A 261,943-nucleotide genomic window follows, 5' to 3' on the forward strand; every position below is an offset into this window, starting at 1 on the left:
ATTCACCTGCAGGTAATTTTTTATACATTTCCGAAGCCTCTCGCAGATCCCCTCCTCCGACAGCAGTCCCACATCTAGCCTCCATTGCGGGCGTTGATAACTCGCTCCCCCGAACTGCAGGTCCACCCAATGCGGGGCATGGTCTGAAATGGTAATTGCTGAGTATTCCGTGTTCTTTACCTCCCCCATGCAGTCCCTGCTTATTACAAAGAAATCTATCCTGGAATATACTTTATGGACGTGCGAGTAAAACGAGTAGCCCCTTCCTGTTGGCTGTCCCTCTCTCCAGGGGTCCACTGCCCCCATTTGCCCCATAAACCCTTTCAGCTCCCTTGCCATTGCTGAGAGTCTACCCGTTCTGGGACCCGACCGATCCAAAGTTGGGTCAAGGACCATGTTAAAGTCCCCTCCCATTATTAGCTTGCGAGAATCCAAGTCCGGGATCTTCCCCAGCACTCTTTTAATAAAGTCCACGTCATCCCAGTTCGGGGCATATATATTCACCAGCACCACCCTTCTCCCCTCCAGTCTGCCCCGTACCATCAGGTATCTGCCCCCCCTGTCTGCAGATATGCCCTCTGCCTCAAATTGCACGCGCTTGTTGATCATGATTGCCACCCCTCTGGACTTCGAGTCCAAGTCCGAGTGGAAGACCTGGCTAATCCAGCCCTTCCTTAGCCTGGTCTGGTCTGACACTTTCAGATGTGTCTCCTGCAACATAATTACGTCCGCCCTCAGGGCCCGCAAGTGCGCGAACACCCGCGCCCTCTTAACCGGCCCATTCAGTCCCTTGACGTTCCAGGTGATCAGCCTGGTCGTGGGGCACATCCCACCCCCCCCACCCCGCCGGTCAGCCATAGCCTTTCTCGGGCCGGCCCCTGACCCGTGCGTCGCGCCATTCCTGGCCCGCCCTTTGGCTGCCTCCACCCTCGACCTCCTTTCCAGTGCCTATTTCAAGTCCCTCTCCCGTCAGCAGAACAACCCCCCCCTCCCCTAACCCCATCCCCCGATACCCCCACCCCCGCCATCTACTGGCTGTTACTTCCCCCCCCATCTGACTTCCTTGACTAGCCAATCTGCTAGCCCGGTGACTCAACACTCCGGCGCCTTCCTGTCCCATTCCCCTTGTTTCCCCGCCCTCCTCCCCACCCACTGGGGCAAGCCGGTTCCAGTGTCTTCCACGAGCTGCACAAAAAGCCCAAACAGGAAAAAAAAAAAAAAAACCCATAAAAAGGGAAAAAACCACAGAAAAAAGAGAAAAAGCACATAAATGTCCATGAACAAAGGAAAGAGTCTCAAATGTTCCGCTTGGCCCCTTTGGCCCAGCAAACCGTTGAGCAGCGGTCCAGGCACATTCGGCGTTCCTTCCCACAAAAATCCTCGGGCCCTAACTCGCGTCCTTGGGGCCTCCTTTCGGGACCAGCCCCAGGTCCCTCACAAAATCCATCGCTTCTTCGGGCTTGGAGAAGTAGTGGTGTTGACCCTGGTGCGTGACCCATAGCCGGGCTGGGAACAGCAGACCAAACTTCACGTGCTTCTTGAACAGCACCTCCTTGACATTCTTAAAGGCTGCTCGCCGCCGAGCCACCTCCTGGCTTAGATCCTGATAAATGCGGAGAACACTGTTGTTCCACGTGCTGCTCCTGGCGCTCTTTGCCCACTGCAGCACCCGCTCCTTGTCCACGAACCTGTGGAACCTAATCACCATCGGGCGGGGGGGTCCGCCCGGCCGCCCCTGCCTTGCCTGCACTCTGTGTGCCCCCTCCAGCTCCAACGGTCGTGGAAAGGCTTCGGCTCCCATCAGCTGCTTCAGCAGGTCTGCTACAAACGCTGCAGCATCAGCTCCCTCCGCCCCCTCCGGGAGGCCGACCATCCTCAGATTGTTCCTGCGGATTCTATTCTCCAGCTCCTCCACTCTGTCCAGCAGTCTTCTCTGCCGCTCTTTCAGGCCGTCCACTTCTACCGCTGCAACCGTTTGCGCATCCGCCTGCTCCTCCACCGCCTCTCCCAGCTCCTTAACTTTCACATCCTGGGCGTCCATCCTCTGGTTCAGCTGATCCACCGCTTTCTGGATTGGGTCCAAGCTGTCCCGCTTCAGCGCTTCAAAACTGGACTTCATTACCTGGAGCATGTTATCCAGCGCCAACTGGATTGCTGAGTCTGGGGTCCGTGTGTCCGCCATCTTAGGTCCCAGGTAATTTTCTTCAGGTCCTTGTCTCTGTCCCTTTTTCTCCTTCTTCTTCTGCCTTCTGGAATCCCGCTGTTCCATATGCCGCAGCCCGCTCCTCAGCGCCTTCGCTGCCGCTTTCCTTTGCCCAGCACCTTAAATTTTTACCCCCTCCTGGGCATCTGAAGTGGGTCCAAGCTGTCCCTCCTCAGCAACTCCAAACTTTTTTTTCCCCTTTGTCCTGGAGGAAGGAAGGTCCGTGGGTCCGCCATCTTACCCTTCAGGTCAGCTTCCTCCTTGCCTCCGTCTCTCTCTCTTTCTTCCTCACCTGCTGGCCTCCCACACTTTCATTTTCTGCAGCCCGCTCTCCTCTTCTGTTCCCGGCAGCCTTTCTGCCGCCTCCGTGGTCCCGCTATCGCGGGGAAACAGCTGTTCAGTCCCACCGGAGTGAGAGCCCACCGAATGTGCGGCTCACTCGGACATCGCCGCCACCGGAAGTGGGCACCTGGGATTTTTTTAACTGAATATACAAAATCTCATTAACACACCTACTCTGCCCAGGGTCCCGGGTGATCCTGCCAAGCTCCACCATTGCGACGCTCCGTGTCATTACGTGATAACCCAGTCTACAGAAATTATACTGTGGGGATAAAAAACAAAACATGACAACAAAAAGTAATATGTTGCCGACTGAAAATTTCATAGCTATTGAAACAAAGAGAATTTGGAAAAGAAATGCCTCTTAAACCATGAGTTCGTAAAGGCTGTTCGAATTTTTAAAAAATTGTGGCCAAGTGTTATTTCCAATAATAGTATATTGTGAAGGATTAAGTGCAAAGCTCATCTTTCCCCTTAAACACGTTCATTCTTAGACCAGCTCAACAAAATGACTATCTGCTTCCCCATGCCCAACTGTTCCAGCTGTGTCCATTTATACTCCTTTGAGCAAATGCGTCCATTTATAGTTGAGCTAATGACCATCACCTGTCTTTAACAATGTAATTGCCAAAGGATACAGTTGCTGATAAATTGACACAAGGGGATAAAGGTGATGCTAATTAGGCTGCATTTATTGCCCATCATTGATTGCTCTGAGTGGGTGCTGGGAGGTCTTTTGTGGTAATTGATTTTAAAATTGCCAGGCTTACTAGGTCACCATGCTATTAAGAGTCAAAGCACGTCACATGGGACCGTCAGAAGTAGGTCAGTCCTGGTTGGGTGGCATGTTCCCTCTCCTTAAGGATATTAGAGAACCAGTTGGCAGCCTTTATGGATTACCTTCCTGGTGGCAACCCACAAATTGCCAGATTAAATTTCACAACTTGTTACGATGGGGGTTTTGAGATGCTTTTGAAGAAAGAAAGTGTTATTGAATCGGCGAGAAGGTCAATGAGTGGGTTTAAACTCCCAGAATGGAATGTACTTGTTGAGCTTGATAAACTTTTGCAGTCGTAAAACATTCTTTGTTCCAGTTATCAGGGAGCAAAACTTGAAATGATACATTTAGCAACACAGATGTATTTAACCAGGGCAGACACGTACAGGTATCTATCAGTATTATAATTGCTGTTTGATGTTTCATTTTTCAAATTAACACGGCTGTATCTAATACAGTACACAACAGTTCTGCTTGACTTTTAAATGAGTATTGCATTATCATTCAATGATAGTAAAATCACTATAGCACATCATTATGTTAATTTGTAATTGTAAATCAAATCAAAGATAATTACTCATTGTATAATGGAATGCAGAGGTAAACTAGAGTTGTATATGTCATACATCATGCCTGTCTTTAACAATGTAATTGCCAAAGGATACAGTTGCTGATACATTGACACAAGGGGATAAACTGGGGTCAGTTTGTACTAAACATGAAATGTTATTTATCCTTTACCATCTATTAATATACAGTTTGATTGGATACAATATATAGCTCTCCAGAAGTTTGAATTCACCTTGCCGTTCTTCAGGAAAAATTAGTGTTTGAACAGTGGAACAAGCTGAGTGCACAGGTGGAAAAAGAAAGCCTTCCTTTCTTAAAGTGCCTTTCATGGCTACAGAACGTCCCAAAGCACTGGACAGCCACTGAAGTACTTTTTGAAGTGTAGTCTTTGTTGTAATGTGGGAAATGGTGCAGCCAATTTGTGCACAACAAGTTCCCACAAAGAGTAATTCGATAATGACCAGATAATCTGCTGCCTGGGTGTGGGTTGAGCGATTAAATATTGGGCGCAGGTCATTGAGCTAGTTCACCTGCAATTCTTCAAAATAATACTTTAATAAGTCACAAGGAGTCCACCTCGAGTTGCGGTAAAGACATTTGTTTAACAACAATATTATCTACACGAGGCCAGGTTACACCTCACCGGGTCCTCTCGCCTTTCTGGTCAGCTATGCACTGGCCGACCTTTTACACCAATTCTGGTAAGCTACCTTGCCCATAGCGGGGGAGCTCGCATCCCAGTGAGCACCTGGAAACAATCATCCCAAGCTGGATGTGTCCCCTGCAGGTTACTACAAGTACCACAAGATCTTTTACATCTACCTGAATGGACAGACCGGGCCCAGGTTTAGCGTCTCCTCTAAAGGGTGGTTCCTCCGACTGTGCAGCGCTCCTCATTACTGCAGTGTCAACCTTGGTTGTTATGCTCAAGTCCTCGAGTGGGATTGGAATTCACAACCATTTTGACTGAGGCAAGGGTGCTATCAACGGAACCGTGGCTGACAAAGCTAGAATTGCAACATTAAATTGTATGACCTTTTCATTGCTGAGGTTAAGGACGGGATTTTCCACGCAACCCGCCGCGTGTTTTTCGGCAGCAGAGTTGGCCCGCCAGTGGGATCTTCAGGCCATTGGTCAACGGGATTGTTTGTGTGGATTACCTATAGAATAATGAATGACCAGCAGGAAGATATAGAAAAGCTCACTAATAATTTTAGAATGGTAGGTTGTGATGAGACCATCAATTCACGCGACACGTGGTTAGAAGCGAACAGTGGTTTTAATCGTCTTACAACAGAGCCTGCCTGTGACAAGGTGAACTCTTGATGAACTGGCAGGCAGGCTCACAACAGCAACCTTTATACTTCTGGTTAGGGGGAGGAGCCATGGGCGGAGCCATGGGCGGAGCCAAGGGTGGAGCCCAGTACAAGTTCCTCATCTCACCCTATGGGTAGAGCCGCGCAACTACACATGATCTGATACAAGGTACAGGCTCAACACATGTTGTACAATACAGTGTGGATTATTAGTGTTTATAATTCACCACAGGTGGGAAAGTTTAAAACTATAAATTAGACCCAAGATACAAACCAACAAGGTACTCCATATATAACCAAGCATGTCCATATTTTTGTAGTATAAATGGTTTATTCTTGGGTGTCACTTGTGAAACGTATCAGAATGAGGTAAGTGAACAAACAACGTGATAAGCTGTGTAAAGAACTGAATGTGTGGCCCAGTGTGTGTGTGACACCGGAAGTGGTGAATTGCATCTCTGAAAAGAGATGTACTATCTCAAAGGGTTTGATGTAAACACATAGAGATAAAAGACCCCACATCATTTTTAAGAGCTATACCGTCTTAGGACCTTAATTTTCGTATTAGAAAACTATATCAAACACATTTAGATAGATGGAAGGTTTTGTGTATGTGATAGTTCAATATCTCTAAGGATGGTAGTGACATTTCAAAGTTGCAACGCAGAATAAGGTGTGGCTCTCATGCAAGTGGAGTGAAAGCAATGTACTCACAGTAGAAAGTTGACTAGTGTTTATATAGCAATGCTCACAAGAACTTTCACCATCTGACCTGACACATTTATTTTCAATACCTAATACAGCCCGGATGGGTTTGAAGTGTTTTGCGGTGTATACATTTTGCAGTAAGCATGAATATGCAGTAATTTGGCACTCAGCAGACAACAGTGATAGCATGGTGCTCTGCTTGTATAATATAATTAATCTAATTACTTTGGCTGGGTGATGTAATTAATCCAATTTGCATGTATAAAGTAGAGCTAAATAGAATAATATGTTTTCCTCAGTTACAGAATAAAAATGAAGAATCAACTTTCATGAAGATACAATTCACAATTTAGAGTTAATTAACATAATTTTAAATGCAAATTTAATGTAATTAATAGGATTCATCTGATTCCATCTCAATTTGTGCAGCGCCCAAATAGGCTTGAAGATTTTCAATTTAAAAAGTGAAAGGTCTATACAGGTAATGTCTAAATGTATAGTGCCAAAAAGTCATACAAATGTCATCTTTCTTCATTAAACGTCACACAGAGCTTCCCTTTTCCACCTGACTGGCAAAACATTGGCCATTCACAAACTGGCAGAACACATCAAAGTAATTTATTTTCATAAATTTTAACCTTGAATCCTGCAATTTATTCCAGCTCTCCATTCGCAGAGCATAAACTAAATCAAACAGAAATTGTGGCAGGTTTAAAAGCAAACAATCCACTGTGCGACAGCTGTAGCAACAGAAAGCGACTTAAATTTTAATCATGGGCACTCCCCTCATGTACATCCGTATATCATTAAAAGATTTTCACCTGACAAATGTTCTCAGGATAGAATTGTCGCTGGATCTCGGAAAGTGCAAGATATGAATCCTGTTGATTAGTCGCAATGCACCAATCCCCTCCACCAACACCATCCCCCTCCCAATCAAAAACAAGTTACTAAATCACTTGAGAAAGTTTTTCATTAAGACTAATTCATCGTTAAGATTAATTAATCAATTAATTAACAAACAGCAACAAGTGGAGCCAATCGAATTTTTAAAAATTGATATATTTTGGACCATCATGTAGGTCATCTTCCTAAACCATGGTGCACCATAAATAGTAGACACTTTTTTAAAAATCAGCAATTGTCAAAGCAAATCGCCAGAGTTTCTAATAAACACAACCATCCCACTTTTAATTACGTCAAGTGTGTTTTGCCCACACAGGTTCCCATTTGCCTTGCTTTGAACTTGCTTTCTGCTCCACTGCTGAAACTTTGATACCAATTGTTTTGCACTTCTGTGACTTCGCTCTCAATTGTTTTCTTTTTCCACTCCCTGCACCTGTCCTCCAATTGATGGAGGAAAATAATTTACAACTTCACAGTTTGGGTGGAAACCTGTCAAAGCCGCCATCTGATTATAGAACCCACCCGATTTCAGGTTACTGCCCAGGTAATGAAGTTGCAAATTATCATCTTCCGCACCATATTTTGATCTTGTTTCAAGAACCAACAAGAACTAAATCATTCAATGGAGGAGATCTGTTGGTGCAGTGAGGGTGTCGGTTTGGTCCCCAATATGCAACAATAATCGGTTCACTCCAGGGAGCTTAGATGGGGGATTTCGGGTATGGCAAAGGGCGGGAATTGAGAAGATGGGGGACCTGTTTCTGGAGGGGAACTTTCCTAGCTTAAGGGAGCTGGAGGAGAAGTTCGGGCTGACAGCAGGGAATGATTTCAGATATCTCCAGGTGCGGCACTTTCTGCGCAGACAGGTACCATCCTTCCCACTCCTACCACAAAGAGGGATTCAAGATAGGGTAGTGTCTATGGGATTGGTGGGGGAGGGGAGCATCTTGGACATCGACAAAGAATTAATGGGGGCGGAGGAGACGCATACAGAGGAGCTGAAGCGTGAGTGGGAGGAGGAACTGGGGGGTGAGATGGAGGACGTCCTATGGGCGGGGGCACTAAGCAGAGTCAATGTGACCGCTACATGCGCAAGGCTCAGCTTGACCGTGTTTAAGGTGGTGCACCGGGCACACATGATAGCGACCCAGATGAGTAGATTTTTTTGGGGTGGAAGACAAGTGTGCCATGTGTGCGGGCGGACCAGCGAACCATGTCCATATGTTTGGATATGCCCAAAACTTAGGGGATATTGGCAGGGGTTTGCGAATGTCATGTCCAGGGTATTGAAGACCAGGGTGGAAATGAGTCCAGGGGTAGTGATCTTTGGGGTGTTGGAGGACCCGGATGTTCAGGAGGAGGGAGAGGCAGATGTTCTGGCCTTTTCCTCCTTGGTAGCCCGGCGATGGATACTACTGGCTTGGAGGGAGTCTAGGCCTCCAAAGTCAGAGGCCTGGTTAACCGACATGGCGAGCTTTCTCAGCCTGGAAAAGATCAAGTTTGCCTTGAGAGGGTTGGTGTCAGGGTTCACCCGGAGGTGGCAACCATTCATTGACTTCTTCGTGGGGAATTAATCGTCAGCAGGGAAGGGGAGGGAGGAGGGAGGGCTAGGGTAGTATAGAGTAGGGGGTTAAATAGGCGGGCCTTGGGGGGACGGATGTCGGCGGCTGTTTTTTTGATTACTGTTCCTTGTACTCTATTGTTTTTTGTACTGTGGTTGTTTGTTATGCCAAAAATACCTCATTAAAAATTGGTTGTTACAAAAAAATGAACCAAATCATTACAGAGGCACAGTGGCACACTGGTTAGCACTGCTCCATCATAGTGCCAGGGACCGGGTTCAATTCCAGCCTTGGGTGACTGTCTGTGTGGAGTTTGCATTTTCTCTCCGTGTCTGCTTGGGTTTCCTCCGGGTGCTCCGGTTTCCTCCCACAGTCCAAAGATATGCAGGTTATATACATACGTCATCGTTATTTGTCGATGACCAGCTTAATCATGGAGCTAAATGTGCTGGCACGCCTCTTAGTGCCTCTTAGTTTGCACGCATTGATGGTAACAGGAGTGTTAGGGGAATTGCCTTTATCGTGGAAGAAACAATGTTGTGGTTTTACTTTTGTTCAGACTTTATTGAATGTGTCCGATGTTGTACATGTCTTTCTGTGGGATATGGTTGAATTTGCTCAGCTGGTCCTCCATCCTACACATTGTAAAGGGCGTTGTCCGAGAGCATTCTCAAAGGGGATAATTGAAATTGTTGGAGATTAACTCAAAGCTCGGTAAGGACTTTGCCAACAACACCCTGCAATGGACCCGCATTTGTTCAGGACTGACCCCAAACCTTTAGGCCCATCATTTTCTTGCCTTCTCTCGCTGCCCCACTGACACACTCAGGATGCCGTGCCTTTCCCATTTTACTCGGCCTCCCTCTGGTTCCTCTTTCACCCTTCCATGAACCCGAACACCACCTTGCAACGCCCACCACCATCGCCCCTCACCCTGACCGGCCCTTGCTGGGCCCGAGCCTCCAAGCGAGCTGGCGTTCTCCTGCTCCCCTCACTTTTGCCATGGAGTTCAGCAAGGAACCAACCACTGATCTCAGACACAGCTGCACCAAGCCAAAGGGCGTGCACTCCCTTTAAATGAAGGTGAACCTGTTGCCACGAGATTCCCTGTGGTGTTGAATTTAGTTTGCTGGCAGAACATAATTTTCAAAGGTTTTATTCTGTAGAAGGTTAAGGCAATATATTGCATGTACAGGACAACATGAAGCTCGACATGCCACAAGCACACCATTGACTCAATCGGTAGCACACTGGTTAGCACTATTACTTCACAGCCCCAGGAACCTGGGTTCAATTCCCGCTTGTGTCACTGTGCGGAATCTGCACGTTCTCCCGGTGTCTGCATGGATTTCCTCCGGGTGCTCCGGTTTCCTCCCACAAGACGTGCTGTGAGGTGAATTGGACATTCTGAATTCTCCCTCCCTGTACCCGAACAGGTGCCGGAGTGTGGCGACTAGGGGATTTTCACAGTGACTTTACTGCAGTGTTAATGTAAGTCTACTTGTGACAATAATAAAGATTATTGTTACTTCATCGTCACAAGCTCTCGTTGGGAAATCAGTCCTTTAGCATCCTGCTTTTGTTGGCTCCATAAAATTCCCACTTTGGGCACACCTTTGGCGTGTGTCGAGCCCACATGCTTCAGGAATGCTGCAGTGCCCCCAACTTCCTGCTGGAGGGGTTCCAGTGGGCTATTAAACTCTGCTGGCTCTCTGGTTTAAGCTTTCCGATTTTTAAAAAAATTCAAATTCTTGAGCACGTGAAGTTTGCGGATCTCAGTCTGTAAAAACCCTCACGAGGTCCATTGGGTTACCCTAATCGATCCATCAGTGGGACTGGCGGAATACGAGCTTCCCCACTAGTGGGCGGAGGCCAGCCCAGCTGGGGCTCATGATTAGACTGTATAAAAGGCGGCCCGGACAGGGACCGGTATCCTGGTAGTTACAACTGGGACGCACGTGTGTAAGCTGCTGCAGTGGCCATTTCCTTTGACCTTGACTAGCCCACTATTTACTCAACCACATGCCCTCCTGGGTCTTCACACTGTCATTTTACAAACAATTTTACAAATGCAACATGATTATGCAGCTTTTCATATTAAAATATTGAAAAAAGTGTTGTTAAATTAGATATTGAGCAACAAGATCAAGAACAAAGGCAACCATTCTCAAAGTTGGAACAGGACGCTCAAGACCCAGGTCAGGGAGCACCTTTTGTACAAAGGTCATTTCTCAAAAAGCTACGGGCGCTGAGAAAATTGGAGCTTTCAATGCGATGGGTCGATAGAATTTTATTAGCTAAGGGCATCAAAAGATATGGAGGTGATAAAATGGGGTTGAGATTCAGACCAGCCCTGATCATATTTGCAAGCTGGAATATTCCCAAAGTGAGGTCGTTGTTGTGATGCTGGGAAACATGGAAGCTTATTTGTACAGAGCATGGTACCACATACATGTGTTAAATGATCAGACAATCTATTTCGCTGTTAGTTAAGAGATAGATTTTGGCCAGGACACCAGGGATAACTCCCCTGCTCTGTTCCCAATTATTGCCGCAGAACCTTTTCTGGGAGAGGAGACAATGCCTCGGTTTAATATCTCACCAAAACAGTGTATACCGTCTCAGTCCTGTGCACTAATTGTGTCAGTGTGGATCTTCTGCTCAAGTTTCTGGAGTGCGGCCTGAACCCATAACCTTCTCACTTTGAGGCACAGCTGTCACTAGCGAGCCCAGGGCTGATCCTTGGTTTTAGAACAGGCCTCCGCAACGGGTGGGCCGTGACTCCCAGTTCAGTCGCGTGAGGCGGGATTTCAGGGTGGCGAACTGTGAGGCGATATTGGCTGCCCGTGGAGTTCGGATTTAAATTCTCTTGTGTTTTTCTAATAGTGGCTGAGGCCTAGAGGACAGGCCTGACGGCTCCAGCAGTACTGCGCGCAGCATCATCTGACCGATATCTACTGAGCCTCACGCAGCATCTCTGCCCGTTTACGCCCGCAGTTTCGCGATGTGATTTGCTGCGGCAGAGTGGTTCGGCAGGGAGTCCGTCCTCGAGTTTGATGTCGCCCTGTTGGAAATTCGTTCGGGTTGTGAGTGCGGCGTTATGTTGCCTGGACTGTTCCGCGACCGACTGGTGCAACAGTGCTCCTGCCTGCGAGCTGATAATTGACGACTACAGACGAGCAGGTGTAAGCTGCGGATGCAGGCGCTGTGTGCGGATACGAATATTAATGATTCCGTGACATTGCCTGGGCATTTCGTACGGGAATGCTGGTGCTGAGATGATTTGGGAGCAACCCTGAAGCTTTTTTAAATGAGGTTTAATGTAACTGTGTGAAATGCACAGGGAGAACTTCAGAGCGACAGCTCCCCGGTATTTCGGACAGCGGTGTTGGTCCTTTTTTTTCCCCAAGCTGGCACTGTGCAGGATGTTCACGTACTACGGGTTGTAGAGCTGGACTTTGTCTTTTGCCCCCCGCCCCTCTGTGGCTGGAAGAACCACGGTTCCGATCTGGGCCTTGGATTGATGGGTCAGACGCCATGCTGCGTACCATGCCCAGGTTTGGGTGCTGGTGACTTTGCCCCGTGTGACTAGTGGGGTGTGTCGACCCAGACATAATGGTCGGCGGTGTACACCCTGGCCCACCCTGCTCCCCCGTCCTTTAGCACCTTGTTATATCCAAAACACTTTTATTTTTCCTTTCTCGTCTGGTCCCTGCAGGTTTGCACCAGTTTCCATCCTCTACTGTTTCCTCTGATTTTATTTTCTTCGGCTCCTCCTCAATGGTCGTCCTTGATGGGATTTTCGGACTTTGGGTGGAGGGGGATTTGGGGGGGGGGGGGGATTGTAATAACCTCCACGGGACTCATCCAACTGGGGATGATTGTTGCCCCGTGCTCATTGGAACAGTGAGCTCCCCTACTGTCGGCAAGGTACCTTACCCAGCACTAGTATAAAAACTCTGCCACTATATAAAGCCAATTAGGAAGGGGACAGGGCCCGGTGAAGTGTATCGGGCCTCATGCAGGTAATGTTGTTTGCTGAATGGAAATTTTTTTTAAGAATCTCGTCGGACTCCCTTCACTTTATAATTGGGGTCATGGGGCTGTGGTGAACCACTATACACTTGTATTAGGTGATGTAAGGTAGGACCTATAGCACTGGTTCGCCAGTAGCCCCTGCCTGCTGGCTCCGCCCAGTAGGAGGAGTATAAATATGCGTGTCCTCCATTCATCTGCCATTTCGCCAGCTGCAGCAGGAGGCCACACATCTGACTGCAATAAAGCCACAGTTGTACCCAGCCTTAGTCTTTGTGCAATTGATCGTGCATCAGGGACCCACCATACCCACATGTCCACAATATGGAGAAACCTATGAGGGAGGAAGAAGTGAATTAAAGGAGCGTACTTTCTTTCAATGAAGCCACCTAAATCTTTGCAAGAAACTTCAAGTACCTTAATTACAACTCCTAGCAAACTGACATGTCTGATTTAATAAGGTTCACTTAGTAGTCCAGGTGTGTCAGTAACTATCCCATGGTTTTACATTTCTGTCCTGAAGCAAGTTCAAGATGACATGTGTGCAGTGAATCCGTGTTAGAACTGCCACAAGAAAATTGAGCAATTTATACTGTGAGGCAACCAGAACATGAATGAATTGCAAATAGTTTATACCACACTGTTTCTGTTTAATTAGCTGTCTATTGGTTTTATTCCATTCCTCTATTTCAAGACTGCTTTACGGCTAAAGGAGGTGACAGCTGCAAATACTGAATTGAAAGGTAAGCAACAACGACATCTGCTGGTTAAGAAAGCAAATGTTTTACAGTGCAGATACATTATTTGGATTTCTACAGTTTTGTTTGCTTTTCTACAAGTCTTGTTTTCACTTGAAGTACTATCAGTGGAAAAATAATTTGTTAGGACATGAGGAATTATTTAGCACGGTCAAATCTTTAGCTTTGTAACTTTATATTGTGTCCAAAATTCTGCAATTCCTCATTTCTGACAGCAACATCTGTACACTAAGAAAAATGAAAACTGATTTTTCATTTCCTCTGCAATAAGCCCCCCCCCCCCCCCCCCCCCGCACCCCCGGTCAATTCTCCTTGAAGAAGTCGATGCCACCTCCAAGCGAACTCCTGTAATGAACACTTTAAGGCAAACTTAATTTTCTCCAACTTAAGAAACCCCGCCATGTCACTGACCCAAACCCCCGACTTTGGAGGCTCCGAATCCCTCCATCCCAGCAAACTCCAGGAAGGCAAAGGCCAAAATGTCGACCTCTCTTCCCCCTAGGCTTCCGGATCTTCCAACACTCCAAATATTGCCTTCTCTGTGATGCACCATCAATTGGACTCAAGTCGTAGAGAGGTTCCAAACAACAGGCTTTAATACGCTAGATGTGTGCCCGGCAGTGGTCGTACAGAGAAAGGCCGACTGCCAGCCGGTACGTGTTCTTATACCCCGCCTTGTAGGCGGAGCTACCAACCTCTCAGCCAATCGGCGAGGAGTCACATGACTAGCCACAGCCAATTGGCAGAGAGGCACATGACTTGCCTGGGCCAATGGGCAGCGAGTCTGCTGTACCAATGGCAGCTTGGTTCTAAGGTAATATGATCTCCCTAGTCATACTACCACATTCACCCCTTGTTGAGAAAGAAGTGGGGGGGGGTGGGAGGGGTGGGAAGGAGTGACCGGAGAGATGGGGGGTGTGTGTCCCATAAGACTGGTAGTATGACTAGAGACCTTACAAGTAGCACCGAGGTAACTATGGCTGCCCACTGTCCCGCGACGAACGTGTAAGAAAACCAATGTACTGTATACAGTGTACAGAAAAAAAACAACAATACAAATGAAAAGGAACAGGCAAGGAACATATGCAGATCATCAAAGTCCATAAGGACCATCAAATTAACTCGATCAGCTGGATGGGTGCCTTCGGTGTCCTGCCGGACCTGCGCAGCGGCGCCGGCGACGTCGGAGCGGTGGTCGTCCGTGACTCCGGGAGCGGCGGTCGTGGTCCTGTGTCCGTTCCCCTGGTCGGAGCTAGCGGTAGTCGGGTCGGGGGTGGGGGTTCCTGTGCGCTGGGTTGCGGGGGCGCTGGGGGCTGTCAGGACTGGGGGGGGAGGGTGTTGGTGCTGGGGGGTGTGGCCACACTCCGGCGGGTGCCAGGTCCCAAAGGGAGACCGTGTCCTGTCATCCGTCGGGATACTCCACGTACGCGTACTGTGGGTTCACGTGGAATAACTCGACTCTTTCAGCCAACGGGCCGAACTTGTGCACCCGCACATGCTTCCGGAGCAGGATGGGCCCGGGGGTGGCTAGCCAGGTCGGGGGTCCAGGATGAAGACTTCCTGGGGAAAACAAGAAGACGTTCGTGAGGTGTTTGATTCGTGGCAGTACAGAGGAGAGACGAAATAGAGTGGAGGGTGTCTGGGAGGACCTCTTGCCACTGGGAGGCTGGGAGACACCTGGACCGCAGGGCCAGTAGGACGGTCTTCCAAACCGTACCGTTCTCCCTCTCGACCTGACCGTTACCCCAGGGGTTGTAACTGGTCATCCTGCTAAAGGCGATGCCCCTGCTGAACAGGAATTGACGCAGCTCGTCGCTCATAAAGGAGGACCCCCGGTCGCTGTGGATGTACGTGCGGTAACCGAACAGGGAGAAAATGGAGTGGAGGGCTTTGATGATGGTTGTCGTGGTCATGTCGGGGCAGGGGTTGGCGAACGGGAAGCGGGAGTACTTGTCAATCACGTTTAGGAAATATGTGTTGCGGTTGTTGGAGGGGAGGGGACCTTTGAAGTCCATGCTAAGATGTACAAAGGGGCGGGAAGCCTTTATCAGGTGCACTTGCTCGGGGCGGTAAAAGTGCGGCTTCCACTCCGCGCAAATGTGGCATTCCCTGGTTACAGTCCTGACCTCGATGGAGTAGGGCAGGTTGCGGGTTTTGATAAAATGAAAAAAGCGGGTGACCCCTGGATGGCAGAGGTCCGCGTGGAGGGTGCAGCGACGGACCACCTGTGCGTTGGCACAGGTACCGCGGGACAGGGCGTCAGGAGGCTCGTTGAGCTTCCCAGGACGGTACAAGATATCGTAGTTGTACGTGGACAACTCGATCCGCCACCGCAAGATCTTGTCGTTCTTGATCTTGCCCCTCTGTGCATTATCAAACATGAAGGCTACTGATGGTTGGTCTGTGAGGAGGGTAAACCTCCTGCCAGCCAGATAGTGCCTCCAATGTCGCACAGCTTCGACAATGGCCTGTGCCTCCTTTTCCACCGAGGAATGGAGAAGTTCGGAAGGGTGGAGGGTCCGGGAGAAGAAGGCCACGGGTCTGCACGCTTGGTTGAGGGTGGCCGCCAGAGCTACATCGGACGCGTCGCTCTCGACCTGGAACGGGAGGGACTCATAGATAGCGCGCATCGTGGCCTTCGCAATGTCTGCTTTGATGCGGCTAAAGGCCTGGCAGGCCTCCATCGACAGGGGAAACGTGTTGGAATGGATGAGAGGGTGGGCTTTGTCGGTGTAGTTAGGGACCCACTGGGCATAATAGGAAAAGAAGCTCAGACAGCGTTTGAGGGCTTTGAGGAAGTTGGGGAGGGGGAGTTCCATTAGGGGGCGCATGTGTTCGGGGTCGGGGCCTATCACTCCGTTGCACACTACGTAGCCGAGGATGGCTAGACCGTCGGTGCTGAACACGCACTTATCCTTATTATACATGAGGTTAAGGAGTTTTGCGGTACGGAGGAATTTTCGGAGGTTGGTGTCGTGGTCCTGCTGGTCATGGCAGGTGGCACAGATGGTGACATTGTCGAGATACGGGAAGGTGGCCCGTAAATCGTATTGGTCAACCATTCGGTCCATCTCCCTTTGGAAGACCGAGACCCCATTTGTGACACCGAATGGAACCCTTAAAAAGTGGTAGAGTCGCCCATCCGCTTCGAACGCAGTGTACTTTTGGTCAATCGCGCAGATGGGGAGCTGGTGGTAGGCGGACTTAAGGTCCACGGTGGAAAAGACTTTGTACTGCGCGATCCTGTTAACCAGGTCGGAGATACGGGGGAGAGCTGCATCCAGCTACGTAAACCTGTTGATGGTCTGACTGTAATCGATGACCATTCGGTTTTTCTCCCCAGTCCTAACCACCAACATTTGTGCTCGCCAGGGGCTGTTACTAGCCTCGATGACCCTTCGTTCAGAAGCCTTTGGACCTTGGACCTGATGAAGGTCCGGTCCTGGGCACTGTACCGTCTGCTCCTGGTGGCGACGGGTTTGCAATCCGGGGTGAGGTTTGCAAACAGGGAAGGGGGGTCGACCTTGAGGGACGCGAGGCTGCAGACAGTGAGGGGGGGAATAGGGCCGCTGAATTTAAAGGCTAAGCTCTGCAGGTTGCACTGAAAATCCAGTCCAAGAAGTGCCGGTACGCAGAGGCGGGGAAGGATGAGGAATTTATAGTTTTTTTAAAACCCTCCCCTGGACCGTGAGATCCGCTACACAGCACCCGGTGATTTGGACTGAGTGCGAACCAGATGCCAGAACGATTTTGTGCTTTACTGGGTGAACGGGGAGCGCGCAGCATCTTACCGTGTCGGGGTGGACGAAGATCTCTGTGCTCCCGGAGTCCAGTAGGCAGCTCGTCTCGCGGCCATTGAGGCGGATCTGTGTGGTCGACGTGGGAAGCGTGATTGATCCAGTGTCACCGAGGTGAGTCGTGGCAGGAACTCAGAGTCGTCATCCACTATGGCGTAATAGCTTGTGGGGTCCTCCGTGCCGATCCAAGATGGCTGCGCCTATCGGCCACACGTGGTGGGGGTTGAACAAGATAGCGGCGCCCGGGGGTCGCACGTGGAGTCGGGGGCCCAAAATGGCGGCGCCCGCGGGCCGCACGTGGCATCGGGGGCCCAAGGTGGTGGCGTCCATGATAAGATGGCGGCGTCTGTGAATCACTCGTGGCGATGGAAGGTGGAGGCAGCAAGGTCCGCGGGCCGCACGGGGCCCTAGGGGAGCCCAGGGGGGAACCCATGGTCGCTGTCCGGGACGACGGCGATCGACTTTGATAGACAGACGGCCGCAAAGGGCATACGCGCGCATGTTGCGGTCAGCGACCTCCAAAGAGGATGCGGGGGTCCGTGCCTCACCGAGGCTTAGAGTGTCTTTTTCTAGAAGCCTCTTGCGTATCTGGGGTGACTGCATGCCCGCCACAAAGGCGTCCCTGATCAAGAGTTCGGTGTGTTCGGTCGCAGAGACTTGCGGGCAGGCACAATTTCTCCCCAAGACATTGAGGGCCCGATAGAATTTGTCGAGGGACTCACCGGGGAATTGTTGCCTTGTAGCCAGGAGGTGCTGCACGTAGACCTGATTCACTGGCCTGATAAAATGTCCTTTTAGTAATCCATAGCGACATCATAGTTCAGTTCGTCCTCTATCAGAGAGTAAACGGCGGTGCTCACGCACGAGTGGAGGATGTGGAGTTTCTGTTCCTTTGTCGGGTGGTTTTCTGCAGTAGTGAGGTAACTGTTGAAACACGCCAGCCAATGTTTAAAGGTTGCTGACGCGTTTGCAGCATGCGGGCTGATTCGGAGGCATTCTGGCTTGATCCGTAGCTCCATTTTCAAAAATCTAGCGTATTAAATTGATGCACCAATTGGCCTCGAGTCGTAGAGAGGTTCCAAACAACAGGCTTTAATACGCTAGATGTGTGCCCGGCAGTGGTCGTACAGAGAAAGGCCGACTGCCAGCCAGTACGAGTTCTTTACCCCGCCTTGTAGGTGGAGCTACCAACCTCTCAGCCAGTCGGCGGGGAGTCACATGACTAGCCACAGCCAATTGGCAGAGAGGCACATGACTTGCCTGGGCCAATGGGCAGCGAGTCTGCTGTACCAATGGCAGCTTGGTTCTAAGGTAATATGATCTCCCTAGTCATACTACCACACTCTGGACTCGGAATCACCCTTCCTTCCAAGACCTCTGACATGACATCTGAAAAGCCCTGCCATAATCCCCGCAGCCTCGTACACGGCCAAAACATATGTGCATGGTTCGCAGGACTCCCTCCGCACTGCCCACACCTGTCCTCCACCTCCTCAAAATGCCTACTCATCCGGGCCATAGTCATATGAGCCCTGTCGACTACCTTGAACTGGGACAGGCTAAGCTTGGCATACAACGAGGATGCATTGACTCTTCTCTGGGCCTTCTCCCATAACCCTCCTCCCAGCTTCCTCCCACTTGCTCTTCGCCTCCCCAATGGGAACCTCTTCCCACTCCATCAGTTCCTTATATATTTCCGAGACCCTCCTCTCCCCAACCCCTGCTTTTGACATCACCTTATCCTGTAGCCCCCTTAGTGGGAGGTAAGAGAAGCTAGGGAACCTGTCTCTGAACAAAATGCCAGTGAGTAGCCTTTTTAATACACAGTAATGAAAACACACTATTGACCAGAATGCACCAAGCGTACTGTTGCGCTAAATTTTCTAGCTTGCAACAGAGTTCAAATACAATAGCAAAATTGGTGAATAGACTTTCTGGCAAAGCTATTTTGTAAATTCACTCTGGTTTATTCTCTCCACAAAAAGTGCAGCTCTCTTGAAAGCACCCAAACTGACCAACCATTCCTGACTCCTTGATGTTTTCCTGTCAAATTACTGTCGCGAACAGCAGAAAGACTGCAGTTACATTTATGCACCCAACTGTGCTGTGAACTTATCTATAAATTCTGCAAGGTTAACCCAAGGCAGTGTCCCCTTGCCCCACAACCCCTAAAGCTTCCAGATAATCCAGACTATCTGCAATAATTCTTTAACTGCCTCCCCAATTTCATTTGAACTGCAGGGCTCCAGCTTAGTCTGAGAGATGCAGATAATGACTTTCTCATTCCCTGCCGTTTTTATATACGTCACCATGGTAATCCTCGCCAGTTTCAGAGATTATACTTAGACTTTCAAAAATATAAAAACATCTTTTTTGCATTTTTAACATTCAGAATCATAGTATGCTACATTATACTTTATCTAACATTGCTGACACTGTCAACCTTTGTTTTTGATATATAATGTACAGGCAGAATTTTAGGCAGTTATGCCTGAAGGACTGTATTGCAGCTTGAGTGATAACAATTCCCAACTATTTGCGTCTTAATTTTAGCTAATAAATCTAGTTTATGATTACTGTCCAACATATGAAGATCCAGTGGCTCCAAACATGAATTGGCATTGTCACGAGAGCCAAACTTTACAGGGGAATTACATTTTAAAAGGGCCCTTTAACTTAAAGTAAAGCAGATAGTTCTGAATTCCTGGTGAACACCGTAGTTCTATGAAGTGCCAACGGGAACTCAGGTTGCCATGGGATGGGAAAAATTCAAATAGAAACCCATTGCGGTGTCGGGTAGCAGTTTTAGTATCTCTGAAAAGCGATCACAGAGCAGAAGAAAGGCTGCTGCTGAGACAAAAGCTGATGCTGTGGAGAAGCAGGAAAAGATGTTTAGGTTGAAGACCAGATGGGACGCTATTAAGGGTTCAGTTTCTGTCAAAAGAAATGGGACAGGACAGAAGGGGCTCACGAATATTTTGAGAACAGGCGGTGTTGTGCCTTGCTGGCGATAACCGGATCCAGAAGATTCAGGTAGAGTGGAACGATTGGAGTCAAAGGACACTGAAGTTTTGACCTGGTGTGGCAGTGAGAGGTGGAACCTCTGCTGGAGAGCTGGAAATGACTATGAGACAGTTCCTTTAATGCTACATCTCTACTAGAAAAGTGGCTGAGAGTAAAACCATTTTGTAAGACATATTTTGCGTTAGGGCAGAATTTACAGGCTGTTCACGCCAGCGGGATATTCCGGTCGCTGAGGGGTGCAGTCAATGAGAAATCCCATTAACATCAGCGGGACCAGAAAATCCCGCTAGTGGGCCACCTCCGCCGCTGAAAACCACGTGGCAGGTGGCACAATGAATGCAACACTTGCCTTTTTCTTTAACTTGATGTATCAGTTCTCCACTAATTTATGTTTGTTGGGTTTAATCTGTTTATTGCAGTAAAAGTCTTAAAAAGTGAATTCATCCGTCTGTTTATTTCCGATGATCATTTGGGAAATTTGTCGCTTTTAAAAAGTTACCGGCCTCTACAAGAATTGCAACAGCATGTTGTAACTTTGGAGTAAAGGATGCCAACTGCAGCATGTTTACTGCCTGCTACAATAATGAAATGTTTTTATTAAATTAAGGGGCATTTTAGCATGGCCAATCTACTTAATCTGCACATCTTTGGGTTGTGGGGGTGAGACCCGCGCAAACACGGGGAGAATGTGCAAACTCCACACGGACAGTGACTCGGGGCCGGGATCGAACCCAGGTCCTCAGCGCCATGAGGCAGCAGTGCTAATCAGTTCGCCACCGTACTACCCTACAATAATAAAATCGAATAGACACAAAGTGCAAAGGGATGAAGTCAGCAGAGTTCTATCCCTTCAACGATGAAATCAATCAGACTTGCAACAAAAGAATATGCGCAATAATATTACTGTCATCTTACCTGATGATATTGCTACAAAATGCCAATTTACATTTGCAATTTGAAGCCCATATACTTTAATATTGTGAACAATAATTGGCTAAATTTAGGGTTCCTAAATTTACCTTCAATTAACAAACAAACAAGAAGTACCTTTTCATTGTTACTACTTTTTTTTCAATTGTTGTTTTATCTTTACTCTGCCTCTTGAAACCATCCCCAGAGACGTGGCTAAGAACTTGCCAAATAATTTCCCTTTCATTTATTCTCCAAGTTTGTGTTCTACGCTGCCTCTCAACAGATTAGTTGAAATCAGAGACTCATCAAGGAGAAGCTGGATTATAACACATGTTGGTCCGTACACCCAGGCAGTGTCATATCTGTGCTTTAACCTTTGGCTTAGAATTGATCTTTTACTTTTTTTCCATTGATTTCTCGGTTGGATATTCTGGTCCCTCTCTGACTGGGATCAGAAATTCCCGCCCAAGGTCAATGGACGTTTTGCTTATAGAATTTACAGTGCTGAAGGAGGCCATTCAGCCCATCGAGTCTGCACCGGCCCTTGGAAAGAGCACCCTACCCAAGCCCACACCTCCACCCTATCCCCATAACCCCACTTAACCTTTTTGGACACTAAGGGCAATTTAGCATGGCCAATCCATCTAACCCGCACATCTTTGGACTGTGGGAGGAAACCGGAGCGCCCGGAGAAAACCCACGCAGACACGGGGAGAACGTGCAGACTCCGCACAGGCACTGACCCAAGCCGGGAATCAAACCTAGGACCCTGGAACTGTGAAACAACTGTGCTAACCACTATGCTACTGCGCTTGTCCATCAAATTCTCACGGGCAGGACCAGAAGATCTGGACCACTAAATGTACAACATAAATGTAATTGTTCTATCTTTTTAAAAAAAGTTTAGAGTACCCAATTATTTTTTTCCAATTAAGGGGCAATTTAGCTTGGCCAATCCACCTAACCCACCTTTGGGTTGTGGGGGTGAAACCCACACGGGGAGACTGTGCAATCTCCACACGGACAGCGACTCAGGGCTGGGATTCGAACCCGGGTCCTCAGTGCCGTAGGCAGTAATGCTAACCATTGTGCCACGTGCCGCCCCTAATTGTTATATCTTATAGCGTTTTCTACAATGTCATATTTCACACTGAAAGGGAGAGCAGCAAGGCGGCAGGACTGGACGCAATGGTTGTGATTTAACCAAAACGTTTCTAAGTGTGGTAGTGAGCGGGAATTATCGCGAGTTTCCCGACCCTCGGCCCAGCGAGGCCGTCACCGCTATAAAATGTTAATTGCTCCACTTAACAAGGCCCCACGGGCTTCACACCGCAAATAATGGTTTTGTCGGCTGATTCATCGGGACCACACTTGCCAAAACCCCGCTAACAAGGGAGAGCAGCACTTAAACCGATCGTGCACAGCCAGCCCCACTCAGCCAGCCCCACTCAGCCAGCCCCACTCAGCTCGCAGCCCCACTCAGCTCGCAGCCCCACTCAGCCAGCCCCACTCAGCCAGCCCCACTCAGCCAGCCCCCCTCAGCTCGCAGCCCCACTCAGCCAGCCCCACTCAGCCAGCCCCACTCAGCCAGCCCCACTCAGCTCGCAGCCCCACTCAGCCAGCCCCACTCAGCCAGCCCCACTCAGCCAGCCCCACTCAGCCAGCCCCACTCAGCCAGCCCCACTCAGCCAGCCCCACTCAGCCAGCCCCACTCAGCCAGCCCCCCTCAGCCAGCCCCACTCAGCCAGCCCCACTCAGCCAGCCCCACTCAGCCAGCCCCACTCAGCCAGCCCCACTCAGCCAGCCCCACTCAGCCAGCCCCACTCAGCTCGCAGCCCCACTCAGCTCGCAGCCCCACTCAGCCAGCCCCACTCAGCCAGCCCCACTCAGCTCGCAGCCCCACTCAGCCAGCCCCACTCAGCCAGCCCCACTCAGCTCGCAGCCCCACTCAGCTCGCAGCCCCACTCAGCCAGCCCCACTCAGCCAGCCCCACTCAGCCAGCCCCACTCAGCCAGCCCCACTCAGCCAGCCCCACTCAGCTCGCAGCCCCACTCAGCCAGCCCCACTCAGCCAGCCCCACTCAGCCAGCCCCACTCAGCCAGCCCCACTCAGCTCGCAGCCCCACTCAGCTCGCAGCCCCACTCAGCCAGCCCCACTCAGCTCGCAGCCCCACTCAGCCAGCCCCACTCAGCCAGCCCCACTCAGCTCGCAGCCCCACTCAGCCAGCCCCACTCAGCCAGCCCCACTCAGCCAGCCCCACTCAGCCAGCCCCACTCAGCTCGCAGCCCCACTCAGCTCGCAGCCCCACTCAGCCAGCCCCACTCAGCCAGCCCCACTCAGCCAGCCCCACTCAGCTCGCAGCCCCACTCAGCCAGCCCCACTCAGCCAGCCCCACTCAGCCAGCCCCACTCAGCTCGCAGCCCCACTCAGCTCGCAGCCCCACTCAGCCAGCCCCACTCAGCCAGCCCCCCCCAGCCAGCCCCACTCAGCCAGCCCCACTCAGCCAGCCCCACTCAGCTCGCAGCCCCACTCAGCCAGCCCCACTCAGCCAGCCCCACTCAGCCAGCCCCACTCAGCCAGCCCCACTCAGCTCGCAGCCCCACTCAGCCAGCCCCACTCAGCTCGCAGCCCCACTCAGCCAGCCCCACTCAGCTCGCAGCCCCACTCAGCTCGCAGCCCCACTCAGCCAGCCCCACTCAGCCAGCCCCACTCAGCCAGCCCCACTCAGCCAGCCCCACTCAGCCAGCCCCACTCAGCTCGCAGCCCCCCTCAGCCAGCCCCACTCAGCCAGCCCCACTCAGCCAGCCCCACTCAGCCAGCCCCACTCAGCCAGCCCCACTCAGCCAGCCCCACTCAGCCAGCCCCCCTCAGCCAGCCCCGCAGCCAGCCCCACTCAGCTCGCAGCCCCACTCAGCCAGCCCCACTCAGCCAGCCCCACTCAGCCAGCCCCACTCAGCCAGCCCCACTCAGCTCACAGCCCCACTCAGCCAGCCCCACTCAGCCAGCCCCACTCAGCTCGCAGCCCCACTCAGCCAGCCCCACTCAGCCAGCCCCACTCAGCCAGCCCCACTCAGCCAGCCCCACTCAGCTCGCAGTCATGCCTCTGAGAAGACCAGCTCCACAATTCGGGGATGCCGACCTGGGCAGATTATTGGATGCGGTTGAGGCCAGACAGGATTCTCTGTTGCCTCGAGGGTCTCGGAGAGTCAGCCATAGGGCAGCCAGTGGAAAAGTTTGGCCATTAACTCTGTTTCCCGCCACAAATGTTGCCTGACCTGTTGAGTATGATCAGCATTTTCTATTTCAGGTGTCCAGTATCCACGGTATTTGGCTCTTGTATTAGCGGCCTGCTTTAAACCCGCTCATAACACATTCACTTACACAGTGTAAAAATCGGGCCATCATCATGATTGCTGAGGAATTTTGCATTGTCTCCCTGCATTCTTTGACTTACTGCCAATGGCATTAAGGCATGCTCATGCAGCTAAACTCCATTGTTCTATTGAGCTTTTGATTAGAAGACTTAACTTATCATCGGTTGTAAATTGCCTCGATGTATAGTACTGCCTTTATGATTGTAGAGTAACTATGGCTAGAATTGTATGTGCATCCAGGACATTCTGCCACCGGGATCGAAAGTGGGTCCTGAGCCCATGCGGGTGCACAGCAGGATCCCAGAGTGATTTTCTTGGCTAAAGCCAGTTAAGAGGCTATTGCTGGGACTGTTGTTTAATTCAGGATTGTCGCCCAACTCTCTGAGCTGCTGACCAAATGAGATGACCAAGAGCATCTACCACCAATGGAGTTGGCTATTGCTGAGGCTACAGGGAGAGGGAGAGGCAATTCAAAGAGCAGTTAGAGTTATTGTTAATGTGCCATATCCTGGCGTTCAAAGTGGTGAACCAGTGGTGGTGTTGGAACAACAGTGGCAGCTATTACTTCCAGCTACCCCCTCTGTCTATCATGGAGCAGCCAGAAGCCACTGGGAGTTGATATAACTGGTGGTCTCATCGTTTGGCAGAGGCCTCTTCCAACATTTGTAAAATGCCAGCGGGATTGGAAAGTGGCTGTTAATTGGCCAATTTATTAAATTAATTTACCTTCCACCTCTGGCCAGCTGACAGCTAAGCCACTGCCGTTCCCGCCATTGGGGATGTTCTGTGGAAGCGGGATGGCTGCAGACTTATTTACTGACATCATCCACCATTTTATAAGCCCCTCTGCCTCTCCGCCTGTCTCCAGAAGGCTGGTAAAATCCAACCCTTTGGGTTTGTACATAGTTACAATAAACCGATCATACAGAGAACAAATCATGCTCCAAACCATTATCTGATGCTTGTTTGAAGTGAATATTAATTCATTTAGTTTACTCTATTTTTCCTCTCAGAAAATTCTTCAATTAAATCTTTCTTTCTCTATGTTATTATTCTCAACTATGTTGTCCTCAGAAGTCATAGAGTTAATTATTGTTTTTTTCTTTTTTAGTATAATCCTCCTGCAATCTCAACAAAGCAATAGCTCAATGCTTCCTTGGACTGATGGCATTTTGTTCTCTGAGATTCCAGCTGCACTTATTGAACTTAAGGTTGTTATCTTATGTTGTTCAACAAATTACTTGTCAATAGGGATATCAAATCTACAGACAATTGGATTAATTAAACCCTGCACGTTAGCAATTTTTTAATGTACAAAAAGGATAAGAGAGCAAATAAGCACAAATGATTGTAATCAGAGTCAAGAGTAAAGCTATTAGACATTGATGTACATCAGGAAATAAGACAAGTTTGCAGAAGCAGTATAGTAGTCACTATCATTTGGTCAGGGTGAAAAGGATAGAAGAAAACATTCTGGATATTGATTTTGAGAGGTAAGGAACTGGGTAGACACCTGGCAATTAGTATTCACTTGAAACATTGGCCTGGTCAAAAACCCAGGCATCTTCAGCTATCCATAGGTTAACGCATAAGAGTTTTAAAAATGTCTTGGGGGGGCAGCACGGTGGCCTAGTGGGTTAGCACTGCTGCCTCACGGCGCCGAGGTCCCAGGTTCGATCCCGGCTCTGGGTCACTGTCCGTGTGGAGTTTGCACATTCTCCCTGTGTTTGCATGGGTTTCACCCCCACAACCCAAAGATGTGCAGGCTAGGTGGACTGGCCACGCTAAATTGCCCCTTAATTAGAAAAAATTGATTAGGTACACTAAATTTATTTTTTTTAAATGTCTTGGGAAAAAGTGAGGGAGAAAGACAAAAAGACAAAAGGGAATGAAGAAATTGATGAAGTGGGGTGGATCCCCAAACTTGTTGGCCATGGCCATTCCAGAGATCCCAATACAGTTACATTATGAAATAGTAAGAAGATGTCTGTCATGGCTCAGCAGGTAGCACTCTTAGCTCTGAGTCAGAGGTTTGCGGGTTCATGTCTGGGCATAAATCTGTGCTGCCATTTCAATGCAGAACCAAGGGAATATTGCTGTGTCAGTGGTTGGGTCCTTCAGATGTGAAGATGACCGGATCTTATCTACTTCCCCTTGTTGACTGCTTATTTACTGTGCAGGGTATTGTGTGTAACAAAACTTTATTTCAGACTACTGCAAAGGAGATATGAGACAGAAGAAAGACTTTTGTATAGCACGTTTCCTAATCTCAGGATGTATCTTCATCGGATGTTAGCGAATGATCAGACCAAGAGTCTATCTCCTTAACCAAGGAGACATACTGGCAAGGATCTACCGATCGCATTGTGCCCATTGTGGCTCAAGGTGACCGGTAGATGCCAAGAGATCCCACTTTCGGGATACATCCGGTTCGCCAGGCCTTGCGAGAAGTCGCAATGTGAACTTTCTGGCAAATCTACATATTCGAGTCAGACAGCTAGTCTCCCAGGATCTAACCAAGGCGCGGGATCTAACTCCCTCTCCTTGGAGACCTCGGGCATGCGCCATTCAGTACTGGTCTCCGCAAATGGGGGCCTGACGAAACAGCACTCGTGGGGGTCGCCCAGGGGATTGGAGTCCCCAGTTGTATGCCCTCTGGGCAGGGTGGTATGCTGGTACTGCTGTTGCCACCTGGGCACCCTGGCACCGCCACCTTGCCACTGCCATATTTTCCGCCGAGGCGATTAGGCTAGAGTGTACCCTCCACGGGGTGTGTGGGGTACCGGGGGGGCAGGGAATCTCCTTATAGTTGGGGCTTGGGGGACCGAGGGCTGTGTCAGGGGCTCAAGAGATTGAGGAGTTCCGGCGAGTGGAGCTGCTCAGTGCAGAAAACGGGGCAAAGTGCAGCCTCACTGTAGAGTTCCCCACTGAGGCCCCTCATCTACCCTGACAGGCGTTAGATAATCTCACGCTACAAGGCACTGTTGCCATTTGGGTAGATAATGCTGAAGGATTGAGAAAGAAACAGAGGTGAGATGGAGGGGGAGGGTCAATTGCCCATTATTAATTCACACTTCCAACACCCAACAGAATAAAAAATTTTCAACTGATGGGTATGTGGCAAAAGCCAAACTAATACCACAGGGTGCCCCTATCCAGCAAGGATTGAGCCACTCTTGTGGGTGTAATATACTGAACTGTAGTATTGACTATTGTGTTCCTCATTTATTCAACTATTTGAGACTCAAATTGTTGAGTCCCATTTATTGTTATTTATTTGTCTTCTCACAGATTTCATCCCAGATGTCAGCTCTGTGGCAGCACTCTTGTCTTTGAGTCTGAAAGCTGTGGGTTTAATCTCGACCCTAGAGACTTGAGCACGTACGTAATCCAGGTTGAGGGAGTGATGGATTGCAAGAGGTGCTACCTTTTGTACGATATACTAAACCAAGGCTCTGTTTGCCCTCTCTGGTGGAGATAAAATATCACAAGGCATGACCTGAACAAGAGCAGGAGGGTTCCAAATCTTACTTTTCTAATCGTAGCCAGAAAATTATTTTCAATGGCTTCTCTTCTTGCTCCTGCACCATCATAGAACATAGAACAGTACAGCACAGAACAGGCCCTTCGGCCCTCGATGTTGTGCCGAGCAATGATCACCCTACTTAAACCCACATACCCGTAACCCAACAATCCCTCCATTAACCTTACACTACGGGCAATTTAGCATGGCCAATCCACCTAACCCGCACATCTTTGGACTGTGGGAGGAAACCGGAGCACCCGGAGGAAACCCACGCACACACGGGGAGGACGTGCAGACTCCACACAGACAGTGATCCAGCCGGGAATCGAACCTGGGACCCTGGAGCTGTGAAGCATTGATGCTAACCACCATGCTACCGTGAGGCTCACTTCTGTCATCCCCAATTTTATGGGCGGAATTTAATGGAAACATGTCTATGTTCTATATCTGTGGCCGGTTTTGCAGGGAGTTTCCCGCCAGCTTTATCTGCCAGTTCCCCACTGCTATCAAATTATACTTGTGATTTAATGGCCATGCTGTGCCTCAAATGCAGCTCGCCATGGTGCAGTGTGGCCAATAAAAGCCTGAAGACCCCGATCCCGGGATCTACTCGGCTCGCACAGTTTTGCAAAATCTAACGCGATCTTGCGATGCATTGCGATGTGAACTGTGGATGGAATCAATATTTAGCAAATCTTCATAATAGAGTGAGCCAGTCTCACTTTAGTGTGCAGATTCCTGATTTACCCGAGACATGGGAACAATTTCCCTCACGAAGGAGAGCTCGGGCAAGCACCGTTCAGTACTGGTCTCCACAAAAATGTGGTCTCCACTCCACGGGGATGGTTCCCTGAGCAGACTGTCAGAGTCATCTGGCAGAACGCCTCATCACCAGAACTTACAAACAAGCACCAAGACCTAGCTTGGCTGGTGGTGAGAAGGGCCCTCCCCGTCAGATTCTTCATGTACACCCAAAGGCTCAGCACCGTTGCACGCTGCCCTCGGAGTGGCTGTGGGGGAAATGAGACGGTCACCCACCTCCTTGCGGAATGTGCCTTTGCAAAGAACGTCTGGAGAGAGATGCAGTGGGACTTGTCAAGGTTCATCCCGAGCAACTCTGTGACACAGGACTCTGTGCTCTACGGACTGTTTCCAGGGACACACACCGAGACAAACATCAACTGCTGCTGGAAGGTCATCAACTCGGTGAAAGACGCTCTTTGGTCTGCCCGAAACTTGCTGATCTTCCAGTGCAAAGAATTGTCCTCGACCGAATGTTACAGACTGGCACATTCCAAGGTCCAAAGAACTACGTGCTGAGGGACGCACTCAAGCTTGGGGCAGTTGCCGTCAAGGCGCAATGGGGAAAGACCACTGTGTAAGGTCTCACCAGCAAATGTACACCGAGGGGTGGGTAACAGTGTAAAAACCCTCGGTCCGGGTCTTCAATACTCTAATGTATAAAAGAAACATGACAATGTAAATATTTAAGAAAGAACTGTAACATAAAGAAGGATATGTGTGTAATGTCATCCCAATTGAATGGAAGGAAGACAAGTGAATGTGTAACCTTGGAAATGTACAGTCAAGACAATTTGAAATGTTCTGTAATGTTCATTATAAATTTTATGAATAAAGTATATTTTTTGAAATTTTTTTTAAAAAAAACTGGTCTCCACAAAAAGGGACGGGACAGAATGGCACTTGTAGAGGTCTCCCAGGGGATCGGAGGCCCCCAAGTGCATGCCCTTTGGGTGAGATGGTCTCCTGATGCTGCTGGTGCCACCTGGCACCCTTGCAGTGCCTCCTGGGTACCAGCCTGGCACTGCCAAGGGGCCACACCGGCATTTGTTTGCACAGGTGCAATCAGGCTGGGGTGTCCAGCGTAGGTGTTGGAGACGGTGCGGGGAGGGCCAGGGAACCTCCCATAGCGCATTGGGGCTTGAGGGGCTTGGGGGTCTCGTCCCAATCTCTCGCTACCCTGGGGCGTTCCGGCGCGCGGAGCTCCTCAGTGCAGCAAACGAGGCAATGTGCGGCCTCGGTCACGCGTTCCCCGTTGAGGACCCTTAACAAACGCAAGTCGCGTTTTATATCCTTGTGTTTCTCGGCGCTGTGAGGGCTGGGAAACAGGCAGTTATTCGTGCCCGCTATGGGACTTTGTTCACATTTTAGTTAAATTGCACCCTCAGTCACTTTTATAGGCCCTGGGAAGTTTCTCACCAATTTCGCCCACACTCTTTTTCAGCACTGGGGAGCTAAACTCAGAGATTGGGCCGTCATTTTGAAAGGCTGCCCTGATCGTTAAGTGAGATTGCGGGTCCCCCACAGCCCCCGCCCATGGGAAATGTCACCCACACACCCCCAAGTGAGGACCCACTACAGGGTCCCTGGGGGCTCCACCTCTTCAGGCCCCCTACTTAACTACCCCACACCTCCCACCCCTCACCATTCATACCCCTCTCCAGCCTCCTTTAATGGGCATGGCCCCCCTCGGGCCCTGATCCTTGGCAGTACCACCCTGGCACCAAGGCACCCTTGCACTGCCTCCTGGCACCCTGGCAGTGCTCATGCCAGCTGGGCTGTGCCAACCTGTCCACATGCCAGGGAGCCACCATACACTGACCCTGCCTGCAGGGGGCTTCCGGTGGATCAGTACTGAACGGAGCCCGACTGCAGCCTCGCTGGGGAGGCCGGTCGATCCCAAGTAAGCTCACTTAAGTAGATTTAAATCCTACTTAGATGCATGCCGTTTGGACATGCTCATTTTGGACGGGATTCTGATGCCTCGTAGGACTTGGGTATATCCCGTGAGGTGTAAAGGTTGTCAGGAGGCCTCACTCGGCCGTACCGCGCTCTCGTTCAAGCACAATACGTTTGGTCGCGCCCTATATGTTTGGTCCCTCCTACACCTCATGCTGCCTCTCAAATGTATCCAAAAGCACAGTGTCAGTTTTTGCACATATGTTGACGACACCCAGCTACTATCTCACTGCTGCCTCTATCAACTTCTCTGCTGTTCCTATTAGACTGCTTATCTGAAATCCTGCACTGGATGAGCTGAAATTTCCTCCTTATTTAAATATTGGGAATTCTGAAGACATCCTTTTCAGTCTCCGCTCTAAATTCCTTTCCCTTGTTACTGTCCTGTACCCTTTTCCCTGCCAACAATCATCTGAGATTAAGCCAGTCTGTTCACAATCTTGGTGTCACATTTGACCCTGAATTGAGTTTCTGCCCTTATATCCCTGCCATCATTAAGACAGTCTATTTCCAAAATCTCTGTACTATTGTCTGACTTTTCCCCTGTCTCAGCTCATTTGCTGTTGAATCCCTCATTTTGCTTCATTATCTCTGGCGCTCTGAAGCAACAGTGCTAACCACTGTTCCACCGTGCCGCTCAATAATGATCAACATGTGGAATCAGTGGCAGACATTTAAGGAGATATTTTTGAATACTCAGGGAAGATACAATCCAGTGAGAAAGACACTCCAAGGGAAGGACGCACCATCCATGGTTAACTAAAGAATCTAAAGATGGTAGAAAATTGAAAGAAAAAGCACAAAATTCTGCAAAAGTGAGTAGATGGTCAGAAGTTTGGACAGAATATAAAAAAACAGCAAGAAGTGATGAAAAGTTTAATAAGGAGGGAAAAATTAGAGTACGAGAGAACTAGCCACAAGTTTTAAAAGGAAAATAATAAATAAAGTAACTATCCTCCAGAGAGTGATTCTGGGGAATTAATAATGGAATACAAGGAAATCACAGATGAATTGAACATATATTTTTCCTGATAGATGATACAAATAATATCCCAGAAATAATTGTGAATCAGGAAGCGAAAGGGAGGGAGGATCACAGGGAAAGATACTGAGAAAAGTATTAGAATTAATAGTTGGCAAGTCCCCATATTCTGATGGAGTGTATTAGTAGATGCATTGGTTTGAGTTTTCTAAAATTCCCTATATTCTGGAAGTCTCCCATCAGATTGGAAAATAGCTAACATGACTCTTTGATTCAATAAAAATAGTGACAGAAAGTAGGGAACTACATGCTAGTTAGTTTAACATCTATTATAGGAAAAATGCTAGAATTTATTATTAAGCAGGTTATAGTGAGGCACTTAGAAAATAACACCATGAGGCACATTCAGCGTAGTTTTGAGAGAAGGAAATCATATTTGACTAATTTATTGAAGTTCGTTGAGCAAATAACAAACAATGCGGATGAAGTGGAACCTGTGGATGTACTGTACTTAGATTTTCAGAAGACATTTGGCAGGGTGACACATCATAGGTTACTATGCAAAATACAAGCCCAAGGTGTAGGGAGCAACATATTACCATGGATAGAGGATCAATTAGCTAACAGGAAACAGAGTAGTCATAAATTGGTCATTTTTGGGTTGACAAGCAGTGACAAGTGGAGTGCTGCAGGGATCAATGCAGGAGCCTCAACTATTTACAGACAAATATATGGTTGTTAAATTTGCTAATGACACAAATATAGGTAGGAAAGTAAGTGAAGAGGACATAAGGAGCCCACAAAAGGATTATAGATACATTGAGTGCGCAAAAGATTGGCACATGGAGACTAATGTGCGAAACTGTATCTGTCCACTTTGGTAAGAAGAATAGAGAAGCCGCACTCTGAGGTAGAGAGGGATCTGGATATTCTGGTACATGAATCACAAAACGTAAGAATGCAGCTACAGCAAGTGATTAGGAAGACAAATGGAAAGTTGTAATTTATTGTAAGAAGAATGGAATATAAAATTAGGGACGTTTTGCTACATTTGTGCAGGGTTGTCAGTGAGACGACATCTGTACAGTTTTGGTCTCCTTGTTTAAGAAAGGATATAACTGTGTTAGAAGCAGTTCAGAGAAGACTTATTCACCTGACCTGGAATGGGGGTTGTGGGCGGGTGGGTGGTAGGGGGGTGGGGTGCAGTGGGGGGAGGGGGGGGGGGGTTGCGGGTGGTTATCTTATGTGGAAAGGTTGGACAGGCTGGAGTTCAGAAGAATGAGAGGGTGATCTTACTGAAACATGTAAGATCGACGGGGTGGATGCTGAAAGGATGTTTTGCCTTGAAGGAGAAATGAGAACTAGGTGACAAATTTAAAAATAAAGTGTCTCCTTTTTAAAGCAAAGATGAGAAGGATTATTTTCTTTCGGATAGTCATGAGTCATTCGGCTCATCAAGTCTGCCCCGACCCTCTGAAAGAGTGCCCTACCCAGGTGCGTCATCCCCATAACACCATCTAACCTGCACATCCTTGGTCACCAAGGGTTAATTTAGCATGGCCAATCCACCTAACCTGCATATCTTTGAATGATTTAGCAGGCTGAAGGGGCCAAATGGCCTACTCCTGCTCCTAATTTGTATGTTCATATATATGTTTGTACGTAGGCCCGAACTTGGTTTTAAAATTCTCATCCTTGTTTTCAAACCACTCTTAGTCCTCCCATCTCTGTAATCTCCTCTCATCCTACAACCCTCCAAAGTATCTGTGCTCATCTAATTCTGGCCTCTTAAGCATCCTTGATTTCCTATTTCCCCCAACGGTGGCCACACCTGCAATTACCCAGGCCCCAAGCTCTGTGCACCTCCTTAAGCCTCTCACCTTTCTACCTTGCATCCCTCCTTGCAAACATACCTCATTAAGCAAACTTTTGGTCACCCCTCACCTAATATCAGTTTGTGTGGCTTGGTGTCATGCTTTGTTTTGTGATGTTCCTCTGTGTGTCTTATTACGTTAAAGCTGCTGTAGGGCGGCATGGTGGCACAGTGGTTAGCACTGCTGCCTCACAATACCAGGGACCCGTTTTCAATTACAGCCTTGGGTGACCGTCTGTGTGGAGTTTGTACTTTTCTCCCCCGTGCCTGCATGGATTTCCTCCAGGTGCTCCGGTTTCCTCCCAGAGTCCAGGGACATGCAAATTGGGTAGATTGACCATGCTAAACTGCCCATTGGTGGGGTTACTGAGGTTACGGCGATAGGGTTGAGGCATGGGCTGAAGTCAGGTGCTCTTTCCAAGGGCCCATGCGGACTAGACAGGCCAAATGGCCTCCTTCTGCACTGTAGGGATTCTATAAATCTAGGTTGTTGTTGTTTGTCCCCTGGCACCTTGGCAAATTGTATCAATCAGGAGAGGTCTGACCTGCAACCTCATTCCTCTGTAGATGTTGATGTGTTGGGTACTCTGGATCTGTGGAGACTGTGTTTACCTTAGCAGTAACACAGACAGACTACAAACACTATTTTATTAAGCTAAGAACTGTTGAACATACTTGCATTGTGGATCGACACTATATTAGATTAACTGAAGACCTATGCCTATCCTGACCAGTCTAAACTGTTAGCACATGTTGACAGTTTGGCTACTAGTTGCAAGCTCCATCCATCTCAGAGGCTGCATCCCGAATGAGTGAGAAAACTAGTGCCCTCTGGCTTTATAGCGAGCGTGCCCTAACTGGTGATTGGCTGCTGTGTTGTGTGTGTTGATTGGTCTTGCAGTGTGTCAGTCAGTGTGTCAGTACAGTTATGTCACTGCACATAATACTGATGTGTATATTATGACAGATGTGTTGGTTATTTTTTGTTAGATATAAATCGGTTTGCTTTTATTGAGAGAAAAAAATTAAGTGCTACACAATTCATTGGATGTGAGGCCCTGAGGGGGGGAGGAGAAATGGGTGATGATTCACTAGTGCAAGTTTTCCACAACAACAACAAAAGAACAAAATACCTCGGCATCGCTTTTGTTTTAGTTGGTTGAGGGGGGCGAGGAAATGTCAGTTAGAGGATTGATTGGAAGGGGGGGGGGGTTGTGAGAAGTTGGAGGCGCGGGGTCAGGGTGGCCCCTTTAAGCGGGATGATTGACGGGGTTCTTGCAGCGTTTGTCTAGATTAATCCAGTCCGCCCTCGCTCCCGCGCTCGAGCAGAGACGCGAGTCCCGGAGCTTCAAGAATCCGGAGGAGGGGAAAGGTACAGTATTTTCTCACCAAAAACCTTCGCTGGCTTTTTGAATCCCAGTCTCCCTCGGGCGGGCAAAGAAGCGGGTGTTTTTTTTTGTGTGTGGACTTGTGTTTTTTTTCTTCCCCCCCTCCTCTTTTATTTCTGTTTGGGGCGCTCGCTATCACAATGCTAGATCGGCAGGCTTTCTCTCTTTGCTAGAACCGTCTCTAGCGCTCCGCCTAGACACACACAAACCCCCCCACACAGAGATATATATACTCCCCAGCCAGGCCGGAAACCATTCTCAAAGTGGTGGGGTGGGGGAAAGGATATAAATATTAAAAATGAAAATGTTGAGGTGAAAGTTGGCGCCGGCGTGTGCTTTCTGGAGCAGCAGCCAGTAGTGTGTGTGTTAATCTGCTGTGTTCAGTGCAAACTAGAGCAGGCTTGGCTTTGTTCCATTACAGCACTAGGCCCAAGAAGGCTGCGGTCTGGCTCCATTTACCAACATATTTTTTTTCTCCACCCCCCCCCCCCCCAGTGCTGACTCCCACATAATGTTTGGCGGTTTAGGGGGTTTTTTTTTGCCTTGTGTTTTTTTTTTGTGCGTTGAAATTGTTTGTGCAGTAACTTGACGAGGAATCTCCTCACGTTTTCGACTTGCAGAACTGCTAAAATGAGGAATTGAAAGCCTAAGGAATTGATAGCCTAAATTGAACTCTCCTCCTCCTCCTCCCCCCTGTTTTGATGCTTCACAACAGATGCAGGATGAGTTATTTAAAGTACCGCTGTACTGATTCGTACGTTATTTTTAGTTAGCCTTGGGCTTCCTGCGAATACTTTCATGGTATTTTTTGTTTGAAGGTAGCTGTGCGTGCTGCGAACTATTGCCCTCTTATTTCATTCTAATTGTAGTGCTATTGTGTGGCATCAGAACACTTCTTTTATGTATGTGCTGTTCAATTTATCCTGTGTACGCGTCTTCTCAATTATTTCTCTCTCTATCTCATCCAGTCGTTTCGGTCGCTTTTTGTTAGACACCGAAATCCCTGCTTTTTCAGACTTCACATGATGTGCTTCATCTAGTTAGTCCTGAGGAGCACAATGAACAACAAAATTAATAGGGCATTTCAGCACAAGTAGATGGCGGTGATTTTTAAGTACAAATATAATTTGAGATGCTCTATAAGTAACTATTAATGTTTACTGTATCACCATCCCAAGAACTTTCTATTCAAATTATTTATCCACACCTATGTTAGTCTCAGTCACGAGAATGCAATAAAATTAATAACTTGTTTGATAGCGTTGACTTTGGGATAACGATCTGCATTCATTAAACCTAATCATTTATCTTTAAAAGAGCTGCTGTAGTTGTAATAAACAGAGCACCAATAACACTAGTGATTGAAATGCACTTCTGAAAACCATGCAGGTTATAGCAGTGGTGACTCATCAGTGCTGATACCTTTTAAACAAAACTTGTATTTATTTCCAATATCTCACCCACACTTGAAAGAAGCACACCTGTTTTTTTTTCCTGTATAAAATGGCATTTAAACTTTTTTCTATCATGGTGAGTGCAACTGCTATGATCTTCTGGTGTGGACATTTTGCACTAAAGCTGTTTAATTGGAAAAGGCAAGTGAAAGTGGGGAGAAACCTTTAGTGCGTAGAGAACTGGAACAAGAAAGGATCGCTTTTTCGTTGTCGTTGAGGGAGCAATGTGATTAGATATTTTATCTACAGAAAATCTATTCTGGTTCTGTCAGAATAAAGAACATAAGTTGCATCAGGATGCTATGTTTATCGTTCATCCTTTTATGCCTTTCACTTGAAAGATTGACTTTTTAAATGAGGGATGCTGTGATAAATAGTTACAGTATTTTACATCACTGCTGAGTTTTGGTAAAAGTTTTGTTTTAATTCCTACCACGCATTGTCTAAAAGGAATTATTGTTATTGAGCTAAAATTAATTCGGAAGAGCACTGTTTTACTAATCTTGGTCAAAGTGCCAAATGAATTGTGGGTTGCTTCAGTTTTGATACCACTGAATGCACAAGGTATTTGATTTAAAACCTCCATCACTTTAAAGCTGCAGCAATCTGACAGATGAATTGTCTGATTTAAATCCCTACTTGCCTGATTCCTCCATGCTTTTGCAACTTTAAAAAAGTGTACATATCGATCACCTTCATTTTCCCATTTCCTACCAGTGATAACTTGGAGAGGTGAAAATGAGACATATAGAATATGCAGAACAGAAACAGTTCATTCAGTCCTGCAGCATTTTGCTGGTGTTTTTACTCCACATCAGCCTTCTTCCACTTTGAGTCTCACCTCAATCTTCACATGAAGTGAAAATTGCAAAAGTCTGCCGATAGGTGTAAGTATTTCTGTGTAGGCAGATGTCTTGGGGAACAATTACATCTAAAACCTCAACACTGTTGGTTTGAAGCCACAAAAGCTAGGGTTTAATTTTTCCCCCAACGCAAATTTACATGCAACTCCTTATTAGAAAGTTCAACATACCAGATTTACTATTTTTGAATTCTAACCCCACCCGTACCAATACTGGCTGCAGCATTCAAAATGGCCATCTGGCCTTTCTGCACAAAGAAACAAATCCCAGGGAGTCTGCAAATCCGCCACAGTTGGTACTGTAGTCTGAGTGGATGCTAGATTGCTCTTTGGACCCATCTGTCAAATAGCCTGAGCTGCCACAATGAAAATCAAAGTCGAGAGGGAGTCAGTAGATAATGGCTTATATTTGGTGCCTTCTGAAGTGCTTGGTGAAGATTTGCGTGGTTATATGCACTATTATGCTGTGCAATTCTATTTTTAAAAGCTGGATATTTCCATTAGCTACGATCATGGATTTTTTTTTGTCCTAGATGATCAAAGGTTAACAGTTACTTGCGTGAAAAGGGTCCGTTTTGTCAATGGAGAATAGAAATGAGTGCATACGATACATAATGCTATGAGTAGAAATTGGTGTCATTGTCTGACTCTAAAAATATCGGTTTGGCTTGTATCAGGGTCACATCTTTGCCCTGGTGTGCCTCCCAGCTCAGAAATCTCCAAAGATTGTAGGCTCAGCTGCAACACCAAATCGACACATTATAATCCTCAATTGTTGTTTCTCGGTCCTCGAGGGCTGTGATATACATGACAACTCTTCCGAATAAGAACAGTGTTAGCAGAGCCTTTCAAAATTACAAATCATGGTTGAAAATGGAATTTCATACAAGTTAAAAGTTGTTGAAGAAAAAAATAAAATGTTTGCCAGAAAAGAAAAACAGTCTCCTGGAGGCAGCTTTAGAAAATGAGATGGCAAGGGGTTATGTTTGAGGTCAGAACTGATGGTGAAGCCAAGATTGCTGATTTTTTTTACATTTGAAATAACATAACACAATAGATACAGGGTAAAGCGGTTTAAAAATGTGATGTGGGATTGAAGTCTTCGGGGAGAAAAAGAGGCTGGCACTATATAACTATTATAGCACAAAAATCTGTTTAAAATGTAATGATTGAATTACGAATTGGAAAAAAAAGCTTGGGTGCTGGCTGATGGTAATGATAGTGGATAGAGGCCTTGTAACCATTGTTTTGTATGAGTGAAATTTTGGGGACTTGTCTCTTGCATGGGCCACTTTATGTGAATAAATGTTACAAATTGCCTCATCGATAACATTTTACTAAGCCATTCCTTATGAAAGGTTTCAACCTCTCATTTATTGCCTTTTTCTGTTTCACGTATGCATTTCCCAAGCAACGAGTAGTGTTTTTGAAAATTAATAAGTGTGAAGAGTCAAGGCACCTTGTTCAGTACACCAGAAAGATTTAAAAGAATGTGATTTAAGTAATTCAAAAGTGATCAGGCTTTAGTTTTAGTTTATTATTCACTTACATGATATGAGTGTCGCTGGCTAGGCCAGCATTTATTGCTCATTCCTAGTTGCCCTTCAGAAGGTGGTGGTGATCTGCCTTCTGGACACCAAGCTTGTGTTTTAAAAGCCTGAAAAATGGTAGCAGAGAGGAAAGGCTGATGCTTGAGACCCTGGAGGTAGATGGTTTTCTGTGAGCACGTGATGGATATATTCCATGAAGAGGGGAGTATTGGCCAAGCCATGGTCAGGATTCTTCATCTATTCAGATGGCATGTCTTTATATGACGCATCTTTACTGATGGGTGAGGAGGCCAATCGTTCATAGAATCCCTATTGTGCAGAAAGAGGCCATTCAGCCCATCAGGTCTGCACCGACCCTTCTGTCCACCCTGCCCATAACCTAACCTGCACACTCTGGACTATGGGGCAATTTAACATGGTCAGTCAATCCACCTGACATGCGCATCTTTGGACTAGGAAGAAGCCGAAACACCCAGAAGAATGTACAATCGCCACGGGACAGTCACCTGAGGCCGGAATTGGAACGGGTCCATGGTGCTGTTAGGCTGCAGTGCTAACCACTGTGCCACCATGCCATGAGATCCAGGCTCAAGTACAAGTGCTGTACTTGAAACTACCAGGTGTCGTTGTAATTTTAAGCATTGGCATCTGTTGCCAAGCTGCTGTGGCCACTGGCCATCATGGTGGTATCCACCAGGTGTTACCATTTCCTTCTGTCAGCTGGCAACTCCCAGGTGCAATAGTCGATGTTTGGGGCCCTCATGCCTTGCTGGCAAAAATCCTTGAAGCAGAGCCTTGGGCGTCCTACTGATCAGACACCACATACTATTGATAGAAATGAGAAAGATTGTAATGGAATGAGAAATTTAAGGTTAGAAGTGAGAACAATATTGGGCGGGATTATCCGACCCCCCGCTGGGTCGAGAGAATCGTCGGGGCCCGGTGTCAATCCCGCCCCCGCCGTGTCCCGAATTCTCTGCCACTGGAGATTCGGCGGGGGCGGGAATCGGCCATGCCGGTCGGCGGGCCCCCCCCGGCGATTCTCCGGCCTGCGATGGGCCGAAGTCCTGCCGCTGTCAAGCCTATCCCGCCGGTGGGAATCAAAACACCTACCTGACCGGCGGGATTGGCGGCGCAGGCAGGCGCCGGGGTCCTGGGGGGGGGAGTCGTGGGGCGATCTGACCCCAGGGGGTGCCCCCACGGCCTGGCCCGCGTTCGGGGGCCACCGATCAGGCGGGCATGTGCCGTGGGGGCACTCGTTTTCTTCCGCGTTCGCCATGGTCTTCACCATGGCGAAGGCGGAAGAGACCCCCTCCCCTGCGCATGCGCCGGGGTGACGTCAGCAGCCGCTGACGCTCCGGCGCATGCACAGACTTACGCCGGCCGGCGAAGTCCTTTTGGCCCTGGCTGATGTGGCGCCAAAGACCGTTCACGCCAGCTGGCGGAGCGCCAACCACTCTGGCGCGGGCCTAGCCCCTCAATGTGAGGGCTTGGCCCCTAAAGGTGCGGAGCCTTCCGCACCTTTTGGGGCGGCCCGACGCCGGAGTGGTTCACGCCACTCCAACACGCCGGGACCTCCCTGCCCCGCCGGGTAGGGGAGAATCCCGGCCATTGTTCAAAAGAGAACAAACTTTTCCCTGGGGTGTGAGTCATGCCGGGAGTACTCCTCCGCTCTGCAGTATTCATTTTTTGGAAGGTTTGACACAAAATGAGGTTTCTGGAGGCAGCTTCCGGAGCAGAGAAAGTGGTTGAAATTCCATTTTATGATCAGAAAAAATGACCAAGCAAACCAATTATAGGAAGGAATAAAGTTGGAACCATCAAAGGTGAGTGATGGTAATTTGAATAACATTCTGAATTCTTCAGATTTTTGTTTTAAAGAAACAAGATTTTTATTGCCCCTTTTGAAAATCGTGGAAGATATAATTCATTATGGAAGGACTGGAAAGGTGTACGTTGTAAATCTAACCACCTCCTGTGGCCATGCTGTTAATAATTTCCAATGTTGTTGGAGAGGCAGATGCTTCCACTTTGAAATGTTGTTTATTTTTAGTTGGGACGATCACAAAAAGCAGCAGAATCATCTAACCGCAGAACATTCATATTATTGGAGTCAAAACCGCATCAAGTTTTCCATTTAGTACTATTAATTTAAATATTTTTCATTAGCTCTTACTGAAATTAGCTGGCTGATGTGACCCAATTCTGAGGGAAAGAATTAAAGGTACTATTCCTTCTTTCCTTTTATAATATTGGACCAAGCCCAAAGTACTGGAGAAATAGAAACAACTATTTATCCTGTCTGGCCTAAGTCTGAAATGCATAGTAAACCTGTTTGAGGAAGGGCAGCGGATGAGGAAACAAAATGAAACTTTCAGTCTGATTTGCTACCCTCATAGCTTTTCTGAACTAGTATCAAGGCTACTTCAGGGCTCTAGGTTGAAAGGCAATCATAGAATCTGATTAATATATTCTTTAGAGTCATAATGATGCTCTTTGAGCCAATGCTGGTTCTGAAGCAACTCAGTGAGTCCCATTCCTCTGCTGTATCCCCATGGAATTGCACATCTATCTATCTCCCTTGGGTGCCTTTCTGATTTCCTTTCAAAATCCTTCATTGTATCCGCTTCCACCATCATTATAAGCAGCAAATTCCAGGTCAGTAGGTACGTCTTTGCATTCTCATGTTTCCCCCCCCTGCACCCCTTGCCCCAAATCTTGTATCTACATGCCTTGGTGTTTGTAGAATCACTTAAAGGGAAAAGCTACTCTTTGTTTTTCTTCTCTAAACCTGTTGTAGCCTTGAACATTATCAAATCTCCCCTCAATCTCCTTTGCTCGAAGGTGAATAATGTAAGCTTCTTCTTGTAGCTAAAATCCCTTCTGTAAACTCTGGACTTTGGTTCTGGAACAGTTCCTGCAGACTGGAAAGTACCAAATGTAACCTCATTATATAAGAAGAGAGAAAACTGAGAACTACAGACCTATTTGATGTCAATAGTAGGGAAAATGTTAGAACTTATAAAGGATGTGATGATAACTGAACATTTAGAAAATGATATGATTGGGAATCCACAAGGAATTATGAAAGGGAAACCATGTTTGACAAACCTGTTAAGAGTTTTTTTGAGGATGTTACATGTAGCATAGATAAAGGAGAAACAGTGAATGTGATGCATTTGGATGTTCAGAAGACTTTTGCTAAGATCCCACAAAGGACGATAGTAAACAAAATTGGAGCACGTTGAAGTTGATAGTATATACTGGTGTGGATTTAGAATTGGTTAATCATCAGAAACAGGGGTAGGAATAAACAGGTCATTCCCAGGATGGCAGGCAGTTACTACTAGTGGGGAATTTACATAAATGATTTGGATGTAGGCATCAAATGTAATATTTCCAAATTGGCTGGTAATACAAAATTAGGTGGGAATGTAAGTTTTGTTTTTTAAATTTAGAGTGCCAAATTCATTTTTTTCCAATTCAGGGGCAAGTTAGCATGGCCAATCCACCTACTTTTGGGTTGTGGGGGAGCAACCCACGCAAACACTGAGAATTTGCAAACTCCACATGGACAGTGATCCAGAGCCGGGATCGAACCTGGGACCTCGGCGCCATGAGCAGCAGTGCTACTGCACCACCGTGCTGCCCTCGGAATGTAAGTTTTGAGGAGGATGCAAGGATGCTTTGAGGGGATTAGGATAGGCCAAGTGAATGGCCAAGAACACAAAATATAATGAGAATAAGTGTGAAGTTATTCATTTTGATTTTTTTTTTAAATATGTAAAACAGAAGTATTTATTAAATAGTGAGAAGTTGGAAAGTGCAGATGTCCAAAGGGACCTGGGTGACCTTGCTCGTTAGTCATTAAAAGCTGGCATGCAAGTGCAAGAAATAATTAGGAAGAGTATGCTACTCTTCAGTGCAAGAGGATTTGAATGCAGGAGTAAAGATGCCTTGGTGAGACTGCAGCAATTGTGTAGAGCCTTGGTGAGGCTGCACCTAGAATATTGTGTATCGTTCTGATCACCTTCTCTAAGAACGGATATATTTGTCATAAGAGGGTGATTCACCAAACTAATCCCTGGGATGGTCGGATTGTCTTGTGAGGAGCAATTAAGAAAACCAGGCCTGGATTCTCCAGAGTTTTGAAGAATGAGAGATGATTTAATTGAAACGTACAAAATTCTTACAGCGTGTGACAGTGGATGCAGATAGGATGGGGACATAGTCTTAAGAGGCAGGCCATTTAAGACTGAGAATTCGCCTCCGAAATCTGTGGAAATGAATCACTTGAGCACTCAGGACAGGAAGCAACAGATTTCTGGACATTAGTGACATCAAGGCATATTGCGATAGTGGGAAGTGATGGCGTAATGGTAGATGATCTGTTTGAATGGTGGAACAGGCCCGATGTGCTGGATGGCCTACTCTTATAAATCCCCTCTGCACCCTCCCAAAGAACTTTTCGTCATTTCTAAAGGCTACTGCAGAATGGATGCAATATTCTAGAAGTGACATAACCAGAACTGTATAAAGGTTCAGTTTAACACCTCCGTTTCTGGACTCAATGCCTTTATTTATGAAGGACAAGATCCCATATGTAGTGCTAATTATTCTCGCAGGTTTCTTCTGGGTGCTCCGGTTTCCTCCAACCGGTCCCAAAAGACGTGCTGTTAGGTGAATTGGACGTTCTCCCTCCATAGACCCGAAGAGATTCCATAGCATGGCGACTAGGGGATTTTCACAGTAACTTCATTGCAGTGTTGATGTAAGCCTACTTGTGACACTAATAAAGATTATTATTATCAATATATCCTGCCACCTACAATGATCTATATCCCTCCTTCCTAGTTAGGTCGAGAATATACTAGCCAAGAAATTCTCCTGAGCACATTCCAGAAACTTCCCTCTTTACTGTAACATTATTACAATAGATCTTTGGATAATTAAAATCATAGTTCTCTGATTTCTCTGTAGATTTATATTACTCACTTACTGACTTTTCGGAGACCTTTAGAATTCCCCTAGTAGTGTGACCTTGTCTTTCTTCTCAACTCTAATCAAATGGATCCTGCCCTTACTTCCTCGAGGACATCTTCACTTCTAACACCTCAATTACTTCCCAAATCAATACTGTTATTTGTGTTTGTAGCTTATCAACCTTATTCACTACACTTTGTGATTTCCATATCTACACTTTTTTTTCACTTTAAACCTGCCCTGATCAGTTCTTCTTGCGCTGTTCCTATTTAATATGGTACTACTTCTTTCTCTGGTACTATCCAAAACCCCTCCGCCGCCAATTTTATGTAAACTACTCCCAACCACACAACTGAACCTCCCAGCGAGGATATTGGTTCCAGTCCTGTTGCGGTTTATTTTTAACAGGTGACTCCTGCCCCAGAACTCATAGAATCCCTACAATGCAGAAAGAGGTCATTCGGCCTACTCGGTCTACACCGTATTTGATTAAATTTGTTTTCTTTTGAATGCGAGACTCGATGCACAGTTTTAATCAAACTAATTTCTTCTCTGAGGCATTCACCTGAGGAAGGAGCAGTGCTCTGAAAGCTAGTGATTCGAAACGAACCTGTTGGACTTTAACCTGGTGTTGTAAGACTTCTTGCTGTGCTCACCCCAGACCAACGCCGGCAGCTCCACATCATTCCTTCTCTGGGCTTCATACGTGTGGAACTGCTGCTCACTTCCCTCTTATCGTGCCTTTTCCTACAATGTTGCACATTTTAAAACCTGAGCTTGGAGTCAACTTATCACTAATTCTGATCTACCTTATCTTATACTGCATTTAACATTTATAATATCTTTTATTGACACATGTAGGCTTACATCAACACTGCAATGAAGTTACTGTGAAAAGTGCCTAGTCGTCGTCCCCCCGTTATGTTATCCTGCTTTTAGGAACCTTGATTTTTCGCTTTGTTTCTGCTTGGGGTTTTTTTGAAGCAAGACTTCCAATATACTGAATGAACCAAAAAAGATAATATCCATCCATTCCAGTCTCCCTCTACTGCCCCTGGCCTTTGGGGAAGAGGCCCCTCCCTGATTAGCCTTCCTCCCCTTTTTGACACAATCATAGAAGGGGTTCACAGTTCCTTTTAGCATCTTCCCAGTAATGGATCATGTTCATAAATCTGCTGCTTCCTCACTGCGATCTGTAGCCCTTTTGAAAATAGTGTATGGGTTAGCGTCCAGTCTAAAGGAATAATCCTTATTGACCTGTTGAAGACATAACTGTACTTTTCCTTCTCAGAAACTTTCAGATAAAACCATATCATTAGAGGAATTGGCTGAAAAGATTGGAATTAAAGGGCAGAATTTTCCTTCCAGGAGATATTTGAATATCTCCAGCCTCTCACATTGAGAACCTGGATAGAAACCCTGCTAGCATCCCATGTCGTATGTAGTGAAATTCTACCTCTGCATTCGAGACACATTGAGCAACATCCCCTCCAATCTCTGGAGATTCTTAAAGCATCTTAAAATGATAAAGCTATCCCTGAGATTGGAGGGTTATAAAAGCCGAGATTTGGAGAGAGTGATTATTTAGCTCAAACTGGCTGAGGATTATACACTGAGACCGAGTATTAGTTTGCTTACTGCTTGAGGCTGAAACTTAGATAGCCATGTAAACTTGAGTGGTAATCCTTGAGAGACTGAGAGAGCCCTGAAACTGTGACTTACTTTGTGGAAGCCAGAGTATTTAATTTACTTCCTGAGAAGGTAAGAGATTACACATTGACGCAGACCATTCCTTTTGGGAACAAACAAGCAGGAGCTAATTAAAAGAACTGACCGAACAACAGATTGTTTCTTAAAGCAGCTAGCAACAAGTTATATTTCATCTAAGAAACTGACTAGCCAAGATGGCAGATTGAGAGAAATTTGATTCATTGGTCTACCTTTTATAGCCCATTTTATGTGTCAGATTATAATAATAAAATCCATTTCGATTTCACCGCAAAAAGGAAAATACGACAAATGCTGGAAATTTGACATAAATACAAAGTCCTGGAAATACTCAGCAGGTCTGGCAGCATCTGTGGAGAGAGAAAGAGTTGACATTTTCAGTTAAATCTGACTTCTTCAGAGTTCTGCTGCTGGTGTGGCTGGTTATTTTCTAGTCAACAGTGACAGCTAAGAGAAGAGGGTTGTTGATTGTGGGGTTCTGGTGACAATAATGGTTGAAGGGGGTCTTACCCTTGTTGCCACTTAAACTGCAGGCAACATGCATGCCACATATCAGCTCAAATTTGTATGCCATCTAGGTCCTGCTGTAAGCTGATTTTTGGGCTCCTTCATCACTGGAAATTAATTCTGAATGGAACTGAATGTTGTAGAATCAGCCTGGCTCTGGCAAAAATTAACTGAAGCAGCTGAAAATGCTTGGGCCAAGGACACTGCCCCGAGGAACAACTGTCTTCTGATTACAGTGAATGGGTTCTAGCAATGGCAACCATCTCTGTGTGTAGGTTATGATGCCAGGTACTGAAGGATATTCCCATTGACCTCCATTTTCATAGGGTTTCCTGATGCCATTGGTTTTCAGATGCTACATTAATTCAAGAAATTTGATTGTGCCACTCGTGTAGCATCCCTCCTGTTGAGCGCATGTCTGAATCAAGACGTGAGGAGGTTAGCAGTTTTGACAAATCCTAAAATGAACATCAGCAATCGGGTTATTGATGTTACTTAATGGCACTATTGATTATTTATTTTTCTCACTTAATTGGTGGTAAATGGAGTGATAAATGGCAGGGTCCGAGCTGTTTTTATGGACCATTCATATGAAGACTTTTGACGTTGTCAGCCAGATGCCAGGGGCTTGGCTAAGAAGGCAGCTGAGTCTGGTGTACGATCTTCAGCTCTGCAATTGGGATCATATCAGGGATCATAAACTGTTGTGTCCAGTATACTCTGGATGAGTCTTAATTCCACGCTGAGTGACATAAACTCCATGCCCCAGGAGGAAAAATGGGAGGGGAGGTATTTTGCACTAATAAAAAAGAATTTATTTACACACACCTCCAATGAGTCAAATGACCAGATAATCTGTTGTACTGATGTTGATTTGGAGATAAATGTTGACTGGGGCACTGGAGTTCAATAATGCCATGGGATCTTCGACATTCACCTGAGGGAACAGACTGGACCTCGTTTCAACCTCCGATAAGCGCAGCCATCTTTTATCTATTCCACTGGAATGCCAGCCTATGCTATGTGCTTTAGCCTCTGGAGCCTATGAGCCTGTGACTCGAGGCAAAAGTAGAACCTCTGGCCCTAGGCTGGCATTTGTAAAGAAATCTTTGTAGCTTTTTGAAAAAGCTCTTCTTTTGTGTGTTTTGTTGATTAGGTGTAACCTTCTGCATCTTACAATACAATAATCAGCTACTGAAGGTGGAATGTACACGTACATATAAAAAGAAAAACTTGGTTCGAATTGGGACTTTTTAATCCCCCTGTATCACTTGGTTCAAAATCAGTTTTTATTATTGTGCGCAAACCGAACTTGATTTTTTTTTCTGTTCTTTCGCACATGTTGACATATTTCCGTTAACTGTTTAATAATAAAACATTTTCTGCAGTAGTAATGCTGCTTGTTTTGCCTTTGACGTCTTTGGAGATGGGAAAGGAAAATTCTGCAAGAACGCAAATACTTCCAGGGAGCTTCGCACACAATATGGAAACAGTCCAATTCTACAGTTTTAAACCCAGTATACTAGGGTATATTCCTTACTATTTAATGACATAAATTAGTTTAAAAAAACACACACTCTAATTGTAAAGAAATTACCTCTTCAAAAAAAGTATTGAAATGATCATAGTGTTTAACAACTGTCTGTCTGTCCATGGATAGTAAAGAGCTTCTAGGGGATAGTGAGGTGTGTTTAAACCTGATTAAGTTGGCAAAGGGACTTCCGGTGGCGGCTATGAAGGAGTAGGTCGCACATTTGGTGGCTCCCGCTCGGGTTCGACCTTTGGACCTTTTCCCCCCGATTTATTTATTTTTTTAAACCGGACTTGATTTGGAAAATTGATGGTAGAGGCAATTGTTGGGCCGAATGGCCTCCTTCTGCACTGTAAATTCTATGTAAATCTATGAGAGGTAATGGCTGGTGTGGGGGGGGGGGGGGGGGGGGGGGATGGGAGATGAGCCCCCCAATTAGGCTGATCACCTAGAATGTAAGAGGACTAAGTGGGCTGGTTAAGATGGAACATGTGTTCGTACATCTGCGCGGACTGAAGGCAGACGTAATGCTACAGGAGACACACCTTCGAGTAGCTGATCAGATCAGATTAAGGAAGGGATGGGTCGGACAGGTTTTTCACTTGGGGCTGGACTCGAAGACAAGAGGGGTCGCGATCCTGATTAATAAGCGAGTGGTGTTTGAGGCGGGAAGAATAGTTACGGATGTGGGAGGCCGGTACATTATGGTCAGTAGGAAACTGGAGGGGGTGCAGGTGGTACTAAATGTGTGTTCCAAATTGGGATGATGTGGAGTTAATAAAGATAATGTTGGGGAAGATTCCGGGCCTAGATTCGCATAAATTGGTCATGGTAGGGGACTTCAACACAGTTATTGACCCTGGTTTAGACCGGTCAGGCTCAAAGACGGGCAGGGTGCCAGCAATGGCAAAGGAGCTAAAGGAGTTTATAGAGCTGCTGAGGGAGGTGATCTATGAGCATGGGGAGAAGGCCAGCAGAATGCTTGCACAGCAGCTTAGAAAGAGGGAGGCACCCAGGGAGCTAGGGAAAAATGGATGGGGATGGGAGCCTGATTGGGGACTCAGCAGTGGTGAATAAGGCGTTCAAGATGTTTAACAGTAGGCTGTGTGGGTCGGAACCCTTAGCAGGGCCAGAGTAGATGAGGCACTTGTTAGGGGAGCTGAATTTCCCGAAAGGGGGTGGGGGGCACTTCAGGTTAGTAGAAGGGCTGGGGGCCCCGATCAGGTTGGAAGAGATAGCAGAGGGTCTGAAGGCCATGCAGTCGGGTAAGCCCTGGTGCCAGACGGGTACCCAGTAGAGTTCTATAAAAAGAGCGTGGGGTGCTCTTTCCCTCTTTCCCCCCCCATGTCACAGGCCGCAATCTCATGGATCCTGAAGCGGAACAAGGACCCGGAGCTGTGGGATCCTATAGGCCGATATCCCCATTGAATGTGGATGCCAAACTAACTGGCCAAAATCTTGTCCTCTAGGATTGAGGATTTTGTCCCGGACGTTATTGGGGAGGATCAGACTGGGTTTGTTAAGGGAAAGCAGTTGGTGGCCAATGTAAGAAGGTTGTTAAATGTGATCATGATGGTACGGATGTGGAGGTAGTGGTCACAATGGACGTAGAGAAGGCTTTTGATCGGGTAGAATGGGAATATCTGTGGGAGGTATTGAAACGGTTCAGATTTGGGCGGGGCTTTATTGACTGGGTCAGGCTGTTGTATTGGGCTCCGGTTGCGAGCATACGGACGAATAGGACAACATTTGACTATTTTAGGCTGCATCGGGGGACGAGACAGGGATGCCCCCTCTCCCCACTGTTGTTCGCGTTAGCCATAGTGCCGTTGGCAATTGCGCTGAGAGCCTCAAGGGGCTGGTTTGGGGGGGGTGGTAGTGGAACACAGACTCTCGCTTTACACAGACGACCTGCTCCTGTATGTATCAGACATTAGAGGGGATGGAAGAAATTCTGAGGATTCTGGGGGAATTCGGCCGGTTTTCGGGGTATAAATTAAATATTTTAAAAAATAAATTTAGAGTACCCAATTCATTTTTTCCAATTAAGGGGCAATTTAGTGTGTTCAATCTACCTACCTTGCACATCTTTGGGTTGTGGGGTTGAAACCCACGCAAACACGGGGAGAATGTGCAAACTCCACACGGACAGTGACCCAGGGCCGGGATCGAACCTGGGACCTCAGCGCCGTGAGACTGCAGTGCTACCACTGCGCCACCGTGCTGCTGGGTATAAATTAAATATGGGGAAAAGTGAGATGATTGCAGTCCAGGCAAGGGGGCAGGAGAGGCGACATGGGGAACTGCTATTTAGAGTGGTGGGGGAAGCTTTCGGCACTTAGGCATCTAGATGGCGCAGGAATGGGTACGGCTGCACAAGCTAAATCTGGCCTGACGAGTGGACCAAATGAAGGATGATTTTCGGAGATGGGACGCGCTTCCGTTGTCACTAGCTCGGAGGGTGCAGATGGTGAAAATGATGGTCCTGCTGAGATTCCGGTTTGTGTTTCAGTGTCTCACCATCTTTATTCCCCGATCCCTTTTTAAACGGGTCAATAAGGTATTCATTGGCTTTGCATGGGCGGGCAAGATCCCGCGAGTTTAAAAAAAGGGGATGCTTGAGCGGAGCCGGGGAGAGGGTGGGCTGGCACTGCCAAACTTCAGTAATTACTTTTGGGCGGCGAACATAGCCATGATCAGGAAGTGGGTAGTGGGGGGAGGGTCGGTATGGGAGCATGTGGAAGCGGCCTCATGAAAGGGTACCAGCTTGGGGGCATTGATAACAGCGCCATTGCTGTTCCCGCCGGTACGGTACTCCACCAGCCCCATGGTGGTGGCGGCCCTGAGGGTCTGGGGCAATGGAGGAGGCTCGTGGGAGCGGAGGGAGCACCAGTGTGGTCTCCAATCTGATAATCACCGGTTTGCCCCGGGAAGGATGGATGGAGGGTTTCGGAGATGGCAGAGAGCAGGGTTTGAGAGGATGGGAGATGTGTTTATAGAGGGGAGCTTTCCTAGCCCTAGGGAGCTGGAGGAGAAATTTTGATTGACAAGGGGAAACTAATTTAGGTACCTGCAGGTGCGGGACTTCCTACGCAGGCAGGTTTCAACCTTCCCGCTCCTACCACTAAGGGGGATACAGGACAGGGTAGTTTCTAGAGTATGGGTGGGAGAAGGGAGGCTTTCTGACATTTACAAGAAACTCATGGGGCCAGAGGAGACGCAGACTGAGGAGCTGAAGCGCAAGTGGGAAGAGGAGTTGGGAGGAGAGATAGAGGATGGTCTCTGAGCGGACGTGTTGAGTAGAGTCAACGCGTCCACAACATGCGCCAGGCTCAGCCTGATACAATTCAAGGTCGATCACGGGGCTCACATGACAGTGGCCCGGATGAGCAGGCTCTTTGGGGTAGAAGATAGGTACGCAAGGTCTGCGGGAGGGCCAACGAACCATGTCCACATGTTCTGGGCATTTCCGAAGCTTAGGAGATTCTGGCAGGGGTTTGCGGATGTCATGTCCAGGGTGTTAAAAACAACGGTGGCACTGAGTCCAGAGGTGGCGATTTTCAGAGTGTCGGAAGATCCGGGAATCCAGGAGGAGAAAGAGGCAGACGTTCTGGCCTTTGCTTCCCTGGTAGCCCGGAGACGGATATTATTCGCTTGGAGGGACTCGAAGCCCCTGAAGTCGGAAACCTGGCTATCTGACATAGCTTTCTCTGCTTGGAGAAAATAAAGTTTGCCGTGAGAGGGTCAATGTTAGGGTTCGCCCAGAGGTGGCAGCCGTTCGTAGACTTCTTTGCGGAATATTAACCGTTAGCAGAAAGGGGGAGGGCGGGGAGGGTTAGCTTAGTTTAGAGTAGGGGGTAGTAAAGTTGGGACCTGTAAGGAAGGAAGACAGCTTTTGCACTGTGTTTATAAATTCATGTACTTGTTTATTTTATTGATGTTGTAAAACCATAAATACCTCAATAAAATGTTTATATATAAAGTAACTTCTGCAAAGACAAATGTGGTTGACATTTTGTACACCGCACACACAAGACCAGTTCATCTGTTTTTGGTGGTGGTATTTTCTGTGGAGAAATGTAAACCAAGATATTTGGAGATTTTTCCTATTTTTACCTTATTTTTACCTTATTTTAATATCTACCTCAACCATGAAAACTAGCAACGTAGGCCTTTATTTAATATCTCACCTGAGGAATGGTGTTTATATATCTGATAAAGCTCCATGTCGCACATTAATCACAATCGGAGCTATCCTCGCTGTGGGAGTGAGTCATGTGTATTGGCCAAGTCCTGACACTCCAGCCTTTAAAGTCCAGATAATGTTCCATTTGTCATTAATAGTTCCCATCCATTGGTTCAGTCTGAAAGTTTGGAAAGGATTTTTAATTGATGTTGTTTAAATGATTTCCTATCATTCAGATATGATGCCAGACATTTGGATTTAGGAATGATGAATTGGTAGCTTTAAATAGATCCAAATTAACAAGAACATGTATTTTAAATTTTGGGCTACAAAGGTTCCATGGGATGGTTGCATCTATGCGGCCACAAAGACAAAAACTTTGCCTGGATTATTCTTTTTCTAAAGTGGGGCTCAAACTGATTACTCTAGCCCTGATTTTTAACTTTGTTTTTTTAATAGCGGGTTGCTAATTTTCTTTCTGTTTTCTCTAGATTGGAAACATGGCTCCAACCTCTGACGTGCTCTGTTTTAAGTTTTCAAGCTATGGAGATTCCATGTTGCAGAAAATGAATTTCTTGAGGCAGCAGAAACGATTCTGTGATGTCACAATCCGAATCAACAATGTGGCCTTTCTGGGGCATAAAATCATTTTTGCAGCATGCTCTCCCTTCTTGAGGGACCAGTTTTTGTTGAACGATTCAAAGGATGTCAGAATTTCACTTCTCCAGAGTTCAGAGGTTGGAGAGCAAATACTGTTGTCCTGCTACACTGGTATCCTGGAGTTCCCCGTGAAGGAATTGGTAAACTACTTAACTGCTGCAAGCTACCTTCAAATGGGCCACATTGTGGAGAGGTGCACGCAGGCCCTTTCTAAATATATTGAGCCAAAATTGTTGTCTGAAGACCAAGCGCACAACATAGGTGAAAGCAGCACTTCAACTACGTTTCCTGAAAGTTCAGAAAGGCCACTGGAAAGCTCTCCACCTGATTCTGAAAAGAGCAAAATGGAAGATCTTACGCAAACTAGAGATGTCTCTGAATGTGATACTGACTCCGAGGATAGCAACATTCGTATTGTTAAGGTGGAATCGCTGACTAGTGATATTCAGGAGAGTGAGAATGGTGACAGCTTGAGCCACCTCTCAAATAATTTCAGTAATAGTGTGGAAAGAGCCATTGCAAATTCTCCGGAATCACAGCATTCCCTTGTCAATTCAACTGTTGATTCTAGAAGCAACAAAGTGGTAGATAGTTGTTTACAGAATTTTGTAGCTGATCCACCCAGATTGTCGGAAGTTGTCAATGGTACAAGTTTCATGCTGGCAGCCAATGAGTTTGAGTTACAAGGTTTGAGTAGTTTTCCAAATGAGGAAATGGCGGCGGCAGGTGGGTTTTTATTCAAACGCAACAGAGGCACAAAACTGTTTGCAAATAAAACAGTGTACACCAACCATTTTAAAATGCAAGACAAATGGCTTCAGAAGCCTCACCATTGCAGTAAATGTGGGAAAATCTTTCAGCACCTCGAAAACTTCATCAGTCACTTGAAAACACACAAACTTTTCCTGTGCCTGCGCTGTGGGAAGATTTTCACGCAAAAAAGCAATCTGACACGGCATATCCGAGTCCACACCGGAATCAAACCCTATCAGTGCACAATTTGCGGGAAGACATTCACTCAGAAATGTTCTCTGCAGGACCACCTGAATCTCCATAGTGGTGACAGACCACACAAGTGTAACTACTGTGATGTGGGCTTTGCACATAAGCCTGCACTCAGGCGGCACCTCAAAGAACAGCATGGGAAGAAATGTGTAGATAATGTCACCGAAGGAAGCATACAAGAAATTACTCTGGAAGTAGATACTATTGAATGACTGCAGTAGTGCTGTTCGTGATCTAATATCTTCTGAGAATGTCAACTGAAATTTGTTGGCCACGCAGTAAATTTAAACACTTTTTGGGAAGGTTGGTAAAAACTTTGCACCAAATCAACATACTAAAGGTATCTCATCAGTGGGTTAGTAAACACACAGAGCTTTGCACTGTGAAGAAATGTTCTGTAGATTTCTCTCTCTTCTAGCTGATGAAATAGAGCATTATAAGCTAACAATTGTTTTAATCGATGTTTGATAGAATGTCTGTCACTTGAAAGATGCAGTTTAGTACTTTAAAAAGAACTACGTGCGTTCCAGTGGGCCACTTAGCTATCAAGGTTGGCCAGGTGGCATATGACCTCTATTCTAGAACTGTTTAAAATAAGGCTCAAGAGTTCACCTGGTTAGTTAACCAATTACCCAGGGCTAACACTTAAAATATGAAACTTTGCCTTATGACTGTTGAAATAGGAATAAGAGTTGGCTATTCAGCCCTTGAGCCTATTCCACCATTAAATCAGATTGTGGCTAATTTGTACCTCAACTCCACTTTCGAATTTGTTCCATATCTTTGATGCCCTTACTGAACAAAAAACTATTTGTTTTGGTCTTGAACATTTCAAATGGTCCAGTCTTTAGGGATAGAGTGGGGTTCCAGACTTTCATATTGCTTTGTTGCGAAAAAGGTGCTTCCTAACTAAAGCCTCCCCTGCCGCCTGCACTGGATTCTCTCGCCAAAGAAAATAGTTCTTTTGAACCTACCCTACCAAAACCCTTTATTATTTTAAACACCTCAAAGCACATTGCTCTGTTTTTACCTTCTTCCGATTTATTTTTCTGAAATAATACCATCATTTTAAAATCTATTCTCAAATGGTCAGGGCACTGTTCTACAGTCTATCTGATCCTGTCTTCCTGCCTCCAGATATGTAGCTGTAGAATATGCAATTTTGGAAGACTAAGACTGACTAAAGATAGGCAAGAATTTGTAGTTGCTGTTTTTTCAGCATAGATCTAAAATGGTAGATCTATAATTAGATTTTTTTCAAGAGTAGTAATTCTTTCATTGGAACTTGACGTTGCGAGAATTGCTATACTAGATCATTGCTGTGAGCAGAATTGCAGTTTATGCTGCTTTACCTTGGTAACTGAAAATTAAACGACCGGATTATGTGCTACATGTTATCATGGGAATTAATCATAGATTCATAGAGTTTTACAACACAGAAAGAGGTTTTTCGACCCATAGTGTCACTGCCGGCTATCAGGACTTGGTCTGTAGCCTTGTATGCTATGGTGTTTCAAGTGTTCATCTAAATGCTTCTTACACGTTGCAAGGGTTCTCTTTCTCACCCCCTCTCCCAAACCACCACCCACCACCCTTTCAGGCAGTGAGTTCCAGATTCCCACCACTCTCTGGATGAAAAAAGTTTTCCCCTCCAACCTCTTCTAAAGCTCCTTACCTTAAATTTATGCCCCCTGGTTATTGACCCCTCTTCTAAGGGGAAATGTTTCTTCTCATCTACCCTATCTACATCCTTCATAATTCTGTACATCTGGGGTACCCCCTCAGCCTTCCCTGCTCTAAGGAAAACAACCCCAGCATATTCAGCGTCTCTTAAGAGCTAACATGTGCCCGCCCAGGCAACATCCTCTGCACCTTTTCTAGTGAAATCATGTCCTTCCTATAGTGTGGTGACAAGAACTATACATTGTACTCTAGCTGTGGCCTAACAAGAGTTACATACAGTTCCATCACAACCTCCCCTGCTCCTCTGTTCTAAGCCATGGCTAATAAGGCAAGTATCCCATATGCCTTCTTAATCACCTCATCTACCTGTTCTGCTGTGCTTCCGGAATCTCTGGAAATACACCCCAAAGTCCCTGTGGTCCTCTGTACTTCCTAGCGCCCTCGTTGTGTATTTTCCGTGTCTTGTTAGTCCTCTCAAAATGCTTTTCAGGGTTAAATTCCATTTGCCATTGTTCTGCCCATCTGACCAGCTGTCTATATTATGCTTTGACAAAGGGTCATCTGGACTCGAAACAATATCTCTTTTCTCTCCCTACAGCTGCTGTCAGACCTGCTGAGATTTTCCAGCAGTTTCTCTTTGGTTTCATATTCCAGCATCTGCAGCAATTTGCTTTTATCTACATTGTCCTGTAGTCTAAGGCTTTCCCCCTCTCTATTTACCACACCACCAAATTGACTTGTATGATGGAACACATCACTCGTGTTTAACAGTACGAATTTGATTTCAGACCAAAGCACTTATTTTGATATGCCATTCCTTTAAATTCCTGATACCTGTGAATGATGGTGTTATGATGGCATTTCAGAACACTGATCTGGGGTGAGGCTTGAGAAATTGTTGCATTGTTTCTGTCTCAATTGGAAGTTTGGATATTTGACTTGTATTTAATTCAAATTTAGTAATATTGTAGTACTTTGAAACTTGCCCCATTTCTGCACCCCTCCTGCAACCACTCCAAAGAAAATTCAACTACATGGTAATTATTAATGGGGTTGCTTGGTAAGAAATCTTACGCATTGTGCCAAAACAAGAACAATATTTAAAATTATTATGAAGTAGTATAGCAACATAAACCTCTTTACAAAGAGGGATGTTTCACCACAATGTTTTTATTGTGTTCTATTTTTGGCCATTTAGCATCACAATGTGCTTTGTAGAAACACGCGGTGACCCCCGGGTGGGAAAGCAGCAAAGCAAGTGACACAGCAGCAAGTAAGGTTGGCTGAGTTTAGTGGGTGGGCCTCCTACAATGCTCCTAACTGACCAAAGCAACTGGAAAGTCAGTTGGTGTCCACCAGGAAGCCTATGACCCCCGCCACAAGTTAAATAGTCTGGGAGGTGAATCCGTGATGGTGGGGAACCACAGTTTTTCCTTGTGTCTACCAGAGAAGTATTTTCTTAGGCTTGCAAAGAAACTTAAAAATAAATCTTATATATATTTTTGGAACCTATCTACTGCTGCTCCTGAAGCTAACACTAATTGTTCTCTTTTCCTCTTTCTCTCTTCCTATCTCCTCCCTCCCTCTTCTTCCCTCCTCCTCTCTCTCTCTCCCCCCCCTCCCCTCCAAAATAAAATAGCTCTGGTTAAAATAGTAGATACGGTCTTAATGATGACTGAATTATTTTCTGCATATTTAAAGAGAGCCTGGGGAAGTTTGCTAGGAAGGGAAGGGCAAATGTTCTGCTCTGCTTTTAACTGCCTAACCTGGCTTCTGCCAGATGGGGGCAGTTATTAAATTAAGCCCATGGTCTTGGATCTTCACAGTAAATCTGGAAGGGTACTTTAACATATCGAACAGTGCAGCACAGAACAGGCCCTTCGGCCATAGACCATCCTCGATGTTGTGCCGAGCATTGTCCGAAACCAAGATCAAGCTATCCCACTCCCTGTCATTCTGGTGTGCTCCACGCGCCTATCCAATAACCGCTTGAAAGTTCCTAAAATGGCCGACTCCACTATCACAGCAGGCAGTCCATTCCACACCCTAACCACTCTTTGGTAAAGAACCTACCTCGGACATCCCTCCTATATCTCCCACCCTGAACCTTATAGCTATGCCCCCTTGTAACAGCTACATCCACCCGAGGAAATAGTTTCTCACCAATGTGTTCTCCCTTCCTGTCCTGCAGAACACTTCATTATGAGGTGCTGTTTTGCAGTTGGCAGTTACTCTCCGGTATTTGGCTATTTGTGTTTACTTTGACAATGAGCCTGAAAATTCACAAGAGCCATCATCAGTAACTCCAATCCTGTCTTGAAACTACCAAGCCAATGCAAATGGAAAAGTAACTTAATGAGCTATATGTTTCAGAACATTGGCAGATTTATGGCATGGCGCGCACATGTTAAATTCCGGCCTCATTGCATTTTTAATCCGTCATAGTGGGAGTTTGCAAGCCTCCATGCCCAGTTTTCTTTCTAGTTCAGAATAAAGATATGTTAACAACAATAGTTCATGTCAGTACTAATATCTTTGTGTGTGCTGCTGTCATTCTCTAGACAACAAAATGTTCAAGACTTTGACCTTGTGCACGTTCCGCACAGATATCAGACCTCTGCTCAAAGAGTTTCATACTCTGAACCACTGTGCCACTCAAATATGTCGCCTGTTTTATGTTATTAACTCTTGTATTATTAAAATAATTTATTAGAATGATTATTTGCTTCAGGGGTGCTGATGAAGTAAGGTACTCTGTCAGGAATGAATACTGAAATAGAAAATCTCAAAGCCAAAAAATATCACCAATTTATTTAACCCACCTTCTTGCTGTTCTTAGATGTGAACATTGGTGCATTGATTTAGCTGTTTTGAGTGCCTGAGTTTATGGCTTTACATCCCATGTGGAGAGACCTGAGAAGCTTTGAGCAGAGAATGTTAAAGAGAGTTTATTTAATAGAGGTGTTCAAAATAATGAAGGACTTGATAAAGTAAACGGAGAAACTGTTTCCTCTGGCAGGAGGATCAATAACCCGCAGGCACAGATTTAAATTAATTGCCTCAAGAACCCAGGATAAAGTGAGGCAGGAAGGAAGAAGTTAGATTTTTTTTTTAATGCAATGCGTTGCTCCAATCTGTAATGCATGGCTGAAAGGGTGGTGGAAGCAGCTTCAATTAAATAATTAATTTTTTGAAAAGTTACCCCTGAAGAGGAAAATAATTGCAAAGCTGTGGGGAAAGAGCAGGGGAGTGAGTAAATTGCTAATTTTTCTTTTTCTGGAGCCAGAGTGGCTTGCTTCCATGTTACAAAAGCTTGACTAAAATCTATATATACAAAATGAAAGGCTATGATAGTGGACACATGTTTGCTTGGGAAGAACAAAACTGGATTCCATCAATACATGCTTGTCGCCAAGAAATCAAATGGGGAATCCATTACATAGAGAGTGGTGTGAATTTGGAAGTGGTTGTGGTAAATTGTTTAGATGTATTTAAAGGGAAGCAGGAGAGAAGGGAAGAGGGTTGCCGTGATGCAGAGTTAAATGAGGAAGGATGGGCCGAGGCTCAAGTTGAGGGGAGAATCCCCATATGGACAATTTGGAACAAATGCCCTGTGGCTTTATATTTTGTGTAGCTTTCGTTTAACCCCACCTCGAAATGTACTTAATTGATTCTAATATTCAAGTATCCAATAGCCAACTCTATAGTGATGCTAATTTCATGACTATCTGGCTATGACACCTCAATTGGGATATCTTGGAACATTCATTTTGATTTATCCTTCCCCCTCCTGCTCCCTTGAAAATGAGGAGCAAAAAAACAAATCCAGTTTTTCAACTTTGTATTAATTTCTTCCATGACCTTGGCACAGCTTTCAGAAATCAGTGATTTTATTTGTGACACTAATAATTTTAAATGCTTTTAAATATAATGTATTTACTTAAACTGACTACACTAAATTAAGTAATAGTTCTATATTTTTAGTCATTTTTCAGTTATTTAAAATGGGGTTACTTGCGTGGTGGATTGGACACTGACTAAAAATGCTTATTATTTGTGATAAAACCTATTCTCAGCCAAATTAATCAAAAGCAATCTGATATATGTATCGTGGAATATTCTTATCAGTAGAGGGTTTCCCAAAATGCTGCCTGATTGCATTGGTTCATGGCAAATTTTGGTGATATGCAAACTAGTTTGAGCAGAAACTTGAGAGAAAATAACACCCTTCAAAACTCAAGCAATTTGTACCTGAATCACTAACTTTGCTGAAAGCAGAAACTCCCGACCCAGGTGAGCAATTGTTGGGTTGTTCTCCCCTGTGTAATTCTATATTTTTTAGGCTATGTCTATATTAACCTAGAGAGTGAGTCGAGTGAATTAGGAAGGTATGCACTAATGCAATCAGTGGCCTTCTGTATGGCCAGTCGAGCTGTTTAGCACGGTGAGATAAGGTTCCATGCACCCATTTTCCCTGTTCTTTCTTTCCCCATCTGAAAGCGATTGAATACTTTCAGCACTGCTTTTTTTGGAGGCTCTGAGTAGTTGTTGAAGCTTTCATTCAAATCTAAGCCCCCCGAAAGGAGTTGAAGGAGATCCAGAATCACTTCATTATTAACATTATTTGGTTAATTATTAAAATTATTTGGTTAAAGAATACATTCTTCATCTGCATTCCCATCCCCCTTCTCCTCCTGTCAAATTACTTTATGGGCATTGAATATAAATCTGCTGAAGGGATTATGGATAAATCCTTGCAAAGCTAACATTTATGAACTAAAGAGCTTTTGAATTTCTGGAGAGGAAAGAGGAGCAAATCAGTGAATGGGATGATTCATTTGCATGCTTGAAGTTTTATCTCAACAGTAGTTCTTTTATTGTTTCGCTAATATTAGCGTGATGCACCGCTTCAGTCCTCAGCGTGGTGCAAGATGTGGACTTTTCCTTCCACGTTTTCCCCAGCGGTAGAATTTCTAATTTTGGTCAGTGTCATCTGTGAGGAGACATTTATAGGGATAGGGTGGGCGCAATGTGTCACTTAGCATTACTTGTCTTCAGATTAGAGCAGCTGCAAATATCACTTTGATCACGCTCTTGGTTGTGGATTGGAGAAGCTCGGAAGGAAATAGAATGACCTGACTATTCTACCAATCGAAAACTATTTGCAGGTTGAGCATCCCTTATCCGAAAACTGAAACATTCTGCAATCCGCACTTTTTTTTTTCGAGCGCTGACGCGATGTCATGAGTGGGAAATCCCACAAGGTTCTTGGGTGATGCACAGTTCCCAACGTTCCACACATACGCAATTCGCAATGTGCACAGCACGTGCGCAGCATATTCCGAAATCTAAAAATTCCAAAATCCGATACACACTTGGCCCCAAGCATTTTGGATAAGGAATCTCAAATAATTCCAATCATACTGGACAATTCCCAGGTTCCTTTCATTTGTTTCCAGCAATACTAGTTGAATTCCTGATTTATCATAGCTGAGGGAATTTTTAAAGATCAGTTTCACTGATGTACATCAGCTTCCTATAGGCTTAATGTATATTAAAGTCAATATGTACGGCAAGCACAACTTCTATCAGCCATCACAATTGGGAGGGCTTTGGTAAATTGAGTCAATTAACACTTCCTCACTTTCATGTAGGTACAGGAATTACAAGTAACCAACTGAATATAGATTCTTTGAGCGTGAGGTTATAAAGGAGGAGATTGGTGCTAACAGACTGTGCCATGAGGCGAGATCTGGAACCAAAATAATGAATGTGTGAATAATGAAGATTCCATTATAACTTCTAGCTCATCAAAGTTTCCAGCCCTAATTAATACTTAGTAGGCTTTGAATTTGCAGATTCATACAACAGAGGTGGTTTATCAATTTGCTTTTATTGTCTAATTAAATTGCAAACACTATGTAAAGAGTTGCCATTTTGGGTCTTTTCTAAATTCTTCTGGTTCGCAGAAGACTTTATTTCAAAGTTTTTAAACTGAAAAGGTATGTTCATTTTTACCAGCAGTTAAATAGTACAGTTTGTAATAGTTTATCCACAACTTTCTAGTACTATATGCAATGTCACTACTGTTAGTTCAGTATCCTTTGACACTATTGGTCCTGAAAATAGATTTTTGGGTTACCTGGCACATTAGCATATACCTCATTTGGGACAGTATCTGTGACATACATGTACTTTTACCTTTGTAACTTTAAAATGTTGCAACATTCTCCTGAGCTGTGGAATCCTAGTTCTCATCAATTATGGATATGTGTGACTGCAGTGGAATGAATTAATTTTGTTTCTAACCATATTACAACCAGTAAAAGTGCATAAAGTTTATATTAACTTACAAAAATGCATTAAATGTTCCGAGAAAAATTATGTGTCAACGGTAAAGCGATCTGCAGAGTGTCCCCTATTTCTGGAGATCTCAAGGTCTTTTTCAACATCAGAATGCGTATTTTTTTTTAAAGCTGCTATATCGTAATGATTGGGTGGATCTTTAGATCTGTTCGTTTCTCCAGGTATTAAGGTGACATTCCTCAGCTAAGGCACCAAGGGAAGAAAATGTTGGAAAATTAGTCATCTCTTGTCCCTCCCTTGCCTGTCACTCAGATATTTGACACTGGGTACATGATACAAGTACATTGCCTTGTTCGTAGGGACAGAAAATAGCTTATGAACAAGGATCAAAGTTATAAGATTGCAGCAAAGGTTGTTGTCTATTTTAGCTAAATCAGTGCTAAATTTGAAAATTCTTGGGTAAAAAAAGGGTCGAGAATGGGGCAGTTTCCATTCTACTTTATATTGATCCAAAACTCTTGTTTCCAACAGAAAAAAACATTTCAATTGGTTTGGCCAAAATAATGTTTTGTTTTGGACAATATTTCAGATATTATCCAGGAATACTTGAGTTTTGACTAATACATTGGACAATACATTAATTGTATTTCAACTTGCTTGGGTGTCCCTTAGTTGCACTGCGCATTTTGACTGGTATAGCGCCTAGTTGGATATCTCATTTATTTGGCTTACTTGACCAACTAATTTTTGGTTCGCCTGGTGATGTATTTGTCACTTGGCCTAATTGCGTAGAAGTAGTGAGAATTCTTCTAAGCTGTGATTTTAGTACTTGTACCATGTCCTGCAAACAAGTTTTTGATATTTTTAAAATGCTACCTTCCGGACTGGGATTTGCAGCTGTATAAATTTAAGATTGAGACATAATCTAAAATGTGTGACTTCTCATGATCCTTTCTTGATCCAACCATTATTTCCAAGGTACTTGAAGTCAATAACTGTCTTTGCTGTCATTCTTGAGTAGATTAGTACATTTACTTTAAAAATGTCTAGGTGTCCTCTTGCAGAATTACATTGATTTTGTTTTCAGCCGTATCCTCGACTACATTACAATGTTTAAATTTGGGCTCAAAGTCTGCTGGAGTAGAATTTGATCGCTGAACTCTGATTTGCTCCAGAATCTGGCTGAGAGCATCAAACAAGCATCAAAAGGACTAAAATGACTGGCAATCTTTATTTTTCAAATTCTAAATCAAAAATACATCTGATGAAATTGTGTTTAAGAGGCACGTTTAGTACTTAAAAGTCAAAATGTAGTTTCATTATGGTACAGTGTGTACACAAATGTTAAAAGATTTTATTTTTTTATTTTTTGCATATGTTATGTGAATAAATCAATTATAACTTTTTCTATTTGTTTTATTCTAGCAGTTAACTCTAACAGATGCACTGATGAAAATAAAAGTCCTCTTTTCTGTAATACCTGATTTACACATTCCTGGTGGTGTAATATTACTGCAAATGATAGGATTTTTTTTACAATAGCAGTATTCAGATTTATTCACTGGAAAACAAGTTCACTTAAAAATAAACTGCTTTGTAAATGAAGTTATTGAGCCTTGTATTTACTGTGTGCAACAAAGCATCCCACGTATATGCAGCAGGGACATAAACTAATGTAGCTGAAGCAATCGTGCTGCATGCAGGATTGTATAGCTGTACAAAAATATCACATTTGTAATATCACTGCAGCTTCCACAAAAAGTGAGCAGTGGTGGTGGGTGGGGAGGTGTGCACGTTAGGCTGAAGTAGTGTTGTACAAATGGATCAATATATACCACAGTCCCAGTATCTGCTGTGTCCCAGACGGGGATGGGACGTTTCGGCGTGGCCGATTCGGCGGGGCCAGTTCGACGTAGCCGATTGGAATGGGACGTTTCGGCGTGGCCGATTCGGCGGGGCCAGTTCGGCGTAGCCGATTGGAATGGGACGTTTCGGCGTGGCCGATTCGGCGGGGCCAGTTCGGCGTAGCCGATTGGAATGGGACGTTTCGGCGTGGCCGATTCGGCGGAGGAGTTTTTCAGCGGAGGGACGTCAAATTAGTTATACAGTAGTCCCCCTATATAACGCGGGTGTTGGGGTCCAAGACAGCCACCCGCGTTGCATCCGAGCCGCGGATATCCACGATGGAGGTTTTAAATTTATTTAAAAATCTATGCTAGCGCTTCCCATTGAGAGTCTACTGGGGGCGGGGGGAGAGGTCAGACCCCCGTAGACTCTCAATGGGAAGCGCTAGCATAGATTTTTAAATAAATTTAAAACCCCCATCGTGGATCTAATTAAAACAGTGTCAATTTCAGCGGCCGGAGAGGGAAGCTGCTCTCTCACTGAAGCAATCAGCGGCCGCTGAAATTGACACTGCCGGCTGCTCTCTCTCTCCAATCCAACTTTTAAGTTTTAATGTTTCTGATTGGAGGGAGAGCAGCCGGCAGTGTCAATTTCAGCGGCCGCTGATTGCTTCAGTGAGAGAGCAGCTTCCCTCTCCGGATCAAAGTGAGCCGGCCGCTGAAATTGACACAACTGACAGTTGGGGTCCATAAGCTCCCCGCGGAGCACCAAACCGGGTCTGACTTTATACAGCCGGTGTTACTGAAGATATTGTGACTTTACACAATGTGTTAAGTCAGACAGCAGTGTAGATCACTGGGCAGCTGCTTCAATACTTTCAGTAACACCGGCTTTCTTTAAGAGTTTAATGTTGGTGCCTTTCTTTAAGAGACCCGGTTTGGTGCACAAACACGATATCTGAGGCGGCTGGAAGGAAAAGATACAAGAAATGGGCTGCACAAACATTTTGCGACTATAACTAATTTGACGCCGAAACGTCCCTCCGCCGAAAAATTCCTACGTCGAATCGGCTACGCCGAACTGGCCACGCCGAACTGGCCACGCCGAAACGTACCAAACCCGTCCCAGACATCATTTCTGTTCGCATGGGTTCCATAATTCATAAACTTGCTGTCTATTATTTGTCATTAAAGTAATTTGCATGATCCTTTAAATAAACATCAAAGTAGATAACACTATGCTTTATACACAAGGTGCAGGTTATTTCTAACCCAGTGTGTGCATCCACCAATCCGAGCCAAAGTGCCCCTTCTAATGTCCCATCTGCAACCATGCAGCATTCTTGTTAATTTTTCCATTGAAATCAGTAATTGTTTTAAACAGTAAGTGTCCAACAGTGAAACAGATAGCTTCAGCTGATGTTGAAGTCTGCAAGGTTTTGCAGGGTGGTTTCTAGAGGTGGTGCTTATTGAGGTAACTCACCAAAGCTCTTTTGATAGCATCTTGTAAACACATGACCTCTCCACCTTGAAGGACAAGGGCAGCAGGTGCAAGGGAACACCATCAGCTGCAAATTCCCCTCCAAGCCACGCACCATCTTGACTTGGAATTACACTCCCTTTATAACAGCACTGTGGATCTGCTTGAACCATATGGACCGCAGCAATTCAAAAAGGCAATTAGACGTGGGTAATAAATCCTGGCCTAACCAGTGACACCCACATTCCATGAAAGAATTACTTAAAAACTGAAGCGGAGGAGTCCCAGAAAGAATCCACACACAAATCTGCATCTCACTCATGATCACTATTGGACGAAAACCATAAGCAGCATTAGCCCATTGAGTCTGCTCCGCCATTCGATCATGGCTGATATAGTTCTCATCCCCATTATCCTGCCTTCTCCCTGTTCCCCTTGTTAATCAAGAACCTTAATCCAGAATCTATCTATCTCTGTCTTAAAGACACTCATGGCTTGACCTCTGGGGTAATGAGTTCCACAGTTCACCACCCTCTGGCTGAAGAAATTCCTTCTCCGTTTTAAAGGATCGTCCCATCAGGCTGAGGCTATGTATTAGGGTTCTAGTCTGTTCTATTAGTGGAAACATCCTTTCCACGTCCACTCTATCTAGGTCTCTCAGTATTTTGAACATTTCAATGAGATCCTCTCACCCCCCACTTATCCTTCAAAAGTCCATCGAGTACAGAACCACAGTCCTCAACCGCTCCTCATATGACAAGTCCTTCATTACTACGATAGAAAAGTTTTGAGATGCATCTAGTCACACAAATTCCTTCCACTTTTTCTAAAATATGGATTTCCTGCTCGGTTCAGAGACATTCCAAAAGCAATGGACAATGCCTGTTAATTTGACGTTAATTTACCTAATAGATGGCCTTCAGTTGTTCTCCAAGATTTCTTTTTACATCAATGAGGCCAGCAACTGTAAAGGAACAGATCCTTGTATAAGCTAAACAATACATTGTACTTAACATATTATATCTCAGGGCGGTGCAGTGGTTAGCGCTACTGCCTCACGATGCCGAGGACTGCCCGTCTGGAGTTTGCATATTCTCCTGTGTCTGCGTAGGTCTCACCCCCACAATGCTAAGATACGCAGGGTAGGTGGATTGGCCATGCTAAATGCTTAATTGGAGAAACAAAATAATTGAGTGCTCTAAATTTAAAAAAAAAACATTTTTAATGCTCCTATTTTTGTAAAGCAATATTTCCTCTGACATGCCATGAATGGGTTTGCACAGGTACATTGATTCGACATAATGCATGATGGTGTCTGAGCCCCTCGGTTGCCTTATAAACCTATCCCATATATCTTTTAATTCAAAACTGATGAATTATCAAATAAAACAAGTATGTTACACTTCTATGCTTATTTCATTTTCCCTTTTCTGTGGCCTCTGGTCTTTTGTAACCTGTTGCTTTTGCAGTCTGTGGGATCCTATGTATGATGAAACTGTTCCAGACTACAACAGCTGCTGGAAATGTCAGCTGCTTGAGTCACTCCGACTCCCATCATTCAGCTGGTGCTTGACTAGAGGTTCTGGCGGATAAAGGAGGAGGAGGAATTACTGGATAAATTGCTCCAGAGTACAGTTAAACAACAGAGGAAAACATAGGAGCCTGCTAGTCAGGCAGATAAGAGGAGCATATGAGAGGTAGCGAAGGAGATCCAGCATACACTTTCTTTCTAAAAGCTATAAAGTACTCTGCTTTCTCTCAAGAAGGAAGAGGATTTATGGTTTAACACTTTATCTAAGAGTTGCTTCACTATTGGACTTAAGTGTCAGTGTAGATTGAGGAAAAATGGGTCAATTGGCTTTCTTTATTTGTAATTATCATGTGCAAGTCTGGACAAATGATCTGCGCAGGCTATTTGTGAAATATGTTGCAGACGACATTGTCCTGTGATCTCCCAATGTCCCCACACACATCCTTATCCAGGTGTTTTACAACTAATTGCAGAACTCTTAAACTGTCACCCTGCCTGAGATTAGCTAACAGCAGTGTTGAAATAATATCTGACACCTTTCCTGGTCTGTGTGGCTCAGCCAATACGTTTACCCTTTAATCAGTTTATGTTTTAATCCTTCCAGAGTGGCATTAAAAAATTGATTGCCAAATACAATGAACCATCAAATAAATGTTGAATGTGTTTTATCACTAAATTTCAATTGAACAATCTTAAGTGGTAAGATCAAACTGAATGCTCAATTTGAGTTGCATATCCTGTAAAATAGTCAGTTGATTGATCTTGATTTCATAAAATACTACCAGTTACAGTGTTAAGTATTTGTGTGTTGTCATTTCTGTAGAAAATCGTGAATTTGTGTAACTTGTTTTAATGCTATTTGGATTGATCACCTTTTGTTAGTAACATCTGGGCAGGTGAGTAATGATGCTCAATGAAAATTTGTAAACATCCCTGCAAATTGTGCAGAAAAGTCTCACTTCACTGAATTTGGACCTTATTGATGAAAAGCAAGGCTGAACATTAGTTTTGAGCATTGGTGTGGCACACTGCCAGATTCGAGCATCTCTTTTCTAACTTGAATTATGCTTATTGTTGCCTTTTGACAATGCACCAATTCTTACTTGCATAATCAAATTACAGACTATTTAAAGTACATATTAGGAGCAGGAATCGGCCACTCGGCCCCTCTAGCCTGCTCCACCATTCAATAAGATCATGGCTGATTGATTGTAACCTCAACTCCACATTCCCACCTACCCCCTATAACCTTTCAATCTGGCTCCAGTATTCAAAGATTCTGCTTCCTTTTGAGAAAGAGTTCCAAAGACTCATGACGCTCGGAGAAAAGATTTCTCCTCATCCCTGTCTTAAATGGAGCAACCCCTTATTTTCAACCGTGATCCCTAGTTTTAGGTTCTCCCACAAGAGGAAACATCCCCTTCAAGCCACTTCATCAAGAGCCTTCAGGATCTTATCTGTTTCAATTAGGTTCCTTCTTCTTCTTGTCGCCAGCGAATGCAAGCCATTTTGATAATGCAAAAGAAATCCTTGTATTATTAAGCAAGGTTGATAGTTGGGGTTATTTTAATGTTTCATTTTCTCAGCATTGCTCATAAACGACATAATTTCAGCTACAGCTGGTGCAGCCATTTGAATTATGGGCTTTAGTGAAACTTTAGCAGTTACCTTCTCCCCTCACTGTCCACTAGAGACAAATATATTCCCAGTGAAAGAAAATTGTGTGAATTGTTAGATTCTCTTTTAGTCAAGTAAGCTTAAAAATAAATAAAAGCAAAGTAGTGGAGATGCTGGAAATCTGAAAAAAACTAATCGCTGGAAAAGCTCAGCGGATCTGAGGAGAGAGAAATAGAGTTCACATTTTGAGTCGAATATGACCTCTTCAGAACGAAGCTTAAAAAAAAAGTGGCAAAATAAATTTCAAATTTTAATTCTGAATGGGTGGCAAGGTGGTCCGGCCCCAAGTCACTGTCCGTATGGAGTTTGCACATTCTCCCTGTGTCTGCGTGGGTCTCATCCCCACAACCCAAAGATGTGCAGGGTAGGTGGATTGGCCACGATAAATTCCTCCTTAATTTGAAAATAATCCTTTTTTAAAAAACTTTCAATGCTGAACACTGACAATTCACACAAACTTGAAACACATTTTGAGAAACCCAGATGAAATCCAGTGCCGTTTTCGGAAGCTATCTCAATTCATCGCAATCTTGGCAGATCTTCCTGCCTCGTTTCGAATCTCAACACCCCCTTGGGACTTGGGAGATTAGGAGTCTAACCACAGATGCTACTATTATTGTCTCTTGGTGTGAACACCTTTCGAGTAAAATAACCCAGGCCTCCCTTTAGTCTTGAATAGACATGTCAACCAGCTCTGTTATCAGGCAGACATCAACACATATCACATGACCACCTTTTACCCTAAGTTAAAGACACGGTCCCAAAATATAACAATCTCATAAAATCCCATATTTGTTACTCTAGTGCCATTAATTTCAGTATCCAAGTTAAGATTAATAGGAGTCCCAATCTGTACAGCATTCCATTTAACATTTCTTCTTTCGTACCAAATTCCACATGACTAAAAAAAATTGCACTGGCTGCATTCTAAGAGTATTCCATAGATTTCAGAGGCTGACTCCTTTTCAAGGGTTAACCTTTTAGGATTTTAACTCAAACAAGCCATTGTCTTGTATATATAATATGGTTACTTCTCAGGATGAAGATTACTGTGTGTACTGCTAAGGTTTCCTGTGTGCTCTCTAGCATCCACTGGCGATTGAACTGGTAATGTCATAATATAGGATGGTCTAGTTGGAGTTGGTTAGTTGTCATGACCACTGTCATTTTCTGCCTGTCATACCTCCACCTCAACTTAACAATCTTTATTGTCAAAAGTAAGCTTACATTAACACTGCAATGAAGTTACTATGAATATCCCCTAATCCCCATACTCCGGCACTTCTTCGGGTACACGGAGAATTCAGAATGTCCAATTAACCTAATAGCATGTCTTTTGTGACTTGTGGGAGGAAACTGGAGCACCTGGAGGAAAGCCATGCAGACACTGGGAGAACATGCAGACTCCGCACAGACAGTGACCCAAGATGGGAATCGAACCTGGGATCCTGGTGCTGTGAAGCAACAATGCTAACTACTTTGAATAAACTATTGCTTTAGCTGGTGTAAATAAGAGTCTTGAATTTACAGGAGCCACTTTGACCTTGTGCAAAGTGCAAATAGAAGTGTCCCATTAATGAATGATGGTCTGAATCTCGGCACCCTTCTAACATACTTTCCCAATATATTAAATTTCTCTGGCTGTTGTGTCTCGGATACAGAGTGCTCCAGTTACTAATATCTGTTGAAATGTATTGAGTAGCTATGAACTGTTAGTTTCATAATCCCACCCCATGTGCTGTATAAATGATGCAAAACATGAGCAAGGGAAGCACTTGTCCCAACATTATAAAATTCAGCATCTGTTGGAGATAGAACGTAAAAAGGAAAAAACGGCCATGATCTTCTGCCTACTTAAATGCAATCACTGATCTCCAGACCTCACTACCAGCCATCTAAATGATGCTTCCAATTGTGGAATATGCCAACTCACAGCATGCTCCACCATCCTTGGCCATGCAACACAGAAACAGCAGAAAACAGAGAAGAGAAAATAAATGTCTGTTGCTATAAGCGTTGTGAAGATATTTTAGTATTTTTATAGTGATAAGTGGAGTAAGTAGTATTTGTGGACATTAGGATTTGGTAAACATATTTATTTGTTAAAAGTCAACGATGAAAACAATGTGCTTGGAAAGGAAATGCAGTGAAAGCTCCGTTCAATAACTAATAAACTAAGTATTGTGGGCAATTGTTCACTTCAATTCAAGAGCAGTTCTGTTAAAAAAATATCCTTTCATTTCGGAACAGAATGTCATCGTCCTTTTCCCATGATTCAGTAAACAAGGGCTTCCTCAGAACTTCCTGAGTGTAATTATTTAGGCATTTCAAACCAAAGGTAGTAAACTAATGGCTTCCGGAGGATATAGTATGTATGATACTTGTATGTTTCTATATTTAAGTCTTTGTGTATTCAAATCAGTAACAACTTTCTGAAATGTTTTGGTCGCTATGAACTGACAGTTGCATAATCTAGCTGTGTTTTTTAAAAGCCCTAAATGCCAACACAATACCTGATTCTACTTTCACGGATCTCTTAGGTTAGATAGACTTAAATATAATATATTACAATGTAGGTTATATTTTTAACTGTATAACAATGCAGTTGTTGAACGACAATCTGCCAGGTATATGTTCTGACATAATGTGCAAATTTCTTTGTGAATTTGCATCACTGATATGTTTGTCCACACTGTAGCCCTCTACCACCCATGACAGAGATCCATACTGATCCAAAACCAATTTTGCTTCTGGATTTCACCTGTGACCTTTTCAATATTTTACATAATACATCAGCAGGGGATCATACAAGGTGAAAATAATGAGTTCCTCAAATATAAAAATTCTTTGGCATTACTTTCATTTTAAAACAATTGCTTTTCAACGCTACATTCTAAAAACAATTCTCGTAAATTCCCATTACCTTGAATCCAGAGCTTATTACGCATCAATGATATTTGCGTAGTTTTAATCTGAAATGTAATCCTCTTTATTGTCACAAGTAAGCTTACATTCACACTGCAATGAAGTTACTGTGAAAATCCCCCAGTCGCCACACTCCGGCACCTGTTCGGGTATACAGAGGGAGAATTCAGAATATCCAATTCACCTAACAGCACGACTTTCGGGACTTGTAGGAGGAAATCGGAGCACCCAGAGGAAACCCACGCTGACACGGAGAATGTACAAACTCCGCACAGGCAGTGACCCAAGCCGGGAATCGAACCTCGGATCCTGGCGCTGTGAAGCAACAGTGCTACTGTGCCGCCCATTTTTTCAAATGTTTTTCATAATCATTTCAATCAAAGCCTCTCTGTGAAGTATTTGTACACATTCATTTTAAGAAAAAACCTGAATAAGGAAATTCATGTTTATGTTACCACATATTGTTGAATGGGCTGCCAGTTAATTTTGCAATGCATGTTTGCAAACAATTACCCAATGATTGACTTGACTTGACTTGGATGAAGGGACCGAATGTATATTTGCTTAATTTCCTGATGACACAAAGATAGGTGGGAAAATAAGTTGTCAAGAGGGCATAACAAGTTTGCAAAGGGACATAGATGGTTAGGAGAATGGGCACAAAATTGGCAGATGGTGTGTAATGTGGAAAAATGTGAACTTGGCAGGCAGAATAGAAAAGCAGCAATTGATTTAAATGGGGAGGGATTGCAGAGCTATGAGGTACAGATGAATCTGGGTGTCCTGGTACATGAATCACAAGAAGTTAGTTTGCAGCTACAGCGAGTGATTGGGAATCAAATGGAATGTTGCCATTTATTGCAAGGAGAATGGAATATAAAAGTAGGAATGTTTTACTACAGTTGTTGGTGAGATAACATCTGGAGTAATGTGTGCAGTTTTGGTCTCCTTACTTACAAAAGAATGTAGACGTGACATAAGTAGTTAATAATCGCTTATTGTCACAAGTAGGCTTCAATGAAGTTACTGTGAAAAGCCCCTCATCGCCACATTCCGGTGCCTGTTCGGGGAGACTGGTACAGGAATTGAACCCGCGAGGCTGGCCTTGTTCTGCATTACAAGCCAGCTGTTTAGCCCACTGTGCTAAACCAGCCCCTAGTTCAGAGAAAGGTCACTCAACTGATACCTGGGGGCGGGGTGCCACCTTATGAGAAAAGGTTGGACGAGCTGGCCCCGTACCCACTGGAATTTAGAAGAACGAAAGATGATCTTATTGAAATATGGAAGATCCTGAGAAGACGTCAGAGAGGCTTCTTCCCCTTGTGGGGGAGGGTAAAACAAGGGAACATAGATTAAAAATAAGGGGTGGGATTCTCCATCTTGCCAGACCCGTTTTCTGGCGCCCCCCTCCCCTCCGCCCGGCAGCAGGGTCCTCCGACCCTGTAGCTGGACAATGGGGTTTCCCATTGTGGCCATCCTCGCGCTGTTGGGAAATCCGTGGGTGTGAGTGTGCTGCTGGCAAAGCGGAGGATCCGGCCAACATAGAATCCCAGCCAAGGGTTGTCCCGTTTAAGACAGAGATGATGAGAATTTTTTCTCTAGTTATGAGTTTGGAATGGAGGCAGAGGTAGATGGATTCTTGACGAACACGTGAGTCAAAGATTACTGGGAATAGGCGTAATGTGGAGATGAAGCCACAGTCATATTGACCATGATCTTACTGAGTGGCGGAGCAGGCTTAAGAGGGCTAATGGCACACTCCTGCGCCCAACGTGTACATTAGCAACGTGTATTTATATAACACGCCAACGCACTTAACCGGAGCATAATAAAACAAATGTGACACTGATCCATACGGGAAGATATTTGTGCAAGTAACCAGAAGCTTTATCAAAGAGAATAGTTTTAAGGGGCATTTTAAAGGACAGAAGAGACGCGGAGAGATTTAGGGAGGGTATTTCAGAGCTTGGAATACGGCCTTAGCAGTTAATGACAAGGTTGTAAATGGATAAGCAATTAGGATCAATGTTTAAAGAGGCGAAAGTTAGAATAGTGCAAACAGTGGAGATATTATTGTTTAATATGTACATGTAATGTTTATTATAACATGCTGAAAGTAACTGGGACAATTTGCTTTAATTTTTCGTGGCGGTCATTTTATTCAATATGTACGCAAATGTTATATATATATTAGGCGATATTTACCGACCATCACCACCGTGTTTTTCGGTGGCACAGGTAGCCCACCGGTGAGATCTACCGACCTCGCCATTGTCTTTTTATTTTAGAATTATTTTTTTCCCAATTAAGGGGCAATTTAGCGTGGCCAATCCATCTAATTTGCACAACTTTGGGTTGTGGGGGTGAAACCCACGTAAACACGGGCATAATGTGCGAACTCCACATGGACAGTGACCCAGGGCCGCGATCGAACTTGGGTCCTATAAGACCACGAAACATAGGAGCAGAATTAGGCCACTCGGCCCATCGAGTATGCTCCACCATTCAATCATGGCTGATATTTTCTCATCCTGCCTTCTCCCCATAACCCCTGATCCCCTTATTAATCCCGCCATGAGGCAGCAGTGCTAACCACTTGACCCCGTCATTGTCAGCACACCTCGGCGCTGGGAAATCCTTGCGCAGCGAGAGACCGAACTTACCCACTGGTATGAATAGCCGGTAAATCCCACCCTATATATATGTGTTACTGAGAAAAAACAATCCACTGCACTAAAACAAGTAAACTGAGCTATTCAGTAGAAATATGTTACTGGAATCTGAGTTCAGGAAATTTCTTACAGTATCCCTAATGGTCAAGGTAATTCTTTGTAAACATCTAACAGTTGAGCAACACAATGCAAATGCAGCTGGCTTCCTGGCAAACAGGAGCTTCAATACACTGCCACGAATTTCTACTTCCTCCTCTCCCCCTCACCTCCTAAAATGTCTTTTCAAAATTGATTATGTAGTTTCCTGCCAATTTTGTACTTGTGTTTCGCTTTTAACTCTCTGTACTCAACTTATTAAATTCTGAAGGAAATATTCAACTGTTTATTGCTTAAACAAATTAAAGTTGTGGTGTATTCACAGTGTTTGTGGTGTTTCCTCACAAGCAACCTTATAGCTAACCTTAGTGGGCAGCACGGTAGCATTGTGGATAGCACAATCGCTTCACAGCTCCAGGGTCCCAGGTTTGATTCTGGCTTGGGTCACTGTCTGTGCGGAGTCTGCACATCCTCCCCGTGCGTGCGTGGGTTTCCTCCGGGTGCTCCGGTTTCCTCCCATAGTCCAAAGATGTGCAGGTTAGGTGGATTGACCATGATAAATTGCCCTTAGTGTCCAAAATTGCCCTTAGTGTTGGGTGGGGTTACTGGGTTATGGGGATAGGGTGGAGGTGTTGACCTCAGGTAGGCTGCTCTTTCCAAGAGCCAGTGCAGACTCGATGGGCCGAGTGGCCTCCTTCTGCACTGTAAATTCTATGAAAATAAACAGGGGCACTTTAAGAGAACAGATGATATCACCGCTCATTTGCATGGGCTAACAGGCAGTCTAACATGGCAGCTTGTGGAGTTTATACCTTCTAAATAAAGCTCCACCTTTTAGATGAACGTCCCAAGGCATGCAGACTGGATCTTGATTCCACCACATCAAAACTGGCGACGAGGTAGGCGAACAGTATAGGCACCCGAGGAAATAATAAATAATTGAAATCATCGCTACATGGAAGCTGGCGATGGGGGAGCCAAACAACGGTCGCAACCATCGGAGGAACTGAAAAATCTGGAGGAAACTACCTTGGAGAGAAGCCTGTCACATGCTCCGTCCAAAACAAACCCGGTAGCCATATCCATGAGTAGCAAGTACAAATTTAGAGCTGGGGATGTTGCAAAACATGAAGGGAAACAGACGGAGCTCGGGTTATGCATTTATTTGGGGAGAAAGGAAGGAAGGTAGTGCTAAACATTCCTGGCACATTATGCACACGCAGATCATTCCATAGAGAAAAATGGGAGATTCTGGTACCATGCGACCGTTTGATGAGAACACAGAGCGACGGAGCTTGCATATTGAACAATTTTAGTATTTTGTTCTCAAGTTCACAAGATACCGGCAGAGCTATCCCAACTTTCCTGAGCGTAATTGTGGGGGGGGGGGAGGGAGAGGGGGTGGGGGGTGGAGGGGTGTTAGAATTCTAACCTCCTTAGAAGTCTGGTGCAACCGGAAACACAAGGCATAAAAACATACAGAGAAATAGGGGAAATTTTGCAGGGCCACCATTCATCAAAACCTTGAGTTATGTCATAAAAGTTTCGTGTAACTCGAGAAAACCAGCAATAAGTGAACAAAGGTTTATTTTTATTTATATACAATATTCTGCTCAAGGCAGCAACTTGGATTGGATTGGATTTGTTTATTGTCACGTGTACCGAGGTACAGTGAAAAGTATTTTTCTGCAAGCAGCTGAACAGATCATTCGGTACATGGGAAGAAAAGGGAATTAAACAAAATTCAAGAAAATACATTACAGGGCAACACAAGATACACAATGTAACTACATAAGCATTGGCATCGGATGAAGCATACAGGGTGTAGTGTTAATGAGGTCAGTCAATAAGAGGGGTTTATTCATTTTATTCATTTATTTTATTGAGCTAAATCGCTGGCTTTTAAAGCAGACCAAGCAGGCCAGCAGCAAAGTTCGATTCCCGTACCAGCCTCCCGAACAGGCGCCGGAATGTGGCGATTAGGGGCTTTTCACAGTAACTTCATTGAAGCCTACTCGTGACAATAAGCGATTTTCATTTCATTTAATTTCATTTTGTTTTTATTTTTTTCATTTAGTTTATTCATTTTTTTTATAATTCAATACAATTTTACAGGAAAAAAATGCAGAACTTTGGACAGATGGAGAGTCCATACTTTCTGACACTGGAAGGCTTCACCTTCATCCAACAGGTTCCATTGGAGGAGCATGTACGAGGGCCAAAGGGACACAAAACCATTTCCTCCATATTTGTCAGCAGCAAACAAGATCAGAGAAAATGGTGGGTCGCGCAGGTCGGCTGGCGTGGGTCATGAAGGTTGGCCGGCGTGGGTCTCGCAGGTCGGCCAGGTTGGGTCCTGAAGGTTGGCCGGTTGGTAAAAATGGGTCCCCATTTTTGAAGAGCACTGTTTTAAATGATACCGTTAGAGATAGATTAGTCTGTGGTTTAAGGAGCAAATCTATTCAAAAGAGGTTGTTAACTGAAAGCAACCTGATCTTAAAGGAAGCTTCAGAAGTTGCTGTCTTCAACGGTGAGCTGGGAAATATGGAGGATATCTCAGTAAAGCGGAAGATCAAGGAAGAAAGCCAGGCGAGATGCTTATAGACTAGGTCAGTTCCGTATGCAATTAGACCTAAGGTAGAGGCAGATAAGAATGCCTGGTCAGAACAGGAATCCTTGAACCCATTAACATGAGTGGGCTATGCCGATCATACCCGTGATGATGAAAGATGAATCGGTATGCATTCCTGGCGATTTTGTGGTAACTATTAATCCAGTGCTATGTGCAGACCAGTATCCTCTACCCCTGATTGACGACCTATTCACTGGGTTTACTGAAGGCCAACACTTCAGTAAAATCAAACTCAGCCAAGCATATCTTCAAATGAACATGGATCAAGATTCGCAACAGTTCTTGATTATTGTGACACACAAAGGGTTATTTCTATATGTTAGATTAACATTTGGCATCACCTCAGGTCCAGCATTGTTCACACAAGCTATGGACCAAATATTAGGTGGATTAAACGGAGTCCAGTGTTACCTGGGTGACATCATGGGTACTGGGAAGAATGAGGAAGAATAACTCCGCAATTTAGATGCAACACCCCAGAGATTAGGAGATTATGGATGAAGAGTCCAAAAAGACTATGTGAATTTTTCCAACCTTCAATCGAATATTTGTGTCATGTCATCAATGCCGAGGAACTGCAAATGTCACCTTTGAAAATCAAAGCCATTATCGAGGCACCCATACCTCAAAATGTCAGCCAACTTCAAAAACCTGGAATTAAAAGTCTAATCATGACCATGAAATCATTGTCGATTGTTGTAAAAACCCATCAGATTCACTAATGTCCTTCAGGGAAGGAAATATGTCATCTTTACATGTGACTCCAGATCCAAAGCAATGTGGTTGACTCTTAGTTGCTCTCTCAAGGGCAATTTGGCAACAAATGCTGGCCCAGCCAGCGACACCCACGTTCTATAAGAGATTTTTTTTTTTTAAATTCTTAGGCGTACTAGTTTACTGGTTTAGCTCACTGGGCTAAATCGCTGGCTTTTAAAGCAGACCAAGGCAGGCCAGCAGCACGGTTCAATTCCCGTACCAGCCTACCTGAACAGGCGCTGGAATGTGATGACTAGGGGCTTTTCACAGTAACTTCATTTGAAGCCTACTCGTGACAATAAGCTATTTTCATTTCATTTTTCATTTCATTTCATTTCATTACTACGGAAGGTTTGAACCTAACCTGACGACTATTCTAAAACCTTTGCACAATCTGCTGTGTCAAAATGAAAAGTGGAAATGGGGGGTTCAATGAGCGAGCATTCATGCAAGCCAAAGAGGCACTAGTCAAGTCAAAAGTCCTCACACATTTTGATCCAAATTTATTCCTCTAACTGGCATGTGATGCATCTCATGGTGGGGTTGGGGTGGTGGTTTCCCACATAATGCCCACAGGTGAAGTGAAGCTGATAGCCTTTGCAGTGAGGACCTTTAATAAAGCCAAAAGGAAGTATGAATAGATAGAAAAATAAGCCCAAGGAATCATTTTTATGATAAAATGTTTCTACAAGGTCTCTGCATGGGAGGAAATTCACTTTATTGATGAACCTTTGTCCAATATCGATTTTTGGACCTCATACTGGATTCCACCTATGGCAGAGAGCAGAATGCAGAGCTGGACATTGATCTTGTCAGCACACACATACACAATCAAGTATCATATGTCGCCTGTTCAGGTACACGGAAGGAGAATTCAGAATGTCCAATTCATCTAACAGCATGTCTTTCAGGACTTATTCAATCTATAGCAATGACTTAGATGAGGGAACCTCATGACTGGTGCAGTTCAGTTCAAGGTCAGTGGTAAATCCAGGATGTTGATGGTGGGGGATTCAGTGATGGTAATGGCGTTGACTGTCAGAGGAGATTGTTAGGTTCTCTCTTCTTGGAGATAGTCATTGCCTGACACTGGTGTGGCATGCACGTTACTTGGCAGTTGTCAGTCTAAGCCTGAATATTGTTGAGGTCTTGCTTATTTGAGGAGTTGTGAGCAGAACTAAACACTGTGCTATCACCAGTGAAATGTTCCCATTCTAGATCTTATGATGGAAAGAAGGGAATTGATGATTTTGCTGAAGATTGAGAAACTCCTCCAGATATTTCTTGGTCTACGACGATTGGCCTCCAATAACCATCTTCCTTTGTGCTAGGTATGATCCTTGCCAGTGGTGAGTTTCCCTCCCTGATTCCCATCGACTCCAGTTTTGCTCAGGCCCCTTCATGTCATACTCTATCAAATGCTGCCTTTATGTTCAGGGCAGTCACGCCAACCTCACACCTGGAATTCAGCTCATTTATCCTTGTTTGGACCAAGAGAGCAGAGGAACCTCATCATTGGGGCCAAATGCAGGTCCTGCCCCAACACCATGTCAGGAGAAGTCATCTGATGGATTTCTCCTGGGCTGGCCAATTAATGACCATAGGGTTTGCTTAACATTCAATTAAGGGTGGCGGGCCAATAGGAGGCCCTTCAGTACAGAAGTAGCTGCAGCCTGCCCTTGCAGGTAAGGGAGAGAGAGGGTGTCGCCATCTTGAAGGGCCATCTCAGCAATTTTGAAAAGTATTAAATTAAAAACTGACCACAGTTGCCGGAGCACCATTGAGGATGTGGAGATTCTCAAAAGGGATGTAGTTGCAGCCGTGGCCAGGTAGATGGGCTTGGGGTGGAACACACAGTCCCGCTGCAACGTTGGTCCAGTTGTTTACTGCAGGGAGGCCGCCTCCAGGCAGCTGCCATGCAGCCGACACATTACAATCACGCAGGGCGAACGGACAATTGCACTTAATTGCTCTCTTAATTAGCTTTTGTGAAGACCACAAAGAATCCAGGACGAGTTTGTAGAGTCAAACAGAAAGTAACTTTATTTCCGACATGATGGGGAGATGCCGGCGTTGGACTGGGGTGAGCACAGTAAGAAATCTTACAACACCAGGTTAAAGTCCAACATGTTTGTTTCAAACACTAGCTTTCGGAGCACTGCTCCTTCCTCAGGTGAATGAAGAGATGGGTTCCAGAAACATATATGTAGACAAAGTCAAAGATGCAATACGATACTTTGAATGCGAGTCTTTGCAGGTAATTAAGTCTACAGGTCCAGACAGAGCAACTGGAGAGAGGGATAATCACAGGTTAAAGAGATGTGAATTGTCTCAAACCAGGACAGTTGGTAGGATTTCGCAAGCCCTGGCCAGATGTGGGAGGTGAATGCAATGCGACATGAATCCAAGGTCCCGGTTGAGGCCGTACTGTGTGCGGACCTTGGCCATAAGTTTCTGCTTGGCAATTCTGCGTTGTTGCGCGTTCTGAAGGCCGCCTTGGAGAACACTTACCCGAAGATCAGAGGCTGAATGCCCTTCACTGCTGAAATGATCCCCGACTGGAAGGGAACATTCCTGCCTAGCGATTGCCGCGCGATGTCCGTTCATCCATTGTTGCAGCGTCTGCATGGTCTCGCCAATGTACCATGCTTCGGGACATCCTTTCCTGCAGCGTATGAGGTAGGCAACGTTCGCTGAGTCGCACTAGTATGTACCGCGCACCTGGTGGGTGGTGTTCTCACGTGTAATGGTAGTACCCATGTCGATGATCTGGCACGTCTTGCATAGATTGCAATGGCAGGGTTGTGTGGTGTCGTGGTTGCTGTTCTGAAGGCTGGGTAGTTTGCTGCAAACAATGGTTTGTTTGAGGTTGTGCGGTTGTTTGAAGGCAAGTAGTGGGGGTGTAGGGATGACCTTGGCAAGATATTTGTCTTCATCGATGACGTATTGAAGGCTGCGAAGAAGATGTCGTAGTTTCTCTGCTCAGGAGAAGTACTGGACAACGAAGGGTACTCTATCGGTTGTGTCCCATGTTCGTCTTCTGATGAGGTCAGTGCGGTTTTTTGCTGTGGCATGTTGGAACTGTCAATCGTTGAGTCGAGCGCCGTATCCCGTTCGTACGAGGGCATCTTTCAACATTTGTAGATGTCTGTTACGCTCCTCCTCCAAACGCTAGCCCCGCCACTAGCCATCCTCTGAACCTGGGATGGAGGAGCTTCAAATTATTCTGGAGCATGGGGCACCTCGTTGTGCTGCCAGGGAGCCTCCTTGCATTAGCTGTGTTTTGGCCACTATAGGGCGCCACCTAGCAACGGGAAAACTAGTTGGTGCAGAGCAGACTTTTAATAGGTGCCTTAACTGTTTTAATTGCTGATGATGGGTAGCCGTACCAACTCATACACCACCTCCTCGAAACTACCTCAGAAGTGGGAAAAGGCAACCCAGGGCTCTTCCATAGTAATATTTCTGCCTAGCTGCCATGTGTTCTGCCTCCCCTGCCATGTGAAAGTATGACTGATGCTTGGGGATCAACCCGATGGCTAATTTTAAAAAAAATTTAGAGTACCCAATTTATTTTTTCCAATTAAGGGGCAATTTAGTGTGTTTAATCCACCGACCTTACACATCTTTGGGTCGTGGGGGCGAAACCCACGCAGACACGGGGAGAATGTGCAAACTCCACACGGACAGTGACCCAGAGCCGGGATCGAACCTGGGTCCTCGGCGCCATGAGACTGCAGTGCTACCACTGTGTTACCGTTGTGCCCTGATGGCTAATTTTTGAACTGTCTTCAAAGCTTGAATGTCGCCAGTCCGTTTAGTTGACGTGAACTGGACAGTCATAAAATTCTTGTCCGAAAAAGGAGCAATACCCCTGGTTTATTAGGCTTCCTCTGCCCTGAACTCTACAGTTCTGTCTTTTTAGTTGAGACTTCTTTCTGCTTTGATGATTGTTGTGCGGCAGTGTTTGGACATATTTGGTACTGAATTTTTAAGACTCAAAGATGTCTTTCAAGTTCACCCTCAGCTATTTTGGAGCCGTTTATAGTACATATGTCGTTAATTTTGTCTTTCTTTGTATAGCATTCTTTTGATATTCATTCCTAGTGTTATGGGCCAGGTTTTAGACAACCCCAAAGTGTATCATGGAGTTCACCTGACCCACAACTTTTACTAGGCTGTGGTATGGGAGCACACGGCCCACTCGACAGGTGTTGAAATGGAAAAGTATTTTTTGAAGCAAAACAATGTTTATTCTATGAAGTCAAGTTAACCTTTTTAAAACACACAGTGAACATCTTAGCAACCACTAATTCAAATATAACCCCCAAAGGATACAACACTAAGTAATCCTTAATAACTTCCCAAACAACGTTCAGAAGACAGAAGAAACACCTTTTAACAGAAGCACATTAGGTTTACATTCACTACTGAGAACATTTATAATTCTGAATTCACCAAATGATCAACAGAGTCTTTTCATGGCAGACAGATCAACGGTACACCTGCTCTGTCTGGCTTCAGCTCCAACTCTGAAAATGAAACTAAAACACACCCTGCAGCAAACAGCCTAAAACTAAAGTAAAAAGCCGACAGACAGCCCAACTCCACCCACACTCTGACATCACAGATAAACACCCATTTGGGCCTCACGGTAGCATGGTGGTTAGCATCAATGCTTCACAGCTCCAGGGTCCCAGGTTCGATTCCCGGCTGGGTCACTGTCTGTGTGGAGTCTGCACGTCCTCCCTGTGTGTGCGTGGGTTTCCTCCGGGTGCTCCGGTTTCCTCCCACAGTCCAAAGATGTGCGGGTTAGGTGGATTGGCCATGCTAAATTGCCCGTAGTGTAAGGTTAATGGGGGGATTGTTGGGTTACGGGTATACAGGTTACGTGGGTTTAAGTGGGGTGATCATTGCTCGGCACAACATCGAGGGCCGAAGGGCCTGTTCTGTGCTGTACTGTTCTATGTTCTATGTTCTATGTTCTTAAAGGTACATTTCTTAAACACCCATTTCTTAAAGGTACATTTCTTGAACACCCATTTCTTAAAGCCACATGATACCTGGGACGTGGGATTTGCTTGCAAAGCCAGAATGTATTACATTTGTCTATATTAAATTTAATCTGCCATTGTTTTGCCCACCTACATATGTCCACTCATTCTGTCAGTTGTGAGCAACCTCCACTACTCTGCTAATCTGCTATAAACTGCGTAAGGTTTGAAAACAGGAGCAGGAGTAGGCCAGCTGGTACTTCAAATCTGCTCCATCATTCATTACAGCTCACCTTCTGCATCAACCGCATCTTCCCACACCAACCCCATATCTTTTAAAACCCTCAGTATCCTAAAATCTATTTATCTTTGTTTTGAACATACTCAACAACTGAGCACCTATAGCCCTCTGGGAAAAAAGAAAATTCTGTTACCCTTTGAGTACCTTGAGGGGCTGGTTTAGTTCAGTGGGCTAGACAGCTGGCTTGTGATGTAGAACAAGGTTGGCAGCGAGTGTTCAACTCCTGTACCAGCTGAGAATTCTGAATTCACCCTCTGTTTACCCGAACAAGTACCGGAATGTGGCAACTAGGGGCTTTTCACAATAACTTCCTTGCAGTGTTAAGGTAAGCCTACTTGTGGCAATGAAGATTATTTTTTAAAGGAATTTATCCTAATCTCAGTCTTTGATGACCATAGTGGAGGTGATACGACTACCCGTCCCCGACAATTAAAGCAGGTCGGGGATTAATGGCCCGTTTCTGCACCGGCTGGAATTTCTTGATGACCTTTCTTGGTTACCTCACTGCACCAAATTACCAAGTTCCAATCCCCATTCTTGACTTGGGTGGAGTTTAATCTGGACAAATGTGAGGTCATGCATTTTGGAAGGCCTAATACAGGTAGGGAATATACAGTGAATGGCAGAACCCTCAAGAGTATTGACAGTCAAAGAGATCGAGGTGTACAGGTCCACAGGTCACATAAAGGGGCAACACAGGTGGAGAAGGTAGTCAAGAAGGCATACGGCATGCTTGCCTTCTTTGGCCGGGGCATTGAGTATAAAAATTGGCAAGTCGTGTTGCAGCTGCATAGAACTTTAGTTAGGCCACACTTGGAGTATAATGTTCAATTCTGGTTGCCACACTACCAGAAAGATGTGGAGGCTTTAGAAAGGGTGCAGAAGAGATTTACCGGGATGTTGCCTGGTATGGAGGACATTAGCTATGAATGAACTTGGTTTGTTCTCACTGGAACAAAGGAGGTTGAGCACCACTGGACCAGATTCACGGTACACATTATGAAATAGGATCTGTCCTGCCTCTCATAAAACAATTGCCACTATCTGGGCCAGGTACTGTTTTGGGACATTCTAGGAGTTTCTCCATAGTTGGTGTTGTTACGGTGGGCATCAGGGTAGTGTGTGTGGTGATTTTAGTTCCCCACTCCAAAGTTATGACATATTCATTTGAGAAGAATTTACTGAATGTTAAGCACGTTCCTTTGCCCTGATGGTATTTGTGTTTAATCTCAACCACATTTCATCCCCTACAGCGCCTCATCATGTTACAAAACAAATGATTCATATTACCAACTTTTATTTTCTCATTGTACATAGTTTGGTTCCATGGGGCTGGGATACATCTTGGACACTGGACACCTATGTCTACGATTCCCTGATGCACTCTGATTGCTCCTTCACCTTCACAGGTACATTCAGTTGTATTGTATTTGACATGGTGTGTTTCAATGACTGTGGTGGCCTTCAGTGACGTGCATGTCACAAATATGATTACCAGCCTCATTTCGCCTTTGTTCAATTTTCTGTAACACTCGGTAATGCCTGCTCTTATTTCCAGTTTTATTCTACAGCCATTTAATTAGGCTGCGATTAATTATATTCAAATTGAATCCTTTTCTGAGTTGCCTTTTCTATGGTGACCTTATCAGCTGGTCTGGTGGTCTTATTGTCCTTTTTGGTCTAGATCTTCCAGAGGGCTCTGCTGTGCTCCCAGGGCGAATTCTAGGTGATCCCGCTGAGGGGGGGGGGGGGGGGGGGGGGGGGGGGGGTTGGACATAAGCAAATTACTGCGGATGCTGGAATCGGAAACGAAAGGGAAAATGCTGAAAAATCTCAGCAAGTCTGGCAGCATCTGTAAGGAGAGAAAAGAGCTAACGTTTCGAGTCCGATGACTCTTTGTCCGCCTTCAGTTCAGTATAGTCACAGGCAGGCTCAGTTGTAAGCCGATTAAAGCCACAGTTTACTCCAACTCGTGTCTCTGGTTGAATTGATAGTCGCATCACAGGGCTCATACCTTGTAAGGTCAAGATCCAAGGGAAGACCTTGCACAAATACATCAACCAACTTAAGAGATGAAAGCCTGCCTCAAGAGGACGCCCGTCCAACGCCTCATGGACCAATCCTTAGCCAAGGCGTGCAACCCGCTGTGGCCCAAAGTCTGGACTGTCAAGACGATGATGACTCCGGTTCGAAGATGGACATCGAAACATCAGCACTCACTGACGACATCGTGTCCGGAGCCGAATACCCGCAATAGCCCTCTGGAGATCATCTCGGAAAAGGCAGTCTACAAACCGTTATAAGCCACCCAATCCAGACGCACCACTGGTTGAAGCACAACCGCGTGCAAAGCAGCACAGACAGCCTCCTCGGTTTGTTGTAGAGTGGGAAAATTCAGACTTGGGCAGGATGGGTGGGTTGTAATAATCCCCCACCAGGCCCACTGGGATACCCTGATTGACTTTCCCATGGGACTCATGGAATATAAGCCATCCCGCTAGTGGGTGGAGGCCCACCAGGTGGGACTCATAACTCAGTATAAAGGCCAGTCCGGAGAGGGACCGACATGTTGGTTGTCCCAATGGGATTGTACTCTGTAAATATACTTGCTGCCGAAGGCAGACTTTCTGTGACCATAAATAAATCGAAGTTCACCTTACTGCTCAGCTTCTTGAGTCTTAATAGTGGGTAATAATGAAGTTCCGTATAGCGATAATGAGTTTCTGTGTTGACTTCAGTCCTCTGACAGACAGCCAAAATCGATTCAGCCAAGGTTTTATTTGGTCATTCGGCCTATTTGTCTTTTCCCTTCTGTCAGCCTGTCCCCCGTACTGTCCCCAGTACCATCAGCTGCATATCAACATTTAGCTTCATGCATGCTTCCATAATCTCTTTGCAGCCCCCTTATAGCTTCCCACTTAGCTTTGTATCATCAGCGAACATGGCTACATTATACATGGTGCCCTCATATAAATCACTATATAGATTATAAATAGCTGAGGCCCAAGCATTGAAACTCTGCCAGTGAACTTCTAAGTTATGTAAAGCAAAATGTTCCATCAGTTTACTTCCAATATTGGAAATTTTGACAATCTGATCAGACTACCTAGTTTAAAAGTTTTAAAGCTTGCTTTGAAACAGTTGCTGTGCAGTGCGAAATACTCATTTGTCATAAGTATGAGCACTGCTTCTCTGTTACCCTCATGCAAAGCAAAACCACCTCATATCGTTGCAATAAAACACCATAACTGCAATATGAAAGGTTCATCATACTGCAGGCAGAGGATTGAAACTCTTGGGATACATACAACCAAACCTATGCACACCTCCCTGGTGAGAACTCAAATAAAGGAGCTCTCAATCTTTGATCTGAATTGGCCAAGACAGAAAGGAGTTTATTTGAAGCTGCTGGCAAACCGATTATGTCATTTGAGGCCAAACACAATAGCAGATAAATTGTCTCAATGAGGTATTACTAAAATGCACAGGAAGGTATTTGTCGCTAAAATGTTTATTCAGATGGATAATCTTCGCATAACTATACAGGAGGAGGTTAAGCTATTAGTTTTGAACATGAAAAAATAATTGAGATTAATTACACAGAAATTACAGTCGAGAGACAGGCTATATGGCCCAATATGCTGGTGTTTATGCCCCGCACTATTTCATCTAAACCTATCATCATAACCGTCTATTCTCCTTTGTGTACTTAGCTAAAATAAATAATCTTTATTGTCACAAGTAGGCTTACATTAACACTGCAAGTTACTGTGAAAAGCCCCTAGTCGCCACATTCTGGCGCCTGTTCGGGTACGCTGAGGGAGAATTCAGAATTCTCAGCTGGTACGGGAATTGAACCCGCTGCTGGCCTTATTCTGCATCACAAACCAGCTGTCTTGCCCACTGAGCTAAACCAGCTCAACTGCTTTATGTGTTCCCAAGTTTCATATTCTAGATAAAGAAGTTGAATTCTTTACTGATTTTATTTGTGGCCGTCTTATATTTATTGACTTCGAACTACTTTCTTAGAAGATAAATGTGGCAAAGGAAAATTGTCTTTATTCAACATACGCTAGCAACTAGTTAATTCTGTGAGATTTTGCTTTGGCCTCTCATGTGTCTGGTACACCTAAAAAAACAATCATGATATCTGGTTTCAGATTAAACAACTGAGAAATCACCAGAAGTATAGGTATTGTTTGCTTTCATCTTTCTTCCCGTGGTAGGGGCACAGAGGAATATTAGGCAAGGTCTCCTTCTATTTGCCTGCTATGAAGTGTACACATTTTCGCCCAAAGGATACTGCCTACTCCCAAAATATTTGGCAGAGGTTGGTAACAGGCAAGATTTAGGGACTCCCAAGTGTCAACAGCCAACTAAAACGGTGCTATCTAACAGTATAGAGGATTGGTATGTTTCCTGTTGTTTGTTCAGTTAGGATGACCCATTTGCTGGGGGTTTGGTTTGCAGAATTACCTGGAACCAATTGGGAATACTTTCTGTCCACTGATACAGGTCATAGAATCATAGAATCTCTACAGTGCAGAAGGAGACCATTCAGTTCATCGTGTCCACACTGACCCTCCGAAACTACACTCCAATCAGTTTCACTCCCCACCCTAGCCCGTAACCTAACCGGCACATCTTTGGACACTAAGCGGCAATTTAGCATGACCAATCCACTTAACCCGCACATCTTTGGACTGTGAGAGGAAACCGGAGCACCCAGAGGAAGCCCACGCAGACACAGGGAGAACGTACAACGTCCCACAGTCACCCAAGGCTGAAATCGAACCTGGGTCGCTGGCGCTGAGGCAGCAGTGCTAACCATTGTGCCACCATGCCGCCCTTAAATCAATACATACCATTCAAGGCTTCTAGAATGAGACAAGATGGCTAGACAATCAACAGCATCATAGAGCACCACTAATCTAGCTCATGCATCGGATTTCTAAGCCAATAACAGACGATAGTTCAATTTCATCTCACCAGGCATGTCACCTTGAAGACAAGCTGATCCCAAAGAGATTGGGCTAGTGCCCCTTTCTTGCCGTCCCTGTGAACAATGGCATAGTGGTTTCCTCTAGGTGCTCTGGTTTCCTCCCACAGTCCAAAAACGTGCAGGTTAAGTGGATTGACAATGCTAAAATTGCCCCTTAGTCTCCAAAAGGTTAGATGGTGTTACAGGGATAGGGTGGGGGAGTGGGCTTAGGCAGGGTGCTCTTTTGGAGGGTCGATGCAGATTTCAAGGGCCAAATGGCCTCCTTCTGCACTGTGAAGATTCTATGATAGGAGGAAAAATGGATGGGAACAAGAGGAATACAAATTTATATGGACTAGGAGAGTTTGAAAGATCAGATAAAAACAGTCCTTATATCAGTGTCAAAGACTTGGAGGTTAGCTTTTGAAGAAAAGATAGTATTGTAATTATGTTACATGTATTCATAAAGGGGTTTGTAACCAGACAATGGCTGCAGGATACAGTAAAAAGGGCATAAAATATTTTGTTAAAATAAATTGATATATTAAACACATAGAGGAGTATTATTATAGGTTAAAATAGGTATTACCATTCTCAAAAACAACTAACAAAGAAAGGGAGATGATAGCTACAATTTGGGCCATAATTAGTAACTGCCAACTGAAGGCAAACAAGTACATAACAAGTTATTTAGGTAAGAGAGCTGCAGGGAGTCATAATGTAATCACTGGGGATTTCAAAATCTCAGTAATAAACTAAACAGATATAGGACAATTGAGAAGGAGAATGGAAAGAAAAAGCAATTTTATATTGGCAAAATCAGAGCATGTGAAGCAGGGCGATGTGGCATGGGCAATATTCGTAAAATTCACGATTTGGTCATCTATAAATGGTAACATTTATTTTCTAGAGATTGTTGCATTAATATGTTATTTTGGCATGTTAATACCACAAACATTGCATGACAGCATGAGTTTACAATTCAAGCTTTAAAGATGCCAAGATTAAAAACTGGATGTAAAATAAAATTTAGAAAATATAGTATTTTTGTTAATTTACAGGATTGATGGGCAGCACGGTGTCACAGTGGTTAGCACTGCTGCCTCACGACGCCGAGGACCCGGGTTCAATCTCAGCCCTGGGTCTCTGTCCGTGTGGAGTTTGCACATTCTCCCCGTGTCTGCCCCCACAACCAAAGTTGTGCAGGGTAGGTAGATTGGCCACGCTAAATTGCCATTTAATGGGAAAATTTTTTTTTAAAACATTTTAAATTAAAAACATTTCTTAAAGGATTAAGGGGAGTCACGTGATGTGAGGTGTGGGAGCAGCTGTATTTTCTTGATCATCCAGCTCTGCTAATTTTTTAACCTTTTTTTTATCCGTGTGCACATTTCTTTTTTGTCTTTTCTTGGCTTACGTAGTTTTACTATGTTCCGAGATTGGTTGGTCCGTGTTTTGGCAATATTGAATCGAGGCAATTTTCTTAAATCCTCATTGATCTGTGGTGGCTGGGAGGAGTTGGAGTGGGGTCTTGTCTAATATAATAATCTTTATTGTCATAAGTAGGCTTACATTAACACTGCAATGAAGTTACTGTGAAAAATTCCCTAGTCGCCACATTCCGGCGCCTGTTCGGGTACATAGAGGGAGAATTCAGAATGTCCAAATTACCTAACAGCACGTCTTTCGGGACTGTGGGAAGAAACCGGAGCACCCGGAGGAAACCCACGCAAACACTGGGAGAACGTGCAGACTCCGCACAGACAGTGACACAAGCCGGGAATCGAACCTGGGACCCTGGAGCTGTGAAGTAACAGTGCTAACCACTGTGCTACCGTGCTTTCTTCACAGTCCTATAAAATAAACTAAAATATTGGGGTTTCAGTCCAGTATCCTTGCCACTGTTGGGGTCTGGTCTAGGATCGTAAAAGCTTGACATGTATTTGTCACACATGACGGACCATCATGATCTCGGTGGTTGTCCATTTCACAAAAAAAATACAGATGAAACTGAACGTTCTTTTGTCTCCCTGTGACAGACAGCTGTATACTAATATACATCAAAGTGTTCGGCTTTGTCCAGAAAAATGCTTGAAAATCCTATTCCATTCTTAACCACCTTAGCCGCCTTAACCATCTCCTTAAAAAGCATAAAGAGACACTAATGACAGTGAGCAGGTTTCCTAGTCCCTGTTCCTAAAATCTTTGAAAATTGCAAACTGTCCCGGTGGTCGTGGGATCAAGTGCCACCCTCTGGAAACACGACTTTCAAATTGTGCCCACATCCATTCCTGCCTCCGTCTGCAATTGGTAATCCAGCCCTTGAACTCACAGGACAAGAGCAGGTAGCAGAGGCGGTCAGCACCGTGGGCCCTACTGCAAGGACTGGGCAGCAGTGCCGGAAAAAGCTGTACGAACTCCTCAGGGCATTCCGGGTGAGTCACCACCTCCATGCCCCGGCACCACCATCGTCCCACACACATACCAACCCTACACCCCCTCCCCCTCAATGTGGCCCCCAGCAGGTGGACCGGTAGGCAGTGCTGCATTAGGATAGGCAACCTCCCAGACCAGACATGGTGAGTCGCCACCTCAGTGCCTCTGGTACCATCCCCGTGCCACATACCCCCATCTCCACAGTCTGAGGGTGAACGCATCACACCCGCTGGCAGCCCCCTCGCACCTCACCCTGCACCACATGCCAACACCCGTACCACTCGCCATGGCCAGGTGCCCCACATCACAGACCACCAGCTGCAGAATCCCTGATGTCGGCATGGGTTACCCCAATTCGTTGCGATATCCCTATGACCCCAACACCATGCTTAACCGTGATCTCGCCATGTGTCTTGTCTTGTGTCTTTCAAGGTCGCCACCAGATGATGTGGAACCGGCAGGTGTGCCTGGCCCAGCCGCAACCCACCTGGTGACAAACGCGACTGTCCAGGGTCTGAACTCCCAGCCACAACCCCGCGACACCCCAGAGCTCATGCCCGCGGACGACACCGACTTCTCATCACTGCTGTCTACGTCACTCTCCAGAATCCCAGAGACACTTACCTTGTTTGGGCATATTAGTGAAGAGACTCTTGAGGCACTATCTGATGTGCACCACACACGTGCAGCATGCTCCATGCTCCATGGCCGCGGGCATGGAGACCCTGGTCAGGACAAGAGCAGGCCTCCAGGACTAGTAGCGCTAGGTGACAGCGGAGCCCCCAGAGCTCACTCCGGCCACACCTTCATCCCAAGAGCCATTGGGCACCCCGAGGGATGAGAAGGCAATCAGGCCCGTTCCAGTTACACCCATGAGGTGAGGGGTGGGAGGGGGTGCAGGAACACTCCAGCATCTCTGAATCCACCCCACCTGTCCCTGACGCATCCGTCGGGCGGCCGGCAGAACAGCGTGACACCCAGAAGACTGCAGGGCCCATCCGGTCGGGTCGCTCCAGAGGACAGCTACCAAAGGGGCCCCAGGTCACAGGGCAGCAGGCCACCTCCATTTCTAATGCACCGCCTGGAGGACCACCGAGAAGGAGCGTTAGGACATGCAAGGTTAGAACGTTAGGCACGTGTGCAGCATATGCAGCATATAGGATAGAGCAATGTTTTTTCAAACCTTTTCTCCAGGTCCCACTTTACCAACTGGCAGACATTCGCAACCCACACAGGCCAACAATCGTGGTGCACCAATTTTGCTTACCTTTAGTGCGACAGGTGAGCCTGCTTGGTCCTCACACTCTCAGTTCCTTTGTCGTTCAATGTTGCATTTCTGCTAAGGACTTCAGCTGACGATTTAAGTTCTCGCTGCATCCTTTGTAAAAAATCAAGAGATTTGTCCTTGAATGCACTATGCTTAGTGTGGTGATATGATCTGCATACTTGTCTGCCATTGGGCCAGAACGTCGGCTTACCATTGGCCCTGGTCGGTCATGTGCCTCTCGACCGATTGGCCGAGAGGCTGAGTTAACCACGCCTCCATTAACAAGGTATAAATGGTCAGACACCTGACGATCGTCCTTTCCATTGTAGACGATCGCAGAGCTGTGTTCTAGTCAATTAAAGCCAGACTTTGGTAAATCACTCGCCTCGCGTACAATCGATGGTACATCACTTAATTTTCAAATGCCTTTGAAATTTTGGGGGTTTTAAACTTTCATTTGCCAGCTACTTCCCTTACATTACCGCACGTGGACTTTGCATCCTGATTTGCATTGTCACAATTAAAGCCACAGCTCATGAAATCAACATTATACTGCTTTGTTCCCGATTTCAGTTTCTTCTTAACTGGATTGTTCACCAGAGGCCCTGGAGCTCTGGATACAGTTCACACCAGCACAGCTTTTCCTAATATGGACTGTCCTAAGAAGCTCTCTCCAGCAGATTCAGTTGTGAGATCCTGGCCTGTTCATGCCTCCGGCCCTCTGTTCCTTATTCCAAAATGACCCATCTTCAGTTCTTCACACAGTCCTGTTGCTTGCTTGTTGGCAGCTACACAATGGAGGAATCTCTCCTATGATTTTCCACCCACAGCATGGATGTACTGGGCGTGCGACGTCAGTGTCCGTGCCGGACGCCTGACCATCTCTCTGCTGCCACTTCTTTCGGGAAGATTCCATCGTTCTTTTTTTAAAGATCAGTCGTGGCCTGCATTCTTTTATTTTACTTTGAAAAGATATTTCCAATACATGATATTTGCAAGTTTATGACTTTTTACTGCTGGAAATTAAAGCAATTTCAGTTGAACATGTGCATCCTTTTATTGGAAATATGTTTATTAAAACTTTTAAACAATTTTAGTACAAAACCTTCAAAAACACATAATAACAATTAAACAGTAAGAGTCCCCACACCCTTCCATTACAACGGTAAAACTTATTTACTAAGTCTCCCCTGCCCACCCTGCCTCCCTCCCGAACAGTTAACAGTGACCAGCTGTATAAAGTACAATATAATCAGCCACATTCTGAGGTAAAATCCTTCCACCGACCCTCCCATGGTAAACTTAACCTTCTCGAGATGTAAAAACTCCATCAAGCACCCACTGGTGCTTCAGGGTCTAATCGACCTCCAGCCTACAAGGATCTGCATCCTTGACACAAGGCCACGACATCTGCCCCCGCCCTTGTCTGGAGTCCCGGCACAATCTAAACCCCCAAAACCGCCACCAATGGTCAAGGGTCCAACCCAGTGTACCGAATTGCGACATAGTCTGAACAAAGGACCTCCAGAAGTCCGCCAGCTTTGAGCACGGCAACAACATGTGCGCATGATGTGCCGGGCCCCCAGACACCGCTCATTTCTATTATTCACCCCCTTCAAAAAAATCAACTCATTCTAGCCTTCGAAAGGTGTGCACGGAACACCACTTTCAGCCTCACACAGGACAAGGTCGAGTTTACCCTCCTCAATGTCTCACTCCAAACCTCCAAGAGCGGATCCAGCTCCTCCGCCCACTTTGCCTTCACACCCTCCAGAGATCCCATCTCCATCCCCATGATCCGCTGGTATATACCCGACTTGCTAGCCACCTCTGAACCAGAGCAGGATGAGATTCTCGCTTTTTGTCCCAGCTGCGTACCTGGAGATACCTGAACCCATCAGCATCTGTGAGCCCATATTTTTCTTTCAGTTCCCCTAAGCTAACGAACCGACCTTTAAAAATAAGTCTCCTACTTTCTTATATTCTGTAAGTCCATTTATTCCTTCTGTTTTGCACAATTTGCAACTCAATTTTGCTCATGTACAATGGGCATTCTTTGGTCTTCATTTTTTGCTGACCTCGACTCAAACCAAGTTTATGATGTTTAATAGGAATAGGTTTTACGCTATCTTGCACTCTGGTTGAACCATGCATTGACTTGTAATTTCCACATTAACATTTTACAAGCTAAGACTAAGTCTAGACTTGGTTTTCTGCATTGCAATAAGTCCTGTTTCACTCACTTACACCATAGTTCAGATGTCTATCCTGGGTGTTTTTGGTTACGGTGAACTCATTTACAAAATGGCCACAGAAACCTCTCTTGGTGAGTTCGACATCCTCTTTCGTTCTGCAATTAGATTTACGACAGGTGTCCCTTTACACACCCATCACTGTAGTATGTGCTCCCTGATTAACTGGCCCTCATTTCACAAAAGATTCCAACTGCACTGGCTGTGAATTTATCAATCCATACTCGGGGGAAAAACTCTTGTCTACTTGAAAAGTTTGTTACATTTTACAGTTCCTTCGTATAATCAGGTGTCACGTGAATTGAAAAAATTGGTCACTCCAAGAGTGAGCATAGTCTTTGTCATAATTCATTTCCGTTTACAGCTGCAGTGACTGGAATGTGGTACAACTAAAGCTGAAGCTAATTAATTTTATTACTGTGGATGCCTTTCACCAAAGGTTTAAGGCTCTGTTGAGTGATAATTGTATTTATTAAACTGTCAATTCTCTTTCCCTGCTAATTTGTATTTTATTGTTTTACGTGTTCAAATGAATCACATTGTTGTGTAATTTCTGTTGCTGCAGCATTAGCCTCTTGGCAAGGTCATTATTGTAAATAAAAATTGGTTCTCAATTGACTTACCTGGCCAAATAAAAAAAAGATTATGTTTGTCCTAGGTTCATGAAGGCATACAGTAACAGTGAGAGATCCTGTTCAGGGTAGCCCCAGCCTTAAAGTGTCCTATTCTAACAGTTCAGATGAGGTCAATGATTTTGAGCACTTGCTACTCCAGCCTAAAGAGATTCAAAGATTCAAAATGCTGACTGATCTTCTCTCAGTCATACTCCTTTCCTTTATGTTCTAGGTTATTTTGTTCTGCAGAAAAAGGTGTGAGAGTGTGTAAGCGTGTCCACACAAATAGTGCGGCACGGTAGCACAGTGGTTAGCACTGTTGCTTCACTGCGCCAGGGGCCTGGGTTCGATTTCCACTTCGGTCACTGTCTGTGCAGAGTCTGCACGTTCGCCCTGTGTCTGAATGGGTTTCCTCTGGGTGGTCAGGTTTCCCTCCCACAAGTCGCAAAAGACATGGGCGGCCACTCGGCCCATTGCGGGCAGGAGAATTGCTGGGGAGAGCGCAGCCAGTGGCCGCCGACTGCCACGGCGTGATTCCCGCCCCTGCCAAAACTCCGGCGCCGGAGAATTCGGCAGCCGGCTGGCGCGGGATTCATGGAGAATCCCACCCATGCTGTTGGGTGAATTGGATATTCCGAATTCTCCCTCGGTGTACCCGAACAGGAGACGAGGGGAATTTGCAGTGTTAATGTAAGCCTACTTGTGACAATAATAAAGATTATCAATTTTTTAAATAATTGCAGAGCTTCCCCTGTTGTACATTGGAATCAGGACAGGAAGAAACCATCAGAGAAATTGGAAAAGTGAGAATGTTTGGCGCTGTGAATAAAGCATGTGTTATGATCCCAGCTGTTGTTACTGCTGGACTGTCAGATCCCAGATTGGAAACCTGGCTCAAAAACTTCAATTTTTTTGTTTAAAGAAGCAGATGAACAGAGTCGCAGGACTGCTCATTAATGTCTCATAGAAGGATAAAATTTATTAAACAAAATTAACTATAACATTGTACTCCTTCACCTTTACAGATGGACATAGATTTGTAAGGACAACACAAGTTACAAAGTGATCTTATACTCTCATGATCTGTCAGTACAGTCCATGGAAGCTAATAAGTGAAATGTGGTCAGACACACCACAGTCTGAATCCAAGTGTCAGATGCTACCTAATATAGCTTCTGTAGATTTCTCATCAAATCCCCCAAGATGTATGTCAGACTGTGAGTCAATTGGTCTTAACGGAATTCCAAGTTACACACGAGTGTTTCCAAACTCCATTCTCGAAGAATGAGCTTTGGAATATTCTCCCGAACAATGCTCTCAGATGCCTTCACCAAGGATCCACTTCCAGGATTTCAATCTTTCCTTCCAGTATTTCTCTGCCTTGATTGCTATGTGCATTCAAGCTTCAACACAATCTCTCAGGTACCCAACCATGCCAACAGAACACGACTGCTTCACAGGCTGTATTAAAATGTCACCAAACTTTTGATTTATCTCGGATGTCTGGCTTCTCACTTCAAATCTGGTTCTTGCAGCTGTTTCTTTAACTCAGAGAACTTTTTCTTTTAACTTCACCCAACTGGACCGTTTCAACTTATTGTTATCTTTGTTCCTTTAAGACATACTTTTATTCCAACTCTCTGGTTTCTGGACTTTGTTTTGGCAAGTCTGTTTTTTTCCCAGCTGCCTAGTTCTGTCCAACTTCTCCAGGGTCCATCCTAAAATTCAACACAAAAAAGTTATTTTTAAACCTAGGTTGGTCCCCGGTTGCTAACCTGGTTCTCCTTTAAGCCGTGATTGCTTTCTTGCCATAAATCTTTATTACCATACAAACATCTGAGCCAAACTGAAGTCATTATCAAATACAGAACCACAATATTAAACTTACTTAAAGCTATGCATTATTTCTAATACCCACAAATGCAGATTATTTAAAAGCACCTGTTTCCTGACACAAGGAAAAGTGTGTTTTTAGTAAGAATGAACAGTGGAATGGTGTGCCCTTGTGTTGGGCGAGAAAGGATGTGATGGAGTGAGGGAATTGTTGTCACGCATTGCTGAGAAAGATGGAGAAATAAAGAACCATATTCACTGCTGTTAAGCTTCTGCAGTGCTTTCTGTGCTGCAACCAAATCATGGGAATGATGCTGCCTGAGGTGATAATCTCAACAGTCTTTATCTACATGCCTTATGGTGCACTTACTGTGTGGAATTGGCACAGTGATTAGCACTGCTGTCTCACAGCGCCAGGGACCCAGGTTCAATTCTGGCCTTGGGTGACTGTGTGCAATTTTCATATTCTCCCTGTGTCTGCGTGGGTTTTGTCCAGATGCTCTGGTTTCCTCCCACAGTGCAAAGTTGTGCATGTTAGGTGGATTGGCTATGATCAATGCGCAAGGCTACAGGGATAGAGGGCGGAGTGGGCCTAGGTAGATGCTCTTTCAGAGGATCAGTGCAGACTTGATGGGCCAAATGTCCTCCTTCTGCACTGTAGGGATTCTATAAATGGATTCACCACTCCACAGCAAAATCAGCTAGAAAGGAATGCAATTGTGCTTTATAAGTTACATCTCCACTTTAAATAGGCCTCTGGCCGGTTTGCTGGAAGTTCTGCTGATAACGTTGGCAGATTTCCTGTTGGCTTTGCAAATTGGGTAGAAAACCTGTCCATGAGATTGTAATACAGCCCATGAGGCAAATTAATCCAAGCTTGTTATCTGGTGAAGTGGGTGAGTTTTAAATTTAACCTGCGATCCAGTAACCCAAAACTGCCTAAAATCACAGTTATAAATATCTTCAGACATTATTTGTGTATTGTCTCTTTGTTTGTAAAAACAAAGACTATAGCTGAATTAAAGTCAATTTTAAAGTGAGTATTTTGTCTACTGAGCTCACATATATATCATCATCCTTAGTGGTTGGGGAGCCCAACGCATCAATGCAAAAGATGCATTTGCAACTATCTTCAGCTAGAAGTGCTAGGTGGAGTTCCATTTCAGCTTCCTCTGAAGGACCTTGCATTACAGATGCCAGTGTTCAGCCAATTTGATTCACTCCACATGACACTAGAAATGGCTGAAGGCACTGGCAAAGATTTTGGGTGCTGATAACATTCCAGCAATTGTACGAAAGACTTGTGTTCCGGAAGCTGCGGTTCTAGCCAAGCTGTTTCAGTACAACACTGGTATCTATCAGCCAACATCTATCAGCCCAGCTACGACCTGTCCACTAAACGGAAGACAAATCCAACCTGACCAATTACCGTCCTGACCTCATTGCAGCCTTGGTTCAAACGTGGACAAAAGAGCTGAACGCCAGAAGTGAGCTGAGAATGACTGTCGTTGACATCAAGGCAGCCTTGGACCAAGTGTGGCAGCAAGGTGCCTAAGCAAAACTGAAGTCTATGGAAATCAGCGGGAGATATCTCCACTGGTTGGAGTCATATCTAGCACAAAGGTTGTGGTTGTTACAGGCCATTCATCTCAGCCTCAGTACATCACTGTAGGAATTCCTCAGGGTTGTATCCGAGGCCAAATCATCTTCAGCTACTTCATCAATGATGTTTTCTCCATCATAATGTCAGAAGTGGGGATGTTCACGGATGATTGCACAATGTTTAGTACCATTCACAACTCCTCACTCAAGCAGCCCAGGTCCAAATGCAGCAGGACAATAATCATGCATGGGCTGATATGGGCAGCACGGTAGCATTGTGGATAGCATGATTGCTTCACAGCTCCAGGGTCCCAGGTTCGATTCCAGCTTGGGTCACTGTCTGTGCGGAGTCTGCACATCCTCCCCGTGTGTGCGTGGGTTTCCTCCGGGTGCTCCGGTTTCCTCCCACAGTCCAAAGATGTGCAGGTTAGGTGGATCGGCCATGATAAATTACCCTTAGTGTCCAAAATTGCCCTTAGTGTTGGGTGGGATTACTGGGTTATGGGGATAGGGTGGAGGTGACCTTCGGTAGGGTGCTCTTTTCAAGAGCCGGTGCAGACTCGATGGGCCGAATGGCCTCCTTCTGCGCTATAAATTCTATGATGATGATAATTGGTAATTAACATTCATGCCACATAAATGCCAGGCAATGACCATCTCTGGAAAATAAAAGAACCTAACCATCTCCACATGACATTCACTGCCAATACCACCTCTGAATCCTCAATTACCGACATCTTAGGAGTTACTATAGACCATAAACTGAACTGGATCATCATATAAATATTATGGCTACAAGAACAGGTCAGGTCAGAGGTTGGGAATTCTGCAGACATGAACTAACCTCCTGACTCCCCAAAGTCTGTCCATCATCGATACGGTTCAAGTCAGATGAAATAATCTGCATTTGTCTAGATGAATGCAGCTCCTGTAAGACTCAAGAAGCTCAACACCATCCAGGACAATGCAGCCTGCTTGATTGGCACCCCACCACCCACCTTAAACTTTGACTTTCTCTACCACCAATGAACAATGGCAGCACTGTGTCTCATCTACAAGATGCGCTGCAGCAATTTTTCAATGTTCCTCGGTAGCATCTTCTAAATCCGCGACCTCCGCCACCTAGAATGACAAGTCAGCAGATGCATGGGAGCACCAGCACCTGAAGTTCTCCTCATAGTGCATCCTGATTTGGAACTATAATTACAATTTCTTCACTGTTGCTGGGTCAAAATCCTGGAACTCACTTCTTAATAGCATCTAGTGTTCCTGCGGTGGTTCAAGAAGGTAGGTCACTACATCTTCCCAAGGGAAATTAGGTATGGGCAATAAATGCTGGCCTAGCCAGTGATACCACATCATGCGAAAGAATAAATACACATTTAAAAAGTGTTTGAATTTTTGTTTCGGCAAAAATTTAATTTCTCCTTTTTAATTTTTTACACAACAGAAATAAAACTCTTTCCATTTCAGATACGCAGCACAGCACTCTTAGATCAAGTAGACAGACGTGGAACGAACCTCCCTGCATTTTGTCCCAAAACGTGTGTCACCTGAAATCTCGGAAAAGCATTTCATTCGGCACCAGTGCAACATATTTTCTATTTCTCACTTCAGCTATCCTGTGGCTTCTCTGGGAGAATTTTGTGTTCTTGCCCCCATGCTCACTAAAAACTGAATTATACCTGCCCACACCCATTTCACACTGCCCCCTCCCCCTTTCAGTATTATTGGATAGCATGGTCCTTATGATTCTGTAGATGCTCAGTTGACCGTGTTAATAGTGTTTTCATGGTACAATGATGAATGGAATTCTGGCAATGCCCATAAGGAGCGATTTGTGAGAGAGCTTTCCTGGGCTGCTCTTGTCATGGTGTGGCTGAGGCCTTTGAGCAGATATTATGCTTTCCTTCCCCATCCCTACTACAACGTCCATTTAACATAATTTGTCATGCAGAGAGAACACAGTTGTGGAAGTATATTGTATTAACAGTATCAAGATCTATGCAAGGCAACTTTATGGATTATGGTGTATGCAGCCTTACATTAATGTCCCATGAGAGAAGCACAGGTGGTAATCTATTCTTGTCCTCCCCTTCTTTACCATATTTAAAATAAGGGAGCGATTTGTATTTAAGGAAGCTGGCGAAGCCACCAATACATCACAACAGCAAAACTTGAAAGTTTTGGACTATTTTCTGAAATTAGACCACTGCCATAAGTGACTCTGTGGTATTTGATTTTATTTGTTGGTTGCTGCTGTATTTTCTTTGTTTTTTTGCATGCACTGGCGGCAGGTGCTAGTAGTTTACACCAACAGCCCCTCAGTGCGCCAAATGTCATCCCAGCAGATTGCCAGCCACACAGGGGGTTATTTGTGAGACATTTATTATTCATCCAGAAACGACCCGGTTGTTCACTGCAAAATTTTTGAGTTGATTCGGCGATATTGTGACTTTTCAATCACTTCACTTCTGCGGGGCTCGACCGCCCAATTGAATACACATCGAGTCTTATTGAGACGAGAGTACATACAGTACGATATTTTTTTTTTTTAATTGCCATGTATTAACAAATCGTCCAACGAGTAGCCTTCCTGGATGCAGGACAAAGGCGTTCATTATTCCCCGAGTAGCCTCCGGGAATATTTTGTTTTTGATGCGGGAGGGGTGCTTTTTCCCAGTCGCTCGCCCTGTTCGGTAGCACAACAACTTTGCATGGTTCCTTCAGCAAAGGCGAACGGTTATTATTCCACGGAGGCGGCCTCTCGGCTTCTGAAACACGCCGTGTACCCGATGACACAACTGTGAACTTGGCCAACTTTTTTGGCATGTCAACACAACCCACTAAGGTGGTCGGTCTCCTCTCAAGCTGCGGGGGGGGGGGGGGGGGGAGAATGAAGACGATGGTGGCGTTTACTGTCAATCGCGTTCAGGTGAGACGATGTGAAATCTCCCTGATAGCGGTATTTATTCCCTTTTGTGGCCACCGCCGCCCAGCACCTCGCTCGCTCTCCCCTCTTGTCAAAACTGTCGCCTCCGCCTCAAAAAAAGCGGCTGGTTCCGGCTGCACCGCTCCACCGCCACATCCCTCCGCGGAAAGTAGCGCCCGGCAAACCCCCAAAAAATAGAACGGGGGGGGGGTGTGAAATTAAAAGGGGGAGGGAGGCGGGTCGCGCGCGGGGAGGAGATACGAGCGTCGGCGTTCTTTCGTTCGTACCCCCCTCCTCCTCCTCCTTCCTCTCCTCCTCCGCGGAGGGAATGATCGGGAAGCTTCCATACCTGAGAAGATGACGGTTTGTTTTGAGGAGAGACCGTTGCGCGGAGGGATACACGGTTTGGGGGATGCTCCCTTCCTGTTAAGGTCTCCCTGACGGGGAGTCGCCGCGATCCGGAGCAAAATGTCGGAGCAGGGCTGCACCGCCAACGACTCGACCTTCCGTCGGCTTTTATGACCCGCGGTCAAGCCGCTTGTTTACATGTATTTATTAATTGCTTCTGTGAAGTTAACTTATTAAAGTTTTTCTTTCTTCGATGGAAAGATGGATGTTACTTCTTCTTCTTCTTAGTGCCTACAGAAAAGGTAAGAGTTTTTTCCCTCTTTCGTTCGCTTCTCCCTCCCCGGGCCGCCCCAGCTTTACGGGCAGCAGCTGTCAAAAGACAACCCAACCTGCTGGGCTGCCCGCCCCGCCGCCGATTGGCGATCGCTCCGTCAATCACGCCGGGGTTCGATCGCCATTGGTTCAGCGGCACGTCAATCATTGTTGAGGGCGGGAGCTTGCCTTGCCTGTCAAGTTAGGTTGAGGTCCCCCCCCCCCCCCCCCGGCCGTGTTGCGGCTGCTTTAACCCCGCTGACATTAACCAGCTGGACACCCGACCGCCCACAAGTGAAAGCGGGGCCCGGCGAATTTTATCGTTGAGCCCCCAGACAGATTGTGTTTCATCAGCGGCCCTTCCGCACCCCCAACCCCACCCGACACGATGACAAGTGTAATCGCCATGTTTTCCCCGAAGTGTCAGAGCCGAGAGGCCGTGGGCGTGTCGGTGCTGCTCTGACCAAAGTCTTTGGAGTGGCCGTCCTGTCTTTTTTTATTTAAATATCAAACTATCTTCTCGGCTGTCCGAGCTCACCCTTCTCTTTCTTTCGGCTCGAAGGGGGCGAGGTGCTTGTGTGTGTGGTTTTTTTAAAGGGCTCCTCCCTCTGGCAATACAAACATAATTTCTAATCCGAAACGTTTTGACACTCCCTCAGGAAGAAAAATAACGTCGTAGGTTTAATTTCAGAATTAACGCCGAAACATCCTCTCCTAGTCGCTATTTGTTTCCATTGAGTACGCACAATAATTGCGCAATAAGCGTGCCCAAGCTTGCAACCCATCCTTGTGCCTGGCAGAGTGGTCGTTGCACATGTCTCGTTTTCTCTCAAATCGGGCTGGGCCGACTCGATGACCAGTCTTAACCTCACCGGGTATCTTTCTTGATCTAACAGCCAGTGATATACCATGATATTCACTGTTGATTTTGTTATGGTAACCACAGATGACCTGACTGGAAGCTTCCGTCATGTAAAGTCACGCCCTTCCCGTGTTCAAATATACAAAACATAGACTTCAAAAGACCTGCTGTTTTAGTTTCAAGTCAATTTGAAGATCAGCTTGCCGTGTTTTTGAGTTTGTGCAGATCCATTTGTGGCTGTGCTTTGTAACTGGTAATTTGTTGGACCCGTTTTTGCATTGATACATAATTTAAGCATCGAAAGTTGCAAATTGGCAGATTTCTCGTCTTCTTGTGACTGTTAATGGATACTATATTTGGAAGCATTGCTTTTTTTTTTAGTTTTCTCTCTCCGGATGTATGTATTGCTGGCAAGACCAGTATTTCTTGCCCATCTTTTGTTGTCCTGAAAAGATGGTGGTTTGGTGCCTCCTTGTGCTGCTGAATTTCTCGAGTGGTTTGATGCAACTCAGTGGTTGCTCGGCGACTTCTCTGGGCTGCTAATAGTCAAATATGTTTTGTAAGGGTAGATTGGGCAAGAATGGAAGAATTCCTTCCTTTTTCTTTTAAAGAAACGAGTGAGCCAATTGGATTTTCAAACAGTCCAACAGCTTCATGATCTGTCTTTATTTCCATATTTTTAAAATTGGATATGAATTCCTAAACTTTCCTGGTGGGATATGAATTGCTATTCTCTGGTTTTAGCCCATGCCTCTGGATTACTGGCTCAGTAACGTAATCACATTACAACAATACCCAGCTTAGTGATGCAAATTAATTTGTTTTACTGTAATGCATGTATTATATTCAGTTGATATAGCAACATTGTTTTGATAAACAGTCACAAATAAGGTTGTAGAGCAAAATTAGTTCTAACTGTAGCTGGAGGAAATCCAAAAATCCAACACATTGATATTTTAGATGTCCGATTTTAAAATGTCGAAAGACCTTTTGTTTCTGTTAGTTACCAACAAACACATTTTTTGTTTGGATTGTGATTAAATATTGGAAATCTGTCTCATTTTCTTCAACAATAACCAAGTTGCAAATGGAGCATTTGTGCCTGTGTCAAGCAGTGAACTTAGGCTTGCTTTGAATAGATGCTCTTTGATGCATCAAGAAGTTTCTAATTATATATTAGATACCTTGCTGTTCTAATCACAAATTTGGTTGTTTCTCTGACAATCTGCTTATCTAAAAGCTAGCTGTTCAAATGTTTATTGTCATACCAGCAGATGCTTTAAGTTGCCCTGAGTAAGATGTCTTTTAATAGGTTATTACAAATTTCATTAGAGTTCAGTTGATATTTGGGTAGCAGAAAAGTGCTAATTTCATTATTGACATCATCTAAAGTAGAGTAATATCATTGGTGAATTGTGGGTGATTTAAAAAGCTTGGGTCCTGTTTGTGCTGAGAATTTATGCACGAGTCCAAAATATAAGTTTGATTCATTGTTTGGTATTTATTGGATAATATCTGGTACTTCCACTAATTTATTTCCATTCCTGCCCTCCACACACTTCCCCACCCCCCCTCCTTGAAATTTCTTCTGAAATATAGCTGTGGAGACTGTCAGTCATAGTAATTTTGTGATGTTGTTCTTCTACATGACTGTTTGTGCAGAATTGCAAATAGTTTTGTATCTTTCTGAAACATCAATGAATTTCTAGCCAGCTGACCTTTTTTATAGGTTAAATACTGTGATTTAAAAGATGATGTAAATCATATCTGTGTAATGGGCACTTGTATGTGTTTATAGGAACAAATGATTACAGTAGTTCAAACATGGTCGCACCATAATGTGTGGCGACATAACTGGCTGACATTTTGGGCACCATGTTATAATTTCAATACAGCAACTGCATTCAGAGTAGGCAAATGTACACTAGCGATCAACCTTCAAAGTAATTTTTTTTTTTGTAAATATAAACACAATTACTGTTTATTAATAACAAGAACTGTAATGAAATATGCAGCAAATACAACTGGTTAACTCTTATCTAATTCCGGGGCGGCACGGTGGCGCAGTGGCCAGCCAAGGTCCCAGGTTCGATCCCGGGCCACATTTGCATGCTCTCCCTGCATCCGCAGGCAGGCGGACCGCACCAAACTGCCCCCCAACTAGGGAGGAAAAAAATTGGATACCCTAAATTTATTTTTTAACATCCCTTATCTAATTCCTCATCCCCACTTTGGCCATGCTAAAGTACCCCTAGTGTCCAGGGATGTGCAGGTTAGGTGGGGTTACAGGGATAGGGTCGGGTGGACGGTGTTTGTGGGGGGGGGGGGGGGGGGGGGGAAGAAAGAGTGTAAATGGGTAGTGCTCATCTTAAGGATTGTTGAAACCAAACTGATAACACATGATCAGACAGCCTACATGCCATAAAATATCCAATCCCAGATTTAGACCAATCAATCATCCTTGCTAGTGAGGGATAAACATAATAATAAGACTAGTAACTTAATTAGAGAAAATCTGATGAGGTTTTCAGAAATGTGTGTAAAGAAGAAATTGATGACTTGCGTTGCTTTAAAATTAACCTTGTTATTTTGCTTTGGTTCAGGGAAAAATGTCACTTTTTGTTAGGCCCTTACCTGGAGGCAGGAAACCTATTCCCACAACACTTGTGAAGCTGCTCTTTATCACGTCATTCATAACTTTGTTATGTTTTTTGTTTTTTCACCTATTCCCCTCCCAGATGAAGAACCAATTCATACTGAGGATGAGGTAAAAATTATAAATAGTTGAGGCAGCTAAATAGTGGGCATGTAAAGATATGCAAGAGGCATTAAACAAAAGGAGAATTATTTTCAATTTTATTTGTAAACAGGTTTGTTTCAAACACTAACTTTTGGAACACTGCTCCTTCCCCAGGAGAATGAAGAGGTATGACCTACCTCTTCATTCACCTACCACATACCTCTTCACATACACGTATCACATACCTCTTCATTCACCTGAGGAAGGAGCAGTGCTCCAAAAGCTAGTGTTTGAAACAAACCTGTTGGACTTTAACCTGGTGTTGTAAGACTTCTTACTGTATTCAATGAGAAAGTATGAGTTTAAAGTCTTGAGGTGTACAAAGTATTTTTATGATCAATTATTGTAGTTTTACACTGTAAAGAATAGTATCGGGAGTGAAAGATTACATTTGCACCATTCATAGTGGTAATATCTTTCTAAAAAAATGCTTTTGTTGGTATTTTTGGTTTAACAGCTCGTGTATCTGGTATTTACAAACAAGCTTGTTTCTTATTTACCATGATTTTTTTTTACATGAGGGTCTCCCACCCCTGCCCATTTGTAGTTTAGTTTCCCTCTTAGTGTTGCCGTCTGCCCTGGGGGGGGGTTCTGCGTGACCCTGGGGGGGGGTTGGGGAGTTTTGTGTGGCACCTTCCCTTGTCCCTGTGCTTCGTTCTGTGCTTCCCTTGATTTTCCTTCCCTCCCCTCTCCCCATCCCTTTTCTGTTGTGTGTGCCTCCCTTGATTACTCCCTCTCTTCCTTCCCCCACCCTTCCCAGTCGCTATTGGCCCCAAACAGGCTGATAAATGGCCCCCACACTTTGTGGAAGCCCTCATCTGACCCTCTGGTGGTGTACTTGATCTTCTCCAGGTGCTAGCCAGTCTGTAGCTGTGTGTGATCATAGAATCATAGAATTTACAGTGCAGAAGAAGGCCATTAGGCCCATCAAGTCTGCACCAGCCCTTGGAAAAGCACCCCACTTAAGCCCACACTTCCACCCTATCCCAGTAACCCCACCTAATCTTTTAGGACATTAAGGGCAATTTATCATGGGCAATCCACCTAACCTGCACATCTTTGGACTGTGGGAGGAAACCGGAGCACCCAGAGGAAACCCACGCAGAATCAGGAAGAACGTGTAGACTCCGAACAGACAGTGAACCAAGCTGGGAATTGACCTGGGACCCTGGAGCTGTGAAGCAACTGTGCTAACCACTACACCGTGCTGCTGATTGCCAGCTGAGCAGGATTCTCTGGCTTGCGATTAGAGAAGCAAAAGCCAGGGTGTCGGTCCTCTTCTCCATATGAAGATCTGGTTGCCCGAAACCCGAAGACTGGCACTCTCAGGCAAGGCTCCACCCTCACCGCCACAACCTTGGACATTGCTTCGAAGAAGGCTGTCCAGAACCCGCAAGTCTGGGGCAGTCCCAGAACATTGAGTGTTGTTGGCTGGGCCTATCTGGTACTGCTCACATCTGTTCTCCATCTTTGGGAAGAACCTGCTCATTCGGGTTCTGGTTATGTGGGCTCTGTCCACCACTTTAAACTGCATGAGGCTTAGCCAAGCACAGGAGGAGGTGGAGTTGGCCCTGCTCAATGCTTCACCCCAGAGTCCCCAACCCACTTTCGTCCCCAATTCATCTTCCCATTTCCATCTAGCTTCATCCAGTGGTAGTCTTGCCGTGTACAGCAACCGTCCGTACATGTTTCCATAATTCTCCCCCTTCTTACTGTCCATGATTGATTAGTTCCTCTAGGAAAGTATCTCTCGGGGGGGCCCTGGGGTGCCTTGCCATCTCCTTGAAGAGAAAGTGTTTAATTTGATAGGAAGAGGAGTATCTTCTCCAGTTCCTTTGTTTAAACTGACTTATTCAGGCAAAGGCGAGGGAACTCATATCCATTCAAGATGGAGCACAAGTTCCCTAAAAAACTAAACCAGTTTTATACTAATATATAGACAGTGATCTATTTAATTTTCACCAATGAAGTTAGAGTTGGTGCTATGCTATCTCTAACCTCTACAAGACTAGTTTACTGCATTGCTTTCCAAGTGAGTACATGTTATCCAGTCACTACTATTGCATGTATACATGCAGCGTGTGATTGATTACCTGTGGTTAGGCCCATCCACTCCTCTGACCTGCTCGCTGTTCAGATTTATTTTAACCCCTTCAGAAAGTAAAGCTATATATATTATTAGATAAATGCTACTTTAGCTGAATGTATTTTTCTTCATCCTAACCTTTTCTGCTCTGTTGCTTGATGAATTACTCACCATCCAACACTTATCTGTAGACTTCACAGCTGTGGCACTATGAAGCTCTATAGAATCTAAAAAGGCTGCTCCTTTCTTGGTGGAAGTAAAGCATATCTTCTGCAAAGTGAAGGTGCATGGATATTTTTTAATCATTTGTTACATGAGTGATTATTATCTGTTGGACATATTGGAATACGTGGGATGTTTGTTTTAAATAACTGGTATGTTCACTCTGTTTATACAGACTCTTTTTGAAACAAACTCTATTGTAAATAGTCAAGGATAGTCCTTTTTGGCATTTAAGCTATTTAATGATGTAAATCTTAAATGTGGAACCCGATACAGTGAATGCTATATAATTGCTGCAGCTATAGAAGAATTTATATAAGAAGCCTTTTGCTAGTTTCATCATTTAGTGAAGGAATACCAGCTTGTAGATATTGACAATGAGGATCAGCAATTTTAAAGTGGATAAAATAGAATTTTTAAAATCCAATCTGTCTTGATGGTTGCTATTGAAGATTTTTGTTCTACTTTTGTGGTATTTCATTTTAGTTTTTGTGATAAGGCAAGAAGATTTTATTCTTTTCTGGTCCTCTCTTCAGTATTCACTAGCGAGAGGGACCTTGTTGCTCATGAGAACAGTGTGAACCAGGTTAATAGACTCAAACAGGTTGATATTAAGAACGAGGATGTTAGGGCAGCATGGTGGCCTAGTGGTTAGCACAACCGCCTCACGGCGCTGAGGTCCCAGGTTCGATCCAGGCTCTGGGTCACTGTCCGTGTGGAGTTTGCACATTCTCCCCGTGTCTGCGTGGGTTTCGCCCCCACAACCCAAAAATTTGCAGAGTAGGTGGATTGGCCATGCTAAATTGCCCCTTAATTGGAAAAAATAATTGGGTAATCTAAATTTAAAAAAAAAAGAACGAGGATGTGCTGGAAATTTTGAAAAGCATCAGGATAGATAAGTCCCCTGGGTCTGACGGGATATACCCAAGGTTACTACGGGAAGCGAGGGAGGCGATTGCTGTCCCGTTGGTGATGATCGTTCCGTCCTCACTCTCCACCGGAGTAGTATCGGATGATTGGAGGGAGGCGAATGTTGTTCCCCTGTCCAAGAAAGGGAATAGGGAAATCCCTGGGAATTACAGACCCATCAGTCTTGCGTCTGTGGTGATCAAAATATTGGGAAAATTCTGAGATAGGATTTATTATTATTTAGAAAAACATAGTTTGATTAAAGATAGTCAGCATGGCTTTGTGAGGGGCAGGTCATGCCTCGCAAGCCTCATTGAATTCTTTGGGGATGTGATGAGACACTTTGATGAAGGTTGGGCAGTGGATGTGGTGTACATGGATTTCAGTAAGGCATTTGATAAGGTTCCCCATTTGAGGCTCATTCAGAAAGTTAGGGGGCATGGGATACGGAAATTTGGTTGTCTGGATACGGAATTGGCTGGCCCAAAGAAGACAGCGATGACCAGTGGTGTCCAGCAAGGATCTGTTCTGGGACCTCTGCTCTTTGTGGTTTTTATAAATGACTTGGATGAGGAACTGGAAGGGTGGATTAGTAAGTTTGCCGATGACACAAAGGTTGGGGGAGTTATAGATAAGTGTCGAGGGTTATTGCAGGTTACAACAGGACATTGACAGGATGCAGAGCTGGACTGAGAAGTGGCAGATGGAGTTCAACCTTGATAAATGTGAAGTGATTTGTTTTGGAAGGTCGAATTTGAATGCGGAGTACAGGGTTAAAGGCAGGAAAGTTGCCACCCAGATTGATAGGGTTGTTAAGAAGGTGTATGGTGTGTTGGCTTTCATTAACAGGGGGATTGAGTTTAAGAGCCATGAGATTTTGCTGCAGCTTTATAAAACCCTAGTCAGACCACACTTGGAATATTGTGTCCAGTTCTGGCCCCCTCAGTATAGGAAGGATATGGATGTTTTGGAGAGGGTACAGAGGGGATTTACCAGGATGCTGCCTGGACTGGAGGGCATGTCTTATGAAGAAAGATTGAGGGAGCTAGGGCTTTTCTCACTGGAGTGAAGAAGGCAGAGAGATGACTTGATAGAGGTGTACAAGGTGATGAGAGGCATGGATAGAGTGGATAGCCAGAGACTTTTCCCCAGGGTGGAAATGACTGTCATGAGGGGACATAATTTTAAGGTGATTGGAGGAAGGTATAGGAGAGATGTCAGAGGTAGGTTCTTTACACAGAGAGTGGTGGGTGTGTGGAATGCACTGCCAGCAGAGGTGGTGGAGTCCAGAGTCATTAGGGACATTTAAGCTAATCTTAGACAGGCATAGGGACAGTAGTAAATTGAAGGGGTGTAGGTTAGGTTGATCTTCGATTAGGATAAATGGTCGGCACAACATCGTGGGCTGAAGGGCCTGTACTATGCTATACTAGAGGCTTTTCACAGTAACTTCCTTTGAAACCTACTTGTGACAATAAGCAATTTTCATTAATTTTCATTTCATACTGTTCTCATTTTCATTTCATCCTGTTCTATGTTCTTCTGTCTCCCTTCCCTCTTGCTATTTATCCCTGTTCCTCCCACCTCCACTGTCAACATCAGAAAGTGGCCTGTGTGACTTGGAATAAAGTTGATTTTCTACCTTTGAAATAGCCTACCCATGTGTTGGATTCGCCTTGGCGTTACTTACTATAGTTGATTTGTATTACTTGGGTTCTCTCCTGTGTAAGCATTTCTTTGTCCCCCACCCCTTGCGCTTTTCTATCTCCAACATTTTCATTTCTTTCCCACCTCCTGTCATTTTATTAACTTTTTTAATTTTTCCTTTCTGCCACAGACCTTTAACCAAACTCAATCCAAAAAAAAAATCTTTGACAAGGGCCCTGTCATATTTTGTGAAGCAGTTGGGTTGGGCGGGAGTGGGAAGTTAGAGACTGGGGATATTGCTCTTGCTGTATTTATTTGTTGCTGTTACTTTATAGTGGGCTGATGTTTTTTGTGTTTTTTCATTAATATTGATATGGTACAATTGCTGTCATTGCTGTGGCCTTATTGCTGCAGGGAAGGTGCAAAATCTGGATTTGAGTCCGACTGGAGCCTGTGAAGCTGGGAGGAGTGCAAAGTGGCTGCTGATATGTGTATAAAATATAAATATATAATGTATACATGAAATAATTAAAAGATTCCAGTCCCTCAACAACTATCTTAGCAAAGAAACAAGCAGTACAAAACTGAGCAAGCAATTTGCTGAACATTTCTTCCTCCAATCTGCTGATAATCCAGGGTCTTCCCCCTTAATGCAGGAAAGTTAGGAGGGTCACTCTTAATAACTAATGGAATTTTCCTCTATTTCCTTCTAGCCATTTTCACAAAGTAAAACATCCCAATCTACTTCAGAGGAGATTTATGTAGCTTTGTGTCAAAACTTTGTTTTATAAAGTGAGATTAGGTCAGATGGCCTAAATCTTGATCAAAGAGATTAGTTTTAAGGAACATTTTTAATGGAGGTGAGAGGTAGAGACATTTAGATGAGGCCATGGTTGGGTTTGATAACTAGGATTAGAATTTTAAAAGTTTAGATCAGTGAGCAGAGGAGTGGCAGGAATGGGCATTGGTGTACTTTAGGACTTGGGCTACAGAGATTTTGGTGCCTTGAGTTTATGGAGGTTAGAATGTAAAGGGTCAGCCAGCAATGCATTGAAATAGTCAAGTCTTCTGGTAACAAAGGCATTGGTGAGGGTTTCATCAACAGGTGAAGAGTCAGCTGACGTTATGGAGGTGGAAATAAATGGTCCTATTGTTTATGTGGTCTGAAGCTCATCTTTGGGTCAAATTTGACACTGACGTTGCAAAAACATTTTGTTCAATCTCGAACAGATGCAGGATTGAGTTATGAAGTCAGCGGCTCAGCACAAAGTTATTTGGTCTTTATATTGGGAGCATGTTTCTGACATCCAGCACTGAATTTCGGCTGTGGAGCATGATTTTGGGGACAATACAAGCAAGAGTTGAGAGATGCTGATGAGGGTAGAGCTGGGTGTCTTCAACAAACATGTCAAAACGTTTTTCAGATGTTGCCAAGAAGCATCATGTAGACTAGAAATAAGCTGGGCAAAGAATAGATCATGTGGTGATGGAGGGAGGGAGGGTGCAATATCAGTGGTAATGGTGTGTGAGTGGGATGAGAAACATATGCTTTTTCTGACTGACAAATGAATATAATAATGAAGGCCAGTGCTCTTCCACCAAGCTAGATAACGGCATTGGAGCAGGTTGCTATGGTCAGCGTAATCAAAGGTTGCAGGTGGATAGAAAAGGGAAAAACACTTTGTTGTTTTTGTCTTACAGTGATCTAGTTCTACAGGTGGTGCAGGTTTCAGCATTTTGGTAACAATCGTGCCAGACAATGACAATCTCAAAAAAGAGAGAATCTTAACTACTCCCTTGATATTCAGTGGCATATCATTGCTGAATCCTTTAGGGGGGGGATTAACCACTCACCATCTCAATCATATAAATGCCGGTCAGAGTCGGCGAATTCTGTTAGACAAGTAATCTCCTCCTGACTCCGCAAAGCCTGCCCATCATCTGCAACACAAAGTCAGGATGTGATGGGATATTCTCCATTTTCCTGGATACGTGCAGCTCCGCCAACACTCCAGAAGCTCAATGCCTTCCAGATCAAAACAACCTGTTTGATTGGTACTCCAACCAATATCTTAAACAATCACTTCTTCCACCATCGATACACAAAGTGGCAGAAGCATGTACTGTCTACAAGATCTCTGCTGAGTTGCTACAGTGCTTCATCAACATCGTCTAAACACCTGACTTCTACCACCTAGCAAGGCAAGGGCAGGAGATGCATGGGGACACCACCACCTGTAAGTCACACACCATTCTGACTTGGAACTACATCGCTGTTCCTTCACTGCTGATTCAAAATCCTGGAACTCCTTTCCTTCCACAGCACTAGGGGTACCTACACCGCATGGACTAGTGATTCAAGAAGGCAGCTCACTGCCACCTTCCCGAGGACGTTTGAGAATGGGTGTTCATGCTTGCGTAGCCAGAAATGCTCACATCCTGCAAAATAATTTTAACAAAACAGTATATTCATAAGAATAATCAATTATCATTTTTGTTTTGTCCTTGCTAATTTATTCCTCTGTGTTGTGTTAAAATTATACTGTGAAAGCTGTTAACGGGCCAGGGTGGGTGATGGATCCTGTCATTGCCTGATGTCCATACAATGCCATTCCAGCAGTTGTGTCGTTTTCAGCCTTAATGGAATTTCTCCTTTTGATCAAGGGAAGCTCAGGCCAATATTAGTTTTTGCCCCATTGTCGCACTGGTTGAGATTAGTTAATTAGCACAAGCTGGAATTCAAAAACCAAATATCTTTAAAATAACTAGATTAGTTTCTGATTTGTTGGCTTTGGCATAGCCTACAGTATTTTCACTGTGCCTATCTCTCACTGAATAGAATTATATCATTTTGTTTGAATTTGTGTTTGAACAGTTTGGTTCTAAAGTGGACTACTTTTACTCTTGTAAATATCCTTTTTAAAAACAGCCCTTTATAATGTGCTGGAACATGTTATGCTGCCCTCCTTTTTAATAATTCAATTTTAAGCTTATTTCCCTCCTTTTTAATCTCAATTTTAAAAGCTCTGTAACTATTAAGCAAAGCAGAATAAGCTTCTGCTTACTGTAAGATTGTGTAGTTTTGTGATCTATGTGCAACAATTATTTACTATCTTCAGTAAAGTGTAAGTACTGAAAAAGTAGTTCAAGCATAAAATAGATTGGTTATGGAGTCGAAACTTTAAGTCACATGCACTTAATAAGGGAAAGCAGATAAAAATGAAGAGAATTTGGCTGATCCAAACTCCTCCATGCTTCCCAACTTCCTCTTTACTGCACCTCCTTCTTCCCCTTTCCCTATCTGGGAGTCTACTCTACATGTTGATCATTCAGTGTAGGATGAATAATTTCTTGGCATTAGTCCTAAAGTTAATATGAATTAAAGAATGATGATAGAATTTCAAATCCCTCTTGGTAGTGTTTGTGCAATATATTTGTACAATTGCAGTCATGATCTGGTCTTGAAAATATTGTCATTGGCCCAGGAGCATTGAATTAATGAAATTCAGTGTCGGTCATGTTTTTTTTTGTATCAAGTTTAAATTTTGGATCCAATCTGTTGGTCCAGCATTTTTGACATTTTTACTCTGTTGAAATGTCTGCATTTTATATCCCTATTAGATTTTATATCTCCCATGTTAGTATTGCTAATATTGGATATTTTGTGATTGCCGTTGCCATGTGAGGACTGTTGATGTTTCTCCCCCCCCCCCATCTTAACTTTTTTTTCTTAGAAAATATTCTATTGAGGCATTTATAATTTTAAACATCAAATTTCAACAAAACCACAATAATATGCCCAACAAACCCCAGCCAACATGGCTTACACAAACAGTGCCACCTTCCCCAACCACCCCTCCGTCGGTTCTCCTATCCTTGGTCATCTCTCCCATGCCTTTCCCCCCCCCCCCCCCCCCCTCCCCCCACCCAGCTGACAGCTTAAGTTGTCTCAAATAAGGCAATGAATGACTGCCACCTCCGAGCAAACCCCTGAAGGTGAATTTAATTTTTTTGAGTCTGAGAAACCCCGCCAACTTGCATGCTCTTGACCTTTTTTATTTCATGATTGTGGAAGTCTGTAAGTTGAAAATCTCAAATTAAATCAAAAATGTTAATTTAAAGAATAAGCGCAGGAGACACCCTTCTCCTGGAATCACCCCCATCAAAAATATTTTTCTTCAAACTTGGTCCTGGTAGTTTCTGTGTTGCAATGAAGCTGGACAAATGACGACAAGTGCCAAAATACCATTCTTTAGCCTTGACATGCACAATTAGGATCGATATCTGCTTTTAGCACTAACTTTGGTAACATCTTTAAATCGAGAACTTATTTGTATCTGGGTGTCATCAAAGGAATGGAAAATCAAGCCTTTACAACGCAGTATGCTATTGGTTGGGATTTTGTGATTGTATTTTATTGGCACTCTGCCAAAGCTAAATTGCCACTGCATGTTTATGAAGCTTGTGTTTCTGCTACCCATGCAACCAATAACCAGGGTTATTGTTTGTTCTGTAAAGGGATTGGGTTTATTTGTTCTTGTTAAGTTTTACATTCATGTATTTTCCATTTAACTCCCAGAAAGAACAACATAACACTGCTGTAATGTTTACAGCAAGTTTACATACTAGATTCTTTCAATGGCTGTGGAAATGGAAGCGACATAAGTACAAGAGTATTCTAATCATGCGTACATACTTGCATGTACAATTCTTGTACACTCAATTCTCAATAGAAGTTCCCATTTTTATTTTAAATGATGCTATTATATAGGTGCCAGCATCTAGCCAATTGAAAAGACAAATAATAATAATCTTTATTGTCACAAGTAAGCTTACATTGCAATGAAGTTACAGTGAAAAGCATCTAGTGGCCACGTTCTGCCACCTGTTCGGATACACAGAGGGAGAATTCAGAATGTCTAAATTACCGAACAGCATGTCTTTCGGGACTAATGGGAGGAAACCGAAGCACCCGGAATAAATCCACACAGACATGGGGAGAACATGCAGACTCCGCACAGACTGTGACCCAGCCGGGAATCTAACCTGGACCCTGGTGCTGTGAAGCCGCCAACCACTGTGCTACCTTAAGGTGCCTAAAGCAGTGAGAGTGTTGGAGTACTAGAGAATGAAGCAATAGACTGAATTACTGCAATGAATACTAAGGTGGGCTTAGAATGCATGCATGTGAGCACACAAAGCGTGGTGAATAAAGTTGGTGAGCTAAAAGCACAAATGGTTGTGCAGTATTATGATGTACTGGCAATAAAAGAAATGTGGCTTGTAAAAAGAGATGGCTGGATGCTTAATATTCTAGGTTTGTGTTCCGAATAGAAAGTGAAGGAAAAGGAGAGGTGGGCGATAGTGCTGACGAGGGAAACATTATGGTGTTGGAAAAAGAGGATGTCCTTTGAGGGAGTAAGGACAGATCCATTTAGTTGGAGTTGTGAAGCAGGGTAGGCAAGATCCCACTACTGGAGGTGGTATTCCAAAGGCTTCTAAATAATGAGAGATCGAAGAGAAAATCTGCAGGGGAAACAAAGAAATGTGGAAGAACAAGCACTTCTTTTCCAATTGATATTCAAGTAATTAATGGTGGAGGGGGCGGAGTTTCTGAAATGTGATTGATTCGGAGATCTTTCTTGGCCAGGATGTTCTTCAACCAAATAGGAAGGAGATGTTGCCAAATATCTAAATGGGAACATGGGTAAAAGTGGTCATTATTAATCTACAAATGGAGAAGAATTAATAGCCAGTCTATCTTCTAAATTGAAAGTTATGAAGGTTAGGTGGATTGGCCATGCTAAATTGCCCGTAGTGTCCTAATAAAAGTAAGGTTAAGGGGGGGGGGGTTGTTGGGTTACGGGTATAGGGTGGATACGTGGGTTTGAGTAGGGTGATCATGGCTCGGCACAACATTGAGGGCCGAAGGGCCTGTTCTGTGCTGTACTGTTCTATGTTCTATGTTATCTAATTTCAATGGAATGAGAAGGGATCTAGCAGGGCCAAATCGAACTAAAGACAGGAAAAATTGCAATGGAATAAGGTATGCACTGCGGACATGTTTCAAGTATAGCTAGATTTCATCGAAGGTGGCAGACCCAAAGGCAGGGTTCTTTTGATGTTGACGGAGATTAGGATTATGATTAAACAAATATAGAAAGGTACACTATGCATGTCGGGTGAATTTATAAAGCCAGAATCAGGCTGAATACGATACATTGAGAGGGAAGTAGAGGAAAATAATACTGACCAAGAGTTATTGAGAATAGAATTGCTATTTGGATACCCAGAAATATCTGCAGTGCGCAGGGCAAAGCTCAAATACTTATCATACTTTTATATAGGTGATTCCGAAGAGTATGCTGACAAAATATTGGTAGAAGTGGGGATGCTGGACATAGGAAATAGCTGTTTTCAGACTGAAGGTGGTAGTCAGCTGTGTACTCCACGGGTCAGTGGTCGACCATTTTTCTTTTGCTGTATAAATCACTTGAATAATCTCTATTCTTGTCACAGGTAGACTTGCATTGCACTGCAATGAAGTTAGTGTGAAAATCTCCTAGTCACCACACTCCGGCGCCTATATGGGTACAGTGACGGAGAATTCAGAATGTCCAAATTACCTAACAGCATGTCTTTCGGGACTTGTGGGAGGAAACCCACTCAGACATGTGGAGAACATGCAGACTCCGCACAGACAAGCCGAGAAACGAACCTGGGACCCTGGCACTGAGAAGCAACAGTGCTAACCACTGCTACCTTGCCACCCACTATTGGCTATTATTCCAAACTTGACGTGTGACAAATAGTGAGGATGATGCCTATTAACTGGAACACATGGGCTACCAGAATGGCCAGGCAAGGATGGAGGGTGAGGTGATACATTTTGGAAGATGGGATAGAGCGTGGCAATATAGACTTAATAGCACCATTCCAATACCTATGCAGAGACGGGGACCCGGGGCTTCATGTGTACAGTACTTTAAAGGCAGGACATATATTGAGAGTAATGAGAAAAGCATGTAGCATCTTGGGGCTCCATAATAAAGTATTGAGTACAAAGCAGGAAAGTTTTTTTTATGTTGAACCTTTTATAAATGTTTGCTAGATTACAAGTAATGTATTGTCTAATTCTTGTCATCACCACACATTTATTAAGGATGTGAGGACCGTGGGATGATGCAGAGTAGATTTACCAGTATTTTTCCATAATTAGGTTGGAGAATCTGGGATTGCTGCTTGGTGTAAAGGCGATTGAGGCTTGCAAGGCTATGACAGACTTGGATAAAGTAGACAAAGAAAAGCTGTTCCATTAGCTGATGGTATAAGAACTAGGGGATATAATCTAAGTTTTTGTGGAAGAGACTCGGGAGGATGTGAGGAAGAACTTTTCTTTTAATACAGGAAGTGGTATTGACCTGGAACTCCATTACCTGCGAGGGTGGTAAAATCAGAGATGATCGATGATTTCAGAAGGAAATTGGAAGGGTACTTGAGGGAAAAACTTGCAAGGCTGTGGGGATAGAGAGTTGGAATGGGATTGACTGGAATGCTGTGCACATAGCCGTGGTGATATGCCTGGAAGCAATATTGTATATAGCTGGTGGTGCGACCTCCAACCAGCAGGTGGCGGTACAGATACACCACCCGGTCTTGAGACAGTGGTCATGTGACCAGGTACTCTGTTACAAGTGCGGGCACATCCGGTGATCAGCAGATGGTTATAAGACGTACATGAGGACAGTCGTGCATGGGGTAGTTCCAGGGGAGTACAAAGAAACTCCATGATAACTTGCTCTGTCGCTATCTTACCACGTGCGTGTTAATACATACCCTGATTGGACAAGTCACAAGTAGTTCTGTGGATTCCTTGCTAGATACCAAACCCACAGGCAGCATGGATCAAATTGCCCCCTTAAATGCCATATAACTTGTTTAATTTCTATTTGTGCCTCCCAACTAAGTATTGAAGTAAATAAAATCCTGAAGATCAAATGCTCTTTACTTACAGATCATGGGATTTGTTGATTCTATTTTCCGCTTAAAAAACACCTTAATGTATTTACTTAAGCAACAGTTTTTCAGGCTTTTAAAACACCCGTACTCCTGCAAATCTGCAATTTTCAAATCTGCTGCAATTGGTCTCTAGATCCCAGACTAGGGAGTGAAACGATTGGGTCGTGTTTCCAATCGCTGCCCACCACCCTAACAAATGTGCCAGTGTAAAGTGTCCAGCAGGGTTACTCCTGGGATGGGTTGGGGGGAGGGAAGCTTGTATTACTTGTGCACTAACTTTTACTTCCTTCAAGCCTGCTGAATTCGTACGAGAAAGGTTCTTTGTATTGTTACAATAAATACTTTAAGAAATGAGATGGGAATGTGTATTTGTAGTCTGCTTAAGCTCCCTCTCATTTTGTTTTATTTTGAGATTGTAATCTCCTTACATTCATAGCCTTACAAATGTTTCTTTAGAATGGAGCTTTCATTATTTGTACTCCAATTCTCTACCTTCCTGAGAATTTGTCAGACTATTTGAATGTCAATGTCAACTTTTTTGGTGCGCTGCTTTTACCATAATTTCCATTATCCACCCAAGGGGTTGGGGCCGATAATGGAAGTGCCAGCTGGCTGCCTCGGCATTGATTTAGTTCTTTTTTAGGTCTGGCACAAATTTGTTTGTTATAGTAGGTACGTATCCTATTGCTCCATACCAAATCAAGAGCATAATTCACTTTTTGAATGATGAGCTAGGTCTATATTTTACAGCAGTCTGTAACAAAACTAATAATACTTCAAGCTATTGAATTCAATTTATGCTTTCTGTGCATATTGATTGTCGACCTTTTCTAGCCTTTGAATATGTTTTGAGATCTGATCTATTTGTACCAAGTGTTTTACTTTGCATTGCTTGGCTCATCCCATTCGAATAACTTGGGGCACGATTTTCTAGAAAGACGTTTAGCGAGCGGGATCTACCGTGAGCTTCCCGGTGCTCGGCTCAGCGAAGCCGGCAACACTATTCAATGTTAATTGGTCCACTTAACGAGGCCCCACTGGCTTCATGCCACAAATGAAGGTTTGCCGTGCTCACCAGCCCCCTGCTAACATGGCCGAACAGCATTTAAGCAGCCACTTGCTCAGCCAACCACAACAAAGGCGCCAAGGAGACCAGCACCAAGAATCGGTGCTGCTGAGGCTCCTAGATGCAGTGGAGGCCAGAGGAGATGTCATGTTCCCCTGAGGGTCCCGAAGAGTGTGCTACAGGACCGCCAGTACTGCCTGGGACGAGGTGGTGGTGGCTATCAGCTCCATGAGTGCGCCCAGGAGGACTGGCCTCCAGTGCTGAAAAAAGGTCAATGACCTACATCAGACTGAACGAGTGAGTAGATACCAACCCTTCCTTACGCCTCCCTCCTCCCTTCACACCACATCCCCCTCACCACTGTGAACCATATGTGTTGCGAATGATGCCCTCTCCCACAACCATTGGGAGAAGGCCCAGACTGGCGGAGGCATGCCGGACATGAGAATCCCCACTTCCTTCGAGGAGAGGACCCTGGAGGTGACTGGGGTGACTGAAGATCGAGCGGTCACTCACACTGGTTTTGTCGAAAGCTGCAGAGGTGAGGAACCGCAGGCTGCATCCGGAGGAACTGTCAAATGTTGAGTTGTTCTTGCCTTACTGACCCATCCCTCCCACTGACCACATGTCCATGCTCCTGCAGCCAACAGCACCTGCCCATCACTGGTGGCTTCCTCTCCAGCCTCCATGAGACCACCTCGGAGGGGAGCTCGGAGGAAGACATGATCGAGGCAACACAGCTGTCATCACCACCCTCCACCAGCACAGATACATGCACCTCAGTGGGAAATGCTAGACAGGTGGTCAGGTTTCTGGGGTGCAATCTGTTGAGCACCACACAGCTGCTGATGCATATCAGGTGGAGGCAGGAACCCCTAGGCGAGACAGCAGTCAAAGGGTCCCAGGACCCAGCCGGATGCTGAGCCTCTGGTGACAGGGTTACTCGGAGCTGATGGAGACATTGGGGTGCGATCAGGACATTCGGAGGGAGATGTCAGCGACACTCAGAGATTACGGGCGTAGTAGATGTTGCCGACAATGCGTGACACGAGGTCAATAATGCTGGGTGACGACCCAGTGGAGAGCCTGGACACCATTAGTGGAGTCTCAGCAGAATGATTCGCTGGGGATGTTACCCAGTAACAGGCTGACCTTGATGAGGTGTTGCGTGACATGTGTTGCTCTCAGATGGGAATGGCCGAGGCACTGCGGAGCTGGTCCCAGTTTCAGGTGGGCATTGGCAAGGCGCTGTAGAGCATGGCCCAATCACTGAGGTCGAGGGCATCGACACAATGGTGCAGGCTTCGGGTAACAGCCAGGGCTGGCAGAGCCAGATGATGAAGGGACAGCCGGCTGCCCCTCTGTCCCAAGGTTAACCCTGGAGCCCTATGGGCATCGACCGGGAGGAGGGGGTGCTGGGTGCCAACCTGGACCCATCCGATCGAGTGGCGACAGTGCCCACCAGCTTCCCCAAGTTCCATCCCGCTGAGGCCACGTCACACAGCATGGGACAGGCTGTGCATGTGCCGCCGACACGGGGCCCCTTGAGGATGCCTGCCAGGGGCATCGAAGCTCATGGGATGACGTAAGCAACTTGCTCCACCTCAGATGTGCATTAAACACCCTTGAGCATAATCATCATAACCTCTGTCACTTCCTTCCATAATGCGGACCAACGTCCGAACCCTTGGCCCATCTCTGCGCGCAGCCATCTCCCATATCCCCGGGACATACTGTGTGCAGGTGATGGGTGTGAGCAAGCACTCCGTGAACAGGCAGGGGTCAGACTATGGTATAGATTGAGGAGCATTGGCGTTCAGATCTCTGCGGGTTATCATCACCCCCCCAGCCCTTGTCAGTGGCCTGCTGACAGTGCCGAGAACAGTCCCACCACCCTAGAGTGGGTCATATGCTTCATTATTCCAAGCTGCTGAAAATGAATCTATCCTGAAGTTCTTAACCATATCTGCTGCCTCTCTGACAGGTTTTTCACAGATCTGTCATCCTCTGCATTAAGCAGCCAAGGGAATAAATCTGGTCCAGTTTTGTATACCTGCTTTCAGTGGTCCTATTGTATTGGACCATTTTCCTTTCAATCATTCAGGGCAGTTTCCCAAGACTGACTTCAGTAACTACTTGGTCTAATCCGACCTCTTCTTCATCATCCATTTTTGTAATGGGCACCTAAAAGTGGTGTTAGGCTCCTGGTTTATATATGTAAGAGGCCTAATGCTTGTTTTAGACAGTTCTGGGCCTTGTGCCCCATTCCAATCTTCATAGAGATGGATCAGATTAGCAAAGGTAGCCTGGCAGATTGGGTCATAGTGTGTATGTGTAGAGGAGCATAATGGCAAATGGGAGGAGGAGCTAGGTGGGGAGCTGGATGCAGGTCTGTGGGCGGACGCCCTAAATAGGGTCAATTCCTCTTCTTCATGTGTCAGCCTTAGCTTAATCCAGCTTAAGGTGGTCCACTGGGCGCACATGACAGCAACCAGTATGAGTAAGCTCTTTGGGGTTGAGGATAAATGTGCGAGGTGTGCGGGAAGCCCTGCAGATCATGTCCATATGTTCTGGGCATGCCCAGCTCTTGAGGGATTCTGGCAGGGTTTTGCTAGGGTAATGTCCAAGATCTTAGACACGCGGGTGATGCCGAGTCCAGGGATAAGCGATCTTTGGTGTGTCAGACGATCCAGGAGTTCAGGAAGCGAAAAAGGCCGACGTATTTGCCTTTGCCTCCCGGGTAGCCCGGAGATGGATTCTTTTAATGTGGAGGGACTCAAAGCCCCTGGGTTAGTGACATGGCTGCGTTTCTCAGTCTTGAGAAAATAAAGTTTGCCTTGAGAGGGTCCATGGCGGGGTTCTCTCATAGGTGGCAGCCGTTGCTCGACTTTCTAGGAGGAGGGGGTGGGGATCGTTATGTTGTATAGTTCTTTTCTTTGTATGTACGGTTAACATTTATTTTGTTCTGTTAATTGTTACGTACAGTTATGCAAAAATTGTTTTTGACAAAAATTTGATTAAAAATAATTTTTAAAGAAAGATTTCCCTATTATACTCCAACCCCCTTGAAATAAGAGCCAACATTCTATTAGCCTTCCTGATTACCTGCTGCCTCTGTGTGCTACCTTTCTGTGTTTCGTGCAACTCCCTTGGTGTTGTGGCTTTCTATAGTTTTTCTCCATTTTAAATAATACTACTCTTTTGTTCTCTCTTCCAAACTGAATAACTTTGCATTTTTTCACATTATACTCCATTTGCTTGTTTTTTCCCACTTAACCTATCAATATCTCTTTGTAAGCTGTTTGCATTACTCTTGCAACTTGCCTTGCCATCTATTTTTGCAATGTCTGAAAATTTGGCTACAATACATTTGCTTCTTTCCTCCAAGTAATTAATATATATTGTAAAGAGTTGCGATCCTAGCGCTGATCCCTGTGGAACCCCGTTGGTTACAGGTCGCAAGCCTGAAAAGGAACTGCTTATCCCCACCCTCTGTTTCCTGCCAATTAGCCTATTGTCTATCCATGCCAATATGCTACCTCCAACACCATGGGCTCTTATCCTGTGTCTTAACCTTTTGTGAGGTACTTAGTTGAACACCTTTTTGGACTCAACAAGCAGGACAGATCCTCTGAGTGAGTAAAGGCTCCTGTTTTCACTTTACTATTTCAGATGGTGGCTCTTGGTAGCCTGATTTAATGCAGCAGTCCAATAGATGATTCTCTGTCTCTCCCTGTTGAGGAGCAGTTTTTGTTTCAAGGTGGTTCAGACACAATATGGCTGTTTGCAGCCAGATTTTATACAGTTCTAAAAATGCCTGCTATCCCAAGCTGTTGAGCCATGCTTCCATATTAGGTATTGTGTTAGTAGGGGGAGGTGTGAAGACTGGAGTAATGGGGGAGGCATGGTCCCATCCATTGTTGTTTCAGCTGAGGCAGTCAACAGTATTAAAGGTATTGGCCATTTACTTCAATGGTTCCCATTACCCACAGCTTGCGATGGTGAGAGAACTATTCATACCTCCTGAAGAAGTCAGAATGGGTTTCTATTTGCCATGGTGGAAATGCAAATTGAATTTCAAATGTCTCCACATGCCTGGAATATGTCTACCTGCAATCCACTTCACACTTGGTGGAATCTAGACCACATTGCAGTGAAAAGGGTCAGCCATCTTTAAGGCTTCTTGTGTCCATTTTAAAAGGAAGTTTAGCTTGTTTACAAAATCTCTAATATCACAACTACATGTTCATAACACAATGAGGATAGAGTTGGCTAAAGTGAACAGGGAAAATGGGTTAAAAGGTAGGACAGTAGAGAATTGACAGACATTTTAAGGGGGTATTCCATTGACAAAACTTCTAGACCAGAATGCTCTATCCCTATGATGCGCGATCAATAACCACAGAAACGAAGGAGTAGTCTGAATTGAAGGCTTTAATCTACAAGATGTTTCCCCAGCAGCTTGAGTACAGAAAGAACGATGGCTGCTGGGAAACATGGGTTCTTACACCCTGCCTCACTGGGCGGAGCTACCTTCGTCTTGACCAATGAGAAAGCAACACTTGGGCCAATGAGCAGCGAGCCTTCTCCACCAATAGCAGCTCACACTCCCAGGTACCGTAGTATCTCTAGTCATACTACCACATTCGCCCCTTGTTGAGAAAGGAGCCGGGGGGAGGGGGTGTGTGCTCGTTGAGAAGCCGGGGCAAATTATTTACAGAGTCAGAAAAAAATGGGTCCATGAAGAGTTCACATCGACTCAATCAGACGATCGGGGGAGCTTCGTCGGAGATGTTGGAGATGCGGGCGTCCATGACTCCGGGAGCGATGATCCGGTCCTCGTGGAGGTTTCCACACCCCTAGACGTAGCTGGTGAGGGCCGGGCCATTGGGGGGGGGGGGGGGGCGCGTCTGGTCCTGTAGGCGGCACGGGTGAGGTGGTTGGCGGGCCTGGGAAGGGAGCGCCTGCGGGGAGCAGTTGCGGTTGGAGGGGGGTGGGTGGGGCTGGTGCCAGGGGCGATGGCGGGGATCCGGCGGGCGCCTGGTCCCGTAGAGAGAACTTGTCTTGTCGGCCGTCGGGGTACTCCACATACGCATATTGCGGGTTAGCGTGGAGCAGCTGGACCCTCTCTACCAACGGGTCCGATTTGTGCGCCCGCACGTGTTTCCAGAGCAGGATGGGCCCGGGGGCTGCCAGCCAGGTCGGGAGCGGGGTCACCGAGGAAGACTTCCTGGGGAAGACAAGAAGGCGTTCATGAGGAGTTTAATTTGTAGACGTGCAAAGTAGCGACCGGATGGCGTGGAGAGTGTCTTGGAGGACCTCATGCCAGTGGGAGACTGGCAGATTTCTGGACTGTAGGGTCAGTAGGACGGTCTTCCAAACCGTACCGTTCTCCCTCTCAACCTGTCCGTTACCCCGAGGGTTATAACTGGTCGTCCTGCTTGAGGCAATGCCTTTGCTGAGCAGGAATTGACGCAGTTCGTCACTCATAAAGGAGGACCCCCTATCGCTGTGTATGTAAGCAGGGAATCCGAACAGGGAGTAAATGCTGTGGAGGGCTTTTATGATGGTGGTTGTGGTCATGTCGGGGCAGGGGATGGCGAACGGGAAGCGGGAGTACCTGTCAATCACGTTGAGGAAGTACGTGTTGCGGTTGGTAGAGGGGAAAGGACCTTTTGAAGTCCATGCTGAGGCGCTCAAAGGGACGAGAAGCCTTTATCAGATGCGCTTTTTCGGGGCGGTAGAAGTGCGGCTTGCACTCCGCGCAGATGGGGCAGTTCCTTGTGACTGTCCTGACCTTGATGGAGTAGGGCAGGTTGCGGGTCTTTACAAAATGAAAGAAGCGGGTGAACCCCGGGTGGCAGAGGTCCACGGAGGGCTCGGAGGCGGTCCACGTGGAGGGCCCGGAGGTGGTCCACTTGTGCGTTGGCACAGGTGCCGTGGGACAGGGCATCGGGCGGATCGATCAGCTTCCCAGAATGATACAAGATGTCGTAGTTGTAGGTGGATAACTCGATCCTCCACCGCAAGATCTTGTCGTTTTTTTTATCTTGCCCCTCTGTGCATTGTCAAACATGAAAGCCACCGACCGTTGGTCTGTGAGGAGGGTAAACCTCCTGCCGGCCAGATAATGCCTCCAATGTCGCACAGCTTCTACTATGACCTATTCGATCCTTCTCGACCGAGGAGTGGCGGATTTGGAAGCATGGAGGTTACGGGAGAAGAAGGCCACGGGTCTGCCCGCTTGGTTGAGGTTGGCTGCCAGAGCTATGTCGGACGCATCGCTCTCCACCTGGAAGGGGAGGGACTCGTTGATAGCGCGCATCGTGGCCTTTGCGATATCTGCTTTGATGCGGCTGAAGGCCTGGCAGGCCTCCGTTGACAGGGGGGAAGTGGCTGTTTGGATGAGGGGACGGGCTTTGTCGGCGTAGTTGGGGACCCACTGAGCGTAATACGAGAAGAAATGGAGGCAGCGCTTCAGGGCCTTGGAGCAGTGGGGGACGGGGAGCTCCATCAGGGGGCCCATGCATTCCGGGTCGGGGCCTATCACTACGTAGCCAAGGATGGCTAGGCGGTTGGTGCTGAACACGCATTTGTCTTTGTTATAAGTCAAATTTAGGAGTTTTGCAGTTTGGAGGAATTTGCGGAGGTTGGTGTCGTGGTCCTGCTGATCGTGGTTGCAGATGGTGACATTATCGAGATATGGGAAGGTTGCCAGTAAACCGTATCGGTCGACCATTCGGTCCATCTCTCGTTGGAAGACCGAGACCCCATTTGTGACACCGAAGGTAACACTTTAAAAAGTGGTAGAGCAGCCCATCTGCTTCGAACGCAGTGTACTTGCGTTTGCTCGCGCGGATGGGGAGCTGGTGGTAGGCGGACTTGAGGTCCACCGTGGAGAAGACCTTGTACTGTGCGATCCTTTTGACCAGGTCGGATATACAGGGGAGCGGGTACGCGTCCAGCTGCGTAAACCTGTTGATGGTCTGACAGTCTATGACCATCCTATTCTTCTCCCCGGTCTTTACCACCAGAACCTGTGCTCGCCAGTGGCTAATACTAGCCTTGATGACCCCTTCCTTCATAAGCTGTTGGACCTCGGACCTGATGAAGACCCGGTCCTGGGCACTGTATCGTCTGCTCCTGGTGGCGAAGGTTTTCAATCCGGGGTGAGGTTTGCAAACAAGGACGGGGGATCGACCTTGAGGGTTGCGAGGCTGCAGTCAGTGAGGGGAGGTATAGGGCCGCCGAATTTAAATGTTAGGCTCACGTAGTCCAGTAGGCAGGTCGTTTCGTGCCCGTTGAGCAGGACCTTCGTTGTTGCCGTACAGTGTGTGTGGGGTCGAGACTGGTCCAGAGTGACTGAAGCGAGTTGTGGCAGATAGTCGGGGTCGTCATCGGGCGGTGCGTCGTCACCTGCGGGGTCCTCGGAGCTGATCCAAGATGGCGGCGCCCATTGGTCGCAAATGGCGGTGGGTGGACAAAATGGCGGCACCCGTCCCCCCCCACGTGGCGTTGGAAGCGCAAGGTGGCGGCGCCCGGAGGCCGCACGTGGCGTTGGGGGATGGGGCAGAGAAGTTTGCGGGCCGCTGGGGGCCCTTGGAGACAGCGGGGAGGGAGTCCTGCGGTCGCTGCCCGGGACCGCAGCGACCGCCTTGGCCTGGCAGACGGACAAAAAGTGGCCTTTCTTCCCGCAGCCCTTGCAATTTGCCGATCGGGCTGGACAAAGTTGTCGGGGGTGTTTCGCCTGGCCTCAAAAATAGCAGCGGGGCCCCGTGGGTTTTTCGGGGCGTCCTGCGGTGCAGGCCTGGGGTGAGTCCGAGTCCGTGGGGGAGAGGGAGGCTGAATTCCATGCTGCCCAGGGTTGGATTGGGGGCGTATGAGCGGGCGTTTCTGTTAGCGACATCTAGGGAGGTAGCGAGGGCCCATGCCTCCGTGAGGCTCAAGGTTTCCCTTTCTAATAGTCTCTGGCGGACCTGTGGGGACTTCATGCCCGCAACAAAAGCGTCTCGGATGAGGAGTTCAGTGTGCTCACTAGCAGACACTTGTGGGCAGCCTCCCCAGTTCCTCCCCAGTACGAGGAGAGCACGGCAAAAATCATCCAACGACTCACCATGGATCTGCTGTCTCGTAGCCAGTAAGTGCCATGCGTAAACTTGATTTACTGGCCGGATGAAGTGTCCTTTGAGAAATTCCATGGCTGCGTCGTAGTCGGTCGTGTCCTCAATGAGCGTGTAGATAGCGGTGCCGACGCACGAGTGGAGGATGTGTAGCTTCTGCTCCCTCGTCGGTACATTTTCCGCCGTACTGAGGTAGCTGTTAAAACAAGCCAGCCAGTGCTTGAATGTGGCTGCTGCATTAGCTGCATGGGGGCTGAGTCGTAGACACTTCGGCTTGATGCGGAGCTCCATCCTTTAAAACTTGTACATTAAATTGATGCGCGATCAATAACCACAGAAACCAAGGAGTAGTCCGAATTGAAGGCTTTAATCTAGAAGATATTTCCCCAGCAGCTTGAGTACAGAAAGAACGATGGCTGCTGGGAAACACGGGTTCTTATACTCCGACTCACTGGGCGGAGCTACCTTTGTCTTGACCAATGAGAAAGCAACACTTGGGCCAATGAGCAGCGAGCCTTCTCCACCAATAGCAGCTCACACTCCCAGGTACCGTTGTACCTCTAGTCATACTACCACATCCTAATTAACTAACATAGTTAAGGTTAGTATATAATTGAAAGAAGAAGTGTGCAATACTGCAAAGTTTAGTGCGACTTTAGAAGATTGGATGGACCTTTTCGAAAACAGCACAGAATTGCTAAACAAAATGAACATGAGAAAGCCAGAAATCTTTTTTTTTAAAAGTACGTTTCTTCAAGTATTGAAAGAGAGTAACTAAAGTGAGCATTGGTCCCTTAGAGGGTGAGAATGGGAAATTCAAAAATGGCAGGTATTTTGTGTTGGTCTTCTCTCAAAGACACAAATAACATACTAATAATACTTAAATAGGGAGGTACTTAAGCAATGTAAATCACTAGGGAAAAGGTACTGGAAAATTAGAACTAAAGGTCGAGTGTCCCCAGGACCTGATGGCTTTCATTCAGCATATTAAAGTAATATTTATTAGTGTCACAAGTAGGCTTACATTAACACTGCAATGAAGTTACTGTTAAAAAGAGATGGCTGCAGAGATAGTAGACTCATTGGTCATAGTCTCCCAAGATTGGAAAATTGCTAATGTAGTACCTCTAGTCAACAGAGCAGGAAACTATGGGCCAGTTAACCTAATGTCTGTCATAGGAAAAGCACTAGAATCTTTTATTAAGGAGGTAAGAGCAGGGCATTTCAAATTACAATGTATCAGGCAGAGTCAGTCAAACCGTGTTTGACTAGTTTATTGGAATTTTTTGAGGAAATAACAAACCAGGTAGATAAAGGGGAACCCGTAGCTGAAGCGCATTTAGATTTCACAAAATAAGAGCTCATGGTGTAGGAGGGTAACAGATAAACCATTGGTTAGGAGGTAACAGAGTAGGATAAATTAGTCATTTTCTGATTGTCAATGGAGTGCCACAGAGCAGTGCTGGGTGGGCCTCCACTACTTATCTATATCAATGCCTTGGATAAAGGGACTGAATGTATGGTAGCTAGATTTGCTGATGTTACACAGCTATAGGTCGGAAACTAAGTTGTCAAGTGGACAGGAGAGATGTCGATGGATTGAGTGGGCAAAATTTTGGAAGGTGGAGTATAATGTGGGAAAGTATGAACTTTGGCAGGACGAATAGAAAAGCAGTATACTATTAATTGGACATAGATTTCAGAAGGACTGCTGTGCCCTGGTACGTGTGTCTCAAAATAATTGGTTGGAATTATACCTATCATAAAGGAAGATGGTGGTGGTTGTGGGAGATCAATCATCTAAGTCTCAGGACATCACTGCTGAAATTCCTCAAGAGTAGTGTCCTAGGACCAACCATCTTCAGCTACTTCAGCAATGACCTTCCCTCCATCATAAGGTCAGAAGTGGGAATGTTCGCTGATGATGACTGCACAATGTTCACAATTCGCGACTTCTCTGATACTGAAGCAGTCCTTGCCCGTATGCAGCAGGACCTGGGCAATATTCAGGCTTGCGTGGTCTAAATAGTACTTTCCAAATATAAATTCAACTATTTAAAAGGCCATGGCCATCTCTAACAAGAAAGAATCCAATCATCTCCCCATAATATTAGATGACATTATCATTGCTGAATCCCTCACTATCGTTAGGAAAATAAAGGTAGTTTTAAGGGATTTATATTTGCATTGGTAAACATCAGAAATAAGGTCAAGTTTGTAAGTGGGTATAATTTGATGTTTCTGGAAGGGTAAAACCAGATTCATGCTGGACAAAGGTATTTGTATGAGTGGGGGTTGGTTAAGTTCCAACTATGTTTCTATTATGCTTGTAGAGGGCTATGGCCCGATGAGTGAGTAAATAAATAGGCCAGCAGAGGTATGTGGTGTTGCTTAGCAACTGGTGCCTTGTAAAGTAGAGAAACATTCAAGTTTTTAGCTGAATTTGTGGACAGTTGGAGACGGGCTAGAATCTTTATCCCATTGGCAGTGCATCCCAGCCCACAGGTTTCCTGGCAGCGTGGGGTGGCTTCAATGCAATGAGAAATCCCATTGACAAGCAGCAGGAAGAAAGAATCCCGCCGCCAGTGAACGGCATGCACCGAGAAATGGGTGGCTGGGGGAGCGGAGAATCCCACCCAGGATATCCAAGTGAACACCTTAACTCTGCCAGAATAAAGATTCAGGCAGAATGTGAAGTTACAATCCAGATAACCAGGGAATTGGATAGAAAGAGTATTTGAGGTGATTGGAGTTAAATGAACAGAGCTCAAGGTACCGTTCAGAAGGATTCGAGGAGTGAACAAAGTGTTCTGAAAGACAATCGCAGTTACTAGATTTAAAGTGGGACATCAACCTTCAAAGGTAAAACAGACGTCTGAGGCCATTTTAATACAGTTTACACATCAGATGATGCAAAGGTATCTTGGTGCAAAGATATCTTGGTGTGAAATCCTAGACTCAAACTGCTGTGGCAGGTGAAGTGGAAGCTTTGTTTAAAAGTCATTTGGAAAACCTGCTCTGGATTTTAGAACGTAAACTGCCAAGAAGCGTGTTTTAGGGAGCTGAGTTTGGAAACTCTCATGTGACTATTATCTGGGGGGGTTCTGAGGCGACATCCACAACATTCATTTGGCATTCAGAGTGGAGAGTGTATTTTCCCATAGTCATCAGATACGCTTGAAATGCACTTTAAAATGAGATCATTGTTGCTTAAGATAATTGGTGTGATCCTAAAACCTGTGTGTAATTGTTAAGCTAAAGGGGAGTAAAGCAGTCTTGTATAATAATCCAACATTTCATGTTTAATAAGTATTGGCCACGATCTACCGACCCTGTCGCACCCGCTCGGGGCATGACGAGGCTGTGCCTCTCATGAGATTTAACGGCCTTGTTATGCCTTGCGAGCTGGATTCCACCCACAATGGATGGGATCCAAATTTGCATGTTCCAGCGTGCTGTCACGCTCACTTAAATATGTTCGTGCTGGAGTTGCCCAAGGCTGAGCAAGCACCATTTAGCATTTATTCTCCATGGACAATCCTGCTGCCTGGGCATCTTGTTGGGCAATCTTGATGGGCCTGGTTCATGTCACGTTTATATAGTTTGCTGCCTGGGAAAACAGGACATCCGTGACCTCACTGATGCACTTGTGGGCTGTAGCTTGAGATGTCTCTCAAACCCCCACTCGAGCTTGGAATGACCCTGAGACGTAAAGATTCAGGGCTGTGGTGACCTTTTTAAGGCCGTTGGGACCAGGTATCCTCCTTCACGTGGTGCCAATCCCGCGAGGATGTGGCACAGGTGCTGCACTGTCCCCTTGTTTAGGCGGAGCCTCCTGCGGCACATGCTGTCCGTTATCTGCTCGAAAGACCAGCAATGTCTGTATATCTTGGGCTGCTGACAACCTCCCCCTTTGCTTTCCTCCCTGATCTGATGGGCAGCGAATCCTTTGGGTGTGGAGAAGGGCCTTGCACATGGGCCGCCGCCTCAAGTCTCAACACTGCTGCTGCCACCTTCTTCAGCATCTGGCTGCCAGCGCTTTTAGAATGACTATAATAGGAACAATCTGTTTTGAGGTATTTTGTTTCCTGTGCTGGGGGTGGGGGAAAGACTTAAATAGTAATGTCTTTACCTGTGTAGCTTAACAATATAATTAAAATACAATTAATATTGGTGAGACCGCACCTGGTGTACTGTATACAGTTTTAGTCGTCTTGCCGAAGGCGAGATCTATTCGAAGCAGTTAGAAAAGGTTCACTAGGCTGATTTCTGGGATGAAGGAATTATTTTGAGAAAATTTGTGCAGGTTGGGCCTGCATCCATCAGAGTCCAGAAGAATAGGAGGTGGTCCCATCTTTGGTAACACCTAAGATTGACTTGTTGGCTTCTGGCAAACTGTTTTCCCATTGGGTGTCTAGAATTAGGGGCACAGCTTTTAAAAGTTGCGTGTCTCACATTTAGGACTACAATAAGGAGATTTTTTTTCTTTTGGAGGGTTATTAGTCTGTAGAATTCTCTTCCCCAGAAAACTGGAGGCTGGGTCATTGAATGTACAGACAGCGGAATTCGATTTTGATCAACTAGCTGTATGGGAGGTGGACTGGAAAGTGGTGTTGAGACTACAATGGGAGAAGTTGTGATCTTATTGAATTGTGGTGTGGGCTCAATGAGCTGAATGATCTACTCCTCCCAGTTCTTGTGTTCCAAAATTGAGTTGTAGGTATTTCATGCATCCTTGACTTTTTAGACCTATAAGATTCCCCCTAAAAATGGATACAATGAGGACCAATTTCTTCCTTATACCTTTTTAAAACATTATTCTGACATTGACTTCCCTCCGTCTTCAACTCCACAACTTGGTATTCCCAAGTAATAAAAAAGTAACACTTTTTTTTTCACCCCCACTCCTCCCACCTTGCCTCCCAAAGAGAAAGTAGAATTAAGCTGGATTTGTTGTTAAGTGATAGAATTCCTCATTACTCTTGTTCCTTGCTCATTTTCCCCATAAAGGAATAGCATGTAGGTCAGCTAATTTTCTCCATAAATGACATGTAGGTCAGCACAATCAAGTACAAACATGAATAATGGTCAGAGGTACAAGAGAATGGTGTAATAATGTCTATGCTGTTGAATAGTGCCCTCAGAGTAAATGTGGTCAGGAGAGGAAGGTTGTCAATACGCATGGACAAAAAAAATTAAATTTATTTTACAGGAGTTAATTGAGCAAGAAGAAGTGATTGTTTCTCTGCAATGTAAATTATGTGGTTTGTACATTTCAGCCAACAGGGATAGCGCTCTGCATTTATGTAATGCTGTGCTGAAACAGCTGAACTAATGAAATTAATTCCCTCTATAATTTTTGGATTAATATTTTGTTTTAATTTAAACATATTCAATTTGGGTGAAAATGCTGTTAAGACACATGGGAAGGTGTAATTAGGTAACCATTTTCAATAATACTTGTTCATTTGGCACAGGGCTCAAATACCATGCTCATTGTGATGTTCAGAAAATGTAACCACCAGACTGCATAGTAGCTAACATAGAGCAAGGCCACATGAGTGTTAACAGCTTGTAATATATTGATGATTATGATCCATTTCCTTGTTTATTTCAAAAGAAAATGAATTTTATTCATTATTAGAAACATAGAAAATAGAAGCAGGAGGAGGCCATTTGACCCTTTGAGCCTGCTCCACCATTCATGAGCATGGCTGATCATCAAATTCAATACCTATAGCTATATCGAATTATTTCTTGAAATTGCACAAAGTGTTGGATCAACTACTTTCTGTGATAGTGAATTCCACAGGTTCACCACTCTGGGTGAAGAAATTTCTCCTCATCTCAGTCCTCCAAAGGTTTACCCCTTATCCTCAAACTATGACCTCCTAGTTCTGGACTCCCACCATCGGGAACATTCTTTCTGAATCTATCCTGTCTAATCCTGTTAGAATTTTGTACGTTTCTATGAGATCCACTGTCTCTCTTCTAAACTGCAATGAATATAATCCTAACTGATTTAGTATCTCCTCATCTGACAGTCGCGGTCATCCCAGGAATCAGCCTGTAAACCTTCGCTGCACTCCCTCCATAGCAAGAGCATCCTTCCTCCGGTAATGACACCAAAACTGCACACAATGCTCCAGGTGTGGTCTCGCCAACGCCCTATACAATTGCATTAAAGCATCTCTTCCTGTACTGAAATTCTCTCGCTATAAAGGCCAACATACCATTTACCTTCTTTACTGACTGCTGTACCTGCACACTTAACTTTCAGTGACTGATGCACGAGGACACCAATGTCTCGCTGAGTATCCACCCCTCAATTTACACCCATTCAAATAATCTACCTTCCTATTTTTGCTACCGAAGCGGATAACCGCACATTTACCCACATTATACTGCATCTGCCATGCATGTGCCCACTCACTCAGCCTGTCCGAATCCTGCTGAAGCATCTCTAAATTCTCCTCACAGCCTACCCTCCCATCCAACTTTGTATTATCTACAAATTTGGCGATAATACATTTAGTTCCCTTGTCCAAATCATTAATATATAATGCGAACAATTGGGGTCCTAGCACAAATCCCTACGGTACCCCACTAGTCACTGCCAATCAGAAAAAGACCCATTTATTTCAACATTTTGCTGCTTGTCTCCTAATCAGCTTTCTATCCATCTCAAGATATTACTCATAATCCTATTTGCTTTGTGAGCGCTGCTCGAAAGCCTTCTGAAAGTCTAAATAAAACACATCCACCGGTCCTCCCTGGTCAACTCTACTAGTTACATCTTCAAAGAATTCTAGTAGATTTGTCAAGCATGATTTTCTGGGCTGGTGCTGGCGCGTGGAACAGGTGGGACGAGCTTGCGGGATCGGGGGTGCGAGGGGGCGGCAGCATAGGGAACGGGGTAAGGGGTTCCTCAGTGGGGGTGGGGGGGGGGGGCTGGATCCAGTGGGTGCCAGGCCCTGAGGGGATACTGTGTCCTGGCGACCGTCCGGGAACTCCACGAATGCGTACTGTGGGTTGGAATGGAGGAGGCGCACCTTTTCAACAAGGGGGTCGGTTTTGTGCGCCCTGACGTGCTTTCTCAGGAGAACCGGGCCTGGTGTCCTCAGCCATGCCGGAAGTGAGACCCCCGTGGTAGTGTCCCCCTAGAAAAAATGAAGAGCCGCTCGTGAGGGGTTTGATTTGTCGCTGTACAGAGGAGGGATCTAATTGCGTGGAGCGCGTCTGGGAGGACTTCTTGCCATTGGGAGACTTGGAGTTTTCTAGACCGGATGGCCAGTAGGACGGTCTTCCAGACCGTCGCGTTCTCCCTCTTCACCTGCCTGTTCCCCCTGGGGTTGTAGCTGAGGCGATGCCCTTGTCGAGCAGGTACTGACTCAGCTCGTCGCTCATAAAGGACGAACCCCGGTCGCTGTGCACGTAGCTGGGGAACCCAAACAGGGTGAAGACACTATGCAGGGCCCTAATGACTGTGTGGGAGGTCATGTCGGGGCACGGAATGGCAAAAGGGAATCGGGAGAACTCGTCTATGATGTTGAGGAAATAAATGTTCTTGTTAGTGGAGGGGAGTGGCCCTTTGAAATCGATCGCAAGGCCTAGAAGCCTTGCTGCGAGTAGCTACTGGTTTGCAATCTGGAGTGAGACTGGCGAAGAGAAGAGGAGGGTAGATGCGCAGCGTGGCTAGGCTGCAGATAGTGAGTGGAGGCAGGGGCCCGCCGAGGGTGAGGCTCTTGAGGTTGCACTGGAAATCCAGGCCTAATAAGAGTGGCGCGCAGAGGTCAGGCAGGACATAAATTTTTGAATAACTAGCGCCTCAAATTGTGAGCGTAGCGACGGTGCGTCCTTGGATTTGGACTGAGTGGGAGCCCGAAGCGAGGGCGATAGTTTGGCTCACAGGAAAAATAGGAAGCGAACAGCGTCTTACCAGCCCTGGGTGTATGAAGCTCTCGGTGCTCCCGGAGTCAAAGAGGCATGGCGTGCTGTACCCGTTGATCTGGACCTCCGCCATCGAACTTCGTAGGTGCTTGGGGCGGGATTGATCTAGGGTGACTGCGTTGAGTTGCGGGCCGCGTGATGGGTGCCCGGGGGAGTCGTAGTCTTCCGAGTGGGCGTCCGGTCGAGTAGATGCCGGTACGTTCTGGCGAGCTTCATGCAGCATCGCTGCGCTGAGTTGCGGGCCGCGTGATGGGTGCCCGGGGGAGTCGTAGTCTTCCGAGTGGGCGTCCGGTCGAGTAGATGCCGGTACGTTCTGGCGAGCTTCATGCAGCATTGCTGCGCTGAGTTGCGGGCCGCATGATGAGTGCTCGGGGAAGTCGTAGTCTTCTGATGAGCTATCTGAGCATGGAGATGCAGATGGGGCCCGTGGATTGCACGTGGTGAGCAGCGAGGAAGATGGCGTCCAAGATGGCGGCCCCCATGGATCGCACCTGGCGGGAGGGGGCGGAGTCGGGGTGTAGGCCGCAGCGTTTCGGGCCCCGCGGGCCCGCTGGTACTGGGAGCGATTTGTTCTCTCTACTGGGGAGTTAGAAACTGGGGCCCTCTTCGCGAGGCACACTCTGGCATAGTGGCCTTTCTTTCCGCAGCTGCTGCAGGTCACGGATCGGGCTGGGCAGTGCTGCCGCGGGTGCTGGCTTTGGCCACAGAAATGGCAGGCTGGGGCAGCTGAGTGGCTGCCTGGGGCAGTAGAGTAACTGGCTTTGGCAGCGCGGTAGCTGGGGGGCTGTGCGGCACAGGCCTGGGGGAGTTGTTGGTCAGGGGCCCCCGATGAGGTCGTGGGAAACGAGGTGAGGCTGCGGAAGGAGACTTCCATAATGGTAGCAGCCTCCACAGTGGTATCTAAGTCCTGGGCCCCCTTTTCTAGCAGTCTTTGGCGCACATGGTTAGATCTAAGGCCCGCTACGAAAACGTCCCGCACAGCAAGCTCCCTATGTTCAGCCGCGGTAACTGCTTGATAATTACAGTCATTAGAGAGATTGTTCAGTTCACGTACAAATTCGGCTAGCGTTTCTGTAGGCCGCTGACGGCGAGTCGTAAACACGTGGCGTGCATAAACCTTGTTATTGGGCCTAACGTACATTTTGTCCAATATCGCCAGTGCTGCGGTGTAAGAACCGGCCGGATTTAGCTGTGTGGAGATTCTGTGGCTTACCCTCGCGTGCAGTAGGCTGAGCTTTTGTTCCTCCGTTGTTCCAGCGGTGCTGGCTTCTGCCAGGTAGGCCTTAAAACATCTCAGCCAGTGGGAGAAAATTTCTTTAGCCTCTGCATCCTGCGGGTCGAGTTCTAGGCGTCCGGGCTTGAGGGCTGCTTCCATGATTTACTTCGACTGTTTTGTAAGTATATTAAATTGATGGAACCATCGATTCTACGGACACGTGCTTGTAGGATTAGAATAGTGGTTTTAATATACTTACAACAGAGCCAGCCTGTTAGCCGTTGAACGTTTGATGAACTGGCTGGCTGGCCCTGTGGCACGGATCTTTATACAGCAGCTCCAGGGGGAGGAGTTCTGTGCGGAGCCAAGGGGGGAGCCCAGTACAAAATCTCGAGTACTCCCAGAGCTACTCCCCTGGTGGTCAGGTAGTGCAACTGCACTTACAATATCGGTACATATATAATGGGAACAGAGTGACATTGGTAACTTATAACACTGTGTGAATCTCATTCACCACAGAACCATTCCAGAGTCCAAAGAATTTTGGAAAATTACCAGTGGATCTACTATTTCTAGGGCCACTTAATTTTCAGATCCTGGAGATTTGTCCACCTTAAATCGCATTAATTTCCCCAAAACGATTACTTTACGAATACTAATTTCCTTCAGCTCCTCACTAAAACTTGTGTTTCTCAGGACTTCCAGTGTATTATTCATGTATTCCTTTGTGAAGACAGAAGCAAAGTACGAATTTAGTTCCTCAGCCATTTCTTTGTTCCCTGTTATGAATTTTCCTGTTTCTAACTGTAAGGAGCCTACATTAGTTATTAATCTTTTTTGTGGGTGGCACAGTAGCACGTGGTTAGAAAAAACAGGAAAAATAACCTTTTATTGTCACAAGTAGGCCTACATTAACACTGCAATGAAGTTACTGTGAAAAGTTCCTAGTCGCCACATTCCGGCGCCTGTTCAGGTACACAGAAGCTGGTACCAGGAATTGAACCCGCGCTGCTGGCCTTGTTTTGCATCACAATCCAGCTGTCTAGTCCACTGAGCTAAACCAGCCCCTTGCCATATTGCAATTGAGACCCCCTCAACTTGTTTCCTCGGATTTCAAAACCGTACAATATTTATACTTGCTTCAATCTTTCTAACCTTCTGAACCCTTCATGCTTTTAAAACCCAACTTTGTCATCATTTAACCACTGCTTCTGGATTTGCTTTAATTCTTTCAGCCTGTCTAGCCTTGAATTTCGATCACTGATGTTAGGTTTGTAATTTCATTCATGCAATTCTGTTCTTAGATAGTTTCCTGTATTCTTAAATATTTTGTAACATATTTCCACATGTATCATCATTTCTAGGAATAAGTCATGATATGGTACAAATTGTAATGTAGTGTCTGTGACCCTGCATAAATTATGTTCATTTATGCTGTGCCTCTTGCACATTTGTATACTGTGTAATATTGTACTGTTCATACATACTACTGTATACTGTTCATACATACTATACTGTTCAGGCATACTATAAAAAGGATATGTTTTTTAAATTTGAGCAAAAATAAACTAAAACTAGGCTGAAAATATACACTAATCAACCTAGCAATTTTAAAAGGATAACAGTGTTTGGATGGTCTGAATCTTCATATGTTGGCTAATAGCAAGCTGTCAGTAACTTGTAAATTGTTCTGGCTCTCTTCGGTCTTCTAATAGCTGTAACATCTGAGCAACTTTAATTCTGACATGCATTGCTAGCTGGAGTGTGAAATGTCTCAATTTCAATGACTCCTAATTACAAAGCAGTGGCATTGCTGTTCTTGAGCAGGATCTTGCATATTAATTAACAAAATCTCTGAAGATTAGATGGTTTTGTTCATGTATTGAACATGTGGATTTGTAACATGGCAAATTTAGCCTAGATATATCATGACTTTTTATGGAAATCTATTGTCTATTTGTCAGTGTAATCATTTAGAGGTATATCATGCACATGGAATTTAAAAACTCTTATTTTTGTTTAACTTAACTATCACCCATCAGCTTTGTGAATACTTTTAATGGATTGGTCCTCGTCCTCAAAGTCATAGCTTTTTGTCTAGAAGTATTTATTTTCTGGGGATGGGGGTGTACTAAAAATTGGAGAACATTCTCCATTTGTACTTTAGAAATTCAGGCAGTTCATTTACAGCTAGTTTCATGAGTGGTAACTTATTGTGTTCAAACATTGTGGGCGGTACTGTGGTGCAGTGGTTAGCACTGCTGCCTACAGCGCTGAGGACCCAAGTTTGATCCCGGCCCCGTGTCTGTGTGTATTTCACCCTCCCAACCCAAAGATGTGTAGGTAAGGTGGATTGGCCACGCTAAATTGCCCCTGAATTGGAAAAAAGTAATTGGTTACTCTAAATTTAAACATTGCCTGAAGCGTTTGGTCTTCAGCAAACACCAACTGTATAATAAAGCTACATTGTTTTAAAGTTTGAACAATCATGGGATGTAATCTTTGATGTTAAGCCTACACAAATTTATGCAACCCATCCTGAACTGAAAGACCCATGTTTGAATCTCCTCTCGGGTTGATATTTCCACCAGTTACAGGCAGACTGATAATTCAGAAATTCAATTGGGTAAACTGAAGGTTAAGGTTCAGCAAAGTGCCAGCTGGCAGGAGGAACACTTGGCTAGTAGTGCATCTCAGATCATACTTCAGTACTAATTAAATGCAGAATAGGACTAACTGAAGCAATTGAAAAATCCTCTTGTCTTCCTCATCTGCCATCTAATTTAGATGCCCTTGTAAATAACCTGCTAAATTATAATTTATTGAGTACCAAAGAATTTTGACATGCCTGCTGGCACTCCTACACATTTAATATGTTTCTCTGTGATCAAATGTTTTCCCTGCTGTAACTGTTGTTGACACATAAAAGATAAAAAAGGGGAGTAGGTTATTTTGCCCTTTTTGAGTCTTCTCCACCATTCAGTAAAATTGTGGCTGGTCATCTATCTCTGATGCATCTTCCTGCACTACTCCCATATCCTTTGATTCCCTTAGTATTCGCAAATCTATCGATCTCCAATTTGAATATACTGAGTGGCTACAGTTACTCGCAGTATAGAATTCCAAAGTTTCACAATCCTTCGAGTGAAGTGAGTTCTCATCAATCCAATCCTAAATAGTCAACCCCTTATTCTGAGACTATGTTCTAGTTCCTATTTTAGACTCGTAGGCCTGGAAAATATTCACCTAGCCCCTAAAGAAATTGTACACATTTAATGAAATTACTTTCCATTCTCCCAAACACTAGGTATATAGGCATAGTCTGCTCAACCTTTTCTTGCGTCAACCCCCTCATCCCAGGAATCTCTATAATGAACCTTTTGTTGCACTTCCTCTAAAGGTGAACAGAACAAAACTGTATACAATACTTCTAGTATGATATTACCAAGACTCTATATAATTGTGGAATGTGCTCTTTTCTCTTCATACTGCAATCTCTTTATAAAAAGGTAAATGTGCTATCTGATCTGCTAAATGTTTGCTTTCTGCAATTCATGCACCAGGCCACCGAGGCCCCTCGATATAGCAGGATATTCCACCCTCTGCTTTTACCAGTGGATAATTTTCCATTTGCCACTTAAGTGGCTTGAACCCTTTTGCAGTCTCTTTGTGTTCTTCTTGCAGCTAACATGCACACCTAACTTTGTATCTATTGTCAGCAAACTTGGATACATTAGACCAGGGGTTTTCAAACTCAGGGTCGCGACCCACCTTCGGGAGGGTCTCGGCGCTCGGTCACAGCGTTCCTGATTGCAGGAGGAATGCCCAATGGCTGCAACTGGCTTTTAAAAATGCCAGCAGTGACCGACTTTTTGAGATTACCGGCTATCCCATGCATGTGGGCCTGTTCTAGAAGCAAGGGAATTTTGGAAGATCAAAACTAATGCATCACCAGCTATGTAACCAAGGTTAATATCAAAGTTCTCTACTGAGTTAACCATGTGACAGTAGTGTATGACTACACTTAATGCCGCTGGGGAAGAGGTACAATTTTGAGTTCTTAGTGAATTGTGTGTAGGACTAAACTGATAGACAAGGTGGTCCAGTCAAATAGAATGGTCACACTTGCTTTCAAGGATCATGCATACGTAAGCATACTGCTTTTAAATGAGACCTGAGGCTATATGCACCTGTAGGCCTGTATCCCAGCAAGACCGCCATCGAAGAAATTTGGGAGAGGAGTTATTCTAAGAATGCTGAAAGAATACTTGTGTTTGAAAAAAAATTTGGTAACTCGTGCTCTTAGTATCTTGTACTCTTCATTCTAAACTTCAGGTTTTATAAGAGTTGACAGCTGTTCAGATTTGCCTTCTGCTTTATGGAAGTACTGTTACACATTGTCGTTTAACTCCTCTCTTTTCAGGCAAAAGCCCAAAAAAAGGAGATTTAAAAAAAAAATATATCCCATTTCATTATAATGCTTTATGCAACATATCAAGAGATTCCTCACAATATCATCCTGGGACAGGAAAACTAGGTTTAAAAAAAAAAAGAGGCCAATAAATTCTGTAAAATGCCTCATCACAGTTTACAGCCAATTGAGCATCTGCCTTCTCCCCTACTCCTTCTCTCATCAAATTTATGGCTGGAATTTTCTTGCTGTTGGGATTGTCCAGTCCTGCCAACAGCAAACCCCCACTGTGAGTCCCTGACATCAAGGATTGCACCCGGACGGGAAACCTCGTTGACAGCCGCTGCCACCAGTCAATGATGGGCCACCTCGTCCACCGCAAAACACCCTGCAGGGTGTAGGGGTTTTGAGCTCATTTATACTGTTTGCTTCGGTGGCCTTTCCTGGTAACTTCATTTCATTACTTTTATTTGGATGAAAGTGTTACATTTAGCATTCGTGATTTATCCAACACCATATTTCAACAACGGGTCATGCCACCTGCTTTGGTCATTAATCATTTATTTTGGAACCTTATCAGAAGCTTTAAGAATCCCTATTCATAACATGAACCGCATGACCCCTGAACAGCAATTTAGTAAAATAGTTGTAAAACTCCACTTGATTGGTTTGATATGATCTCTTTTGTTCCCGAGTTAATGTTAAACGGTCTTCAGTAAATTTCAGTTCCAAGATTGTTTGAACAATTTTTCCTTCCATACCAAGCATAAGCTTTTTATCTCCTAGGTACATATTTTGATTTTTTTTTTAAGCAATTGTTTATACATCAGACACTTTCTAATCATAAAACTTGGAATTTACAATAGCATGGGTACATACAGTGCAGTAATAGTTATGTTACTGGACTGGAAATCAATGCCCTGGATTATTGATCTCAAGCCAGTTCAAATGCAGTGAAGGCGGTTTGAAAATTTGGATTCTGTTTTAAAAGAATCTTGAATATAAACCTGGTATCAGTAAGAATGACCAAGAAGCTGTCAGATTATCATAAAAAACAAACTGGTTTACTAATATCCTTTTTGAGGAAAGACATCTGTTCTCCTTACCTGGTGTGGTCTGTATGTGACTTCAGTAACACACCAAATGTTTGATTCTTAATGGCCTGTTGAAGTTCACTAGGCCCTCCGTTGTATTAAAAGAACACCATATGGACTTCAAATTACTAGAAAGTAAAGTACACCACTGCCTTCTCAGTGCAACTGGGGATGAGGAAATGCCATCCTTGCCACACTTGAAAATTAAATTTAAAAGTCACTCATCACTTTAAAAGCCTTACTCGTTTCTTCCCCTCCTTCTAAAATGGTGGGCTATTTGCACTAGCTAAAGTAATATAATTTTCCTCCAGTTGGTGAAAAATACAAATATTAACAAAGAACAAGCATTTGAACAACAACCTTGTTCGTGGCTAAAGCAGGGGCTAACGAGGGGAAGATTTCATCATCTTTTAGCTGTATGATTTTCAATACAGTGGGTAGAACTGTTGCTTCACAGCTCCAGGGTCCCAGGTTCAATTCCCGGCTTGGGGGTCACTGTCTGTGTGGAGTCTGCACGATCTCCCCATGTCTCTGTGCGTTTCCTCCGGGTGCTCAGGTTTCCTCCCACAAGTCCCGAAAGACATGCTGTTAGGTAATTTGGCATTCTGAATTATCCCTCTGTATACCCGAACAGGCGCCGGAATGTGGCAAATAGGGGCTTATCACAGTAGCTTCATTGCAGTGTTAATGTAAGCCTACTTGTGATGGTTAAAAATGATAATTATATACATACATACATATATATATATATATACTCGCGTATCATGCGACCCCTAAATTTTAGACCCCAAAACATGATTTTATGCTATACCTCATGTATCATGCGAGTCACTTTTTTGAGACACCAAATGAGATACCAAATTACGCCGTTAACGGTCGAATCCATTCTACCATTAGCCACTATGGAGAAAAAATCTGCCAAGAAATATACTGCCAAATTGAAGCTGCAAGTCGTTGCCGAAGCGGAACACAGCAACAACGTTAAAGCTGTTTGGTGTCGGAGAAAGCTGTGTCCGCAACTGGAGAAAACAGAAAGAGAAATTGATGGAAAGTCCTTCGCAATGAAAGCGAATTTGACGGATTTTAGTTAACCTGCAAAAGTTTGTTTTAATAGTTTTTTTATTAAAGTTTTATTAAAGTTTGTTAATTAACCTACATATGTATTCCTGTTTTATATTTCATTATGTCCATAATAATGTCCATTTGACTTTCCGTTAATGGATACAGTCTGCTTAACAGCCTAACAGCCTAATCTTGACCAGTACTTCACACCCGAAATTTTGTATCTCGCGTATCATGCGACCCCCCAAATTCAGGTCAAAATTTAGGTCTTCAAAGGTCGCATGTTACGCGAGTATATACGGTATATACAAAAATAAATTAATATATATACAAAAATAAATTTATATATATATACAAAAATAAATTAATATATACAAAAATAAATATATACAAAATTAATATATAAAGAAATTAATAAAAAATATTTAATATATATTTATTTTTGTATATATTAAATTATTTTTGTATATATTAATTTATTTTTGTGTATATATATTAATTTATTTTTGTATATATATTAAATTATTTTTATTTTTGTTTGTTTCTAATTTGAGTAGTTTGGTTCTGTTTTTCATTTTCAGTAAATGACTACTGACCAAATAAGAATCTCAACCTTCTGAGCCTCAAAAGGTGACAATCAGGCTAATTACCTAGTTTAGTTCTTCCAAATTACATAGCGCACCCTTTTAAAAAAAAAAAAAAAAAAAATTCAAACAACATCAAAGATACTTCCTGAACATCATAAACACTTTGAAATGAGCGTTCTATAAGCCACCATCAGGCCAGCATGAGGCTGACCCAGTTCTGTTTCCTGGGTGTTGTTGTTGGAAGTGTCTTCTTGGTACCTGATAATAGTGGTTTCTGCTCTGTGGTTTTCTTAAAATAGATCACTTGTGTCACTAGCCTAGCAATCCCAGCCCACCTACACCTATTAATTAAAATAATTATGCAATTTGCAAGCAGATGGGATGAGATTATGTCTTTAAATAACAGTATTTATTGAGGGAGGGAAGGAACATAATTTTTGGCAAAATGCTTGAATATTGCAGATGTGTTTTACACCAGGGGATCGCTGAAATCGTGGAATGATTTTTTTTTTTCCTCAAATGTGTTTTTTTTTCCTCTTCTTAGATTTTGCACCCTGTGACCCAGATGAAGGGAGATGGGAAGGAGACCTGGTCCAAACCTTGGTCAGTGCCACTTTGTAACCAGTCCCAGGTGATGTCCATGGACCTTTTTTTCTTTTGCCCCACCCCCATTTATATATTTAACATCTGCCTGATGGCATAATTGTGTGGAAAATTTACTGCCAAAAGTCTTGTTTGTCAAAACAAAATCCTGAGGAGCATTTTTCCCATCTCCACACCCTATGTCATTTTCTCTGCTTTCACCATCACTATCACCACCCCTGACCAGCAGTGAGGTCCAGGTCAGTGCAACTTGCTGCATAAAAACATTCTTCAGATCGCCACTTCCTTCCCACCCACTCCTCTCCACTAGCTCCTGCCCAAAATGTTAAGTCCTTGGCCCTTGTATCATGTGATAATGGTAACTGCTTTTCTTTGTCTACATTCTTTAAACGTGTCACAACCTCTGGGGCTGAGATCTCCCTTGACTCCTTTAGTCCAAGAAGAACAACCCCAACTCCTCCAACTTAATATTGTAGCTTGAAATCTCTCATACTGGAGAATTCTGGTAAATCTCTTCTATCTTTCTTAAGGACTGTCACATCCTTCCTCAAAGTGTGGTAACCAGAACTGGATGCAATACTCTTAGTTTTGGCCTAACCAGAGCTTTATAAATGTTTTGCAACAGCAATTCTCCCTTTAACAGATTCCAATGCCTATGTTTTCAAGAGGTTACTTTTATTGCCCAACATTTAGACTCATGTAGGAAGACAAATCTGAAGGATGAATGTTACAGGAAAATTTGTTCGTTGCAGAGACCACTTTCAGTTGTTCATTTGTTCTTGAATTGTGGGAAACATTGTGCCTAAGTGAGTTTTAAACCAAACTTGCTATCTATCACCAAAGACTGTTTAATACCTTTGAAAATCATTACCCATGGTTTTGACAGTTCTAGGCTTGATTCCTCTAGTATTCTCCATGTTAACTTTCCATACTCCGTACACTTGGCTACCTACACGCTGCAACAATACAAAAGTAAAATACTGGACATCTGAAATAAAAACCATTAAAAAAAACTAATTATTCAGCAGATCGGCATTATTTATAGGGAGAGAAACAGAGTTGATGTTTCCGGTTTGTAAGATAACATTACAGGCATGAAACATCAATTCTTTTTGCCGTTGCAGCATTTTCTGTTTTTTATTATGTACATTTCTGCCTTGCATTAAATCAGGTTCATCCATTATCACCATTTCTTGTTGTCCTACAGGGGTGCCTTGTGCTCCAGTGTATTAAAATCCTCACCTTCACATAATTGCTAAACCTCAATCAGCCTACATCTGTAGTTGAATTGTTTCTCCTCGGATTCCTCTCTGACCCCTTGCTACATTTGGCACCAAAGCCTTTGGCCATATCTAGAACGCCCTACTTAAACCCATTTGTCTCTCAAGTTACTTAACGCTCACCTGTCACTGAAGCTTTTGTTCCTCTCTCATCTCTTTATAAAATGCGTAATATTTTTTGTATGTTGAAAGCATGATCTGCAATTGTCAATTCTGTATACTGGCAGATGTGTTGCTATGTCACTAATATTAAACCAGTTAATGAATGCATGCATATTTCGTACCTTTTTTGACATGATATATTTATTTTCAGAGACTGAACAACTTCCTGAATTAAAGCAGTTTTCAATTTGCTACTGTCGCTGTCACAATCTTACATAATTGCCTGTGAAGTGTTTATTTATTTTTTTTAAAATAATTTTTATTGGAATTTTTTACAGAAAATATAAAACATAACAACAAACGATGAAATGCAACAAAATAACCCATAATAACTATAACACCCCCCAGACCGTATCGACGCATGTATCACATCCCCCCCCCCACCCCCAACCCCAATGAACAACAAAAGAACTTAAAAATAAATTAAAATTAAATAAACAAACATAGTCATCGTCCCCCCGCCCCCCCCCCCCCCCCCCCCCCCCCCCCCCGGTCCCCCCCCCCCCCCCCCCCCCCCCCCCCCCCCGTCCCCCCGGGTTGCTGCTGCTACTGTACCCGTACCCTATCGTTGAGCCAGAAAGTCGAGGAAAGGTTGCCACCGCCTAAAGAACCCTTGTACCGACCCTCTCGGGGCGAATTTGACCTTCTCTAGCTTAATGGAACCCGCCATGTCATTGATCCAGGTCTCCACACTTGGGGCCTCGCATCCTTCCATTGTAGCAAGATCCTTTGCCGGGCTACTAGGGACGCAAAGGCGCACACCGGCCTCTTTCGCCTCCTGCACGCCCGGCTCCACCCCAACCCAAAAAATCGCGAGCCCCCATCCTGGCTTAATCCTGGATCCCACCACCCTCGACACCGTCCTCGCCACCCCCTTCCAGAACTCCTCCAGTGCCGGGCATGCCCAGAACATATGGGCATGGTTCGCTGGACTCCCCGAGCACCTGACACGCCTGTCTTCACCCCCAAAGAACCTACTCATCCTCGTCCCAGTCATGTGGGCCCGGTGCAGCACCTTGAATTGGATGAGGCTAAGCCGCGCACACGAGGAGGAAGAATTAACCCTCTCCAGGGCATCAGCCCATGTCCCGTCTTCGATCAGTTCCCCCTCCCACTTAGCTTTCAGCTCCTCTACTGGCGCCTCCTCCACCTCCTGCATAAACTTGTAGATATCAGATATCTTCCCCTCTCCGACCCAGACCCCCGAAAGCACCCTGTCACTCACCCCACTCGCGGGAAGCGAAGGGAATCCCTCCACCTGCCGTCTAGCAAATGCCTTTACCTGCAGATACCTGAACATGTTTCCATGGGGGAGCCCAAATTTCTCCTCCAACTCCCTCAGGCTCGCAAACCTCCCATCAATAAACAGGTCCCTCAGCTGTCTGATGCCCGCTCTGTGCCAACCCTGAAATCCCCCATCAATGTTCCCCGGGGCGAACCTATGGTTCCCCCTTAACGGAGCCTCCATCGAGCCCCCCACTTCTCCCCTATGTCGCCTCCACTGCCCCCAAAACTGTGAAGTGTTTATTAAGCTACGCGGTTAGCATACCTTCAGGTGTGAAGTATTCTGCACCCATGATGTGGTTTAAAAGAGTGAGGGTGAAGGTGCAGTCAATAGAAAAATTAGACGGCATGACCATTCAATAGCTGGCAATGGGACACATGCGGAGGCCTTGGAACTTGAGTTTTACAGGATAGAAAGAGGCGCCATCAAGCACCTATTTATTCTAATCCCATTTTCCAGCATTTGGTCCATAGCCTTGTATATTATGGCGCTTCAAGTATTCATGTACAAAAGATCTGAATGCCAGAGGTGAGGTGAGTGACTGCTCTTGACATCAAGGCAGCATTTGACCAAGTATGGCATCAAGTAGCCCCAGCTAAACTGGAGTCAATGGGAATCGGGGGGAAACTCTTTGCTGGTTGGAGTCATAACCTGGCACAAGGGAAAATGGTTGTGGTGGTTGGAGGACAATCATCTCAGCTCCAGGACATCACTGCAGGAGTTCCTCAGGGTAGTGTCCTAGGCCCAACCATCTTCAGCTGCTTCATCAATTACCTCCCTTCCATCATGAGGTCAGAAGTGGGGATGTTTGCGAATGACTGCATTCGCGACTCCTCAGATAATGAAGCAGTCCATGTCCAAATGCAGCAAGACCTGGACAAAATTCAGGCTTGGGTTGACAAGTGGCAAGTTCCAGTTGTGCCAGGCAATGACTGCCAGGCAATGACTATCTCCTCCAAGAGAGGATCTAACCATCGCCCTTGACATTCCATGGCATTACCATCGCTGAGTCATTCCTCTCCCCACCCCAACCAAAGTCAACATCCTGGGGGTTACCATTGATCAGTTACTGAACTGGACTAGCCCTATTAATACTGTGGTTACCAAGGCAGATCAAAGTCTAGAAATCCTATGGCGAGTTAACTTGCCTCCTGTCCACCATCTACAAGGCACAAGTCAAGAGTGTAATGGAATACTCTCCATTTGCTTGGACGCATGCAGCTCCAAACAACACTCAACACACTCTACACCATCCAGGACAAACATTCAAACCCTCCACCACAGAAAAACAGTGGCAGCCATGTGTACTATGTACAAAATGCACTGCAGTAACTCACCAAGGTTCCTTAGACAGCACCTTCCAAACCCACGACCATCACATCTAGAAGAACAAGAGCAGTAGATACCTGAGAACTCCACCACCTGGAGGTTCCCCTCCAAGTCATTCCCACCTGACTTGGAAATATATTGCCATTCCTTCACTGTCACAAGGGCAAAATACTGGAATTCCCTCCCTAACCGCACAGCGGATGCACCTACATCTCAACAACTGCAGAAATTCAAGAAGGCAACTCACCACCTTCTGAAGGGCGACTAGGGATGGGCAGTAGATGCTGGCCTAATCAGTGATGTCCACGTCCCTTAAATGAATTTTTAAAAAACTTCTCAAATGTTGAGGGTTCCCACCTCGACCACACTTTTTCAAACAGTGAGTTCCAGATTCCAACCACCCTCTGGGTGAAAATGTTTTTCTCAAATCCCCTCCTGTTCTTTGCCTTAAAGCTATGCCCAAATATTGACCACTTTACTAAGGGGAACAGTTCTGTCCTATTTTTCCCATCTATGTCTTGAAATGTACGGTCTCAGTTTCTTAGGTTAATTCCAACCGAAGTTGGTGGCATAACATTTGGTTTTACGGAATGCTGTATAGTGCATTGGTGCACAGTGGGTTTTTTTATACATTGCTATTTGTTCTTGGAAGAATGATCAATGTCTGCTGACTTGTTTTGTGGAGTTATCCCCTGATTTTCAGTGTTTTCCACTTCAGCTAGTGTCTCTCCTACTCTTGTTAAATATGTGTTTAAAACTAAGTGAACAAGAAGTTACATGATATTCAGTTATACATTAATTGTGGCCAATAATAACGTTATATATTTCTAAGAGTCAGCGATTTCAGAATGTAACATCTTGGGGTTCGAACAAATGATAAACTGCTCAAGCTTTGCACATGTCATGTGAGCTTTTCTGATTAGGTTGTGGCTGTTTGATCATTCTTGGTATCTATTCTCTGATATTGTAAGTCAGCTGAAATATTGTTATAATATATTGTAGCATTGACTTCAGTAATTAATGTAATATTCAAAGGGATTTTTAAAAAAAAGTTTAATTTGAAAGAAAATTTGAGAGCATGTGATGAAATAGAAATGAAGTTTGATCCCGACACATGCAACAGGTTTCTCTGGATAATTTCCATATACAAACATGATATTCAGTACTCAGCGAGGTCCCATAAGCACCCAAGCAGTGATCAGATGATCTGTTTTTGGAGATGGATGGTTGAGAGTGGTATTTTGGTTGATGTTGACCAAGTAATCTGGAGTACTCCATGCTTTTGAAGGGTAAAAATATAACATTTTGCATCCCTCTGAGCAAGAAGCCAAGGCCTCTGTTTAGCACCTAATTTCCAGAGCTTAGTAACTAGGCAGCCAAAGACATGGTCCAATGATGGTGTGATTAAAATTGGGGATGTTCAAAAGGCTGAAGTTAGAAGGGTACGGATATCTGTGTGTTGTGGGACTGAAGGAGATTGCAGAGTTAAGGAAGGCTGAAGCCATTGAGGGATTTGAAGACCAGAATGAGAACCGAAACATCAATGTACAGCTTGAGCAGAAACCAGTGTAGGTCAATAGCACAGGGGTGATGGATGGACAGGAGAGGTTTGGGTGTGGGAGGCAGACCAGGAGTGCATTGGTAGGGGTAGCAAATAAAGATTTCAGCATAGGATGAGTTGAGGCAAGGGCAGAGTCAGCTCCTATTACAGAGCTGGAAATAAATGGTCTTGTGCAGATATCTGGTCAGAAGTTCACTTTGCAGCCAAACATGCTGCAAACAGTCTGCTTCAACCTCGGACTATAGTCAAAGAGCAATGAAGTCAATAGCGAGGGAACTGGGTTTGTACTGGGGATTGAAAATTATGTTTTTAGTCTACCCAATATATAAATTGAGAAAATCTGTCCATCCTTGTCCTGTATGTTAGATTAGCAGGTTGACAGTGGAGAGGGTGAGAGGTCGTGGTGAGATAGTGTATCCCATGTATACACATGGGAACTGACTCTGTTTTCAAATGTTACCAAGAGACAGCATATAGATGAGAAATAGGAGGAGCCAAAATTGTTCCTGGGCACACCAGAGGTAACAGTTCGGGAGCAGGAAGAGAAGTATTTCTGATGATTCCGACTGTGATTAGATAAAAAAGAATGGAACCAGGCGAATGTAGTCTCACCCAGATAGATGATGGCAAGAGGCTTCTTGAGAAGGATAGTGTGGTGAACCATGTCAAAAGGCTGTAGATGGGCTGAGAAGGATCATGGTTTACCATGGTCACAGTCATTCAGGATGTAATTTGTGACTATGATGAGAGCTGTTTTGGTACAGCAGAAATCTGATTGGAAGGATTCAAATGAGTTCCAGGAAACAAGGGCACGTGTTTGGGAAGTAACAACCTATTCAAGGACTGGGGAGAGGAAAGGCAGGTGGAATATGGGGCAGGACATAGGAAATAGGAGGAGGCTATTAGGCCCCTTGAGCCTGCTCCACCATTCAACTAGATCATGGCTGATCTGATGTGATGATCCACCACTCCACTTTCCCACCTTATCTCCATAACCCTTGACTCCCTTAATGATTAGAAATCTGTCTATCTCCACCTTGAGCATACTTAATGACTCGGCCTCTACAGCTCTTTGCGGTAAAGAATTCCACCCCTTAGAAATTGTTTCTCATCAGTCTAAAAGCGTAACCCCTTACTCCCGAAACAATGCACTGTGGTCCTATGCTGTCCCACAAGAGGAAACGACCTCTCAGCATCTCCCCTGTCCAGCCCCCTGAGAATCCAGGGGGCGCGATTCTCCCAGCCCCACGCCAGGCCGGAGAATCGCCGTAACTGCGCCACACCGCCCCGACTCCGGCGTGCGATTCTCTGAGGTGCGGAGAATCGGCGGCATTTGCGCCGTTTGTGGGCCGCCGATTCTCTGGCCCCAATGGGCCGAGCGGCCGCGTGGAAATGGCAGAGACCCGCTGGCGCTGTTCACCCCTGGTCATTGCCGGCGGGAACTCTGCGCGAAGGGTCGCTCCATATAAGAAAGTCCCTCTATACCCAGAACCAACTTAGTGAACCTTCCCTGGACTGCCTCCAATGCCAGTATGTCTTCCCTTAAATAAGGGGACCAAAACTATTCCCAGTATTCCAGATATAGTCTAATTAGTGCCTTGTATAATTTTGTCAAGATTTCCCTATTTTTATGCTCCATTCCCTTTGAAATAAAGTCCAACATTCCACTTGCCTTCCTCATTACCTGCTAAACTTGCATGCTAGCTTTTTGTGATTTGTGCATGAGAACCCCCAAACTCCATGCTCCAGCTTTCTGCAGTCTTCTCCATTTAAAAAATATTCCGCTCCTTTTATTCTTCCTACTCAAGTGCATAATTTCACATTTCCCTACTTTATATTCCACTTACCAAGTATTTGCTCACTCTATACCCTTCTGTAGGTGCTGACATCCTCACCACTTACCTTCCCACCCATTTTTGTGTCATCTGCAAACTTGGCAATAGTACATTCACTTGTCCAAGACATCAGTATATATTGTAAATAATTATGGCCTCAGCATCAATCCCAGTGGCACCCTCGTTTTTATTTTACTTTTTGTGTTACAAAGCCAGAGTTCAGAGTGTGGACAGGGGCAAACCCTTAATCCAGCTCCTTTCCTGCTCCAAAACCATTCAAATTCAAAATGAATCCAATTCATGGTCCCCACAAGAGAGACACACCAAATCTTAGCCAAAAGGCCGAGCAGATACTACACTTGATCTTAGCCAAAACTCCTAGTTACAGGCTGCCATCCTGAAAATGCCCCTCTTATCCCAATTCTGTCTTCTGTCAAAATTATCTCTCTCCTGATGATCGCCTTCAGTGCTTCCCAGATCATGGAAGGTGAGAATGCATCGCTCTTATTAAAATCCACATAATTTCCAATAGCAGAAACTATCCTCTTGCAAACCCTCTTGTTCGCGAACAACGCCGTATTCAACTACAAGGGTCGCTGAGCGCAGCCTGTCTCTAACCACATATCCACATTGTATGGGGCTTGATTTGATATTATAATCGCTGAGTACCCCGCCCCACAACCCCAGGAAGTAATGACTCCCCCAGTACAAATAAATCAATACGGGAATAGACCCGATGCACATGCGAAAAGAAGGAAAATTCCTTCCACTAGCAACTCCTTCTAGCAACTTCTTTTCCACCCCTGATGTTGTAAAGTATTTGGGGCTCGACCCCTCTCTATCCCCACCCCTGATGTTGTAAAGGATTTGGGGCTCGACCTATCTATCCAGCTTGGGGTCTAACACACAATGAAAGTGTCTGTTTTCCCTCCCCCCATAATTAAATGATGTGGGTCAAGCTCCTGAATGGCTGGCAGAACCTTCTTAATGAAGTCCATGCCGTCCCAGTTCAGTGGATATACATTAGTTAGGAACACCAGAGTGCCCGCCAACACCCCACTCACTATCTCGCATCTCCTCCCTGAGTCCACCAAAATATTGGCCACCGAATAGGTCACCCTCCTGTTGATCAGCACCACGGTCTCCCTCGACCTCGCATCAAAACTCGAGGAGAATACATGCCCCACCCACCTTTTTCGTAGCCTTGTCTGATCCTGAACTCTCGGATGCATCTCCTTCAAGAAAACCACATCCACTTTAACTCTTTAGATGTGCAAACACCCGGGACTTTTTAACTGGCTCATTTAACCCCCTCACGTTCCATGTTACCAGCCTGATTCGGGACCTCTGGTGCCCCTCTCTTTTGATCAGCCATATCGTACCCGCAAGGAAGTTTGAATGGGGCCCCAACCTGCACTGGCTCCAGGCCCACCCAAGATGGCCACCGACATCACCTCTCAAACCAGTACATAAAGAAACCCTCATCATCAGCAATCTGCCTCCCCACCCCCTCCTGCTGCACCCCAGAGCACCAAACAAACAATCTACTCAACTCCAAACCCCCCGCACCCCATCCCAACCAACGCACCGCTTTCGTTAACTTTCAGAACTGCTTGCAGTGGACACCCCCCCCCCCCCCCCCCCCCCTGCTCCCGTTAGCTTTCATAACTGCTAGCAGGGTGACCTCCTCCACCCCCCCCCCCCCCCCCCCCCAACCTCTGGAAAAATCGAAGTTATACACGCAATAGATAATCAAACAGCACCCCCCTCCTACCCGTACCCAACTTTATTATCAAACATTCTAGGAAGAAAAAAAAAATCCAATCCGTCTTTCTCCCCATCCCCTTCAAACATTTCCAACAATATAGTACAAAAATAAGCCAAAAGTCCAGAAAAGAAATGGTAAATAACCAACAACTTTATTCAATTCTCCCACAGTCCACACTTCTTTAGTCATTCACCTCCTCCTGCATACCAAAATAGTGATTCCTGTCTCTGAACGTGACACGAAGGCGAGCTGAGTACACCACTCCAAAATGCACTCTCCTTATAAAGAGCCGCCATGGCCTTGTTAAATGTTGCACCCCCTTTTGCCAGTTCTGCCCCGATATCCCGATAAATTTTGACAGGATTGCCCTCCCAACAACATTCTCGAGTGTCCTTCGCCCATCTCGGGATCCTTTCCTCATTCAAGTATATATGGAGTTGGGCTATAATCGCCCGTGGCAGCACCCCAGACCTGGCCTTCCGTCTTAACGACTGGTGGGCCAGGTCCTCTTCAGGAGGGCCACATAATCTGTGGCACTCATACCTTCTATGTCCTCCAGCAGCCCATCAGTACTCTAATTCTAGCATCTGGAGAGATTCTCCAGATCACCGGCCGTGGCCGTCAATATCTTCTGCCCCCAAAGAGGCAATCCGATCACTATGCTTTGTGAGTCTCCTCCACCTTCCGAATCATCAGGCCCTGAATCTCCAGCTGTTGCTCCACCCTGTCCAAAGTTACCCGTATGGGTGCCACTGCCACCTCAATCACCTTCGGCAGGTCATCAGAGACCGCTTGTCTTTCTTAAACCTCTGTATAAGGAATTCCACCAGCCTCTCAGTTGACCACAGCGGGCAACGACGACACTGGTGCCTTACAAGTCAGACGAGGCCCTCTTTTTCGACTTGTTCCTCCTGTTAAAGCAGACATCACACGTCAGAGGGGAAACCAAAACACTCAAATTACACCACTTTTCTTCCCACTCACTTAGCTGCCACCGGAAGGCCAGCACTACCAAGATTTGATATTGTAGTGACAATCATATTGAAGAACGTCCCTTGTTTGTTGAAGGAAACTGAAAAAAATGCACTGGGTATTATAAAAGGCTTCCCTTTTGACTTTCAGGATTTGAGACATAACACTGACGCACTTCAAACTACAATTATTCACATTTAAATAGAGAAACTGAATTGTAACTGAGTTGACCTTTTACATTAATGTGCCCACTTGTACTAAAATTCCAAATTTGTGCTGACATTTAAAGGATTGCAGAAGCATTTCAGTTTCTGCTTTTTAAAGCAGTTTTCTCATGTAAAATCTGCATGCCATCATACAGAATTGCTGGAAATATTTTTAAGTTAACTTTTTGTGCCCTTTTTTTTTTCAGTCTTTTTCTCTGTGGTTCTTAACCTTTAAAATCCTGAGGATTTTTATTGATGCTGAGTTCAGATTGTAGAAGTATTTTCTCGGGGGCTGATGGTCAGATTCTCCTATTAGTTTATGACTGCGGATAACAGCTTTGTCAGTAACCTATGTAGAATGGGTGATGGTATCTACGTCTAACTATTTAAGGAGCAGATGCGATCTAGGGCTAAACAAATTTGGGAAATGTTCCGTGCTTTTGGACTTTCGAGAAGCATATATTAAGTAATTTATCATTTCAAGAAGCAAAAAAAGTGCTGAAAACTTGAATTGTTTATGGCTTAATGAGCAATGACCTGTGTGCGTGTGTGTGTGTGTGTAAGGTTACAATACCTTGATTAAATCCTCTGTCTATGCTGAGTAAAGTCCAACAGGTTTGTTTCAAACACGAGCTTTCGGAGGGCAGCTCCTTCCTCAGGTGAATGGAGAGGTATGTTCCAGAAAAATTTATATAGACAAAGTCAGAGATGCTGGACAATGCTTAGAATGCGAGCATTTGCAGGTGTTCAAATCATTACAGATCCAGGGAGAGGGATAATCACAGGTTAAAGAGGTGTGAATTGTCTCAAGCCAGAACAGTTTGTAGGATTTTGCAAGTCCAGGCCAGATGGTGGGGGGGTGGATGTAATGCGACATGAACCCAAGATCCCTGTTGAGGCCGCACTCATGCGTGCGGAACTTAGCTATAAGTTTTTGCTCGGCAATTCTGCGTTGTCGCGTGTCCTGAAGACCGCCTTGGAGAACGCTTACCCGGAGATCAGAGGCTGAATGCCCTTGACTGCTGAAGTGTTCCCTGACTGGAAGGGAACATTCCTGCCTGGTGATTGTCGCACGATGCCCGTTCATTCGTTGTCGCAGTGTCTGCATGGTCTCGCCAATGTACCACGCTTCGGGACATCCTTTCCTGCAGTGTAAGAGGTAGACTACATTGGTCGAGTCACACGAGTATGTGCCGCGTACCTGGTGGGTGGGGTTACCACGTGTAATGGTGGTATCCAAGTCGATGATCTGGCATGTCTTGCAGAGAATGCTCTGGCAGGGTTGTGTGGTGTCATGGTCGCTATTCTGAAGGCTGGGTAATTTGCTGCAAACAATGGTTTGTTTGAGGTTGCGCAGTTGTTTGAAGGCCAGTAGTGGGGGTGTGGGGATGACCTTGGCAAGATGTTCATCTTCATTGATGATGTGTTGAAGGCTGCGAAGATGATGTCATAGTTTCTCCGCCCCAGGAAAGTACTGGACGACGAAGGATACTCTGTCAGTGGTGTCCCGTGTTTGTCTTCTGAGGAGGTCAGTGTGGTTTTTTGCTGTGGCGCGTTGGAACTGTCGATCGATGAGTCGAGCGCCATATCCCGTTCGTACGAGAGCATCTTTCAGCATCTGTAGGTGTCTGTTACGCTCCTCCTCGTCTGAGCAGATCCTGTGTATACGGAGGGCTTGTCCATAGGGGATGGCTTCTTTAATGTGTTTCGGGTGAAAGCTGGAGAAGTGGAGCATCGTGAGGTTGTCTGTGGGCTTGCGGTAAAGTGAAGTGCTAAGGTGACCATCCTTGATGGAGATGAGTGTGTCCAAGAATGCAACAGAATTTGGAGAATAGTCCATGGTGAGTCTGATGGTGGGATGGAATTTATTGATCTCATCGTGTAGTCGTTTCAGTGATTCTTCGCTGTGGGTCCAAAGGAAAAAAATGTAATCGATGTATCTGGTGTATAATATCGGTTGCAGGTCCTGTGTGGTGAGGAAGTCTTGTTCAAACATGTGCATGAAGATGTTGGCATATTGAGATGCAAATTTGGTCCCCATGGCTGTTCCATGCACCTGGATGAAGAATTTGTTGTCGAAGGTGAAGACTCTGTGATCTAGAATGAAGTGGATGAGTTGCAGAATTGCGTCTGGAGATTGGCAGTTGTCAGTGTTGAGGACTGAAGCTGTTGCAGCAATGCCGTCGTCATGGGGGATGCTGGTGTAGAGTGCCGAGACATCCATTGTGATGAGAAATGTTCCTGGTTCAACTGGTCCATGGGTGCTGAGTTTCTGTAGGAAGTCCGTCGTGTCGCGACAGAAGCTGGGTGTACCTTGTACGATGGGTTTCAAGATACCCTCTATGTGGCCAGAGAGGTTCTCACACAGGGTCCCATTGCCTGAAACAATAGGACGGCCTGGTGTGTTGGCCTTGTGTATTTTCGGGAGGCAGTAGAGATCTCCAATGCGGGGATTACATGGGATGAGAGCACGTAGGGTGCTCTGAAGGTCTGGATCCAAGGTCCTGATCAGTCTGTTGAGTTGGCGGATGTGTTCCTTGGCTGGATCTGCGGGTAACTGTCTGTAGTGTTCCTGGTTGTTGAGTTGTTGAACCCCAGTCCAACGCCGGCATCTCCACATCATTTATGCTGAGTAAGATGATCTTGGCCACGGCACCAATTGGGAAATACTGCTACATCCAGTAAAACCTGATTTGATTCAATGCCCCGGGCGGTAAAGCACACTAGAATGTCAGGTGCGAGCATAATTAACTCTTAGTGTAATGACCTCCATGATCAAATGTCTAACCATCAGTCATGGCTCATACGCATCTTGTATTTGCATAGTGTTTTTAATATAAAAAAAAACATTCCACTGTACATAACAAGCATAAGCATGCAAAAATGGACACAAAGCCAAAGGATGAAATGTTTGATAAAAGAGGTGAGTTTCAAGCATCATGGAGGGATAGAGAAGGTGGAGAATCTGTAAATGTAATGCAGAGCAAAGTTTCAGATGTCTGAAGACATGACTTCTGCTAATAGGAAAAAGGGGGCAAGAGACCAGAAACGGACGCAAATGGCCTTAAAAGAGGATTAGTTTTTGCATTGGCAGAATTAAATATAGAAATCCCACAGCATATGACTGAAGAATTAGCTCCTATGCACTGAAAAATAATTCTGCTTTTCTATTTTATTTCCATTTATGGAGCAAACTACCCATGTTAATGTTGTTGAATCAAGGACTTCCAGTGACAGCCATAAACTGAGCGGGCGCATAAAAGATGGCTCTCGCCTGGTAACTTTGGATTAGACCTTTCAACCCTGCAAAATGGGCACCAAAATGGGAAAAAGTTCCCCAAATTAACCTCCCGTACCCTGCTGTATCAATCCCCAATCAGAATAGTCACCTGGAACTTGAGGGCACTCAACAGGCTGAAAGAGCCAGAGTCTTTGCCCATCTCAAAAACCTGAGGGTGGACATAGCCTTACGACAAGAGACATATTTGAGAGAGAAACACCGACTGAGAGTAATGAAAAGCTGGGTGGGACAGATATATCAGGTGTGCTTCGACACTAAGGGTGAGGAGGATGGCCATACTATTAGCAAAAAAGTCGCATTTTCTACGACTAACATGGTGATGGACCAAGGGGAACGATTCATATGGGTGAGTGGAATCCTGGAAAGGGCCCCAGTGGTAGCTGAACACAGCCCTCCTCGCCAACCAGGCATTCTGCAAAAGAATTTTATAGGCCAGCGATGGAGATGTAATCATATTGGAAGTGGATTGGCGGTACTACACAGCCCCGACTGTGGAGCTGTTGGCATAGCTGGTCTCCAAAAAGAGGCAAAGACCCAACGGAGTGCGGGACAGAGAAACCCATCTCACTCCTAAACAAGGATGCTAAAGCTCTGTCAGGCGACTGGAGAGTCGCTCCCCAGATGTGATCTCGGAAGACCAGACCAGGTTTGTCCAGGGTAGACCGCTAATTGTGAATGTCAAGCGCCTGCTGAATGTGATTATGACACTACCAAGGGAGTGAACAACAGACGTGATGGTCTCCCTGGATGCTGAGAAAGTTTTTGATCAAGTAGAATGGAGGTACCTCGTAGAGGTGCTTGAACGGTTTGAGTTTAGACCCGGATTCACCTCATGGGTGGAACCTCCGTATAGTGCGCCTATGGCGAGCGTACAGACAAATACCACCAGCTCTGAATATTTCCAGCTGCACAGAGGCATGAGGCAGAGGTGTCTGTTGTCCCCGCTGCTGTTCACTCTGGAAAGCCACTGGCTATTGCTCTTACATCATTGAAGGGGTGGACAGGCATTCAGAGAGGAGGCAGTGAGCACAGAATTGCACTGTATGAGATTATCTGTTGCTCTATGTCTCAAACCCCGTGGTCTGCATGGACAAGATAATGAAACTCCTGAGGGAGTTTGGACTTCTCAGGTGAACCCCCGAATGGGAGGAATAGAGCTGGAGGTGCTCCCGTTTAAACTGGCCCAAACCAAATTCGGGTACCTGGGGTTACAAATAGCTCATGATTGGACATGGCTGCATAATTGGAACCTATCCAGACTTGTGGAGGTGGTGAAGAGAGACCTGCAGAGATGAGACTCACTCCAACTTCCCTGATGGGAAAAGTGCAGCTGATTAAAGTGCTGCCAAGGTTCTTCTTCCTATTCAGATCTTCATCCCCAAATCCTCCTCCAGGGTTGTCAAATTAATTGTGGCCTTTGCCTGGGCGGGAAAGAATCCTAGGGTACAAAAAACCATCCTACAAAATGGCAATACATGGGATGCCTGGCTCAGCTGAACCTCCTATTCTGCCACTGTGCAGCAAACGCAGAGCGTATGTGTGGTGATCTCCCACTGTTGTGTATATTAGGAGATGTGTGGTAAGACCTTGTACTACAGGTACGGGGTAGTTCCTGCCCGCTGGCTCCGCCCAGTAGGCGGAGTATAAATATTTGTGCTCCCTGTACAGGAGCCATTTCGCCAGCTGCTGTCTGAGGCCACACATCTTAGAGGAATAAAGCCTCAGTTGTATTCCACTCTCGTCTCTGTGCAATTGATCGTGCGTCAATTTATTACTCTAAGATTTTCAGAAGATGGACCTCAGCATCAAGTCGGATTACCTGCAGCTGGATGCGCGATCAAGCGACGCCAAAAACGACTTTCAACATTGGCCAGCTTGTTTCGAAGCTTACATCAGGTCTGCAACAGACCCAATTCCGGAAGCTCAGAAGATCCAGATACTCTATTCGCGGCTGATCTCCAACATATTTCCTTTTATCCAGGACGCGCCGACCTATGATGAAACCACGGCGCTACTGAAAGAGAATTACGTGCAGCGGATGAACACTCTCTTCGCCAGACATGTACTCTCTACTCATAGGCAACTTCCCGGTGAGTCCGTAGAAGATTTCTGCCGTGCTTTAATTCCCTTGGTCAGAGACTGTGACTGTCAGGCCGTCACCTCCTCATGCGGGATGCTTTCGTTACGGGGAGAGGGTCAGACCTCATATGCCAGCGACTTCCTCGACCTCGCAGAAACCAAAAAGCTGGCGTTATCGATGACGGTCGCCTCGCGCAATCTTCAGGCCTTCACCCCTCCTAGCGTCGTGGACTCCACAGTCGGCTGCCCCACCGGGGACCCCACTCAGCCAACCCTATGCTTGTGCCACGCGCCAGCCAGACAACCCCGGGGGCCCCCGATGTTACTTCTGCGGGCAATAGAAACACCCCCGCCAACGCTGCCGGGCCCGCAGCGCCCTTTGCAAGGCCTGCGGCAAAAAGGGCACTTTGCTGCGGTGTTCCAGGCCTGCGCAGTCGCCGCCATTGCCCCGACTCCTCCCCCCTCTCGCGTATGGACAGTGGGCGCCGCCATCTTCCCCTCCTCAGACCACGCGCGGTCAGTGGGCGCCGCCATCTTCCCCTCCTCTGACCACGTGCGGCCAGTGGGCGCCGCCATCTTCCCTTCCTCTGACCACGTGCGGCCAGTGGGCACCGTCATCTTCCCCTCCTCGGACCACGTGCGGCCCATGGGCGCCGCCATCTTGTCCACCCAAGATCATCAGGCGCCGCCATCTTGTCTCCCCCACGGCACATGGGCGCCACCATCGTTCCAGGACCCGTTACCCCCGGGCACCCCATCGTTCGACACCAGCGTCGACCAGCCGCAACTCGCCTCGGTCACAATTGACCAGTCACGCCCGCACAATCTAACCACCGCCTCGAAAAGCGTGAAGATCGATGGGCACGAGACCTCTTGTCTGCTGGACTCCGGGAGCACCGAAAGCTTCATCCATCCAGATACGATAAGGCGCGGCCCCTCGCGTTACACCCCGCCAATCAGAGAATCTCCCTGGCCTCCGGGTCCCACTCCGTGGCGGTCTGGGGGTACTGTATAGCCACGCTCACGGTCCAGGGCTTCGAATTCAGCGGCTTCCACCTCTACGTCCTCCCCAACCTCTGCACTGCCCTGCTATTCGGCCTGGACTTCCAGTGTAACCTCCAAAGCCTAACACTGAAATTCAGCGGGCCCCTACCCCTCATTTCATTTTCATTTTCACCCCTTACTGTGTGCGGCCTTGCGACCCGAAAGGTCGACCCACCCTATTCCCTCTTTGCAAACTTAACTCCGGATTGCAAACCCGTCGCCACAGGAGCAGACGGTACAGCACCCAGGACAGGACCTTCATCTGTTCTGAAGTCCAGCGACTGCTTCGGGAAGGCATTATCGAGGCCAGCAACAGCCCCTGGAGAGTCCAAGTGGTAGTGGTGAAAACTGGGAAGAAACACAGGATGGTCGTGGACTACAGCCAGACCATCAACAGGTACACGCAGCTCGATGCGTACCCCCTTCACGCATATCTGATATGGTCAATCAGATTGCACAGTACTGGGTCTTCTCAACTGTGGACCTGAAATTTGCCTACCACCAGCTCCCCATCCGTAAGGTGGACCGCCCATACACTGCCTTCGAGACAGATGGCCGCCTCTACCACTTTCTCAGGGTTCCCTTCGGCGTCACCAACTGGGTCTTGGTCTTCCAAAGGGAGATGGACTGAATGGTCGACCGGTACGGGCTGCGGGCCACTTTCCCGTACCTAGATAATGTCACCATCTGCGGCCACGATCAGCAGGACCACGATGCCAACCGTGCCAAATTTCTCCACACCGCCTCTCTCCTAAACCTAACCTATAACAAGGAGAAGTGCGTATTTAGCACAAATCGCTTACCCATCCTCGGCTATGTGGTCCAGAACAGAGTTCTGGGGCCCGATCCCGACCATATGCGCCCCCTCATGGCGCTCCCCCTTCCCCGCTGCCCCAAGGCCCTCGAGCGCTGCCTGGGGTTCTTTTCTTACTATGCCCAGTGGATCCCAAACTTTGCGGACAAGGCTCACCCACTCATCCAGTCCACCCTTCTTCCCCTAACGGCCGAGGCTCAACAGGCTTTCAACCGTATTAGAGCCAACATCGCCAAGGCCACGATGCACGCAGTTGACGAGGCGTTGCCTTTTCAAGTGGAGAGCGACGCATCAGACGTCGCTCTAGCCACCACGCTCAATCAGGCAGGTAGGCCCGTGGCATTCTTTTCCCGCACCCTTCATGCCTCCGAAATTTGGCACTCCTCTGTCGAAAAAGAGGTCCAAGCCATCGTTGATGCTGTGCGGCATTTAGAGGCATTACCTGGCCGGCAGGAGATTCACTCTCCTCACTGACCAACGGTCAGTAGCCTTTAGGTTTAACAACACACAACGGGGCAATTGATCATGCATCAGTATGAGGGGGGGGGAGGCGGCCTCCCATACGCGTACATCCCATATGCGTACATCCCTCCCATACGCGTACATCCCTCCCATACGCGTACATCCCTCCCATACGCGTACATCCCTCCCATATGCGTACATCCCTCCCATATGCGTACATCCCTCCAGGCACTGGCCACTGCCTCACTCCAGACACCCCCAACCACATACTCGAAGCCCTGTGGGAGTAGCCACAAGCACCTGGAACCAGTTCAGGCACCACTTTAAACTCAGTGGCATGTCTGTCGCAGCCCCCATCTGCAGGAAATTTATGCCAGCAAGAATAGATGCCACATTCGGGATGTGGAAAGAGGACAGGGTACTGACGTCAAGGAGTGTACATGGTAGAACTAACAGAGAAGCTTCAACTCCCGAAAGGGAACGAGCTTCAGTACTTGCAGCTGCGAGACTTCCTCTGCAAGGAGACCACAACTTTCTCCCAGACACCTGGACACGCCCTACTGGACAGACTGCTAGCACTGGACTTACTGTGGGGGTGGGGGGGGGGGGGTGTAAATGTGGCAACATATATGGATGACTGTTAGAAGTGGTAAGGGCCCCACTGGATGAGATGCGACAAAAATGGGAGGAGGAGCTGTGCTTGGAGATAGGGGAAGGATCAAAGCTCTACACGGGATCAACTTCACCTGCTTATGCGCAGGGCTGAGCCTATCTCAACTAAAGGTGGTGCGCAGAGCACACCTAACCACGGTGCGCATGAGTGGGTTTTTCCCGGATGGTGGAAGATGGGTGGCAGGGGGGACCAGCCAACCACACCACATGTTCTGGTCCTACTCCAAACTCAACAAATTCTGGACAGCCTTCTTAGAGGCCATGTGGGTAAAGATGGAGCCATGCCCGTTAGAGGCAGTCTTCAGGGTAGTGAAATACCCAGAGCTCTTTATGGGAAAAGCCCTGGCCTTTGCCTCCCTGATCACCCAGCAGAGATATCTGCTCAGATGGAAGTCTGCTGCACCACCCAGAGCCTCAGACTGGCTTCCGACCTCGCGGAGTTCCTAACATTAGAAAAAAAAATTTGCAATTCGGGGATCAGATGATGGGTCCCATCGTACGTGGAAGAAAATTCAGCAGCCTCTTCCAGAATCTATTCGTGACCAGCAACTAGAGGGGGAGCAGGAACCAGCAACTATCGGGGGGAGCAGGAAAGAAGGATGGGAGAGAGCAGGGGGGTGGGGAGAGGGGGAAGAGCCAGGGGAGGGGTTGGAGAAGTGGAGGGGGGTTGTTGGTGAAGTGGAAGGGGGGAGCATCCACACCACACCACACAGAGGAAAAGCAAAAATAGGCCCTACATACCGAGGGGCGCAGGTGCCCGCACACTGAATACCAGGGCAACATGTAAACAGTCGGTAGCCCTAGGAAACACAAAGAAATGGAAGGGAGCTCAGAGAATAAAGCCACCTGTCTACACTTGCACTAAGTCAATCGATGCAACGTAAATAGGCCACCGGTCACTTTCTGATTTGGTATTTGTGTGTTAGCTTGCTAGTTTATTTCATGTTCTTTTTTACTTGTTGCTTGTTATTTTTGTTGTTCTGTTATTTTATTGCCCTGTTTTTCCCATTTTCTGCGTACACAAATATAAATAAATTTTGAAAAGATAATATTGCAGAACAAGAAATGGAATCAACATGCTATAGAAAGTGGATTTGGTCATGTATATGTTGGGAGCGCAGTGTAGCATGAAAACAGTTTTAAATTCTGCTGTTGTGTTACAGTGTGCTTTTTAAGAAGAAGTGTAGAAATAAATATTTTGGTTCTTATGCTAATGTGTCTAATTTTTTAACATGTTTAAGAACTCATTAGATTTTGAGATTTATTAAAAATGTAGACCTACAGATAGACTAGTACCATAGAAATGTTACAGCGCAGAAGGAGGTCATGTGGCCCATCTTATCCATGCCAGCCCGAGGAACCCCAGGTGTCCTTTCTAATCCCACCTTCCTGTACCCAGCTGATGGCCCTGTAATTTAGAGCACTTTAAGGTACACATCCAGGTACTGTTTAAAAGAGTTTAGGGTCCCTGTCTCCACCACCAACTGGGTCCAGACACTTCTATCCCTCTGCAAATGTCCCCTCTACATCTTCTGCCACTTATCTTGAATTTATTTTCCCTGGTTCTAGAATTCTCCTCCAAGGAAATTATCCTGTCCACTCTATTTCTTACAATTTTGTAGACCTCATTCAAGCCACCCCTCAGCCTTATTTGTTCCAAGAAAAATAACCCCACCCTATCAAATCTTTCCTCCATAGCTACACATTTCTAGCTCTGGCAGCAATTTTTGTAAACCTCCTGTGCACTCTCTTCAGCACAATTCATTCTAGGCAGGGTTACGGGGATAGGGTGGAGGTGTGTGCTTAAGTAGGGTGCTCTTTCCAAGGACCGGTCCAGACTCGATGGGCGGAATGGCCTCGTTCTGCAATATAAATTCTATGATTCCTGTAATGTAGTGACCAGAATTGCACACTACTCCAATGTGGCCTCAGTGTTTATACAATTCCAACATTTTATCCTTACTTGTATATTCTAACCTCTGCCAATGAAGGAAAGCATTCCATACGTTTTCTTTATAACCTTGTCTACTTGAACTGCTGCCTTTAGGGACCTGTTTATTTGTACACTAAAATATCTCACTTAATCGACCCCTCTTGGCATATTCCCATTTATTCTGTACTCTATAACTGCTTGATCTCTTAAAATGCATGACCTCACACTTCTCAGTGTTATATTCCATCTGCCACTTTATCGCCCACTCCCACCAATCCATTTATACAGTATTGGAGATTATTGCTATCCTATGCACTATCCACTACTCTGCCAATCGTTGTCATCTGCAAATTTCCCAATTGTGCCACCATGTTCACATCCAAATCATTAATAGCACAAGCTGTAAGGGTTCCAACACCGAGCCCTGTGGGACACCACTTGAAAGAACTTTCCATTCGCAAGGGCATCCATTGACCATTACCCTTTTGTTTGTTTGCCACATTACCATGTATCCCATGACTACTTTTGTAACCAATCTGCCATGTGGGAACTTGTCAAATGCCTTGCTAACATCATCCGCTGCACTACCTTCATCAACTCTTGTCACTTCCTCAAAGAATTCAATAAAGTTTATGAGGCAAGACCTTCCTTGAACAAATCCATGCTGACCATCCCTGACTACTCTATGGCTTTTCTACGTGACAGTTAATCCCAACTCTCAGAATTGATTCTACTAATTTGGCCCCTCTGACTTAAAACTAACTCACCTATAATTGTTTGGCATTTACTTCGATCCCCTTTTCAACAACAGAACCACATTTACATTTCTCCAATCCTCTAGTACCTCCCCAGTATCTAGTGAGGATTGGAAAATCATCCACCAAGCATCTGCTATCTCCTCCCTGATCGCTTTCAACAGCCTCGGAAAAAATCCATCTGGCCCTGGCGACTTATCAACTTTCAAGGATTCCAATCCTTTTGAGTACTTCTTCTCTCTTTAATTATTCCATTCAATATCTGTGTTCCTCCAGGACTAGTATATCTGCATGATCCATTTCCTTTTTTAATTATGGAGACAAATATTTATTTAAAACCTTTCTCACAGCCTCTGCATCTACACACAAGTTCCCTTCTTCTTCTCTGATAGGCCCCACTTTTTCCTTAACTAACCTTTTATCCTATTTGAATCTCATTTGATAATTGGATAGTTCAAATTATTGCCCTCTTGTTCTTACAGGCAGGGATTTGCCTATATATTTTTTTCTACTATCAATCTTTCCCAGTAGTGTGACTGCTTTATTTCTAAGCACAATCCATAAAGACTTATTTGTTTGACCCGTGTAGCATATCATCACTTCTCACAACTGAAATTGATTCTTTAAATATTAGACTCCACAATCAGGGATATTGAGCTCCCAATTTTACCCCTCCTTTAGCCAGGTTTCCATTACAGCAATGTCAACTGCTGCCATGTGTCTACCTGTGCCCGTAACTCATCTACCTTGTTTGCAATACCCTTTGCATTAAGCATAAGACATTTAATCCTGTAATTTTCCCTTGCTGGACACTTTTAAAAATTGTTACTTCTTCTGTAATTCCAAGTCCATCGCTACATCTTCTGCATCACTAGCTAATGTTTTACCTTAATTTTCCTGCTCTGAAAATGACTTATCTGATCCTACTACTGGGATCCCATCCCCCTGCCACGCTAGTTTAAATAGTCCCCAACAGAACTAGCAAAAGCCCCTACAAGGACATTGGACCCAGCTGTGCCTGGATGCAACCTGTCTGGTTTGTGCAGGTCCCACATCCTCCAGAACCGGTCCCAGTGCCTCAAGAATCTGAATCTCTCCTGGTCTATCCTCTTATTCCTGCTCTCGCTAGCACGTGGAGGAACTGAGTGTAATCCTGAGATTACTACATTTGAGGTCCTGCATTTTAGTTAATCTCCTAACTTCCTGTACTCTGCTTGTAGGCCCTCATCCCTTAGGTGACATTTGCCTCTTCTCATACAGGTATGAAGTTGTTATTTCCCCTGTTATTAGTATTTTTACAAACTGTCCTAATGAGTGCAAGATGAAAAGAAAATGTATCTTTCTTTCAGCCGTACTCATCTATACTACCAGATATGAACAGTTATTTAGTGTGGGGCAGCTACATGTATTTTTGAAATTTAGCAGTGACATTTTTTACAAATTATTTGACATGGCGTACAACTAACTTAGCTTGTTCAAATTGAAATAGTGAGTCTTGAACAATTCCCATAGCTGAATGCATGCAGCTAGTTAACTCCATTTTTCTGGATACAAGGAACAACATTCTGACTGATAAGTGTGCCAACGTCTTGCTGCAGGTGTTTGCAGAAAATGTTCATTGCAGTATGCAAAGGCACAGCTACAATGCTCCTGGAGGTCTAGCCTCAGTGCCAGCAATTGCAATGGTTCTTGTGCAGTCATGAGATAGGGACATGGTTGCCTGACCCCCCCCCATCTCTGCTGTTTGGGAGAATAGACATTGATAATGTAGTAGGTTATTTGTAGTAGGTCTTTGAGTTATACTGAATACAATAAAATGTGGATGATCTGCTCTATGATAACACGTTGAGCTCTATTTTCTTGAGGATTCTATCCATCTTGTCATTTGTTTACTACTTGCAAATGAGTTGTCAACCCAGAAGCTGAATGTTTGTAGTTCTGTATTGTTTGCAATTCTTGCAAAGTGTAAATGATGACCCCCTCAGCCTCAACATTTGCTGACATCCACTTTATTATTAATTTACAAATAGACAATAAAAGTGGGCCAAACATTAATGGATCTTTGTGTTCTGTAAAGGAGTCTTAAGTAACGACCAATATCACTACCAGGATCATATCGTACAGGAAATAGTGTGCACCCTGGTAGATTTTGACCCCCTTGCCCCTTAACCTCAATCTTAATCAGTGTGTTGTGCTGAAGACTAAACCTTTGTAATGAATGAAAAGAGCTGAGCATTTATAGTTTTGCAACCATTCAATAAATGTATTTTTTTTCTTTCCAGCTGTCTAAATCTCTGACAGTACAATAATGTTATGCTAGTCAACCATTAGCATTGAAACGGAACCCAGACCAACATTCAGAATGCCTGTGCAAGCGTCGCAGTGGACAGAATTCCTCTCCTGTCCCATCTGCTACAATGAATTTGATGAGAACGTGCACAAACCCATCAGTTTGGGCTGTGGGCATACTGTCTGTAAAACCTGCCTGAACAAACTACACCGCAAGGCGTGTCCCTTTGACCAGACCGCCATCAACACAGACATCGATGTTCTTCCTGTGAATTTTGCACTTCTACAGTTAGTCGGTGCACAGGTAAATTTTACTTAAAATGTATCAAATGCTAAAGTTTAGTATGCTATATTACACCTTTGGAGCTAATGTTTATATCAGTAGGTGCTGATATATCAGTTGATGCTTAAATTCCAAAATAGTATTTTTTTAATGTACCAACATGTGTTATCTATATATGAATTGTTGATCTGATTAAATCAACCTTCAACAAATGCACAAGTAATAAATTCTTGTGAAAATCTCATTACTCATTCACCTCAAAGATTTTTATGAACAGGAATAACGTTCCTATTTCAGATGCATTATGTATGGGTATAAATGTTTGTTATGGTGGAACTGATACGGAATTAACTTCAAAATGCATAAAGGTCCAATTAATGGCTGCACTTCAAAAATTCTTGCTAGTGTTGAAAATGATAGGATTTCCAAGGCTGATTATTACAAGAGGAATGTGAAATGACATCATCAGTATGAAATAGCCACTCTGTTCAAGGTTACTTTTTATTTCTAGTTATGTTAATGTGGATTAGCAATTCTGCTCCGATGTTGCTGTGTTGTGTAACCAGAAAAAAATATTGCTTCACAGGTGAGAAATTATATTTGCATCAAAAATGAATCAAAGGACAGCTAAATAAAATTATAACTCGCTGAATCTTTCTTCATCATCTTCTGTTATTCATAAATTAGGCACCTAACATCCCAGCTTCCAAATTGCTGCGGAAAAAGTTGAGTTTAGCCACCAGGTGGTTTTCAATTCTAGTTGGTAGATGAAAATCCAAAAATTGTCTTGATCAGATGTTCACTATTGTTCTTGTCCGGCAAAGTCGAAAGAATTCAGCAATGATTAAAGCAAGTCATATAAATTATCATTTAGCTACTAAATATGACATTTTAGCTGATATATAATTTGTAAATTTGGTTCATCTACCAGTCTTTCATAGTATGCATTACTTTTTACCTGCCAAATCAATCACCATAAATAGTTAAGCCTTAAATACAAGAACTCTCATTTCACTCTGCTCTGCTAGTCTGAGTTGTCCTATTTCCACTCTTCCAATAACTGTTCCAGCTGTAGTCATCCACATGGCTTTTGTACCAGCTAATATCCATTCATTCACTTTCTAATGGTATCCATCTCAGTCCTATTACAACATGCTAAATGCAAGAGTATAATGAACAGGCATTATTCTGCCATCCGAATATTATTTAGTTGCTGTTACATCTGCATTCGAACCTTTTCGCATTTTTCTTGTTCATCTTTGGTAGGATAATTTCCAATATTCAGCTTGGCATGCTTGCTAATAATTACCGTTTTTGCATCTTGCGGCATTAAAATGTTCTGTTCTATTGAAATGTTCTGTTCTATTGCATTTTGCCAACATGTAAATGTTTTGAATGTATCTAGGTCCCAGACCAGCAGACTGTGAACCTGAGTAATTTGACTGAAAATAAACATTATGAGGTTGCAAAGAAGTGTGTAGAAGAGCTGGCACTCTACTTGAAACCTCTAAGTGGAGGCAAGGGTATGTAGAACAGTATAACATTTACAATAGCAATTGTAAAAAATACTATTTCCTTTCTCAGCTTTTATTTTGTAACTTTACATAGCTGTAATGTACTTATTGAATTAATCTACTTGAGCACAAAATCCATTCATCAACATGTGATCACAATGCAGACTCTCAGATTTATAAGCAAACAAGTTTAAAGGATTTTTTAAAAGTTTGTAAATGTTTATTTCTGTGCAACCCTGTAAATCAGTTACAATTAGTACTTTGGGATGTTTTGGTTAACAAGTTTTAACCAGCCTTTGCAGACTTGTAAGCCAGTCATTTTCCAATTACTTCTTTATTCCTGTTTATTTATTGAGTTATGTCACATGGACTCAAAACCAAGGTCAGTATTGAGTGGGGGAGGGACAACAGATTGGGAGAAAGGTAAGCGAGTGGAATTAAAGGTAGTAGGATTAATCGGGGAATGGAAAGAAAAAGCTAATGGAGGGGTAGTTGCCAAAATGTTTCTCATATTGGGCTGAGGAAATCCTTTCTCGAGAAAGGATTGTGAATTTACCAATTGGGAGAGGGACGTGGGGGAGAGGCAGAGACAAGAAAATACTATCTGAAAAAGAAGCAACGGTCTCTTAGCATTACAATGAACTTTTTTTAAAAAATGTTTTATTCTCCATTTTCACATTTGCCTTCAAAATTTACACCCCACCAACAAGCAGTAAACGGTAACAAATACAAAGTCAATCCCCTTAACAACAACAACAACAACAAACCTATACTCCCACCACCTCAAACAACGGCCCATCTGTTAATATGCATCTAATAAAACAAACCCTCCCACGGTGGAAAAAAAACACAAAGGAGAAAATGAAAAAAGGAGTCCTGAATCGCCCACGGTCACCATTAATCTATAGAGGTCCCCGACCCCTGACACTCAATGCCATCCAACCTCCGAAAGAGTACTGTAAATGACACCCAAGAGTTGTAAACCCTCCCCCCTCCCCTCCCCCCCCCCCCCCCCCCCCCCCAACTCCACCCCTCCACTTCCTCTTGTAAAACTCCTCTCCCCAACCTCGGTTCCTTCCCCCCCCAACTTTCCACCCCTGCTAGACCCATTGGACCCTGTTCTGCCCGGCCAGCGTGGAGGCCCCCACCTGGGTCTCTTTCCCCCTTGCCCGGCCCCAGGAAAACCCAGAAATCCCCTTTAGCACACAAACCCCGCATACACACCCACACCCCAAAGAACCCTCATTGCAAGTGAAAGTCCCATCTCTTCCCTTGTCCAAATATATACAACGTTGGCTCCTTTAGCCCACACACCAGTACGCAGTGAAACAGAAAAGAAAAAATACAGTCATGAGGTCACATCGGTACATGACCATTTCTCAATTCTGCCACAGCCCTTTTGCCTTCGCAAACTCCTCTGCTGCTTCCACCATCCCAAAATAAAAGTCCTTGAACTTGTAGTTCACCCTCAGCTTCGCTGGATATACAATGCTGCACTGCACCTTGCTACTGTACAGTGCCCTCTTCACCCAGTAGAAGGCAGCCCGCCTCCTCACCAGCTCCACCGTAAAGTCCTGGTATAAGCGTATACCAGCTCCAGCCCACTGCACCACCCACTTCTGCTTAACCCAGCACAGGACCTTCTCCTTCACACTGTACCTAAGGAAGCACAGAGTCACTACTCTTGGCGGCTCTCTCGCCTTTGTTACAGGCCTCCACGACCGATGAGCCCAATCCAGTTCATATCGGGAGGGATCCTCCCCCTCCCCCCAATAGTTTTGCCAACATTGTGGGAAAATACTCAGTCGGCCCCGGGCCTTCCACTCCTTCGGGCAGCCCCACAATCCTCAAATTCTGTCGCCTGGATCTGTTTTCCAGGTCTTCCATTTTGCCTCACAGATCCTTGATGGTCACTATCACCTTCCGCATTTGGGGCAGCAGGGTAGCATGGTGGTTAGCATAAATGCTTCACAGCTCCAGGGTCCCAGGTTCGATTCCCGGCTGGGTCACTGTCTGTGTGGAGTCTGCACGTCCTCCCCCTGTGTGCGTGGGTTTCCTCCGGGTGCTCCGGATTGGCCATGCTAAATTGCCCGTAGTGTCCTAATAAAAGTAAGGTTAAGGGGGGGGGGTTGTTGGGTTACGGGTATAGGGTGGATACGTGGGTTTGAGTAGGGTGATCATGGCTCGGCACAACATTGAGGGCCGAAGGGCCTGTTCTGTGCTGTACTGTTCTATGTTCTATCTCCTTCCCCATCGAGGTAAGTTGATCACTGTGCTGCAATCATGTATCTTCCACTTCCTTCAGCGCCTTGCCTTGCTCCCGCACCTCCGCCACTGCGCTTGCCACCGCTGTCCTCACCAGGGTAATCGCCTCCTCCACCAGCACTTTCAATACCACCCCATCTCCTTCCTCATTGCCTCCATGAGTTTTGTGAACTGCCTTTCGAATTCCACAGCCATCACCTTAGTTATTTCTTCAGCCGTAAGCAATGCGGCCTTCCCTGGTGCCCCAGCCTTCATTTTCCTTGCCAACCCCGCGGTGACCTTTCCACTCCCCGACGGACTTTCAGCTGCTTTTTTCACGGCCGTTTGTTTTACTGATCCTCGCCATTTCCCTTTACTGTGCTTTCTCCCGACTTTTACGGCCTTCGCTGCCCCTAGGACCGGGCGTTAAACCCCGACAATGCCGTTCCCGAACGGGAGCCCTCCAACGTGCGGCTGCCTCCCGCCCGCCGTCACCGGAAGTCCAGCATTACAATGAACTTTAAATATGGTTTCACCATGGTGTATTGTGCTGCAATTTGCCAAGACCCAAGAACCTGTGTTCATCATGGGTACACAATGGTACCTTGGAAACATATGTTAGGGTTACGTGGTGTGCAGTTTTCAAGGATCAAGCAATGCCTTTTTTTGTGATTGATTCTGATTTGATTTTTAAAGATTAAAGGAATAAAGAAATTATTCTCACCTGATTTGAATGACATTTTGCCTTTTTATGTTGCTGCAAACCAATTCCTCCAAATGGGGGTACTATTTTAAAGATTCTCACTTTTTTTTGTTATATGCTGCTTCACTTTTTAAAAAAAATCTTTTAATTCCCTTTTCCCCTCAAATAAACGTGTATTTCATTTGATTTGCTCTGCATGAAACCAGCCTGGCACATAATGTTAGCTCCGATGCAAGATATTTCACTGGAGCTCCCTATCATATTGACACTTACAGGCCATATACTGAACTTGACACGCAAGTTTTTAATGCATTTTGGAACAGGAAATTGTGAAGCACTCGCCTGTTTTGATCATTCATCTTATCAATCTTCCCTGGCAATGCAAGTCAATTTTTAAAACTCTCAAGTCGTGCAGTGATAACGGGTGAGGTTGGTACAGTGTAGAGGGGCATGAAATCAGGAGGATGGAGAGAAGGAAAGTGGTAGAAGTAGAGAAGGATGAGATCATGAGAAAAGAGGAGAAGAAACAGTATTACAGAAATTGAGATCAATGGGAGGATTGAGCAGCAAGCTGTGGAGGGATGCAAAATGTAGTCAGTGAAGAGAGATGATGCTTCGAACTGAGTTGGATAGATAGGGGGATAAAATATTGTTCATCTATTCATTTTTTAGAATTTCCATATTCCTGTTAGCATAGTTTTTATGAGAAAGATTGTAGTTCTCTGAAGAGCTGCCACATCTCTCTATGTTACCATTGCAGTTTATTCCAGGTTATGTTTGCAGCAATAACTACAGGTGCAATGTCACCAAACTTTTACAGCCACTCATTATTTGTATAGTAGATGTATTGTTAGCTGAATAAAGAATCAATATTGAGGTGTTGATCAGTATTTTCAATCTGGAAATTAATGATATCCATATTGATTTGACCTTCCTTGCATCTTTATTTTCATTTAGGAAACTTCTTGCGCTATTACACTCTGAATACATAGTTATTGCCATGTATGATAACAGTTCTATAGGCATCTTTAAATAAATGCATGTCATATGAATTAGGAGCAGAAGTAGGCATTTGGCACATCATGTCTGCTCTGTCATTCGATAAGAACATGGCTGATCTGTTGTGGGCTCAACACCACTATCCTGCCTACTCCCTGATACCATTAGATTATTGACGAGCAAGAGAATCCATCTACCTTAACAATAGCCCAGCCTCTTCCACTGCGGAAAAGTTCCACAGACTCTTGACTGATAGAAAATTATTATTTTCATCTGCCTTAAACAGGAGACCCATTTTTAAACTGTGTTCCCTAGTTTGGCCTCTCCCAAAAGGGAAAACTCGGTTTCAGCATTCACTCTACCAAGACCCCTCAGGGTCCTGCGTAACATCAAGATCTTTCTAGCTTACATTCCCTGATTTAGTATTTATATTATTTTGTGAAAGTGATCATTTGATTGTACATCAAGAATTATTTGAAGTTAATTTGAATGTGCTTTTAGCATAACAGATAATTAACACTGTCAGTTTACATTGTATTTTTATTTTTTTAAAAACTTAATTACTGTGGATTTTTAATGCAGATTTCCGCGGCAATCCTTGGACTGAATTTTACAGGGCGTGGTGGTGGTTGAAGGTGAACTGTCAGTGTTCACTGCCATTGCCCCTCTGAAATTGGCTTGTGACCTTATGATGTTGCACAGATTAGTTGGAAATCCTGAAGTTGCAGTCTGTCATTGGGGAGGTTCTGACGCATGCTGCGCTGCAGTGTAACTTGTTTCAGTTATATTTAATTATATGCAGGTGGAAGGATTAATTGGGGTTTGACTTGAACACACGTGACGAGACACGCCTTAAAACTGTGGGGAAGTTGAGTTTGGAGGTGTACATTTATAATATTTCACTTTTGTAAATTAATGTAAAATGTCCAAAGATGTGCGGGTTAGGTGGATTGGCCATGCTAAATTGCCCGTAGTGTCCTAATAAAAGTAAGGTTAAGGGGGGGGGGGTTGTTGGGTCACGGGTATAGGGTGGATACGTGGGTTTGAGTGGGGTGATCATGGCTCGGCAAAACATTGAGGGCCGAAGGGCCTGTTCTGTGCTGTTCTATGTTCTATGTTCTAAAATGGAGGAAAGATTGACACCCGTACTAAACTTCACCAACTGTCTTTCCAGAACGTGCAGCTGCTCCCAGAGCCAGCAAACATTGAAATCAGTGAGAATTTCAACTCCCGCTTAAACCCATCACCTTGTCCACATCGCTATTTGAAACCCCTTACAAAGTTACACTTTGTTCAATTGGGTGTTGCTGGGTTTTTTAAATTGTGTAATAAAACAACAGAACTGACCCATTAAAAAAAATCACAGTGCAGTTAAATGATTTTTTTCACTTTACAAAGTTTTTTTTCTTTGTCAGACTATTTTGGTTTCTACCTTCAACCCAAGTCTATGTCCTTAAGCAAATTAAAATGCTTTTAATTTCCTCATTTTGAGTATGAGAAAATCCTTTTAATGTGAATGGCTATTTAGATGGCCTGATGCCATCATTGCTGCTTCACACTGGGAATGCCCAGTAAAGAGCAAAGTGAGCAGTTGCAGTACCACTACACTATGCTAGAGCTGAAATTCTCATGATAGAGACCTTTTGCACTGACTGCAAAATCCAACCCCATACCTTTGTCAAAATGTAAGGGCTGCAAATGTGCCAATTTTCCCATAATGGTAACTAATTGTCATTTTTTGGCACGTCTAAGCTGATATATAGGGGCTGTTTAGCTCACTGGGCTAAATCGCTGGCTTTGAAAGCAGACCAAGGCAAGCCAGCAGCACGGTTCGATTCCCGTAACAGCCTCCCCGAACAGGCGCCGGAATGTGGCGACTAGGGGCTTTTCACAGTAACTTCATTTGAAGCCTACTCGTGACAATAAGTGATTTTCATTTTTCATATTTATTAAATTGTTGTATATTGCAAAGAAAATTCAACGTCCAAAGATCATGCCTGAGTAATATGAGCTTCGACAAGTTTCAAGTGGTTTAATAATTTAACTTTTTGTTCAGGTGTTGCAAGTTTAAATCAGAGTGCACTGAGTCGACCAATGCAGAGGAAACTGGTTACCTTGGTTAACTGTCAGTTGGTAGAGGAGGAAGGTCGTGTTCGAGCAATGCGGGCAGCAAGATCACTAGGAGAAAGGACAGTTACTGAGCTTATTCTGCAGCATCAGAATCCCCAGCAGCTGTCGGCCAATTTGTGGGCAGCAGTCAGGGCTCGAGGTTGTCAGTTTTTGGGACCAGGTAAGTGGTGAGAAATTTTTTAAACCAAAGCAGTTTGTGTATATCAAATATTTTATGAACATTGCCATTTGTAATGAAAATGTTTCTTCTTCAACATATAATATAACCTTTAAAATGTTTTGCTTGTGTTGTTTTGTAACTGAATCTATACGTAAGTGTCCGTGTCAGCTGTAGCTAAATTGGTAGCAATCGTTTCCCTGTGTGAGATGTCTTTAGGTTCAAATCCCACTCTGGCTGGAGCACAAAAATATAGTCTGACACTTTAAAAATGTGAAATTTAAAATATTCAACAATTTAAACTTGTGGGAATGAGAACCTACGCATGCTTTTTGGTACCCGAGATGCTCATTGGCTATAATTAGCACATTGTTAAAGCATCTTTGATTTGGGTTTAACTAAATAAGCTCCGAAACTGATTCCTTGCGTTGCTTCACACCAGCTCTAACTTTCTGTGGCGAGTTTAGTTCATATCTACCATGCAAGTACTGCAGCATCATGCTTTTCAATACACTTAATTGGTGAGCTAGAGTGATGCCTTTTTGCAAAGCTATTGACTGCATTAACAGCTTGGGCAGCAGTTTTTTGTATTTCCGCGTTTAATGACCTATCATCCATTGCCCAAAGTTGCTGTGGTATTTGCACATATGTAAATGCGAATGCCATTCACCTCATGTTATTTTAACAGTAAAATACAGGCCTCTTTGTTTGCAGCATGGGTGTTATAAATTGCCTCACTGAACATACTTGACCATATTAATTGCATAGCCTAAGTAAATACATAGGAACAGCAGAGGGCCACTTAAATCTACCATTCAGTTCAATCAAGTCTGATCTGTACTTTGGCTCCATTTTCCCACCTTTGCTCCATGTCCCTTGCGATCCTTACCTAACAAATATTTTCTAGAATTTTTACACATCAAAATTATAATGCTTGTGTTTTCCGTTCTTCTTTTGTCAGCTATGCAAGAAGAAGCTCTTAAACTGGTCTTGCTTGCATTGGAAGATGGGTCAGCACTCTCTAGGAAAGTACTGGTCCTCTTTGTTGTTCAGAGGCTTGAACCACGGTTTCCTCAGGCATCTAAAACTAGTATTGGTCATGTGGTACAACTCTTGTACCGTGCTTCATGTTTCAAGGTACAGTCTTTGTATTTTCCATGTTTCGGGTTTTCTCCAGTGAGCCAAAGTAATTTAGTTTTTAATGGGGGGGATAAAATCTTTAATTCAAGTGAGTTTGGTTTAACTTGAATTGCATTGGCAATCTGCATATTTCTTGCTCCTGACTTAAATGTACCAAATTTAAGAATGAGGATTTTACTGTTTTTATTTTTGCAGCACACTGTCTTTCTCTAACCTTTATTTTCTTGAATTCTGTTAACTTTACTCAACTCTTCTACTAACTTTACTCAACTCCTTTTATACGGTGACATTTCAGGAAGGGACACAGGCAACTTAGTGAGCCTTTGCAAGTGTTCCGTTTGAACTTGCCACTAGCAAACGCTGAGAAACAGCCTGTGATGATATTCCGTTTGACTTATTAACCCCCTGCTGGTGGAAAAGTATATCCTTCTGCCACAACTGATGGCACCTTAGCTTGTAAATTTACTGCATTGTATTCTCTTGGCATTATGGAACTCCAATCATCAACTATATTAACAGTTTTGTATAAAGCTCAGAATACATTAATTACTTAAACATTGTTTGCTTTATTAGCTTTAGAGGTAGTGCATTTGAAGGTAGAAGAAGTTGGAAAAAAATCACTTTCTGCATATATTTTTGTTTCTTTTGTATGAATAATTTCAACTATTTTGGAATTTATTTTCCTTGTTTGCTATTAAGTGCTATCATTAGCGGACACAAAACTGACCATTTTTTAAAAATAAAAAATAATAATCGTTTCATTTGTATGGTCTCAAATTGGCATCCGGCTCAGCCAGGAAAGCAGAAACCATGGGTGGGATTCTCTGATCCTGGGGCTAAGTGTTGACGCCGTCGTAAACGCCAGAGCGTTTACGATGGCGTCAACAGACCCCTAGGATCAGAGATCCTGAGCCGCACTGGGAGCCAGCACGGCACTGGAGAGCCTCGCACTGCTCCAGCTCCCAAAATGGGTGTCAGGACGAGCGCCGTGGATCCGGGCATCGCGCCATGGCTGGCGTGAGTTTGGGCATGCACGTGGGTTTCCTTCTCCACCGGCCCCGCGCAACATGGCGGAGAGCTACAGGGGCCCGGCACGGAGGAACATAGGCCCCAACGGGATAAGCCCGCCCGCCAATCGGTAGGCCCCGCGGGCGGGCCAGGCCTCTCCCCCGGGGTCAGATTCCCTCTCCTCCCCCCCCCCCCCCCCCCCCCCCCCCCCCCGCAACATGAACACCGAGGTCCCGTTGGGTAGGACCATTCGAGAATGGCGCCGGCAGGACTCAACCTAACTCGCCCTATTGCACGGGGAGGGCCGTGTTGAGCGGCCCGTGCCGGCACCGAATCGGCGGAGCGGCGTGCGTGATGTCCCCCCCCCCCATCACTGGCAATTCTCCGCCCCCTGCGGGGTCGGAGAATCCCACCCCATAATGGATTATTTCGAAAATTGGAATTTTATCTCTCCTCCAAAAGACAGGTCATTATTTAAATAGAATTGCAGTGTTACCATAGCCAATTATGCTATTTTAGAAAAAACATTTTGTAGGTAGTTAAGTTAATAAGACATTTTTGGGAGGAAGCAGAAGTAAGCCATTCAGCCGCTCAAATGTCGTTCAATTCACCATTCTGATCTGTATTTTAATGACTGACAAAATAATCTGATCAATCTCAGTTTTTAAATTTTCAATTGACCCAAGTTTAACAGCCTTTTTGGGAGGTGAGATTTTCATTCTTTTGTATGGAGAAGTATTTTCTTTTTTTTTTTTTGTAAACATTTTATTGAAGTATTTTTGGTTTTACAACAAAATAAACAATGCACGTGAATCTATAAACATAGTGCAAAAGCCTTCTCCCTCCCTTGCAGGTCCCAATGAAGAAGTATTTTCTAACACTGCCCCTGACTGGCTTCGCTCTACACAAGAACATGATAGGTAGGAGCAGAAGTAGACCACATGGCCTGTTGCGACTGATCTGCCATTCAATATATATCACAGCTGATCTTGGGCTTCAACAATACTTTCCTGGCTGCACCACATATTCCTTGATTCTCTAATAGACTAAAAATCTATCAATCTGGCCTTGAGTGTATTCGAATACAGTGTATCCACAATCTTCTGGGATGGAGAATTCCAAAGATTCCTCCTCATCTCCATCCTAAATGATTGGTCTCTTACCGTGAAACTGCCCCATCTTCCAGATTCTAGATTCCGCGACCAGCATAAACAATCTCAGCATCTGCTTTAATCGGGGCCCTTCTAATCTTATATGCTTCAATGAAGTCGCCCTTCATTCTTCTAAACAGCAAAGAATATACGCCCATTTCACTGAGCCTCTCACCATAGGACAACACGCTCAACCCAGGGGTTATTTTGGAGAACCGTTGATTTATTGCCTCCAAAAGCAAGTATAGCCTTCCTTAAATTTGGAGACCGAAAATGCACCCACTATCCCAGATGTGATATTACTAAAACCCTGCACAGTAGAACATAGAACATAGAACAGTACAGCACAGAACAGGCCCTTCGGCCCTCGATGTTGTGCCGAGCAATGATCACCCTACTCAAACTCGCGTATCCACCCTATACCCGTAACCCAACAACCCCCCCCTTAACCTTACTTTTTAGGACATACGGGCAATTTAGCATGGCCAATCCACCTAACCCGCACATCTTTGGACTGTGGGAGGAAACCGGAGCACCCGGAGGAAACCCACGCACACACGGGGAGGACGTGCAGACTCTGCACAGACAGTGACCCAGCCGGGAATCGAACCTGGGACCCTGGAGCTGTGAAGCATTTATGCTAACCACCATGCTACCGTGCTGCCCAGTAGTAGCAAGACTACTTTATTCCTGTCTTCCCATCTCCTTGCAATAAAGGCCAACATGGCACTTGTCTTCCTAATTGCCTGCCACATCTGCATGCCAGTGTTCTGTGTTCCTTGGACAAGCAAGTCTCTCTGAACAGCAACATTTACAAGTTTCATGCCTTTTAAAAATTCTGCTTTTCTGTTCTTATGACCAAATTGAATAGCTTCACATTTCTCTTCAGCAAGATTTTTCAAACTCTGGGTCGCAACCCACAGGTCGGTTGTGGGTGTCCGGTGGGTTACAGCACGATTGGTTGTGGCATTTCTGATCGCGGGAGGAATGCCCAGTGGCCGCGACCTGCATTTAAAAATGACAGCGGCTACTGACTTTTGAGATTGTTGCATGTGTGCCCCCTCAGCCGGATCTGGCAGTGTGCAGGCAAGGAGCCCAGCGGGGTGGACAGCCTTCTGACATCAGCGCATTGTCCCAGTGCAAGTTTTTTTTTTTAAACATACATGATGGAGTCGTCCCACCAGGAAGCAGCAGTAGAGGGCAGGTCACTCACCCCATATACTGACATCACGTCAGTGACGGGCATGAAATCAATGAGCAGAGATTCCTTCAATTTGTTGCTGCCAGTACTGAAGAATTGAAAATGAATTGTTTTGTAATAAGGAAGAGCAGGCAAGAGGCACAAACGGGCCAGGATCTCTCAACTGAATATGCTGGAGAGAGTTGTACAGGAGAGTCCACAGTAGGTCAAAGCAGTGCTGGTGTGAGCTCCAGGGCCCCTGGTGAGCAACTCCTATTAAGAAAAAGCTGAAATCAGGAACAAAGTAGTTTAAATATGATTTTTATTTAAGGTATGGCTTTATTAATTGTGTCAATGCAAGTCAGGATGAAAAGCCCATGTGTGTTATAGGCAGGGAAGTACTGGCACATGAAAGTTTAAAACCCTCAAAATTTCCAAGGCTAACCATGGCGAGTTTGAGGAAAAAACATCTTGGATTTCTTTCAAAGGATGCAGTGAGAACTTAAATCATCAGCTGAAGTCCTCAGCCGAAATGCTACATTGAATGACAAAGTACAATTAACCTCTTGCATCATATCTTACTGTGTAGCTAAAAGGAAAATGCCCCACACTGTAGCAGACATTAAATCTCCCTGCAGCAATAGACATAGTCCTACGTGAGAGATCAGCTGAAAAAGTGAAATGCATCCCAGTTCGTGATAACACAGTAACTCGCCGAATTTGTGGTCCTGCTAAGAATTTAGAAGTCGAGCTTAATTCTCATTTAAAATCAGCAAAGGAGTTCTCAATACAACTGGATGAAAGTATTGATGTTTCTAATTGTGCAACCTTGCTAGTTTACGTTAGGTATGTTTGGCTCAATAAATTCGTTGAGGATTTGCTGTGCTACCTGACATTATCAACAAACACGACAGGTGCAGAGATTTGAAGCATTGAATAGTTACGTGGTTGGAAAGTGTGGGCTAAACTGGGTTTATTGCAGAGAAATCACAAGCAATGGAACAGTCAACATGACTTGAAAAAACTGTGGAGTATGAGGATTAAGGAGGCAACAGGTCAAGACATAGTTTAGAATCATTACAGTCACCATTAGGCATTGGCATCGAATGGAATTCCATCCAATCTTGAACTGGTGTTGAAAGTAATTGTGAAAGTTGTGAATTTCATTAAATGCAGCGCACTCAATACCAGGCTTTTTGAGGCTTTGTTCCGATATGGCGGCTGAGCACACACATTTATTGTTCTGCATAGAAGTACGTTGACTGTCAAGGGGTCGAGTACTTGGCAGAGTTACTTTCCTTTTGATACCTCGGTTCGTAACTTGGCAGAGTTATGAACCGAGGTATCAAATCCACGCTTTCCTCCTTGAGAAATCGTCTCCTCTGGCTGATTTGTTTGCTAATGAAACTTTGATGCTAACTATCTTACCTTGCAGACATCGATTCAATTCTAAATGAACTGAACCTCAAATTGTAAGGGACAGGGTTGCTTTCGGCACTGTGAAGAAACCGATGCTCTCTAAAAGTTGTTGAAAGTTTGGCAAGTGCGAGTTGAAAGCCAAAACTGCTACATGTTCCCCACACTGCTGCGGCACATTGAAGAAAGCAGTGTTACTAAGGGAGATGTTGATAGACTGGCAAACCTTATTCAGTCGCATCTAGGTGCACTGATCAACAGTTTTTGTCACTTTTTCTTCGGTGAGAAATTGCAGATTTTGAGAGAGAAGCGGTGAGTTTGAGACCCCAGAGTCATTATTAACTTGCAGCTGAAGAAACTGAACTTCTGCGCCTCACCCGTGGCAGCAAAGGCAGCACAGTGGTTAGTACTGCTGCCTCACAGTGCCATGGGGATCTGGTTCAATTCCGACCTTGGGTGACTGTGTGGAGTTTGCACTTTCTCCCTGTGACTCTGTAGGTTTCCTCCGGGTGCTCCAGTTTCCTCCCACAGTCTAAAGATGTGCAGGGTAAGTGAATTGGCCATGATAAATTGCAGTGTCCAAAGATGTGTAGGTTAGGTTAAGGGGTTATTGGGATAGGTTATTGGGAGTGGCCTTGGTTGAAGTGCACTTTCAGAGGGTTGGTGCAGATTCGATTGACCGAATAGCCTCCTGCACTGTAAGGCTTCTATGAGCATATTAAAAACACGCAGCAAGTCAAAGAGTCCGTCAGCGTTCTGGAGTATAGTCACCGAAGAGTATCCAGTGCTGAGTAAAATGAGCATTTTGTTGCTTTTGCCTATCACAACGACCTATATGTGCGAGGTTGGATTTTCCGTCCTCACATAAATAAGACAGCACAAAGGAACCAGCTGAGCTCTGCACTGATATGTGCATAGCCCTCTCCTCCTGTGAACCTGATTGGAATTAGATCGTCAGGACCAAGCAGGCTCACCTGTTGTAATTAAAGCTGAGAAAATGGTGGGTCGTGAATGTTGACCAGTGTAGGTCGCAAAGGATGGTCAGTTGGTGAAAATGGGTCTGGGGCAAAAAAGTTTGCAAAACACTGCTCTACAGTATACTCAATCTGTCGTCTTGTTGCCCGCTCCCTTTAACCTGTCTGTATCTCTTAGCAGCCTCTGTGTCCTCCTCACAGCTCACTTTTCCAACCTGCTGTTTATCATCTACAAAAATACATTCATTCGCGCACGCTCTCTTGCTCTCTCTCTCTCTCTCTCTCTCTCTCTCTCTCTCTCTCTCTCTCATGCTCTCTCTCTTTCTCTCTCTCGCGCCCGCCCCACCCTCGCGCCCGCCCCCCCTCGCGCCCGCCCCCCCTCGCGCCCGCCCCCCCTCGCGCCCGCCCCCCCTCGCGCCCGCCCCCCCTCGCGCCCGCCCCCCTCGCGCCCGCCCCCCCTCGTGCCCTCCCTCTCTCTCTCGCCTGCGCTCCCTCCCTCTCTCTCTCTCGCCTGCGCTCCCTCCCTCTCTCTCTCGCCTGCGCTCCCTCCCTCTCTCTCTCGCCTGCGCTCCCTCCCTCTCTCTCTCGCCTGCGCTCCCTCCCTCTCTCTCTCGCCTGCGCTCCCTCTCTCTCTCGCCTGCGCTCCCTCCCTCTCTCTCTCACCTGCGCTCCCTCCCTCTCTCTTTCGCCTGCGCTCCCTCCCTCTCTCTCTCGCCTGCGCTCCCTCCCTCTCTCTCATTTGCGCTCTCTCTCTCTCTCTCTCTCTCTCTCTCTCTCTCTCTCTCTCTCTCTCTCTCGTTTGCGCTCTCTCTCTCTCTCTCTCTCTCGTTTGTGCTCTCTCTCTCTCTCTCTCGTTTGCGCGCTCTCTCTTGTTTGCGCGCTCTCTCTTGTTTGCGCGCTCTCTCTCTTGTTTGCGCGCTCTCTCTCTCTTTCTCTCGTTTGCGCTCTCTCTCTCTCGTTTGCGCTCTCTCTCTCTCTCTTGTTTGCGCTCTCTCTCTCTCTCTCGTTTGCGCTCTCTCTCTCGTTTGCGCTCTCTCTCTCTCTCGTTTGCGCTCTCTCTCTCTCGTTTGCGCTCCCTCCCTCTCTCTCGTTTGCGCTCTCTCTCTCGTTTGCGCTCTCTCTCTCTTTCTCTCGTTTGTGCGCTCTCTCTTCTCTTGTTTGCGCTCTCTCTCTCGTTTGCGCTCTCTCTATCTCTCTCTCTCATTTGCGCTCTCTCTCTTGTTTGCGCTCTCTCTCTCTCGTTTGCGCTCTCTCTCTCTCTCTCTCTCTCGTTTGCGCTCCCTCCCTCTCTCTCGTTTGCACTCCCTCCCTCTCTCTCGTTTGCGCTCTCTCTCTCTCTCTCTCTCTCTCTCGTTTGCGCTCTCTCTCTCTCTCTCTCTCTCGTTTGCGCTCTCTCTCTCTCTCGCTCTCGTTTGCACTCTCTCTCTCGTTTGCGCTCTCTCTCTCGTTTGCGCTCTCTCTCTCTCTCTCTCTCTCGTTTGCGCTCTCTCTCTCTCTCGTTTGCGCTCTCTCTCTCTCTGTCTCGTTTGCGCTCTCTCTCTCTCTCTCTCGTTTGCGCTCTCTCTCTCTCTCGTTTGTGCTCTCTCTTGCTTGCGCTCTCTCTCGCTTGCGCTCTCTCGCTTGCGCTCTCTCGTTTGCGCGCTCTCGTTTGCGCGCTCTCGTTTGCGCTCTCTCGCTCTCTCGCGCTTTCTCGTTTGCGATCTCTCTCTCTCTCGTTTGCGCTCTCTCTCTCGTTTGCGCGCTCTCTCTCGTTTGCGCTCTCTTGCGCTCTCTCTCTCGTTTGCGCTTTCTTGCGCTCTCTCTCGTTTGCGCTCTCTTGTGCTCTCTCTCTCGTTTGCGCTCTCTCTCGTTTGCGCTCTCTCTCTCTCGTTTGCGCTCTCTTGCGCTCTCTCTCTCGTTTGCGCTCTCTTGCGCTCTCTCTCGCTCTCTCTCTCGTTTGCGCTCTCTCGCGCTCTCTCGTTTGCGCTCTCTCGTTTGCGCTCTCTCGCGCTCTCTCGTTTGCGCTCTCTCGCGCTCTCTCGTTTGCGCTCTCTCGCGCTCTCTCGTTTGCGCTCTCTCGCGCTCTCTCGTTTGCGCTCTCTCGCGCTCTCTCGTTTGCGCTCTCTCGCGCTCTCTCGCTTGCGCTCTCTCGCGCTCTCTCGTTTGCGCTCTCTCGCGCTCTCTCGTTTGCGCTCTCTCGCGCTCTCTCGTTTGCGCTCTCTCGCGCTCTCTCGTTTGCGCTCTCTCGCGCTCTCTCGTTTGCGCTCTCTCGCGCTCTCTCGTTTGCGCTCTCTCGCGCTCTCTCGTTTGCGCTCTCTTGCGCTCTCTCGTTTGCGCTCTCTCTCGTTTGCGCTCTCTCGCGCTCTCTCGTTTGCGCTCTCTTGCGCTCTCTCGTTTGCGCTCTCTCGCGCTCTCTCGTTTGCGCTCTCTCGCGCTCTCTCGTTTGCGCTCTCTCGCGCTCTCTCGTTTGCGCTCTCTCGCGCTCTCTCGCGTTCTCTTGTTTGCGCTCTCTCGCGCTCTCTCGTTTGCGCTCTCTCGCGCTCTCTCGTTTGCGCTCTCTCGCGCTCTCTCGTTTGCGCTCTCTTGCGCTCTCTCGTTTGCGCTCTCTTGCTCTCGTTTGCTCTCTCTCTCGCTTGCGCGCTCTCTCTCTCTTGCTTGCGCTCTCTCTCTCTCTCTCTCTCTCTCTCTCTCTCTCTCTCGCTTGCGCGCTCTCTCTCTCTCGTTTGCACTCTCTCTCTCTCTCTCTCTCTCTTTCTCGCTTGCTCTCCTGCGCTCTCTCTCGTTTGTGCCCGCGCTCTCTCTTGTTTGTGCTCTCTCTCTCTCGTTTGCGCTCTCTCTCTCTCGTTTGCGCTCTCTCTCTCTCGTTTGCGCTCTCTCTCTCGTTTGCGCTCTCTCTCTCTCTCTCTCGTTTGCGCTCCCTCCCTCTCTCTCGTTTGCGTTCTCTCTCTCTCTCGCTCGTTTGCGCTCTCTCTCTCTCGTTTGCGCTCTCTCTCTCTCTCTCGCTCGTTTGCGCTCTCTCTCTCTCTCTCTCTCTCGTTTGTGCTCTCTCTCTCTCTCTCTCGTTTGCGCTATCTCTCTCTCTCGCGTTTGCTCTCTCTCTCTCTCTCTCTCTCTCGTTTGCGCTCTCTCGCGCTTTCTCGTTTGCGCTCTCTCGATTGCGCTCTCTCGTTTGCGCTCTCTCGCTATCTCTCGCGCTCTCTCGTTTGCTCTCTCTCTCTTTCGTTTGCGCTCTCTCTCTCTCTCTCTCGTTTGCGCTCTCTCTCTCTCTCTCTCTCTCTCTCTCTCTCTCTCTCTCTCTCGTTTTCTCTCTCTCTCTCTCTCGTTTGCGCTCTCTCTCTCTCTCTCGTTTGCGCTCTCTCTCTCTTTCGTTTGCGCGCTCTCTCTCTCTCTCTCGTTTGCGCTCTCTCGCTTGCGCTCTCTCGCTTGCGCCCTCTCGCTTGCGCTCTCTCGCGCTCTCTCGTTTGCGCTCTCTCGTTTGCGCTCTCTCGCTCTCTCTCGCACTCTCTCGTTTGCTCTCTCATTTGCGCTCTCTCTCGCTCTCTCTCGTTTGCGCTCTCTCTCGTTTGCGCGCTCTCGCTCTCTCTCGCGCTCTCTCGTTTGCTCTCTCATTTGCGCTCTCTCTCTCTCTCTCTCGTTTGCGCTCTCTCGCGCTTTCTCGTTTGCGCTCTCTCGATTGCGCTCTCTCGTTTGCGCTCTCTCGCTATCTCTCGCGCTCTCTCGTTTGCTCTCTCTCTCTTTCGTTTGCGCTCTCTCTCTCTCTCTCTCGTTTGCGCTCTCTCTCTCTCTCTCTCTCTCTCTCTCTCTCTCTCTCTCTCTCTCTCTCTCGTTTTCTCTCTCTCTCTCTCGTTTGCGCTCTCTCTCTCTCTCTCTCGTTTGCGCTCTCTCTCTCTCGTTTGCGCGCTCTCTCTCTCTCTCTCGTTTGCGCTCTCTCGCTTGCGCTCTCTCGCTTGCGCCCTCTCGCTTGCGCTCTCTCGCGCTCTCTCGTTTGCGCTCTCTCGTTTGCGCTCTCTCGCTCTCTCTCGCACTCTCTCGTTTGCTCTCTCATTTGCGCTCTCTCTCGCTCTCTCTCGTTTGCGCTCTCTCTCGTTTGCGCGCTCTCGCTCTCTCTCGCGCTCTCTCGTTTGCTCTCTCATTTGCGCTCTCTCTCTCTCTCTCTCTCGTTTGTGCTCTCTCGTTTGCGCTCTCTCTCTCGTTTGCGCTCTCTCTCTCGTTTGCGCTCTCTCTCTCGTTTGCGCTCTCTCTCTCGTTTGCGCTCTCTCTCTCGTTTGCGCTCTCTCTCTCGTTTGCGCTCTCTCTCTCGTTCGCGCTCTCTCTCTCGTTTGCGCTCTCGCGCTCTCTCTCGTTTGCGCTCTCTCGTTTGCGCTCTCTCGCGCTCTCTCGTTTGCGCGCTCTCTCGTTTGCGCTCTCTCTCTCTCTTTCCCGCTTGCTCTCCCGCGCTCTCTCTCGTTTGTGCCCGCGCTCTCTCTCGTTTGTGCCCGCGCTCTCTCTCGTTTGTGCCCGCGCTCTCTCTCGTTTGTGCCCGCGCTCTCTCTCGTTTGTGCCCGCGTTCTCTCTCGTTTGTGCCCGCGCTCTCTCTCGTTTGTGCCCGTGCTCTCTCTCGTTTGTGCCCGCGCTCTCTCTCGTTTGTGCCCGCGCTCTCTCTCGTTTGTGCCCGCGCTCTCTCTCGTTTGTGCCCGCGCTCTCTCTCGTTTGTGCCCGCGCTCTCTCTCGTTTGTGCCCGCGCTCTCTCTCGTTTGTGCCCGCGCTCTCTCTCGTTTGTGCCCGCGCTCTCTCTCGTTTGTGCCCGCGCTCTCTCTCGTTTGTGCCCGCGCTCTCTCTCGTTTGTGCCCGCGCTCTCTCTCGTTTGTGCCCGCGCTCTCTCTCGTTTGTGCCCGCGCTCTCTCTCGTTTGTGCCCGCGCTCTCTCTCGTTTGTGCCCGCGCTCTCTCTCGTTTGTGCCCGCGCTCTCTCTCGTTTGTGCCCGCGCTCTCTCTCGTTTGTGCCCGCGCTCTCTCTCGTTTGTGCCCGCGCTCTCTCTCGTTTGTGCCCGCGCTCTCTCTCGCTTGTGCCCGCGCTCTCTCTCGTTTGTGCCCGCGCTCTCTCTCGTTTGTGCCCGCGCTCTCTCTCGTTTGTGCCCGCGCTCTCTCTCGTTTGTGCCCGCGCTCTCTCTCGTTTGTGCCCGCGCTCTCTCTCGTTTGTGCCCGCGCTCTCTCTCGTTTGTGCCCGCGCTCTCTCTCGTTTGTGCCCGCGCTCTCTCTCGTTTGTGCCCGCGCTCTCTCTCGTTTGTGCCCGCGCTCTCTCTCGGTTGGTGCCCGCGCTCTCTCTCGTTGGTGCCCGCGCTCTCTCTCGTTGGTGCCCGCGCTCTCTCTCGTTGGTGCCCGCGCTCTCTCTCGGTGCCCGCGCTCTCTCTCGTTGGTGCCCGCGCTCTCTCTCGTTGGTGCCCGCGCTCTCTCTCGTTTGTGCCCGCGCTCTCTCTCGTTGGTGCCCGCGCTCTCTCTCGTTGGTGCCCGCGCTCTCTCTCGTTTGTGCCCGCGCTCTCTCTCGTTTGTGCCCGCGCTCTCTCTCGTTTGTGCCCGCGCTCTCTCTCGTTTGTGCCCGCGCTCTCTCTCGTTTGTGCCCGCGCTCTCTCTCGTTGGTGCCCGCGCTCTCTCTCGTTGGTGCCCGCGCTCTCTCTCGTTGGTGCCCGCGCTCTCTCTCGGTGCCCGCGCTCTCTCTCGTTGGTGCCCGCGCTCTCTCTCGTTGGTGCCCGCGCTCTCTCTCGTTGGTGCCCGCGCTCTCTCTCGTTGGTGCCCGCGCTCGCTCTCGTTGGTGCCCGCGCTCTCTCTCGTTGGTGCCCGCGCTCTCTCTCGTTGGTGCCCGCGCTCTCTCTCGTTGGTGCCCGCGCGCTCTCTTGTTGGTGCCCGCGCGCTCGTTGGCGCACGCGCGCGCGCTCTCGTTGGCGCGCGCGCGCGCGCGCGCGCTCGGTGGCGCCCGCGCGCGCGCGCTCGGTGGCGCCCGCGCGCGCTCTCGATGGCGCCCGCGCGCGCTCTCGATGGCGCCCCGCGCGCGCTCTCGATGGCGCCCTGCGCGCGCTCTCGATGGCGCCCGCGCGCGCTCTCGATGGCGCCCGCGCGCGCTCTCGATGGCGCCCGCGCGCGCTCTCGATGGCGCCCGCGCGCGCTCTCGATGGCGCCCGCGCGCGCTCTCGATGGCGCCCGCGCGCTCTCTCCCGTTGGTGCGCCCTCTCTCCCTCTCTCTCTCTCTTGCGCCCTCTCTCTCTCTCTCGCTTGCGCTCTCTCTCTCTCTCTCTCTCTCGCTTGCGCTCTCTCTCTCTCTCTCTCTCGCTTGCGCTCTCTCTCTCTCTCTCTCTCTCTCGCTTGCGCTCTCTCTCTCTCTCTCTCTCTCGCTTGCGCTCTCTCTCTCTCTCTCTCTCTCTCTCGCTTGCGCTCTCTCTCTCTCTCTCTCGCTTGCGCTCTCTCTCTCTCTCTCTCTCTCTCGCTTGCGCTCTCTCTCTCTCTCTCGCTTGCGCTCTCTCTCTCTCTCTCTCTCTCTCTCTCGCTTGCGCGCTCTCTCTCTCTCTCTCTCTCTCGCTTGCGCTCTCTCTCTCTCTCTCTCTCGCTTGCGCTTTCTCTCTCTCTCTCTCTCTCGCTTGCGCTCTCTCTCTCTCTCTCGCTTGCGCTCTCTCTCTCTCTCTCTCTCTCTCTCTCTCTCTCTCGCTTGCGCGCTCTCTCTCTCTCTCTCTCTCGCTGGCGCGCTCTCTCTCTCTCGCTTGCGTTCTCTCTCTCTCTCGCTTGCGCGCTCTCTCTCTCTCTCGCTTGCGCTCTCTCTCTCTCTCTCTCGCTGGCGCGCTCTCTCTCTCTCGCTTGCGTTCTCTCTCTCTCTCTCGCTTGCGCGCTCTCTCTCTCTCTCGCTTGCGCTCTCTCTCTCTCTCTCTCGCGCTTGCGCTCTCTCTCTCCCTCTCTCTCGTTTGCGCTCTCTCTCTCTCTCGCTCTCTCTCTCGCTTGCGCTCTCTCTCCCTCTCGCGCTCTCTCTCGCTTGCGCTCTCTCTCTCTCTCTCTCGCTTGCGCTCTCTCTCTTGCTTGCGTGCTCTCTCTCTCTCTCGCGCTCTCTCTCTCTCGCTTGCGCTCTCTCTCTCTCTCGCTTGCGCTCTCTCTCTCACGCTTGCGCGCTCTCTCTCTCTCGCTTGCGCGCTCTCTCTCTCTCGCTTGCGCGCTCTCTCTCTCTCGCTTGCGCGCTCTCTCTCTCTCGCTTGCGCTCTCTCTCTCTCTTGCTTGCGCTCTCTCTCTCTCTTGCTTGCGCTCTCTCTCTCTCTCTCTCGTTTTCGCTCTCTCTCTCTCGCTTGCGCTCTCTCTCTCTCTCTCGCTTGCGCTCTCTCTCTCTCTCGCTTGCGCTCTCTCTCTCTCGCTTGCGCGCTCTCTCTCTCTTGCTTGCGTGCTCTCTCTCGCTTGCGCTCTCTCTCTCTCTCTCGCTTGCGCTCTCTCTCTCTCTCTCGCTTGCGCTCTCTCTCTCGCTTGCGCTCTCTCGCTTGCGCTCTCTCTCTCTCTCTCTCTCGCTCGCGCGCTCTCTCTCGCTTGCGCGCTCTCTCTCTCTCGCTTGCGCGCTCTCTCTCTCTCGCTTGCGCTCTCTCTCTCTCTCTCTCTTGCTTGTGCTCTCTCTCTCGCTTGCGCTCTCTCTCGCTTGTGCTCTCTCTCTCTCTCTCTCTCTCGCTTGTGCTCTCTCTCTCTCGCTTGCACTCTCTCTCTCTCTCTCTCTCTCGCTTGCGCTCTCTCTCTCTCTCTCGCTTGCGCTCTCTCTCGCTTGCGCTCTCTCTCTCTTTCTCGCTTGCTCTCCCGCGCGCTCTCTTGTTTGCGCTCTCTCTCTCTCATTTGCGCTCTCTCTCTCGTTTGCGCTCTCTCTCTTTCACGCTCTCTCTCTCTCGCTTGCGCTCGCTCTCTCTCGCGCTCGCTCTCTCTCGCGCGCGCTCGCTCTCTCTCTCTCGCTTGCGCTCTCTCGCGCTCGCTCTCTCTCTCTCGCGCTCGCTCTCTCTCTCTCTCGCGCTCGCTCTCTCTCTCTCGCGCTCGCTCTCTCTCTCTCGCGCTCGCTCTCTCTCGCGCTCGCTCTCTCTCTCTCGCGCTTGCGCTCTCTCTCGCTTGCGCACTCTCTCTCTCGCTTGCGCACTCTCTCTCTCTCTCTCTCCCGTGCTCTCTCTCGTTTGCGCCCGCGCTCTCTCTCGTTTGCGCTCTCTCTCTCTCTCTCGTTTGCGCTCTCTCTCTCTCTCGCTTGCGCGCTCTCTCTCTCTCTCTCGCTTGCGCGCTCTCTCGCTTGCGCTCGCTCTCTCTCTCGCTTGCGCTCTCGCTTGCGCTCTCTCTCTCGCGCTCTCTTGCTCTCTTTCTCGCGCTCTCTTGCTCTCGCTCTCCTCTCGCTCTCTCGCTCTCTCTCGTGCGCTCTCTCTCTCTCGTGCGCTCTCTCTCTCGTGCGCTCTATCTCTCTCTCTCTCTCTCTCTCTCTCTCTCTCTCTCTCTCTCTCTCTCTCACACATTCATTAGCTTTCTCTCGCGCTCCCTCGCTCTCTCCCTCGCTCTCTCCCTCGCTCTCCATCTAAATTACTAGTATAGATTGTGACTAAATGCCCAAGAACTGCTATTCCTCATTCCCCAGGCTTATTCACCTGTCTCTGAATCCAAGAGACCAATGTTTACTCTAGCTACAGTTTCCTTTTTATGTACTTAAAAACTCTTGCAATCTGTTTTTGGGCGCGCTACTTATATATTTTACTTTTCCATTTTATTTTCAACTTATTGGTGGTCCTCTGCTGGTTCCAAAACACTCCCTAATGCACAGACTTGCTAACTTGCCTCTTCGTTTAATCTAATGCCTTCTTTAACTTCCTAAGTGAGCTACAGATTGGTCATTCTTGCTGTAATTTTAAGGTTATGCTCCTTTGCCAGGAATCCCTCGCCAGAGGAAATTGTTTCTCTCGATTTACCTCATCAAATCCTTTCATCATCTTTAACGCTTCAATTAGATCACCCCTTCCCTCTTTCAACTTGTCCTCCACAGTTTAACTGTTCTTCCTCATGTATAGTACTGTTGAAACCGCTCCACAGCCAATATATTCTGGAAATGCAGCAATCTAGACAGGCTCTCGGTACAGCTCAGTAGAGCACTGAGTGATGAAAGGACAATATTGAAGCTCATTGTATTCTAACCCTCTTGATATAAAGACCAATGTTTCATTAAACCTTTTAATTTTTGTTATCGAACCTGTCCACTAGGTTTTAATTTCCCTGCCTGAACTTCTGAATCTCTCTGCTGATTGATAATCCCTAACTACTAGCCATTTAGAAAGTACGCTGATCTGTCTTGAGACCTAAACAGTTGACCTCTTACTTTTCCACATTGAATTCCACTTTCCCTAGGGGTTATCTATATGAAAAAGGCAAGGGTAGAATGACTTCCTTCTGTGCCATAAATCTGTTCATGTTTCTAATGTCTTTCTGTGTGGCTATTTTTCTATAGGTTACTAAAAGGGATGAAGACTCTTCTCTGATGCAACTGAAAGAAGAGTTTCGTACTTATGAAGCTTTGCGCAGGGAGCATGATGCACAGATTGTTCATATTGCCATGGAGGCTGGACTTCGAATTTCACCTGAGCAATGGTCTTCTCTTCTGTATGGAGACTTGGCACATAAATCACATATGCAGTCGATCATTGATAAGGTGTGTATTGTAGAAGGTGTTTGAATGATACTGCATTTTACCAGTGGAATTTAGAATTCCAATATGTATTGTGTTCAGCACAGAACAGATTCACAAAACACAATTGTCTAGCCATTCCAAGATGTGAAAAGTTTTGTTTGTGAGTAAAATGTTAATTAAAAGCCAGATTTATTTAATTCCTATCTTGGATCTTTGTTATTTTTGTAACTCAACAATAACAACATTAAATTCTTTCAGGTCAAGTTTCTTAAATAACTTGGTCATGATTATTAATAGTTCAGCATTTTAGAATAGAATCCCTACAGTGCAGAAGGAGGCTATCTGAGCCAGAAAGAGCACCCTACTCAAGCCCACATCTCCACGCAACCCCAGCTTCACTTTCACAACTGTACTCCAAATGTGGCACAGCAGGAAATAAATGCCCCCTATGTCTGCTATATTGTAGCCAGAAAGTCTTTCTTGTGTCCTATTATCAGAAACATAGTTTGGCTTTACATTCTGCATAATGTTATTGGTATCTTAATAGTTCAGATGAAGGAACCCGATGTTGCTGTATTCATGATGACACATTAGTTGGGACTTCGCACCTATGTAAAAGAGTCCTGTGGGGGTAGTCCGGGAGGGCGGAAATTGGGACGCCCTTTGAAAATGGACATGGTGGCCTTTTCAGGCCCCGCCTGCAAGCATGATGACGTTGGGCATGCCTCCAGTATTTTTACTTCTGAGTGCTGGACAATATTGCGAGAAAAGCCGGCGCTGCAGCTGGCGAACTGCACGCCGCTTTTGTCTGAGCCAACATATGCTTTATTCCATATAAAAGCAGAAGTTAGTTGAAGATAATATATTTCTATCTTAGCCATCGCTTTCATGACATTTATGTGGAGGCAATTAAATTTAATTTTTTACAGTCTGCAGGCGCACATTTTCTTTTACATGTATTCACTATAAATATGGGGTGCAAACTGATTTGAAACTACCCAATTTAGAATGACATTAAAAACTAAAAATGCTGCAAAAACTCGGCAGACTCTAGCTACACAGACTCAAAACGTTATCTCAGTTTCATAGAATTTACAGTGCAGAAGGAGGCCATTCGGCCCATCAAGTCTGCACCGGCTCTTGGAAAGAGCACCCTGCCCAAGCCCACACCTCCACCCTATCCCCATAACCCAACCCAACACCAAGGGCAATTTTGGACACGAAGGACAATTTAGCATGGCCAATCCACCTAACCTGCACATCTTTGGACTGTGGGAGGAAACCGGAGCACCCGGAGGAAACCCACGCACACACGGGGAGAACGTGCAGACTCCGCACAGACAGTGACCCAAGCCGGGAATTGAACCTGGGACCCTGGAGCTGTGAAGCAATTGTGCGAACCACAATACTACTGTGCTGCCAGTTTCTCTCTCCACATATGCTGCCAGACCGACTGTTTTTTTTACCCCCAGCATTTTCTGTTTTTATTTCAGATTTCCAACATCCGCAATATTTTGCTTTCAATTTGGAATTAATGCAGTTTTTCACTTTGCAATTTCTGTAATGCTATAGACTCTTTTTGAACTTCAGTTAGTTGCTTTGCCTATTGACAGATTTGAAATCTCATGTCAGACTTTACTTTATCACGTTTGATAGTATTGGTTAAATTTGCAGTACAGTTTCTGCAAAATCTTTGCAACAGATTAGTTTGTTTACAAGTTACAGAAATCATATTCAATTGTTTATTTTAAGATGTTCTTTACCTCTGTTTCTGTATCTAGCTCCAATCCCCAGAATCTTTTGCAAAGAGTGTACAGGAATTGACGATTGTCCTACAACGGACAACAGACCCAGCTAATCTGAACCGACTCCGATCCCATCTCGAACTTCTGGCTAATATCGATCCTAACCCAGGTATATATGACTTCATGTTTCTAAACTAGAAGATGGTCAAATATAAATGGGAATGTAAGACCATAAGACATAGGAGCAGAATTAGGCTACTCGGCCCATCGAGTCTGCTCCACCATTCAATCATGGCTGTTATTTTTCTCATCTCCATATGTTGTGTATAAATATTTATCCGTTGGATGCTATCAGGATATTTAATAGAGCTAGTTTATTTCTTCCAAGTAACTATTAGCAGTGACATTGAACCAATTACTCTGCTGACTCTGTTTTTATTCAGCCATTTTTTTGTATTTTTGTTTGGTTCTAAATTCTTAAATGCTATTTTCATGGGATGCCATGTTGTATTTTATCTGTATTAATATTATACTTTTAAGGACCTGTTTATTTCAATAAGATCACAATGGCCCCTTTAGAAAAAGCACCATATAGTATGTCTCTGGGCCAATCAGCTCAGTGATATGCTATAAATGATGCTTGGGTCCTTTGTGTTGTCTTCGGCTAAAGCAACAATCAAGATTCTAAAATTGACCATCTGGGATGGGTTAAGACTCATTAACGTTATTCAATAATTCCTCTTTGACATGTTTGCATTAGCATAGAACCAGAATTGACTATAATAATCCCACACTGGAATACACTGCAATAATCAAAAATGATCATCATCCAGGATGAGGTTCCACAGAAAGCTATTTCTCACAGGTGGAACTATATATATGTATGGGTTGTTACATTCTGAAGAGGCATGAGAGAAAGGAGAAAAATAAATGTTGTAAATGGTCCAAGTGATTTAAAGCAAGTGCAGAAGAAGGCCATTCAGCCCATCGAGCCTGCGCCGATCTTCTGAACGAGCACCCTTCCGAGGCCCACTGCCCCTCACTATCCCATAATCCCACCTAAGGGGCAATTGATCATGGCCAATCCACCTAACCACACGTCTTTAGACTGTTGGAGGAAACCAGAGCACTCATAGGAAACCCACGCAAGGAAAAAATGTAAACTCCACACAGTCACCCAAGGCCAGAACTGAACCGGGTCCCTGCTGTGCGGCAGCAGTGCTAACTGCTGTGCCACCATACCACAGTTCCCGCAATTTCAATAGAGCTTCTAAATCTTTTAATAGGTTTTACGATTTATGTTTTATAAGTTGTCGAGAGAAACAAATAGTACTTTGTGTCTTTAAGATGCAGTATCTCCAACATGGGAACAACTAGAGAATGCAATGGTAGCTGTAAGGACTGTAGTTCACGGCCTTGTGGATTTCATCCAGAACTTCAGTAAAAAAGGTCATGAAGCACCACAAGTAAGACCTTCTGTTGTGTCATGTGTTTTTAAATAGAGCTTCTTGCTACTGCAGTTCAGTTTTTTGATGAGTCAAAATAATGTAAACATGACTAGAACTATCTGTAAAACTATTTATTCAAAATCAGTTTAAAGACATGAACAAAATTATTATGTTTTGCTTTTGAAATAATTTGAAGAAAATAACGCTCTGAAAGTATTTCCCATGCATTCTGTCCTCCGTTCTGTTGAAAATAAATTTCAGTGAACAGTTGATTTTCATCCCTTGCTTTCCCATAGAATTTCTATAAGTTGTTATTTTAATAAGTTCACTGTATATTGAAGATTTTTCCATATGTGTAATTGTTAGCCAGTATTGAAACCATCAAATTCTTGCAGTGCAGAAGGAGGCCATTTGACACATCAAGTCTGTACCTACCCTTTGAAAGGGTACCCTACCCAGACCCACTTACCCGACTTATCCCCACAACCCCATCTAACCTGCACGTCCCTGGACATAAGGGGCAATTTTAGCATGGCCAATCCACCTACCTTGCACATCTTTAGACTGTGGGAGGAAACCAGAGGAAACCAACGCAGAAACTGGGAGAAAGTGCAAACGCCACACAGGCAATCACCCAAGGCCAGAATTGAACCCGGGTCTCTGGCACTTTGAGGCAGCAGTGCCACCCACTAGAACAATTAATTACCATTGATGATGGTTCATCGTAAATAGTAAAGGCATATCAAAACCTGGACTAGCAACATTATAAAAGTACTTCATTGTTACTTTCAGCCACAGCCAAACAGCAAATATAAAACCAGCATGTGCCGAGATCTTCGACAACAAGGAGGTTGCCCTCGTGGAGCTAATTGTACCTTTGCTCACTCCCAAGAAGAGTTGGAAAAGTATGTACTTCTAATTACTTGTGTCTTTTATATGATGTCTTTGAATTCTCCATTGTGAAAAATAAGTCTATTTTCTCATGTCTGTAGTAAAATTCCTACATCGGTGAAAAATACTGGTGGTGCGAAACACAACTTTCCACTTTGCGCCTAATTGATTCAAATACTTTCAGGTTAAATCTAGAATGCTTGATGGATTTATAGTAGCTCCAAAATGTAATTCTTCAAAGTGAGAAATGCTGTCTTTTCTACACTAATATGGGCAATTACATTTCCTGCACCAGCCACTCTTTTATCAACTCTGAAGGAAATTGGGAATTTAATTGTCCCCTCCACATGGAGAATTAGAATACAAGGGCATAGGAGAATTACGCCCACAAACTCATTCTAAATAGCTGCTGCCTGGCCTGAGCATTTCTAGCATTTACTCTTTTAATTAACTTTGCTATTATTTCCACGGTCACATTTAGCACAGTGGGTGTGGTATACATGTTCAACTTGAGAGCATTACCTAACTATTCATTTGTTTTGACAGTTGATCAAAAAAGTAATCATTTGTGTCCTTGATAACAGGTATCGGATGAGGAATAAGAAGATTAATGCTACTGTCAGGCCCTTTCCTCTGCCCCAAGCTCTTCAGAACAAAGTTGGAATCACTAATATAATCACAACTTCTGGAGGAAATGTCTCTGTGACAGGATCCACTGAAACCACTGTGAAAATGGTGCAGACGCCAAATGGAATCATTAGTCCAGAAAGTAGTATGCCACAATTAATACCACGCTGTGCAGATACCTCAGCTGCTTTAGAAAACGCTAAGAAAATTGGACAAAACTGTCTCAGTACATCTGGATCACTATCTGGTTCACCACCAGAAAAGTAAGATGCATCTTTTCCTTTTGCTTACAATTTTGTTATGCTGCGACCACTTCTAATCACTTTTTGCATCTGCTTCGATACCTCAGACTTGTTTCAAGTTGGCATACATGCTAACCATCTGTGTTTAAAATCAACAGTTAATGTTTCAACACGTGCCAATTAAGTTTCTCAAGACAATCATCCCTTTTTTGTATCAGATCAGTTAAAACGTTGGCTTGCAGGCTTGTCAAAACTAGTCAGATATTACTTTGTCCTACTGGTTGCGAACAAACCTGAGGTTTATCAATTGATATTGTCTAAGAGTTGTAGTTACAAGGTGTGTGTATGTGTGTGCGTGGTTCCTGCAGGTGGAATGCGTTGTCTGTCTGGAATGTTCAATGTAAGTGTTACAAGGGATTCCATTAAGTCACATGTTGCAATTCGATTGGATTTCTGAAAGAGGAATTGGACCCTTTAAAATTGTATTGAAATCTGCGCAACTATTTTTATTTTCTTATAAAAAAATTTGAATCCTTCCAGGAGAAAATATTTCCGGCTTGAATAGATGAATTCTTTACCTACTAATGTTAATTTTCTGGGGGCAGCCTTTGATGCTTTCTGTGTTGGCATATATGTACAGGATTTTAGCAACCAGATTGATGAGATGCCTTCAATATACCGGGCGGAATTCTCCGCTCCCGGGAAAAATCGGGAAGGCCGTCGTGAACTCGGCCGAGTTTCACGACGGCCTCGGAGGCCGCTCCTCTCACCTTATTCACCGAGAATGACGGGACGGCGGCGCCTATGTGACATCAGCCGCGCATGCGCAGGTTGGCCGGCTCCAACCCGCGCATGCGTGGATGACGTCACGATGGCTGACGGCTCAAACCCACGCATGCGCGGTGGCTGTCTTCCCCTCCGCTGCCCCGCAAGACGTGGCAGCTTGATCTTGCGGGGCGGCGGAGGGGATAGAGTGCGTCACTTTGAGACGCCGGCCTGACGATCGGTGGGCACCGATCGCGAGCCAGTCCCCTCCCAAGCACGGCCGTGGTGCTCACTCCCCTCTCCGCCCCCCACAAGCTTCAAACGGACCGTTGCCGCCCATGTTCACGACGGCAGCGACTGGTGTGGTTGCCTCCGTCGTGAACCGGTCGCGAACGGCAGGCCGCTCGGCCCATCCGGGTCGGAGAATCGCCGGTCGCCGTGAAAAACGGCGAGCGGCGAGTCTTCCGAGCGGGGGGTGGGAGAATCGCGGGGGGCGCCGGGGGGGCGTGAAATGAGTCACCCGGACCTCCCACGATTCTCCCACCCGGCGTGTGGAGCGGAGAATCGCGCTCACCAGCTTCCATCTTTGACCAGAATATCTCCCTATTGTCTTTCAAAGAAAAGTCCATGGAATCACTTGGAACCTATTTATAAAAAATATATATTTTAATTGAGTAAAATTTTGCAAAGGGTACATCACAATTTTTTTCACACTAGCTAAATGAAATTGCATTTTTCTATCAAAGGTCTAATTTTTTTCCCCCAGTAAAATTGGTTCACCTCCCAAGACAATTCTCAACCAAGTGCTCTCTACCCCAGCTGTAATATCATCACATATTGGGCCAGATGCAACGTCATTACCGTCTTCAAAATCTGGGTCAAGAGTGTCAGTGTACCCATCCCAGCAACCTGATGTGTATTATCAGGACCCCAGGACACCAGTTGCATATGAACTAACTGCTTATCATCAACCAGGTAAGACACAACTAAAACAATAGCAATTTTTAAAAAACTGTACAAGCATAAGCCATTCAATGCTTTTTAAACTGGGATGATTCTTTGCCAGAGCACAACTAATCCCACAGCTTTGTAGCTTTGTTCCCTCCCTCTAATACATAATCTTCCTCTGTTTCAAATATTTAACCATGTTTTCCTTAATAATCTTCAGTGTCATGTTCACCAAGAAATTACTCCTAATATTTTTCTTCACTCCCATCTCTGTAATCTTCTCAGCCCCACAACCCACAGACATATGTGTTCTAAGTCTGGCCTCTTGAGCATCCTCATTTTTAATTGCTCCACCATTTGTGACTGCGCCTTCATTCTCCTAGGCCCTAAGCTTGGAATTTCTTCCCTGCACCTCTCTGCCTCACAACTTTAGTGTCCTCATTTAAGGCACTCCTTTAAAACCTTCCTCTTTGACCAAGCTTTCGTCATCTGACTTAATATCTACTTATGTGGCTCAGTGTCAAATTTTGTTCTATAGTGCTCCTATGATGTGCCTTGGGACATTTATACATCATCGGCATTGTATAAGTTGTTGTAAATACATAGAAATTGTGCTGCACTTTCAACCTAATCAGAATGTACAATTTGCTCAAGCAGTTTGAGTGAATGGGTTATGCTAGCATTGTTTAATGATATGACTATATGATTTTTTTTAAATTAATGTTTTTAATAAAAGCTGGGTTCTTTCTGCAGGAATTTTATTTTTATCATGAAGTTTACATTTTAGGTTATTTAAATGAACTTTTGCTTCTGAATTTTATGCAGGAGGGTTTCATCCTCCACATCCTGGTCTACCTTCTGGTGTGTCTCCTTGCCTTCCTCGCTACGTACGGCCCAGCAGCATGCCGGAATCACCGCTTCCACCCACTATGCCATACACTGACCACTACAATGCATATTCACCTCGGGATCGTCTAGCATCTTCTCCTTACCCATCAGCACCTCCCCAACAGTATGGTTCAGTCCCAGCAGTGCATTCTGGAATGTATGCACCAGTCTATGATAGCAGGCGCATGTGGAGGCCACAAATGTATCCACGGGATGATGTCATGCGGAGTAATTCTTTACCTCCAATGGATATGGTACCTTCATCTGCCTACCATCCACCACCAAGGGAAAGATACAGCTCACTTGATGGGTATTATTCTATGGCTGGGCAACCAGCAAATGAACAAAGAAACGTCACCATGCAGCGGGTAAAGTAAAACATTAGGATATTGCTTTTCTCTGTTTCTTGATTTTAAGTTTTTCACATTTTTGCTTATCAATGATACATTCTTTATTGTTATAATAGCGATTGCATTATATAGAATTTCATTAGGATTTCAGTTGCTGTTTGCCTCAGGCATTTGATGCACTTGCTTCAATTTCCTTTTTCGGATTTTCCTCACATTGTTTCCCCTTCTGTTTACCACCTAATCAATATATGGTCCTAATCAATATTTATACCACAACAGTACCAGTAAAACACATTAATTGGTCAATTATTTAATTGCTTGGCCTTGCTATGCAGAACCTGATTGCATTCATCCGATAACAACAGCAATTATACTTCAAAATATAATTAAATCTCTAAAGTTATTTCCTTGGTGCTATGTAAATGCAAATTCATTTGTGCTTTAATCTGTCCCACAGTTGTGACCTTGAGAGAGACCATTAACTTTTTAAAAATAAATTTGAACTCCCCAGTTTTTAACTGAGAATTGTACCACAAGATTTAATGTTTGAAGCAATAACTTTTGTACTACTAACTTTTTTTTTAATAAATTTAGATTACCCAATTATTTTTTCCAATTAAGGGGCAATTTAGTGTGGCCAATCCACCTACTCTGCACATTTTTTTTTTGGGTTGTGGGGGCGAAACCCACGCAGGCACGGGGAGAATGTGCAAAATCCACACAGACAGTGACCCAGAGCCGGGATCGAACCTGGGACCTCAGCGCCGTGAGGCGGTTGTGCTAACCACTTGGCCACCGTGCTGCCCTGTACTACTAACTTAATACTATATATTTTGTCAACACAATGGGCCACTTCGCATTCTGTTTCTAATTCCACCCACATGTTCCCTATATGTTACATGATCTTGAGAGTGCCTTCACTTCTCCTGGAACTAAAACAAGGTATGCCACAGGCTTTAGAAATTCACTTTGACTCTTAGTTTCCCGGTCTGGCATTTTGTGTGTGAAAGATAGAGCAAGCTGTGGAAATCTCTAAGGATTCTACTGATGAACTCCAGGCAGATCTGACAATTTTAATTCCTCATGAATTCGGTTCATTCCAAACTCGGGCCCACTTGCAATTCCTGCTTAGTAACTCCAAATCCGGAACACCATTGGTACCTAATGACCTCTACGCTTGTTCTGGCTGGCAGCAGATACGCAACTTCCTTCTCTGTCTTTCAACCTAGCTATCAGTTTCTGTGAGAAAATGCACAGATAAACCCAACACAAAAGGGTACTTTGCTGCAAAAACTATTTCCATAGCAATATGGCATACCTGGGATGCTCCAGATAGAAATTTAAACTAATTATTTCCAACTTTAAACCTGTCCCTTGACCTGAAATGGATATGGATATTTTAAGATCTTCCCTTGTCTACCCATTGCTTTCAACCCTTTCTTTAATTAGGGGAATTATATGAAAAACTTAAACCCCTTTATGAAGACAGCTGTAGACTTATCTCTACCAGGGAACTCTGAAAGGGGCCATCCATTGATTAATGTTACCCCAATTCGAACTCTTATTCAACAAACACAGGCCATCCTTTGAATTGCAATCACTTTAAGTCAATTTACTAACCTCTCAATCAGTTTTTTGAAACTTATTTATCTTGCATTTAAAAATGCTATTCCCAAACTAAAAGTTGTACACCTAAAACATATGGGGGATAATTTTACGATCCCAACCCCAAACTCGCTGGTGTATTTGAAGCCCACGGGGACATAAGTTGGTTGTCATCCTGCCATCTTCCCGCCCTTCCCTGACTTTCCCATCATAGGGGGGCAGGTATGGTGTTGGGTAGCGCACCCTTCCTTAGACCTACTGAGGTCTTTAGACCCACTGAGGCCCTTGAGTGGACAATTAACTGCCTTATTCGGCCTCTGCCACAATTTTTCAATCTGCATGGGAGAGCAGAAACATGGCAGGAAGCCCAACAATTTTGACAGCACTGCGATTGGGCAGAGGGGAGTATCTCCTTTTGAGGTTCCCCCCCTCTCCAAATCCCCTCGCCAAATCCCCTGAGGAGTGGGAGTCCCACTTTTCACTAATTAAGGCGCAGTATGTTTTCACTTAGGAAGCCAAATGTCACATTGACAAGGTGCCAATTTTTGGTGGGGTTGGGGGGGAGGCACAACTGCATTTTTTTTTAATGTTAGTTTTGTACTAATTGTGGCATGCTTAACCACACTTGGTTTTTTTTTAAGCTGATGAGGCTTTATAGTTTACAATATATATTTAATAAGTGTTATCTCCATTAATAGAAAGCTTACTGTTTTGTAACTTGTATTGGGCTAATCACAGCGCAAGTCAAATTATATTGGGTCATGTATGATTGGGTCTAATTATGTAGAGTGTCAGACTGGAAGTAACAGCAATGCAGTAAGATAAACTGACAATTTCCATAAGCAAAACTTGGGTTTCTTTTAATATTTATAGTAATTCAAATAGTCACTTCTGTAAGGAATCTCGTGGATTAAACCTGAAACCTTGGTCCTTATGACTCAATATATTGCACTGTATTTGTCTATTTCAGATAGGGATGAAAAGATTTTATACTTTTATTTGGATTTAAAAACTGCAGCTTCTTATTAAAGATTCCAAAGTATTTGTGAATGTACAAGTAATAAGTATTAGCTAATGTTTACTATTTTGAAGTTCAGAATTTGTCATCCCTTCCTTCATAGGATGCGTACAGCCGAATGCAGCAACCAGGCTTTGATGACCTGTTGAGACGGAAACCAGACCAATGGACAAACTATTCCTCTCAGAAACCACCCCTAGTCTCTTCTGCTTTGCCCACAGTAGCCCAGCCCTCTGCACCTCCTTCCCCTTTGTTCAGTCAAGACTTCAGCTCAGAGGTATGCAATCAAATTGGAGTTTGCATTTGTAGTTTTAAAAATAATGATTATAGTGATTATCCACTGTTAGCAGGAATATATAGCCTATAATACCTTTTTGAAAGATGAGTTTATAGATCCATACATTTTTTCCCACTAATTTAAAAGGCCCCTGATTCTCCTAATGGTTTAGTACAAAGTTTTACTGTCCACTATGAAGCTAGGCCATAAAGACCTAAATGTTCTGGTTATATTTCTGGGGTCTGTGTCAAAACAACTATTTTTATCAACGGGAGTAGTACATGTTGCAATTGCCCATAATATATCTGCATTAGGGAGGATGAAAAAAATGATCCAGGGTTCCTGGTCTTTTTTCCCTATAGAAAATCTTCTAGAAAGTATGGATGTTGAGTGAGCAGATGTTCAGGTTTTGTTGTAATTCACTGAACTAGTGGATTCAGGGTAAGAGAAGTGGTACATGTGTCTATGGTCCCATGCCTCCTGAATACTCAAATATTTATCAATGAAATTATAATAATGATGTGCTTTAGTTAACTGCCTCTTTCAGTACAGTAAAAATCCAGCTTCATTGGCATTCTATGCACTAATGTTGCCTCTTTTATATCATTTGCATCCTTTAAAAACAGCTTTTTGTTAAACAGCAAGGAAATAGTGTGTATAATATGTTAATTTTAGCTATTGTGTTTCTATTGAACATCATGGTCTGCTTGCTATATATCCATTGCTAAGTGTTTATTATAGTCCAGAAACGAGATGCACAACATGCTTTACAAGATCAGGTTACCTTTATTACGTTATCATTTGTGGCATGTCAACAATAGCACCATCTGAGATGTATTCTGATTATAGTGAACTTTTGTTTCCCCATTTTTTGTCACCACTTATGAAATGTGACATTGCTTTGCTTCTCATTTTAATGATTGAAATACCATTACACTTTCTTGTGTTCTATTTGCCGAAAAAGGTTTACAAATTCAAAGCACAAAGTAAATATTTCTCTTATCTCCTCTCCTATCGCCACTTGCTAATGTTTTATCCATTCCGAATGCATGTGGACCCTTGAAAATAACATTGGAGCACCTGTGCATGGAATGAATTTCAATGAAGTTACAACTGCTTTATAAATTCTAATCAGCTATTTTAATAGTAATATCCATTTGTTTATCTTTCAGCAGTTCTCTGAGAATACCAGTGATTTGTGTGTAGGCACTAAATTTGAGGATGAGAGCATATCCCACTATTCTCCATGGTCCTGTGGGACCATCAGCACTTGCATTAGCGCAATGGAGTCTGATCCAAAAGACATCATGGCAACCACCAGTGTGGAGATAATGGTAAGACACACTGAGCTCCCTCAAGGTATTCACTTCTTCTCATAATTGTGCATTGTTTATATTGTATTGTACATTTTAAGACTGCAAGTTAAAAGGGCTCAGTTAGTATTGTTAGAGTGGTATGCTAAAGCACTAATGCACTTAATTTCAAACTAACCACTTCAGAGCAAAGATTCTGTAGTTATGAGAATTTAAGATAAATTTTGCAACTAAAATAAAATAATCCTTATTTTCACCCTTAAATTCTATTGTTTATTTTTCTTCTCTGGCTTGGTTTTCAAAATAAACACAAAGACTGACATGTTTGAAAATTTCATTTAAACAAGTTTTTCCACAGTGATTGATTTTTTTAAACGGTTAATAACATTTACACACAGTCCATAAAATTAAGAATGTTAATTTTGAGATAATTCTACTGCTATTTGAAATCCAATAAAAATGTGCATGTCATGCCTTTTACTGATATATCATTGCTCCTCCCTAAATCTTGGTTCAAGTGTAATGGAGTGACATGCAAGTTATACCTACAAACAAAGATGTTGCTGTTTTGGAGAATTGTTTGCAGCCATGCTTTTCATTTTGTTAAGAAAATCAAATACGTAGCTTCTTTAGTTCGTCAGTCGGGTCTGGTTCCCAATGAACTGCAGGCCAGGAAATGGCTGTTGAGTTTTCTTGCATTCTTCAGGCTCGGGATCAGTCCTTCACACCTGCGCAGAAGAAAAGAAACAGAACAGATGACCCGAGATAGAACGCCATTGTCTTGCAAGTGGCTCAAGGAGCAGAACAATGGAGGAGGGCAGGAAGAAGGTCCTAAGCCAGGGATAAAAGTCAGGGGGTCATAAATAGTTCCTTTAAGTGAAGTTGAAGAAAGGAGCAGTGTAATAAGCTGCAAATTTAAGAAAGGGTTGCAAGGAGCAGACTGGAAGCAAATTGGGCATGAGAGAGGAGTACTGAAGATCTGAGAAGGCAACCAAAAGCTGTTGACTCTGTGCTGTGTGCCATTGGGGCAAAGGCTACCCATTTGGAGCAATGGTGTCCTGCTTGGCACGGTTGAAGATTCTTGATTATTTTTGATATAAAAGTAAATACTATTTTATTGAAAACAACATTTTAACAACAACTTGCATCTTTATTGTGTCCCTAACATAGCTCCCACAGGAGTGCTATCACAGAATAGTTGACACCTAGTCACAAGAAGAAATATCAGGACAGTTGACCAAAAGCTTATTCAAATAGGTCGATTTTATGGAGCATCCTAAAGGAGGAGAGGGAATCTCAGAGCTTGAGGCTCAAAATAACCGAAGGAATGGATGCTAAAAGCAGAGTGATGGAAATCAGAAATATGCACGAGGCAAGGAGTCCAGATAACTCTTGAAGCTTCTTAGGTTAGAAAGATGGAAGATACATTGATGAAACTTGAAGATGATGAGACCTCCCTCTTCAGCATATTCATTAGAATGTTTCAAAAGAAAGACTTTATCAGAAGAAATTGAGTCAGGAAAATATGTACATCCTTCTACTTCCAAAAAATTAAAACCCAAAATTTAAACCATAACATTTTGAACAGACTTAGAAGGATCTACTGTGAAATCCAGTACTTGTGTCATGCAGATTACGAATCCAGATGAAATTTCTGGACTAATTCAAGCAACCGTGCCCCATTGAATGTGGGAATTGTTATGATTCAGAATCTGAATTGGACCAGCCATATAAATACTGCGGCTACAAGAGCAGGTCAGAAGCTAGGAATTCTGAGGCAGGTAACTTGTGTTCTGACTCCCTAAAGCCTGTCTATCATCTTCAAGGCACAAGTTAAAGTTAGGAATGTGATAGAATGTGCTGCACTTGCCTGGATGAGTTCAGCCGCAGTTATATTTAAGAAGCTCAATATGACCATCCAGGTCAAAGAAGCCCATTTGATCAGCACCCCATCCACCACCTGAAACCTTTTTTACTCCCTCCACAAATTTTGCACAGTGACAGCAGTACAAAATGTACTGAAGCAACTCACTAAGGCTCCTTCAAAAGCATCTTTTAAACTTGTGACGTTTACCACTCACCTGCAAGGATAAAGACACCAGGGGCGAAATTCTCCCAACGGGAGACTAAGTGCCGACGCCAGAGTGAAAACCGGAGTGTTTCACTCCGGTGTCGGAGGCCGCTCCTCGCCCCCTATTCTCCGACCCCCAGGGGGCTAGGAACGGCGGCGCGTCAATTACGCGTGCCGGGCCTTGGCGCCGCGTCAAAGCGACGCCGCGTAAATGACGCGGCCGGCAGCGCTTAAATGACGTCACCTGCGCATGCGCAGGTTGGCTGTCGTCCCCGCGGGCGCCCTGCAAGACATGGAGGATTGATCTTGCGGGGCGGCAGAGGAAAAGAGTGCGTCCTTTAGAGACGCCAGCCCGCCGATCGGTGGGCACCGATCGCAGGCTAGACCCCTACTGAGCACCCCCTTGGTGCTCTATTCCCCCCCCCCCCCCCCCCCCCCCCCCCCCGCAGGCTGGACACGCAGCGTTCGCGCGCTGTTCACGCCGGCAGCGGCCAGGTGTGATAGGTGCCGGCGTGAGACGTCGGATTGGGCAGGCCGCTCGGCCCACCCGGGCCGGAGAATCGCCGCTCGCCTTTTGGAAACGGCAAGCGACGATTCTCCAAGCGGCCTGTCGTCAAACGCGGTACGCCGTTTGGATGGGAGAATCGCATGTGGGTGCCAGGGCGGCGTGGCGGGAATCGCCCGGCACTCCCGCGATTCTCCCACCCGGCATGGGGGTCGGAGAATCACGCCCCAGATATGTGGAACCATTATCTGCAAGTTCCCCTCCTAGCCATACACCATGCTGATTTGAAAGAATATTGCCATTCCTTCACTGCCGCTGGGTTAGACACTCCATATAAGGCCTATGGTGTGCTAGCGTTCATTAGCAGAGGGATTGAATTTAAGAGCCCTGAGGTGATGATGCAGCTGTACAAAACCTTGGTAAGGCCACATTTGGAGTACTGTGTGCAGTTCTGGTCCCCTCATTTTAGGAAGGATGTGGAAGCTTTGGAAAAGGTGCAAAGGAGATTTACCAGGATGTTGCCTGGAATGGAGAGTAGGTCTTACGAGGAAAGGTTGAGGGTGCTAGGCCTTTTCTCATTAGAACGGAGAAGGATGAGGGACGACTTGATAGAGGTTTATAAGATGAGCAGGGGAATAGATAGAGTAGACAGTCAGAGACTTTATCCCCGGGTGGAACAAACCATTACAAGGGGACATAAATTTAAGGTAAATGGAGGAAGATATAGGGGGGATGTCAGAGGTAGGTTCTTTACCTAGAGAGTAGTGGGGGCATGGATTGCACTGCCTGTGGAAGTAGTTGAGTCGGAAACATTCGGGATCTTCAAACGGCTATTGGATAGGTACATGGATTATGGTAGAATAATGGAGTGTAGATTAATTTGTTCTTAAGGGCAGCACGGTAGCATTGTGGATAGCACAATTGCTTCACAGCTCCATGGTCCCAGGTTCGATTTCGGCTTGGGTCACTGTCTGTGTGGAGTCTGCACATCCTCCCAGTGTGTGCATGGGTTTCCTCCGGGTGCTCCGGTTTCCTCCCACAGTCCAAAGATGTGCAGGTTGGGTGGATTGGCCATGATAAATTGCCCTTAGTGTCCAAAATTCTATGATCTATGATTAATCTCGGACAAAAGTTCGGCACAACATTGTGGGCCAAAGGGCCTGTTCTGTGCTGTATTTCTCTATGTATCTTGTAGGCATATCTACACCAAATGGACTCGGCAGTTAAAAAAGGTGGCTCAGTGCTAACCTTCTCAAGGGCAGTTCGTGGGGAGTGTTATTAACATGGGAACATGCAGTGAATTTTGGCAGGAGTGGCTGACCTTCTCTCTCTCCCGTGGTCAATCCAGACCATTACGCTAAATGTGTGATCCTCATGATAACTGGCTGAAATCAAGTAACGGGTCATGCTGAATGCATTCTGCAGTATCCCATCAAATGGTACATTTACCCACTGCGTTACACAATCTTAAAATTTGCAAGAAGAAAAAAACTTGGATTTCTATGGCATCTTTTCAGATCCTTGGAACATCCCAAAGTACTTTTGAATGGACTCACTGTCAGAAAACAGCAATATGATCATGACTACATGATTTTGTGGTGTTGCTTGAGGGGCAAATATTGGCCAACATACTGGGGATAACTCCTGCTTTTCTTCAGATAATGACATACACTTGACAGAACAGGTATGCCCATGGTTTAAAGGTCTCATCTGAAAGATGACACCTCTGACAGTTCAGTGTTTCCTCAGTACTGCACTGAGTGTCGATCTATATTTCTCTAGGGTGAGACTTGAACCCACAACCTTCTCACTCCTGAGGTGAGAAGTCTAACCTTCCCAGTTTCACAGCTTGGATTTATGGGCATAGTATGCTTTCTAAACATATGTGTTTTGTGTCTTGGACTTGAGCTGAAAGGATGGGAAACTAAACAAAACATTAAGTGTTCAGACAAGCACATACACACCAATTTATTTGAAGCATTTATTTTGTCTCCGTACCTAAATTCTATTTTTAACAATAATTAATTAACTGCACTGGAATATTTTAAACAAATGTGGTTGAAGATGGGGGGATAAAATCAAATTTCCCCATCTCATGGAAAAATGTTCCCAGGCTTTATCCACAATGAAAGGATTTAAAATATTGATTATACATCAAAAGTTAAAATTGGAAGAAGATTTTTTTAAACTTGTATCGTTGAAACTTTTTAAGTTGACTATTTCAGATGTTTAATTTTTCACAACATTCTTGGCTGTTTTTAGGACCTTAATGTGAAACGAAAGCTAAATCTGTTCGACTCTCAGAGAAGGGGAAAAGATGAAGATCCCATAATTCCATTTGGTGATGGACCGATCATCTCTAAGTGGGGTGCAATTTCTAGGTCTGCCCGCACAGGTTATCACAACACAGACCCAGTCCAGGCTACAGCTTCCCAAGGAAGTGCTACAAAGCCGATTAGTGTAACAGGTTGGTCCAATCTGTGTTCCCTATTAATAAGGGCAGTCATTGTTTCGTACAGTTATAATCTTTATTAGTGTCACAAGTAGGGTTACATTAACACTGCAATGAACTTACTGTGAAAATCCCAAGTCGCCACATTCCGGCACCTGTTCGTGAACACTGAGGGAGAATTTAGAATGTCCAATTCGCCTAACAAGCACGTCTTTCAGGATTTGTGGGAGGAAACCAGAGCACCTGGAGGAAACCCATGCAGACACTGGGAGAACGTGCAGACTCAGCATAGACAGTGACTCAACCTGGGAAACGAACTGGGGACCCTGGAACTGTGAAGTAACAGTGCTAACCACTGCTACCGTTATGTATATTCATAAGGGGTGGCATGTGGCACAGTGGTTAGCACTGACACCTACGACGCTGGGGACCCGGGTTCGAATCCCGGCCCTGGGTCACTGACTGTGTGGAGTTTGCACATTCTCCCCATGTTTGCATGGGTTTCACCCCCACAACCCAAAGATATGCTGGTTAGGTGGATTGGCCATGCTAATTTGCCCCTTAATTGGAAAAACAAAAATAATTGGGCACTCTAAATTTTTATTTTAAAAAAAATGTATATTCAAAGGTTTTCAAAAGTAACTATTATTGAAAACTTTTAATTAAAGTTAACCTAGAGATTTATTTGTAATGGGTTGTGGACATCCCTGTTGTTGCCCATCCCCAATTGCCCTTGAACTGAGTGGCTTGCTTGGCCATTGCAGAGGCTAGTTAAGAGTCAAGCATATTTCTGTGGGTCAGAGTCACATGTAGGCCAGACCAGGTAAGGATGGCACATTTCCTTCAAAGGACTTTAGTGAACCAGATGGGTTTTTAATAATAATTGATGATCGTCACCATGGCAACCGTTATCGAGGCTCTTTATTAATTGAACTTATATTCTATTGGATGCCATGGTTGAATTTGAACTCTTGCCCCCAGATCATTAGTCTGGACCTCTGGATTACTAGCCCTATGCCACTTGTCTCTCCAATGGGATAAAGGAAAGGGAAAAGCGACACTAAAAGTAAAAATGGCACCAGTCTTTGTATTGTTCATACTTATCTCTGAACTGTTGTATAAGTCTCTGTTTTACCTTTGATCAGTTGTTTGAGAACATCAATATTTTGTACGCATAACTTTTAATTAAGGCTGTGAACAGATGCAAGTATTCCTATTATCCCTGTGTTGGCTAGTTTCTTAAATATTCAACTCTTCTCCTGTGCTAAAGTAATAATATTGTGGTTAAAGACTACTCAAATGTCGGTTCTTTTGTTACTGGAATATCAACCCCATACAGCACAAATAATTATAAAGCTTAAAATTATTTTTCCTATTACCCCTTCTTTAAGTTTTATTTCATCTACTTTAAAATGTACTCTTTTTAAAAATTGTTTGGAGGCGGTAGTAATTTGTCTATGTGTGTAGTTTAATATATGAAAAGACAAATTAACTGATCAGCTCGTGAACTCATCTACCACACACAAACGATCGTATTATTCTTGGATGCAGAGCCATAGCCGAGCCATATAATATAAGATTTAAATTAAATTGTGCATTGGTATTTGTATATTTACACCACATGTCGCTATATCTTTTGGAAAACTTCCTCCTTAAGATGGAGTGAGGTTAAAAGAAGCAAAATGTTCTGGAAATTCAATATCAGATATAAATACACAAAATCTGGTGACCGCATACTAGTTTGTTGTTCAAAATTTTTGCCTCTGATGAAGTATTGTGTAACCGATCAAATTAGTGAAATATCAATGTTTTCCAGACTATAGTCCACATGTAAGCCACGCAGATTCTAGTAGTTGGAGTTCCCATGCCCTTTCGTATGGATCAAATTCTACCACTGGCCAGTACCTAAACAGGTAATAAAATGTCATTAGTGTTAACAATCTCTAATTATATTGTGTGTTCCCTTGACCCATATCTCAATCGCTATCTCTTTGAATCTTGACCTATGAACAAACCAAGCTATTTTAGATGGAATGGCCTCGATGGAAAAATATATTGAAATAGAATCAGTTTTTACGCCTTCATGAAGAAAATAAAACATTCAGCAACTATTTATTATAAAATATTGCTTTTTTTAAATGAAAAGCGGAACAGAATTTTTTTACAGTTTTGCTGGGACATCGTGTTCCCCCGAGGGGGCCGGAGGTCCAACAGCAGGGTCAGCAATGCCACCTGCAAGGCGGCCACTGTCAGTTTGGTCAGCATGACGTGAGAATGCCCGAGGAAGACCAATGACCTCCACCGAGCTGCAACGTTACATTACCACCTCTCTCCTGACGTCAGTTCTGCTTTCCACCCTTAAAATTCACAGAACCCCCCCACAAATCCTCACCCCCTATGAGGAACAGGCCCTGTGAATCGCGGATTGACTGAGAGAGCAGTCACCAATGGCAAGGTTTTTAAAAAATGAATTTAGAGTACCCAATTATTGGCAATTTAGCGTGGCCAACCCACCTAACCTGCACATCTTTGGGTTGTGGGGGTGAAACCCAAGCGGACACGGGGAGAATGTGCAAACTCCACGTGGACAGTGACCGAGGGCTGGGATTTGAATCTGGGTCCTCAGCGCCATAGTCCCAGTGCTAACCACTGCGCCACATGCCGTCCCACCGACAACAAGGTTGGCCTGTGCCAGAGGTGAGGTTCCACTGCCCCATCCTCCAGATGATCTGTCTCAAGTGAGTAATTGATGTCAGACAAAATGATCCTTCCCTCGCATTGACAACAAGTCCATTGTCTCGTAGGATCCCCAATCTGATGAGGCCAGACGATCCAGTGTCGTCCTCCCCACCGCTCCCACCACCACCACCCAAGAGAACACCTCAGACAGGAATTCCGAGGAGAACACCATTGAGGCATCACAGTTGCCAACCCCACCTTCCACCAGCACAGATACACACACTTCAGTGGGCAACGTTAGTGGACAGGTTTCTGGGGCACAATCTGGTGAGCACCATACAGTTGCTGATGCACATCAGGTGGAGACAGGATCATCCGGGGCGACGGCAATCCGAGACTCGGATAGGTCCCAGTCAGATGCCGAGCCTCTGGTCAAGGTTCTCCCAGAGCTGACGTAGATGATAGGACACAGTCAGGAGGGTACGTAAGCAATATTCCAGCAAGTGCATAGCAATTGGAGGAGTCCCAAAGGCTACCGGCACTGGAAATGATGCCAATGTGTGGCACCAAGGCCAAAGCTGCCAGAGTGGGAGACTGCACTCGAAAGCCTGGCACATTACGTCTGGGCCTTGAATGGTAGTGCCCAAGGCATGGCTCAGTTTGTGACACCCATGGCTGAGGGCATCGACATCATGTCCCAGATGCAGGTGGACATTTCCAAGGCATTCCACATCATGGCTTATCTGCAAGGGCAGTAGGCAGAACAGGGTGGTATGGCAATACCGGTGTTAAGTAGGCCGGGGCCCGCTGGATCTAAACCCTCCAAAGGACATTGCCAAGGACATCAAAAGGCCACCAGGTGCAAAAAGCAGCAGGCTGCCTCCACGTCTAATGTGCATCCTGGGGACACAGCTATGGAAATGGGGGAAGGGAGAATTGGAGGAGGGGGGCAGGAGGGAATTGGGGGAAGGGGGGATTTTGGGGGGGGAGGGGGAAGGAGGGGAATGGGGGGGGGGGTGGGAGGTGAGCTGGCGGACACAGCCCCATTCTATGATAAGATGAGGGCCAGCCTGGTCCTCTGGGCGTGTCGGGCCCTTGCTGCCACCTGTCTTCCATCCTCTGGTTCCTCCTTGTGCTTGCCCTCCAGCCCCTCCTGGTCACCTCCGCCTCAGATGAGGCCCCATGTCCCTCCTCATCCTCCAGCATGTCGCCCCAGTGCCGTGCCAGGTTGTGGCGGGCACAGCAGACCACCTCAAAGTGGGAGACCCTCTGACCCTCTTGGGGGTTTACTGCAGGGAACCACCAGAGCACTCCAGGCATCGGCACTGTATTTTGAGCAGTCTGATGCACCACTCGATGACAGCATGGTTGGCAGCATGGCCCTTGTTACATCAGGTCTCCACCTTGGTCTTGGGCTTCTGCACCGGCGTCATCAGCCAGGTCCTCAGCGGGTACCTCCTGTCCGCAAGAGCTAACCCCTCACCTTTGGGGGGTCCTCGAAGACGTCCGAGATCTCTGAGTATCCCAGGATGTAGCTGTCGTAGATGCTCCCTGGGTAGTGGGCACACATGATTATTGAGGCGATGGTCGCACACAATCTGACCGTTCAGGGAATGGAACCCTTTCCCTTTCCTGTTAATAAAGGGAGCTTCCTGATGCTGCAGTGCGTGCAAGGCAACATGTAAGCCAACGATTGTCCCATGATTCTGGGGCATCCTGGCAATGCCGGACAATCCTGTAGTCCGAGCATCTTGGTGGGCCTTCCCCAGCTCAAAGGTGATGTATTTGGATGCCTAGGCATACAGGGCTTCCGTGACCTCCTGGATACACCTGTGGGCTATAGCTTCCAAATACCACACAGGTTTCCACTCGAGCCCACCGGATAAGCCGGTTGCATAACAGTTCAGGGCTGCGGTGACCTTCATGGGCACCGGGAGTGTGTTTCATCCTCCTCCAAAGGGTGCCAGTCCTCCAAAGGGTGCCAGTCCACGAGGACATGGCACAGGTGCGCACTGTCTCTTTGTTGAGACCGAGTCTCCTGCAGCCTATGCTGTCCGTCATCTCGTCGAAAACCGACAAAGGCTTGGGCCGTCGCTGGACTCCCCCTCTGGATTTCTCCTCGGCCTGAGGGGTGTCCCCCTGCACATGGGAATGTGTGGCCCCATCTCCCCGCCCCCCCTCTCCATCCCCGCAGGTGGGTTCCTGCGGCCCCCCCTCCCCTCACAGGTGGGGGCGTGCGGCGGCCCCCCGCAGGTGGGGTGCTGCCTTCTCTGGCATCTGGCCACCTGCGCTTCCACCAGCAAAGCGATGGCAGCCGCCGCAGGACAGTAACCACCACCCATTTTGGTATCTGTAAGGAATTGGAGAAGGTGAAAGACCAACAATCAGGTAGGGCTTCCATCCCGGGATCCTTAAATCTCCCAAGCCTCCAACCCACCCTTGCATGATATGGAGGCAATGGTCACACACAATTAAGGGATGTGGACCACTCGGGGATGGCCTTGTCAGTGCCATCCTGCGATCGTTTGCTGGCATCATGTTTGCATCTTGCTCTGACAGTCATCCCCTGACAATATCCGACCCCAGCTGGGAACATTAGGGAGATCTCAGGTACCCTCCCCTCATCCACACACTTACCCTTTGGTTGCCAGAGGATCCCCAGTGCTGAAGCCCTACTCTTTAGTGTTTGACCTTTAGCAGCTGCCTCTATGGTGCTGGTGCCCCTAGAATTCAGGTACTGTTCAGGCATCAGTTTGATTGAAATGACTTCTGGTGGTGACATGTGAGAAGGAGGATGCACGTTTGGTAGCTCCAGCCAGGAACCACATTTTTTAGGACTTTTTTTGCCTGTTTAGTCTGGAGATTCATGCTGGAAAACATCTGGATCGGTAAGATCAGTTCCCCGCATCGAATTCATGCCCAAAGGAAAAGGGGAAAGGAACCAGGAAAACAGGTGGATATTTCCTCACTGACTCGGGAGCCTCAAGGGACTCCTCGGCAGAAAAGATGGCGACGGCAGAGTTCCAGTTATCGGCGGCCCAGATTATGATGGGCAAGCTCTCAGATGTGCTGCATAAGGAATTTACAATACACTTCGAGAGGCAGTGGAAGTTGGTCTCGCAGAGATTATGTAATTCATAGGAATAGGAGTAGGCCAGCCAGCCCCTTGAGCCTGTCCCACCATTCAATCAGATCGTGGCTGATCTGTGACTAACCCCAGGTACCTGTCTTTGGTCCATATCCCTTAAATCTTTGCTGAATGACTATCTATCTAACTCCGATTTAAAATTAACAACTGATCTAGCTTCAACTGCTGTTTGTGGGAGAGAGTTCCAAACCTCTACCACACTTTGAGTGAAGAAGTTCTTGTTAACATCTCTCCTGAACGGTGTAGCCCTACTATTTAGACTATGCCCCCTAGTTTTATCATCTCCAACCAGTGGAAATAGTTTATCTTTATTTACCCTGTCTTTCCCTGTTAATATCTTGAATACTTCGATCAGATCACCTCTTAACCTTCTAAATTGTAAGAAAAACAGGTCTAATTTGAGTAATCTCTCCTTGTTACTCAACCACTGTGATCCAAGTATCAATTTTGTAAACCTACGTTGCATTCCGGCCATGGCCAAAATATCCATCCTACGTTTGGTGCCCAGAATTGTTCACAGTACTCTGGGTCTAACCAGAGTTTTGTATAGCTGCAGCATAACCTCTGTGTCTTTATATTCCAGACTTTTTGATTATTTTCTGCACTTGCATTTTAAGGATCTATGCACCTGAACCCTCAAGTCTCTTTGGACGTCCACTGTACCTAACCTCTTTCCATTTGGAAAGTACTCTGCTCTATTCTTTTTTGGTCCATAATGAATAACTTCACACTTGCTTAAATTCCATCTGCCACAATTTTGCCCATCCACCTAGTCTGTCAATATATCTGCAATTTTATCCTATCATTTAGGCTATCTACAATGCCACCTAACTTTGTATCATTTGCAATTTTGGATATATGACTTTCTATGCCATCATCCAAGTCATTAATGAATAGTGTGAATAATTGAAGCCCTAACACAGATCCCTGTGGTACACCACTGCCAATTGGAGTAATTACCCATTATCCCTGCTCTCTGTCACCTGCCATTCAACCAATTTCCTAACCATGTCAATATGTTTGCCCTCAACTCCGTGGGATTCCACCTTAGTTAACAGTCTCTTGTGTGGGAATTTATGAAATGCCTTCTGGAAATCCAAACAAATGACATTCATATACATTCCCCTGTCTACTACCTTAATCACCTCTTCAAAAAGTTCAATAAGGTTAGTCGGGCATGGCCTTCCCTTCACTAATTCATCCTGGCTCTCCTTGATCGACCAAAATTTTTCAATGTGTTCAGATACCCTATCCCTGATTATAGACTCCACCAAATTTCCCACCACAGATGTTGGGCTAACTGCTCTGTAATTCCAGAGCTGGATGTCCTCGTACACCAGTCACTGAAGGTGAGCATGCAGGTACAGCAGGCAGCAAAGAGGACAAATCGTATGTTGGCTTTCAAAGTGAGGGAATTCCAGTACAGGAGCAGAGAAGTCGTGCTGCAGTTGTACAGGGCCTTGCTGAGGCCGCACCTGGAATATTGCGTGCAGTTTGGATCTCCTTATCTGAGTAAGGATGTTCTTGCTCTAAAGGGAGTGCAGCAAAGGTTTACCAGACTGATTTCTGGGATTCCAGGACTGGCAAATGAGGAGAGATTGAATCAGAGTTATATTCGCTGGAGTTCAGAACAATATGGGGAGATCTAATAAAAACCTATAAAATTCCTACAGGGCAGATGCAGGAAGGATGTTGCCGATGATGGTGGGTTTGTCCAGAACCAGGGGTCACAGTCTTGGGATAGAGGGTAGACCATTTAGGACAGAGATGAGGAGAAATTTCTTCGCCAGAATGGCCGGCCTGTGGAATTTGTTCCCAGGAAGTAGTTGAGGCCAAAACATTGCATGTTTTCAAGACTCAGTTGGATATAGCACTTAGGCAAAGGGAATCAAAGGATATGGGGGAAAGTGAAATTAGGCTATTGAGTTGGATGATCAGATGTGATCATAGTGAATGGCTGAGAAGGCTCAAAGGGCCAAATGGCCTGTTCCTGCTCCTATTTACTATGTTTCTATGTAATTCCCTGGTTTCTCCCTTTTGCCCTTCTTAAAAAGTGGAGTGTTATGTGCAATTTTCCAGTCCAGAGCGACTACTCCTGAATATCTGAAAGATTATAATTAGGGCATCTACAATCAGCTCCCCGACTTCCTTTAACACGCACAGATGGAAACAGTCAGGTCCTGGGAACTAGTTTCATTAATTTTCTAGTTCGTGATGCTGTACTCCCATTAATTGTATTAAGTCCCTGTCCTCTATTGACTATTCTTTTTTTGGGACTTCCAGCAAGTTATCCTCTTTTTCTACTATAAATACTAAAATAATTGTTCAACATGTCTGCCAATTCCCAATTATCACTGACAATTTCTCCATTTTCAGCTTTTAGTGGGCCTACATTGCTCCTCGCCACCTGCTTTCCCTTTTATATAACTATAAAATGTCTTCCTATTGCTTATGATGTCCCTCTCAAGCTTACTTTCATAATGCATTTTAGTAGCTCTTATCTGCTGCTTTGTGACCCTTTGCTGATCGTTGTACCTATCCCATTCGTCCAAATCTGTGCTTTGTCTTGTATTTTTGTAAGCCCTTCATTTAGTTTTATGCTATCCCTAACCTCTTCAGTTGTCCATTTTTGTGAAGCAGAGCCTTCTCCTCTCAGGGGTATAAACTTGCTCTTATAAATGTTTCTTGAAATATTCTCCACTGAATTTCAGTTGTTTGACTCATTAATAGATCTTAGCAGTTTACCATATCTCGTTAAAGTCGGCTTTACCCAAATCTAAAATTCTAGTATCTGAAATGTGTTTTTCACTCTCAAATGCTGCTTTGAAGTCAATCCTGTTGTGATCAGAACATAGAACATACAGTGCAGAAGGAGGCCATTTGGCCCATCGAGTCTGCACCGACCCACTTAAGCCCTCACTTCCACCCTATCCCTGTAACCCAATATCCCCTCCTAACCTTTTTGGACACTAAGGGCAATTTAGCATGGTCAATCCACCTAACCTGCATGCCTTTGGACTGTGGGAGGAAACCGGAGCACCAAGAGGAAACTCACACAGACACTGGGAGAACATGCAGACTCCGCACAGACAGTAACCCAGCATGGAATCGAACCTGGGACGCTGGCGCTGTGTAGCCACAGTGCTAACCACTATGCTACTGTACTGCCCCATCACTATTTATCACTATTTGATAAATGTTCGCACACAGTTAGGCTACTAATTAAATTGGGCTCATTACTCATAACTAAATCTAATATTGCCTGTCCCCTTGTTGCATCTGGAACATATTGCTGCAGGAAACTATCCCGGCTACATTCCAGAAATTCACTTCCTTTCTGACAGGTGCTTGTCTGTCTCTCACCCACCTTCGGGCAAACCCCAGTATAGATCCCCTCAAGGTGAACTTAATTTTTTCCATACCCAGAAAACTTGACATGTCCGAAAGCCATCGTTCGGTCTTCGGGGGTTTTGAGTCCCTCCATGCTAGCAGTGTTCGCCGCCGGGCTATCAGGGAAGCAAAGGCCAGAACATCAGCCTCTTTCTCCCCCTGCACTCCCGGGTCTTCCGAAACCACAAAGGTTGCCACCCCTGGACTCATCACCACCCTTATTTTAAGCACCCGGGACATGATCCCCGCAAACCCCTCCCAGTACCCCCTAAGCTTAGGACATGCCCAAAACATGTGAACATGGTTCGCTGGTCCTCCCGCGCATCTAGCACACTTGTCCTCTACCCCAAAGAATTTGTTCATCCGAGCTACCGTCATGTGGGCCCGGTGAATTACCTTAAATTGAATCAGGCCGAGCCTGGCACATGTTGCGGTTGAGTTTACCCTACTCAGGGCTTCTGCCCACAGCCCGTCCTCCATCTCCCCACCAAGCTCCTCCTCCCATTTAAGTTTCAGTTCCTCCGTCTGGGACTCTTCCCCCTTCATGAGCACCTTGTAAATATCCGAGATTCTACCCTCTCCTCCTTCTCCTCTAGAGACTATTCTGTCCTGGATCCTTGTTGGCGGGAGGCGTGGGAAGGATGGGACCTGTCTGCGGACAAAGTCCCGCATCTGTAAGTACCTAAAGTCGTTTCCCCTTGCCAGCCCAAATTTCTCCTCCAAGCCCCTCAAACTCGCAAAGCTCCCCTCCAGGAACATATCGCCCACCCTCCTCACCCCCGCCCGCCGCCATGTTCGAAACCCTCCATCCATGTTCCCGGGGGCGAATCGATGGTTATCACATATTGGAGCCCAGACCGACGCACCCACCTCCCCAACAAGCTTCCTCCACTGGCCCCATATCCGCAGGGCCGCCACCACTACCGGGCTGGTGGAGTACCTGTCCGGCGACACCGGTAGGGGAGCCGTGACCAGGGCTGCCAAACTGGTGCCCCTGCACGAAGCTGCCTCCACCCGCTCCTCCATCCACTTCCTTATCATGGCTATGTTAGCCGCACAGTAGTAGTTGATCAGACTCGGCAATGCCAGCCCTCCCTCGCTGCGGCTCCTTTCGAGCATCGCTTTCTTCACCCCCGGGGATTTTCCCGCCCATACAAAGCTCATGATGATTTTGCCAGTCCTTTTGAAGAAGGACCGTGGGATAAAGATCGGGAGGCACTGGAAGATTAATAGGAATCTAGGGAGGATTGTCATCTTTACAGTCTGCACCCTCCCCGCCAGTGACAGCGGAAGTGCATCCCATCTCCGAAACTCCCTCTTCATTTGTTCCACCACTCTAGTCAAATTTAACTTGTGCAACCTGTCCCAGCCTCGTGCCACCTGTATCCCCAAGTACCGGAAGCTTTCCTCAACCAGCCTAAATGGCAGCTCCTTCAGTCTATTCTCCTGGCCCCTTGCCTGCACCACAAACATCCCACTCTTGGCCATATTTAATTTGTATCCCGAAAACTGGCCGAACCCTCAGTGTTTCCAGTATACTCTCCATCCCGGCCAGTGGGTCCGACACGTACAGGAGCAGGTCGTCCGCATAGAGAGAGACCCTATGTTCCACCCCTCCCCTAGTCATTCCCTTCCACCTCCTCGCAGCTCTCAACGCAATTGCCAACGGATCCTCCCTCACCATTGAAGTGATAGTATTTCTAATCGGTAAGGCTGCTCCACCCCCTCTGCCATATTCTCTGTCCCTCCTGTAAACTTTATAGCCAGATATAGATCGTTCCCAGTCCCGGCCATCCTGCAGCCATGTCTCTGTATTAGCAACTACATCATAATCTTCAACTAGCATTTGTGCCTGCAGCTCATATAGTTTATTCCTTACACTCCGTACATTTGTATATCGAACTCATAATTGAGCTATACGTCCTTGTGACCAGCCTATTTATCCTTTCCACTAGATCACTGGTCCCAGATCGGTTCAGGTGGAGACCGTCCCAACGGTACAAATCCCCCCACCCCTGCCGAATAACTTGATGCCAGTGCCCCAGGAAATGGAACCCTACTTTCCCACACCACTCCTTTAGCCACGTGTTTACTTCCCTAATTTTCTCATCTCTATGCTAATTTGCATGTCGTTTGGGTAATAATCCAGAGATTATAACCTTGAGGTCCTGTTCTTTCATTTTGTTCCTAGTTCCTGATATTCCCCAAACTAGTCCACTTTCCTAGTCTTGCCTATGTTGTTTATCCCAACGTGGTTCGGTTGGAGCTTGATAAAGCCTGTGAGATAATGAAGAAACATGGTGAGGTGGACAGGGCCCATTAGACACTTCAGAAGAAGCCTTGCCTGAATGAGCCGCCTCATGTGATGATTATTCGGTTCCATAGTTTTTTTAATTTTTCCAATTAAGGGGAAATTTAGGGTGGCCAATCCACCTACCCTGCATATCTTTGAGTTGTGGGGGTGAGACCCACACATACACAGGGAGAATGTATAAACTCCACATGGACAGTGACCCAGGGCCGGGTTCGAACCCGAGCCCTTGGCACCATGAGGCAGCAGTGCTAACCACCGTCACTGTGCTGCCCTGTTTCTGTAGTTTTCAAGATGTAGAAGCTCCTGCAGTGGGCTAAGGAGCACCGTGACACGAAGTATGAAGGTAACCTGATCAGGATCTATCAAGACGTGGGAGCAGAGCTGGCGATGAAGTTGGTGACCTTTAACAAGGTGAAGGCCACTCTGTACCGGAAAGGCGTTTTGGGGAGGGGAGAGTGGTGGAGAAGAGATTTTGAATATTTATGAGCGGACCATCTCAATGGAATCTGTGCTGCTGGATCAGTTGAACATGAAATGGAGGAGGAGTTGGGAGCCATTCGAAATGATGTGTGAAATGATCCCTTTCCACCTCTTCTTGCGCACGGCTCAGTCTGATCCAGGTCAAGGTGGTACACTGAGCTCATATAACTCAACTGAGGATGAGTGGGTTTCTTACAGACGTAGAGGACAGGTGAGAGTGGACCGACTAATCTCATCCACATGTTCTGGTCATGCCCAAAGATGGTGAGCTTTTAGGTGGTCTTTAGCACCATGTCAGCAGTTAATATCGATCTGGAGCCTTATCTAATGGTGGCCATTTTCGGGGTATCAGATTTGCCAGGGCTGCGGACAAGGGTGAAGGCAGATACTCTTGCCTTTTCTTCACTGATAGTCAGGAGATAAATTCTGCTGGGATGGAGGGTTTCCGTTCTGTCTAGTGCTTCGGCCTGGTTAGGTGACCTTATGGAGTTTTTATACTTGGAAGTGGTCAAGTACACTGTTAGAACATCGGTGGAGGTGTTCTACCTGAGGTAGCAGCCATTTATCTTGTACTTCAAATAATGACTTACCTCATTGAGGTGTTCAGAATTCTGAACAAAAAAAGGGATATTCTGTTTTTACTAGTTGGTATGACAGTGATTAGGGGGGGGTCACAATTTTAAGATGGTCAGCACGAGAACTAGGAGTGCGATGAGGAGAAACTTCTTTATTCAGAGTTGTTGGGGTTTGGAATGCGCTGCCTGGGAGAGTGGTGGAGGTGGATTCCATTGGAGATTTCAAAAGTGAGCTGAATATTTATTGGAAAGTGATGAATTTAGATGGCTACAGAGGTGGAGCTGGGAATGGGAGTAGCTAGGTGTTGTTTTTTTTTAGGCAGCCAGTGCAAACACGATGGACCTAATGTCTTCCTTCAGTGCTGTAAATAACAAACAATAACAAACTAACAATCAGCTATTGGGGATAGGTCAGGTTTGGTTGAGGTACTAGGGGTTTATGGGGTGGGGGGGTTTCGATGTGGCTTTTGTTGCTTATTTAACTCTGATCTTTTGTGTTGTTAGCACAACAAAAGTATCATGTCTGAGCTATATTCAGAATTGTGAAGTTTAGATCATGTGTTATTTATGAAATCTTTAAATATATATTTTTTCAAAGTTTGATTGAAATGCTATCCACTAATCATCCTCTGAGACATGGCACATGTACCTCTAGAAGCCACACAAGAGTTGAGTGTGAAGTGCTCCTACAACTAACCAGGCATTTGCAATAGTCAGTTTGACTGTGATCAGCCTCTAGCTTTGCAGCTAAAGGGAGTTAAAGTGACTTTCAGCATAGAACCATGAGCCCGGGCTCTGTCCTGGAAGTGTTTGGTAGGGCAGACACTGGTTGCCCTGTATGTGTCGCCACAATAATTAAAGATAGTCTGAAGGCCTCATACCAGAAAATGGAAATGCCTACTCACCTCACTTCCCCTCAGTTGCCATTGCGCCAGCTTCACCTTTTTAGAAAGGAGTGCTGGACGCCATTCGCTGATTTCTTGCTGGGGAGTTGGTTCATTCCCGGGAGGCCACTGCATTCAACTTCAATACCGTCAATGAGATTGAAATGAATGCAAATGAAGGTTAATGATATGTTCCCCAGTTTTGGGAAAGAACGGCAACGGGAATGGGCCCGGTAAATTGCAAACTGGTTTGCACCCGGTGCGAATCTTTATTTTGGCCTTTCCTACTATTTACCCAGCATGCCCATATTCACGCTGGACACAACATGGTGGTTAAATCACTCCCAGCATCGACCCTGATCAAATTTCTCATTGTCGAATCAGGCAAACTTATGAATGAGCCGAAGGCTGCCACTTGGTCCTAAAAAGTGCCCCAACTACCTTGGATTACCCTGAAAAGGCAAGATGTCTCAAATATTTTGCCAATAGGTGAAGCTAGCCATTTCATGCTACTGCATATTCACAGTGATATTCTCCACTGACAGCATGCTGCCCTCAAGCCAAAATAGACATTCTGCCTAGCACATGAGTAATTGGTGTGTAAATTTCAGGGTTAGTGTGATGTGGTATGTGGACTTTATTTCCCAATGATTGGTGGATCGTATCAGCGGCGTTTCTCTTTTTGTTGATCGCATCAATAAGGGTCCTAACATTACTCCACCAGCCCTTGATTTCAAAACTTATCACATGGAATGGATTCAGTGATTGGACAGCACTTGCTGAACAATCCCACGCATGCTAGGAATTGTGCTAACAGCCAATCAATGAAGCTTGTAATGTGATTCATTTGTGCAGGGCCCTGTCTGTTACAAACAGAATATGTCCATGCATTGCACTTGTCTCCTTCACAAGCATTGTGTTGGAGACAACCGCTCTCTGATGCATTGCCATGCCAGCAACATGCCAATCAGAGTCCACTTGCAGCGTCCCGATTGAGTGCAAGACAAAAAGCATCAACAGCATTTTTTTCCCCAACAATGCGACCAAAGGACTATACAACTTTAGCTCTTTCAAAAATAATCATATTGATCCCTCTGCAATGTTGTTTTCTCTGACAAATGGGCATGCCGAGAAATGTTTAAATGTCCATTGAACATTTGAATTTAGCAACCTCAATAACTAGAATGCAATTTTAAAATGAATTGAAGAATCGAGAAACATTTTAATCGGTGAATTTCTTAATGTTTTGTTTCAAATATCCTGAGCGCTTTATTGAAAACGTTTATTGGTACACTTGTGTAATAATACAGGACACTGGCTATCCATTCTGATCTACAATGCAGACTTAAATTCGATATTCAAAGGTATGTCTTAAAGACTTTTTAATAGTTTTTCACAGTTTAATTGCAGCTGCCCTATTCGGTTTTTAAGCTGGGCAGGCCACCCATTACCAGATCTCTCCTACATTTCCTACATTTTAGTCAGCAGGAATTGTGAAAGGCCTATCGTGATTCTCTACATGGAAAATCACTTTTTATTCAGTGTTGGTCCTCAATATCATGCTTGAGATTGACGTTTTATGTTCATGAACCCATTGCCTCCCCAATATAAGGTGCATTCAGCAGCTAATTAGTATTATCAATAATTATATAAACAATTGTTCATTTATTCTTGCAGGGGCAGATTGCGAGTGATTGATCTGTCTGGTCATAGGAAACATTCTAATGGTGGAGATCAGTTGCATATTGAACTGCAACAGGTAAGGACATGGTGATGCAGATCCTGAAATTTACAGAAAAGGTATGGAGCAGCCACATAAATGCTGTGGCTACAAGATCAAGGGCTGAAAATTTGCACCTGACTCCCCAAAGCCTTGTCCATCTGCAAGGCACACATCAGGAGTGTGATGGAATATTCTCCACTTGCCCAAATGAGTACAGCTCCAGCAACACAAGAAGCCGACACCATGCAGGACAAAGCAGCCCACTTGATTGGCACCGCATCCACCACCTTCAACGTTCACTCCCACTAGCATCGATACACAGTGGTAGTGGTGTATACTGTCTGCAAGATGCACTGCAGCAACTCATCAAGGCTCCTTTGACAGGGTGACAGTCAGTGTTTAGCACTGCTGCCTCACAGCACCAGTGACCTGGAATCAATTCTGTCCTTGGTGACTGTGTGGAGTCTGCACGTTCTCCCGTGTATGCACGGGTTTCCTCTGGGTGCTCTATTTTATTCCCACAGTGCACAGATGGGTATGTGAGGTGGATTGGCCATGCTAAATTTCCCCTTAGTGTCCAGGATGTGCAGGTTAGGTGATGGGGATAGCCGGGGTGGGCTGGGAAGTTGGCCTGGGTGTGTTCTTTCGGAGGGTAGGTGCAGACTGGTTCGGCCTGCTCTCCTTCGGCACCGTAGTGATTTGATGATTATTCAGATACCACCGTACAAACCCATGACCTCTTAACAATTTACACCAATAATTTGATGAAGCGACTCAACGTATAGTTGGTAAATTTGCTGATGACACAAAGTTAGGTGGAAAAGTAAGTTGTGAAGTGGACACAAAGGAACTGCAAAGGGATATAGATGGATTAAGTCAGTGGGCAAAAATTTGGCAGATGGCATATAATGTGGAAAAAAGTCAACTTGTCCACTTTAGCAGGATGAATGGAAAAGCAGCATATTATGTAAATAGAGAGAGATTTCAGAATATTGAGATACAGAGGGTTCTGGTTGTCCTGGTGTATGAATCATGCAAAATTCGTATGCAGGTGCAGCAAGTGATTAGGGAGGAAAACTGAATGTTGTTGTTTGTTGCAATGTGAATGAATATAATAAGAGTAGGGATATTTTAGTACAGCTATACAGGTTGGAGTACTGTGTACAATTTTGGCCTCTTTGTTTAAGAAAGGATATAATCACTTAGAAGTGGTTCAGAGGGGGCGGCACGTGGTGCAGTGGTTTGCACTGGGACTGCGGCACTGAGGACCCTGGTTCGAATCCCAGCCCTGGGTCACTGTCCGTATGGAGTTTGCACGTTCTCCCCGTGCCCTGCATGTGTTTCACCCCCACAACCCAAAGATGTGCAGGTTAGGTGGATTGGCCATGCTAAATTGCCCCTTAAATGAATTGGGTACTCTAAATTTTAAAAAAAGAATTCAGCTGCATTCCTAGGATGAGGAGGTTATCATATGAGGAAAGGTTGAACAGGTTGGGCTTGTATCCATTGGCGTTCAGAAGAATGGGAGGTGATCTTATTGAAACATAAGATCCTAAGGGCATCTTGACCGAGAAGATGCAGAAAGGAGATTTCCCTTCGTAAGAGTACTGAACTAGAAGACACAGTTTAAAAATAAGGGTCTCCCTTTTAAGAAAGAGATGAAGAGAATTTTTTTTCTCCTGAGGGTTGAGTCTGTGAAACTCTGTTCCCGGGAGAGTGTTAGAGACTGGATAATTGAATACAGTAGTCCCCCGTTATAACGCGGGTGTTGGGGTCCAAGACAGCCACCCGCGTTACATCCGAGCCGCGGATATCCACGGTTTGGGTTTTTAAATTTAAACATTTCAGGGTTATTGGTAGACAGCCTCCCATAAGCCCCCCCCCCCCCCCCCCCCCCCCCCCTCCTCCCGCCGTATATCGCGAACCACAGGGCAGATTTCCCTGATTCCTTTACTCCATAGATGGGCATTCTATCGATCGGTGAGCTGGCTGTCAGCACAGGAAATGCACAGACAGAGAACACTGCGCCCGGAGGCATACAGACTGTTTGAAGCGGAGCAGAGACCACAGGGCAAGTGACTGCAGATCCACACGGTTATTGAGACAGGTTTAAAAAGGCACCCGCAGTTAACTGGCAATTGTGCAGTTAGAGCAACTGTTTCCCCACTGTGTCACCAACAAAGACCCACAATTGGTGAAGGATAACTTTGCAAACTTTTACATTTAGCAACTTTCTGGGCTGGCTTGGTTGCTAAAAATAATCCGCTCCCCAACTGGAAAAAAAGTTGGGGTCTATAAGCCCCCCCGCTGTATATCGCGGAGCAACGGGGGACTACTGTATTGTTGAGGCAGAGGTAGGTAGATACTTGACTAATAGCAGGGTAGCACAATGGGTAGCACTTGCTTCACAGCTCCAGGGTCCCAGGTTCAATTCCCGGTTTAGGTCACTGTCTGTGCAGAGTCTGCATGTTCTCCCTGTGTTTGCGTGGGTTTCCTCTGGGTGCTCCGGTTTCCTTCCACAAGTCCCGAAAGACGTGCTGTTAGGTGAATTTGATATTCTGAGTTATCCCACAGTGTACCCGAACAGGCGCCGGAATGTGGCGACTCGGGGTTTTTCACAGTAACTTCATTGCAGTGTTAATGTAAGCCTACTTGTGACAATAAAGATTATTTTTATAACAAGGGAATCCAAGAGTATTGTGGGTAGGCAGGAGAGTTGCATTGAAGCCACAATCAGATCAACCATGATCTTATTAAATGGCAGAGCAGGCTCAGAGGCTTCAATGACTTATTCCTAATATGTATGTTTGTATTTTCACCACCTGAGAAAATAGAATCTCTATACCTAGCCTCTCTCCAATACTTTGAAAGCAGCTCGATTAGTTCACCCCTAATTCTACTATTCACAAGTGTATGCAAGCCAGGTTAATGCAACTCATCCTTTGGGCCCTGTATAATTCAGCATTAAATCTGCATTGTACCCCAGTATCTGCTTCCGAAGTCTGGTGCCCACAACTGAGTGCAATATCTGAGATGGAATCTGACCATGGAATTTGTTGTGCAACTTCCTCACCATTTGTATTCCTACACCCTTATGATAAAGGCCAACGTTCATTTAACTTTTTGCCCCTATTTTCTCTCTCTTGAGAATAGATACTCTGACCTTTCTTGGATCCAAAGTGGATGACCTCTTACTTCACCCCATTGAACTCTACTGACCACAGTTTTATTTCTGCTCATGCAATCTTTGTGTCCCTCTCTAACTTCATACTCCTTTTCTACACTTCTTCTTGTGTCTCACAGCTTGAATATAAAACTATTAATTCATCCAATTTATTAATTGGTAGTGTGGAAAACTGGGGCCCCATGTAGCCCACAGGTATATTCATACCTTTTTAGATATCCCTCGTGAGTGTTTTTCTTTATTTCCTTTACAGACCTTCATATTCCCTTTGTGACCCATTACTTTTTACAGCACTCCCAGTCTCCTTTTTCATATGTGCCAGCCTCTTTCAGTTTTGTACTGTGCCTTATATGTTGAATGAACTCCATGTGACGAATGATTGATATATTGACTGATGCTATTGTACAAAGTACCTTAAGAGTTGCACAATATAATGGTATTCTTCATTGTGTTGCCAGTCCGACTGCATGATAGTACAAAAGGAAGTTTTATTTTTTAAGCACGGACTATGTTTTGTGTATTGGTATATTTTAACACTTCGTTCTTAGTAATCCTGTTTTTTATATCCAGGCATTTAATTTGCAACCATAACCTTGATTGTTTGTTCCCCAATAGAGACAATTTTCTGAAGTTTCTGCAGATGCAAGGTCTGATCGAGATATAGAACTGGAGCTTTCTGCTTTGGATACTGATGCTGATCAAGATGAGGGATTAGAGGTATGGTAATGTATATTCTATATTTTTTTAAATAATCATCCATTTGAATTTTTCATGAGGATGTTTTGACTTTGAAGTTGGGTAAGTAGAAAGCACCAACTAGAATTTAATGGACATTCAGCTTCTCTTCTAAAACAGCCTGATTCTTTTACAAAATATTTTTATCGGCTTGGGAAGTAAGGTATTGTTTTCTTCATCTGGGGAACTGGCCCTCCGCAGAAGAAGATAAGTGCAACGGCATGAAAAGCAGGTCAGGTGATAGGAGCCAGAATGCCATTACCAAGGAAAGTGCCCCAAGGAGCAGGAAACTGGGAAGGGGACATGTAGATTTCCAAGAACAAAGTCCCAAGCAGGGACAAAGACATAAGGATCAGAGATAGATCTGTTGAATCAAGGTGAATGACAGGAGCAGTGAGGAAGATTACACGGTAAAAAAAGAGCTGCACGGGAGCAGACTTGAAGCAAAGTGGGCTTAAGAGAAGTCCTGAAGATCCATTGGTGACTCCTTACTGCAGGGCTTTGAGAGGTGGCGTTCTGCATGGCTTGGCCAAAAATAAGAAAGTATGCTTGGAATGTTTGAAGAGAATTCCAATTCCAAGGCAAGTTCTTCAGATGTGGAGATTGGAAACCCTTGCGAGAAAGACAAAGTTTCAATGAGACTGGTTGCCTGTGGAGTTGATGTGCTTTGCCACTTGCAGAGATAATAGGTTGAATTCTCCGCCGGCGGGATGCTCCGTTTTGCCGGCAGCCTGGGAGTTTCCCGACAGCGTGGGGCTGCCCCACAATGGGAAACCCTATTGACCAGCTGGCGAAACAGAGAATCCCGATGGCTTGCTGAACCAGAAATCTGGCGTGGCAGGACGGAGAAACCCACCCTTTTCAGCTTCTGGAGATTGGGTAATTGCTGGTGCAGGCAAGGAATGCAGAGAGACATTTTAAAAAGCTCGAGAGAGGCAATTTTTGGAGCCAAACTTGGAGAGAGTTGAATTCTAATCTGCCTGATGAGTCCACAATTATCTCACAGTAAAATAGATTGAGAGATGTATTTTTATTTTCTTGTTGTTTAACGGAAAACTGAATAGTGTTTTAGCAGTAATTAATATTGCATCCATAATAAAGTTTTTTTTCAAAATACTAAATACATGGGTGGCACAGTAATTAGCACTGCTGTGTCACAGCTCCAGGGACCTGGGTTCAATTCTGACCTCAGGTGACCGCCTGTGTAAAGTTTGCACATCCTCCCCATGTATACCTGGGATTCCTCCGGGTGCTCCTATTTCCTCCCATAGTCCAAAGATGCGCAGGTTCGGTGAATTGCCCATGCTAAATTGCCCCTTAAGTGTCCAAAGGTTGGGTGGGGTTGCAGTGTTGGGGCGGGGGACTGGGCCTTGGTAGGGTGCTCTTAGAGTAGAGGCCGGTGCAGACTCGATGGGCCGAATCGCCGCCTTCGGCACAGTAGGGGTTCTGTGATTTTAGAAAAGCCCTATTTCTTCATGCAATCACTCCAAGAGCGAATCATTCTTTTCGCAGTCTTTTTTAAAAATATTTTTATTGGTATTGTGCACTCATTACCAAACTCTGTAGAACAATACAGAAACAACCATAATAATCAACATAGTAACAGTATCATTACGGGCTGTCCCCACGTCCATAATGGTGGTCCCTGTTCTATCTTTTCCTTACTTTATTTATAAAGGTGTGTATTTCATAGTTTTTTTTTAAATGTTCTTATTGGGACTCTTAACATTTTAGTGATACGGGTTACACACATCTTTACATATGTATTTGCAACTCTTGCCAAGGCTTTTTACATCGTTCATACTTTAAAAATACCCTTACATTCGCTTTGCTGGGGAGAGAGATCCTGTTACCCCACTCGAGTTCTGGGGCGATGGTAATAATTGATGAGATAGATACGATAATACAGAGCTTCCCAGTAGAACATAGAACAGTACAGCACAGAACAGGCCCTTCGGCCCTCGATGTTGTGCCGAGCAATGATCACCCTACTCAAACCCACGTATCCACCCTATACCCGTAACCCAACAATCCCCCCCCCCCCTTACTTTTTAGGACACTACGGGCAATTTTAGCATGGCCAATCCACCTAACCCGCACATCTTTGGACTGTGGGAGGAAACCGGAGCACCCGGAGGAAACCCACACACACACGGGGAGGACGTGCAGACTCCGCACAGACAGTGACCCAGCCGGGAATCGAACCTGGGACCCTGGAGCTGTGAAGCATTTATGCTAACCACCATGCTACCGTGCTGCCCTAGTAGAGCCAGCTTCCACATTGCTGGGGGAGGTGCTGACTCAAAGGGGACTGGAGAAGGTATTAGTGTTTTACCGGGCTATTTTGCAAGAGGTGAAGCCGCCGCTGGAAGGGATCAAGGCAAAGTGGGAGGAAGAGTTGGGAGAGTGTATGGAGGAGGGGTTCTGGTGTGAGGTGCGCGGAGGGTGAACGCTCCACCTCGTGTGCGAGGTTGGATCTGATGCAGCTAAAGGTGGTATATAGGTTGTATCAGGAGTTCAAGAGATTGGGTCTCCATTTAAAAATGGCATCCCGATCTCGCTGCACTGAGGAGTTCTGGCAAGCAGAGTTCCTCAGCGCAGAAAGCGGGGCTGAGTGTGGCCTCGGATGCGCATTCCCCACTGAGCCCTGTATCTAATCAGAGTCACGTTAGATAGTGGGGTGTATCGCGGCGCTGCGAGTGCAGGGAAACATGCGGATATATTTGCTCACAATGGGACTCTGTTCTCATTTGATTAGATTGGGCCCATGTTCTGCAAGGTTGCAGAGCTCATTGAAGGAGATTGGAGTGAAATATTCCTATTTTTCACAGCAAAATTAACTGGAATATGTGGTAACATATTGGATCATGTTATTTTTGAAGCATGTTGAATTGTATTGGGTATAGGACCAGGCTTAAACAATATTTGTTTGTTCGTACAGGATGTCCTGGATCGACATTTGGGTATCGTCTCCCAAGGTGATCTGCCCAGTGACATATTGTCCAAAAATGGACATCATCATAAGCACGAAGATCATGAGCGAGAGGAGCAGGGCCGCAGGATTGCTGAGCAAATTGCTATCACGTAAGAATCATAAAGTTGTATAGTTAAAGGATGATTTTGATATTTGAATTTGTAAATCTTGTTATGGAAGTGAAATTGAAGGGAAAATCTGCATACAATTTAGCCAGAACAACGGGGTTGCACAGTTCGATTAATTTTATTATCTCATGCTAGACTAAACTGAAGTGATGTATGTAGTCAGAATAGTGTGTTTCTTTTGGAATGTTTCAGGATTCCTAGATTGTTGTGTTTACAGAAGAGAGGACAAAATCATTTGTCTGATTCGTATTCCATTTCATTTTACAGAATTAATAACTGATGTAACGGGCAGAAAACAATTGTGAAATCGTAACCCACAAAATAGCTGCTTTTACCGTCAATATAGAGAAGGATAATGAAGAGTTTAAGCTAAGGATGTTAGATAGGAAACAAAACATTTGGTGAGGTAGGAACATCTGGCCTATGCTACCTCGGTGGAAATGTTAACAAACCAGTCAACATATCAGCAATGTAAATTCTTAACGTGACAAAGAGTATGTCAAAAAGGAGGCATATCCATGTTCAATGAGCCAATCTATTTAAAACAAACTTAAAATGGAGGCATTTAGTAAAATTAAGACTAGCTATACTAAAAATTGTGAATAGAAAATTATACTACAGAGGTACTAAAGGAAATTAGAAAAACTAAAAAGAAGAAAAATATTTGGTCGGGAAATAGTACTGTTGTTTAAGCACATGAAAAGTAAAAAATAACCGGCACCAAACTGTTTTGGGATGAAAGAGTGGGTCCAATAATTAAATATGGCAAAAATATTAACTATTTGGGGTCCATTTTTATAAATGATGGTGGATGTAAGAATGTCAGTAAATTCGTTGAAGATATCGAACAGCTTTTAGGATAATACTGAAACAAGGAATGATTCTGAAAAGATTAGGACTATTAAACATGTGAGCATTAGTTTTACCACAGCTGAGCCAACGCTGATACCAAACACTGAATTGAACTAATAATTTATCTGTCTGTCTGCAGAAAATCACTTTCAAGAGTTCAGTATTTACTACTTCGACCTTTTTAATTTAAACTGACGTTTTGCTAGTGTCACACGGGAAGGTTTAAACTAGTATGACAGGGTGGGTGGGTACCGGAGAAATAGGTCAGAAGGTGAAAAAATTGAGGGAGAACGAGGGAATAGGGCCAGTATGGCTCTGAGAAAGAGCAGACAGGGAGGTGTTGCTGAAAACAGTGGGACTGGTGGCCTGAAGTGCATATGTTTTAATGCAAGAAGTATAACGTGCAAGGCATATGAACTTAGAGCTTGGATTAGTACTTGGAACTATGATGTTGCTGCCATTACAGAGACCTGATTGAGGGAAGGACAGGATTGGCAGCTAAACGTTCCAGGATTTAGATGTTTCAGGCAGGATCGAGGTGGATGTAAAAAGGGTGGAGGAGTTGCGCTACTGGTTAGGGAGAATATCACAGCTGTACTGCGGGAGGACACCTTGGAGGGCAGCGAGGCTATATGGGTAGAGATCAGGAAGAAGAAGGGTGCAGTCGCAATGTTGGGGGGTTTACTACAGGCCACCCAACAGCCAGCGGGAGATAGAGGAGCAGATAAGTAGACAGATTTTGGAAGGAAGTAAAACCAATAGGGTTGTTGTGATGGGAGACTTCAACTTCCCCGATATTGACTGGGACTCACTTAGCGCTAGGGGCTTGGACGGGGCAGAGGTTTGTAAGGAGCATCCAGGAGGGTTTCTTAAAACAATATGTAGATAGTCCAACTAGGGAAGGGACTATACTGGACCTGGTATTGGGGAATGAGCCCAGCCAGGTGGTAGAAGTTTCAGCAGGGGAGCATTTCAGGAATAGTGACCACAATTCAGTAAGTTTAAAGTGCTGGTGGACAAGGATAAGAGTGGTCCCAGGGTGAATGTGCTAAATTCGGGGAAGGCTAATTATAACAATATTAGGCAGGAACCGAAGCACCTAGATTGGGGGCGGATGTTTGAGGGTAAATCAACATCTGACATGTCAGTTGAAAGGAATTCAGGACCGGCATGTTCCTGTGCGGAAGAAGGATAAATACGGCAAATTTCGGGAACCTTGGATAACGAGAGATATTGTAGGCCTCATCAAAAAGAAAAAAAGAGGCATTTGTCAGGGCTAGAAGGCTGGGAACAGACTAACCGTGTGTGAAATATAAGGAAAGTAGGAAGGAACTTAAGCAAGGAGTCAGGAGGGCTAAAAGGAGTCACGAAAAGTCATTGGCAAATAGGGTTAAGGAAAATCCCAAGACTTTTTATGTACATAAAAAGCAAGAGGGTAGCCAGGGAAAGGTTGGGCCCTCTGAAGGACAGGCGAGGGAATCTATGTGTGGAGCCAGAGGAAATGGGAGAGGTACTAAATGAACACTTGCATCAATATTCACCAAAGAAAAGGAATTGGTGGATGTTGAGTCTGGAGAAGGGTGTATCGATAGCATGGGTCATATTGAGATCCAAAAAGACGAGGTGTTGGGCGTCTTGAAAAATATTAAGGTAGATAAGTCCCCAGGGTCTGATGGGATCTACCCCAGAATACTGAAGGAGGCTAGAGAGGAAATTGCTGAGGCTTTGACAGAAATCTTTGTATCCTCACTGTCTTCAGGTGATGTCCTGGAGGAATGGAGAATAGCCAATGTTGTTTAAGAAGGGTAGCAAGGATAATCCAGGGAACTACAGGCCGGTGAGCCTTGCGTCAGTGGTAGGGAAATTACTGGAGCGAATTCTTCGAGACAGGATTTACTCCCATTTGGAAGCAAATGGATGTATTAGTGAGAGGCAGCATGGTTTTGTGAACGGGAGGTCTTGTCTCACTAACTTGATAGAGTTTTTCGAGGAGGTCACAAAGATGATTGATGCAGGTAGGGCAGTGGATGTTGTCTATATGAACTTCAGTAAGGCCTTTGACAAGGTCCCTCATGGCAGACTGGTACAAAAGGTGAAGTCACATGGAATCAGAGGTGAGCTGGCAAGATAGATACAGAACTGACTAGGTCATAGAAGGCACAGACTAGCAATGGAAGGGTGCTTTTCTCATTGGAGGGCTGTGACTAGTGGTATTCCGCAGGGATTAGTGTGCTTGGACCTTTGCTGTTCGTAGTATATATAAATGATTTGGAGGAAAATGTAACTGGTCTGATTAGTAAGTTTGCAGACAACACAAAAGGTGGTGGAATTGCGGATAGCGATGAGAACTGTCAGAGGGTACAGCAGGATTTAGATCGTTTGGAGACTTGGGCGGAGAGATGGCAGATGGAGTTTAATCCGGACAGATGTGAGGTAATGCATTTTGGAAGGTCTAATGCAGGTAGGGAATATACAGTGAATGGTAAAACCCTCGCGTATTGACAGTCGGAGAGATTTAGGTGTACGGGTCCACAGGTCACTGAAAAGGGCAACACAGGTGGAGAAGGTAGTCAAGAAGGCATACGGCAGCGGGTGGAGGCGGCTTCGTGCAGGGGCTCCAGTTTGGAAGCCCTGGTCACGGCTCCTCTACCGCTGCCGCCGGCCAAGTACACCACCAGCCCGGTAGTGGTGGCGACCCTGCGGATATGGGGCCAGTGGAGGAGGCATGTGGGGAAGATGGGGGCGTCTGTCTGGGCGCCAATCTGCGACAACCATCGGTTTGCCCCCGGCAGTATGGATGGGGGGTTCAGAGTATGGCGGTGAGCAGGGGCGGGAAGGGTGGGTGATATGTTCCTGGAAGGGAGCTTCATGAGTTTGAGGAGCTTGGAGGAGAAATTTGGGTTGGTAAGGGGAAATGATTTTAGATACTTACAGTTGCGGGACTTTGTTCGTAGACAGGTCCCATCTTTCCCGCGCCTCCCGCCAATGGGGATCCTCGACAGAATAGTCTCTAGGAGGGAAGAAGGGGAGGGCAGAGTCTCGGGTATATATAAGGTGCTCATGAGGGAGGAAGGGTCCCAGACAGAGTAACTGAAACTTAAATGGGAGGAGGAGATAGGCGGGGAAATGGAGGATGGGCTGTGGGCAGAGGCCCTGAGTAGGGTAAACTCGACCGCGACATGTGCTAGGCTCGGGCTGATCCAATTTAAGGTCGTTCACCGGGCCCATATGACGGTGGCTCGGATGAGCAAATTTTTCGGGATAGAGGACAAATGCGCTAGGTGCGTGGGAGGACCAGCGAACCATGTTCACATATTTTGGGCATGCCCTGAGCTGAGGGGGTACTGGGAGGGATTTGCGGGGGTCATGTCCCAGGTGCTAAAAACAAGGGTGGTGATGAGTCCAGGGGTGGCAATTTTTGGGGTTTCGGAAGACCCGGGCGTCCAGGGGGAGAAAGAGGCCGATGTGCTGGCCTTTGCTTCCCTGATAGCCCGGCGACGAATATTATTGGCGTGGAGGGACTCAAAGCCCCTGAAGACTGAGTGGTGGCTTGCGGACATGTCGAGTTTCCTGGGGATGGAAAAAATTAAGTTTGCCTTGAGGGGATCTGTGCAGGGGTTCACCCGGAGGGGGCAACCATTTATTGACTTCTTTGCGGGAGAGTGAGCATCAGCAGGAGGGGGGGGGGGGATTTGGCGGGTAGTACCCGGTGGGAGGGGAGCGGGCTTGTGCAATATGTTACGATGGAAGTATTGAAAGTACGTGGATGTTTGCACATTTTTGCCTTTTTTGCTTCCTTTCTGATGATGTCTGTAACTGTTTATAAAGCCAAAAACTACCTCAATAAAATTGTTTATTTAAAAAAAATAAAATTTAAAAATAAAAGAAGGCATACGGCATGCTTGCCTTTATTGGCCGGGGCATTGAGTATAAAAATTGGCAAGTCATGTTGCAGCTGGGGATGGAAAAAATTAAGTTTGCCTTGAGGGGATCTGTGCAGGGGTTCACCCGGAGGGGGCAACCATTTATTGACTTCTTTGCGGGAGAGTGAGCGTCAGCAGGGGGGGGGGGGGGGGGGGAGACTCACTATACACTTGGCGTATAGTGTTCAATTCTGGTCCCCACACTACCAGAAGGATGTGGAGGCTTTAGAGGGGGTGCAGCAGAGATTTACCAGGATGTTGCCAGGTATGGAGGGCATTAGCTATGAGGAGAGGTTGAATAAACTCGGTTTGTTCTCACTGGAACAACGGAGGTTGAGGGACGACCTGATAGAGGTCTACAAAATTATGAGGGGCATCGGCAGAGTGAATAGTCAGAGGCTTTATCCCAGGGTAGAGGGGTCAATTAGTAGGGGGCATACGTTTAAGGTGCAAGGGGCAAGGTTTAGAGGAGATGTACAAGGCAAGTTTTCTTTACACAAGAAGGTAGTGGGTGCCTGGAACTCACTGCTGGAGGAGGTGGTGGAAACAGGGACGATAGTGACATTTAAGGGGCATCTTGACAAATACATGAATAGGATGGGAATAGAGGGATACGGACCCGTAAGTGCAGAAGATTTTAGTTTAGACGGGCAGCATGGTCGGCACAGGCTTGGAGGGCCGAAGGGCCTGTTCCTGTGCTGTACTTTTCTTTGCTCTTTGTTATCTGTACAGTTTGTGTGTTAAAGGGTACCAATGCATTTAAATCATACTTGTGAAAGGTCTATATTAACTGTGTTTTGTGGATCCAATACGTACAGGAGTTTGCTTATCAAAAAGGGTTTAATTTAACATGCCAATAAATGGCTGGCCCTGGCAGGCTATGTTGATTTGAGGAGAGACTCATCCAGTAATGAGCCTTGTAACTGTAAAAGACTCAACAGCAGAATCAATACAGGATGTATCAGTACACAATTCCACTTTAACATAGTTCTGTTCTTGGATGGAAAGTCTGATGCTTGGGACAGCTGTATTCATGTTTTTTCCTATTTAAACTTATTCTGCTGATCACAGTTTAATTATGGCAGGGCAAATGATTTAATAGAAAGGATTTATAGAAAACTATTTCGGCAGTATTTTTGCTATAATGACGACATATCTCTTACTCTTGCAGAACACATGAATGATGTACTTATGAGGCCATTAAAAGAGTTTGACTGAAGCATTATGGCATCAAGTAGTCAGGTAGTCGTTTCCACTGGGTGGCCCTTAAGTGTACTCCCAGTCTCCGTTATGGCATTTGTGGAAAATAATGTATAGCGACATACTTCTACCGAGGAAGATGACTTGCATGTTGAGCTGCTTAAATCCACTTCCTAGTACCCAGTTTTACAGATCAGCATAGTTATATGGATATATAGGTCACTTGTTTATCAATTGGCGGCCCTGCTCTTGAGCGACACCAAATCAGGGAATTGGAAAAAATATACTGGGTCAAGTAACTTAATAAAGTACGTTGAAAACCAGTTTCATTGTCTTAACTAGCTATTTCATGTATTCTCTTTTCTGTCAGAGAGGAACAGAAGATGATACCTGTAACTTCTGGCTTTAACCAGCCTACCATCGCCTCGATTGGTTTTGTCACCTGCCCGGCAGTGACTGCTTCCTTCAGCATCAATAATTTGGCCCTGAAAACATCTGCAGTCAAGTTATCAGAAGATCAGAACGACATGAAACCTGCAACAAATGGCGAGGCTCTAGTCAATGGGAGCTGAAGTGTTTCGTGCTTATACCAACATCCAAAAGCAATTAATTTTGCTTTCTATATTATATAATATAATATATGTAACACATCAATTTGTATATATGTGTGTGTATATTATATTATGTATTTTTTTAAAGAACAATATGGGGGCATCAAATTCCTGTGGACTTTTTTGATACTACGAAAGCCCTCCTGCATTAACCATTTTGACAAATAAAATTGATTTTAGTCGGATAACTAATTCAAATTCCAACGAATCTTGGAATTTGGACATCATTCTACTTAATGCTTTAAAGCAGCCTTTTATGAGTCTGTTGTGAGCCAGTGCAGTAACTTAGCCATTCTTATTCACAATGGCTAATGTAGAACGTAAACAACTCAGTTGTTGACCAGCAGAGCCTTGCAGCAACACACCTGGTGAAAGCTAACTATGACTTTACCTCCTCTTCTGTTTTATATATTTTTGTGTACAATTCACACAAAATTGTAAGAAAATAATGGCTTGGAAAACTATTTTCGAGCTGTTATGGTAAAATTTACTTTCATGGCATTGTTGCACTTTTATAGGAAACTTGTTTCGTTAAATGGTGGAAGGAGCATACTTTTAACTTTTTAAAAACAAAATGCATAATTAGAGTTTCAAAATACAGTTTCCAACAGCTTCCATAAACTGTGATAACATTGAACAATTGAGAAATATCCCTGGTTAAGTATTTTTAAATATACAAAGCCAACGTTAAACAGGGTGGAGTCGCTGAAATATTGCCACATGGCCACTTATCTGCCAAGGTGTGCCTCTGAACAGCGATGAAAGTATCCTGCAAGATTAACCAATGGTCAATGGGGCTGGTTTAGCACAGTGGGCTAAACAGCTGGCTTGTAATGCAGAACAAGGCCAGAAGCGCGAGTTCAATTCCCGTATCAACCTCCCCAAACAAGCGCCGGAATGTGGCGACTAGGGGCTTTTCACAGTAACTTCATTGAAGCCTACTTGTGACAATAAGCTATTATTATTATTATGTGACAAATAAACTGAAAATAATTCTGGAAATGATCAGCAAGTCAGGCAGCACCTTTTTAGAGAAAGAAACGGGGTTAATCCAAAAAGTTACGACTTGAAATGTTCACTGATATTCTTTCCACAAATGCTGCCTGACCTATTTAGTATTTCCAGCATTTTCAATTTCCAATTTCCAGCATTCACAGTAATTTGCCTTTGGTTAATGTGGCAATATGCTTTCACTTCTTTTGTTCTAATAATCACAGGTTAAGCAGCAACTACATAAATTCAATTCATCTGTGTTTCATTTAGAAACATTTCAGTCAATTTTGGTGCTGCTGCAATAGAAATATAACTTGCTACATCCTGGATTTGGAGGATGTATAGCATCAGGGAACTCGGCACCATTACCTACATTGCTGTTTGTGAACAGATAGTAATGAGCATAAGTGACCATATACAGAATAATAAGAAAGGGACTTACTGCCTTCTACCCCAAAAAAACACACCAAAGACAAAAATTGCGAGTAGTTCCATTTTAAACACTTCAAAAAAAAAAGCCTTGTCTCGCCCTTGACTTTTCTTATGCTTGTGTAAAGATATTCATTAGAGTTTAACAATAATGCTAAATTATGCTAACGTACTATTCTAATTGATTTACATAAGTGCTGCACATTTTTGATGTCTATCTTAGTTGTGTTTGAAGTACTTGGGTATTCCGAGATGTTTCTCAACATTTTTGAAGGAAAAGGCCTCTATATATACAGCAAATGTAATGGCAGCAAAGAGAAAGTACAGAGTGAAAACTGTATTTTGGAACTCCTGCATTGTGTGGTGTTTGCACTGAATGATAAGCCAGTTCCACTGGTCTCTTTTTTTTACCTTCTCTAGTCTAAGAATTTCTAATGGCTTCTCTGTATTTGCTTCATAATGGATGAACATTATATGTTGCAGTCAAGGCCCAGTGGTTCTGCAATAAATTTATGAGCAATCCAAAGTCACATTTCACAGTTCAGTTTAAGATAACCATCTTCAATTTGACCAAACTTAAAGTAAATGCCAAGAATATCAGTAGTTTTATTTGAATAAAATACTATTGCTAATAATCATGGTAATGCATTTTAGTTAACACAAGGCATAATTGAAGTTTGCCATTGCACATATGTTCATCGGGTTCTGGGAGACTGGTAGATTTATTAAATAATAGCTGGGCATTGACAGTAAAAGTATTTTAAAATTGTTTACAAAAATCTGCAGTTGTGATACTAAGAAATTATTGATATTATGTTTGTTTTGACTGTGTGTAACTTTTTACAATTTTGAGAAATTGAGAGGAAAGCTTTTTGGCTTCTTTTCACTCTCCAAATGAGCTCATTGTAAATTAAATTTCTAACCCCTTGGAGAATTAAATAAATGGCTTTGTTTACAAAGGTAAGGCTGGCAGTCAAAGGAGCAGTAACAGCATCTGTTTGTTTAAAAAAAAACTGATTAAATTGTCTTTAGCCTTTTATTAGTTTATACAATTCTGTTGATTCCCTAGCCAACAATGTTACAATATGTGTGTTTTGGATCAAACCATTGAAGATTAAATAGAATGTGTATCAGTAATTCCCTTTTTTTTTAAAACAAGCTGCTGTTGCATGAACATAATTTCTGTTATGTGGATACACCATTTGCTATTAGCCTAGATTTAACAGTACCCTGCAGTTTCTATCTTTACTGTTCTATTGTTTTGAATTTGCATTTTGCGTTTTTATTTTTTGATGACTTCTGTGAAGTTGATTGTTCTGAAAATCGTACTGGGATATTTTAAACCAAGCACGACTTTCACCAGGTAGCTACAAGGGAGGTGTTCTGCTGGTAAACAACTTCTGCAAGATCATGTTATTGGTCGTCTGAGTTGTTAAAGTGATACACAATACCACAACAAAGTGTCAGAATTTTTAAAACAGTTTTGTGCACTTCCCTGAGGGTTGAACATTTTTTCCTGGAGGATATTTGCACAGAGTGATGAGACAGTTTGCTGCTTGATGTTTATAATTGCATTAGGCAGCATCATGAAATCTCTTCCTATTTATAATAGGATTTATATCGGTTTTTGTAATGGAGTGATATTGTACATTTAAATTTTTGTGGGCCTCCTACTCAGTATCATATACCGAAGCTTATAGTTACTGGGATCTATGCACCTATTGTAGTCTGAAGTTATCAGTCTTTGTGTGTTTACATGGTCTTTAGTCCATATCTTTGAACTTGTACACATTATTTTTTTTTTTAAATCTGGATACTGGCATAAGCAATCGAAAGCTAAACTGACTGAAGACCATTTTACAAACTCTTCTATTGCAGTAATTAATTTTCAACCAAAGCTGCTCTTAACAATATAGATTCAGAGTAAACCAAAACATGCACCAAAGCTTTAGGCAGGTGGTGTTAGTCATTAAAATAAGTAGCATAGGAATAATATTTAATGTAAATTTTATGTAAAAGTACATAATGTTTTCAAGTGAAATGTGCTGTAGTTTCCATCTAAAATTTACAGTTTTAGTTCAGCTGTCCAGTTGCATTAATAATAAACATAAAGTCTCTGTAATTCAAATATTTAGTAATCATCAGAGTTTCTCACAGTACTGATAATTGCTTATAAATATGTTAATTATAAATGGCACTGGCTCTATTGCCATAACAGATGAATGCCGAATTGAGCTCCTGAATCTTAATGTTTAACTCTAGTGTCCGGTGCTTTCTTGTTGGCAATGCAAAAAGCAAATATGAGTCAAGCTCATAATCACTGACATACTTTAAAGTACAGGAACAGGAGTTGTCGAAATTTGTTTTCTTATCCTTACATGGGACCTATAGGTTTACATCCTATAGTGCAAAAATGACCAAGCTTTGGATCAAAGACATCGAACTGGACTATAGAACATTTCAAGATAAATTGTACATTGGGTCTTGCTGCAGTACTTAGTCTCTGCCACTGTGGGGTCTCAGTGAATTGTATATAGTTGCATTCTCCCTCTAGTGGTAGGAAATGGTTCTGTTGAATCAATTTACAGCCCCATCAACTATCTAATTGTTTTTCAAAAGTAACCCACACCACCAGCCCCCCAACCCCTAAAAAAGAAAATGCCTATTATACACTTTTAGAGATCTATTTATTGATGCTTGAATCCAGGAAAGTAAACGTTTAACTTTTAAATATATTGATCTTAAGGACTTTTTGTATGCTACTTGAATATGACCAAGATATTTTGGGAGCCCAGGAGTTTCTGAATAACCCTCCGAAAATAGATTGCTGCCCTCGGGGAAATGACTGCCCTCTGTGCTACAAAACTACAAATAACATCTTCAGTGCTTTCTGAGGGTGAATATATATTACATAAATTAATCTTGTGTATGTACCGTTTTATTTTAAAATTGCATTTGTTTAAAAAAATGTACTGTTTTATTTTAAAATTGATTTTGTTTAAAAAAGAACTTGGTTCTGCTCTGCTGGAGGGGGATTGGGGAAACTGGTTGCTTTTTTTTTACAACTGATGCACGTTAACTATGGTAACGTATCATAATTCTTTGAGAATCAATCAATTTTTTAAATGCTATTTCAATGGAATCCACCCCTGTGCAGTTAACTTGCTGCATGACTCCAAGTTGCATCACTTCAGAATTTAGTCACCTGCACATATCCCATAAACCCATCCAATGAAGGCCTCGGTTAATCAAAGGCATGGAAGTGCATGCAGTTCCTTAGCTGGGCAAAAAAAAAGTACATTATACTGTAGTTGTGATACAACACACGTGGTTCTTATTTGTACTACACATGCCCACTGTGCAGCCACTTGAAGCATTGTGGTTAGCTTGCAGCATTTGCTGTCTGCATTTATGCCGTTTTGCGTATTCTTTTCCCTGAAAGTTATGACAAAATGTTTTCTTGCTGCAAAACTAAAATCTTTAGAAAAACTGCTTAGCTGGAAAAATTGGGAAAAGAGGCCTATTTTGCCAATTGTACAACAGATTTTGGAGCTCACATGTGAATATTTTACGTCTGTATTAGACATTTTATTTGCAAATCTATTGTTCGATTGAAATGTAAATGAAATTAAAGATGGTACACATCCGTCATGTATAAAGGAGGCACCATCAATAAGATGGATTTAATGGTCATTTTTATTACACCTACTTGGCTTATATTTAAATTGTATAATTTTTTTTAAGTGCTCTGTTAATTAAATAGGGAATAAATTCTATTCCAATTGTTAATTTCAATTTGACTTCCAAATTGTTGATAATCTGTTACCTTTTGTTTTAGGAGTAGGATGAAATATGAATGCTAGACCATTTCGGTCTGGAATGGATTAGTTTTGTGATACTGAATAACAAAGGTTGAATAATCTGTGTACAAAAACTTGTTCTGTTGCACTGAAGAGTTAATAGCTTGGGCTGTACACTAGAATAGAGTATCATGAATTTAGGTGTTTGAAAGATGATTGGGACAGTTTGCAGTACTTGAAATGTATTTGCATGCATAACAATAAAGTTATTTGTCAATTAAAGTTTATCCTCTGGTGATCCTTCCTATAGGGATGCAAGCATTTTGTGAAAAGGACTTTGGCAATTTAGCTTGGTTGGGGGGGAACTATATATGTAAATGTGTTTCGATTAATTTGGAACGTTGCTCAAGACTTTAGACAATGGTCAATGCAACTCCAGAGTCCAATTCATTAAAATAAACCTTTCCTAAACATAAATATACCTAGTTGTTCATTTAAATGTTATGGGGTCCTTTTGAAACAACAAGTAGCAGCAGCCATTATACATCTATTAACTGGTGACTTAATATCCTGAATAACCATATATAATAGCTGTGTAGAATTGCAAAGCAATAACAATTCAATGATGCAGAAGCCATAACAATTCAAGTTGTTTATACGTGTTTGTTGAAGCAGCTTACTGCTTTTATTTCTAAATTGTACATTTTTATTTGTAAATGGTCATTGAAAATGATCACGGCGCCACATATAATTCTGCACTGCTTATGTGTTACGTTACTGGGAAGTATTGACATTATGGATATCTTGGAGACTGTCATCAGGCTATTTTTTTAAAACTCCTGCCCTATTTTTCAAAATGGTCATTGCATGTACAATATAAAGAAACATTCAGCTAGCATCTTGATTGGCAGAGAAACATCAGAGAGAGAGAGAGAGAGAGAGCAGTTTCTTGGCTACTCTGAGTGTTGGGTAAAGTTTCTTATTCCACAAAGGACACTTCTTTCACAAACCACATTGGCAACTTGCAATGACGTATGTCCTCTTTCAGTTATGAAAGAACTTGGTGTGCCAAAGGCTGTTCAGTCCATAGTTTGGCCATAAGACATAGGAGCAGAATTAGGCCACTTGGCCCATCGAGTCTGCTCTACCATTCATTCGTAGCTGATATTTTCTCATCCCCATTCTCTTGCCTTCTCCCCATAGCCCCTGATCCCCTTATTAATCAAGATGTAGTTCTAGTGTCTCTTGTATATTTTGCCATGTAAGTTATTTTAATCTCAGTAAGTGTCACATTTTTATGTCTGTTCATGCAGGTTGTGCAGTATATGGATAAATACATGGATATGAGTATGAAGGATTTTTTCACAATTTAAATCACTCAAAGGAAGGAGATATACATGCTGCTCAACTTAGATGTGCTGACCTATGATAAACGGGCATAATTTTAATAATTAGGCACCATGCTTTCGTGTAACTTGACAACTTAGCCAGGAGATCAGAATTGGAATGTGGTTGAAGAAATTAGCAGGAAAGCAGTGATGGAAGTACCAATTAGAAAAAAAGTGCACTTGAAATAAGTGACAATAATGTGTGTTTTTGACAGATTTTAATATTAGCAGATATGTTGTAACGGTGCTGTGGTGAGTCAGGTATTTTGTAACAATAGACGTATCGAAAGTTAGCATTTGCTCTTCAGGGAACTCAACTTTATTGAAGTGTGATCTTGAAAGGAGACGTTTAACCACTGTAGGAAAAACAATGCTCATTGTTCTTTTTTAACTTTTGAAACACTAGTCTTCTGGTGCAGTCTGGATATCCTGTTTTAATAATATTACAACCTTATGACTTTTCATTTTTATTGATGGGGCCATCGGTGTTGAGAGAATGGAGCAGCACAGATGTTCCAATATTACTGGAATGTAAATAAATGTGCTCATGAAGAAATTGAAATTTGGTAATGTTTTGATATGTACATAAAACCAATTTGCATTCTTTCGTTGGAACCAACTATCAAATATCCAGCACAGGGAGAGATTTTAGGCTGTAAGCCCTTGACCACCATTACACGCGAGAACACCACCCACCAGATACGCAATACATACTTGTGTGATGTTGCCTACCTCCTACGCTGCAGGAAAGGATGTCCCGAAGCATGGTACATTGGCGAGACCATGCAGACACTGCGACAACGAATGAACGGGCATCGTGCGACAATCACCAGGCAAGAATGTTCCCTTCCAGTCGGGGAACACTTCAGCAGTCAAGGGCATTCAGCCTCTGATCTCCTGGTAAGCGTTCTCCAAGGCGGCCTTCAGGATGTGTGACAACGCAGAATCGCCGAACAGAAACTTATAGCCAAGTTCTGCACACACGAGTACAGCCTCAAGTGGGATCTTGGATTCATGTCGCAGTACATTCACCACCCCCCACCATCTGGCCTGGGCTTGCGAAATCCTACAAACTGTCCTGCCTTGAGACAATTCACACCTCTTTAACCTGGGTTTACCCCTCTCTCTGGATCTGTAAAGACTGAATCACCTGCAAATGCTCACATTCTAAGCATTGTCATATATATATATATATATATGTTTCTGGAACCTACCGATTCATTCACCTGAGGAAGGAGCAATGCTCCGAAAGCTAGTGATTTGAAACAAACCTGTTGGACTTTAACCTGGTGTTGTAAGACTTCTTACTGTACTCAAATTCCAGTCACTTTATTAATCTTTTGATGTGACCATCAATTCAACACAAGAGGAAGTAAACTGTGGCTTTAATAGACTTACAACTGAGCCTGCCTGCGACCAGAAGAACTGAGGGCAGACTCACAAGACCGCAGCACTTTACACTTCCAGTAGTGAGAGGGCCCAAGGGTGGAGCCCTGTACAAGCTCCTCATCTCCCCCTGTGGGCAGAGCTGCGCAACGGCTCACAGACAGAGCCCACAAGGACACAATGCTATATAGTGTGAATTAAGCATTATACATTCACCCCCGTAAAAAAATCCGGCGAGGGTGACTGGTCTACAGATTGAGCCGTTCCGGTGGCCGAGTCGTCTGCTGGGATCGGCGGAGCACTGGGGTTGCAGCCTCTTCGGATGGCTGTGTGCTGGCGGGCGGTGTGGATCTGAGGGTGGACTCCGGGGGTGGTTCGTTCAGAGCTTCGTTCCTGACTGGTGCAACGGGCGAAGGGGGGGTGCAGGAAACCTGTAGGCGTGGGGGCGCAGGGTGTGGGGGGCCGGGTGGGGTATAGTGTGAAGGTTACCTCGGCGGTGGTGGTGCATCCTGCAGGCGCCAGATCCCGGAGGGAAACGGTGTCCTGACGGCCGTCGGGGTGTTCTATAAAGGCGTAGTGTGGGTTCGAGTGTAGCAGTAGTACCCTTTCTACTAGTGGGTCTGTTTTATGTGTCCGGACATGCTTCCAGAGGAGAACCGGGCCTGATGTCCTCAACCAAGATGGGAGCGAAGCCCCAGTGGTAGTGCCCATAGGGAAAACAAATAATTGCTTGTGCGGGGTCTGGTTAGTGGCCGTGCACAGGAGGGACCTAATTGCATGGAGCGCGTCGGGGAGGACCTCCTGCCAGTGGGAGGTCGGGAGATTCCTGGACCGTAGGGTCAGTAGGACGGTTTTCCAGACCGTCGTGTTCTCCCTCTCCACCTGCCCATTCCCCCTGGGGTTATAGCTGGTAGTCCTGCTCGAGGCGATGTCCTTGTCGAGCAGGAACTGACGCAGCTCGTTGCTCATGAAGGACGAACCCCTGTCGCAGTGTACGTAGCGGGGAAGCCGAACAGGGTGAAGACACTGTGCAGGGCTCTGATGACTGTGTGGGAGGTCATATCGGGCCATGGGATAGCAAACGGAAAACGGGAGAATTCGTTTATGACGTTGAGGAAGTACACATTTCGATTGGTCGAGGGGAGGGGCCCTTTGAAATCGATGCTCAGGCGTTCAAAGGGCCGGGAAGCCTTTACCAGGTGGGCCTTGTCTGGTCTATAGAAGTGCGGTTTGCACTCTGCGCAGATTGGGTAATCCCTGGTGATGGCTTTTACCTCCTCGGTGGAGAAAGGCAGATTTCGGGCTTTGATGTAGTGGGCGAGCCGGGTGACCCCTGGGTGGCAAAGGTCATTGTGGATAGCTAATCGGTCGTCTTGCGCGCTGGCGCATGTGCCGTGGGACAGGGCAACTGGGGGCTCGTTGAGCTTCCCCGGCCGATATATGATGTCATAATTATAGGTGGAGAGTTCGATCCTCCACCTCAAGATTTTATCGTTTTTTATTTTGCCCCGTTGCGCGTTGTCGAACATGAAGGCAACCGATCTCTGGTTGGTGAAGAAGGTAAACCTCCTACCTTTTTTTTTTTGGAAATGTTTTTTATTAAGTTTTCATATTTTATGTCCAACAAATTACAAATTATTAGAAAAAAAACACGCAAAAATTAACTTGTATATTTACAGGCAAGTATCTTCATAATGTGGCCACCCCCTTTAACCGGCATACATATTTTACATTCCCCAATATGGCCGAGGCACATGTTTATAAGCATTTATTTACAATTTGGGTTTGGGCCTTAGCTTGCCATCAGACTGTCGCTTGCGGCTTTGTCCAGAGAAAAACAGTAACCCCTCCCCTCCAATACAAAAACAAGAAATTAACAAGAAAAAGAAATAAGCATAAAACCATGAGAACAAACCACCATAACGAACCCGTAGCCCCCCCCCCCCCCCCCCCCCCTCCGGCTACCTTCCCCCGATTCCCGTCCATTTTCCCCTGATACTTGGCCACCCGACTATTCTTCCTCTTGTTCGTTAGCCACAAACAGGTCCCGGAACAATTGCATGAATGGCTCCCAAGTTCTGTGGAAGCCGTCGTCTGACCCTCGGATGGCAAATTTGATTTTCTCCATTTGGAGGGAGGTCCCCATGCAGGAGGCCTCCTCCGCACGCACGCAAGCACTCGGCCTCTGGCTCCTGGATCCATCCCCTTACTTGCTCGGCTGTTGCCACCCAGTGGTAGAATTGTAGGTTTGGGAGGGCTAGCCCCCCCCCCCCCACTGGATTTTGTTTTTTGTAGGACCTTCTTTGGGATCCTAGCATTTATACCTGAGAGATCGGACAGCCAGTCTGCAGCTCTGGGTGGTGCTGCTGACCGCCAGCCAAACAGGATTCTACGGCGGGCGATCAGGAAGGCAAAGGCAAGGGCGTCCGCCCTCCTCCCCAGGAATAGATCTGGCTGGTCCGAAACCCCGAAGACCGCCACTATCGGGCATAGCTCCACCCTCAACCCCCACCACTTTGGACATAGCCTCGAAGAAGGCTGTCCAGTACTCCACAAGTCTGGGGCAAGACCAGAACATGTGGGCGTGGTTGGCCGGGCCTCTTTGGCACCGTTCACATCTGTCCTCCACCTCCGGGAAGAACCTACTCATACGGTTTCTTGTTAAGTGGGCTCTATGTACCACTTTTAGTTGCATCAGGCTGAGCCTTGCGCACGTGGAGGTGGAGTTGACCCTATGCAGTGCTTCGCTCCAGAGTCCCCACCCTATCTCAATCCCCAGGTCATCCTCCCATTTCTTGTTGCGTCCAGTACAGTCGGTCATACATGTCGCTACAGTTCCCTTTATCTAGGATACTTGCGTCCAGTAGGTCTTCCAGTAGTGTCTGTCGTGGCGGTTTTGGGTACGTCCTTGTCTCCTTTTGTAAGACGTTTTTGAGCTGCAGATACCATAGCTCGTTCCCCCTGGCTAGCCGAAATTTCTCTGTCAGTTCGTCCAGTGTTGCAATCCTGCCGTCCGTGTATAGGTCCCTGACTGTCAGTATCCCTCTGTCCTGCCTCCACCTTTTGAAGGTGGCGTCAGTCAGTGCTGGTGTGAACCTATGGTTGTTGCAGATGGGAGCCTTGTCCGACATTTTGGTCAGGCCAAATTGCTGCCGCAGTTGGTTCCAGGATTGGAGGGTGGCTGTCACCACTGGGCTGCTGGGAGTGTTTTTTGGGTGGGGATGGGAGTGCTGCCGTGGCGAGGGCCCGGAGGGAGGTCCCCATGCAGGAGGCCTCCTCCGCACGCACGCACGCACTCGGCCTCTGGCTCCTGGATCCATCCCCTTACTCGCTCGGCTGTTGCCACCCAGTGGTAGAATTGTAGGTTTGGGAGGGCTAGCCCCCCCCACTGGATTTTGTTTTTTGTAGGACCTTCTTTGGGATCCTAGCATTTATACCCCCCCCCCCCCCCCCCCCCCCCCTTGCGGGTGTACTGGGAAGATCTCACTTTTGCTCATGTTGAGTTTGTAGCCCGAGAAGGCTCCAAACTCTTTCAGGAGCGCAATGATTCCGTCCATGCTGCTCTGTGGGTCCGAGATGTAGAGGTGCAGGTCATCTGCATAGAGTGAGACTCTGTGCTCTCTGCCTCCCCTTCGGATCCCCCTCCAATTTTTTGCTGCCCTGAGCGCGATTGCTAGCGGTTCGATTGCTAGTGCGAACAGCAGCGGGGACAGTGGGCATCCTTGTCTGGTGCCCCTGTGCAGCTGGAAGTATTGGGAGTTGGTATTGTTGGTCCGTAAGCTCGCCATGGGAGCGTTGTATAGGAGCTTTACCCAAGCGGTGAACCCTGTTCCAAGTCCGAACCGCTCCAGTACCTCTGAGGTATTTCCATTCGACTCTGTCGAAGGCCTTTTCTGCGTCCAGGGAGACGATCACCTCTTGTGTTCTCTCCCCGGAGGGGGTCATTATCACGTTCAGCAGGCGCCTGATGTTCGAGGTAAGCTGTCTACCTTTGACGAAGCCCGTATGGTCCTCTGCGACCACTTCGGGTACACAGTCTTCTAGCCTTTTGGCTAGGATTTTGGCCAGTATTTTGGCGTCTGCGTTCAGCAGAGAGATGTGTCTGTATGACCCACATTCCGTTGGGTCTTTCTTAGGTATCAGCGAGATTGAGGCCTGTGCTAACGTGGGTGGCAGTGTGCCCCTAGCTAGCAAGTCTGTGAACATCTCCAGCAGGTGCGGATCCAGCGCTGTCACAAATTTTTTGTAGAAGTCTGCCGGGAATTGTCCGGTCCTGGCGCCTTTCCCGTCTGCATGGAGCTAATGCTGTCCATGATCTCTCCCAGTTCTAGTGGTGCTTCCAGGTACCGTTTTCTGCCCTCTCCCACGACTGGTATGTCCAGTCCATCAAGGAACCGGTTCATCCCAGCCTTCCCCGTTGGGGGCTCTGAGGTGTACAGCTCTTGGTAGAAGGCCTTGAAGGTTTTGTTAATCCTCTCTGGTTCTGTTTCCAACGTGCCTCCGGTACCCCTGATTTGCGCAATTTCTCTGGTGGCTGCCTGCTTTCTCAGCTGGTGTGCCAACAGGCGGCTGGCTTTGTCTCCGTGTTCGTACAGGGTCCCACGCGCCTGGTGGAGTTGGTGCACTGCTTTCCTGGTGGAGAGCAGGTCAAAGTTCCTTTGTAGTTCTTTCCTCTCCGCCAGGAGCTCTACGGTCAGGGCCTCGGAGTATTTACGGTCTACTTCCAGTATGGAGTCGACCAGCTTCTGCCTAGCCACCCTTTCCTCCCTATCTCTTTGCGCTTTGAAGGCAATGATTTCCCCTCTTAGTACGGCCTTAAGCGCTTCCCAGAATGTGGAGGGTGAGACCGCCCCGTTTTGGTTGTTCTCTGTGTACTCTGCTATGGCCCGCGCTATCCTTTCGCTGAAGGCCTTGTCAGCTAGTAAGACACCGTCCAACCTCCATGTGGGGCGCTGGGCCCTTCCCATCTCTAACCGCACGTCCATGTAGTGTGGAGCGTGGTCTGATATCACAATTGCGTGCAACAACCATAGGTTCACACCAGCACTGACTGACGCCACCTTCAAAAGGTGGAGGCAAGACGGGGGGACACTGACAGTCAGGGACCTATACACGGACGACAGGATCGCAACACTGGACGAACTGACAGAGAAGTTTCAGCTAGCTGGGGGGAACGAGCTACGGTACCTGCAGCTCAAAAACTTCCTACGAAAGGAGACAAGGACGTACCCACAACCGCCACGACAGACACTACTGGAAGACCTACTGGACGCAAGTATCCTAGAGAAAGGGAACTGTAGTGACATGTATGACCGACTGGTAGATAGGGACGACACCGTACTGGACGCAACAAGAAGGAAATGGGAGGACGACCTGGGGATGGAGATAGGGTGGGGACTCTGGAGCGAAGCACTGCATAGGGTCAACTCCACCTCCACGTGCGCAAGGCTCAGCCTGACGCAACTAAAAGTGGTACATAGAGCCCACTTAACAAGAACCCGTATGAGTAGGTTCTTCCCGGAGGTGGAAGACAGATGTGAACGGTGCCAAAGAGGCCCGGCCAACCACGCCCACATGTTCTGGTCTTGCCCCAGACTCGTGGAGTACTGGACAGCCTTCTTCGAGGTTATGTCCAAAGTGGTGGGAGTGAGGGTGGAGCCATGCCCGATAGTGGCGGTCTTCGGGGTTTCAGAACAGCCAGATCTATTCCTGGGGAGGAGGGCGGACGCCCTTGCCTTTGCCTCCCTGATCGCCCGCCGTAGAATCCTGTTTGGCTGGCGGTCAGCAGCACCGCCCAGAGCTGCGGACTGGCTGTCCGACCTCTCGGAATCTCTCCAAATGGAGAAAATCAAATTTGCCATCCGAGGGTCGGACGACGGCTTCCACAGAACGTGGGAGCCATTCATGCAACTGTTCCGGGACCTATTTGTGGCCAATGTACAAGAGGAAGAATAGTCGGGGGAAGGTAGCGGGAGGGGGGGGGGGGGCTACAGGTTCGGTACGGGGGTTCGATGGCTAGCTAAGGCCCAAAACCAAACTAAATAAACATGTTGAGGGGGGGGGGGGGGGGGGGGGGGGGGGGGCGCAGTTACTACTACGAAGATGCTTACCTGTAAATATGTATGTTAATTTTTGCGTGTTTGTTTGTTGTTTTTTTTTTTTGTTCTTTTTCTCTCCTAACAATTTGTAATTTGTTCAACATAAAATATGAAAACTGAATAAAAACATTTATAAAAAAAAAAAAACAATTGCGGAGTATTCCACTTTGTCTATCCCTGGAAGCACCGTTTTCCCCACCACAAAGAAGTCAATTCTGGTGCACACGTTGTGTACTGGGGAGAAGAAGGAGAATTCTTTCTCCCCCGGGTGGGCGAACCTCCAGGGGTCCACTGCTCCCATCTGCTCCATAAAGTGACTGAGTTCCCTTGCCATGCTTGAGGTTTTCCCCGTTTTGGGGTTTGATCTGTCCGTCTTTGGATCCTGTACACAGTTGAAGTGTCCCTCCCCCATCGATGCGTCGCTATGTCCGGGATTTCTGCCATGGTCTTTTTGATGAAACTCGTGTCGTCCCAGTTGGGCGCGTACACGTTGACTAGAACTACCGGTGCCTCATCCAGGGCCCCGCTGACCATGACATACTGCCCCCCTGGGTCTGTAACCGTCTTTGTCGCCCTAAACTGTCCTCTTGCCGATCAGGATCGCCACCCCCCTGGCCCTTGGCCCATAGCAGGAATGGTAGGTTTGTCCCACCCAGCCCTTTCTTACCCGCAGTTGGTCCTGCTCCCTCAGGTGCGTCTCTTGGAGGAAGACTATGTCAGCCCTCATGTTTCTGAGGTGGGTGAGGACTCTGGATCTCTTCACTGGGCCGTTAAGTCCCCTTACGTTCCAGGTGATTATCCTGGTGGGGGTCTTCTGCCCCCTCGTTCCTGTGGGATTAAACATATTTATCTGGCGGATGCACCCCTGCCCTCCGGGGTTTCCCTTTGTTAGGGGGCCGTCCAGGATGGCCGCTATCACTGCTCTCCCCATGCGGTCGGGTCTCTGCACTCCGGTGTTTCCCCGGGGGCACCCGCCATGGCTGTCCACTGTGTGTCCGCTACGCGGGTAGTCCCCTGCACTCTGGGGGCCCCCTTCGCCCACAGACCGTACTGGGTGGGTGCTTGCAGCGGTTCCTTGTTTCGAGCCCTTGGTTGTGGCACTTTGTAGCCCTGTTCCTTTACTGGCCTCTTTTGTCCCTCCGTCCCTGCATTTCCCCTCCCCGGTCTCTCGCTCACTGTGTGCCCCCCCCCCCACCCCTCCTTTGCCCCTCAATCCCCTATTCCTGGCCCCGTTTGCTCTCCCGACTTTGACGGGTGTTCCCCCCCTCCCCTGCCTGGCGCCTTCCCCCCTGTTGGGGGTGCGCTGCGGCCCTGCTTTGTTGCGTGCCCCCGGCGCTAGCTTTCCTGCTAGTACGGTGGCACCCCTCTCGGGGGTTATTGTCTCGCTTCTCCCCTGCCTGGCCTTTACGGTTTTCTGCCCGCTCTTCCCCCATCCTACCCTGCACCCCTCTCGCCTGCTCTCCCTTCTCCAATACTCTCGTTCCCTCGTGCTGGGGCCTGGCCTCCCACCTGGAGCGGTCCCTCGGGCAGTGGTTTGTTCTTTGTTTTGGGTGTTCCTGCCGGGGTGGGGGGGCTGGAATTGCCTCGCCCCTCCCCACCCCCCCGTTGGCGTGCCGTTGCCCGCAGCCAGGGGCCCCTCGTCCCTACCCCCCGGTTGTTTTCCAGCCCGTGCTCCTCAACGAACCTATTCGCCTCAGCAGGGGCTGTAAAGAAATATTCCTTGTTTTGGTATGTGACCCAGAGTTTCGCTGGGTACAGCATACCAAAACGCACTCTGCTCCTGTGGAGAGCTGCTTTCGCTCTGTTGAACTCAGCCCGTCTCCTAGTTATATCTGTCCCAAGATCCTCATAGATTCGGATGGCGTGCCCTTCCCATTTGCAAGCTCTATTTTCCTTGGCCCAGCGCAGGATTGTCTCCCTATCCCGGTTCCGGTGAAGTTTAGCTATGACTACTCTCGGTTGTTCCCCTGCCTTGGGCTTCGGGCGCAGCGACCGATGTGCTCTGTCCATTTCCGGTGGGTTGGGCAAAGTTTTCTTCCCCACTAAGCTGCCCAGCATCTCAGCCACGTATGCTGTGGGGTTTCTACCCTCGCTCCCCTCTGGCAGGCCCACTATCCTGACATTTTGCCTCCTTGAGCGGTTTTCCTGGTTGTCTACTCTGCCCTTCAGGCACCCCTGTGTTGCCCCCAGTCTCGCCACCTCCTTCTCCAGGGCCGTGACCCGGTCGCTCGCATCAGTCGCTGCTTTCTCCAGCTCCTTAATGGTCGCCTCCTGGGCTTCCAGTTTCTCCCCTTGGGCATCCAGGTTCTCCTCTAGTCTGGTCAGGGCCTGCTGCACCCCTGACATGATCCTGTCCACTGCTGCCTGCACTGCGGCCTCTATTTCTGCTTTCACCTCTACCTTGAGTACCTGCAACTGCTCCCTCAGCTCCTCGGCAAAGTGTGCCTTCCAGTTCCCCGCTCCCCCCCTGGCCCCGGGGGAGAGGGCACCTGCCGGTCCAGCTCTTTTCGATGCGGCGATACTTTCGTTCCCCCGCTTCGCTCGCCTGAGCTGGCTCGCCTCTTGCCCAGTCTGTATCTGGTGACCCTTCTCCCTCTGATCTGGTTCTCTTCTGGCATTTTTTCCCTCCCACTTCCCTTTACATAAGAACTAGGAGCAGGAGTAGGCCATCTGGCCCCTCGAGCCTGCTCCGCCATTCAATGAGATCATGAATGATCTTTTGTGGACTCAGCTCCACTTTCCGGCCCGAACACCATAACCCTTAATCCCTTTATTCTTCAAAAAACTATCTTTACCTTAAAAACATGTAATGAAGGAGCCTCAACTGCTTCACTGGGCAAGGAATTCCATAGATTCACAACCCTTTGGGTGAAGAAGTTCCTCCTAAACTCAGTCCTAAATCTACTTCCCCTTATTTTGAGGCTATGTCCCCTAGTTCTGCTTTCACCCGCCAGTGGAAACAACCTGCCCGCATCTATTCTATCTATTCCCTTCATAATTTTAAATGTTTCTATAAGATCCCCCCTCTTCCTTCTAAATTCCAACGAGTACAGTCCCAGTCTACTCAACCTCTCCTCATAATCCAACCCCTTCAGCTCTGGGACTAATCTAATGAATCTCCTCTGCAACACCCTCCAGTGCCAGTACGTCCTTTCTCAAGTAAGGAGACCAAAACTGAACACAATACTCCAGGTGTGGCCTCACTAACACCTTATACAATTGCAACATAACCTCCCTAGTCTTAAACTCCATCCCTCTAGCAATGAAGGACAAAATTCCATTTGCCTTCTTAATCACCTGTTGCACCTGTAAACCAACCTTCTGTGACTCATGCACTAGCACACCCAAGTCTCTCTGCACAGCGGCATGCTTTAATATTTTATCGTTTAAATAATAATCCCGTTTGCTGTTATTCCTACCAAAATGGATAACCTCACATTTGTCAACATTGTATTCCATCTGCCAGACCCTAGCCCATTCACTTAACCTATCCAAATCCCTCTGCAGACTTCTAGTATCCTCTGCACTTTTCGCTTTACCACTCATCTTAGTGTCATCTGCAAACTTGGAAACATTGCCCTTGGTCCCCAACTCCAAATCATCAATGTAAATTGTCAATAATTGTGGGCCCAACACGGATCCCTGAGGGACACCACTAGCTACTGATTGCCAACCAGAGAAACACCCATTTATCCCAGCTCTTTGCTTTCTATTAATTAACCAATCCTCTATCCATGCTACTACTTTACCCTTAATGCCATGCATCTTTATCTTATGCAGCAATCTTTTGTGTGGCACCTTGTCAAAGGCTTTCTGGAAATCCAGATATACCACATCCATCGGCTCCCCGTTATCTACTGCACTGGTAATGTCCTCAAAAAATTCCACTAAATTAGTTAGGCATGACCTGCCCTTTATGAACCCATGCTGCGTCTGCCCAATGGGACAATTTCTATCCAGATGCCTCGCTATTTCCTCCTTGATGATAGATTCCAGCATCTTCCCTACTACCGAAGTTAAGCTCACTGGCCTATAATTTCCTGCTTTCTGCCTACCTCCTTTTTTAAACAGTGGCGTCACGTTTGCTAATTTCCAATCCACCGGGACCACCCCAGAGTCTAGTGAATTTCAGTAAATTATCACTAGTGCATCTGCAATTTCCCTAGCCATCTCTTTTAGCACTCTGGGATGCATTCCATCAGGGCCAGGAGACTTGTCTACCTTTAGCCCCATTAGCTTGCCCATCACTACCTCCTTAGTGATAACAATCCTCTCAAGGTCCTCACCTGTCATAGCCTCATTTCTATCAGTCGCTGGCATGTTATTTGTGTCTTCCACTGTGAAGACCGACCCAAAAAACATGTTCAGTTCCTCAGCCATTTCCTCATCTCCCATTATTAAAACTCCCTTCTCATCCTCTAAAGGACCAATATTTACCTTAGCCACTCAAAAAATGGGGGGGGGGGGGGGGCGGGGGGGGGGGGGGGGGGGGGGGGGTTGGGTCGCCGCTGGTCGCACCCCACGCTCTCCCGGTGGTTGGGGGGGGGGGGTGTTAGGTTGCTGCTCCTCTTCTCCCTTCCGACCGCTCTGCTCACCGCCTGGAAGTTGAATGTAAACCTCCTACCTGCGAGGTGGCGCCTCCAGTGCCGTATGGCTTCCACAATGGCTTGAGCTTCTTTTTCGACCGAGGAGTGTCGAAGTTTCGAAGCGGAGAGGGTTTGGGAGAAAAAGGCTACTGGTCTCCCTGCCTGGTTCAGAGTGGAGGCGAGAGCGACCTCTGAGGTGTCGCTCTCCACCTGAAAGGGGATGGATTCATCCACAGCCCGCATGGCGGCTTTGGCGATGTCCTCCTTGATGCAGTTGGAGGCCTGGCGGGCCTCGGCTGACAGTGAGAAGAATATGGTCTTAAATAGTGGGCAGGCTTTGTCCGCATACTGGGGGACCCACTGGGCGTAATAGGAGAAAAATCCAAGGCACCTCTTGTGCACCCTGGGACAATGAGGGAGAGGGAGTTGCAAGAGGGGGCGCATACGGTCTGGGTCAGGGCCCAGGACTCCGTTTTCCACGACATAGCCGAGGATGGCTAGTCTGGTTGTGCGGAAAACGCATTTCTCCTTGGTGTATGTGAGGTTGAGTTTCTGGGCGATTTGGAGAAATCGGTGGAGGTTGGCGACGTGGTCCTGCTGGTCATGGCCGCAGATGGTGACGTTATCCAGGTACAGAAACGTGGCCCGCAACACCTACTGGTCCACCATTCGGCCCATTGCTCGTTGGAACACCGAAACCCCATTCGTGACGCCAAAGGGAACCCGGAGGAAATGGAAGAGGCGGCCATCTGCCTCGAACGCCGTGTAGTGGCGGTTCTCCGGGCGGATTGGGAGCTGGTGGCATGCAGACTTCAGATCCACCGTGGAGAATATGCGGTACTGGGCGATCTGGTTGACCATGTCTGCAATTCGGGGGAGGGGGTATGCATCGAGGTGCGTGAACCGGTTAATGGTCTGGCTGTAATCAACCACCATCCGGAACTTTTCCCCGGTCTTGACCACCACCTGAGCTCTCCAGGGGCTATTACTGGCCTCTGATCCCCTCACGTAGGAGCCACTGGACTTCGGCTCTAATAAATACGCTGTCCTGCAGGCTGTACCGCCTGCTGCAAGTGGCTATGGGTTTGCAGTGAGATTAGCGAAGAGTGGAGGGGTGTCGATTTTTAGAGTCGCTAAGCTGCATATAGTGAGAGGAGGTAGGGGTCCGCCGAAGCTGAGTGTGTGGCTTCTAAGATTGCATTGAAAATCGAGTAGGAGGGGGGCGCAGAGGTCTGGGAGTACGTACAGCTGGAAATTAGAGTGGCTGGCACCCTGTATTGTTAGGGTCGCAACGGTGCGCCCCTGTATTTTGAAACGAATGCGAACCCGAAGCGAGGGAGATAGTTTGTCGTGCAGGGAAGATAGGGAACGAACAGCGTCTTACCAGGTCTGGATGCACGAAGCTCTCGGTGCTCCCGGAGTCGAAGAGGCACGGTGTCTTGTATCCGTTGACCTGAACGGACATCATCGAGCTCCTGAGGTGCTTTGGCCGCGACTGGTCCAAAGTGAATGCGTTGAGTTGCGGGTAGTCGGTGGCTTGATCAGCAGTGCTGGAGTGGCCCCGTGATGACCGTCAGCGGAGGCCGTAGTCGTCGAGAGGAACATCGGGTGATGGCCAAGATGGCGGCCCCTGTTGATCGCACGTTGCGGGCCATGAAGAAGATGGCATCCAAGATGGCCGCCCCCATGGATCGCACGTGGCGGGCGGCGAGGAAGATGGCGCCCAAGATGACGGCCCCCATGACCCGCACACGGCCGGCCGCGTGGGGGAGGATTGCCAAGATGGCGGCCCCCATGAATCGCACATGTCGGGTTGAGGCGGAGTCGGCAGACACGCTGCAACATTGCAGGGTCTGCGGGCCTGCGAGTTGGGGGAGCGATTGCTCTGGACAGTGGGGGAGTTAGAGGGTTTAGATTTAGACAGGCATACCTTAGCATAATGTCCTTTTCGACAGCAGCTGCTGCAGGTCGCGTTGCGGGCCGGGCAGTGCTGCCGTGGGTGTTGGGGCTGACCGCAAAAATGGCACGCTGGCTCTCCATAGTGGGTGGGTGGCCACGCGGTGCAGGCCTGGGGCAGTCTCTGGTCGGGGGTCCACGATGGGGTCGCGTGGTCTGCGGGGAACGAGTTCAAACTTTGAAACACGACCTCCATTGAGGTTGCTAGCGTTACCATGTCCTCCAAGTTCTGGGCCCCTTTTCCGAGGAGACGCTGGCGCACATAGTTAGACCGGACCCCTGCAACATACACATCACGGACAGCGAGTTCCATATGCTGGGAGGCAGTTACAGCCTGAAAGTTACATTCCCGTGCAAGGGCTTTTAGATCGCGCAGGTAGTCCTCTAGCGACTCTGCAGAGTGCTGGCAGCGGGTAGTGAAAATATGCCACGCGTAGACTTCATTTACAGGCCGCACATATAGTCGGTCGAGCATAGCAAGGGCCTCGGTGTACGAGTCGGTACTATCGAGTTGCGTAGAGATGCGATGGCTCACCCGTGCCTGCAGTAGACTGAGTTTCTGCTCTTCAGTAGTAGTGGAGGTCGTCTACGCAGCCAGGCAGGCCGTGAAGCACCAAAGCCAGTGTTGAAAGATTTCCTTCGCTTCTGCAGCCTGCGGGTCGAGTTCTAGTCGATCAGGTTTGAGGGCTGATTCCATGGTAGTTTTTTAAAGTCTATTAAATTGATGTGACCATCAATTCACTCGAGACACGAGAGGAAGTAAATTGTGGCTTTAATAGACTTACAACTGAGCCTGCCTGCGACCAGAAGAACTGAGGGCAGACTCACAAGACCGCAGCACTTTATACTTCCGGTAGTGGGCGGAGCCATGGGCGGAGCCAAGGGTGGAGCCCTGTACAAGCTCCTCATCTCCCCCTATGGGCAGAGCCGCGCAGCGGCTCACAGACAGCGCCCACAAGGACACAATGCTATATAGTGTGAATTAAGCATTATACATTCACCACATCTTTTAACTTTAACACTGCCCATTGTTCATTGCAACGTTTCTCAAACAATGAGAACAATTCCGTTTTTTTAATACATATCACCTTCTCTAAGTGATCTACCATAGGGTTGCATGGTGGCACATTGGTTACACTGCTGCCTCACAGCGCCAGAAACCTGGGTTCTGACTGTCTGTGTGGAGTTTGCACTTTCTCCCCGTGTCTGCGTGGTTTCCCCCGGGTGCCCCGGTTTCTTCCCACGGGGGCTAGGGCGGGGAGTGGGCTTGGGTCGGGTGCTCTTTCAGAGTGTCGGTGCAGACCCGATGGCCAAATGGCCTCCTGCACAGTAGGGACTCTGTTATATCTGGTATTTATATGCCAGATTAGATCGCTGTTCATTTGCTTTTACTTTTTTTTCAACTACTGCTGTAAATTGTTCATTACTAAAGGAAAATGAATAAAATAGGATTTAAGTTGGAGGTCACCAACATATTTCACCATAACAATAGACCTCAAACCAATAACATAAAATTCTTACATAGTCCTGCTTTTTGATTCTCAGCATTTCTGCCTGGCTCCAAGGCAAGAAGCTGGCAATGTGAAAATATGACATTAATGTTCTCATTATCAGTAATGTAATCATAGTTACTCTTAAGAATTACAGAATCTCTACAGTGCAGAAGGAGACCATTCGACCTATCAAGTCTGTACCGACTATCTGAGAGCACCCCACCGAAACCCAAACTCCCACCCTGCCCCCGATACCTAGAGGCAATTTAACATATCCAATCGATATGATATAGATATAGAGAAATACAGCACAGAACAGGCCCTTCGGCCCACGATGTTGCGCCGAACTTTTGTCCTAGGTTAATCATAGAATTTTGGACAATTTTTCATGGCCAATCCACCCAACCTGCACATCTTTGGACCGTGGGAGGAAACCAGAGCACCCGGAGGAAACCCACGCAGTCACGGGGAGGATGTGCAGACTCCACACAGACAGCGACCCAAGTCGAAATCGAACTTGGGACCCTGGAGCTGTGAAGCAATTGTGCTATCCACAATGCTACCGTGCTGCCCTTAAGAAGTTAACCTACACTCCATTATTCTACCCTAATCCAAGTACCTATCCAATAGCCGCTTGAAGGTCCCTAACTTTTCCGACTCAACTACTACCACAGGCAGTGCATTCCATGCCCCCACTACTCTTTGGGTAAAGAACCTACCTCTGACATCCCCTCTATATCGTCCACCATTTATCTTAAATTTATGTCCCCTTGTAATGGTATGTTCCACCCGGGGAAAAAGTCTCTGACTGTCTACTCTATCTATTCCCCATATCATCTTATAAACCTCTATCAAGTCGCCCCTCATCCTTCTCCGTTCTAATGAGAAAAGGCCTAGCACCCTCAACCTTTCCTCGTATGACCTACTCTCCATTCCAGGCAACATCCTGGTTATCTCCTTTGCACCTTTTCCAAAGCTTCCACATCCTTCCTAAAATGAGGTGACCAGAACTGCACACAGTACTCCAAATGTGGCCTGACCAAGGTTTTGTACAGCTGCATCATCACCTCACGGCTCTTAAATTCAATCCCTCTGCTAATGAACGCTAGCACACCATAGGCCTTCTTCACAGCTCTATCCACTTGAGTGGCAACTTTCAAAGAACTATGAACATAGACCCCAAGATCTCTCTGCTCCTCCACATTGCCAAGAACCCTACCATTAACCCTGTATTCCGCATTCAGATTTGTCCTTCCAAAATGTCTCCAGTCTCCCCTGCTCCAAGGAAAGCAACCCAAAGGAAATTACTGCGGATGCTGGACTCTGAAACCAAAGAGAAAATGCTGGAAAATCGCAGCAAGTCTGGCAGCGTTTTGATGAAGGGACACCTGGGGCGGGATTCTCCCCTACCTGGCGGGGCGGCGGGTCCTGGCATAGGGGAGTGGCGCCAACCACTCCGGCGTCGGGCCTCCACAAAGGTCCGTTGGGGCACCCCCCGGGGTCCGGTCTCCCCCCCCCCCCCCCCTCCTCCCCCCCCCCCCCCCCCCCCCCAGGACCCTGGGGGCCCACTCGCGCCACCAATCCCGCCACCACCAGAGGTGGTTCAAACCTCGGCGGCGGGAGAGGCCTCCCAGTGGTGGGACTTCGGCCCATCGCGGGCCGGAGAATCGCCGCAGGGGCCTCGCCGCTCGACGTGGCGCGTTTCCCGCCCCTGCCAATTCCTGGGTGGCAGAGAATTTCTGCCACGCGGCGGGGGCAGGTTTTACGGCGGCCCCGGGCGATTCTCCGACCCTGCTGGGGGTCGGAGAATTTCGCCCCTGGACTCGAAACATTGGGCGGGATTCTCCGTAGCCCTTCGTAACGCGGGTTGCCTGCGAGAAAAATCGGTGTCAATCACTCCGGCGCCGGGGCCTTCTTGAAGGCCGCTATTCTCCGTTCCCGGAGGGGCTAGCAGCTGACTGACGCGATACGCGTCAGTTTCACCAGCTGCGGAAGTGGTGAGACCCGGCGTTTTTTGGAGGATAAGGAGGAGAGAGACAGACCCGGCTTTTGGGGGGGTGGTGGTGTGTTCCGGCATTTGGGGGTGGGGGGTGGGGGTGTGTGTGTTCCGGCATTTGGGGGGTGGGTGGGGGGGGTGTGTGTTCCGGCATTTGGGGGTGGGTGGGGGGGTGTGTGTTCCGGCATTTGGGGGGTGGGGGGGG

The 261,943-nt window shown here is 45.7% G+C and overlaps 2 protein-coding genes and 1 long non-coding RNA gene across 11 annotated transcripts; 2 read left to right on the forward strand and 1 right to left on the reverse strand.

Moving 5' to 3' along the window:
- Nucleotides 1–34,662: 34,662 nt before the first annotated feature.
- On the forward strand, nucleotides 34,663–62,874 carry zbtb26 (zinc finger and BTB domain containing 26). 2 transcript variants are annotated; one of them, XR_005458483.1, is made up of 3 exons: nucleotides 34,663–34,798; nucleotides 52,107–53,583; nucleotides 62,695–62,874. XR_005458483.1 is itself a non-coding variant. In XM_038781752.1 (2 exons), the coding sequence occupies exon 2, from the start codon at nucleotides 52,116–52,118 to the stop codon at nucleotides 53,490–53,492; it is 1,377 nt and encodes a 458-aa protein (XP_038637680.1). In that variant the 5' UTR covers nucleotides 34,663–34,798; nucleotides 52,107–52,115; the 3' UTR covers nucleotides 53,493–56,938. The 2 variants fall into 2 exon arrangements, 1 of the variants encoding a protein (XP_038637680.1); XM_038781752.1 differs by lacking the exon at nucleotides 62,695–62,874 and having other exon boundaries at nucleotides 52,107–56,938.
- A 31,806-nt stretch (nucleotides 62,875–94,680) lies between these two features.
- Nucleotides 94,681–100,658, reverse strand: LOC119955723. Its single transcript, XR_005458520.1, has 2 exons — nucleotides 100,444–100,658; nucleotides 94,681–95,445 (listed from the first exon to the last, which is right to left on the reverse strand). It is a non-coding gene; the product is annotated as an uncharacterized LOC119955723 (long non-coding RNA).
- On the forward strand, nucleotides 100,589–243,122 carry rc3h2 (ring finger and CCCH-type domains 2). Of its 8 annotated transcripts, XR_005458519.1 has the most exons (22): nucleotides 100,589–100,744; nucleotides 143,350–143,436; nucleotides 167,149–167,459; nucleotides 168,844–168,961; nucleotides 174,955–175,188; nucleotides 176,147–176,322; nucleotides 191,489–191,689; nucleotides 193,450–193,582; nucleotides 194,761–194,879; nucleotides 195,654–195,766; nucleotides 196,337–196,642; nucleotides 198,153–198,361; nucleotides 199,160–199,590; nucleotides 202,299–202,472; nucleotides 203,645–203,806; nucleotides 208,624–208,828; nucleotides 210,609–210,726; nucleotides 223,961–224,042; nucleotides 227,806–227,907; nucleotides 230,867–231,009; nucleotides 236,974–237,044; nucleotides 237,373–237,503. XR_005458519.1 is itself a non-coding variant. In XM_038782222.1 (21 exons), exons 3-21 carry the CDS (start codon nucleotides 167,229–167,231, stop codon nucleotides 237,572–237,574), a joined length of 3,459 nt encoding a protein of 1,152 aa, XP_038638150.1. In that variant the 5' UTR covers nucleotides 100,589–100,744; nucleotides 143,350–143,436; nucleotides 167,149–167,228; the 3' UTR covers nucleotides 237,575–243,122. The 8 variants fall into 8 exon arrangements, 7 of the variants coding, with proteins under 7 accessions (XP_038638150.1, XP_038638156.1, XP_038638153.1 ...); XM_038782222.1 differs by lacking the exon at nucleotides 236,974–237,044 and having other exon boundaries at nucleotides 237,373–243,122; XM_038782228.1 differs by lacking the exon at nucleotides 236,974–237,044 and having other exon boundaries at nucleotides 210,630–210,726; nucleotides 237,373–243,122.
- Nucleotides 243,123–261,943: the final 18,821 nt, after the last annotated feature.

This window comes from Scyliorhinus canicula, chromosome 21 (assembly GCF_902713615.1).
Source record: "Scyliorhinus canicula chromosome 21, sScyCan1.1, whole genome shotgun sequence".
Classification (NCBI taxonomy): Eukaryota; Metazoa; Chordata; class Chondrichthyes; order Carcharhiniformes; family Scyliorhinidae; genus Scyliorhinus; species Scyliorhinus canicula.

Excerpts from the sequence above, each read along its gene's own strand:
- zbtb26 (XM_038781752.1), top strand. The coding sequence starts at position 52,116 with ATGGCTCCAACCTCTGACGTGCTCTGTTTTAAGTTTTCAAGCTATGGA.
- rc3h2 (XM_038782222.1), top strand. The coding sequence starts at position 167,229 with ATGCCTGTGCAAGCGTCGCAGTGGACAGAATTCCTCTCCTGTCCCATC. Across the intron at positions 175,189-176,146 it reads TTGTCAGTTTTTGGGACCAG|CTATGCAAGAAGAAGCTCTT; the intron begins GTAAGTGGTGAG and ends TTCTTTTGTCAG. Across the intron at positions 198,362-199,159 it reads AACTGCTTATCATCAACCAG|GAGGGTTTCATCCTCCACAT; the intron begins GTAAGACACAAC and ends AATTTTATGCAG.